The sequence below is a fragment of the Budorcas taxicolor genome, chromosome 7 (genome assembly GCF_023091745.1).
Source record: "Budorcas taxicolor isolate Tak-1 chromosome 7, Takin1.1, whole genome shotgun sequence".
Classification (NCBI taxonomy): domain Eukaryota; kingdom Metazoa; phylum Chordata; class Mammalia; order Artiodactyla; family Bovidae; genus Budorcas; species Budorcas taxicolor.
In genome coordinates, this window is record NC_068916.1 from 26,022,302 (window position 1) to 26,280,086 (window position 257,785).

The 257,785-nt window shown below is 39.4% G+C and overlaps 1 protein-coding gene across 1 annotated transcript; it reads right to left on the reverse strand.

Annotated features, from left to right (window-relative positions):
* Positions 1 to 21,724: 21,724 nt before the first annotated feature.
* Positions 21,725 to 225,554, reverse strand: CCDC192 (coiled-coil domain containing 192). Its single transcript, XM_052644325.1, has 6 exons — positions 225,444 to 225,554; positions 198,903 to 199,010; positions 168,951 to 169,082; positions 167,997 to 168,053; positions 82,114 to 82,246; positions 21,725 to 22,011 (listed from the first exon to the last, which is right to left on the reverse strand). Exons 1-6 carry the CDS (start codon positions 225,552 to 225,554, stop codon positions 21,725 to 21,727), a joined length of 828 nt encoding a protein of 275 aa, XP_052500285.1.
* Positions 225,555 to 257,785: the final 32,231 nt, after the last annotated feature.

Genomic DNA, 257,785 nt, shown 5'->3' on the forward strand with positions numbered 1-257,785 from the left:
TGGAATAATGCTAAGTCACTTCAGTCGTGTCCAACTCTGTGCGACCCCGTAGACAGCAGCCCACCAGGCTCCTCCGTCCCTGGGATTCTCCAGGCAAGAACACTGGAGTGGACTGCCATTTCCTTCTCCAATGCATGAAAGTGAAAAGTGAAAGTGAAGTCGCTCAGTCGTGTCCGACTCCTAGCGACCCCATGGACTGCAGCCTACCAGGCTCCTCCATCCATGGGATTTTCCAGGCAAGAGTACTGGAGTGGGGTGCCATTGCCTTCTCAGCCATAAAAAGGAATGCATTTGAGTCAGTTCTGATGAGGTGGATGAACCTAGAACCTATTATACAGAGTAAAGTGAGTCAGAAAGAGAAAGATAAATACCATATTCTAAAGCACATATACAGAATCTAGAAGAATGGTACTGAAGAATTTATTTTCAGGGCAGCAGTGGAGACACAGACATAGAGAACAGACGTATGGCCATGGGGAGAGGGGAGGAGAGGGGGAGATGTATGGAAAGAGTAAGATGGAAACTTACACTACCATATGGAAAATAGATAGCCTACATGAATGTGCTGTATGGCTCAGGAAACTCAAACAAGGGCTCTGTATCAACCTAGAGAAGTGAGATGGGGAAGGAGATGGGAGGGAGTTTCAAAAGGGAGGGGATATATGTATATGGCTGATTCATATTGAGGTTTGACAGAAAATAAAATTCTGTTAAGCCTAAGCAATTATCCTTAAATAAAGAAAATGAAGAAAAAGATGGGAATTAATTTTAAATAAGTCATGAAGCCAGTTCAGATCAAAAGGTGTGGGGCCAGAAGATCCCATTGCAAGGGACATGGATATAGAAAGGAGAATAATTGACCTAATTTTTGCCAGCAGTCTAACACATCTGTTTGTAAATATGCCTCAGTGGCTGTGGGTGGTAGCTGCTATGGGCTGTCCTTTCTGGAGAACTGCCCTCAGCTGAAGGAGGCTGCCTGGTCCTGTAGATTATGCTCCATCTTTTGTGTGTGTCTTGGGGGTGGGGAGGAGAGCAGCCCACAGCAAATTACTGATGCACATGGAAATACGAAAGACCAGCCTCCTGGCCTAAGTGGGTGACAACTCTGTGCTTGGTTTTAAGTTCCAGAGCCTCCCTGTAGCTTGATGCAAGACTGGACTTCATCTGAGACCACATCCTTGCTTAGCTTATCATCCTCTTCTCTCTTAACTTTCCTCACCCCTTTTACAGGTTTTTCCTGAAGAGTACTTCCTCAGTGATTCACAGGCATCCAGTTCCCTTCCTCAGACCCTTTGTCCAGGGATCCCTACCATGATGGATGTTTATGATGACAAAATATTAACAGACAGCAGACACTTGTCCTTAGTATTGACATATTTATAAATGTTGCTGCATATTTTTAGCTTGGTTGCAGTCTGAGATTTCAAATGCTATTTTATACTTTCATAAAAATAACAAGAGCTTGTGTTTACTGAGTGCATACCACGGGCTAAGCTCTGTGCTCAGTAACTTAGGTGCTTATATGATCTCATCTAATCTTCATTATAACCATTTAAAATAGTACTTGTTATCAGTTTTTATACTTTTAGTGTTTTCTAACAATTTCATATTTGGGATTTTGTTCTATTCTTTACTCAAGCATAAATTTAGCTTTTGACACGAGGTATGAGGAAATGCCTGATGAGTGGCACAGACTAGGCAACTTGACCTTCCTGTAACCAGGAAAATCAGGCCTGTCTGGGTTCATCATTGAACATTGTTGATAGGAAAACTTAATGGACATGTGAACATTCCTGTTCAAAGATGAAACCTTTTCAGTGCAGCCAGGAGGTCACTGTGAATTTTAGTGTTGGATGTTGAAAAGTGTTTTGTTAAATAATACATCTGGGGGTCCAGACATGTCTGTCTTGGTTATTAAAAAGTTCTACCAGATTTTCATTTAGTAGCATTAATTCATTCATGCAACATTTATAAAGTTTTCATCACCCCATGGTAGGTACCTCTCCTTTCTTTCCTTCTTTCTCTCTCCACATACATATATAGTAAGTATTGTTGATGTCATAGGAAGATGAAAAATGAGTCAGTAGCAACTGTTCAAGTCAGTGAATCTCTAATTTCAGCAGCTGCAGCAGGAAATAGGAAATCTTATAAGGGAGGGTCAAGGAACAGGCATCAATTCTTTGTTGGTTGCGTGGCAATGCTTTGTCTTTTTCAGTTCTGAGGGAAATGGCCTCTGAGTCCAAGGGAAACTCCAGAAAGGAAGACCAGATAAGACTGTTTAGCATGGTGCTAAACCAGAATCCAAGACTTAGAGAGGTAAAGGGAACAATCCCCAAGGTTACATGGCTAGGATATGGTGCAGTCCTGACTCGAACGTAGGTGCCATGCTGTCCGCTGAACTAGCAGGAAACAGATGAAAGGGCAATGTGGTGATGTGCAGGGCTTGCTTCCCGGAGAGGAGCTCAGGCCGGATGGAGTTCTACAGCCAAAGCTAGGGAAACTCCAACTGGTCACATTACATGAAACTGTCATAATTCTGCACACTTGAGCTCAACCCCTGGAAGTCTTATTTTTAGAGGCTTTAGCTGGATTATAAAATTGAATATATTTAGTGGCTCAGATTCTCCAGGCCAGAATACTGGAGTGGGTAGCCTTTTCTTCTCCAGGGGATCTTCCCAACCCAGAGATTGAACCCAGGTCTCCTGCATTGCAGGCAGATTCTTTACCAGCTGAGCCAGGGATGGGAATACCAGACCACCTGACCTGCCTCCTGAGAAACCTGTATGCAGGTCAAGAAGCAACAGCTAGAACTGGACATGGAACAACAGACTGGTTCCAAATTGGGAAAGGAGAACATCAAGGCTGTATATTGTCCCCTTGCTTATTTAACTTATATGCAGAGTACATCATGAGAAATGCTGGGCTGGATGAAGCACAAGCTGGAATCAGGATTGCCGGGAGAAATATCAATAACCTCAGATACACAGATTACACCACCCTTATGGCAGAAAGCAAAGAACTAAAGAGCCTCTTGACGAACATGAAAGAGGAGAGTGAAAAAGCTGGCTTAAAACACATTCAAAAAACTAAGATCATGGCATCCAGTCCAATCACTTCATGGCAAATAGGTGGGGAAATAATGGAAACAGTGTGAGACTATTTATGGGGGCTCCATCAGTTCAGTTCAGTCGCTCAGTTGTGTCCGACTCTTGGCCTCCCTGTCCATCACCATCTCCTGGAGTTCACTCAGACTCATGTCCATCGAGTCCGTGATGCCATCCAGCCATCCCATCCTCGGTCGTCCCCTTCTCCTACTGTCCCCAATCCCTCCCAGCATCAGAGTCTTTTCCAATGAGTCAACTCTTCGCATGAGGTGGCCAAAGTACTGGAGTTTCAGCATAACTGCAAATGGTGAGTGCAGCCATGAAATTAAAAGACGCTTGCTTCTTGGAAGAAAAGCTATGACCAACCTAGACAGCATATTTGTTCAACAGCAAAGACATTACCTTGCTTACAAAAGTCTATCTAGTCAAAGTTATAGTTTTTCCAGTAGTCATGTATGGATGTGTGAGTTAGACTATAAAGAAAGCTGAGCGCTGAAGAATTGATGCTTTTGAACTGTGCTGTTTGGAGAAGACTCTTGAGAACCCCTTGGACTGCAAGGTGATCCAACCAGTCCATCCTAAAGGAAATCAGTCCTGAGTATTCATTGGAAGGACTGATGTTGAAGCTGAAACTCCCATACTTTGGCCACCTGAAGCGAAGAACTGACTCCTTAGAAAAGACCCTGAGGCTAGGAAAGATTGAAGGAGGGAGTAGAAAGGGACAACAGAGGATGAGATGGTTGGATGACGTCACTGACTCGATGGGCATGAGTTTGGGCAAACTCTTGGAGTTAGTGATGGACAGGGAAGCCTGGAGTGCTGCAGTCCATGGTGTCGCAGAGAGTCGGACACAACTGAACAACTGAACTGAGTGGCTCAGAAGTATAACAGACATTTGGAGAAACAGGGAACTTAAGCGAAAGCAACAGAGTAATGAATGTGTTTTTGAGTTCAGCCAATTTGAAACCTCAGCTAAAACGGACAAGGAACTGCCAAGAGGCTTAATGTTGAGAGCTTTTGTAAAGAAAATTTCTCTGGAAAGTGAGTAATTAAGACATAATTCTTTCCCTGAAAGAAAGGGAGCCCATTTTACCAGGAGATCTGGTTCCTTATTGTGTAAGAGGTTGAAATTTGCAAGTGGGCACTGTATGAATTCTGCTGCCCAGAGGGGACAGTCACTGGCATCAAGCCCACAGTGACCCATGTGCTGGCACAGCCCATCGGAAGGATCCACGGGAATGATTCAAGTTCCTAAAGACAATTTGCTTCTTGCTCAGTTGGTAAAGAATCCCCCTTCAATGCAGGAGACCCTGGTTTGATTCCTGAGTCAAGAAGATCCACTGGAGAAGGGATAGGCTGCCCACTCCAGCATTCTTGGGCTTCCCTTGTGGCTCAGCTGGCAAAGAATCCACCTGCAATGTGGGAGACCTGGGTTCAATCCCTGGGTTGGGAAGATCCCCTGGAGAAGGGAAAGGCTACCCATTCCAGTATTCTGGCCTGGAGAATTCCATGGACTATATAGTCCATGGGGTCACAGAGTTGGACATGATTAAGTGACTTTCACTTCAAGAGAAATGCAATCCTTCAGAGCCCAAGGAATGCCCAGCCTTGTCTCAATTTTTAGTGGATTTTTATGTGTGTCTGTCTTGAAGACAAAGCCAACAACTGATTTTCACATCAGCCCAAGGTGATCTTCCCTACTCTAAGCAAGTAGCCGGGGAACGCAGGTCACTTCTATCACGGAACAGGCAGGAGGTACATTATAGAGGAAAGGCGTGAGAGCAGAAGGCAAAACGGTTGGATGAGGACATAAAAGCAGTAGGGGCCTAATGAGCAATCCTTGGCAGGGGGCCCAGAGCATCTTCAGGACAGGGACAGAGCCCAGGAGGAGCCCTTCCTGCTTTAGGTTAAAAAAAATAGACCCAACTCTCCTCTAAGAGGTGGTCTATTCATTCTGTGCAGTGTTAGGTCATTCCTTTGAAAATTTTAGGTAGTAATAAAAACAGTCATTTTCTTAACACCACCACTTGAATCACCTTCTGCATCCCTGGATCATATTAATTTTCATCTTGTGTGTGGGCAGTCTCCCAGAAAGTTTCAATCTTGGTGAAAGCTTAAACAGCCCACGGCCTTTCGAAAATTTCTCTGATGTACCCCATTTACTTCTATTCTCTCAGCCCATACTTATCTCCAATGGAAAATAAAAGGTAATTGGGCTTCCTTGGTGGCTCAGCAGTAAAGAATCTGCCTGCCAAAGCAGGAGATGTGGGTTTGATCCTTGGGTCTGGAAGATTCTTTGGAGGAGGAAATGGCAACCTACTCCAGTATTCTTGCCTGGGAAATCTCATGGACAGAGGAGCCGAGCAGGCTACAGTCCATGGGGTCGCATAAGAGTCAGACATGACTTAACGACTCAACAACAACAAAGGATAATTACCATATAGGCCAGGAAACAGTATTTTTCTTAATAACCATAATTAGTCTGGAATTAGCAAAACCTTTCTCACATAGAATCCAAAAGTAAACTTCATGTTTTTCTTGCCCTTGTAGAACTTAGCATTTTCCTTGCAGCAACCCACTCCAGTACTCTTGCCTGGAAAATCCCATGGACGGAGGAGCCTGGTAGGCTGCAGTCCATGGGGTCGCACAGAGTCAGACACGACTGAGTGACTTCACTTTCACTTTTCACTTTCATGCATTGGAGAAGGAAATGGCAACCCACTCCAGTGTTCTTGCCTGGAGAATCCCAGGGATGGCGGAGCCTGGTGGGCTGCCATCTATGGGGTTGCACAGAGTCGGACACGACTGAAGCGACTTAGCAGCAGCAGCAGTAGCAGCAGCAATGATACTGTGCAAGTTTCCAAAGCTCTCCACACTATCAGTCCAACTGGCTTTCCCTGAGGAAGCTGATAAATTTGGCCTTCTCTTTTCAATCTGCTGGCCCAGGAAACCTTGGACTTGGGAAGGTTTGCCCAAGGTGTCCAGGTTTGTTACTATGCACCATTTTTCTGTGTAAAATTTTCCAGATGGTTATACAACCTGTAATAAGACCACGGTCCTTTGAACCCTGAGCAGGTGTATGATTTTACAGCTCAATATTTTAAGATAGAATTTGTTTTAATCTTCTAGTTAAGCCTCTTTGTAGAAACAGAGCTGCCAAGAGAACAAATGCAATTCACTTGCAGTTGTTTGTCTAGTTAACAGTAAGTACGCAAATCAGTTTCCTGTTCACACAAAAGATTCTCTTGTGTTTGAAATCTTTGACCAAGGGGACATTGGCTTGGATGTTTATAAGGAATTCACAAGGTTAATTATCTATAGTGCTCTGTGCACCAGGATGTGAAGTGACTTAACAAGCAGCCGCTAAGTATCAAACGAGTATACTGCCAGCACTGAGTTTTTGAAAAGGATCTTTGTGTGTGCAACAAGAAGACCTCACAGGGGTCTGTGTGGAATCAGGGCTTCAGTGAAGTGAGCGTTATCAGGAAGTAGGTGGACAGCACAGAGGAAAGGAGAAAGGAAGCTTTCCTGTCAAGATAAAATTAAGACAAGGGTTTGCAAATGGTCCATTTCCCTCAGGTTTTGTGTTCAAGGTTTTCCTGTGCTTTTTTCTTTTTTTTCCCTTCCTCTGCCATGTATGTCTTCCTTTTTCTTTAATATGAAAACATTCACTTTAAGAAGTATTTCCAAAGAGCCTCTTGAGTCTTAAGGTCCATGGCAGGTTTGTGTTATCTTTGGAAACAAATTGTCTGCCGTGTTCATGGTGGAAGCCCATCAGTCAAGGCCCGGCATGCTGGGAGCAGGTGGTGCCTTGGGAGCGTGGCTGATGCACCCTTCATACAATGCAGAGATTCCTTACCGTGGATGTAACCCCTCACCCCAGTGTGTTCATTGATGTGTTTGTCCTTTTTTGCCAGGCTGTTTAAAATCTCTCCTCTTTACTTGATTGCACAAAGATATTTCCCAACAGCCCAAATAAGTTAGTCATAAGTTGTACATTGTTTAAGCACAAGGGAAAGGGAAGATGTTATGAAACCTGAATGACAAAGGTGGCATATTCTCGGTTCTAGTTTCAAAACTGTTGGTTTAAATGAAAGATGGAGAAATTCACAGGCGTCCTTGTAGAACCAGTTTCTCTAGTGGTGAAGGCTGAGAGAACATGGCTATGAGGAAACCCCTTGTTAAATGTGCAGTTTGGAAGATAGAAACCTATGACCAGAATTTGGACTAGGGGTCAGTAATTCTCAGGGAAGTGACCCCTCCTTCCCATGCCATTCTGTTGTGACAGATGGCAGATGTGATAGATGAAAGCGGGTGGCACAATGTATCTAGGCAGGAGGGGCAGAGACATCTCAGTTTTGTGTGCGTCTGAAGTTGTGAGCAAAGGCATTCAGAAGTCCACCAAGAGCAGATCACTGATGTAAGCTGAGGGGAGCCTCTAGGCTCTGTTGGTCCTGTGGCAGGAATGAGAGGTTCCATCATGACCAAGGGACTGAGGCCACGTGTTAGCAGATGGACACCAGGATGCTATGTGGAAGCCAGGTCAAGGTGTGCCGCTCCTCCACACACCATGAGAATAAGATAGAATGAGTCATGCCTGGAGCAGGAAGGTAGCATGGGCCTGACTCATGAACAGACACCTGCTGCCCGCTGCTGCAGGGGAGCCATCTGCTTGCCTGCATCTCGTCTCAGAACTTGTTAGCATCAACCCTAGGATAAGGGTAAAGAAGAAACAATCCTGAACAGCCGAGTTCTTTCCCTATTAAATTTTTTATTTAAGATAATTATGGATTCACATGCTGCTGTAAGAAATAACAAAGATCTTATGTATCCTTTACCCAGTCTCCCAAGTGGCAACACCTTGCAAAATGGCCATATAATATCATGGCCAGGATATTGACATGGATTCAGTCAAGTCACAGAACATTTCCATCACCACAAAGATCTTCAACGGCGTCCTATTATAACCACATGCACTTTCTTCCTTGACCCTTAACATCTGGCGACCACTAATCTGTTCTCTCTTTCTCTAATTTTGCTTTTCTGAGAGAGTATTTCTCCTTTATCTTTAAAGAATTATGTCACTGATGCAAAATTCTAGGTTGATGGCTTTTTTCTTTCAACACTTAAAATATTTAAATTTGTACTTGCATATCTTCTGACAAGAAGCCCAATATATTCTTATCCTTGTTCCTACATAGGTAAGGTGTTTTTTCCCCCATCTGGTTTCATTAAAGATTTTCTCTGCATCTGATTTTTTGAAATTTGGATATGCACATGCATAAATGTGTATATGTTTTGCATTTAACCTGGTTCGCATATTCTGAGCTTCATGGATCTGGTGATTTGGTGTCTATCATTAATTTTGAAAGTTCTGTCGTTATTACTACAAATATTTTCAAGTTGTTTAGCTATTCTAGTTCCATTACCTTTACATATAAGTTTTAGAATAATCTTTTCTATATAGATAAAAAGTATTGCTGATGTTTGATAGGAATTATGTTAAACCTTTATATTATTTTGGGGAAAGTTGGTGTTTTAGTATCTTGAGTCTTCCAATATGTAAATATAATATGCTTCTCCATTTATCTTCTTTGATTTCTTTTATTAGCATTTTATAGTTTTTAGTATAAAAGCCCTATACATGTTTTGCTAGATGTACACTGGAAGAATTTTTTAGAATGAAAGGATTGTAAATGGTATTGCATTTTTTTATTACAATGTTTTAATTACATGTTCATTGCCACTACATAGAAATACAATAAATTTTGTATTTTTATCTTATATCCTGAGATCTTGTTGAACTTACTTATTATTCCTGTAAGTTTTTTCTTGATGCTTGGGATTTTCTACACATCTGTAACTTGGGACAGTTTTATTTCTTCCTTTCCAGTCTGTATGACTTTTATTTCCTTTCTGTGCTTTGTTGCACTGACTTAACTTCCAGCACTGTGTGGAGTAAGGCTGGTAAGATTAGGCATCCTCATTTTGTTCCCAGTCTTAGAGGGATGATACTCAGTCCTTTATCATTAAGTGTAATGTTACCTGTAAGTTTTCTGTAGACGTTCCTCATCAAGACAGGTCTTTATGAGAGAGTAAGTTGAGCATGTTTTCTTCTATCACTATTTCTCTGAGAGTTTAAAATTATGAAAGGGTTTTGAATTTTGTCAAATGCTTTTTCTGCATCCATTGATGTGTTATGTTTCTTCTTTAGCTAGTTAATATGGTAGATTCCATTGATTTAGTTTTGAACTAGTCTTGCATCTCTGGAAGAAACCTCTCTAATCCATGATGTATAATTATTTCTCATTTTTGGTGAATGTTGTATTGCTCAAGTCTTGTTAAAATATTTTGAGTTTATATTTATGAGGGATATTAGGCTTAGTTTTCTTTTTCTGGTTTTGACATCAGGGTAATACTAACTTTATAAAGTGAGTTGGAAAGTATTCTTTCTTTGTGATAATCGTTTTTATGTGTCAACTTGGCTAGGCTGTGGTACCCAGATAATTGGTTAAACATTATTCTAGATATTTCTGTGAAAGTATTTTTTGAAATGAGAGTAACATTTATATAAGCAGAGTTGGTAAAGCAGATTACCTTCTATATTGTGGGTGAGTCCCATCTAAGCAGTTGAGGACCTTAATAGAAAAATGTTGACTTCCCTTGGGAAATTTATCAACATACTGCCTTGGAACTTAAACTATAACATTGATTCTTTCCTGGAGCTTTTGGGCTTGCCAGTCCTGATACTCACAAGAACCAATTCCTTAAAATAAATCTCTATCTTGCATGCCCTTGCTCTCTCTGTCTCCATGAATGCGTGCACGTGCACGTGTGCACACACACACACACACACACACATATCTATCTATTATGCTATCTATAAACACACACCCCTTACTGGTTCTGTTTCTCCAGAGAACCCTGTCTGATACACTTGTTTCTAAATTCTGGAAGAGATTACATAAAACTGGTGTTGATACTTATTTTAAATATTTAGAATTCACTGGTGAAATCACTGGGTCTGGAGATTTTTTTGTTTTAAAATTATTAATTCAAGTTCCTCAACATTTGTAGCATTATTCAAATAATTTCACATAGACTGAGTTGTAGTGGTTTGAAAGTTTTTAAGGAATTGGTTCATTTCTTGTACGTTGTCAGATTTTGGCGTGCAGATTCTCTTATTTTCCTTTGATGTCCACGTGGAAAGCAACTGTTTTGTTCCTGATATAGTGTGTCTCCTTTCTTTTATCTTTGTCACACTTGTAGAAATTGTCAATTATGTCAATATGTTAAAAAACCAAGTCTTTGTTTTTACTGATTCTTTTCCTACATTTTCTTTTTTTCAATTTCATCTATTTCTGCTGTTTATTAATTTATTCCTTCTGCTTGCTTTGGGTTTATTTGGCTCATTTTTTTCCTAGGTTCTTCATAAGAAGTTTAATTTTTGGTTTTTGACTTCTCTTCTTTTTAAATATTCATTTTTGATGTTATAAATTTCTGCCTCATTACTACTTTAGCAATGTCCCACAAATTTTGATATGTTTATTTTCATTTTCATTTAATTCAATGTATTTTAAAATTTATCTTGGGACTTCTTTATCTCATGGATTATTTAGAAGTTTATTGTCCAAGTTGGAGATTTTTCTATTATCATTTCATTATTGATTTCTAGCTTTATTTCTTAGTGGCCAGGGAACACTCTGTTTGATTTAAGTTCTTTTAAATTTGAGCAGATGTGTTTTATGGCCTAGGATATGGTCTATCTTGCTACTGTTTATTCTTGTTGAGTGGAAAGTTCTGATTGTTGATTAGATGCTGTTGGTTAATGATGTTGTTTAGTTCTTCCACACAATTGCTGATTTTCTTTCTAGTTGTTTTATCAACTGTGGAGAGAAGGGTTTTGAAATCTTCAACTACAGTTGTGAATTTGTCTATTTCCCTTTCAATTCTGTCACATTTTGTTTCAGATATTTTGCAGCTTTGTTGCATATTCCAATATATATGGTGTTACTATATCTTGTTGGTGAACTGACTCTTTTATCACAATATAATGTATCCCTTCAACTCTGATAAATTTCTTGGCTCTGAAGTCTACTTTATCTGATGTTAATACAGCCACTGCTTCTTTCCTCAGTCAGGTGTTTGCATAAAATATCTTTTTACATTTTAAGTTTTCAACCTGCCCATATTATATTTCAAATAGTTTTCTCAGAGGCAGCATATAGTTGGGTCATGTTCTAAATCCACTCTGATTCCTTGTGTTTTAGTTAGATTATTCATATTTATATGGAACGCTTACTATGTTAGGGTTTAATACTTCTATTTTGTTTTTAAATTTTCTGTTTGTTTACTTATTTCTTTATTTTCTTTTTCCTGCTTTCCTTTGGATTATTTTTAAAAAATCCAGTTTGATTTGTCTGTCTGTCTTTGTATGGCTTTTTTTTTTTTTTTAACAGATTATTCTCAATATTATATACATATTACTTATTAAAGTCTCTTGTTGGAGATGGGAAAGTATTGCATACTTTTCAAATGCATTTGAAATAAAAGTTCTCTGAATCACATGTGGATGCTCTCAAGGAGAAAGGTATGTCAGTGTCATTTCATTATCCAACTGACTGAAATTCTGTAAAATTCTTTAAAAATGTAACAGAATGAAGAATCTCATAAAGTGCTCTCGAACTGGGAGAAAAATTAAGATGCTTATTTTATAAAGCTGCCATACTACTCACTTCCTTCCAACACTACTTAGATCATTAGGAAAAATGAGGAATAATCTATGAGCATATATATATATATATATATATATTTCAGTTCAGTCACTCAGTCGTGTCTGACTCTTTGCAACCCCATGAATTGCAGCACACCAGGTCTCCCTGTCCATCACCAACTCCCGGAGTTCACTCAAACTCATGTCCAGCAAGTCAGCGATGCCATCCAGCCATCTCATCCTCTGTCGTCCCCTTCTCCTCCTGCCCTCAATCCCTCCCAGCATCAGAGTCTTTTCCAATGAGTCAACTCTTCGCATGAGGTAGCCAAAGTACTGGAGCTTCAGCTTTAGCATCATTCCTTCCAAAGAACACCCAGGACTGATCTCCTTTAGAATGGACTGGTTGGATCTCCTTGCAGTCCAAGGGACTCTCAAGAGTCTTCTCCAACACCACAGTTCAAAAACATCGATTCTTCGGCGCTCAGCTTTCTTCACAGTCCAACTCTCACATCCATACATGACCACTGGAAAAACCATAGCCTTGACTAGATGGAAATTTGTTGGCAAAGTAATGTCTCTGCTTTCGAATATGCTATCTAGGTTGGTCATAACTTTCCTTCTAAGGAGCAAGTGTCTTTTAATTCCATGGCTGCAGTCACCATCTGCAGTGATTTTGGAGCCCCCAAAAATAAAGTCTGACACTGTTTCCACTGTTTCCCCATTTATTTCCCATGAAGGGATGGGACCAGATGCCATGATCTTTGTTTTCTGAATGTTGAGCTTTAAGCCAACTTTTTCACTCTCCTCTTTCACTTTCATCAAGAGGCTCTTTAGTTCTTCTTCACTTTCTGCCATAAGGGTGGTGTCATCTGCATATCTGAGGTTATTGATATTTCTCCCGGCAATCTTGATTCCAGCTTGTGCTTCTTCCAGCCCAGTGTTTCCCATGATGTACTTACTCTGCATATAAGTTAAATAAGCTGGGTGACAATATACAGCCTTGACATACTCCTTTTCCTATTTGTGATTTACCAAGTTATCTCACTTAAGGGCAGATTCTAATCAACTTCATTTTGGGGAAAATTTCACAAACTCATTTTAAACAAACCTCACTGTCACTAATGCTGACTGACAATACACAAAACATTTAACTCTCTCTTTTCCCTAATCTAGGAAAATGATGAGAAGTTCAGATGAGAAGTTCCTTGTTTTAGTATTTAACTGTTATAGTTAATTGTACCTACCCAAGACATCTGAAACAACCATAATTTAATAAAAATATAAGATAGCAACTATAGCAGTACCAAAAATAAATGATAAATTCTTTCTTTATTTTCCACTTAGTAATTTTTAGCATTTTTCATTTTCTCTAAGGATTTATTCCTTCTAGAGAGAGTTCATTAAATCAATAGAACATTTATGTGTTGATAATTTAGAACTCTTAGGGATTCACCATAGTTTTCTGGGGGAAGGATATCACAGATATTCTGACTCATTCAGGGTTAACCCTAGTATTAAGAGAGCAGATTTTCTTGGGATTCATCACCCAGGAGAGATTTTCCATGTCTTTGATTCATATTGTAAGTATTTATGTTCTCATTTTAATTGCTGAAGAAAAGAAATTTCAATACAGACAGTGACTCTCTTTAAATATAATTCTGTTTTCTCAGTATGCATTCAGTTCTTCAGTTCTTACTGAAAAAATAGCAGAAGGGAATATATTTCCTCAGATTATACTTTTCAATTTCAGCATTTAAGTAGGTCTTAGGAATTCCTCAGTATGGTCTGAGGGCTTGAAAAAACTCTCACCATTACAGATAACCTTTCCACAGCTTGAATTCCTAATTCAGAAACAGTTTCATGTTTTGGGAGTTAAATATTCTATTTCAAAATTGTGGAGTAAACACCAAGATGTAAAAACATTTTTCTGCAGTATCTCAATTCGTTAAAGTCTGTAGCAAGATGCAATTTTAAGAACAACATTTTGGAATGGGTCCAAATTTCTATGACAAAATAGTAGGAGTGAGTAACTCCCAGAGGATATTTAGATTACTTTAAATTCCTGGCATCTTAAGTGGAGCCACAACCTTTCTCCATCCCTAGATCTTCCTCCAGTCTGCAGCAGACTGTACATGAACTGGCTCTCTGAAAGTCGTCCACCGCTACAAAGTAGCATTCATCTACTCAAGAAAATCCACGAAGGGTTAAAAAAAAAAATCCCTCTAACCAATTTCAAATTTATTTATTTCATTTATACATTTGGGCCCAATCTAGACATCTGATATGATTGATAGAGCATAAAATAAGTGCAAACGCATAGTAAGTGCTCAGTAAATATTTGTTGAGTGAACAAAGGAGCATATATCTGGCTATTAACCTATTTAAAAAATGGTAACTTGACCAAAAATGGCATTGTGGTGAGATTTCTCCTCTGATTTATAGTGTCGCTGCCCTGTGTAGTCCTTGGAATGGTAGAGGGTGCTATGGCAGAGAAAGATACTTTGATTTTGTGCAAAAAATTCCATATAAGTTATCAGCAGCTGGATTGGTAGAGTTATGATTTTCATTCATCTTTGGAGAAGCCTTCCCTTATTTTAGAAGAATCACAAAAATGGTCAATTAATTACAAGAATGTGAAGCAAATGCCTACTTCTTGATAATGAAGTTACCATATATATGAATGTAGAAGCACAGGTTGGTACTTGGCCTTCTGTACAGAAGTATATATATCGAGACCATTTTCTCCTAAGTATAGATATCTATAGGACTCTTGGAATGCCACAAAGGGTGTTATTTAAGCTTATATATTCCCGGTTTTAGGGATATGTAGTTGCAGTCCATGAAGTGAGACCACACCCTGTGGGTGGGGTAGAATTTTCTTCAGAAGAAGAATATTGTCATCATTAATCATCCTGGGGTTCAAAATGAACAGCTTTGGATGAGGGAAGGTTAAGGTCTGCTCCTTTCTCTGGGGGAAGAAAATGGGATGTTTATAGTGAAACGCCAAGGGTATTGTGTCTGCCACATGGAAGTCTACCGAGAACAAACAAGAACTTGTGATCTTAAGTTTAGCCTTATATGCGATTTTTTGCAGTGTATCTTGATTATTCCCAAGCATTTAATGAAGTTTTGTTAAATACCACTGTGTGCTTTGGCTATGCTTCAGGAGATTAAGGGAGATGCTTCTGACTGTGACTGAGCCCATCGGGGTGTCAGAGCGGAGGTGTGCGTGGCGGGGACAGGTAGGCAGTCGCAGTGTGGCTGGATGTGACAGCCCCTCTCTCAAGCTGCAGTAGTTCAAGGTGAGAGCCACAGATCCACATGTGGAGTCACCAGCGAGGGGGGGTTTTCATAAGTTTCCTGGAGAGCAGAACTCAGTGGAAGGTCGGCCCCAGCAAGATGTTCTGGGTGGAGGGGTGGAGTCTTTGTCATTTTCATTTTTAATGGATGTAACAGTTCAGCTCCAGTGAATCTCAGGCTATAAATGCAAGTCTGCACACATTTCTTTCTTTATTTTCTATAAATTCTCTGAATATTGACTCTGAACCCCTATCCCACCAAGGAGGCAGGAAGCTTGGCCCCAGTCCTTCTGAGTCTTACCTTAGCCTGACTTCAGGCCAGGATTCTTGGTCCGGAGACACCTTTCTGTCATTTGATGATGCCGAGACCCTGTCTTCGCAGTCAGCTTGGTCCCCTCAAGTCTGCAGCTTGTTCACACTGAAGACATACATGTATGTGAAACTCTTGGCAGGGCCTGAAGTCCTGGTCCTCAGAATCTAACCCACCCTGTGGTCCCTGTGGCCGATCCTGTCCACCACATCTCTGGAGAAGGGAACAGGCACAGGTTCCTGCTGCTGATTGGATACACATGCCTCAGGGGAGGAGGGAATCCCTCCCTGCCTCCTCGCCTTCCCCTCAAAGGCATCTTCTCAAACCTTCTTTCTGCAAAGGACTTCAGCTTTGGAAATGAGAAAGCCTAGAAAGAAAGTTTCTCATGGTCTGCTTCTCTGCTCTCACATAGAACTACTGGTTCTAGACAAAGGAGCACACAGCAAGCTATATTTTTAATGTGGGGAAAGAATGAAATAAATACAGGGAGCAAAATGCATTAATACACTGAAAAATCATTCTGTTAGAGGATAATAAAAGGCATGTGCATTTATTTTTTAGCCATAGCCTGTTGAGATGGGGGGACCCCCTGAGTAACACAGTTTCCTTAGGATGCTGAGTTGTGAACAAATCTGTGTAAAAATGTCTGTACTCTGATCACTAGGAGAAGTCGAATTGGGAGTAAGAACATCACAGTCAAGCCTAATTCTAAAACTTACTAGTTGTATGACTTCAAGCAATTCATTTGATGTGCTCTAAACAAGGAGTCAGCAAATTTTTTTTCTGTGAAGGCCCAGATCCTTAGACTTGTTCACTGTTGGTCTCTGTCACAGCTACTCAACTCTACCACCATAGGCAAGAAACCAGCCCAGGGACACCTTTATGGCTAAGCATGGATGTGTTCCAATAAAATTTACCTTATAGACAGTGAAAATTGAATTTCAAATAATTTTTGTGTTATGAATATGATTTTTTTTGTTCAACCATTTAAAAATGTAAAAATTTTTTTGTTCAATCATCCTAAGTTCACCAGTCATGCAAAAATAGGTAGCCAGTAGGATTTGGCTTGGTAGCCTTAGTTTGCTGACCCCTGTTCTGAATTGAATCTAGCTCTAATATTTACAGCTTAGTTTTCCAGTCTGTAAATGCTAAATATAGATGTCCCTTAATTGTTCATTTTTGCTTCTCTGTGTGAAACTGAGAACTGATGCCACTGGTTGCAAAGGAGAGTTTGTAAATGAAATAAGTAGAACATCTGTAGATGGGCTTTCTCCCTTTAGAAAATACCAGTTCTGGTAGTGATCATTTACCTACTTACCTGAGATTTGTTGTGTGGGTCAAATGACTTTATTCTATCAGAATTTCATTCTGCACAGCACATACATACAAAAAAGAAAAATTCAGAAACTGTTCTGAGCTGATGAGGAAGCTGCAGTGAACTCCTGGTTACTTTCTTTGGGTCTTTTTTTGTGCTGTCTCTGTCCTGCATGTGGAAATATGCATTACCTCTGAATGTAAAATGAAAGTTAAATACAAATCTATCTGAAAATGTTTTAACTAACTGAAGGTAAGATGTAATATACTCATTTTGTTTAAAAATATCTCATTTTGAGTATATATTAGACTATAAATCAAAAACCCAAACATTGAAATTTATGGTGACAATATACAAAATTGGACCTGGTGTACACATTGTATTGCAGGCAGGGATTCCAGACCATTTATTCACAGGGCAGTTGAGATCAGTGTCTTAAGCAGCCTGCTTTAATACAGAAGGAAATAGTGGGGCCCAGGGCAAACGGTACAGTGCATCTTCACTCTTCTTAAAAGTATTTACTTTAAAACAAAACACACTGGGGAAACAAAAGCTAAAACAGAGTTCTGACCAAACCAATAAATTGATCAGTTGAATCTGGACAGTTTTCTGACTCCTCTTATGGAATAAGTTGGAGAAAGAAGGTGCCTGTGGAAAACTGTTTTTCCTATGAATGGAAATGAGGGCTGACCTGAGAAAGAGGTGGAGACAATGAATATCTTTGTTACATAACTGCATAGAGGTGCTGAGTGTTGTGAAAGTTGTACTGGCCTGGAGGCCTGGTTCTGGCATTTCCTACTTATAAACTTGGGATTAATTACTTAACTAAAACCTACCTCATGAAAATAATCTATTTGAAAATGTTTGACTAATCATAAATTAATATGTAAATATTAGTTATGCTCCTATATATGTAACTGTTGGCTAGTAAATGCGGGTCCCTAGCAAGATAATATGGCATCTACTCTAGCTATTTATTGTTTCTTTCACCATCACCATACCAACTTCATTCCAATAGGAGCTGGGCAATAAGGCACATCTTTTTATTACAGGGCCAAGGATTATATTATCAGCTTTTCTCTTTTCACTAGAACTCACTGTTTGAACCCCATATGACAAAGAGCTGGTGGAAGTCTAGCTCCTTCTCTCTCATTCAGCTGTCATCCTTTGCCTGTGATTATATCATTCTTTGAAAAGGTGACATCAGACAATAAACTCTTATTTAAGCTTATTTGTGGTTTTTAAGAAAATCAATTAAAGGATTATTAGACAATACATTCTGTGATATATTTTCCATCCAAAAACAAGGGATTGGGTATTACTGGATTTGAGCACTGAGGGTTGTTCTTTGTTAAATAAAGAGCAAATTTAAACATTTGGGATGGAAATGGTTAGACATGAATTAAATGTCATCTTGCCACAGGTTCATGTTATTGGGAATGTACTGAGTATCTAACTTAGATGCTTAATTTCTCTGGGAACTTGGAAATTAAAGCTGTTTTTAGTTTTGTTTTACTGTAAAAGTCCTAATTTCATTAGGTATGGGAAATCTCACGGCCGACCATATCTTTTGCCATGAACTTTGTCCCAGTGTACTAGTACTTTTATTTTAAAAAGATTATTTCCTACTTGAACTTGACTTTGCTCTGTGAGTGAGAACATTTTCTTGTGTATGGGAAATCCTAACAAGATTTTGTTGTAGTGGCAGGGGAGAAATTATAGTAATCATTTATTCGTTACAATTTACTTTTTCTTTTTTTGTCTAGTTTTCAAACTATGAGAGTCAAACTTTTGAATCTCAAGCATTTTAGTTTCCAAGTCCTTTAAATATGTTTGTTTTCTTATGTCTGTTGGAAATAGTTTTGTCTCTGCAGTCCCTATACTTGATAATTGCCAGATAAATATTATTTTGACTTAGCCCTGCAACATTCATCAGCACTTCTCTACTTATTAAAGCAAAAATTCTTTACTTGAGAGTGATGTAGAAGGAAATGATAGGGTTTGGGGGTAAGCAGAGAGCATAAGAGATAACTGACACTTGACTGAATTCATTCTTTCCCAGAAATGTTTTTGTCAAAAATACTATAGTGTCTTTGCTTTTTCATGAACTTCATTAAATCCTAGGGCATCTCCTTCACATTTCTGGGTTGGTTTCTCTGATAACTTGCTTTCCTGTTAGTCTTTAATAAGTCTGTTACTATGATTTCATCTTGCCATGCACATAATAATGAAATTAAATTGTTAAAAAAAATAGAGCATTTGTTTAAGTTGATGAGTCATACCACATGTTCAATTTAACTTCCTCTCTGAGTATAGTTAATGACTGGTGAAAAAGTAGAATTAAAACTCCACCTATATTTCTACAAATGTTTTTAGACTGTTAAAGAATGGCTATACTTACTTGTTAATTAGTTTACTTTTTAAGATTTCCACTTAGTTTGAACCAGATACCCGAATGGTTTCCTAAATTTTCTTTAAGAACAAGGTCATGAGCATACTAACTGCCTTGTGATATTTACACCAGATATTTTAAAAGTCAGTAGACTATTTCAACAATCCAACTGGCTTCTAAGAAAATGAGACTTTGGCTTACAGGGTGCACTATAATCTGATTTTTGGTTTGTCTGAACTAGCTATTTGGCACAACCTGAAGTTTACGACCCAATTATCTGGAGGAATGGCAGAAAATGGAAATGAACTTTGAGGAGTATACAATGGCATAAATGTTCAGTAGGGATTGTGAAATTTTGTACTTATAAGTGTCTCAGAGGCCAGAGACCAGTAACACCTCTTCTCATCTTACCCCCTCCTCATAAAACTTGGATATTTAAAGAATTCTTATTACCAAGGTGTCGTTAACAAAGATTAGTCTCTTTACCTTTGTACCAAATCTCTTCTCCACTTCTGATTTGGGGATAACCTAGACCCGAGTCAAGATCAGTTTCTTGTAAAGACGGGTTTGCAGGGTAATAAGACTCTTGATGATTTCTTCGTCAGTGACTGGTCCCTTAGATATGTAGAGGTGACAGACTCCATTAATTACTAACAGCAGCTCCAGCTGTGCCTGTTACTCTGTCTCCCCTGTCAGGCTGCTTTCATGCTGAGGGCCAGCCATGACATCAATGAGGGGACATTGATCTAGAAGCGAACACGCTCCTTTTTGGGATGTGATAGTTCTTCTTTTTTTTCCCCCCTCTCTGTATTTGTCATGTTAGCCTCAGGATCCCATGAGATTAAGACAATCTAGTATAATAAAGAAATGGAGACTTGGTTATCAAAATAACACATCAAAGTTGCAGAGACGATAGTTTCTCTTGGAGACAGTCCACTCAACGAATTGAAACATTTAAAGATTTCTCACAGTAATACACAGGAAAGACATGGCAATGTTCAGTCTGACTATGGTGTCAGACGCAACTGGCAGAACCTCAGGACTGGACCAGGGAGCCCTCTTTGGTACTGGAGAAGCAGAAAAGACAGTGGGGATCAAAAAGTTTGAAGAAGTAAGAAGGAGGTACCAGAGAGAAGTGATTTCTGAAATGAGGGACTTAAGTAAACTTCATGGAAAAGCTTCTCTCGGAGCTGTGGGAAAGTGCTTTTCGAGTCACCCTCTGGGATAGTTGTGTATTTATAATCGTGAAATTTTAAGTTGGTTTCATTTCTGATAATGGGCTACTACTGTGTGTACTGCTGACATTTCAGCTGAAAATCTGAGGTTATAAAACAAATATGGGAAGATTCTTGCTATATATGATCATAGAACCCACTGGCAGAACCAGTGGTTTTATTTTGTAGTGAACCTCTAGAGTCAACGTTGCAGTTATTATGAGTCCAAAACCCAATACTTCCTTTAAAAAGTCAGGTTTTTAAAAGTTTAAAGACTTTAAGTTTAAACAAAGTTTAAAACTTTAAGGAGACTCTTAACTGTGTGAACTCCTGAATGATTTGTAAAGTTGTGATTTTCATGTTTGCTACAATATTGCTAGTATCTAATTATTGTACCTGAAGAGTTTTGATGAATATTTGTTGAATTGATTGAGTTAAATTGAGAAGTAGCAACAGTCAGACTCATGGAAGAGCTATAGCTGTGTGCCTGAGTCATGCTGTACCAAAAGAATAAGAATTAAGCACCAAGGTCTTAAAGTTAGTACGCAGCTGCTCTCTTTGGATGGGAAATGGTTCATCTGAAGGGAATGTGTGGAAGAGGAATGTATATGACATCTTCTATTCCATTAATTACAGGGTAGCTTTCATTTGCTTATACTCTACTTTAATTATTTTTATGCTGTCCACAGCTCATTGATATTTTGCTTTGGTCTTAGTGTTGCTTGTAAGGGAAAAGCGAGTGTAACCCATTTTCCCAGGGAGATGTTGTCCCAGGACACTTTTCCCAAAGGACTGCAGCTCTGATTCATCCATTCTTTTGATTGCTTTGGTTTTACTTCATTTCTACCCTTGCTAAATGCTAATGAAATACATGCGATAGAGAAATGTATTCTAGAGGTTACAAAAGGACAGAAGTCATGGCTGTTTACTCTGCTGACAATGATTATGCTTTCAGTACCCCAGCATTCCCTAGCTTGAAACTCGCCCTCCACGATAGCTTTCTGTTCACAGTTGAGCTGCATACCAGAATGGGATTTGTCCCACCCCTCCCTTGCAGTGTGACAAACCTCTGGTAAGAGGATGATGCTAAGTTCTTTGACCATCTGTCTAGTTTTGTGCTTTTCCCTCTTCCTCTGATATCAGGAATGTCTAAAAACGTAGTATTCTACAGCTGTGTGGATTATATGACAAATGTCTCAAGGGTTCAGTGTTTGCATCTGAAGACCTCCCTTTGTTTTCTTTCCTTCCAATATGAACCTTATAGGATAGTCAGACCCATGAACTTGAGTTTGAGTTTACCAATGAGGAGATTGCTTGGGCTCTGGTCTTTACCTTGATGACACTTAATAAACTTTTATTGTTTTTTAATGGGTATCTTTACAAATCCTCATCATAGACCACAGGAGAGGCATTATTATTAGAGAAAATTGGGGTTTCTTGTAAACATTCTGGAGAGTCCTTGACCTCTGGGAAACAATGGGCCTCCCGCTCAGCTTCCAGCTGCTGAATCTTCCTTTCCTTTTCCTCTAAAACTTCTTCCAGCTGAGTGATCTTCTCATTCTGAAGGGAAACCTGAGTCGACAACTCCATAATCAGGCTGATTTTTCGGTTACCTTCTTCCACAGGTGGGAGACCGCCACAGGACTCTTCCAGTGAGCTGTCTTCTAAGGCAAACAAGAAAAGGAAAACCTGAGCAGTTTTAATTAGATTTCCCAGAACGCAAAGAGAGGGAAGATGAAAAAGCTTCATTTCTCATGTTCTTAAAGGAGAACACAGATGTTGCATCATCTGGTCAGATATACTGAGAAAGGAATCTGAATCGAGTGTGGGGAAAGACTCTCGGTGCTCGTGAAAAAAATCTTAGAAGCCTCTGGAGAGGGAGGAGAATCAGGTTTTGCCAACTCTTTTTTTATACGCATTTAACTTTCAATTAACCATGGGAATGAGCTGTCCTTAAAAACGCAATAAACAGCAGTAGCCTTTTCCTTAAGAATTTTTCACAATCTGGTAGAAATATACTTCAATGTAAATTATAATTTGACTGAGAAAAAAGTTGCCATTGCCCCTTTTGGGGAAAATAATAATGAAAAAATACAAGTTCCTTAACCCAACTTCAGAGTTGGCAAGGGTTTAATCTGAGGAGATCAGGGAAACTCTATAGTGTGGTATACAGATCAATTTCTTTAGGTCTGAAGACTTTTCAGTATGTCTTAATAAAATCATGTACCTCCTGAATGTAAAAGTTGTCTTTAATTTCTATCATCTAACCCCGTCGATAAGGATAAAGGCCTGACTAAGGAAGGAGAGAGAGAGATTCCAACAAAGAGATAAAATATTAGTGGCTGGCAGCAGGAAATCCTTGAAAGTAAATATCATGAGGCCATCAGAAGTTTTAGCTATTAAAAGGAAATCTCATCCCACTAGATTTTAGCAGTATTCTCCCCCACTCCACCCGCTCTTATCCAGAAATTTCTACCATTAAAATAACCTCTAAGTTGTCTAAAAGGCAGACTTCAGCTATAAGAAGCAAGGCATGTCAAGGGCTTGGGTGTCTTTGTTGGATTAATTGAACCAATAGCATATGAATGAACCCAGCACATGGTGTTGACGGTTAATTGCTATAATTGAAGGTCCAGACATTACTCAAACCCCAGTGAAAACACACCGCACAGCTGCACCTGAAAGAAACAGAAGGTGAAGTACAGGATACAAAAGCCTGCTACTATTGTGTCCCTACACACCTTCTAAAATGGGGCAGCTTTATCGCGATAGTCCATGCAGGCAGGGAACCATCCATCTCTCAGCAAACGAAACTGATTTGCAGTCGTCATTTTCTCAAGATCATAGAGTGAAAGCTTTGAACACCACTTTGCACAGAGGACATGATGCTCTGGCTTTACAAAAGTTAGAGATCAGGCTGTTCTCCCCTCACAGAGATTATTACCAGCACTGTACTATGCTTCAAGAATCCACGGAAAAATTTGTTTACTGTACACTTGAAATTCTAACAGTAATGTTTAAGGAGATGGTAGTTTGAGCACCTTTCTTAAAAAGCAATGAAAAAAGTCCATCTCAAAGGAGCATTTAATGCGTTCCCTCTTCAATAGGTCCGGAGACGGCAATGGCACCCCACTCTAGTACTCTTGCCTGGAAAATCCCATGGACAGAGGAGCCTGGTAGGCTGCTGTCCATAGGGTCGCGAAGAGTCGGGCACGACTGAGCGACTTCACTTTCACTTTTCACTTTTATGCATTGGAGAAGGAAATGGCAACCCACTCCAGTGGTCTTGCCTGGAGAATCCCAGGGATGGGGGAGCCTGATGGGCTGCCATCTATGGGGTCGCACAGAGTCAGACACAACTGAAGTGACTTAGCAGCAGCTTCAATAAGTCTGTGCTTTGAGGCCCAGAAGAGGGTGATCATGGAGTGGGGATGGGGAGGGGGCTTTCTCATTTGCTGACTTGCCAGGCCTCACCTTTTCTCTCACTGCAGCTGTGCTACCCCAATACAGTAGCCTCTTGCCCCATGTTGTTATTAGGCAACTGGATGTGGCTGGTGTGAATGGAGACATTCTGCTGCTGCTGCTAAATCACTTCAGTCGTGTCTGACTCTCTGCATCCCCATAGACGGCAGCCCACCAGGCTCCCCCGTCCCTGGGATTCTCCAGGCAAGAACACTGGAGTGGGTTGCCATTTTCTCCTCCAATGCCTGAAAGTGAAAAGTGAAGTCGTTCAGTCGTGTCCGACTCTTAGTGACCCCATGGACTGCAGCCCGCAAGGCTCCTCCGTCCGTGGGATTTTCCAGGCAAGAGTACTGGAGTGGGGTGCCATTGCCTTCTCTAGGAGACATGCTATGGGTATAAAATACATACTTGATTTGGAAGATAGTTTGAAAAGAATGTAAAATGTCTCATTTAAATTTTAAAAACAGTATTAAAATGACTTTGTGTTTGTTTCACTAAAATGTATTTTTAAAATCAATTTTACTCCTTTGTTTTTACTTTTTAAAAATGTGGCTACTAGAGAATTGGAAGTATCATATCAGCTTGCATTTGTGACTCTCATTATATTTCTCCTGTATAGCGCTGAACTGGAGTTTGCTTTTGGCTGAGTGCTCTTTGAAACGCATGTGGTTGTATTTCCTACAGTCGGCTCTAGTTAATATGTACAATTGCTAATTTTAGGAGGGAGTCTTGCTGGTCTTCAACCATTAGCACATGAATTATTTTTCTGTTACTCCAGAAGGTGAAAGTGTTAGTTGCTCAGTTGTGTCCGACTCTTTGTGACTCCATGAGCCTGCCAAGCTCCTCTGTCCATGGAATTCTCCAGGCAAGAACACTGGAGTAGGTAGCCATTGTCTTCTCTGGGGAATCTTCTGATCCAGAGATTGAACCTGGGTCTTCTGCACTGCAGGCAGATTCTTTACTGTCTGAGCCACCAGGGCCAGGGAAGCCACTCCAGAAGATGGAGGCATGGAAATCTTGGCTTGGGAGAATGGGTTCTTAGGGACTGAAATGAGTTTCAACAGGAAATGAAAGAATAGATGGGAAGTGGCAGCAAGAAGCTGTGGGAAGGTGTGACGGAAGGAATGGCAGGCAAGATGGAGAGGGCTGGGCATCATGAGGCTCAGGGACGGTGAGGAGGCATCAGAAGCATCTCTCCTTGTCCGTGCCTGTCATCTTCTTTCTCTTTGACCTCTCCTTCAGTCTATTCCAAGATTTTCCTCTCTTTTCAGGAGAAGTTATTTTCTACCAATTGCACAATAAAGAAAGGAGTTTAGTGCCATTCCCAAAGGCAGACTAGTCAAAACTATTTCTTTTAATGTTTTTGTAACATATTGCAATATAGGTAGGACACTTTGTTCACTGAATTCTAATCAGAAAGGGGCAAAAATGCAGCAGTGTGGCCTCTTATAGGCTATCAGTTACTTGGTCATTTCCTCGCTCTCTGCCCTCCTGGTAGAGTGTAGTAGATGAGAAGATAGACAAAGAGAAAAAGAGCCAGGGTGTCTCGGTAGCTCAGGCTGCTGCAGCACAATACCACAGGCTGCAAGTCTTAAGGAAGATTTGTTAAATGAATTTCGTCACAGATCTGGAGTTTAGAAGTCCAGGATTAGGGTGCCAGTGAGATTAGGTTCTGTTGAGGGCACTCTGCCTGCTTTGTGGACAGCTGCTTTCTTGCTGAGTCTGCACATGGTAGAGAAGGAGATCACAAGCTCTCTGATATTTCTTCTTACAAGGGAACTAACGTCATTCCGAGGGTCCTGCCCTCATGACCTTGTCTATTAATGATTACCTCCCAAAGGCACCGTCTCTAAATACGATTACATTGGGGATTATGGCTTCTGCATATGGGTTTGGCGGGGGACACAGTTCCATCCGTAACACAGGGAGAAGACGGTTGGAAAAGGAGCAGAGAAGGAACATGAAGCTGAAAAACAAGGAGAGATGGCAGGAGGCCTGTGATTCCTACTGTAATGTTTCCATGTATTAAATGAGAATGCTGATAGGGAGACAAAGAAGAGATTTCTCATGCAAGTATATTTTTACTATTAAATGACTTCTTTACACATATAACAAAAATATTTTTGTTCCGTTTCTAAACACACGATGAGTAACAAAAGTGCTTTAAACTTTTCAGCAAAGTGAGGAACTCCAGGACTCACATCCTATTTGTATTGGAAATAGCCCAAGGCCACCCAGTGAATTTTTCAGACTCGACCACTTCCCTGGTGGCTCAGATGGGAAGGAGTCTGCCTGCAATGCAGCAGGCCCAGGTTGAACCCCTGAGTCAGGAAGATCCCCTACAGAAGGAAACGGCAACCCACTCCAGTATTGTTGCCTGGGAGATCCCATGGACAGAGGAGCCTGGTGAGCTACCAGTCCATGGAGTCGAAAAGAGATGGACACAACTGAGCGACTTTCACTTCTGTTCACCTCACCCCAGGGAGTTTTTCAGACTCTACCACTAGTCTTCCCATGATCTGGTCTACACTGCTCTTCTACACTCTAGGCTCCCTCATCTGTAATAGGAAGAGGTGTGTGTCCCTATAAAGTCTTAACAACTCAACCTGCCCCCAAATCTCAAACACCTGTGGCCTTCTGTGGCCTTTGCTTCAAGCTCAGGCAGTCTTGCCAAGGCCATGGCTGCCTGAGGCATGGGGGATTCTGTTTACTGACTAGATAATCTCAGTTTAACCTCATAACCAGAGGTAAGGCAGATTCTTTTCTGTGTCAGAGGGAGTAAACCTGATTAGCATCTGTCAAGATATGATGTCATCACAGTTGCTACTATTGTAGAGGTTTTTACAAGCATACATCATTTTTCAGGATTTACCACATTTCTGCCTTAAAAAGGTGGGAAGGAGAAGTGAGGCTGTGGGTCTAGGATCACGGCAAAGAGGAGGGAGGCGAAAGGGTGGTAAAAATTGTGCAGATTTAGAGGGCAGACAACAGGAGCCTCCTGCTTCCAGCTGGGCCAGGCTGTGTTCAAGTTTCTAAGTCACCTTTGAAAGACAAAATACTTTTGGCCATTTCCAGCTCCCCGTTCTTTTCAAAATTCATTTGTTTATTTACTTCTGGCTCTGCTGGGTCTTCACTGCTGCACAGCTTCGCTCTCGTTGCGGTGTAGGGGCTGCTCGCTAGCTACTCTCGTATTGGCCTCCCTTCTGGAGCACAGGCTCTAGGGCGTGTGGGCTCAGCAGTTGCGGCTCTGGGGCTCTAGAGACCAGTCTCACTCATTGCAGTGCAGCGGTTTAGTTGCTCCGTGGCCTGCGGGATCTTCCCCAATCAGGCGTGGAACCTGCGTCTCCTGCATTGGCAGGCAGATTCTTTACCAGTGAGCCACCAGCCAGCTTCCCATTCTCAATACCCTCGAAAACTTCATGCTCTTAGCAAAGTGTCACATGAGAGTCATGTCAAAAATGACAAAATAGACAACAGAGGTAATTGTAGTTTGAGTAGCTCAGAGACTTGACAGTTGGAATGTACATTTTGGGGGTGCCCAGACCTCACCTGTACAGGAATTATTTCTGCAGCATCCCTAAATGATGATTTTCTGAGTAAACTGCATACGTTGGTATCCCTCTTTCTGGGTCAGCTGCCAATTGTAATGAACCAATGAAATTTTCATTTTGACATGAGTGCAGCTGCCTGTTGTTCTAGAACTGTCTGTCAGGTAGAAGGCTGGAGGAGAGCAGTGTACAATTTATAACTAATCAGAGGAAAGAAATGTGTGAAGGGTGGCCAGTGAATGGCTAGAAAGACATTTTTAAAAACCTTATAAACTTTTTTTTCTCAAAAGGAGTGTTTGCATTTTGATCCCTTTACTGATGTCATCACTCAAATGTGTTCATTGAACAGAGAAATGCTGAGAACCACTGATTGAGCATCTGAGTCTAATACCTCTAGCAATGGGGAAACACCCTGTTTCTAGTAATGGGAAAGTGCCCTGTTCCCCATTAGGGGAAGGTCTTAAGTTAGGTCTTAAGCATCTTTCATGGCCCTCTTGTTTATTCATTCAGAAATTGGTTCAACAACTGGGACCCTGCACATAGAGAATAAATCAGGTTTATTCATAGTTCTACAGTTGGGTAGGAGAGGCAACACTGAGTTAGGACATATAAGACTTAGCTTAAACAAGCACCTCCGCTGGGTACTCATCCATGGACATTTATTTTCTCTTTGACTTTCAAGCTGATGACCGAGGCTGCCAAGTATTTTCTCAATTAGAAAGACTCCCACCAGTGAGGTGATTACATACCTCACTCTCTCAGAGCCACCCAGGATTACTGTTTGGCCTAAAAGACTATGTCAGCTTCCTCCTCTGTACAAATGCCTGTCAGTCTGACTCACCTTCATGCTGGTCTTGAAAGCTGTATATATTTCCCAGTAACCACAAGGGAGTCCAGTTTCATATGTTGCCATAGTTAAGCTTGAAATTTGGCACATCCTTGTAAATATATCCCTTTTGCTACTTGGATAAGATCCAAAATGACAACAAAAACCTTCCTAATTTTCTATTCTTTCTCTATATTTTTACAATGAATGTTTGAGGATGATAGTTCTTGGCAATGAAATGATTCAGTTGTATTTTGCTTTCTTGTAACACAAATGTTTTACCTCTTGAAAATCAGGTTTATCTTACTTCCTGCAGACTCATGTATCCTCCTGCCCCAATGTTTTTATTTGTGCACAGAATACATTTGAAGTTGGTATTTGTCAATTTGGAAAAACAACAACAACAACAACAACCAAGCAGCATCATAAGAACAGATTTTAGCTGGCAAATAGTATTGGCCCGCTAAAATATGTAAAATATAGTCTGTTATTTGCTAGGAGATTTTGATATGTATCATAAAACTCCCCATATCATAATGATAACCTGTCCTATAAAAAGATTGTGTGTTTCAGAGGAAAAATTTGAGGTGCGATTGTAGACAAGCAAATATGCATTTTCACCCAGCAACATCCCAACAGTTCCATACCTAAGAGCTGAAAAATGTTTTAATAAGTGCTTTGGAAGGACAATATATTTAGCTGAAACCTTGATGGAAAGGCTGCAGCTCTGATGACATAGAGAAGTGCTTCAGAAAGCCTATAGAACATTCGTTGAAAAGGAAAACACTCAGGAAAAGCAAGGAGTGCTAGAGACTCTATAGGAGGCAAGTTCACTGGGCCTCAGGCAGATGTTGTGCTTGTGCCAGTCCCAGAGCCAGCGTGCAGGCTCTGGTGGATGTGGATGCTCTGAGGACTTGTTTAGTGTTTGGGTACCAGGTAGGATGAGAAGCACCAGCATCGCTCCTGTGTTGGTATGATGTTCTCACTGTGAGTCACGGGAGCCAAGCAGGCTGAGGGAACTGCAGATTCCCCGCCTCCGGCCTGTGTATACTCCACAGCATAAATGCACTGTGATATGCCCATGCTTAGCCTTTATGGAAATGCTAAATGCACAGCACATGTAGTTGACGTATTGCTATAACTTCGTATCTGGCCACACTACTTCTGCTACTGTCCTTTCAAGCTGGTTTCAATTCTGCCCAGAGAGGTGACATTAAAACATAGGTTGGGTCTTGACACTCTCTTGTCCAAAACCCTTCAGTAATTTTTTAAATTTCATGTAGACTAAAAACCCAGGTGCTTACACTGACCTTTGATTTGCTCCCCCTGTGTGTTACTGACACACTTGCTATTCCCTCTTTCCTCATTCACCCTGCTAAATTCCTACCAACCTCTTCGCCACCCCCACCAGACCCAGTGTTTTCCCACCGCAGGGCCTCTGCATTCTCTTTCCTCTGCCTGATAATTATAACTCTGATTTGTGCATGGCTAGTTGCCTTACTTCCTTCAGGTCTTTTCCTGTCCAAGGTCACATTCGCGCAATGAAGCCTTCCTTGGCCATCCTGCCTGAAATTTCAACGCAACCCCCATTGCTGAACACACCAAATCCCTGTTCCTTACTTTGGTGTTCCTAACTTGCTACATCTGACTACTTTATATTTTATTCTGTCACTAGTCTCTCTCCTCCACTAGAATAAAAGCTCTAAGAGGGCAGAATAGTTTCACTACCATATCTTTGGTTCCTAAAACAGTCTTGACATGTAGTAGGTACTCATTGTTAAGTGAATAAGTGAATGAAAGTTAAGTGCGTAAATGATACAAAACTGCCATGGTCATGACTAGGCAAGAGGTTTCAATTGGTATATCATTAAGCTGATCCCCAAGTTTTTACATATTTTTTTTCAAACAAAGCTTTTCTCTACTGCATTTTAAACAGATAATAAACTGTTGTGATTGTACAACATTGCACTTAACATCTCTGCATTTTTTTTAAAAATAGAAAAGTGGGGAAGTTAGACTGTTTCCAGATTCATTGACTTAGATTCTCGAAGCTGTGAAAATGGTTTGCCAAGTTGGCACCTGACAAACCATACCAATATGGAGAATCTAGGTCCTCACTGCTGACATTCTGCTCAAGTGAATCGAGGAGGACATCTGGGAATTTATTTTTCTGTGAAGTTTTTGGGGGTGATTCTGATGATCAGCCAGGCATTTGCACTTGAATTTCTGCTGACCTGCAGTAAACATGGTGATCCAAGTTTTTGGCAAAACCCTAAGGGGCATGTCAGAAATGCTCTAGGCAAGCCTCTTCTCAACAAGGCTGCAGAGCACACAGCTGGAGGAGGGATGAGGTCTGTTACAGTCTGGGCACACTATAGTGCCGTGTACCATCTGCACATGCCAGTAGGGCAGAGGTTTTACTTGGGTGAGTGGAGGACAGCATGTGTTAACGTACCCCGTCACTCCTTTTCAGGGCAAAGTTCCTTCCCACACACTTCAGGTGCTTTGACAAAGCACTTTTTGTGCCTCCCCGTGGTTACCCAGAAGGGCTCTGCCTGTAAATGTGACCAGCAGCCCGAATTCATCCATGGTCCTTACAGCCTTGCTTCTGCTCTGTCTTAAATCTCCTCTTGCCGGTTCTAACATGGCTAAGTTATCTCCAGAATACCAGAGAAAATGCTGGGTGTTTGGGAGTTTGTTTTTGCTTCTATTTCCCAGGGGCAAGGATGAATCCATTTCCTCACAGGCTGACCTGGGGAGGAGTCTCTCTCTTCCTTCCCATGAGGACTGAGTGGGAGAGGAAATGAGCCAGAGGAAGGGAAGGGAGAGATCACGCCTTGGGGTGGAAGCTTGGTCACTCCCCAGCTTCCATAGGAATTTAACAGCCATCATGGCCAGATAGGGGACAAGGGAATCCCCTCTGCAGATCTGAATCCAGGGTTTTCTTCTTGGAGCTTGCTGGAGTCAGGTGATAGGTCCAAGAAGACTGATAAGAACATTGTCAGAGAAAGACATGTGACAGTAGCTTGGGAGGAGGGCTGTCTGTATGGGAAAGCAAGTGAAGATGTCTCGAAGATGGTGCCACAAAAATGCACATAGCTGGGACACGGTGGAGGGGGGAAACTCGGTGGGCAGACTATAGTGTTGTGTGCCATCTCCTACCCACACCAGTAGGGCAGAGGTTTTACTTGGGTGAGAGGAGGACAGCATATGTTAATTTACCCTGTCACTCCTTTTCAGGGCAAGGTTCCTTCCCACCCATTTAAGGGTCTCAGATTACAGCAGATTATTCTGCAGAGAGGTGCTTTGACAAGGGACCGGAGCACTGTCTGTGTAACTGCACCTGAGTTGTGCCAAGAGGAAATCAATTTAAGCAGAAGAAAGGTTTTGGGGAACCTCTCTTACCTCTTCCTATAAGCAGACTGGAAGTCCCCTCCCATAGATCTGGCTCCTTGGAAGAGAATAATGGTTGAATGCAATGACTGACAGCCTGGCCAGAGGCTGAAAGATAGAAATGGACCCTGGTGGAAGAACAGAAAATTCTAGGGAGAGGGAGAGCCAGGAGATCGGGAGAAAGAAAGAACAAGAAACAACAGATGAAGGATAGTTTCTACGCTTATCTGAAGTGGAATCTGTATGGATGCAAAGTCACTCAGAGGAATAAAGAAAGTGAAAGTCGCTCAGTCATGTCTGACTCTTTGCGACCCCATGGACTATACGGAGGAATACAAGTAAAGAAGATATTCCATCATTTGGAACATGTCTTGCACTAGGGTGACCAGCAGTGAGAATTTCTACTTCTCTTCCTGGGTAACTCAGAGGTTACCTGAGCCAAAGTTTTTATGAAATGAGGAGTACCAATTAACTTTGTGTTAATTTTCAAAAGATAATACAGTTTCTAGTGTTGGATGGTATTGAGAAATAGAATGACACTCCAGTAATAATAGTATTGCAGGATTATTTTTCGATCATGAGAAGGAGCTCTGGAGAAAGATGGGATAAAGGAGTCGTCATCTTTGTTGACCACAACTTTGTTTAAATTTTGTAGGGGAATGGGATTTGTGGAGAGGGGGTAGAAATCATTTTAGTTTTGCTGGCTTGACACTGTCTTTAAATGTCTGTGATAACAGGACCCTTGGGTCCCATCATTTTCCAATGCAAAATTTTGACTGACTTGAGCATCTGTTTCACAACACACAGCCGCCTTTGTTCCCTCTCACCTGGCCCCTCGTTTTCTTCCTTTTGACTGATTAGCCCTGGGATGACTGTGATAACACCCCTGAATTTTCCCGGCCCCCTAGATTACAGTGCTAGATCTGACTCAGTGCTTCTTGGCTGGAGTTAAAGAATCCATGCATAGATGTCAGAAATTGCAAGAAAAAAAATATATACTATAGTGACCAAGACTCTCTTCTTGACCAAATTTTAGTCAGACTTCTCTGATTCATGTTCTTGACTAGCCTGATCCTGGATGCTTGTCCTCAAGAGGCTGGATGCAACAAGAATCCTGCTAAGTTACTTTAGCAAGAATCTCCCATCCTTGGTATCTGATCAGTCTCAATTTCTGATCAAATATCCTCCTCCTCCACCCCAGGGGGATATCTGGTGAGTAATGAGGAAAAATCTATCCATGATAGGGGCCCAGAAGCTGCTTAGCCAGTCAACTTGAGGGAAACTCGGGGTTTCCCAAGGGATAGAGGTCTGGATTCCAGACTCTCCAGCATCCTATGGAATCTTATTCCATTGTTGGTGCCTCCTCCTTGTAAATGTTAACCTTTTGACTGGCTCCAAGCAAGCAGCATTTAAATATACTCAGTTGCTATTAACTTGAAAAGGAAATAAAATCTCTTCACTTATCTGAAGCCTCTTCAGTGTTGTGCGTCCACTGTATGACCCTTCACAGGTGTGTCTCTCTGAAGGCCTGTCTCTACTCTCTTCCCTTTCCACACACCTTCCTCCTGTTAACCCATTGCATTCTAACTTTTTGCATTTAGTGACAGTCCTCAACTTGGCTTCGCCGAGGTTACTAATGTCACCGGATTCAGTGCACATGATTCAGTGTTTATCTTGAATGACCTCTGAACGTTTGCCACTGTTGACAGCCCCTCTTCAAACCCCCTTCACTTCTATAACATGATGCTCTGTTTCCTTCCAAACTTTCTGAATAGTCCTTTAGTCTCACTCTACGGGCTCCTCCTCAGCACAGTTATTGCAGGGAGATCTTTACATTCCTGGCCTTAAACTTTCTTCCGTCTGTAGATGATTTCATTTACTCCTTGTGGGCGTGACTGTAAACTATTTGTGGGAATGATGCCCAAATTTGCAACATCAGGTCAAACCTGAGCTCTCGCACCTAGACTCCTCCCTTGAGACATCTCATAAACATCTCAGGTCAAATATATCCCAACTTGAACTCACCAACATCCAAAATTGATTTCCTTCTGGTATTTTCTAGCCGAGTAAAATGGCATCATCATGCATCTGCCTGCTAAAGTCAGAAATCTGAGAGTTACCTTAATTTCTCCTTGACTCCCATGCTCTTCCTCCACCTTGTCACAAAGTCCTGTTGATTCGAACCTCCAAATGATGCTTAATTGTCTAGTTGTCTCCATGAGGTCAGGCAACACACTCCTGCAATGTCCTTCACCTCCATGGCCTTACTATTCTTCATCAAAAATTATTTTTAAAATCTCTGTGGGATACTATTTTATTGGGGACTTTTCCAAGCTGTACAACTTGTTCCTCAGTTTTAGTCCTTTATGGCCAAAGGGCCTAAGAAGCTGGTGGGGACCGCTTATCAGATGATACAAATGGGCTTTATAGTGGCACATCTGAGCTGGAATCTATGGGATTCAATTACGACCAAGTGAAGAGTATATTTTTGGAAAGGAAACCTGAAAGTGGTTTGAGTGCATGAGAAGCAATAGCAGAGTTGAAATGGATAAGAAAATGTCAAAGGAGGGAGGCCCTGGTACGGTTTGGAGGAATAGCTCACAGAAACAAATACTGCTTATTAGTCTTACCTCCTATACAGGTAATCATATCTGCCTTTACTTTCATAAACTCTTTCTTTCACTTTTATTTTATGCAACTGGTGTTAGTTTAAATTTCACAGTAGTAAGACAATTGTGAGTTGTTAACAGTTAACATTAACTGACTCGGGTGGATGGGGACCAGGGGTGTCTCTGCTGAACTGAATTGGCAGCATAAAAATGCCCCGTTCCTGAGGACAGCCCAGGGAGCATGATTCTTTCAATTCCTTCTCCCAGTGGAATGTCACTGCAATTTTATCAGCTTGGTTTTATTTTATTTTTTAAATTTCAAGATGTAATTTCATCTTGAAATTACCAAAGATAATTCAACAGTGATGGAGAAATTCCCCAAGAGGGATCTCAAACAAACTATTCTTTATTTAAGAAATCTTCTGATATTTGATGCAAATTCATAGATGTTTTCCCATTAGTTACCTATGCTATCATGTAAGTTATATGCCTTGGAAACATTATCAAAGCTAATGGTAAACGAGTTATTTTCAGGTTGGGCTTAAACCCAAGGCACTTCAGAGAAACACAAAAAATTTTCTAAGAGACTAGTGAAACACTTAGCAAAATGCTTCCATTCTGATCCTGGAAAGTTTTGTATATATTTTGGATATATTGTGCATAAATTTGGAAAAAAAAGAATATTTATAACTTTTAGAGATGTCAAAGAACTTCCATAATTATGATTCACTTTTTTTTTTTTTCCATAACCCCCTCCTCCATACTTGGAAAAGGAAGGAAAGAGGGGAGTGAAAAAGGAAGTGGGGAATAAATGAACATTTACGGAGCTCTACTTTATGTCATTTTACTAAAGCATTTGTTTAGCAATCACAACAGAGCAGAGGAAATGTTTATGTTTAGTTTCTATAATTATGACTGATGCCACTAGAGGCCTTATATGTGTGTTAGTCACTCAGTCATGTTCAACCCTTTGTGGCTGTAGCCCGCCAGGCTTCTCTGTCTATGAAATTCTCCAAGCAAGAATACTGGAGTGGGTTTCCATTTCCTACTCCTCCCAGGGGATCTTCCAGACCCAGAGATTGAACCTTGGTCTACTGTGTTGTGGGCAGATGCTTTACCATCTGAGCCACTGGAGAAACCCTAGAATCCTTATACAGGACCAGAAATATGTGGGCCACTTTCCAGCTTCATCACCCCTCCCCACCTCTGCTGTCAGACATTAGTGTAAGCCCACACAAGCCTTGTCCCTTTAGCACACCCTCCTTATCTGGGATCGCAGCATCTCTGTGGGGGCATTTTCTGAGTACTTCTCAATTGCTTATGTGATATTTCTGGCTTTACAAGAATAAAACAACAAGCCAGGTGTCTCTTTTTTTTGTTTTCATCTGTTCTTAATTTCTGATCTGAAAAATGTTAAGATGGTAGGAATCCTAGGAACTGGCAATAGGATTGCCGTTAAGACTTACAGGCATTTGTCCTGGCAACCTTCCAAGATGACCCTCCCAGCGTCTCTGGGTTCTAACCACCTGGATAAACAAAAACTTAGTGATACGTTAGTGTTCAGCAGGCCAAATTCTCATTTTGTCTCTGGTTTGAGATATAGAAATGATCTAATTTATATTATGTATGAACCAATCACTTCAAGTCTTTAAACTACTTTAAGTTGAACCTTCAAATGAGAAAGTATGCCTAAAATTGTAAAATATCCATTTTTTAAAGAGTCAGGTTGGATTTAATCAATCATGTATAGTGATTTTTACTTGAGATTAGCCTCAAAGAATCAATATTGTCTGTGAATATATCAGCCAGAGTGATTTCAGCTCCAAATAACAGACCTGTGACTCTCAGCAACTTAAACAATGGGGAGTTTAAATCTGGGGAATTCCAAGGTTAGCTCATTCTGTGGCTCAAGGAAGCCAGGTCTGCTTCTCCTGAATTCTCTGATTTCTCCCTATATGAAAGGTGGTTGTTCCTTACAGGGCATTGTCTAAAAGTTGGAAGACAAAGAAAGTCTTATCTTTTTAAGCATTAGGAAATCTCTCATGATGCGCATAACAGATCTGATCATATCACATTCCTAAAGCAGTCCTTGACAAGGATATAGAATCCCCATGACTGGTTAAGTCTAATAAACACTGAAATTCTAGGATGGATGGGGAAGACCCTTGAAACACATTATCTGCCTAAACTTCTAATAAATTGGGAATCTGTTAAAGAAAAATAGTGACTTTTGTGTAGGTGACCAATAATGTCTGCCATAGTGAATAAAACTCACAGAAATGCCAATAGTAGTATGACATTCAGTACTGCTTTTGTGGCAAAAACACCCTGAAAGCCCAATTCTAACTGGCTTAAGTGAATAAAAAGAATATATTGAGATAGGACCGGTTTCAGGCAACATTTGAACCGTCCCCAAAATGCAACTGGAGGCACTTTGGCCTCTCTGCCCTTTCTTTATGTCAGTTTCTTCCCAAGCCTGGTAGCCAGGTGATTAATAGTGTCTTCCAGGGATAGCCCTCATTCTTTCCATCTAATGGCAAAGAGAGTGTCCACCTATAATAACACAGAAAAATAGGAAGCTTTTCTTTCCCATAAGCCTCAGCACATATCCCTCAGTGGCTCATATTAGATTGCAAGCTCATCTCTGAACCAGTGGATGGGCTATTCAACTGATGTTTAAGCTTCTAACATTGTAATGCATTTAAAAGCAACACAATTATGACAGTGATTTTCTGACAGAAGAGAAAGGAAGTTAGGCAGACAAGCAAATGAACGAATGAATAATGAGGAAATAAAGACCTTTCCCAGTTATTATGAGTTTCATATTGCAGTTATTTCCCTAGTAAGAGTGTCAATGGATTAAATAATTACTGTCTGGAAGACAGCTTAGTGAAAAGTATTGGTTGCTCAGTTGTGTCCATTTCTTTGCAACCCCATGGACTATAGCCCAGCAGGCTCCTCTGTCCATGGAATTCTCCAGGCAAGAATACTGGAGTGGGTAGCTCTTTCCTTCTCCAGGGGCTCTTCCTACTCAGGGATCAAATCCAAGTCTCCTGCATTGCAGGCAGATTCTTTGCCATATGAACCGCAGCTTAAGATAAAGCAAACCATAAAAATAAAACTTATAGGAAACAACTAGTAATATCCACACCAGTGTTAAAATTTTAGCAGAATAAGAAAGTGGTTGTTTTGGATGCAGTGTATTGGTTTTGAAAAATATAAAGAAGTTATTCACAGTAACTTTTTGTTATTAGGGAAATTAAATATTTTTTGGCTAAAGAACTCAGGCAGAATTAGTTTAGGTTCAAATTTGGCTTTGATATTTGTTTATCATTTGAACAGACTTTAAAATCTAAGTAAGAAGAAATATTTTTAGTGGTATGTACTTTTAAATACATAGTGATTTTTAATGTTAGGAATGTCAACATTTCTAAAATGTCTACTATTAACATATACATCATGAGGTAAAAAGCATATTTGTACATTCTAAAATATACTCTTGGATACATTAATAATGAGTAAGAGCCAACAAGTAAGTTACATGATTCAGTATAGAAAAAGAGGGCAGCTACCAAAAGATGCAAAGAGAGGGGGAAGGGTTTCAGGGCCTACACTACATGGGAGGCCACTGAAGTAATTTCCTAAAATCTTGAACAAATCAGCATCTCTGTTTTTCAGCCTCTTCATTTATAAGACAAAAATGTCAATGTATATAATCAATGAAAAATTGTCCTGACTTTAGAACTCTATGTTAGGGACTTTGGAATTCTGGGCATATATTCTAAACTATTTTGGGACTTAATGTGTTGTTAGTTTACAAGCCAGCATTTAAGCTTCTTCTTGTTGTTCAGTCATTAAGTCGTGTCTGACTGTTTGAAATCCCAGGCACTGCAACACGCCAGGCTTCCCTGTCCTTCACCCTCTCCCAGAGCGTGCTCAAACTCATGACCATTTAGTCAGTGATGCCATCCAACCATCTTGTCCTTTGTTATCCCTTTCTCCTCCTGCCTTTACTCTTTCCCAGCATCAAGGTCTTTTCCAATGAGTTGGCTCTTCACATCAGGTGACCAAAGTATTGGAGCTTCAGCTTCAGTCCTTCCAATGAATATTCAGGGTTAATTTTCTCTAGGATGGACTGGTTGATCTCCTTGCTGCCCAAGGGACTCTCAAGAGTCTCCTCCAGCACCACAATTTGAAAACACCAATTCTTTGGTGCTCAGCCTTTGTGGTCCAACTCTCACATACAAGATTCTTATACCTGGTATAACAGCCCATTCTGCTGTATGTCTCAGTAGTATGTGTTATAGTAAGTGCCAAATCTTGTATCAAACTGGAGGCAGTTAGTATCTCCTCAATTAATTAATATCCCCCCAAACTACTTGTCAATCACTTGTTAATAGAAAAACAGCCAAAAGATGAGCAGAAATAGCATGGTTAACACATCTTTAGCTTTTTCAAGCTTCCTAGAATTTATTAATTCTGTTGATGATAAACCAGAAAATTACATACTTTTATATGGATATGAGTCTCCCATATGGAGAAAGTAAGAAAAGCGGGAGTTTCAATTTTAAAAATTGAAAAATAAATTCTTAAAATTGATGCTGTGTTAATGGCTGGTTTAATACATGCTTGTAAAGCCAATAGGACAACTTAAATCCTTGAATTATCATCTCTCAGCAGGGGTGATATAGGAGTGCCAGTGTGTATCTCTGCATGTGTATGCATATATCTTTGTGGTCCAAGAATGTCCAGAGAAGGAGTAGATAATGTGACATAGGAAAAAAATAGGGTAAATGACTGCTTTTCAGTGGGGAGTCCTTCGTCTGGACTTACCTGCCTTGAAAGCTGCATTCTGTCAAAATAGCCCACCCAACCCCTGCAGAACAGAATTGATAGAAGTGCAGAGGAACAAAGAGGAGGGAGGAGAGGGAGACTTTGCATGGCAGTGTAGCAGAGGGCAAAGCTATAAGAATGAGCAGTTACTGGGCAATTTTGCAGAGGATGATTTGGAATAATGGAACTCTCTAAAGAGCCAGAACTGTTGTATACAATTGCAAAGTAGAATCTGTTGTCAACCTCAATGAAAATACTTTTTGCTTTGAGAGAGAACTTTGAACGACTGCTGTTAGAGAAGAGAATTCTCTGTGTGAGTGTAGAAGCCCTGAAAAAAGGGAGTGATTCTAGTGTTTAAGTCTGAAAGTAGGACTGTGAAAGCAGAATGGCAATGGGGCAAAATATGCACAGGATGAGGGAGGCGTTTTTTCATCCACAAATTCCTTAATGAATAGGATAGGAAGTTAAAATGAGAAACTGCAGTCTGCTCAAGGTAAATGTAGAGAACTGCAGATAGTATGGATTATAAGATGGTTTCTGGCATTCCCAATCCTTTCATCTTGACAAAGTTCTGAGTCAAAGAGCTCTTCAGATACTGTCAGAGAGGCCTGGGAATCAGGTGGAAGCACCTGCCTGTAGCAATCCAGTGTTTGGAGTGGTGAAACTGGTTAGGCAACATCATTTCCCAAGGGCTGCTGGTGAGCCTGATGCTATCAGGATGTGTCACACATTCCATGTATTTACACTGTAAATATACATGCATATCAGCATGGCCAGGAATCAGAGGAACCCAGCTAAAATAATACATTTGGCCAAATGCAAAGTGGTTAAGCTCCCATCCATTTCCTACCAGGATATAAAAACCAATCAACATAAAATTTTGATCTCAAATTCTAATAATTCAACATCAACAAAGAGAAAAATGCAAATAAATGGAATAATACAAATTAGTATTTGACTGGGACTCACTTGTTTTAGGAGATTTTGGAGATTTGAACTCATTTATTTATCTAGCAAAGTAGCTATTATACAGAAACCTGTAAGTGCGGCCTTGTGGATAAAACAGTGGCCAGAGGTCAGTCTCCTCTCTCAAGGAAAAATGTAAATGCTTAATTCTTTTTTATTATTTACACTAAACTTGTTTGTGTCAATAATTGTTAATTGGCTCAGTTTCAAGATAAAGAATTACAAATGCCAGAATGTAAAAGACATTTCATGATGAAGGCAAGCATCTTGAGAAATATTATAGTACATTTAAATAAAAAATACACCCCTTTGTTTCCTATTGGTAAGAGGAATATGAATATGACATATAAGAACTGTCTTTGTGTAGAACAAAATTGAAGTATAAACATTGAAAGAAGGGAGTGTTCTGTGTTAAGATTAGGGTCCCTCTGATCAATTGCTCCGTGTGCTCTGCAGGGCAAAACTTTTCGTCATCTGTGACTAGGTCTATCAATATATCAACATAGTATCTCATCAAATTATAAGAGGCTTACACGACTTAATTCATGCTAAAGTCTTATAATAATGCCTGGCACATAATAACTGTGCAAGAAATGTTAACTATATCATTACTATCTCCCTACTGTTTTTAAGCATATTCCTCAAATCAACGTTCACTGTCTTCCTGTAAATCACTTGATGTTTCTGTTTAGCAGAAGGGTCAAGTAGAAGTTTTCATTTGTATAGTTTCATAATCCTATAGCTCTATTTCCAAAATCCTAAAGTCTCTGGAAAATGAAAGTTTTCATAGTTTATCTGGTGGCAAAATCTGATCTGACTTGATCTGAATTCATATGGCAGCAAAATCTGATCTGAACTGATAGGAAGCTATTTTTAGTATTTATACATCCCATTCAATGTAAATAATATTTTTGAGTATAGATTATTATCCCAACCCTGTTTGAATTATCTTTCAAATTTGACAAATTCTCCTTTCTGAAATATATTTGGCCCTAAAATTTTACATAAATTATAAAGCTGGGCTTCCTTGGTGGCTCAGATGGTATAGAATCTGCCTGTAATGCAGGAGACTAGGGTTCGCTCCCTAAGTTGGGAAGATTCCCTGGAGGAGAGCATGACAACTCACTCCACTATTCTTGCCTGGAGAATCCCCGTGGACAGAGGCTACTGTCCATGGGGTCACAAAGAGTCAGACACGACTGAGCAGGTAAGCACAACACTAGTCAAGAGAGAGAGTGTAGAGGAAATTTCTCTCTCTGGCAAGATTTATTAAGTGAGATGTGAGTTTCTCCAACTATAAACATCCTGAACCAATCAGAGCTCCAGATCCGAAACATGTGAAACTCGTTTCCTCCCTGACATTCATTATCACCAGATCAATCTTCCCTGTTACTCATTATATCTGCTACAATTTCCAAGAAGCGGTTATTTTGGTTTGGAAACATTTATCAAGATATTATAATTCTACCCCCTCCTCCAATTATTTTAAACTCTTATCCCTGTATCCACATTCATACAAACATACCATCAAATAGAGGTCAAAATAAACTCAGATTTTTGCCTGTGTCCCCTCAACCGATTCTTAATGGCTTTTCCATTTTCTTCCACCTGGGGTAAGTCAAGCAATCAGGAATGATGTCTTACCAAGCCTCTAAACTTCATTTTTCCCTCCAGAACATGTGCTATTATGGTGAACCATGTAAGTCTCCTATAATTCTGTCAAGTCTTTAGGCAATTCGTCTGGTTTTGTCTCAGGAAGTTGGCAGTAGATCTCAATCTAAAAGGCCTACTATCCTTGTTAACAGTTCCTAAGATCTACAGAGTTGTCAAGGAGAAAATTCTTCTAAGAGCCCTTCCTCTGTTTCTCCAGGGAGTCTAAAGTCATGTGCTTTAAAATTCTCCAAAAAAGGCTTAATCTCCGCATCAGATTTAACCACAGTAACCACAGCTGGGTTTAAAGAAATCTGCTGTCACTCACATCACTAACAGAAAGCAGCAGTCTAGGTAGAAGTGAGCCAGAAAATCTCTTTTCCAGTGCCCTTCCGAAGTTTTCTTTCCCTTTTGTGGTCAAAGAGGCCTCAAGATGTAGAACTACTTAAGTCACTAAGGAGGCCAACAGTAAAGGGGTAAATGCAGGTTTATAAGAGATATTGATCCAAACAAGTGGAGCATTCCTGCCCCAGTGAGGTAAAGAGCCACTTTTGAAGGAAATACGGTAAAGCGGCATCTGCATTTGAATTCTCTCTGGGCTATTTACTCACTGTGTGTCCTATTTTAGCTTCTTTGGGCTTCATTTTCGTGATCAGTACCATCAGCATCATTACATCTGCTTTTGCAGAATTACCCCAGGTCTTGGAAGAAAATGTACTAAACTGGGATTCAATTTATACCCGTTTTGATGCTAAAAACACTGATCTTATCCTTGCATCATGTGGCCTCTAGAAAGTTCATGAACAAAACACAACACCCCATCTGCTGCTAAACAACCACGGCGAGCTGTTATTATCGCATGAGAGAACATTTGGGCTGTTTAACTTGTGAGGATGGAACTTGGTATTGATCAGGGCTACAAAGCAGAGCATGGCTGCAGTGTTAAAGTTAAAACACTATCTTGGCCTAAGTAACAGAGTGTCAGGAAGGGCAACCTGGAGCTGGCTGGGGTTCTTCTATGGCTGGAGGTAGATCTGATTACGTGGAACCATGTAGCAAACCTTAAGAAGTCCCACGAAAGCATCTGGAGCTCACTGACAGCTGAAGACAAGAGAAGAAACCTTTAAGATAAGAGACTGACTGCCCACAAGCCTTTCAAGCAGGCTTTCATGACCTAAGAGCTAGTTATCTCCAGCGACGTATATAAAAGAAGAAGCCCTCGGCTTCCTGAGATGCTTATGGTTCAAAATCTTGTTGGTATCACCTTTAAACCACACTTAGAAGAGAAAAGGAAACAACAAGGTCCTACTGTATACCTCAGGGAAATATATTAAATGTCCTATAATAAATCATAATGGAAAGAATTTTAAGAAGAATGTATACATATGTATAGCTGAATCACTTTGCTGTATAGCAGAAATTAACATTGTAAATCAACTGTACTTCAATAAAAAGAAAAAGTAAAATACCACTTATTTTTTCCCCTAAACCCAGGAGCTTATCTGCTGCACTGGAGATGACAGGAAAACAGCTTTATAAACCATTGTTATATGCTGGTAAGGAGGATGTGCGATTTACACTTCAAAAGGAGGCTCCTGGAAGAACAGCTCCAAGACTGTCTCAGGTCAGTGACACTTCCTGCTGGATGCTGTTTCCTCACAAAAACATTTTTGTTGAGAGGTTGAGGTGGGGGGTAACTAAGTGGGTATAGGTCTTAAAATAAATAGCTGTGCTGTACTTAGTCCCTCAGTTGTGTCCGCTCTTTGCAACCCCATGGACTGTAGCTTGGCCAGGCTTCTCTGTCCACGGGCATTCTCCAGGCAAGAATACTGGAGTGGGTTGCCATGCCTTCCTCCAGGGGATCTTCCCAACCCAAGGATGGAACCCAGGTCTCTTGCATTGCAGGTGGATTCTTTACCCTCTGAGTCACCAGGGAAGTCCCCAAAAAGGGCTTAAAATAAGGCAAAAATAGGTAACTGGTATTAATTTCCTGTCTTTCTCAATTTTACTGTATGTGATCATCCCCTCTGTGGATCTAGAAGAAAAAAAGTCTCTCTCTATCTCTGTTAAGAAACACATATAAATTATGGAGCACATCAATTTACAGCGCTGAAAGGAAGCCATTATGTTCTGCTTTAGTTCCCCTTGGTCAGTTTATAGAAGATGGCATAGGTTTAGGGTCCATCTGGGTTATAAACAAGTGATACCAGGTCCAGAATTGTGAGCACTTCCCAAATTTATACAGTAGCAAGGGTTTCAACGGCCACCAGCACAGGTCGGTTACTGTCCGTGTCTTTGATCCCTCCTCTGGCATGTGAACTCCCTGGGGACTGAGACAGAGCTTGCACTGTGACATGGCCTGCAGCAGTGCCCTGCAAACGTTGGCACTCCTAGCAGTGTCGTATGACTCAGGGTATGCCTTGTGAAATTGAAGAACGTGGTCTCTGCTCCTCAGTCTGGTGACAGAACTGACTCTGAAGGGAAATTGTCGGGAGCTATTCTGTGTTCTTATTGGATGATGTGCCATATACAGCTTGAAAGTCACATTTTACATAAAAATAAATATTTCAGTTGACTAACATAAGTCATTGATGGCAAGTTTGTTTCTGTCTAATAAAATTATACAACGCATGAAGCTACAGGAAGCTCACATTCCGCCTATCTTCATTTTCCAGCTAAATTAAGCTCCAGGAAAGGAAATAGGCTTCTCTCTCACAGCCAGCCACTTTTAAACAATCTCAAAGGTCTATTCCCTATGGGTTAAACTTTGGCAGAACACTGCTATTAGCCTGTGTATGGGGTCATGTGAAATACTGTGATCAGACAGTCCGTGGTCCCCTGTTTACTACTAGATACCCCCTTTCTTGTATGTCCTGCCTGGGAAAAGAACTCCCCATGGGTAATGCAACAGGAAAACAATGGGAATGGTTGAAAGTGTTGTGCTACGTACAACTATTGAAACTGTATAGTTATTCGGTTCCAAACAATTACTAGTTCAACCCTGGGAGTTTACTATTGTCTGGATTTCCCAATCACACACCCAATCATTCAGAAACGCAGCTGGAAGTTTCCTTTTCTATTGCCTCATTCTACATCAATCGCTCTCTAATAAAGATGGATATATTAACCAAGAGATCTGAGAAAGACAGAGCATTGGTTCCATTCAAACATGAATGTTTTGTTATTATTTAGGAAGCCTGTACAAAGTGGTGCCCCCCGTTCTTGCCTACTGAGCCTCTGCATTTTCTGTTAGTGAGCACGCCAAAGGCTTTGAGGGAGTGGGTATGCAGTAATCCAGTTTGAAGGCAGATAAAGGATTGCATCATACATCACGTGGAAAGCCCTAAAGGCATATATCATTTTGCAGATGTACAAACATGGCAGGGAGGATCTCTCCAGCCCCTAACCTCAGGCAGAAGATGCAGATCCGAGATGACTTTGAAGCTTTGGAGACTTAGGAAGATCAACTTTTCCTTGTAACACATTCTGGTTATTTTCATCTTATGGGCACTCCCTCTGACTTGTAAATTTGACATATGTCTCTTTCACATAGGCTCTTGACTTGGCAGACACAGGGGAAATGAGGAAACTGTGCCAAATTAAAATGAACACATTTTGAAAACACTGAAATTTTGATAATGGTAGTGATGCTTTTTTGTAGGAGAGGCAAAAAAAAAAAAGTTGAATTGAGATTCTGATCTTCTCTAAGAAGTGAACAAGTATATATTAACTATTCTATCAGGCTCTGAAATTTTCTTTTTCTCTATCTTGACCAGAAAACTTCTTAAAAAGCCATTTACCAATTAGTTCAGTAAATTTCAGTACGTTGTTGTCTTAGCATTTTGCCACGAAAACAAAAAGCTTTTCTTTATTAAAAAGAGACCAGATGTCAGAAAATACAACTGTCGCTTCTAGTTCTTTCCTTAACTAACCAGTGACAATAGGCAAATTGTTTAACTTTATAGCTTTTATAGCTGTTGAAATTGGGACCATTATACACTAAGGGCACAAAGACTGCAAATTAGGTCGCAAATTTAAAGTTACAAAGGTTAAAAATAGAAAAAAAAAATTGTTTCCTAAATGCAAACCACTTCAAAAAAAAAAAATGCTTATCTCAATTAGTGTGGCATACCTCAAAATTTAATTGATTTCTTCTTTCTACTGGTTTCTTATTTTCCTTTGTCGCACGGGGAAAAGGTGAACTTGAACTTGCTCTCTCAAGGTGACTATGTCCTTGCAGTTTAAGAGAGTTTCTTTCTATCCTAACAGGATTTCAGTTACTCAGCTCTGGGGTCTTTTCACCCACTTTCTCGTATAATTTTCCATGGTTGTCTTTAAGAAGTTCAATCACTATACTACCGGGGATTGACAAAAAGATGCCTCACACTTGTGTAGTCCTGCTGTGGTTTGCCCATGTTTTTGCTGATGGGCGTCTGTTGAACTATGTCTGGTTTCACCTGCTTTTTAGATGTTGCTTTGTAACTGGACACTGGAGGCCCTAGTCTCTGGCAGAGCCCATCTTCTCTAGATCTTAATGCCTTCTCCTTATACCAACCCTAGACCTCTTCTGGTCTCAGCTCTTTTGCACCTCACCCCTTACCCCAGGTCAGGACACAGAGTAACTTGTGGGTTTCCTTGATGGCATGTATGAGTGATGCCTGGCAAGTGCTCTAACTTCTGGCCAGTAAGGATGGGCTCTCTCAAAGGGCAGCCTCCTCTGGCTCTTGCTTCTCTCTATATAACAGGCTCTAGGTTCATCCACCTCACTATAACTGACTCAAATCCATTCCTTTTTGTGGCTGAATAATATTGCCTTATATATATGTAGCACATCTTTATGTCTATTCATCTCTCAATGGACATCTAGGTTGCTTCCATGTGCTGGCTATTGTAAATAGTGCTGGCAGGTGGATTCTTAACCACTAGACCATCAGGGAAGTCTCAAGCTTGAGTTTTAGATTCACATTGTAGGTGGAATGATCATAAATTTCCATTTTTGTAGATCAAACTGGTTAAATATTAGGAATTTCATGTGATTCAGTACACAAAAATATGATTTTGAAAGTCTGACAAAATTCTCCTCTCTTATGAAAGCCTGATTTTCAAAACTACTATCTCCCTGTGAAACTTAAAGATCTCAGTACACTTAAACTGTTGTTCTCTGTACTGTACACTTGCTACTTTGCCCTGTCCTGAGGAGTAACCCTCCGTCTCAGGGTTTACTCTTAATGGCAAAAAGGAAGTCAAGGGAGAAACAAAAATAAAGGTAAATTACTGAGACTAGAATTTATATCAGAGGGTGTTTCAAAACATTATTTTTCTGCTACTACAAAAATTGAGATCAGGACCTGATGTTATAGTTCTAAGTTCACCTTAAGAAAGGGATATAAGCGCATTGATGTGCCACATTGTATCAGAAAGAAATGATGTTAAAATTGATTTCTGAGCTAATTTAGTTGAAGTTTTTTTGGGAAAGTGAAAGATGAGACTAGAATGACTGGCACTATAGTTTTGAGAATAATGTTCCTTTATACTTCTGTAAATATTAAGATTTTTAAGACCTTTCATAAAAACTTTATTTCATTTAGTTCTTGGTAAAAAAAAACAAAAACAAAAACACCCTGTAGACCTCTAAGTTTTTAACAGAGAAACTGGTTTGGCCCAAGTTAAAGAGCTGTTAAGTTACATGACCAGGGGAAATGAGTGGGCTTAGACTGTTAGTATGTCTTGAGTATTTCCCTCCTCAAAATAATCATCCATCCTAGGAAAGAGCCATAACAGCCACGTGTCTGAGAGCTGAATGAGCTGTGAGATGTGTACAGTCAATGTGTATATAAGTTGAGGTATTCAATGTGTGACTCTTCTACAGGAGAGCAAAATCATGGCCTATTATCTCTCTCCCATTGGCTAGAGACATAAATTACTTAATTTTTATAATCCTCAGTTTGCTCTTCTATCAAATGAAGGAGAGAAATTGGGTAATCTCTGGCTCTTCTCAAGTTGCTATTATCACCTTGGATGATTAGATGGAAAATATTCTCTTACTCTCTTTAGAACAGATTATGCTTTTGGTTTACTTTTTTTGCATTCCAGTTCTCTTAGGAAAGCTTTACAGGCCGTGAGTTTACTTTTCTTTGTCTCTTGTACCTTTTGATGGCTATAAGAATGCTGTTTTACTAAGGTCATATCTTGGCAAGTGTCTTAAATGTAAAATATTGACAGAAAAAGCAATTTTCATCATATAACTACAAGTTTCCATCATATAAACTTGACATGAAGGCACAATATTTGCATTATCGTTACCAGTTAATGGAAGAAAATAAAAAAATACTATTTCTTAACAAAATATGAAGCATTTTTATTTTCTAAATTAAAGTTCACTATTGTATTATATAAACAGCAGAAATAAAAGGAGTAGTCATTTATGCGGCTTCCCTGGTGGCTCAGATGGTGAAGAATCCACCTGCAATGCAAGAGACCTGGATGCTTTAGGAAAGAACCCATTTCTTTTTTCATTTTGCAGAGGCTGCCCACATTCCTTGGTTCCTGGTGTCCTTCCTCTATCTTCATCTTCAAAGCAGTAACGTTGCATTTCTCTGTCCCTTTCTCATGATTGCATCATCTGACCATAGTCAGACAAGGTTCTCCAGTTTTGGGGTCTGTTTTTCTTTTAAATGTATTTGACTATGCCAGGTCTTAGTCACGGCATGTGAGATCTTTGTTGCGGCATATGGGGTCTAGTTCCCTGACCAGGGATGGAATCTGGGCCCTCTGAATTGGAAGGACCATTGGACTACCAGGAAAAGTCCCAAGCTTTTCCACTGTTAAGGACTCCTGTGATCATGTTAGGTCAACCTGGATAATCCAAGATACTCTCCCCATTTCAGGGGTCTTAACATTAGATGCTGGAGTGGGTTGCCATTTCCTTCTCCAGGGGTTCTTAACATTTCAGGGTTCTCGGTTCAGTCCTTGGGTTGGGAAGATCTGCTGGAAGAGGTCATGGCAACCCACTCCAGTATTCTTGCCTGGAGAATTCCATGGACAGAGGAGCTTGGCAGGCTACAGGCCATGGGGTCACAAAGAGTTGGACACAACTGAGCGACTAAGCACAGCACAGTCGTTTATATAATATTCAACCTTTCCTCAGGTGCTATATACAATTGCCTATCTCTCAATTGTATGTACAGGGAAATTGAGACATACAAGATATAATTTAATAGGTTAATAAGAGAGAGTTAGTACTTTCTATGTTAAACTTGATAGATTGGATTCTTGCCTCTTGTGTTGTTCAATCTCATCCAACTCTTTGCGACCTCATGGGCCGTAGTCCGCTAGGCTTCTCTGTCCATGGGATTTTCCAGGTATAATACTGGAGTGGGTGGCCATTTCCTGCTCCAGGGATCTTCCCAACCCAGGGATCAAACTCACATCTCCTACACTGGCAGGTCGATTCTTTGCCACTGAGCCAGCTGGTACACCCTCTTTGCTTCTTGGGATTGCCTTATTCTAAGCAGGTGTACTTGGCAGGATAGACTTGGTTGGGCTATAGGAATGAACCTGGAAACTTCAGTAGTTTAAAACATAAACATTTATTTTTCACTCACACAAAATCTGTTGCAAGTCCAGTGGTTCTGCAGGGAGCTCCTCCCCAGCAGAGTCTCAGGGATCCAGGATATTTGCATCTTGTGGCATCACCATCTCAACATGAGCCTTCCAGTTTCCACAGGCACAAGAGTTGAGGGGAAGGCGTGCAGGGACATCTTGTGATATCGCCCTGGGATTTTACATATGCTACTTAAGCTAATAATCCATTGACTAGAGAAAATTATGTTGATCTTCTCTAATTGCACACAGGCTAGGATGATGGGTGGCACGTCTGTGTTCAGTGAGCATTAAGTGTCGCTGCCAAAATGAGGTTCTTGTCTGAGGTGTTCCAAGTGGTCTGAACTGATCATGACTTGAAAATTGGGTCCTAGGATGTGAGAAAATGCCAAAACAGCTGCTGCCGTAGTTTTCTATTGCTTGCTCTAATGAATTGCCACAGCAGCAACTTAAAGGACATGCATTTAGTCTGACAGTTCTGTAGTCAAAAGTCCAACACAGGTCTCCCTGGGCTAAAGGCAAGGTGATAGCGGGTCTGCATTCCTTCCAGATGCTTTAGGAAAGAACCGTTTCTTGCCTTTTCCATTTTGCAGAGGCTGCCCACATTCCTTGGCTCCTGGTGTCCTTCCTCTATCTTCATCTTCAAAGTAGTAACGTTGCATTTCTCTGTCCCCTTCTCATGGTTGCATCATCTTCAGACAAGGTTCTCCAGTTTGGGGGTCTGTTTTTCTTTTAAATGTATTTGACTATGCCAGGTCTTAGTCACGGCATGTGAGATCTTTGTTGTGGCATGTGGGGTCTAGTTCCCTGACCAGGGATGGAACCTGGGCCCTCTGAATTGGAAGGACCGTTGGACTACTAGGAAAAGTCCCAATCTTTTCCACTGTTAAGGACTCCTGTGATCATGTTAGGTCAACCTGGGTAATCCAAGATACTCTCCCCATTTCAGGGTTCTTAACATTAGATGCATCTGCGCAGTCTCTTTTTCTATGTAAGATAATATTCACAGGTTCTAGGGTTTAGGATGAGAACTTATAGTGGGGTTACTATTCTACCTATCATAGCCACTTTTTATCATGATGAAATTCACTCATTTACATTTAATATTAATGACTAACTGCCTTCTTAGAATAAAACAGGTTTCTTTTTTGTTGGTGGTGTTTTTATTTTTTGCTCCTTTTCTTGCAAGGATTTTGCTACTATTTTTCAATTGAAATATAATAGACATACAATATTATGTTAATTTCAGATGTACTACATAGTGATTTGACACTTGCATGCATTATGAAATGATCTCCATGATAAGTCTAGTAACCATCTGTCCCCATACAAAGTTATTACAATATTATTGACCATATCCCTATACTGTATGTTACACCCCTTTGCAAAACAGTTTTCAATAGAAGTTTCTATGTTTTTGGATTTTAGTTCTCTTAACAGCTATTGGTTTATAATTTAGTCACATAAGACCAAACTTGAGACCAAGTTTTTAGCATTTTTTTCTTTGGCCACACAGTGTAGCATGTAGAATCTTAGTTCCATGACCAGCGATCAAACCCATGCCCCTTGCCTTGAGAGTGTGGAGTCTTAACTGCTGGATTACCAAAGAAGTTCCTTAAAATATATAGAGAGTTTTCAGCATTTTTATTTGTAGTGGACAGCTATTTTTGTCTGTTTCTACCATGTAGTCCTATTCTTAGTAATATCATCCCAATTATCTTTGGGAAATCTCCCATTTTTGCTCTCAGGCTATATGACTTGGGTGGAGCTGACCCTACTCAAGGCTCCACTGGTGCCCACATGAATCAAGCATTTCCATCCACAACTTGACATCACTCAATCACAAGGATTCATTCACAAAATTCCAAGAGAGTAAACTGCAGAACTTTCTCTAAGAGTCCTTGTCCCACTGGGTTGCTTACAGTGTAAGTTTGGAACCGCTGGTGTCCATCTTAATCTAGCAAGGGAAAGAACATGCCTGAGCATGAACCCAAGGGTTAGAAGACAAGAGACAGAGAATCCTGGTTCCCATCGACATTATCCAAGAATCTATAACTAGTCATACCTCAGATGTTTATTACAAAAGTCTATACGTTCCCTTTTTTGTCTAAGCAAGTATAATTTGTGCTCTTGACATTTGCTACCACAGAAGTCTTAACCGAAGAGGCCATAGACTTAAATACAGGTAATAAACCCACCTGCTTTAGAACAACTTCAGGTGAGGAAGAATTCTGACACACACTCTCACATTACATCACTGAAGCACTATGGTACTTCACCGGCTTGGCCTGCCCAGAATAACTGGTGTCATCATTTATAAAAATACGACTGCTGATGGCCTAGTAGATTATTCCCTCTGTGATGTCACATAAACCCAGAGAATTGTCTATAGCTATGGCAGGTAGCAATCCTTGCAAAGTGTTGAATGCTCAGCTGAAGACCAGTCCAGCAATGCAGACGTCACTTGACTTTTCTCTGCCAAGTATGATATATGTTTCATGAATACATATGGATAGGAGGTATGTGAAAACTGGGGGTGATGAGCTAATAAGGAATGTTTGTGAAAGTAAATTGCAGAGTATTTAATAAACGGCTTGAATGAAGACAGGAAGTTTTTTAACAACCTTGTTGTGAATGTCAGGACCCAGATCCAAGAATGGAAAAAACTATTTTATAGCTTCCTGCTGTTAGGTTGTTTCTAGGTTATTTGTTTATTATTGTTAAAGATTTATATTCCTCAATAATTATTCTCTCTCTCTCTTTTTTTTTTTGGTAGTGGTGCACCACTGGGAAAATGGTTCATATATATACAATTTATTCATCATTTTGGATCCCCATACTAATGAAATTGGAAAAAATCTTATTAAAATAGCAGGACACAAAAATAAAGTAATTGTATCATAAAATATGTATGTGTATAAATTCATTTATGTAGAAAGAGAAATAATATGAAAAAATATTATGTTGAGGCAATAAGATTACGGCTAATTTTTATCTTGCTTAAAATTTTGGTTAATATTATTAATAAAAGGTTAGGTACTATGTTTTTGGTAGGGATAATAGTCAGTTTATATGTAAGAATGTTTGTTAAACTATTCTCTGACTATGTGGCATATGGAGCAGTTTTTTGTGGGTCATCAACTTAAAGTAGACTATTGTTAATTTTCAAGCAAATACTGCCTTACTCCTGTGACATTTTCACCCCTGACTTCTGTTTCCCAAGGGTCAGAATTAACAGTCTTGGGGAACTGTCCTAGTTTTGGCTCTTAAATTCCCCCATGACTCATCAGCAGCTATAGAAGAGGTGACATAAAGATATTTTGTATTGATGCCTTGTTCAGCCACCAAACAAGGACCAGGCTCTGGGAATCAGTTCTTGGACCGCTCAGTGACAGTGCTTTGGTGTGCTTAGAAGGGCCATACGCTTTCCCCAAGTTCCGAGAGACTGAAAGCAGCCATCTGCCCTATTAGAGCTGCTAAGTTTCTAACTTGAATTTTTTTCTGAACGGAAGTAGACGAAGCAGAAGAGATTTCCAGAAACGTTTCTTAGCAAGTCTGACTTTTCAGAGGCAGCTGCTCCTCCCTCATCACAAAACCCAGAAGGCTTTCAACCAGAGGTTAAAACATAAATTCCTACATGGGCCATTCAGGTAAACATGAGTGAGTGAAGGGGGTTAGTGAGGATTGTCGTGAACTCTGGCACTCACAGCCCATGGATAGGAAGCAGCCACACAGCTGTAACCATTTCTCACTGTGCATGAAAGGAGCCCTGTGCACAAGGAAGCCAAAAATCTGAAAACTGCTTGGAAGCTTGTGAAACCTGTGAACTCTGGGACCACCCTAGATGCTCCACTTCATCTGATTGGGGGGTAGGCTCAGTATTCTGAATTTGTGTCTCTCATCCAAAGTAATTTTGATATAGAAGATCCCAGCATCATTCTTTGAAAAACGCTCTTAAAAGACAGTGAGTGAATGACTGAACAGAAAATGGCAGCTAGTGAAAGGGATCAGAAAATGTCACCCCAAAATATACTGCTTTGGCCTATTGACTATTCTGAGCTGAAGGGAACCGAGAAATGGCAGATGTTGGAAGGGCTCTCTACCCTTCCCCTTTCTGTCTAAAAGCAAAGCATACATTTCCTATGAGAGAGGTGTCCTCCCCACACCGTTCTTATCACTGGAGACAGGGAGTTGATGCTGAGATAAATCTGTGCCAACAGATTTTACCAGGTGACCCTTATCTTCCATTAATTTCACCCATATATTTACCTTCCCACAACTTGTCACCTCCAAAAAACTCAACTCCTTTGTTCAAATGGTATATAAACTCTCAGGCCTAGCCAGTTCTTTGAGGTTTTTGCTTCTTTCCTATGTTGTTCAGTCGCTCAGTCGTGTCCAACTCTTTGCAACCCCATGGACTGCAGCGCACCAGGCTTCTTTCTCCTTCACCATCTCCCGGAACTTGTTGAAATTCATGTCCACCGAGTTGGTGATGCCATCCAGCCATCTCATCCTTTGTCGTCTCTTTCTCCTCCTGCCTTCAGTCTTTCCCAGGATCAGGGTCTTTTCTAATGAGTTGGCTGTTCGGATCAGGTAGCCAAAGTATTGGAGCTTCAGCATCAGTCCTTCCTATGAATATTTAGGGTTGATCTCCTTTAGGATTGACTGATTTGATCTTCTTGCAGTCCAAGGGACTCTAAAAAGTCTTCTCCAACACTACAGTTCAAAAGCATCAGTTCTTTGGCACTCAGCCTTCTTTATGATACAACTCTCACATCCATACATGACTGCTGGAAAAATCATAGCTTTAACTAAACGGACTTTTGTCAGCAAATAACGTCTCTACTTTTTAGTACACTGTCTAGGTTTGTCATAGCTTTTCTTCCAAGGCACTCAGCCTTCTTTATGATACAACTCTCACATCCATACACGACTGCTGGAAAAATCATAGCTTTAACTAAACGGACTTTTGTCAGCAAATAATGTCTCTACTTTTTAGTACACTGTCTAGGTTTGTCATAGCTTTTCTTCCAAGGAACAAATGTCTTTTAATCTCATGGCTGCAGTCACCATCTGCAGTGATTTTGGAGACCATGAAAATAAAATCTGTCACTATTTCCATTGTTTCCCCTCTATTTGCCATGAAGTGATGGGACCAGATGCCATGATCTTAGTTTTGTGAATGTTGAGTTTTAATCTAGCTTTTCCACTCTCCCCTTTCACCTTCATCAAGAGGCTCTCTAGCTCCTCTTCAGTCTCTGCCACAAGGGTGGTGTCATCTGCGTATCTGAGGTTATTGATATTCTTCTGGCAATCTGTGGATTCCAGCTTGTGCTTCACCCAGTCTGGCATTTTGCATTATGTACTCTTCATAGAAGTTAATTAAGCAGGGTGACCATATACAGCCTTGACATACTCCTTTCCTAATTTGGAACCAGTCCATTGTTCCATGTCTGGTTCTGATTGTTGCTTCTTGACCTGCAGACAGGTTTCACAGGAGACAGGTAAGGTGGTCCCATCTCTTTAAAAATTTTCCACAGTTTGTTGTGACCCACACAGTCAAAGGCTTTAGCATAGTTAATGAAGCAGAAGTAGATGTTTTTCTGGAATGCTCTTGCTTTTTCTATAATCCAGCAGACATTGGAAATTTGATCTCTGGTTCCTCTGCCTTTTCTAAATCCATCTTGAACATCTAGGAATTCTCTGTTTATGTACTGTTGAAGCCTAGCTTAGAGAATTCTGAGTATTACTTTGCTAGCATGTGAAATGAGTGTAATTGTGTGGTAGTTTGAACATTCTTTGGCATTGCCCTTCTTTGGGACTGAAATGAAATCTTTCCTATAAAGCTCCTTAATTTGTATTTTGTTGATTTAATTTGCAGACTCCATTAACTAAACATAAGAGCATAGAGCAAAGCTTTTCTTCCCCTACACTAGTCCTCACCTAGTTGAGGAGTAGATTATCTGCCGGTTCCCTCGCTCCCTCGCCTAAACCATGTAAGACTATTATCTGTTTGTGCTGTAGCACTGGGCCTCAAACACCCCTGGTCAAGGTGCATGAGGAGAGAGGTAAGAGAAAACTAAGGGTTTCTGGACTAAGTTTAGGGATGTGCCTAGTTAGTATTGCTTGAGACATTGGCCTTACTGCAAGAACGTGCTCCAATGACCTTTATAAAAAGCATACCTTGAAGGAATTTCACCGATTTTATCTTGCTCACCCTGATACTCTCATTGGTACCTTGTTTCACTTGCCATTTTTTCATGTTAAGAAAACAGAGTCACTCATTTCTCCTTTGACTCTCTGCTGTTGACCAACTGGTCCTGAAGGTGAACTCATTAGTTGGTTTGACAAAGCTTACAAATAAGACAATCAGGAAATTGTAAAAAAAATAAACATAATCAAGGGCCCTCATGGGAAGGAAGCACACAATCTGGGCTAGGGTAGATCAGTAAGGGACTAAGTTAAAATAGGACTGGGATGTTGCAATAGCTACAGGGTGGTGGGGGATGGGATGAACCAACAGCAATGCATGGAATGGGGACAGATAAAGGTAGCAAAGCCCTGACTGATGCGGAGCACTGAGGAAGATTCTCAGAGAGCATGCTCTTCTCCTGAGTTTTCTCTGAAGCTGGCACAAAAACAACCTTCTTCTGTCAGTCTGTCAAATATTTTTGTTTTAGTTTTGCTTGTGTTTACTTTTTGTATCTAAACTAAATGACTCTTCAGTTTTCTTTATTAATTTTCAGGCTTTTTATATTCACTTTTCTAATCAGTCAAATTCATAGGGAATATAGTTTAAAAGATTCCCATTACCTCATATATATATATGTATACATGCTGCTGCTAAGTCACTTCAGTCGTGTCCAACTCTTTGTGACCCCATAGATGGCAGCCCACCAGGCTCCCCCGTCCCTGGGATTCTCCAGGCAAGAACACTGGAGTGGGTTGCCATTTCCTTCTCCAGTGCATGAAAGTGAAACTGAAGTCGCTCAGTCATGTCCGACTCTTCGCGACCCCATGGACCGCAGCCTACCAGGCTCCTCCGTCCATGGGATTTTCCAGGCAAGAGTACTGGAGTAGGGTGCCATTGCCTTCTCCATATATATATATACACATAATTTAAAAAAATCTTTTAATTTTGTGTTCAGTTCAGTCGCTCAGTCGTGTCCGACTCTTTGCGACCCCATGAATCACAGCACGCCAGGCCTCCCTGTCCATCACCAGCTCCCGGAGTTCACGCAGACTCACGTCCATCAAGTCCGTGATGCCATCCAGCCATCTCATCCTCTGTCGTCCCCTTCTCCTCCTGCCCCCAATCCCTCCCAGCATCAGAGTCTTTTCCAATGAGTCAACTCTTCACATGAGGTGGCCAAAGTACTGGAGTTTCAGCTTTAGCATCATTCCTTCCAAAGAAATCCCAGGGCTGATCTCCTTCAGAATGGACTGGTTGGATCTCCTTGCAGTCCGAGGGACTCTCAAGAGTCTTCTCCAACACCACAGTTCAAAAGCATCAATTCTTCGGTGCTCAGCTTTCTTCACAGTCCAATTCTCACATCCATACATGACTACTGGAAAAACCATAGCCTTGACTAGATTGGGTATAGCCAATTAACAATGTGTGATAATCTCAGGTGGATGGTGAAGGGACTCAGCCATATACATATGCGTGTCCACTCTCCCCCAAAACTCCCCTCCATCCAGGCTGCCACATAACATTGAGCAGAGTTCTATGTGCTATACAGTAGGTCCTTGTTTGTTATCCATTTTAAATATATGGGCTTTTAATATTTTAGATATAGCAGTGTGTGCTATATTTAAAATAGCACACTCATTTCTCCTTTGACTCTCTGTTGATGACCTTCCCCCCTGACAACCGTAAGTTCATTCTTTAAGTCTGTGAGTCTGCTTCTGTTTTGTAAATAAGTTCATTTGTCTAATTTCTTTTTAGATTTCACATGTAAGAGGATGTTACAGAATGGTTTTGGTTCTCTTTTCAGCTTACTTCACTCAGCATGACAATCTCTAGGTTCTTCCATGGTGCTGCAAATGGCCTTGTTTCATTTTTTTAATGGCCCTGTAATATTCCACTGTATATATGTACCACATCTTCTTTATCCATTCCTCTGTCAATGGACATTGAGGTCACTTCCATATCTTGGCTGTTGTAAACAGTGCTTCAGTGAACATTGGGGTGAACATATCCTTTCTGACCATGTTTTTCTCTGGGTATATGCCCGGGGGACCTCACACACATATTTTTATCATCAGCAAAAACTCTTGCTAATCATTAGTACAAATACAAATGAGAGACAGTCGTGGGAATAACCACCGAAGCATTCCTTCTCTGACCTAGATTTATCCAAAATAACCACATATCACTGATGATTATTCATGCCATCATGATTTTTGTAATAGAATAAACATAATTCCACTGTGCTTGTGCATCTGAGTTTAGGGTGTCGCCTTTCTAAAAGGAACAGACACCTTCAAGAGAAAGAAGGAAAGGAATGCTGATGATGCAGGAGCTTTCAGATGCTTTTTTCAACAAAATCCTACAACACTATTCCAGTGTTAGACCAATGAAGAAACCAAGGCACAGCCAAATACTAGGATTAGCAGAGCTGGGAGTCGGATGCCAGTTTTTCCGTTTCTCTCCACTCTCTGCTCTTTCTCCTGAGAACTGGATCTTCAAGGCAGATGTTAAAATGTCTCTGACAAATAATGGATACACCAACATGTTACACTAAACATCTGTGGATGCAGGTGCTGTTTGGAACTGCTGGGGAGTTTTCACTGGGGATCAGAAGCCATTACTTAAGTGTCCGTGGAAAGATGACCTTGAGGATAACCACCAAGGAGACCTACCCACACAGTTCAGAGCTCATGCCCCTTTTATGCCTGGTCTCATTCTATGGGACATCCACACAACTAGGGAGTTTCAGTAAACATTCAAGGATAAACATGCAGACTGTCTTGAGAATTTTCTGTATTTTTTAAAACACTATGAATAGGAAGTCTGGTCCTGCAAGGTCAAGATCAGGCCTGAGTCTTTAACCTGAGCCCAACCCCCCTCCCAAGCTCACAAGTGAGAGGCGAGCAGCTACTTGCTGGGTGGGTTTGAAAGGATAGTACTTTAAGGCTCCATTTTTCTATTGACCCTTTTTCTCATTCTTTGTGTGTGCATCTGTGTGTTGTGTGATCACCTTTTACAGTTATGGCTGCCAGCTGAGAGGCTGTATTTATATTCTTTAAGATTAAGAACAGGCCCTTGTCTATTTGACATTGCAGCTTGCTGACTAAGCCAGCACTGTTGTCACCCCAGAAACTCTCTCTGAAAGGTTCCTCTCCTGTGAACATCGTGTTTCCTGAAGGGGCCTGGTCAGCAGCCTCCGAGCAGGGTCTGTTTTGCTGCTTCTGAAGACACCTTAAACCTTCCACCAGTCTCCTTGCACCTTCCTCTCCTCAGGCAAATGTCTCTTTGAAAGGTTGCTTTGCGGTCCTCTATTCATCTGTGTGGCTTCCCAGGTGGTGCTAGAGGTAAAGAACCCTCCTGCCAATGCAGGAGATGCAAGAGACAAGGGTTCAGTCCCTAGGTGGGGAAGATCCCCTGGAGGAGGGCATGGCAACCCACACCAGTATTCTTGCCTAGAGAATCCCATGGACAGAGGAGCCTGGTGGGCTATAGAGTCCACAGGGTTGCACAGAGTTGGACACAACTGAAACGACTTAGCACGCATGCAAGCATTCACCTGTGTATGAAACATTTCTTTTGTTTCATTGGGAAGAAGAAGTCTCTCTATGCCCTGCAAATACACAAGAGACAAAAACATAATTCCTAACTTTTACTCTGGAGTTTGAAACCACCAGCATTCTATTACTCTTGGAAGCAAATTTCAAAACATGTCTATGACTCATTTCTCATTCACAAACTTTGTATTTTCTTCCTAAAAAGCTTGTTGACTCTGAGGAGCTTACTCCCTGAATTTTATCACTGCCCTGGAATCCAGAAGGCACCGCAGATAAAGCCAAACTGAGGCAGGGACTCGCTGCTCACAGTGCAGATTTGCCCTCGTTATGTATGATCCACATGGCCTAGAGTCACAGCAGGGATTAGAAAACCATAATTCTGTCCTATGTACTGAAGGGCTACAGAGGACACTGGCTGCATTTCAGTCAGGGTGGCTTCCATCTTCCTACTTGCCCTCCCTGACCTTGTCCGCAGGATGGAGGGTTCTGCACAGAGCTGGGAATGGGTCCTGAACAAGGCCAGTACTTCCACAGCCTGGGCGTTTCATAACTCAAACAGTCTCGCTTGCTCGTCTGTGTTCAAGCCCATTTCCTCTCTCTCTGCCATATTGCCCCTTGTTCCTCCACCTCCCTCATTCCTGCAAAGCAGGCTACTTACTGCTGCCTAAAGTAGGGCATGATTTCAGAGTTTTCTGCCCCTCCAATTACTGCATGTATAAGCAAACTATTATAAAGGGAACTCTGAATCAAGTAACTAACTCATCTCTTCCCTATTAACTGATATTTGGACCATGTTAGAAACTCTTGCAGGCCATTAAAACATTCTCTAACATATTTTAAAGCTATCCAATTCCTAAATTCCAGTGTTAATGACGAAGTTGACATTAACTCTTGTAAGCCATTACTGTTATATTGTTATACTACCCTGAACGTTAAGATCCTCACAGGAGGGTCTTTTTAAAAAGTTTTATTTTATTGGAGTATAGTTGACTTACAATGTTGTGTTCATTTCAGGTGTACAGCAAAGTGATTCATATATATATATATATATATATTCTCGTATATATTTTCATAGTTCAGTTCAGTCGCTCAGTCGTGTCTGACTCTTTGCGACCCCATGAATTGCAGCATGCCAGGCCTCCCTGTCCATCACCAATTCCCGAAGTTCACTCAGATTCACGTCCATTGAGTCAGTGATGCCATCCAGCCATCTCATCCTCTGTTGTCCCCTTCTCCTGCCCCCAATCCCTCCCAGCATCAAAGTCTTTTCCAATGAGTCAACTCTTCACATGAGGTGGCCAAAGTACTGGAGTTTCAGCTTTAGCATCATTCCTTCCAAAGAAATCCCAGGGCTGATCTCCTTCAGAATGGACTGGTTGGATCTCCTTGCAGTCCAAGGGACTCTCAAGTGCCTTCTCCAACACCACAGTTCAAAAGCATCAATTCTTCAGCACTCAGCCTTCTTCACAGTCCAACTCTCACATCCATACATGACTACTGGAAAAACCATAGCCTTGACTAGACGGACCTTAGTCGGCAAAGTGATGTCTCTGCTTTTGAATATGCTATCTAGGTTGGTCATAACTTTTCTTCCAAGGAGTAAGCGTCTTCTAATTTCATGGCTGCAGTCACCATCTGCAGTGATTTTGGAGCCCCCAAAAATAAAGTCTGACACTGTTTCCCCATCTATTTCCCATGAAGTGGTGGGACCAGATGCCATGATCTTCGTTTCCTGAATGTTGAGCTTTAAGCCAACTTTTTCACTTTCCTTTTTCACTTTCATCAAGAGGCTCTTTAATTCTTCTTCACTTTGTGCCATAAGGGTGGTATCATCTGCATATCTGAGGTTTTTTATATTTCTCCCAGCAATCTTGATTCCAGCCTGTGCTTCCTTCAGCCCAGCATTTGTGTATGTTAATCCCAAGCTTCTGCCTTAGCCCTCTCTGCTTTGTTTCCCCTTTGGTAATGATAAGTTTGTTTTTAAAGTCTTCGAGAGTCTGTTTTTATTATGTGAATAGGAAGGTCTTAATTACTAGATAGACTCAAATCAATTAATTCCTTCTGAAGCCCAGTAACTTGTGTTCTACTGTAAAAAAGAATACTTTTGAAATAAAATACATTAAATATTTTTACATCCTCAAATGGTTTTTTAAAAAGTACTGTCATAAAGTAGGACACCCATTCTAATGTAAAAGTTTGAAAGATAATAAAGGAATGAGAAAATTTTCCAAAGGCTAATCCCAGGAAAAAAACTGAACAAAGAAAACACTGCATATGCCCTTTTTCTAAAACTGTATTATTCCATGTATATAGGAGTTTAGTTTCCACGCGTGTGTGCTAAGTCACTTCAGTTGTAACTCTTTGTAACCCTACGGATTATACTCTGCCAGGCTCCTCTGTCCGTGGGATTCTCCAGGCAAGAATACTGGAGTGGGTTGCCATGCCCTCTTCCAGGGGATCTTCCCAACCCAGGGATTGAACCCTTGTCTCTTGTGTCTCCTGCATTGGCAAGAGAGTTCTTTACCACAGTGCCACCTGGGAAGGTTAACAGAGAATATTAAAAATCCCCCAAGGTCTTATCTCTTCTCACAAGAGTGGCCTGATGAGATGTACCTGCTTTTATATCAAGAATTGCTCTATTGTAAGTCCTCATCACCTGAGAGCCTTAACACATTCAGAACTATCCTACTGGGAATTCAGCTCAGTGCTTTGATGAAGTCTTTCTTTACTGTCTTTAATGTGGTGTTACTTCTGTAGAGTTTCCATATAGATTAATTGTGAACAGACGTCATAGTCGTTTTTGGCGATCTCTTCCCTCGAAGAAACTAATTTTTTTTGAACTGAATGTAGAATTTTTCTCTTTAAAATTTCTTTCAAATTGATAAATGGATTCTGATATCATACAGCACATGAGTTCCAGTTCCATTAAGTGGAAACAAATAATGGTCACATGTAATGGAACTACTGTGAAACAGTGTTTATCTTGTTCGATTATATTAAACATCTGCCTAAAATGTATAGAAGGTAAAGTATAAAACCTTGAAAGAACACAGGTTTTAGGGGAAAAAAAAAAAAGAAGTTGACTTAAAGTTTGAAAGTAAAGTTATTAAATCTTCTGCTAGACTTGGTTCAAAAAGGAAAAAAAAATTCAAGTTGAATTGAATCTTTTTATTTTTTCCAATTCAAAGAAACCATTCTTTGGAAAGAAGAGCAGTACAGTGGGTAGCAGATATTATATATTAGTAACCTAGTCACCGTGTTGAAAACATTCAGATTGAGCAGTTGCGTTTAGGTAATTACATTTAGAGCCCCTGTACTGCCATCAGTCATGATGTCGTCTTCAGATTTGTTTGTCTGATGGTCTTGATTTGTTTTTCATCTCCCATAAATCACAAAGCAGAGAACACAGAGAAAGAGATAGGAATCAGCGACCACAGGAAACTTCTGGTTTCTGATGGAAGGGGAACAGAATACCATGATTAAGGTCTAAAACTTAAGGGAAGAAGTGAAAGTCTGAGGAGTCACTGTAGGAAGTCACCTGTGCTATCATAAAAAGATGTAAATTTCTGCATCTCAGGACAGACATACTAAATCAGAATGTCTTTTTAAAAAGGATCTAGGAATTTAAATTCCACTAATTCTCCAGGTAATTTTTTGTATGCTAATATTTGAAATCCAAATGAAGCCAGTTTAGAGATTCTTGTTCAAAAACACATACAACACCTGAATGATTAGGCCTTATTCGAAGAATATGCTTGTAACTTAAGGTCAAGCTAAGTAGCAACTGATAATCAGTAATATTTTGTCTGAGTTGGCACTGCTTTTTACCTAAGTATTTCATTTCTCATGAATCTTGCTAAATATTATGTTTTTGTGTTTATTCATCTTTTAGGAAGTACTTAACTAATACTCATTAAAGACTTTCTCAAATGGAGAGGCATAGTTGACTAGAACATCTGGGTTCTGAAGCTAGCTTCAGTATTTTGACTGCTCTGGGCTTTGGTTTTTCTCTTCTGTCAAATATCAGTTTAGACTAAATTAGGAGCTGTGAAGCTAAGGACAGTGGGTGCAACTGGCCTGGCTAATGCTTGAGGAGTGACAGGAGGTGTGGCTACTGAAAAGGGGCTGGCACTCTGCAGCTCTAACCACAGGCTGCCAAGAAAGAATTCAAACTCAGCATTGCCTGCGTGTCCAGCTTTTCGAGAGATGTTGGAAATCCTGCTTGTAAGATGAAATCTGATTGTCAAATGGTTGCTACTAATGTAACATATCTAACATAGCACAGGCCAATACTTCAAGAACAATGCAAACACTTTGGTTGGCTAGATTTAACCTGTAGGCTAATTCATGCCCTTGTTAAGATCCTTTCTAGTTCCCAAATCCTGTATATCTTCTGTTTCACAGCTTTTCATATTGCCAAATCTAGGCACCTGGAGATAACCTAAGTAGTAACTAAGAGAAGCTAGTTGCAGTGTGTTTATTTATAGACTAAATTCTGCTTCAGTGTAGGACATTTATATTAGTTTCAAAGGGATGATGCTCACAAGTTATTTAGCAAAGCAGATGCCTGATTGTAGAAACTTAAATTGTCCATCCTCATTTAACATGTCATGGCTAACGACTATGTCTATGTAATTGAGTTAAGATTAGATAGGACTAAAGAGGGTGAGCAATCAGATTGCCTGTAGTTTTCAAGTCTATCATGTAAGTGGTAGGGCCTATGTTTCTATGTCATGTACATATACAGTGAAGATAGCTACTTAGGATAAATAAACATTTCTGCTATCTCTTTTACAAATCAAAGTCTTCAGGAATTTCTATTTACCTCTCTGTATAATTCATTCAGCCTTTGAAGATTTGGGTTTTTTATCTTAAATGTTAGGTAAGTCTAATGCATTTTGTTGAATTTAAAAAACTAGACCATTAAATAAAAACTACAATGAGGTACCACCTCATACCAGTCAAAATGGCCATCATCAAAAAGTCTACAAATAACAAACGCTGGAGGTGGTGCAGAAGAAAGGAAATCCTGTTACGCTGTTGGTGAGAATGTAAATTGGTACAACCACTAAGGAGAATAGTATGGAGTTTCCTTAAAAAACTAAAAACAGAACTGCTGTTTGATCCATCAATCCCACTCCTGGGCACATATCCAGAGAAAACCATAATTCAAAAATATACATGCATCCCAATGTTTATTATAGCACTGTTTGCAATAACCTAGACATGGAAGCCACCTATATGTCCATCAACAGATGAATGGATAAAGAAGACATGGTAAATCATATATATACACAATGGTACATATATGCTTAGCCATAAAAAGAATGAAATAATGTCATTTGCAGCAACATGGACAGATGTAGACATTATCATACTAACTGAAGTAAGTCAGGCAAATATCATATGATATCACTTATATGTGGAAACTGAAAAAGTAATATTAATAAACTTACAAAACAGAAACAGAGTCACAGACATAGAAAACAAACACAGTTATCAAAGAGGAAGGGAGGGATAAATTAGGAGTATGGGATTAACAGACATATACCACTATCATATAAAATAGATAAACAGCAAGGATTTATTGTATAGCACAGGAAACTATATTCAATATCTTGTGATAATCTATAAGGGAAAGGAATATGAAGCTGGACATCTGACACTAACACAACATTGTAAATCAGTGATAGTGAAATTTTAAAAAGTCTATTGTATAATTTCCAAAACCTATTTTAGCATACATATCTACAATATTGACATCCCATTCCCACACATATATTAAGTATAAAGTTCAGAAAAATTCCTTCAGTTGTATTTAGTGGTGCTTTCCCAAAGTTATTAAATTTTTACCCCTTGTGTTGAACTATCCTTTTGCTATACTGAAGTCCTAGAAAATTTTAGAAGTTCCATTTGGCATTGTACTTAATACTAACTGACTCATTTGATATTTCCAGATTATTAAAGGTCTGAATACTTATAGAAGGGTTACCACCCTCTCTGCTCATTCACTCATTTTCTTTTTTTGAGAACTTTACTGACTAGGGGAAACTTTCAAGGTACATTGAAGACATACTTGGGTTGAGATGGGCATCCTTGTTCTGCCATGAACCCTAGGATTTGGGTAATAAGACCTGGCATTTGTTGATTCTCTCTGTGCCAGATGCTTTTTGAACATTAATCATAACCTTACAACCATCCTGCTTTATAGCTATTCCTGTATTACAAGTCAGGAGATTGAAGCTCAGAGATAGTAAGGACTTGTCTGAGTGATCAAACTGGGATCTGAACCTAATTCTGTATGGCTCCGATGTTCATATCCTGTGCATTACTTCCTGGTGCCTCCCAGTATTGCAGAGTGGAGAGAGGGTTTCCTGGGCCCCAGGTTTCTCATCTGTAAAATACAGGAGTTGAACAATGTAATTACTGAGGTCTGTTTCACTTTTAACATCCTATGCTGATATTTCAGGGCTTTCTGTTACAGAGAGTATGACTCATTCTTAGGCGAAACCCCCTTTGGATGTTTTCAGATACCTCAGATCCTGGCTGAGATTTTCAAACAGGATGTTGACAGATATACTTAATATTAATCTTGTCTCCTGTGGTATTTGGATTCCTGCCAATTCTTTGTCACTCAAAACAATGGAGAGCATTATTTTCTCTGTTCTTCTGTTTTTGCATAAGCCTGCTCTATACTGTTTCTCTTCCTAGTCCTGAGCCATGGTTTTATATTTAACCAGACCTTTGACTTAAAAAAAAAAAACCAACAAACTTTATTTGCTCATTTGTACAACTATAATACAGATTTCCAAGCCTTTTTTAAAATCCACAATAATCTAGGTTTTCTTTAAAACATCATGTGAAACAATGGCACATATTTCTAAAACTGGGCAAAAGTGATAAGGTGATGTCAGAGGATCACATTGCTAGTTGCCAAGTGAACTAGCAGAGTTAGGGGAGATAAAATTTAAATTCTCTCCGTATTACCTATGAACCTGAAATAGATATACACACTTGCAAGTAACAATACTTCTGATTTTATAGGGATACTTTTCGAGCTCACATAGATTAAAGTATTTGGAATTCTAAGCTGCATATCAACTAGTGTCTGCATCTTAGATACTAAGACAATTTGTATAAAAGCTAGAAATGTATAGATAGAACTGTCCTTGCTTCTTCTCCCCTGGGATTAATCTATCTAATGATTAGGCTTACATAGTAACAAAACAGAACAATGACAACAAAAAATAGCTCCTTGATTATCTCAGGACTGTCTAGCTTTTCTTTTGAGATAGTAAGGTTCTAAGATTTATTCTGTAACTTAGAGGCTTTCTCTATTTTCTCTGAAAATGTAATGACATCAGATAATCGTACAACTTAATTTTGAAAAAAAGAACTTAAAAATCTTCAAATCATAATTATTGTAACCAACATTCTTTATGGTTTGTTTCAGCCTTAGTAATTTACACAACATCCTTTATTCTCATTCCTGATGATGATGGTCTGTTGAAAACCAACATTTGTTGAGTTTTCTTTATGCATGACAACAGCACTAGATATTGTGGGAAGACACAAACATGCTAAAGCTGTAATATATGCTCTCAAAGAGCTTATGGTATGGTAGGGAAGGAATGAAGCAAAATTGTTAGACAAGCTGAAAGATGATAAATACCATTAAAAGAGCATAAATAAGTGCTTAAGGGGAATCTGAAGAGCTGGGCCTTTCACCTTGGATTTGAAGATCAGGAAACATTTTGAAAGGGACATCAGGAATTAGGGGAGGGTGTTCCAGGGAAAAGAAACAAAACCAAGATCTTCATGACTTTTGTCATTTGGTCCATTCTTTTTAAATTTACTTCTGCATTCACCCCCTCTCATGCATAACTCTCGCCATGGTTAACTCACATTTATCATTTAAGACTGATGGGGCCTCATCCGTCATGATTCCTCCTTTACCCAGTAGGTTAAGGATTCTAATTCAGTTTGATTGAGATAGAGTCCTCTCAAGTCCTTCTCAAGTCTTCCTCATTTTATTAAATTAATCTCCTGCCACTTATTTTCACAAGTTAGAATCCTAGGACTCATCTATGTTACCTTCATCTCCTTCCTTTACCCCCAAATCCAGTTTGTCTCCATGTCTAATTCTACTTCCAAAATAATGGTTAAATCTATTTTAGAATCAGAAAAGATATATGAATATACATATGACATCATAGTAACAAATCTAATATCCCTGAAGTGGAGTAAGTAAATGAAGAGGAAAGTGGTAGGGGGTGAGTGTGTAAAGATACACAGGGATCAAAAGATCAAAAGTAACATTTCAATAGTCCAGGTGAGAGGAGTTGGTAGTGTGGACCACGAAAATAGAGCTCACAATGGAATACTGTTCAACTATAAAAAGGAATGGAATTTTAATGTGTGTTGCGACATGTGTGGAGCTTAAAAAATTATATGTCATGAAATAAGCCAGAAACAAGGATAAAACTTATAAGAAGGACCTATAATGGACAGATTCACAAAAACAGAAAGTAGTATATAGATTACCAGGGCCTGAAAGAAAAGGGGAGTTATTATTTAATGGGAACAAAAGTTTTGTTGAAGATGGTGAAAAAGTTTTAGATGTCTATAGTGCTGATAGTTACACAACATTGTAAATGTGTTAAATGCTACTGAACTGTATGCCTACAAATGGTTAGCATGATAAATAGCCCATTATGTGTATTATACTACAACAATTTTAATTTTTTTTCAGCCACCCTGTAATGTGCAGGATCTTAGTTCCCCAACCAGGGATCGAATCCCTGTCCCCTGCACTGGGGGTGCAGAGTCTTAACCACTGGACTACCAAGGAAGTCCCTACAAGAGCTATTGTAAATTAAATCCATTTTCTCCAGTTCTGTTTTCATGGGCCACACTACCGATTCTTCCCACCTGGACTATTGAAATATTACTTTTCATCTAGTCCCTCTGTGTCCTTACACACTCACCCCCTGCCACTTTCCTCTTCATTTACTTACTTCAAGGATATTAGACTTGTTACACTTATGAACATACATCAAACTGTTTCCCTAAAACATCCCTATACATGCTATTTTTTTTTGAATGTGCTCATCCTCTTCTTTTCTATATGCTTGACTGCTACTCCTAGTTCACATTTCAGCTGAAATATCATCTCCTTCTTAGAAGGATTTTGCTGATCTACCTCATCAGAATTTTCTCTACTCCAAAATTTATTTTATGTCGTACAATTCCATTTAAATTCTTCGCTGCACTTATTCTAATTTGTAACTTTTTATTTATTTTGCTTGAGTAACAGGGAAGATGGTGGTGCACTGCCTAAGATGGGAGAATATAGGGCAAGGCCATGTTTGCAGCAAGGTTAGGTTGAAAGAGAAAATACAAAATTAACCTGCAAACAAATGAATCTGGAGTTAAAGGGAGAGACCTGGAGATGCACATTTAGAAATTACTATACTATAGGTGATATTTAAGGCCATGAGAGTAAATGACATAATCTAGGGGAAAACTAAAGATTCATAGGAAGAAGGGCCTCTGGAGCAGGTTTAGAAGGCCTTCAAAGGTTCCATAGAGTAGAATTCAACAAATTAGAGAAGTAACCAATACGGAAGAAGATAAACCAGGACTCTGTGATTTGACATAAGCCAAGAGTGGGAGGGAGGTGAGGAAGTGAAGATACTGTGGTTGTTTACTTTGGAATAAGAGTGGGAAAATGGCACCAAGTGATGAGGAATCAAAGGAAGCAGAGATGTGAGATGCCAACATGTTCCTAAGCAGATAGGAATGAGCTGGTAAAGAGGAGTGTATGATGCAAGTGTGAGATAAGGTAAATAAGTGATGTACCTAGAAAGGTGAGACCCACGGGGTCTGGAGCACTAGGAGGAGGATAGCATCCTGAATGAGAGGAGCGACACTTTCTCCACTGCTGACAGAAGGCAACCAGAAGAACACGGTGACAATATGAAGCCAGAATTTAGATTTGGTTGGTAGTGGAAAGGTGAGCATCGCCATTTGATGACCTGTGTATACTTAGGGAGGTACAGGTGAGGTCATCAGCTGGCTGTAGTGTGGAGGAGGGAAGAAAGTCTGAGAAGAGGCAGGAAGGGACGGAGCACTTGTCTTGGAGAGGGAGAAAGCTACCTACTGAGCAAAGATCATAGCTGTTCTGCTGGGAAAAGTTAAATGCTCATCTGAGGTCTGTAATCATACAAAGTGAAACCACAATGAGGCGAGCTTTGTTATTTTGTCAGCAGATGTGAAGAACCGAGATAGAGAACTTCTACCAGATATTTTGTCAGGTGCTGAAGAGAGCGAAGATGAATAGATAAACAGAGGTTTAAGAAATAAATCTAGGAAGATATCCTGAGGCCAGTTCATGGAGGACTGAATGTTGGGTTAAGAAATATGACCTTTATTTTACAGACAATGAGAAGCCATTGAACTATTTCTCACTATGAAAGTGACATTACCTAAATTATACTCCTGTATAACTAACCTTCCTTTAATGTAAAGCACTGAGATGGTTAACAACAGCAACAAAAAACAACCCAAAATGACCACTTGTGAAGGATCAGGATTAGATAATCAAGATCTAAATGGAAGTAAGCAACAGTTGACTTGAACCAGACCACTGAAGGTTAAATTCTTAAGAGATCTTGGTGTCTTTGGGAACCAAACCAACTGGATGGGAATATCAGGATACAGGGGAGGGAATCCTACAAGCTGAACTGGGATGAGGCAGGCTATTACATAAAGTACTTGGCAACAGCTGTACATCAAGGGACATATTGATCAAGCACAGAATGAGTGAGAACCCAAGAGTCACCTTGCATACTGGAACCAAATAAATAATCATAAAGTTTTTGGTCATTGATAGGGCCAGAGGAGGTTAGGAAGTGTTCACGAAGTAGTATGCATGATGGGCGGTGTGAGAGTACCTCAAGGCATAGACAGGCCAACACAAGGATGCTGGGTGGTAGCCTAAAGTGCTAAGTAGGACCAGGAGGCCACCCAGTTTATAGCATAGATCAGAAAGGACTTTGGAACTAATGTTGAGTTCAGTTTTATAGGATGTGCCATTTTAATGATAATGTTTGAATATGAACCCTGAGTGCTAGATTTTATGCCATCTAAATATATGTGTTTACCGTCAGTGTGTGTTGAAAAGGTGAAAAGTCATAAAATAACATAGTTGGAGATAAATCAATATCAGCTTGTTAAAATATGGTATAGAGGAATCAGAATATTTTTAAAAACAATTCTTTTTATTAAAAAATATTCTTTTATTTATGGCACGTGGGATCTTAGTTCCATAAACATGGATTGAATCCATGCTCCCTGCAGTGGAAGTGTGGAGTCTGAACCACTGGATCACCAGGGAAGTCACCTGGTAATACTTGAAATCAGTCTTAGGATGTGATAATCTCCTCCTACCAGGGAGCCGGGAGCTGTGCTAGTGGTCCTACAGATATTACTGGCAATCTGAAAGTACAATCTGTTTCCTGGTAAATCTGCCACTCGGGTTGGTTTTAAATTTTTAATTTTACAAGCAAACTTTTTCCAGTGCCTAGCAGTTCATAACCATATTAAGCAACAGAGCACTAGGAATTCCATTAAGTTTTATTCAGTGTCCATCCATCCAACAGTTTATGGCCATCAAGTATCAGACACTGTGTAGGCTGTAGATACAAAGAAAAAACAAAATGCATTTCTGTTTCTCTTCAGGGAGCCCCTGGGTCTATTTGTAAAGAAAGATAAAGAGAAATTTATATAATAGATGTTATGATATGGTCTGCACAGAGTTTATGGGTGCATAATTCATGGAAAGGCTAGTGAGTAGGTAGGGAGATGGTAGTGGTGACGGAAGTGGTCCCAAAAGACTTTCTGAAGAAGGATCAAAAGACAAGAAGGGGACACTTTAGGGGAAATTTCTAGTAGTTGCACATGGCTATAACATTTCAGTTAGGTTTGGACCTCATTTGTTGCGTGCAGACTATTTTTCTTAATTTGAAATTCAATCAGTGTTTTGTTTTTACTCTTGCTTGATGTTCATAAGCAATGTGTTTAATATAATGGACGTATGTAAATAAATTCAGAAATAATACATAAGATTTCACTAAAATAGAAATATATGTGTGAAATCAGTCATTTAAAAAGGACAAGAATATTAATTTATGGCCTTAAATTAAGCAAGAAGAACATTGATGTAAGTGATGCAATAAAAGACTAGTGAGTCTTTCATTTTCCTTTGGGAGTGTTTTTAAAGCAGGACCAAAGACTTTTTACATAATGTTAATCAGAATGATCATATGCTGATGATGAAGGAAAAAAGCAAACTTCAAGCAGTTTCCATTTCCTTAGAAATACCTTAGAAAGTTCCCTAAGAATTTATTCTGAAGTGAATTTTTAGCTTCTTGATGCTGCTTTATTGACAAAGAAATTAAGGTACTTAATTTTGTTTGCCAATATTCCCATATATACATTTTTGTTTAGAACCCACAGTATCTGCTAAATAAATTACTTCCCTTTGGCTTTAGATCAGAAGCAACCTCAAAAGGACAGCTTTTCTCAAGTTCAATTACTGACTCTTGGGACTTACCCGGAAAAGTTATGGTTGTAAAAAAGAAAAGATTAGCCACTTGCATCTGAGAATGTTTATAGCATTCAGATGGATTATGCCAATATTTTCTCTTCTGATGATACAACTTTTAAAGATAAGCACTGATTCTTACTTTCAGAGTAGTCAGCTCTATATTTCCCTCATGGTCTCCCAACATTTCTCTTGGATTTGTGGTATTAATTATATTCCACTAACCTTCATTTCTAGGATTCCAAGACTCTTATCTGCTAAGATCCACAAATAACATTAGGTAAATATGCCATTTTCACTATCTCATGCAATCCTATTTAAACTATAGATATTCTGAAAATACATTTAGGATTCTGGAGTATGGTCCTGGTTTCAAACATTTTGGGATATGAATGTAAATTTTTATTTTAATAAATGTTTTGATTTTTAGTTCTGATAATACAATCGCTATAAATATAAGACATTAAAACTTTGAAATGAGAAGCATTCTGCTTTTAAAACTCCAGGTAATATTTTAAAAAGGTTATATATGAATTAATTAGCATTATGTCTAACTACAAATAAAAATGAATAGTGTCTGGTTGTGGCATACATTACAAAAAGTAAAAGCATATTGAAATTAACTATCTTTGTCAGAAATTTAGTTAGCTACGTAGCGTAAGATGAGAGGCCTTATCACTCATCTTGGGTTAGAAAAACCTACTCACCCTAAAGAGCTATCAAAAGTGTTACTCTGGCTTGAAAGGGACTATGTTAAACAGCTGAAGTCGGAATCCTGTCATAGACAGTTCAGTGTGATAAAAATGTTGCTATCCAATAACCTAATAAATATTAAAAATAAATAAGATCGTGGCATCTGGCTCCATCACTTCCTGGCAAGTAGAGGGGGGAAAAGAGGAAGCAATGACAGATTTCCTCTTCTTGGGCTCTGAAATCACTGCAGATGGTGACTGCAGCCATGAAATCAGAAGACGACTGCTTCTTGGCAGGGAAGCTATGACACACCTAGACAATGTGTTGAAAAGCAGAGACATCTCTCTGCCGACAAAGGTCCATATAGTCAAGGCTATGGTCTTCCCAGTGGTCACATACTATGGTGAGAGCTGGACCATAAAGAAGGCAGAGTGAAAAAGAACTGATGCCTTCAAACTGTGTTCTGGAGAAGATTCCTGAAAAGTCCCTTGGATTGGAAGGAGATCAAACCAGTCAATCTTAAGGGAAATCAACCCTGAAGACTGATGCTGAAGCTGACTCTAGTATTTTGGTCATCTGATGTGAATAGCCAAGTCATTGGAAAAGTCACTGATGCTGGGAAAGATTGAGGGCAGAAGGAAAAGAGGGCATCAGAGGCTGAGATGGCTGGATAGCCTCACTGATGCAATGGATATGAACTTTGGCAAACTTTGGGAGATGGTAAGGGACGGGAAGGCCTGGACGCTGCAGTCCAAGGGGTCTCAAAGAGTTGGACATGACTGGGTGACTGATCAACAACCTTATAAATTTAGGATCTTTTACGATTTAAGATCATACTAGGCTTCTATACACTAAAATAAATTTTATCCTATTGACCCAAGTCTTGTAATGCTTGTTCTGCCTTTGAGGACTCCTAAGAATTCTTGTTTTCATCCATGCATGAAACATACATGTATCTCTCCACCATCTCTCCTGTGTCCTTCTTTTTCCTTGACCTCAGAGATTCACCTCAGAGTTATAATTGATCACTACCCGAAGATACAAATTCTGTTTGTGGCTGAGAGCATTTCTCTTTTCTGTTTGACAAATTATATTCAGAATTCCCTGAAACAGGAAGAGGGCTCCTCTTTTATTCACTAGAAATTGCTCAGAGAAAAAAGGGACCTTGTATAATGTTGAGGCTGTCATCTTTGTGGGGCAGATGTTCTAACGGTGTGTCCAGGTTGAAATGACAGCTTGTCACGGCAGGACTTCAGGTCTTACTGGGAAATCACAGTGACATTCTCTGATCATTTCTGGGATTAAGGAAAGCATCTGCAGAAGAGCAGTGAGGTTTCCAGATCGTGTAGGCACTGATTAGTATGCCAGCATGATGAACACTCTTCTCCTGGATCCAATCCATATTAAACAAATCAGGAATAATGTTGTTCCTTTTTCTTTACCTCTTTGTTTTCTCTTAGTTCTGTGTTCTTTGTCCAGTATCGAATTGCGGCTTAATTTGATTGGAAAAAATTAAAGGTGTAATAGGGTAATAATCTGTACCAAGGCAATATATCTTTAAAAACAAATATTCTTCCAGAATACTACATTGCATGTAGGTATCTAATGTATGCATACGAGCATGAACCTAACACAGTCCCACTGACCAGAAAGAAATCCCATGTCTTCAAACAGAAGTTTCCCACCTGTCTGGTATAGTCTGGTCCTATGCATCCTTTCTAAATTTGATTTGATGAGGTCAAGCTCCCCTACACCCCTCATTCCTCCAAATTTAAACATGTGACTGATGTAGCCGGCCTAAAACTTCACCCTCCTATCAGGAAACATTGAGTCATTAAATCAAATAGCATTGTGGTTTCTGGGGAATACAGGAGAGAACATTTTTCACTTTTTCTACTTTGGCACCAAGAATTTTTTGTAACAGGAACAGCTGCACCAGTATCTATAGCTGACTGACAATCGTTTGCAACCTCAGGCTCTCCAATTCATCTTGTGTTGACAAATCTCCATCTGCTTTGTTTGACAAAGGAGTGCTCAAAATTTCTCTGTACATTTCTCATTTCTTGGAAGGACGTATCTTCCTTCTCCGCTCTGGTCTGGGTTTTCTTTCTTTCTTTTTTTTTAACCAGTATTTCCAAAACAGCACATTCTCTTCTGGTGATCATAACAGTTTCCAAGGTTAACTAGGAAACCTTTGAAATTGATCAAGCTCTAATTCCCATGTGCCTTGTCTGACATTTAGCTGGTGCTTGCCCTTTCATCCAAACTCTCTGGATACAGGAGCCAGGAGACTTAAAATAATAATAATAATAAAGCTATTCCTAAGGGATGGACAGAAGGAAGGGAGCACCATTTCCTGATAATAGTATAATTCCAAAATTAGTCTCAGAAACAAAGGAGGGAGGGGGCCTTGACATCATTGAATTCCCACAGCTGGTATAGCTAGCAAATACTGGCTGTCACCCAAAAATTTCAGAATGGATCTTCTTACCCTTTGTTAATTATAAAATAAATAGATTTCCAGACTTTCTGTAAGGAAGGGCTTAAATATGCAGTTTGAAGATGATAGGGAGAGAAAGAAGAGAAATTTTGTACTTTCCTCACAAGATAAAACTGATCTTCAGTTCACGGCTATCTTCGCCAAGTTTATGAACTTTACCTAAAATAGATTAAAGGGGACAGTGAGAGGTTTGTTGTTTTGTTTTGGTCTTCTGTCCAGAAACTTTTTGCATCTTGTCTCTGGTAATATCCTCTAGCCCTTGACCTTCGGCACATGACCCAGCTGTGGCCTCTGATAAAATCCTGTTGTCTTAGGCACAACAGGTGATGCATGGATAAGACTGTGGGACAGTTATAGTCAATCACATGTCTTCCTTGAGATCTCTGGATCGAATCTGTGAGAAATAAGCTGTATTCCCTTTGTCATCGGTTAGTTGCTCAGTCGTGTTCGACTCTGCAACCCCATGGACTGTCGCCCACCAGGCTCCTCTGTCCTTGGGGCTTCCCAGGCAAGATTACTGGAGTGGGTTGCCATTCCCTCCTCCAGGGGATCTTCCTGACCCAGGGGTTGAACTCAGGTCTCCTGTGTTGGCAGGCGAGTTCTTTACCACTGAGTGAGGAAGACCTCTGTTGCCTTTAGTTTGGTACAAATTAAGGTACTTTGGTTGCAAGTATTATAAGCCTAAGCAGACTGCTGTAAGCAAAAGAGAAGCTTATAGGAAGGATATGAGAACGCTCTCAAATATTGAAGGAATGCTTAACAACCCAACCTTGTGAAGTTTGTCAGATATCAGAAGTTCAGAGACAATTTCTTCAGGGGGCAGGGCCAGACCTACAGGATGAATTAGCTCTAGTTTTTTTCTGCCCTTCTTCATTCAACTCAGGTCAAGATTCACGTTCCTGAAAAAAAAGCGACTGTGATCGGCTCAGTTTGTCACAGGCCTTTTCCTGGGTCAAGTAGGAAAGGGACAGTGTGACTGACAGTCCCAACAGACCAGAGAACAGGAGAGGCACAGTTCCCCAAAGGAAAACCATGCTTCTGTTACTAAAAGAAAGGGATGTTGTTCCGAGCAGGCAGAAACTGATATTCACTAAAGATTGACAAGTCAAGGCAGCCAGAGGATATTTCCTGATCCGTGCCTGCAAGAGGTCAGATGGGGTCAAAGAAGAGTCCAAAAACTGTGCTCAGCCTCACTGCCAGCCTTAGCAGCTCATAAATTTCTTTTGTGCTTAAACTAGTTGCGTTTTGGTTTCTGTCACTTGCAACCAGCAAAGTCCTGAGTGACGCCTAGTATTCACAAATGAGTTATTTTTAGTCCTACGGGTCTCTACACTGTCCTTTTGAAAATTAGAACCACTCCAGATTTGTACATAAGGAATAAGAAGGATTTTTAGGGATCTTTGTGCAATAAGATCTCTAAGTTTTCAGGGACTCCTAGGAAGTTGTTTATCCTTGAGGGAACTTCTGAAATCAATGAGAAGGCATTGGCTTTGGGGTTCTATTCCAGGAAGTGGCTCCATTTCAGGAAGAACTCAGTGGACAAAGGAAGAGGCAACCTGAGAGGTAATCTCTACATGAGACAAGGGATTGTAAAGATAAATATAAGCTATTTCCATGAGGTAAATACAAAAAAGCCTGAGGAACTTGTTACACTTAGAAAACACACCTTGAAGTTATTATTCCTATTCTCTCATGGTCCCCACTGTTAATTTTTGGTGGTTATTGTTCTAGATGTAAAATACCCCACCATGGAATAGCTTCTTTAGGGATTCAGTAGGAGTGCTTAAAAGAAAGTTTCTTTCTGCAAATGTAGGGATAATTATGTGGGTGGGGAAATCTCCACCTTTTGTTTCCCTGAGTTCTTATCCCTTTCCAGCAAGGCAGTAACACCCTTGGCAACAGTAGGGAAGTGCAGGCTGCCTCTTTGTGTTTGACCAAATATCAAACCAAGCTTCATGCAGTCTGATGCCATGGGTGGTGAGCAGAGCTTATAACAAAGTCCCAATGGTTCAAACTGTGAGAGCCCAGAGTCCTCCTTGTTACCATTTTAAGAAAGTCTAGGTAGACTGGTAATTAAAAATCTGTGTTCAGTGGTGAAAGAAGTGTGTGCAGAACTGTTGGTCAAGTAATTGATTCCTAGTCTGAGGAACACTAGCCTTTCAGAGAGCTGAGAGACAGTAGAAGAGGAGAAGGATGGCATTGTTTAAAAAACTAGACACAAATGGACAGCTATTCAAGACTAGTCTTCCTCCAATAAACAGTAACATGACTGGCTCTCTAAAAGCTTGGAATTCTACCAAGGCAAGATTTTATTTAGGCCCAAAGCATTCTCATTAAAACATACTTACACTTGACAGGGTGTTACATCCTTGCAAGGATGGTTTTAATCACTGTGTTTTCCTAACTGAGATAAAAGTCTCATAACATGAAGTTCACCATGCTAAACATTTTCAAGTGTACCATTCGGTGGTCCTCCTATACTGACAGTGTTGTACAAGCGTTGTCACTACCTTATTCCAGAACATTTTTATCACCCTCAAATCCCATTTTTCTTAACATCTAGTTGCAATAGGAGTTTTTGTCCCAAGAAGGTTTGGAAAAGGAGTAATAAAAAGGAGAGGGGGTTTGGGTTGTGTCCCTGGGGATGGACATCGTGATAAAAGATACTCTTTAGAATGCTGGTTAGAGTTGGCTCTGGGGTTTTGTCAAAGAGATGTATCTCCTGGCTTTCATGATGGTATAGGACAGCAAGTCCTATGCTTAAAATTGATGAGATGGTGTTTAAAAGTAATTTTATGTCACTGAAAAGTCAATCCTGGGACTAGCCTCCCTCAAAACTGTCTGGCTCTGTTCAGACCCTGAGTCCTCGATAAGCTTGCCCTGGGATGTACCTGTACTACCTGGGAGTGTCATTGTCTTCTTGTTTGACTTGTTCTTTTTTCATTAATTAATTTTCATTGCAGTATAGTTGTCTTACAATGTTGTGTTGGTTTCTACAGAACAGCAAAGTGAATCAGCTATACATATACATGTACCCCCTCTCTTTTTGCCTTTATTTCCCATTAGGACACCACAGAGCACTGAGTAGAGTTCCCTGAGCTATACAGCAGGTTCTCAGTTTTATACATAGTTTTATACATAGTGTATATATGTCAATCCAAATATCCCCTTTCATCCTACCACCCTCACACTTCCCGCTTGGTGTCCATACATTCGTTCTCCACGTCTGTGTCTCTATTTCTGTTTTGCAAATAAGAGCATTAGATTCCACATATATGCATTAATATGTGATGTTTGGTTTGGGGGAGTGTCTTCTTAGTGAGAGTAAAACCAAGAAATGATTTAACGTTGACACGGCTTTCAGTGGGACATTGGGAACTGGCCTGTAGGATAGAGACATACATTGTTTGATATACCAGCTGTGCATATTAAGAGAAAAGAGTTAAAAGGGAAAAAAAATCCAGAGGAGTGCATTCCCTTTAGTGTGCTAGCTTGAAATCTACAAACCAGGTCCTGAATGTTCTGGTCAAGGATTCAAGCTTTCATCGTAGCAGGTGACTTGATGCTGATGTGCCAGGACTCAACTCACTCAGGTCCTTTACAAAGTAATTTTCTGCTCCAAAACCAAAGGAAGCAGATTGTTTTGAAATCTAGCCTTAGATTCCTGCATACTAATGTTTACCAAAAGATGAACTCAAGCTTTGAATGGGTACAATAGGCATTTCACTGAATTCTGTGAGTAAATTAAACTGTAAGCACTTCAGGTGCCAGCTGTGGGAAAGAGGCAAGGAATCAGCCCTGGACTGTGATTATTTGTACAAAGTGAAAATCAACAAACAACACTCGGACTGTAAGTAAGTTTCCTGCTGTGCCAGTTTTATAATAAAGGTGTTTTTCTCTTCAGTTGAAGTTTCCATTGACTTAAATAATTTATTTCCTTGGAGGTTATTTAAGTATGAAACCAGTGAAATCATTTTTATGTGTTTACATGTTTAAAAAAAAAAGCTTGGTAGCTCACTGCTCCATCAATTTGAACATGCTTAAAAGTATCCTTAGTATTCTACGGTGTTCCTCTGATCAGCAGAGTTGAATGGCAACCTTTTATATAGTCTTACTTAGAAAATGAACCAAACTGAAAAATTGTGCACATTTGCATAGAAAGAGATTCTAATTTATTTGAATCCATCTCATTAATCTGCTCATTATAACTGTAGGCACTGGCTTGTAACTAGAGAAGAGAAGTAGCTTTGTGTTAATCCAGATAACATGCAATTTAGTCAGCCCTTTTCCCCTCTTGCAATTTCACTTGTTACCATAAAACTGAACTTCAGAGTTGGCAACTACGATGTCACATGATGAAGGCTGCAAGGAGTCTCCTTTCCCAAAGTGGTTCACTCTATTACGGAGACTGAAGTTTTACCATTGGACATTAATTTCTTGAATCATGAAGGTCTTTTGTTCATCAAGAAAAATCCACTTAAAAAGTGCAAATACTCGTGGATGGGTGGTTTTTTTAAGCATATTATGATATTTTAGCTTGATCACTAGCTGAGAGTAGGTTGGACATGTTTCTTTCCTGCAGCAGGCTACCCCTTCCTGTAAGACAGTGACCCAGTGTCTTCTCCCAGTCCAGCCTTGTACTTCTGGGATCCACCAGTCACAACATCCTCCTATCCCACCCTTAGTTCCTTCTGCCCCTTCATCCAATGGTTGGTGCATAACCAAGCTTGTCCAACCATACTTCCCCACCTCCAGCTACAAAGATAGACTCATGGGCTTGAATAAGCACCCAAGCCAAGCCAAGACTAAGTACCTTCTCATACTTTTCCTAACTAAAGCTGGTGGGAAAACACTTTTTTTTTTTCTTCTTCTCTGGAGAAGAAATAAGTAGGGCAACCCTTGGTTGCTTGTGGCTATGTTTTCAGTGTCTCCTGACATCCCTCTTGAGGAAATGAAAGTCTCACTGCAGAGAGAAGCAGAGAGACACACAGAGTTCCCTGATGGGATTTGAGTCCCTGACTCTATGAGACTCTAAGGCTGAGCATGCCCTTTCTTAGTTTGTTTGTGTTTGTGCCAATAAATCACCCTTTCTTATAATCACCCAATCATAAGCTATTATGATTGAGGGTATCTGTCATTTGCAAACAGAGGTCTGAAAACCAAAAGCAAACATTTTATTAAAGGACACAAGATTAAGCAGGGAAGGAGTTGTGTTCTGGTTAAGGAATGTGTGTGGGAGGTGGGTCAACCTTAATTGTTTGTGGTTAAATGGGAGCCATTGTGTGTTAAAGTTACCTACATCTTTTCAGACTTTACTTTCAAATCAATTGAGAGGTAGGGCATGGTGACCAAAGTCTCTGAGAATAAGAGCTCATGTTACTCTGGGGACACAAGAGCCTTAATAATAATTTCCTGGGCTGTTGAACACAGGGTTAGGCTGTTTGGAACCCATAGGAGAGTAAAACTGTGCAAATATACGGTTTAAGAGCTTCAGGCTATATGTCTATCTACTGACCCAGTTTCTCCAACAAATAAGAAAAGCAATACATAGTTTCTATAGGGAGTCAGGGCTTTCATCCATAATTAACCTTGGAATACTTGACTTTATTTAAATTTATATCTGTTCATAATACTTCAGGTTTTTTTGTTCTTTTTTCCTGCACAGGTAATTTTTCCCTGCTTTAGACAGAAATACAGAGACAAAAGTGGACAAAGAAGCAAAGGTGGAATTTAATGTTTTCTAACATACCCCACAATTGTTTTAGTCCTGGTAACCCAGTAGTATCCTAATTTTGACCTATTAAAACATCAAAGGGACAAAATCATCCTTAGATAGCAAAGGACATTATTTTTGTCAAAATGAGAGTAACAAGAATCAGATAGCTTGCAATAAAATACTTTTTCCCCTAGATTCAAAGTACAGTTGAGAAATTGAGAACTTTTCTCAGATGAGCAGGAAAATTTTCTCCAGCATCCTGTGCAATCATTGTCAGCTTCCTATCATGCAACTGATTTGAAATCTGGCTATGATGCCTTAGAATAAAGACTTTTAAATGGATAATATTCTTTAATGGATTTTACTCATTTAGATTTCATGGTGGTAAAAGCAAATTAAGCTATATTGTTCTGTGGAAAGAGAAAACCATGTGTTTCAAGGTGATGGTGTCACATGCCATTTCCATCTAGAGAAAGTGCTATTCAAAACTGAAAATTAAAGCCAAACTCATATTAAATGCTTTCCCATATTGTCAGGATGCTGGGAGTGTCTCACTTTCTACAGCCACCACATCATCTACTTCCTCCTCCTCCTCTATTTCCACGTTCCTCCTCTTTTTCCATAATTATTTATGAGTAATAGAGGAAGTGAGAGTAAGAACAATTGCATGTTCCTGGCTTTGCAAGAGTGCCGCACATCAAAGGAAGACATTCGTCCCAGGGAACCATAGTTTTGCAGGAGATCCACCAGGCAGAGTGAGATCTGCTCTTGCTGCAGAGAAATTGCCTCACTGCACCAAAGCTGTATAAGCACCCTGGGGTGACTGCCCAGGCGTGGCCACACATGTCTAGCCTGGGGCCAGGTAGCTTGCGCTTATTCTTGTAGAATCCGTAAATGTACTAATACCTGCTTCAGAGGTTATTCTGAGAATTAAATACACGTGAAATGCTTAACAAAATGCCTGGTGTGTTGTATCAAATGTTAATTTATATTATTGCTGATGATGACAATTTGAGGGTCCCTGCCCACCCCCCCAAGTGTGTTTATCATCTCTGGGAGAAGACTTGTTAAAACATCCATACCAGAGTGGCTATTAACTTTTTCGGAACCACCCAGATTTCACCCTCAGCCCGTCTTCCCTGCTTATTTCTGGCTGGTTAGCCTGTTGTTAAAAGAGATTTCTTTTCCTTCCCATGCCCGTCTTGGTCTATCAGCCTGTCTACACTTTCAGACAAGCCCTTCTCTTTGCCCCACTTCAGAGACCCACCCCTGGGAGCCTTGGGTCTTCCTCCCTGGGCTCTCTATTTTCCCAACTGCCACCCAGCAAGACACTGATCAGATGTTTCACTCTATTCTTCAGCCCCCAGAGACTTTCCTTGAAGGAACTGCTTATTCATTCCCTGCTTTTCTCACGGCGGAAGCACACCCCGCCTGGAGCTCGCAGTTTGTGTATGTCTCTAATCAAGCAGAATGGAGATCAGGCCCGGCCAGCATGCAGCTGGCCCGGTACGCTGCCTGGCACTGTGGCCTTGCTCTCTGCTTTGTTGCCAGTGAAGCTATATGCATCACCCAGGGCCCAGGGCCTGTGTGTAACTGTCACGTGGTAATACTGACCTCTAGGGGCTAGCTTTCCTTCACATAGAGTCTTGATCTTCTCATTGAGTTCCAGGACTGTGATAGCAGCCTCTTGCTTAGTTGTTGCCAAATCAGTTAGTAGCTTTTTCAGTTTCCTTTTGTGCTTTAGTTTCTTGAAAAAAAAAAAAAGAGTTTCCATCACTAGAGACAGATGCATCAAAGGAAGAAAAAGAACTAATGATGTCTGAACAAACGTAGGCTTTAAAGGCCAGCTAAAAGAAAGAGCTCCGTGTTCACCTAGACCAAGTCCTGTTTGAGGTCCATGCTCTCCTGTCAGAGGACTGAAACCACCAACAGTAAAAGTCTGCTCTCTGCATCATAATATCTTTCACCCTACTGAAGGGTTTTTATCTGGATCTGAACCTTGTGTGTTGGCTGCTTATATATAGAGGCAGTTAGAAAAGAACTCTAGCTGGCAGTCTGTATTTTGCCATTGAAGTACCAATACCAAAAGCATCTGATTTTTTTTCTTCCTGGTCTGTAAGTAGCCTCGCAGGAAATAGTCATAGCCTTGTTTCTCTTGTCATTTTCACCTTAGAGTTTGCATCCAAATAAACTCTAAAGCATTTCCATGAAATGTTGATGTTTATAGATATTTATTATGGTATCGATATAGAGAAAGTGGTCAGGGGTAAGAATATTTTTCAAGAAATTGAAATAGCAAGGACAGGAATTCCTTACTATAAAATAATCTGATTTGTGACATTGAAACCTTTGAAGAACTATAACCAAAGGATTCCCGTTGAGACTGTATGACTAGGAAACTCCACTTAGGGTTCTCAAAATGGATTTGTCAAAATTGCATTTCTCTGCAACTACAGAGAATCTGTTGTGAAAAGTGCTGTGTTGGCATTTTTGTGGTGCTGCCTTTCCAGTGAAAAGCTCACCTTGCCAAGTCTTTGTGGGCTGGTAATTAGGAAGCCCAGAAAATAAACGACTAACGCTTCTTATCAGACATTAATCTTGAGATAGTGAGAGGAATGGTTTTTGCTCATCAGGGAAGACAGTGTTCCCGGATCTTTAAAAAGAGTAGACTCAAGCAGCAGGAGATCACTCTTTGTTTTGAGAGTAAAGGCAATAAAATCAGTTTATCAAAGACAGGATTAGATAGTCATAGACCTCAAGATTAGGACTTCCTGAGAGCTTAATGAATGGCATATGAACTGATAAAAGAAAATGCATCATTCAAAGGAGAATGGTGGTCTTGAAACTTCACTGAAGAGTGGACATGGGCAAAGTTCACTCAGCCTGTCCAGGGGAGAGGTGCCCTGAGCCACAGCCATTCTACTAGAGGGTAGTTAGCATTCATGTGCTCATTTCATAATGCACTAATTATGAAGCATCCTTTTGGTGTAGGACACGGTACTGGCCAGCTGTTAAAAAGTGCTGATAAGATCTCTGCTCCATGTCACTAAGACCTTACTGTCTTCCTGTGACTCTGTTCACCCAAACCCTTCATAATTTGCGTGTTATGCAGCTTAGTTCAGGGAGAAATCAAGCTGATGAAGCAATGCAGGTGCCTAAGCATTTGATAGCTGTGTTTTTCACAGTAATTTCAGTTGCTTTGTTACTCTATACCTCCCTCTCTTGTAAGTTGGTTTGCATCAGCTTATTCAGAGAACCTTGTCTCTCCCAAGTCTATGGTGCTCACACCTATGGAGGGACCTTTCCTGATGCTGCTTCAAGACCAGTTCCATGCTCAGATTTTTCACATTTCCTTTTACCATTTAGAACTTTGGGGGATGGCAAGTGGGAGGAAGTGTGTAGAAAGGAAGTTTTCTTTTCTGTAAGAAAAGAAAGTGGAAAGAATGAGGGAAAGAATGGTAAGAGGAATTCAGAAAAGAGTGCTAATGAAAAGTAGCAAAAAAGAACTGAATAATATACATGCTCAAGTGTCAGGAATTCAGTGTACTGATGAACACTGTTTACACTTAAATGGGTAAGAAAGTAAGATGGGTTGATGGATGGATCAAGAAACTGATAATAAGTGATAAATAGAAGACAAAGTGTCAATTGTAGTGTCTAGCTATGAAGAATATGGGTGTTTACTATAAAATTACATCAACTGTTCTGTATGCTTGGAATTTTACATAATAAAACTTGGGGAGGAGAAATAACTAAGGATTCAGTTTCCTTACATTGTCCCTCACTTAATTGTTAATAGATGGCATTCAAATCCTGAAATTATGCCACAACTATTCATAGGCAGGTAAGTATCCTTCCAGAACCTTTTCTCAAAGTGGGCATTGACACTAAATAAACAAAGCAAAAATAAATGCAAGTTAGTGAGAACTGATGGCTGATCACTAGGAGCTGGTATGGTGTCACCAAGAAAAAGCCTTGGCAAGCTACATTTCCACTCTGACGAGATGGCTTGATGGAGAGCATGCAGGAACTCAGTGAAAAGTGACTTCTCAAAATCACTTAAAATTTTCAGTTTTGCAGTTAGAAAGACAACTCTTTAAAAACAATTCATTTCCAGACCACCTTTTTGTCATTCTCTTATGATAATTATATATTTTCTGTCTCTTATTATTGTTATAATGTCTGTATATTTTCCTTATGATCTGAGAAAGAAACTGAGGATATTTCCTTTGGAGAAGACCGTATATCAGGGGATTATGATGGTTGACTTCAGTTATCTAAGGGGCTATTCAAGATGAGAGGAAGTTGAGTCAAACACTATTGTTCCAGAGACAGTGTGCAGAACAACGGATAGAAAACACGAGCAGGCAGATTTTGGCACCGTATGAGAAAGCACCCTCCGACAGTTAGAGCTTATATCCATAGCAAGATAGGATGTGTTCTAGCAAAGGCCTCCTGCTCTGGGCACGATCAAGCAGAATCAGGATGAACATCTTCAGGCAGGCCCATAGTAACCTCTGGGGCCTGGGTCAAGAGGTAATTGGAGGTCTGACTCAGCCCCAGCTCCATCCACCCCTAGCTGCCACCAGTCCTCCTAGGGCACAGCACTTGCATGAATGGACACCTCGGCCTTTGTAAGTCTCTAAGGTGAATATAGCTGTCAGGGACACTTTAGAGAGAATTCTGGTATTTGTGAGATGTTGGTTAAGAAGGCTAAGAAGGCTGGTGGGTCCCCCAGAACTCAAGAATCATGTGACTCAAAACATGTAACATTACTATTTAGCTGAACAAGAAAGGCAAGAGGGAATTTCAATTAAAAGTTGAATAAAGGACAGGATTGGTTGCTTAAGATTTCTACTGGAACCTTTTGGTTATTCAGATAAATTTTTAAATGGTTTAGGGTTGTTGTCTTTTTTTCTTTTATCCAGACAGAACTACTGTATGCTATTAATTCATAGCTTCAACTAAGCCCTTTGGGCATTTCTGAAAATTCAGTTTGCCCACATGTTTTTTATTAGTCATAGACATCAAATGATTTCAGTAACAATAATATTTTCCTTTGCTTTTTTGGCATTCTCTAGCCAGGCAACCCGAGTGTTGTACTTGAATCTACTGCACTCTGTTATGGTCTCCCTAGTAACTAGGTGCTCCCCTCAGTGATTACTGAAAGGATAGGAAGGCTTTATAGCTTAGAGGTAAATTCCTATTACCTTGCTCTTTTCCTACTTCTCCTACAGGGTGGACAGAGGGAGGAAATCATGTATTTGTGCAGTGTTTTGAAAAGGAAATATTTATCCATATCACATTGCTGAATAGCTTACATTATACCAAGTCAATGGGATTTAGGAATAATCAGGGAACTATTTATAGAAGAGTTACAACACAGAGTTGCCAGCATGGTTTAAAATTTCTTAGTCTTTCCACACACTTCAAATCATGGCCTCGAATTCTAAAGCTGGACCTTGTCAATTCTTGGCCATGAGAAATTAGGCCAGACATGACATCGCCAGACCTTAGATGCCATTTCACAGAGTTGGTGGGGATTAAATGACATAACACATAGATGACAGTACCCAATGCTATGCTTGTAATGAAGTGGAATGTCTGTCTGGTTTTTGTCATTATTCCTTGAAACATACCAAGGATAGTCTAAACTGGCCACTAAAACGCTAAGGATCTTCTCTAAAGAAGATCCTTCTCTGTCACACTTTACAAAAACTGTACTTCAGTGAAAGCAAGACTTGTGTCTTTTCTTTCTTCTCTTCCTTTTTCTCCCTCTAATTTAAGTTTTCTGCATGATTGCATTGATCTCTTTCTCACCTGTATGGGTAGACAAAACTTAATGCCCTGAAACAGACATGCAGATAGCTTTGATCCAATCTCCTGCCAGAGCTGGCCTGATGCCTAGGCATAGTAGGTGGCTGCCTTCCTGGAACGAGATGAGGGTACTCTGAAGCCTGACCTCTTGCTTCCCATGGAATCTCTGTCTTGGGCCTGCCAGAGCATAGCTTCTTCCCACTTTGAAATCTACCCCAACCAACCCACCTTCATTCACTTAGAGAGCAGATGTAACAGATGGGTTTTATCTTCAGGTGGCCACTGATAAGATGCTTGCTACCAAGAACAGATAAGAGAATGATCTGAGAGCAGAAGTATAGATAGGTTTCTCTTTTCATTTCTCTTCTAACAACCCGTCATTAATAATGCAACTATTAAAAGTGATAATAGCATGTGGCTATAACTCAGTTTAAAAATCATTTTCACATGTCTTGTTTTGTATTTATACTTCCTCAGGTGAGTATTTTAAAAGTTCAGGAGTGATAAATATGTGCCATGTATGTTTCTTCCTACTCTATGGCAAGCCTTTGACTTGGGGATTCTTTCACACTGGCTTGCGTATATGGCTTCGTAATCCTTAACCTGCACTTCCAACAGCACTGCTCATTGATGAAACCTAATTGTCAGCTGTATTAGTGTCTCTGCTTTGTAGGTGAGAAAGTTGAGGTCCCAGAGAGCTTGAGTAGAGCTAATCATGCCCTCTTAGTAAGGAAGTAGCTAAATTGACTAGAACCAAGGTCTTTTGATTCCAGAGGCTGATTTTCCTTTTCAATGCTAATATGAAGCTTCACTAATCAAGAGCACGATTGATTTGTTAGGTTTGTAAAGGTGACCTTAGACAGTCACAGTGAACAGAAGAAGAAAGGCGGTATAACAGACTTGGTGATGAAAGAGTAGCACTGAAGGCTGATGGCAAGGCCTTTATGGCATGGGTTGCCATGGTGTCTTTTGAGAACCTTGTGAAATAAAGGAAAGATTTGATGAACCCTACTAAGGACTGTCTGTGCCAGATGTTGTTCTTAGCCCTCCTAGTGATTCTCATCAGTGTATCCTAAATTGACCCTGAAGATTGTGAACATTATGTTCTGTTGATTTATCTGAAGTGACAAAGAGTGAATCAGATGAATCTTTCTTACAAAATACTTTTAATGAAAGATAAATCACAACTGCAGAATGTAATTTAGTCTCATTTCATTTGCAGGGGAACTAGCTTATGCACAAACCCTTAGGCCTCATTACAAACTTGATCAAGACCCAGGCCCCATGTGACCACCTTTATAAAAAGTCAAGAGAGTCAGACTTCAGAAATCATAGCTGATACTTTTCAGTTCTTTGTAGTGTCTCTCCTTTCTAAGTAGCTTATTTTATGTTATAACATGCTTAGGAATACATTTTAATTTTGTTTCCCATACCCAGAGGGTTTGGAATTTCTAATAAAAAGAAAACAAAACCCCAGTAATTAGACAAAAATCTTGACTCACTACTGGGGAAGAGTTTACCTACAGTTTTAGCCAAGTCTCATCATTTCTTTTCCTCTAAAAAATTATTAGAGACAAAGATGGAATTTGCCAGTAGATGTCCTAGTTTCCAGAAATGCTGGAATAAGTGTTTATGTAAGAGAAGGTAAACATAAATACCAAATACAGAAAAACTTTATCTTGGCATAAATTCCAATGATAAGGTAGAAATTTTTAACAATAAAATTATCCAAATGTTGGAATTTGTTTCCCTAAAAGATAGTAAGCTATCCTTCATGGGGTTTGAGGGTCATTGTCGAGAATGTGCCAGAGAAAAGCTAACAGTTATGATCACCTATAATATGACACCATGATCAAGTGGGATTTATTCCAGAGATGCAAGAGTGGTTCCAAATTTGCAAGTCAATCAATGTAATACACCACATTAACAAAAGGAAGGATAAAAATCACAAGATCATCTCAATAGACACAGAAAAAGTATTTGGCAAAACAATGGCACCCCACTCCAGTACTCTTGCCTGGAAAATCCCATGGATGGAGGAGCCTGGAAGGCTGCAGTCCATGAGAACGCAAAGAGTCAGACACGACTGAGCGACTTCACTTTCACTTTTCACTTTCATGCACTGGAGAAGGAAACGGCAACCCACTCCAGTATTCTTGCCTGGAGAATCCCAGGGACGGGGGAGCCTGGTGGGCTGCTGTCTATGGGGTTGCACAGAGTCGGACACAACTGAAGCGACTTAGCAGCAGCAACATTCATTCATGATAAAAGCTTTCATCCAAGTGGATACAGGTGAAACATATCTCAAAATAGTAAAGGCCATTTATGACAAACTCACAGATGACATCATACTCAACGGTGAAAAGCTGAAAGCTTTTCCTCTAAAATCAGGAACAAGACAAGGATGCCCATTCTAACCATTTAGAATTTCTTAAAGCGAGAAGTGTCTAAGTTCTGATCTTGAAGATTTGAGCCATTGGCTCACCCTCAGTACAGTTAAGGAAATCAGGTAGAATCACTGAAACTTAGATGACACAGATTTGAGTGCAATAGTTGAAAACAAATGACCCACTTCTAGCATTTTAGAATTACATAAGTAGAAGCAGAGTAAAAGGACATAATTTGCCCAAAGTCACAGCTAATAAAATAGAAAAAATCAAGACTCCAGGCCAGGTTTTCACACTTTCCATCTCACTGTTTTTTCCTACTCTATCATGTTTTTTTTTTTTTTTTTTTTTTTGGCTGTAAGAGCTGAAGGGCCAGGGAATGGGTGTATGATTGGAACCTGGAACAATAACCAAGATCCCCAAGTCCTCAGGTCCCATTGTCAAAAATAGCAGTCATCATATAGGTAAACTTCCCTTAAAAGCCTCTTTATACAGAAACACAAAGTACTGGAATCATGCCATTTTACATGATATATGAGGGTCATTGTAGATGATATGAGAGTTACATTTGATAGGAAGAATTTTTAGGCACTCGAGATCCTGCTAACTTCAAAGAAAGAAGCTAGACTAATCAACTTGTTCTCATATAGCATCAGGCTATGTGTACTCAAACAAATCCATTTCTGAGATTAACGCGTACTGCTTGTACATTCTTTCTTTATGTGAGTCTAACCCTGGCTTGACATTCTTACCCAGTAAACATTAATCAGGCTGATAACTGAGATTTTTGAGGAAGAACCTACGGTGCAATAAATAAGTTTTCATTAGCTGAGCACAGCACAGAACAAAATTGAGTGTTCAGTAGATATCATGAAAAGAAAAAGTAGCCAGTGCTTGCTCAAGACAAATCTACTTTTGGGGCTTACCATCCCAAATCACACCCTGAGAACAGAGGGAAAAGCGTGTCGTCACACCTAACAGAGCCTGCTAGGAAGCTGTTTTTCAGTCCAACCCTCTCTGGAGACAGAGAAAGCCCAAGAGGCCAAAGCTGTATATGAAGCAATTTCAGCTTGTCAGCCCCACCTCTACAAGTGTTGGTAACATTGGCAAAGAGGCATAATGGAAGAGCACAGAAGCCAGAGGACAGAAAATACAGGTGGTGAAAAAATTCCTATAACTGCTTTATGACAGTGCTGCTAATCTCCTCCAACATGCTTATAAAAATAATGAACAGCTTTTCCTCTGCAGTGACTTTGTAACTGGGCAGATACTTGTTTTGTTTTCTTGTGCTCAGCACTCCTTTTGAATTGACTAAGGCTGCCTTCTGGGAAAAAATTGGTAGCTATTGGCCATCTGTGACTTATCTTGAATCATAATGCAAAGGCCTGTGTTTATGGACTAGAAAATTAAGTTCCTGAAGCACCAAATTGCTTATATCATCTTGAAGGGTTTTTCTGTGTGGTAAAGAACCTAATTAAGTTAACCTTCCCAAGAAACATCTGTTTCTTTCAGAAACCCCACTCTTCTCTAAGAGCAGTGAAATTACAGGGAATATAGGCTCCGTGAGGATAACTTAACACATCATGAGGAAATCTAAGTAGAGAAGATGAAATTATCATCAGAGGAGAAATGGTCCTCATATAACATGAAATAACTTTGTACAATGTTTAAGAGAAATTAGAGAACACGCCACAGTAGGCAGTTCTTTGTGATGTGTATTTTCTCCCCATGAAATACAGTGTTTTAAAAAACTGTTGCTTTCTTAATGCAAAATTGCAACAGCTTTACGGCAGAAATTTAAGGTGAAGTGGATTTGACCTCATATAAAAATGTATTAATATTTATAATGTTAAAAGTAAGTGTATGGGTGAATGTTTGTAAATTGCCTAGTGGCATTGTATTGACAGTGCTATGATTATTTTAGGATCTTCATTCTTTATAAGTAGAACCTCTGAGATGGTGATCCTTGTCAATGAATTATCAAGCAAAGGGCTTTACAGTGATATCTATTGGTTGCATATTCTATGGGTGCAATTAAATAAGCAATTCGTCTAGTCTTTAATTTTTAAATTACTTTAATCTGGTATATGTCTGGAAACAAAAATAATTTCATAAACAGTAAGAATCTGAAGTCAAATTTCTCCCAAAGAAAATCTAAAATTTCCAGTGAGGCTTATCGCAAGCCACGTTTGACAGTTAATTTGACTATGGGCATGTAAATGCATATGGGGAAATCACCGGGAATTAAGGCATCAGTCGAGCTGGACTCCTAGCACAAGGTGTGGTTTGTCTTTTTAACTCTGTCACTTGAAATGGAAGAGTCTCTTGAATGTTAAATTGGTCAGACAACACAAATTCAAGTGGAGAGAATAAAGTAATGAAGCAGTAGTTAGGACGTAACAACAGAATCGGTGATCGTCGTTCACATTTGCTGAGACCTAAAAGGTCTAAAACCTAAGGCAGTGTCTGATAGTTCAGTAAATGCTCCCTGAGCATTCTCTTCTCTTGATTTTCCTCTTCTCAGTTCCTTCTTAGCTATCCACGACAAGAAAGAGGAAGTCACATGTCAGACAGACTCAAAGAGGATACCAGGAGCCACTAAAATTGTGTCCTAGCCTTCAGTTAGAAAAGTCGAGTTCCTCACGAGGCTATAGGTATGTGCAGTTGATGTACATATTCAGTTGCTCCGTCGTGTCTGACTCTTTGTGACCCTTTGGACTGTAGCCCGCCAGGCTCCTCTGTCTGTGGGTCTTCCCAGGCAAGCATACTGAAGTGGGTTGCCATTTCCTTCTCCAAAAGATCTTCTTGACTCAGGGATTGAACCCACGTCTCCTGTGTCTCCTGCATTGCAGGCAGATTCTTTACCTACTGAGCCGTGAGGAAGAGCAATAATATGGTAAAGACTGGTTTGGAGACCATTTGAGGAGTTGGATATTTTGAGCCAGCTTAATATAGCAATGTTGGGATAAGATTTTTTTTTTTTTTTTTTGCCACACTGTGTGGCATGTGGAATCTTAGTTACCTGACTAGGGATTGAACCTGTGTCCCCCACATTGGAAGTATGGAGTCTTATCCACTGGACCACCAGGGAAGTCCCTAAACAGTTGATAGTCAAATAAATTTCAACCATACTATCTTGATAACTGTAGATATAACCCAATGATCAAAACTGAAGTGATTTAGAGTTCATTTGTCCAAGAGATGCAATGCAAGGTCACTTTGAGGGTATCTTTGTGAAGACATCTTATAGTCCCCTCCTCAATTCTGTTCATATTCTTGATATCTTGTGAATGTGTACTGATGATGCACGTGTGATAGGTGACCTTTCATCTAGTATTGGTGACATTGTAGTCTGTGTATTTGATGATAAGAAAACCCATGCTTCCAATACTGCAATAGAAGTTTTCTTTGCTTTCTTTAGCTAAAACTTTTCAATCTGAGATCATCAGCTTAGTTTCTCCCTTAGGATTTTTGTGCAGTTTCTGTTCTTGACCACCAGGGCACCCTATCTCATAAACCTTTAAAGAGGACCCCCAAGAAATAGCAGTGGTTTGCCACACTAGAAAACTTCCATACTAAAAGGTGTCAGTCTTGCTCTGTGAAGGTGACTCAAAATTTGGAAAAACATTAGGCAATATTTGTAACCTAAATTTAGTTTCACTCCTTATATTCTAGCTGTAATTTTAGTTTAACTTTTTTGGTCTTGTCCTCTATTATTTAGACAAGCTATCTCGTTCATGACATGAAACCACATGTCACAGATGGTGAGATAGGCTATTTGATTCATGTAGAGTTACTTTCAATAGTCCTTAAAACAAAAGTTTAATTTCAAAATTTGATGTATATGAATCGACTTTTATGCATGCAACATGATGTTGCAAAGGCATAACCCACTGAAAGAGGCATTGTGAATAATTATGCAAAGACTCAAGGCGGGGGTTCAGGGGGAAGGTGTGGCGGTGATGGGAACTTTTGCTATGTAGATATTTGCAAGTTTCAGACTGCATACTGTAACAAGTTTAGACAAATGTCTCTGCTATAAGACAAGTCATCAGGTACGGACTGTTCCTTGGTTTTGTTGGACTCAAGACTTTGTCTCTCTCATTTCACTCTCTAGCAAGGTACTTTCTCTAATTCCATTAAGAAAGCTAGCTGTGAAAAGATTTCATATGAATCTAAACTTCCAAGCAGGAGTCTTTAATTAGTCTTGGAGTCCTGTCTGGTAGACCTCTAAGCCTCTAAGGGTCTCAACACACCCTTGTCTGTGAGATAGGTAAGGATAATGAATAGGGAGGGGAATGGGTGAACTGGGCTTAAAGCTACTTGCCTCATCTTTTTGTAGAAATATGTGGTGTCTTACTTTCCAGAGTCTGAGATTGATTGTAAGATTTAGGAATAATCAGATGAGATGTTCATCAGCAACAGGTTAAGATTTCTCAAGTTAGACAAATGGTGAGTTGTCTATTCTGGTCCTGACCCAGAAAAACCCACAGGAGCCATATTAGACTTGAACTTCTGGGTCATCCTTAGTAATAATGGGGACAACATTGGCTTCATGGAAGATCACCGGATCTGGAAATGTCATGGCCCCAGAAATGCACGCTTGGGACACCCTGGACTGAATCTGATCCCCCGCCCCCAGCTCCCAGTTAAGAATGAATACCAGTCAAGGTTTTGTGAAGCTGAAGTTCAGGAGATATGCAACAAGTAAATACTTCTTGACAATCTAAAAGAATGAATAAGGCCTTCCCTGGTGGTCCAGTGGTTAGCACTTGGTGCTTTCAAGGCTAAGGATCAGGGTTCAATCCCTGGTCTGGGAACTAAGATCCCACAAGCTGAGTGGTGTGGCCTAAACAGAAAAAGAATGAGTAGATTGAATAATATGCTCTAATTTTGCTCAAATATCATGTGTAGAAGTGAAAACTGACATCTGTTTTCTCCAATTTCAACTCTATATGCCTTTTCTAAACTAACAGTATCAATTATTGAGTCACAGATGCACCTGGCTTTTCAGCTGAAGGTATTTTTTTCCTTTTAATTGTGGAAAACACACGTGGCATAAAATTTATTATAACTATTCTAGATGTGCAGCTCAGTAGTGCTAAATATATGTATATTGCTGTGCAACCAATCTCCAGAACCTTTTTATTTAGCAAAACTGAGACTCTTACAACCATTTTCCCCTCCTTTCTGTTCCTATGAATTTGACTACTCTCATACCTCATATAAGTGGAATTATACAATATTTGTCTTTTTCTTACTGACTTATTTCACTTAGCATACGTCCTCACGGTTCATCCATGTTGTAGCATGTGTCAGAATTCCCATCCTCTTAAAGACTGAATAATACTCCCTAGTACATCTGTATTCAATTTTGTCCATTCATCCACTGAAAAACACGTGTTGCTGGCATCTCTTGACTCTTATGTGGAAGACATTTCTTGAAATAGCAATCGTAGTAGTACAGTAATTACACTACTTGTCTTTCCTAGATAAGCTGAAACTTTTAATTATAAATTGCATTTTCATTTATCAAAAATGTTTACTGTTTGTCAACCAAGAACATTGGTCCCAAAGTAACAATTCATTTACAAGCTATCTCATATATTCTTTTTTAAAAATTTTATTTTAATTGGAGGCTAATTACTTCATAATGTTGTATATATCCTTAAATGGTAAGACAATTTGTCTTTGGTTAGACAATTTCTATCACAGAAGTCTAAATTAGGCGTTTCTTTTAGGTCAGACATAGGGCGTTCATCCTTTTTTTTATACAAAGGAAAGATCGCTAGTACTGCCAGTATGACATAAAACTGTTAGAAAATGCAAAACCCCACTGACAAAGAGGCCTGGGATCACCAAGCAGATATAACTCAAGAATGCAGTAACCTAAGAAACAGGTACATTTTGATAGTAATTGTTAGAAAAGAAGTTCAGAGGAACAGATGCTTATCAGACAAGCTAATTTAGTGATGAGCCTCTGTTTCATCTGCCCTTTTGAAAAGGGGTTGTTAGGGCTTCTCCTTCTGCTCTATAGGTTGACATCTACATATCATATCTAGCTGAGGCACTTTCAAAAAAGTACATCAGCTCAAACCTCTCTCCACTTCCACTCAATCAGAATGGGAGAGAGTGTGGGTGTGAGGTTGGTAATCTGGTTTTTAAGCTTTCTGGTTGCTTCTGATGGTAACATCTTTAAGATGGTTTTGGATTGACCAAAGGAGAATCTAAGACAGGAGCCAGATGCTGGCCACAAAGACAGTATGAGTGTCCTGTGGACATTTTTGTGCTCATATTCCTGAGGCCAGGCAATAATGTGAGTTGGGGAATTGGGACAGCCCCAACTACTGTAAGCTGAAGATGGGAAGGTTTCCATGGGGTTCAGTCCACATAACATCTGCTATTTTTTTTTCAGTTGACTAGTTTCAGCTGTAGAAAGAAAGGGACTAGTCCCAACCAATTGGAACAAAGGAGTGTCTGGTTTTGGAAATCATACTACCCTATGGCACTTCACTTAGGGAATTTATGAAGTGCATTGGCTTCCTTTCTTGGGGTAAATGTGAAGAGACAGGAAAGTACCAAAGACGCCAAGCCATTCAGCGCTCCAGCACTCCCTCCTGCCAGACTTGGAAAAAAACGCCCCAGTTCTTCAGGTTTCTGAGCTCCCTTGAAACTCTTCACAAGTTATAAAAGCTAAGGAAAATTCCTGTACCTGCTTTCACACTCATTGCATTGTTCAAAGTTATTTCATCAACTTTCATAAGCTTCAAAGAAATCTTACAGGAAAATTCTAAGTTCTGTTCCTAAGTCTGTTAACAACACACTAATCTGAGCCGAGTGCCTTGATACTCATACTCTAATGACAAACGGAATTTTAAAAATCACCTCAGGGTTTACATGTGGATGAATTAACTCATCCTGATTAAGTGCTTTGAGCCTCAAATGTTCGCGGTGAGGTGGGGAACAGATGCTATGAAAAGGACACTTTATGAAAATCTCCTTTTTTCAGTTTAAAAGTCATAATTCATTTTTCTTTTTTAAAAAGTCACTCAAGATTTTTTTTTTAAAGGAAACCGTGCTTCTTAAATCCCTTGATAATCCCAGTGTGCACTTAACACACACACACACACACACACACACACACACACACACATACACACACACACACGCGCACGCACACGGCAGAAAAAAAAAGAAACATCATTTTTGTGGCACAAAATGCATCAAAAGTCTTGCTGGCTAGCCTAATTTTTGTGCATTAAGGGGGGTGATACCATATGTGACCTCAAAGTAATTCAGTGAATTCCAGTATATGAAAAGGAGGAAACTTAAACCATCTAAAAGAGGCTTAATGTGCGGTGTAGTTAACAGTCTTTCATCCTTTGTATTGCTTCTGTTTATGTTTTTCTGTCTGAAACTGGAGTCACACTGTGCATAATTTTAAGGAGAGGAAAAAAGATAACTAGTTGCTTCTCTATTCTTTTCTCAATCTCTTTATTTTCCAATGTGATTGTAATTACTATCTTCTGTGATAGAGTAAATAAGGGGAAAAACTGTAAATTAGATAAGAAATTATACAAGAGGTGGCATTTCTATCAACCTGGGAGAGCCAAAGAGCCTATCAACAAGGGTTGAATGTTTCTCCTGGACTAATCCCTATTTTCCAAGTGCATAAGCTACTGGAAAACTTTTTGGTCTAAGAACATATTGAGAACATATTTTTCTGACCAGGTTAAATGTTCCAAAGTAGATAAAAGTTTAAGAAAGAATGAAGCTCATTAGAAAAAGCTGGATTTCTGAGATCATCAATAATAATTTAGTTCAACAAACATTATCTACTAAGTACTAGTCTAAACCAGATGCTATAGGTGCAAAGATGAAACATCATCTCCTCTCTTCAGAAGCTCCTGTCTTATGAGAGAAACATATACAACAAATTTCAATATGTTTGTGACAGAGTATGTATAGGATCCTTTGGGAGCACAGAGGAGGGACCCTTAAGCCTGCCTGGAGGGTCAAAGAAAGTTGCCTAGAAGATATATTGCCTTAACAGAATCTTTAAAACATGAATAGGAATGAGATAAGTTAGGAAGAAAGGGGTACATAGACAAAGTCATTCCATTATTTACAAGACTGAGGTTCATAAACATTGTCTAGGTAGAAATCCTCATGAAGTCAAGCTCAAGATATCAAGTTTAAAGCATGAAAGACAGACTGGATTATGGATAATCTGTTATGTAGTTCTGGGAAATTTTGGTTTTATCTTCCAAAGAATGGAAGAATTTTAGGCTTGGACAAATGCAAGCTATAGATCACCCTCATGGCCTGAGGTGAGTAGAATTTTAAGGGAGAATGTGTAGATACAGGGATTTCAGTAGGAAAGCATTTCAGCGGCCCAAATGAACTAAGGAGTAATAGGAAGACAAAAATATTTAGGAAGCAATACTTCAAGTGATTGGTTTTGTGTTTGTGGGGTGGTTTAGGGTGGGGGCATTGGTAGAAATGGAAGTATCAAATTCCATAATGCAGTGACTCAGATGTGATGTCTGATTCTCAAACTTTAGTGTTGGTAAGAATTGCCTACTGAGCTTGTTAAAATAGCAATCCAGACTGGATCAAGATGACAGATTGAATTGGGGACACGTTCTTGCCACTCAAGTCATAGGGTAACACAGAAAAATACATTACAAATATAAAAACATATATAGAAAGTTCCAAATCAGAAAAGTGAAATATCTGGGTCTGAAAAATGCAATGGGAAGTCAAAGCAACTAATCTTGAACAGGAGTGGAGATGAAACAGACATATACTTTAGGGGTGGGAGTTGTCACTGTCAGTTAGAAATAGTCAAACCTTGTAACTCTTATGCACAATAAGGAGCTGGAATGGGGCTCTTCTTCCCTTAAGCTAGAAGGGGCTTTTCAGTTGGGAAAAAATGGCTAAAGCTACATACCTACCAGCTCAGGGATAATGCAAAAATGTAGGAAATGGGTGGCAAAGAGATAGTCTGGAGAAATATGAGCCTCAAATCCAGCATCCATGTAGGCTGTATGATTGTGATTCACACTTATCTTCTCAAACAGAAGCTGTTAGCCAAAAATATTTTGTAAATGGTTCAGAAATAATGAGTTCCAAGAGGCAAACTTGAAACTGAGTGTTTGCAGCTCCCATGGAAGTCATTCCCACTGAAGCTGGGATGCTCACAGGTGAAATCACAAAGCACAAAAGTTGACTTACTGCAATGAGAGAGAGGACATCAGTGTACACAACAAATAGAAGAACTCATACCCAGGAATTTTTGATAATAGAGGAATCAAACAGGGAGGCCTGGCGTGCTGCAATCCGTGGAGTCGCAAAGAGTCGGACATGACTGAGCGACTGAACTGACTGAATGTTCAAAAATAAGTTTGAAAATCTTATGACAAGAATAAGCCCTTATAGAGAAAAAGAAAAAAGTATACCAGAGAACCAAGCAAATGTTTGAAAATAAAAACTATGATCATTGAAAAATGTGTAGGTTATAACTATGGAACAGAAAAGAGATTTAGTACATTGATAGACAGTCGTGGGATTCTTGAAAACTTACAGAAATGAAGGGATGGGAAATATAGAAGAAAGCTTAAGAAGCATAGTGATTTGTGCCTTGTGATTTTGATCTATGAGCTTATCTTCAATGAGAGTAGCTTCCACAAGAGCTCCAGACACTCGTTTCCAAGTTTGCCTCTTCTGGAACCCCTTGTCTCTCATCATTTCTTCTCGAATGTAAGTCTAACATGTTCTCCAGAAAGAAAGAAGAGAGAATGAAGGAGAAGCAGTACCTGAGGTAAAAATGGTGGAAAAATTTCCAGAAATTAAGATGCAAGTTTTTAGACTTAATTACTTTGAGTTCTGGTATGAAAAGTTTAAAATGGGCATCTTGGGTCCTATTCCTAGAGATTCTAATTCACCAAATGCTTATTGTTGATACTATAAATATTTACAACCTTCAGAATCTCCTGACAAACCTAGAACCTGTTCCTGGGACGCAAAGTTCTCTGGCCTCCTGATTGGTGAGATGTAGCAATAGCTACACAGCATGTAGGCTCAGGGCAAACCATTTTATATAACCGGGAGCCATGTGATCATATTGAAATGTTGACAGGAAGGATTTAGTGAGAGGGCAAGTTTAAATACACAAGGAAAGTGAGTAGTTGAGATTCTGAGATGCTGAGAGAGAATTGGATCCAAAACCAGATGAGTGTCTAACCCAGGAGTAGGTACACCTATATGTGTGGTGGTAGGAAGGTGAGGAGTCTGATAACCTTTCTAGAATAATTTTTAACTCTAAAAGATGGGAAATACAAGAATCAAAGCACTCCCGAGTGCTAATCCCTATGTATAGGTCTTATTTGCAAACTGCTAAGACCAATTTAAATACAAAAAGAGTTTACTGCCAAGAAACTTGGAGAATTAAATTGGGAAACAGACTGGACACAAGGGAGACTTTGCAGCAGCCAGAACCGCAACCAAATACTTGACAGAAGTAGTTCAGAGCCGTGGGCAGCCCTTCACTGTGGCACTGAATGATGGATGCTCCACACAGCTTCTGCTCCTCTGCCTATGCTGCTTTGGAAATCAGAATTTGCTCCTGCCTCTAGGAACCATCCCTGATCTTCTCTGTGCATCTCCAGCTCCCAGTTGACAGTGCAGAGAATGCATCTGGTTGGTCAGATTCCTGCACTCCGGCTGTATGTGAGCCTGGAAAGTCATCTGGCCTGCTTGGCCCAATGGCTCTGCTTTTCTTTTCTTTCATTTCTGTTTTTTTTTAAAAAAAATTTTACTTATTCATTCATTCACTTGGCTATGTCGGGTCTTAGTTGCCACCCTGGGGATCTTCACTGGGTCAAGCGGAGTCATTCATTGCTGTGAACAGGCTCCAGAGCGTATGGGCTGTTAGTTGCAATGCATTGGCTTAGTTGCTCCATGGCAACTGGGATCTTAATTCCCTGACAGGAGTCAACCCTGCATTGTAAGGCAGATTCTTAATCATTGCACCACCAGGGAAGTCCCCTGCTTTTCCTGAAGACCTTCCTACATAATGGAGAATTCCCTCAGCTTCAGTAAAGGCATTGGAGCTCTGGGCAGCTCAAACATGCCCACCGAGATTGCTGTTGCACCCCAAGGAGCACCTTTGTGGGAATTAGTAAAAGGCGCCCCACGGAGATAGTGGCATCTTTACATTAGCCATGAGAGTATTCTTTTGAGATAATTTTTAAAGTATCCTTTCCTGAGTCGAGGTGCTCAGCTAGGTGAGCAGGATGTATCTGGACACTAGTCCACACTTCCCCTCGGCTGGAAGTCCTTGTTCACAGAATAACCTGCCCAACTACACAAAATGTTCCTGATGGCTCTACACCTGCTGGAGATAAGGGGATTAAATGCGATCATGAAACTACATCACAGAAGAGGCAGACTTGGGCAGTAATATTGATACTACACTGTATAATCCAAAGGCTTTTATTTTACAACCAGCCTTAAAGCCATAAACTCGCTTCACAGTCAGTTGGCAAATGTTATCAGAAAAGGTGGGTAAAAATCCCTTTTTTTCTCTCCAGTTGTTGCTGTTTTCTGAGTAAGTGCAGATGTCTGGCCAACTGTAAAAAGTTCAGGTGATCTTATTTTGACTCAAGATTTGAAGGGTCTTATTTGGGTTTTTGGAATCCTGTCTTGAGATATTCTTCACAAGAAAATTTTCTTAGCTGAGAAAATCCTTAGCTGTCAGCCTTGATTCAGGGTAGGGAATAGGACTGACTTTAGGAAAATGAATTACTGAGGAGATGAAGATACGTTTCCTCTCCCTCCACCTTGTCTCTCTTCCACCTCTCCTGGGTCTTGTGTATCTCTAACCCAAGTCATAAATTAATCATTTAGTGATTTGATTTTTACAAGCTGAAGAAACTTAAGGCCAAGAGGATGAATCTTTAATGATGGAAATTAGGTACTGCTCAGCAGAAGAGAAAGGTTCTCTCAGGGCTAGTGAAATCACAACTTCCCAGGAAAACCAGTTCTTTCTGTATTGTCGTATCCCTGAGGCTGACTGTCTTTCATAAAGTCTCCAGAACAGAGGTGAGCCGGGGCTGTGACTGCCTAGGTCAGAGTGGGCCCCTAGTAATAAGCCAAATGCAGTCAGCGTCCAGCCCCTGTGGTTGGACTGTGGGCTGTGGCCAGGTCGGGAGTGACATGAAGGTGAAATAGTAGGTAGAAATTCTGGTTCAAATGCTAGGCGCAATAAGGCAATCTGTACTTACTACTTCCAAATAAATTCAAGGTAAGGGATAAATAAGTATTTTCAATGTGTACATAGAAGCTCTTATCTCAGAGTAGGCTGTGAGTTGCTCTACTGTGCGTTCCAGCTTCCATGTGAAATTTATGTAACTAAAGTTTTCCTCGTTTCCACAATGGACACTGCCTTTCTTCCCAAAATAACTGTCTCTGAAGTCATGCTGAGAGTTGACTCTTCTTTGGTGTTTTCTCCATGGGAGGCACTATTCTAAGCACTTTACACATACTAACTTCTGAGAATCTTGGAAGAATTCTACATGGTAGGGACTCTTATTAACGTCCTTATTTTCCAGTTGAGGAAGCAAAAGATTGGCCAAGGCGAATGACAGAGTTTAGGGAAGAGGACATACCTGCTAAGTGATAGAGATAGATTTTGAATCCCAGAGGCTGGCTCCAGGTTTGGGCTCTTAGTGTCTATGCCACCATGGCTCCAGAAAGGAAAGTGACCCAGACCATCCAGAGAAAAAGGATGAAGGCCAGAGAGGCAGGGTCAGATATGAACAGTCAAAGGAGGAGTTGAATGTAGGTTGAGACAGGAAAAATACGGATATGGAAACAGACTCAGAAAACCAGGGAATTCAGATTTCACTCCCAAGTTGGACAAAGGCTGAACTCCTCTGTATTCCATCTATTATGAAGTTCTTTCATGACCCTAGGAAAAAAGAACTGAGAGTATATGACTATGTTGAGGGTTTACTGCAGACCAATTCAAGGAGGATGCAGGAATGCTTGCTAGACTGTAACCATGAGAAAGAGCCAATGCCTTGCTTAGGAGCAAGAAAACAGCTGTCACTCTACAGGTTTTTTTTTTAAATTAATTAATAATTTTAGTTTACAATATTGTATTGGTTTTGCCATACATTGACATGAATCTGCCACGGGTGTACACGTGTTCCCCATCCTTTACCCCCCTCCCTCCTCCCTCCCCATACCATCCCTCTGGGTCATCCCAGTGCACCATCCACAAGCATCCTGTATCCTGCATCAAACCTGGACTGGTGATTCGTTTCATATATGATATTATAAATGTTTCAATGCCATTCTCCCAAATCATCCCACCCTCTCCCTCTCCCACAGAGTCCCAAAGACTGTTCTATACATCTGTGTCTCTTTTGCTGTCTCTCATACAGGGTTATCGTTGCCTTCTTTCTAAATTCCATATATATGCGTTAGTATACTATATTGGTGTTTTTCTTCCTGGCTTACTTCACTCTGTATGAAAGGCTCCAGTTTCATCCACCGCATTAGAACTGATTCAAATGTATTCTTTTTAATGGCTGAGTAATATTCCATTGTGTATATGTACCACAGCTTTCTTATCCATTCATCTGCTGATGGACATCTAGGTTGCTTCCATGTCCTGGCTATTATAAACAGTGCTGCGATGAACATTGGGGTACACGTGTCTCTTTCGATTCTGGTTTCCTCAGTGTGTATGCCCAGCAGTGGGATTGCTGGGTCATAAGGCAGTTCTATTTCCAGTTTTTAAGGAATCTCCACACTGTTCTCCATAGTGGCTGCACTAGTTTGCTTTCCCACTAACAGTGTGAGAGGGTTCCCTTTTCTCCACACCCTCTCCAGCATTTATTGCTTGTAGACTTTTGGATAGCAGCCATTCTAACTGGCGTGAAATGATACCTCATTGTGGTTTTGATGTGCATTTCTCTAGTAATGAGTGATGTTGAGCATCTTTTCATGTGTTTGTTAGCCATCTGTATGTCTTCTTTGGAAAAATGTCTGCTCAGTTCTTTGGCCTACTTTTTGATTGGGTCTTTTATTTTTCTGGAATTGAGCTGCAGGAGTTGCTTGTATATTTTTGAGATTAATTCTTTGTCAGTTGCTTCATTTGCTATTATTTTCTCCCATTCAGAAGGCTGTCTTTTCACCTTGCTTATAGTTTCCTTTGTTGTGCATAAGCTTTTAATTTTAATTAGGTCCCATTTGTTTATTTTTGCTTTTATTTCCAATATTCACTCAACAGTTTGACCATCCAATATATGGAAAAGGAAAATCAATTTAAAATGAAAAAGAATAAATTTGTTGGTTTAATGTGATTATTAAAAACCAATTACAGGTGTATGTTGTCCTCTTCAAGTTAAAAATAAAACACAACTCAAAAGGCCAGATCTCCCTCACTCACTTCTTATTCAGTTCAGTTTGTCCCTCAGTCGTGCCTGCCTCTTTGCGACCCCATGAATCGCAGCATACCAGGCCTCCTTGTCCATCACCAACTCCCAGAGTCTACTCAAACTCAAGTCCATAGAGTCAGTGATGCCATCCAGCCATCTCATCCCCTGTCATCCCCTTCTCCTCCTGTCCCCAATCCCTCCCAATATCAGGGTCTTTTCCAATGAGTCAACTCTTTGCATGAGGTGGCCAAAGTATTGGAGTTTCAGCTTCAACATCAGTCCTTCCGGTGAACACCCAGGACTGATCTCCTTTAGAATGGACTGATTGGATCTCCTTGCAGTCCAAGAGACTCTACTTCCTATGATTTGATCCTCCTGTGATGTTAGAGATGTAAAACTCAGGTCTTAATTAGCCTCAGTAGTGGCTCCAGAATTTCTAGATAAGAGGCTTTGGGGCAAGTAAGCCAGCTGGCAGGGTGGGGCCAGGGCACTGGTTTAGACCTGTGTTTGCATGGAAAGCACACTGTGTTAAGTTAGCTCATATTTTCATCTGGGTGGCTTGGCGGGGTGAGGGAACTTTGCTCTCCAAGCTTCTCTTTGCTGCTGTCACTGATAAGCGGACTGCAGAAGAAATGTTTCTAGCCTCCCATCCACTTTCTTCAAATCTTCTCTAGTAAGTTCAGAACATACGTATAAACGCATGTTGCCCGAAGACAAATACTGTTTCACATTTCCTGACCAGCCTTTCCAAATCCTCTGGCTGTAGACAGCTTGTTCACTTGAACCCTTAATAAGGTTTTTTTTTTTTCTTTCATTTTTTCCAGAAACACAAAACACATTGTCCAGAAGAAACACATTCATGGCACAAAACCAAAATGAACAAGGTTTATGTATTTAAGTATATATCCATTCCTATTAGGATCCTACTCCTGTTTGAATTTCTAATGGGAAAATGAAAATGGGGACAGTTGAAGAGTTAGAAACAGAGAGACCCACAAAGGAAACAGTCTTGTCAATGCCAACTGGCACCTGTCTTTACAAATGTGGAAGAGCCCCTGTTTGAGTTCCCTGAGTCATACAGCAAATTCCCATTAGCTATCTATTTGACACATGATAGTGTATATGTTTCCCAGTTACTCTCTCCATTTGTCCCCCCTTCTCCTTCCTCCCACACCCCGTGTCCATAAATCTCTCTATGTGTACATCTTCATTGCTGCCCTGCAGACAGATTCATCAGTACCATCTTTCACATATGTGCGTTACTATTCGATATTTGTTTTTCTCTTTCTGACTTATTCATTCTACATAATAGGTTGCAAGTTCATTCACCTCATTAGAACTGACTCACATGCATTCCTTTTTATGGCTGAGTAATATTCCATTGTACATATGTAGTACAGCTTCTTTATCCGTTCACCTGTTGATGGACATCGAGGTTGCTTCTATGTCCTAGCTACTGTAAATAATGCTGCAGTGAACATTAGGATACATGCATTGTTTTCGATTTTGGTTTCCTCAGGGTATATGCCTAGTAGTGGAATTGCTGGGTCATATGATACCTTTATTCCTAGTTTTTAAAGGAATCTCCATACAATCTTCCATAGTGGGGCTATCAATTTATATTCTCACCAACAGTGCAAGAGGGTTCCTTTTCTCCACACCCTCTCCAGCATGTATTGTTTGTAGATTTTTTGATGATGGCCATTCTGACCAGTGTAAGGTGATATCTCATTGTAGTTTTGATTTGCATTTCTCTAATAATGAGCGATGTTGAAAGATGTTATCACAAAAGGTGTACCAACTCACAGTCTCAGAAGGTATTTGAGTGCTTATCGCCCAGCCTTTTAAAATCAAGCTTTTATATTTTGCCAACCAGAAAGGTACATAAAAATCTCATAGTTATATAGACTTGTTTTAATCTAATTACAAGGGTACATAAAAATCTCAGTTTTTTAGATTTACTTTAATTACAAGGGAAGTAAAGATTTTATTTTTTATATTTTATGTCTATTATTTATTAAAATGGTGTATAAAAATCTCATAGTTATTTAGACTTACTTTAATTACAAGGGAAGTAAAATATTTTATTTTTTTTATATTTTATGTCTATTATTATATAATGTTTAAATATTAATTTAATTTTGCTACTGCTGCTACTGCTAAGTCGCTTCAGTCGTGTCCGACTCTGTGCGACCCCATAGATGGCAGCCCACCAGGCTCCCTGTTCCTGAGATTCTCCAGGCAAGAACACTAGTTTCTATGAAACTCATATCATTAATGTTGTTCTGTATCTTCTTAAGATTGTATCTTTTTAAGATTGGAGGGTTTTTTTGAGAAATACTATTAGCAAAGATGTTGCTTAGTCACCATTTTAATTTCAAGTGAAGAAACTCATTGGAAGATGTGTTAATAATAGAAGAAAATGAGAAGGATAATTATGGTTTTATGAGATGGGCTAGGAAGCAAGAGTTTCTAAGCAGAAGCATGAGAAAAAGCATAAAATTAAAAGTATGGGTTGGAGAGTTGAACCTAAATTTTAGTCCAGGAAGAGTCAGGAGGGTCTACTCTACCTGGATTTAAAAGAGGAAAGTTAGAGTAGCCCATAAGCTCTGTGGTAGGAGAATTTTGGGACATCTATATGAGGAAAGACTGGTTTAAAAAAAAAAAAGTATTGGACCCATCCTGAGTGGCAAATGTGCAAAGTGGAAAGAGACAGAACCCCAAGCCTAGCAAGGGATAAGATTGTGAAACTCTTAAAGGCCATGCAAAGGAAATTTATTCAGAAGAAAATAGTGGGTCATATTTTTGGGCAGTGGATGGACATTTAGAAATAACACTGGACCGCTGGGAGGGAAATTTGGGTCAGGGAACCTAAATAGAGAACCAACACAATAACTTAGTTGAGAAATGAGAAGACGTGCACAGTGCAAGACTGCAGGAATGATGAGAGGGGAAAGCACTGCTCAAATTTTTCCAAGAGAAAAGTGACAGGATATGGGCGCCAACTCGTCTTAGAAATGGAGATGAGGGAGGAATCATAGCTGATTCCCTGGTTTTTCACTCTGTTGTCTAGGTAGATGGAAACATCTTTAACTGAAGCAGGCAATCCAAAGGAAGACCCCATTCTTTTGTGGAGATGGGAGCATGTGGGGTGAGAATGGGCACAAAATGAATCCAATTTTGACTTAAAGGTGTTGTAAAGAGGTCAAGGGGAAGAGTCAGCCCCATTTAATGTATTCAATTTTTTCAACAAATATTATTGAATACCTACTCATCCAGGTACTGTTCTGGTTGTGGGGATACCATTGTAAGAAAGACAAAATTCTGATTCTTACAGAGGTTATATTCTAGGGAAAGTAGCTAGAACACTAATGTCAGAACAAATTTATGATGCATAAGAATTAAATTTTATTCCTTGGGTACACTGAGTTATATGAAAGCCTTTTGTAAAGTTAATATGCATAACACATATATGTTCCCATTGACTCAGCATAATTTTGGTCTATTAAAATATAAAGATTTATAGTTTTATTTTCTCTTATTACATACTGTTGTGTCTGTTTATCCATTTGAAGCCAAGGTTTTGCCCCACAATCAAATCCTCATTTATTACAAAGTTCATATGGGTAACTAGGAAATACATTGCGACGATTTGTTTGTTGACATCTTCTTCAGAAAAATCAGTGTTAAGCATAGCCTCCCTGAGCCAGTTTCCTTGCTTGTTAACTGTGCGAGGTTGTGTGAATGATGCCAGCTCCATGAGGCCAGTCAGTTCTGTCCACTGTGACTGTTTGGTCCTGTCGCTTCACCTGTCTTCTCAGTATCCCACACAGTGTTCCTTCATCACCCTTGCCACCTTCTGCACCAGGCTTCCCTTGGTCCTTGTCCCTCTGGACCCAACAATGATGGGACTGAATTCTGTGCGAGAAAATTCTCACAATTGTGCTTTTCATGGCAATGTATTGTCTTGTATCGAGGTCTAAACTGAGTTTTCGAAGGGCCTAGCAATTCTTCTGCGCTTCTTTTGCCGTTTCCTCTCCTTCCTGACAGTGGCCTGTCAGTCCCAAATAACAGAACTCACTCAGGTACACAGCTGAGACCAGAGCTCCTCAGACTCCAAGCCTAAAGGGCACAGAGTCACTAGCTTTGGCCTCTGCCCTGCTCTCCATCCCTTGCTGTCACAATGGAAGAAGTGCCCTCCTTCTGCACACGGCTCGCCCCTCCCTTTTGTCCTTCTATGATCTGGGTTTTGTTTTCGCCTACCTTGCCAGGGACTTTTCCCTGCTGATCATATCATCGGATCTTCCGCATCTTCATACACCTTCATGCTCATTCTTAACAGCTACAGATGTGCATAAGCCTTTCTTATAAACAAATTGACAAAGAAACTACCTTATTCATCCCCCATCCCCCTCCAGCTATCACCCTCAACTTACATCACAATCAGATCTTTTTTTTTTTGAGTATAGTTGATACGCAATGTTGTGCCAGTTCCAGGTGTACAGCAAAATGACTTAGAGATAGATTGATAGATTCTTTTTCAGCTTCTGTCCATTATAGATTGTTATAAGATGATACAGTTCCCTAGTCTATACATTATATGATAGGTCTCTATTGTCCATCCATTTGACATTAGTAGAGTGTATCTGTCAGTTCCGAACTCCCAATCTATCCTTCCCTCTCCCCTCCCCAGGCAACCACAAATCTGCTCTCCAAGTCTGTGAATCTCTCTCTGTTTTGTAAATAAGTTCTTTTAATCATATTTTTTAGATTCCACATATAAGTGATATCATGTGATATTTGTCTTTCTCTGTTTATTTCACTTAGTATGATAATCTCTAGGTTCATCCATGTTGCTGCAAATGGCATGATTTCATTCTTTTTTACATCTGTGTAATATTCCATTGTATGTATGTATGTGTGTGTATATATATACCCCACATCTTCTTTATCCGTTCATCTCTCAGTGAGTGTTTAGGTTGCTTCCATGTCTTGGCTATTGTAAATAGTGCTGCTGTGAACACAGGGATGCATGCATCTTTTTGGATTAGAGTTTTCATCTTTTCTGGGTATATGCACAGGAGTGAGATCACTGGATCATGTGATAGCTCCATTTTTAGTTTTTTAAATAACCTCCAGACTGTTGTCTGCCATGGCTGCACCAGCTGACATTCCTACTAACAGTATGGAAGGGCTTCCTTTTCTCTATACCTTCTGTAGTAATTACTTATAGACTTTTTAATGATGGCCATTCTGACCTGTGTGTGGTGATATACTTCACTGTAGTTTTGGTTTGCATTTCGCTAATAATTACCAATGATAAGCATCTTTTCATGTGCCTGTTGGCCATCTGTATGTCTTCTTTGGAGAAATGTCTATTACAGGACTGATGCTAAAGCTGAAACTCCAAAACTTTGGCCACCTGATACGAAGAACTGACTCATTTGAAAAGACCCTGATGCTGGGAAAGATTAAGGCAGGAAGAGAAGGAGATGACAGAGAATGAGATGGCTGGGTGGCATCACTGACTCAATGGACATGAGTTTGAGTAAACTCCGGGAGTTAGCGATGGACAGGGAAGCCTTGCGTGGTGCAGTCCATGGGGTCACAAAGAGTCGGACATGACTGAGCAATTGAACTGAACTGCTTATTTTTTTGATTGTGCTGTTTTTGGAATATTGAGATGCATGGGCTGTTTGTATCACAACCAGACTTCTTGAAGGGGTTGCCCACTATCACTGTTCTCCAGTGTCATCTCCCACTCACTCCTCAGCTCTCTCCAGAATGACTCTAGTCGGTATGTCTGATCCAAAGGTGTTTAGTAAATAAAAATACATTAGACTGATGGACGGAATGAAATTAAATATCCCAGGGCACACTCAGATTGGTAAGAATGTACATTAAGAAGGTTTTCAATGTGAAGTATATAAAACATCAAGCTTTGGGGGGAATGATTTACATTGGGTAAGTCATTCTGAACACTTGATATTCTTTTGATCTAAAGCATTTCTTCTCTCAGAACTGATCATTTCAGTGAAGTCAAGAGGAAAAAAGGAAATGCCATTCTTTGATAGACCAAGTTCTGACTGAAAAAATGACTCTTCCACAGACCCAATATTTTAAAGTTAATTTGGAGATGGAGTTGGACTGTGGTTGAATGAAACTGCTCTATCTTCGAGCTATCACCTCCTGAGACGCCCCTGTCTGTCATTGATGTGCCCGCAGGGTACTCTTATTTGGAGCCTACAGTATTTTCCTCTAACAGAAGAAGGCTGAAACATGCAGGGAAATAGGAAGAGTTGGCTGGTCATGTACACAATGACTTAGCTCTGCTTATTGGAGCCAGATCCTGAATGCAGTCTTTCTCACTGAATGCCTGTGAACACCATGCATCATTGAAGAATAGCACACTGGATACACCAACATATCCTACACGCGTCACATAATTTCTTTGGATGATAGCCGCTCTTTCTTCAAATGAAAACCCCATCTTCCCTGCTTCGCTTGGACTGTGGCATTCCCTGGTTTTGGTACAACTGTGGCTGTTTCAAGTCAGTCCAGCTCCCTCCTATTATCTTGGGGTTATTTATCTTTCACATATGATCCTTCTTAAGAGCAGAGAAAAGCAATGGCATCTGGCTGTCTTCAAAGAACCACAGAGAAAGGGTGGCACCCTTTGGTTTAAAAATAATAAACAAGTAACAAAAGCCAATGCCCTGTGGACTGGTGGCACGCGGCCCTCTGTGGCTGCAAACGTTGCTTCCCCCTGTCTTCCCAGGGCTACTGGATATTTTAGGGGCACCTGTTGATGGTATCAGCTGCCAGAGCATTGCTGGCACCAAAGGGTATGAAACAACAAAGGAGCAAACCCAGGGCACTGTTGGCCCAGCAGCCCGGCAGGCTGCCATCGTGAAGGCGTGGCAAGCAGGTACGCCATCCACATCCTACTGCGTCCCCAAAACATCACACTTGTCTGCCACGCGTCCTTCCCTCTCCAGCCTTTGTCTCCGCAAGAATGAAATCCAGTCCAGTCGCACCCTGGGTGTGAAAGATCAACTAACCACTTGGAGCGACCTAGAGAAGGACAGACACCCTCGCAAGGGAGGGTGAGCATTCCAAAAAACAAAAAAAACAAAAAAACCCTGCTTAAATTAAAACAAACCCTTAACTAGATGGGACTAAGGCTCCATTATTTCCAAGGCACAGGTTATTTGCTTTTGATATTTTCTTCTGTTGTCTGTCAAATCCACTCCTATTAACACCTGTCTTATCATCACAATATCTTCCAATTAAGTTGTCTCTAATCCTACTACTCCATTAAAAAGTTTAATTGACTTTGAAAATGAGACTTTGAGGAGCGGAGGAATGAAATGATTATATAAGAGCTTCAGGTATAAAATTTCACTATTAGAAATGTAATATCGTGGCTGGCTCCTGGATCTGTGAAAGTACATTTTCAGTTATTGATGACCACCAGAGTTCTCTGAGGCCACAGGTTACCAAAGAACAGGGCAGAGAATAGAAATGTGGGCAGAAAGGCAAACAAATATGAACTGGGGCTCTTGAAGAGACTGTATTTTTTATTTCACATTCTTTAAAAAATGGAGGTAAGTACAACGCAATATTGTGCGCTTAGTCGCTCAGTTGTGTCCAACTCTTTGCAACCCCATGGACTGCAGCACGCCAGGCTCCTCTGTCCCTGGGATTTTTCAGGCAAGAATACTGAAGTGGGTTGCCGTTTCCTTCTCCAGGGGATCTTCCCAACCCAGGGATCAAACCCAGGTCTCTTTACCATCTGAGCCACCAGAGAACCACAACACAAAAGTAAATATCTTAAAAATAGCCAGTCCTTACAATGTCTTATAACCCTAAAATGCATACTTTTCTAATATGCTAAAGATTAAGGAGATTAAAACACTCATGTTAGAATATGATTACACATTTGTACACACTATTTTTTCCCTTCTTATATCACATAACATGTTACTAAAGGGGGCATCTTGGGAAAAAGGAGGAAAGAAAGAAATGGTTCACATAAAAGACTTGGGTGGGATCTGATAATATAGTTCCTGCAGTTGGCTAGGCCATAGCAATGTACAGATCCTGGACTAGGTCAACGGATGGTTGTTTTTTGTTGTTCAGTTGCTAAGCCGTGAGTAACACGTGAGTCATGTCCCACCCTTTTCCCACCCTTTACAACCCCGTGGACTTCAGTCACCAGCCTTCCCTGTCCTTCACTGTCTCCCCCAGTTTGCTCAGACTCAAGTCCTTTGAGTCAGTGATGCCATCCAACCATCTCATTCAAGAGATAGTACTCAGATAATTACTGTGTAAATCGTAATAAATGAACAGTGGTTTACAATCACTGGGGAAAATAAATATAAGTCACCAAAAGATGAAAGAAACTTTCTTGGCAGATCCATCATCCACAAAATTAAAATGATGAGGCAGAAAGCACACACTGTCACAGATGCCATAAAACTCAGATTCCTCGTTTGGGGAGTACGTGCAGGAACAGCTGCTCCTCACAGGCCCAGTGTAGCAGGTGCTATATATGAAAGCCAGTGTTCCTGTTTTTATTTTTTGTGACTCTTTGCTCATTCAGAGAACAAGCGGACTGGCCAAGTTGCAGCAAAGAGCTCACAGCTCCAAGTTTTAAGCTTCCAGGGTATTCACTGAGATGATCCACAGGGTTGAAATGTGTTGCCTGTTCTTAGGCCAGTTAGCTTGCAATTGTGTACCATTCACTACATTTTAAAATTAGAACTCATTGACAATATTTAAAAATGGGAATGTATCACAGAAAAGTGTAGATGCACAGTATCTTTTGAAAACAAGACTGGCTATATCATTTGGGGAGTCTAATACAAAAGGAAAATGCAGCCACCCTTGTTCAAAAACGATTACGGATTTTATGACAGTGACAACGGAGCCTGAGAGCAAGTGTGGGCCCGTCTAAGCACAGACCTGATGTGCCTCCACACCCAACCTGCCCAAGAAGGTAGTAACCCATGAAAATCCAGAGGCACCGACCCCCCAGGCCTGTGTTCCTCAGATAGCAATCGGGGCAGCCAAATGCCGGCTACCCCTCTAAAATGGAGCCTGCCAGCTCAGTCATCACAGCCTCCTTTGTTTCCTTTAGCTCCTACAATGAAGTCAAGCATCAGTCAATATTCATCACTGCTCTTGCTCAGTTGGTGTTTTTTCTTTCACCTTGACTTCACTGAACCATATATACCACTTGATTGGTAAAGTAGAAGTTTGTGCCCTCTGGTCCAAAGGATATAACTGCCCATAGAAAGACATGCTTACTGTTCCCCTCTGGGGACACTGACCCACTGCAAGGCTCTTCTTAATGCTCATTGAAAGCAGAAGTCACCCACACACAGGTTGGACAACCTTTTTTGTTCTAAGACAATACAGATAAAGAAGTAGCTTGGCATGACCTCGAGCTGTCTCGCCTCTTCCAGAAGGATTACAAGGGCCAGAGCAAGACAGGAAGATGAAAGAAGCCCCTTCCACTCTACAAGTCAAGAACTCTTTAATTTTTTGAAAACCAAAAATATTTTGTTCTAAAAGCTAAAACAAATAATGACAACCACAGATGCTACTTTAAAAAACTCACTCTTTTAAAATTAATGCCTATGCATAGTGTTAGCTATCAGTCACTCTGTTTGACCCCACCTGATGTACTTTGATGAATCTTTCTTCCGAAAAGAATAAATCATGCTCTTTGGAGGATGAATCTAACAGGCTTTGCTCTTCCTGAATGATATTGTATTCCATAAGGATGTGCTTTGTTCTCTTGAGTTTCAGAATTTTAAGCTTGACGTTTATGACAGACTCTACAACAGCACTGTTCTGTACTCTGAAACTGATTTGCCTGCTGAGACTGCAGAAAATCTAAAGGAAAATCTGTCAACAGTTCCTTTTCCCTTTGCTTGACCTCCATGCATTTCTGGGCACCATAGAGTATTTCATTTTTCAGGACCATTTCCAAGCCAAGTCTGTTTCTACTCAAGATTTGTTCTACACTAAACCTGAAGAGGCTCATTGGTCAGGGTCTGGTTGACTCGTTCCACTGGATTTCCCCACTTGGTCTACATTCTTTACCTCATTCCCGAGCCATAGCCTTTACCAGTACTTTCGCATTCATCTAACTTAAGCAGCCATGTAGTAAATATTTGGTGAGTACTCTATACACAAATAAATAAAAACATAATAGATTTATTCTTTAAGTGACCAATATGATAAAATATGTTGCTTTTTAATGCTTTTCATAACTCTCTTTTATTATTGTTGCTCTTGAGCAAAGATAAATATGCATGCTTTATGTTCAGTCACAATAGGTCTTTCATAAAAAGCACTTGAAGAAAAACATTAATTTCCTCCAGCCTTGTTGCAGTTCAGGAAATGTGAAATAATTTAATGATACTTTGTATTAGCATGCCCACCTTTTGCATTTATCTTTATTCAGTTCTACTATAATTTATATACACTGTTATAGGCATGCACATTGCAAATACCGCTGCATGTGTGTCTTTATTTCGTTCACTTGTTTGAAAAGTCTTTAAAAGAGACTGCAAATGTGGCTTTTCCTTGTGACTCCATCTCCACTGTTGTGTCTGACTTTGTGCGACCCCATAGACGGCAGCCCACGCGAGGCTCCCCCATCCCTGGGATTCTCTAGGCAAGAACACTGGAGTAACTCTAGGGTTCTTTGTGCCCTGTGGTTACTCAGTAGACATTAGAGATAAATGAGATCGTTTGATGACTGTAATACTGAAGCCACTCAACCTCAAACTTCCTCTTCCTCTCTTTCTCTCCTCAGCCCTCAACATTTAACTTCTTACTCAGTTACTTGAGGATTTCACATTTTACGACGCTATGTAATATTGATTTCGAAAACAATGGCTCTATTTTCTTTTTTATTGATTTATTTACTTGCTGAAGTATAGTTGATTTAAAATATTGTGTTAGTTTCTGGTATATAGCATAGTGATTGAATTTTTTTTTCGTCAGATTCTGCTCCGTTATAGGTTATTACAAGATAATGGGTATAGTTCCCTGTGCTATGCAGTATATATCCTTGTTGCTTAGCTATTGTATATATATAGCAGTTGTTAATCCCAAACCCCTAGTTTGTCCCTCCCCTTCTTCCATCTTACCTTTGGTAAATATAAGCTTGTTTTCTATATCTATAGGTCTGTTTCACATATACATTTATTTGTATTTTTTTTTAGATTCCTTATGTTATATAGTATTTGTCTTTGTCTGACTTATTACACTAAACATAATATTCTCTAGGTTTATCTACATTGCAAATGGCAATATTTCATTCTTTTTTATGGCTGAGTAATATTCCATTGTGTGTGTGTGTGTGTGTGTGTGTGTGTGTCTCTCACATTTCCTTAATTCAATTGTTCATTGATAGAAATAGAACTTCTATGAAGATTGGAGTGCATATATTTTTCCAAATTAGTGTTTTCATTTTTTCTGGATTTTCTTCCCTAGAAGTGAAATTGCTGGATCATATGGTCTTAAGTTAACAGATCAATTTTTTTAGGAAACTCCATACTGTTTCCCATAGTGGCTGTAGCAATTAACATCCTACCAGCAGCGTATGAAGGTTCCATTTGTCTATATTTTCACAAATGTTTGCTTTTTGTAGGCTCTTTCTACCCAAGGCTCTCATACTTCGTTGAGAAACAACAGGATGGCCTCAGGTCTCCATGACTAGAGTCACTCTTCCCCACCTTCACTCTTGTTCTAAATGTCCATTGACATACCCTCCTCAGGCCTCTCAGACTGAAATCTCCACCTTCACCCTCAGGGTTTGTCTTAGCCATCTCAAGTGACTCTGCCATAATGGCTTACATTTGTTAAGCTTTTATTAAGGGTTATGGACTTTTCCAAGAACTTGACATAGACTATTTTCTTCAGTCTTTACAAAAGCTAATGAAGGTAGGTACAATTATTACCATAATTCATCAATTCTCTGACTTGTTTGTTTCACTTTCTGAAATAGAATGTGTTTTAAAATCAAGTATTGGCAGCACTTGAAGAATCTTATTGGCACACAAAATGAGGGTGAGGTGAGGTGAAGTCGCTCAGTCGTGTCCGACTCTTTGCGACCCCGTGGACTGTAACCTACTAGGCTTCTCCGTCCATGGGATTCTCCAGGCAAAAATACTGGAGTGGATTGCCATTTCCTTCTCCAGGGGATCTTCCCGACCCAGGGATCGAACCCGGGTCTCCCACATTGGAGGCAGACGCTTTAACCTCTGAGCCACCAGGGAAGCCCCCACAAAATGAAGATGTATATATTTTACAATCTGTGGAATCTTAGATTTGAAGAAACATAGTATCCGCATCCAACTACATGAAAACACAAGCTTAGAGAAGTTAATTTAAGACCGTGAATCCATGCAGTGTTATTCCAAAGCCCAATCTTTTAACTACTACACTGCGGCTCAGGGCAGTGATCCTTGATATTTTCTTTTCTTCGTCATTTCCTTTTAATAGTCAGATTTAAATGTATATTTTTTTTAAAAACCGATGGTTATTTTCATTTTGTGATTTAAAAGTGAACACATATTCATCGTAAAACTTTAAAGAGCATAAAATTTAAGGACAAAATAGACATCGCCATGAATATTAAAAGATAGTCATATTGCCAACATGTTGGTATATTTCTTCCTGGTTTTTGGCACCTTATGCACATTCACATATTGATCCTTAATCAACCTGGAGGTTAGTGGTGCTGACCTTCTGTGCAGTCAAAAATCTGCATATGATTTATAGTTGGTCCTCAGTATCCCCAGTTCCTTTGTATCTCTGGTTCTTCATCAGGGTTCAACCAATCACTACTATTACTATTGTACTAATTATTGAGAAATACCTGTGTAGAAGTAGCCCAACACAGTTCAGACCCATGCTGTTCAAGGATCAACTACATATGTGTAGCACTGGTCACATACCATTGATGTAGTTTTGCATCCCTCTGTTTTAGCACTATGCATTGAGCATCTCCCCATGGTACATCCCCATGGTACACCCATTCATGCTAAGTTGCATCCAGCTCTTCGTGATCCTATGGACTGTAGCCTGCCAGGTTCCTCTGTACGTGGGGTTCTCTAGGCAAGAATACTGGAATGGGTTGCCATGCCCTCCTCCAGGGGATCTTTCCAAACCAGGGATCAAACCCGAGTGTCTCCTGCATTAGTAGATGGGTTCTTAACCACTAGCACCACCTGGGAAGCCCCCTTCCCCATGGTTTTATATGTTTTATAAGCACAAGACTTTCAACAGTCATCTAACTTTTGTTGTAGTGTTGAACTATAATTGAACACTTGTATTTTTGCCAAGTTTGACTCAGACCGTAAAGAATCTGCCTGCAATGCAGGAGACCTAGGATCAATTCCTGGGTCAGAAAGGTTCCCTGGAGAAGGGAATGGCTACCCACTCCAGTATTCTTGCCTGGAGAATTCCATAGACAGAGGAGCCTGATGGGCTACAGTCCATGGGGTGACAAAGAATCAGACATGACTGAACAACTAACACTTTAAGTACATGTGATGGGCAACCTTATTACTATCTAAAAATTCCAAAATCTGTTTATACTTCTTTTTGAGTTATAATGGTTTCCTTAGCTTATCAATAGAGTTAAAAACATATGTGCCTCCTACACAGAAGAAGAGCTGTGAGCATGAAGTAGCTGAAAAATCCAGAGCTCAAATGGGAGACATTTCCCTAAAAAGAACACCAGTGACTTCCTCTGGAGCTACTTGGCATATTCAGCCTCTCTGGGAGAGGATTTTATCCTTGCTAAAAAAGCCCCAGGGGGCTTCCCTGGAGGCTTAGCAGTAAAGAATCTGCCTGCAATTCAGGAGCCTCAGGACACATGGGTTTGATCCCTGGGTCGGGAAGATCCCTTGGAGGAGAGGGCAAGGCAACGCACTCCAGTATTCTTGCCTGGAAAATCCCATGGACAGAGGAGCCTGGCAAGCTATAGTCCATAGGATTGCAAAGAGTCAGACGTGACTGAACCAACTTAGCAGCAGCAGTAGAAAAGGCCCAGAGGGTCAGTGTTTGAAGTTGAGTTACATAGCAATAGGATATTTGTGCTATACAGATTCTCGTCACATCATTGAGGTGGAGGCTACAACATGAACATTGCTTTCACAGTGTTGGATGGTAGGGTTTGGGGCACAAAGAAACAGTGTTTATGGAAATTGGAAACTAAGAAATCTAGTCTTAACACTTTTAGGGCTCCTTTTCTTAGTCTCATTTTCTTTTTACCTCTTCTCACTACTGACAAGAGAAAGGGAAAATCAGCAAGTAATCAATACAGCGGAGTTTAGTCTTTAGAGAAGGTCACAGGGAACCATAGAAAGGAAGTTTTAAGAGAGCCCTTGGGAAGACTTCAGATTTCTGACAGCTCATCCACTAATCCCCAGAAGGCAACTTTGTACGTATTCCCAGTTTCAAAAAAGAACTGCTGTCAACTGGATTTTATTTCCTGGATATGTTTATGTTTACTATTGTGATTAGAATGTTTCTTGAAAATTAATGTCTTTTGATGACTGAGGGATATTTTCTCAGTATCCTCAAAGTCTTCAGTAACATCTTTTGATTTTCAATTAAACAATCTAGAACCCTTTAAGTAATCATTTCAATGGCTTAGCAGGTAAAGAATCTGCCTGCAATTCTGGAGACAATAGGAGATGCAGGTTTGATCCCAGGGTTGGGATGATCCCCTGGAGAAGGAAATGGCAACCCATTCCAGGATTCTTGCCTGAAAAATTCCATGGACAGAGGAGCCTGGTGGGCTACAGTCCACTGGGTCACAAAGAGTTGGACACAACTGAGGGACCAAGCACACAGAACTCTCTAATCATAATTTTTTCTAAGTGAAAGTAAAGCACCCTACTGTCTGGCTGTTCTGTGCTCGTCAGTACCTGCTACCTGTCAACTATGTGTGTGACAATCTGTAAGGTGTTCTAGGGACAACCAAGTGCAAACACTGCTTTCTCTGTGCTATCAACTGAGGAAAAGTGTGACAGTCTATTAGGTGTCAGGGAGATGAAACAGAAGAGTGAAAGCTGGGGTGACTCAAGTAGATAACATATGTGTATAACGCTTTTCTAGAGTTCAATTTCAGAAATTCATTATGAATTCTGGTCTAATTCTTATATTCAGTATTAAATAATGAGTATTTGTTTTGATAGTAATGGGTGCCATTTTTCAGGGTGACTCTTAAAACAGAGCTAAAGCATAATCCCTGTGCACAGAGCATTTGCCTTCAAATAAGGGAGAAAAATATTTCTCTAGAATCCCCATAACCTGGGGCATTAACTGAGGAGGGTCATAAGAAGATCCAGCATTCAAAGGAAAGGCAAGTTGTTTGGTGAACAGCTTTCAACTGGGGACTTGACTAAAGTTGATTAGGAATTTAGCCATAGAAATTGGGCAAAAGGAATTTTATGAGAAGAGGCTTCAAAGGGAAACTATTAGAGTGAATTTGGGAAACGTTGTGGATTCTAGGTTGACAGCTGAAAAATGTGAGCTACTTCTTGGTATATGAGATTAATTTTCTCATCATTTTTCAGTTTAAGTAATTATGCTACCTAGTTGAGAATCCCTCTGAATTTCTTATTAAATGAGATGGGATGTATGTGTACCCAGTAGACATGTATGTGTGCTGGGTACACATACATCCCAGGGCATGGCAATCCACTCCAGTATTCTTGCCTGGAGAATCCCATGGACAGAGGAGCCTGGCATTGTACAGTCCATGACTTCACAAAGAGTCAGACATGACTAAAGTGACTTACCCCACAAGCATGGATGTATGTGTATCCAGTACATACCATAGAACAAATAGAAAGAACTAAGCTTGTCTTTAAAATCATACCTCTTAGCTTAATTTAAAGACATGACCATTATTTTTAATCTTTCCTCTCAGGTTGCATGTACTTTCTGAGACAGTTGGCAGAATTTGGCTGACAAGAAAGCAAATTTTTTGGAACTATGTAGTTTTTAATTTTTATACCAATTTTCCAATAATTTAAACTCTGTTTTTCTCTGTTTTGTGAAAGGAAAATATACATTGGCCCTTGTAGGCTCCTGGAGCACTGAACAACACATTAACCCTCATTTTGTTATTGTGCAATCACATTTTCTTCACTCATTAGATGATAATATTTTTATTGGTCCAAGACACTCACAGCTGTATTACCTTCACTGCAGGCTTAAGCAATTAGTAGGCAGCCCTGAGGGACAGGATTGCTTGACTCTACCCAGGAGAGCTAGCTGTTTGAACAAAACAGTTGCTCCCTTTAAAAAAATTCTCCTCGTGATGATTTTAGATTGCTTTTCAATTTGAAATATTTGCCTGAAAAGATGCTATGATTACATGTTACAATATAAAACAAATTCACACGATTTATAAAGTTCATTTAAGCACTATAGTAAAACCATATTAACATTTCACTTTTTGTTCTTGTGATTTTCCTTCTCTTCACTTGATCTCAAATTACTTCTTTTGGATGGATAGTAAAATATGTGCAAGTTTTTTGGTGTGTGATCAAAGAGAAAGTTTCAAGGTCTCTGTCTTGGTTGGAAATATGAAGAAAGTTCCCGAGAGACAAAGAACTCAATATAATTGTTTTTATACAGCTTATTCGAACACTACTATGCCCAGCTAAAGTAATACTATCTTGCTTAGCTAGAATATTTGCTTTTTTATTACAAAGGTTTATTCTAGGAACACAAACAATAGGTTATCTACAAAAAGAATACTAGTTTCAAGCACTGGAAGTCTCTGAAGGTTCATAGAGAGTTTTGTTTTGGTAAGGAAAAATATATTTAAAATATTCTTCTTAATCATTTGAGCAATACAAAGTAATTCCTATAGATTAATAAGTAAGGAATAGTAAAACGTATAAGCAGAATACAGAGAAGATAATACTCCTGCTTTCTTTATGATGTAGTATAAACAGAGACTGGAAGAAATAAATTAAAATTCAAATCATTATATATTTATTGAGCACTGAATGTGCCCGAATTGGAAACTAGAATAGTGAACTAGAAGCTTAAATAATTTTGAAAGTGATGCTCACTTAAAATAATTTTAACAGAATACAATTTTAATATTATAATTCAGATAATGAAACTGCTAGAATAGAGATATAAATTGTGTGCTTTCAGAGAATTAATTAACTGATTATCTGCTGTCAACCCATCATTGAATGTGAACAAGGCAAGACTGTGAAATGAAAGAAAAGGACAGGCCACCTGAATGTTAACACTTGGATTTTACTCCAAGAGTATTTTCTGCGTAAGAACTATATAGGGGACAACCAAAAAATAAGATTTGCTCTTAAAAAGAGGGCCAAGCCTTTCTAATGTGGCCATAATTTAAAAATTCCCTCAATTTCTATCAGCTTGCAGAATTACCCCTTTCTTTGGCTAAGGTGAGAATAATTACTTAAAAAGATTGGCTATTTTGACTACCATTTCAACTATCAGGAGGTTCAAGCCCCACGAGAGTCGACAGTAGCTTGGGGCTTGAACAGAACCTGCTGGCACAATTAAGATGCTACATGTGTGCGCCAAGATAACTTGGTTCAGAGGCAGTATAAATTACTATCCTGTTGAATTAGTAATCCAAATTCAAATTACTAAGAAATTTGAAATCTAGTTTGCTCCAACCCCCAATTCTGTTTCCCAAATTTCTTTTCTCCCTACAAGCAACTGCTATTTTGAATTTTTGAGTGATTCTCTCAGGTTAAAATTTGTTTATTAGTCTATTTTGTTCTGTAGATTCTTTTACATGTATTTTTACTATATGTTTTTATGCCTTCATTGTTTCATACATATTTTTAAAATTTTACATTAATGCTGTCATACCATCTATAGTAGCATTTTGTTGTTTAGTCACTAAGTGATGTCTGACTCTTTGCAACCCCATGAACTGCAGTACACCAGGCTTCTCTGTCCTTCACTATCTCCCAGTATGCTCAAACTCATGTCCATTGATTCAGTGATGCCATCCAACCACCTCATCCTCTGATTCCCCCTTCTTCTCCTGCCCTCAATCTTTTCCAGCATCAGGGTCTTTTCCAATGAATCAGTTCTTTGCATTAGGTGGTCAAAGTGTTGGAGCTTCAGCTTCAGCCTCAGTCCTTCCAATGAATATTCAGAGTGGATTTTCTTTAGGCTTGGCTGGCTTGGATCTCCTTGCTGTCCAAAGTACTCTCAAGAGTCTTCTCCAGTACCATGATTCAAAAGCATCAATTCTTTGGGGCTCAGTCTTCTTTAGGGTCCAATTTTCACATGCATACACGAATACTGGAAAAACTATAGCTTTGACTGTATGGACCTTTGTTAGCAAAATGACATCTCTGCTTTTTATATGCTGTCTAGGTTTGTTATGGCTTTCCTTCCATAGAAATATATTTATATAATAGCATATAGATAATATATATAATAGCATAGAGATAATATATACGATAGCATATCTATGTCTATATCTGTAATAGTCTTCAGTGATTATCCTGGTACAGTAGTTTCCTCAGGGAAAATACTGAAACATGGATTATAGGGATATAGGACAGTGCATTTTCAGCTGTATTAGGTGTTTCCTGATGGCTCTAGAGTTAATATGCTAATAAACAACTCATGCCAGCATTTTGTAAGACCTTCCATTTCTCATATAGTCTCCAATATTTGATGCTTCTTTGATTTTTTCCAATCAAATAACATTATATCCTTGTATTAATTTCTATTTTTCTGATTAGTAGTAAGATTAAAGATATTTTCATATATTTATTGGACATTTGTTTCACTTGTGAGTTCTACATTTTCATGCTTTTATTTTTCATATCTTGCTGATTTTGTCTTTTTGTTTTAAAAAACGATATATAAAAGTTCATATTTTTCCATTTATTTCACTACTATTTATTTGAATTTAATCTTTGATTCTTTATTTAGCATTTTAAAGTTAGCAGTTAAATTTGTTTTCAACTTTTGAGGAATAAATACAGTTAAGGTTATGATTTTCCTTCTGAGTATCACTTTAATTTGTATTAAATTATATTAAGTTGTATTAAAATTATAGTTTTGTCCAGATAGATGTCCAGGAGTGGGATTTCTAGATCATATGTTAATTCTACTTTTAGCTTTCTGAGGATCTACCATGCTGTTTTTCCTTTTATAAAAAAATACATAAATGTAAGACCAGAAACTATAAAACTCCTAGAGGAGAACATAGGCAAAACACTCTCAGACATAAATCACAGCAGGATCCTCTATGATCCACCTCCCAGAATTCTGGAAATAAAAGCAAAAATAAACAAATGGGATCTAATTAAAATTAAAAGCTTCTGCACAACAAAGGAAACTATAAGCAAGGTGAAAAGACAGCCTTCTGAATGGGAGAAAATAATAGCAAATGAAGCAACTGACAAACAACTAATCTCAAAAATATACAAGCAACTTATGCAGCTCAATTCCAGAAAAATAAACGACCCAATCAAAAAATGGGCCAAAGAACTAAATAGACATTTCTCCAAAGAAGACATACGGATGGCTAACAAACACATGAAAAGATGCTCAACATCACTCATTATCAGAGAAATGCAAATCAAAACCACAATGAGGTACCACTTCACACCAGTCAGAATGGCTGCGATCCAAAAATCTGCAAGCAATAAATGCTGGAGAGGGTGTGGAGAAAAGGGAACCCTCCTACACTGTTGGTGGGAATGCAAACTAGTACAGCCACTATGGAGAACAGTGTGGAGATTCCTTAAAAAATTGCAAATAGAACTCCCTTATGACCCAGCAATCCCACTGCTGGGCATACACACCGAGAAAACCAGAATTGAAAGAGACACATGTACCCCAATGTTCATTGCAGCACTGTTTATAATAGCCAGGACATGGAAACAACCTAGATGTCCATCAGCAGATGAATGGATAAGAAAGCTGTGGTACATATACACAATGGAGTATTACTCAGCCGTTAAAAAGAATTCATTTGAATCAGTTCTGATGAGATGGATGAAACTGGAGCCGATTATACAGAGTGAAGTAAGCCAGAAAGAAAAACACCAATACAGTATACTAACACATATATATGGAATTTAGAAAGATGGCAATGACGACCCTGTATGCAAGACAGGAAAAAAGACGCAGCTGTCTATAACGGACTTTTGGACTCGGAGGGAGAGGGAGAGGGTGGGATGATATGGGAGAATGGCATTCTATCATGTATACTATCATGTAAGAATTGAATTGCTAGTCTATGTCTGACGCAGGATGCAGCATGCTTGGGGCTGGTGCATGGGGATGACCCACAGAGATGTTATGGGGAGGGAGGTGGGAGGGGGGTTCATGTTTGGGAACACATGTAAGAATTAAAGATTTTAAAATTAAAAAAATAAAAAACTTTATACAAAAAACAAAAAAAAAGGAGTATGATGAAAGCTGGAAGGGATAGATAAATTATAACTGACAAAATGTTGATAAAGCTTTGTAACTCATGGGGGTCTATTGCATAGTTTTCTATTTATATGGCTGGTGTCTTACAGAAAAGCAAACTCAGAGAGTATCTTCTCTATAGGTAAAAATTGCTCTCATTTTTTCAATGCTTTCTCATCTCCATCCACTCTCATTTTTTATGATGTTTTATTTTAAAGATTCATATTGTACCTCTGGAATTATTAAAATGCTTTTAACTATGTTAAAAAAAAATACATAAAACAACATTTGTTAGTTGTAGGCTTTTTAATGATGTCCATTCTGACTGCTGTGAGGTGGTACCGACTTGCATTTCTTTAATAATTGCTGATAGCATCTTTTCATGTGCCTACTGGCCTTCTGAATTTCTTCTGGAGAAATGTCTATTTAGGTTTTCTGTCCATTTTTCGATTGGGTGTTTGTTTTTTTGTTGTTGAGTAGTATAGCTGTTTGTATATTTTGAAAATTAAGCCCTTGTCAGTCACATTGCTTGCAAATATTTTTTCCCATTTTGTAGCTCATCTTCTCATTTTGTTTATGGCTTCTTTGCTGTGCGAAAGCTTATAAGTTTTATTAGGTACTGTTTGTTTATTTTTGTTTTTGTTTCTATTGCCTTGGGAGAATGACCCAAGAAAACATTGATACGATTGATGTCAGAGAATGTTTTGACTATATCTCTTCTAGGAGTTTTATACTGTCATGTCTTATGTTTGTCTTTAAGCCATTTTGAGTTTGTGTTTGTGTACAGTGAGAGGGGCTGTTCTAAGTTCATTGATTTACATGTGACTGTCCAACTTTCTCCACACCGTTTGGTGAAGAGACTTTTTCCGATTATTGCCTCCTTTGTTGAAGACGGAACATTAAAAAAAAAATTTAACTCAGATCTCCCTCCAGGGTCTACAGCCTGTCATGTTCAGGATGTATAAAATGATAATTGCATCTAAGTTTACTCCATCATCAGTATTTTTATTTTGACAAGCATCAACCCTAAAAAAAAGTTGAAAGATGAGTACAATAAGCACCATATACCCTTCATTTAGATTCAGAAATTGTTATCTTTTTGCTACTTTTGCTTTATCTCTCTCTTAACTATGTTGCTAATATGGCATAGAACTCCTACATACAGGCCTCTTTTATTGTGCTTTGCTTTATTGCACATCACAGATGTGCATATTTTTAGATTAATTTTTATGGGGGTATAGTTGATATGGGGGTATAGTTTATTTATAAACTGAGATTTTGACAATCTTGTGTCAAGCAAACCTATCAGTGCCATTTTTCCAACAGCATTTACTTATTTCACCTCTCTGCGTCACATGTTGGTAATTCTCACACTATTTCAAACTCTTTTATTACTATATTTGTTATAGTGACCTGCGATCAGTGATCTTGATGTTATTCTTGTCATTGTTTTGAGATGCCACTAACTGTGCCCGTATACCCATATAAGACAGTAAACTTGGTATATGTTATATGTGTTCTGAATGCCCCTCTGACTGGCCATTTCCCATCTCTCTCACTCTTCTTGGGCCTCCCTATTCTATGAGACACAACAATATTGAAATCAGGCCAACGAATAACTCTACAATCTCCTCTAAGTGGAAGGCCTTCAAGTGAAAGGAAGAGTCACATTATCTCTCATTTTAAATCAGAAGCTGTCAGTGATTTAGTGAGGAAACCACATGGAAAACTGAGATGGACAAAAAGGTAGGCCTCTTGTGCCAAACTCTTAGCCAAGTTGTGAATGCAAAGGAAACATTCTTGAAGGAAATTAAAAGTACTACTCCAGTGAACACACTAATGATAAGAAAATGAAACAGCCTTATTACGGATCGTAGTGAAAGTTTTAGTGATCCTCATAGGAAAACAAACCAGCCATAATATTCCTTTAAGTTAAAGCCTAGCCAGAGCAAGATCCTAACTCTCTTCAATTTTATAAAGGCTCAGAGAGGTGAGGAAGATGCAGAAGAAAACTCTGAGGCTAGTAGAGGCTGGTTCATGAGATTTAAGGAAAAGGAAAGAAGTTGTCTCCATAACATCAAAGTGCACGATGAAGCAGCAAGTGCTGATGTTGAAGCTGCAGCAAGTTATCCAGAAGATCTAGCTAAGTTAATGAATGAAGGTGGCTACATTACACAGCTTATTTTGGGGGTAAACAAAACAGCTTTCTGTTGGAAGATGTCATCTAGGACTTTCAGAGCTAGAGAGGAAAAGTCACTGCCTGGCTTCAAAGGACAGGCTGATACTCATATTAAAGGCTAATGCAGATGGCAACTTGAAATTGAAGGCAGTGCTCATTTACCATTCTGAAAATCCTAGGGTCCTTAAGAATTATGCTAACTCTATCCTACTGTACTTTAGAAATGAAACAACAAAGCCTGATGACTAAACATCTATTTACATCATTGTTTACTGAATATTTTGAGCCTACTGTTGGGACCTACTGCTCAAAAAAAAAAAAAAAAAAAAGATTCCTTTCAAAATATTACTACTCCTTGACCATTTACCTGGTCATCTAAGAGCTCTGATGGAGATAAACATGAATTTCAGGTTGTTTTCAAGCCTATAAACACAATATACATTCTGTAGTCCATGGATCAAGGGGTCATTTTGACTTTCAAGTCTTATTATTTAAGAAATTTCATAAATTTATACATGCCATATATATAGTGATTCCTCGTATGAATCCAGACAAAGTCAATTGAAAACCTTCCAGAAAGGATTTACCATTCTAGATGTCACTAAGAACATTTAGATAAGCAGATGATACCACTCTAATGGCAGAAAGTGAAGAGGAACTAAATAGCCTCTTGATGAGGGTAAGAGAGGAGAGTGAAAAAGCTTCCTTAAAACTCAGCATTCAGAAAAATAAAATTGTGGCATTTGGTCCCATCACTTCATGGCAAATAGATGAGGAAAAAGTGGAAACAGTGACATTTGGGGGGGGGGGCTCCAAAATCACTGTGGATGGTGATTGCAGCCATGAAATTAAAAGATGCATGCTCCTTAGAAGGAAAGATATGACAAACCTAGACAGCATATTAAAAATCAGAGATATCACCTTGCTGACAAAGGTCCATATAGTCAAAGCTATGGTTTTTCCAGTAGTCATGTACAGATAAGAGAGTTGGACCATGAAGAAGGCTCAGCGCCAAAGAAATGATGCTTTTGAACTGTGGTGTTGGAGAAGACTCTTGAGAGTCCCTTGGACTGCAAGGAGATCAAACTAGTCAAGCCCAAAAGAAGTCAACCCTGAATATTCATTGGAATGACTGAGGTTGAAGCTGAAGCTCCAATACTTTGATCACCTGAGGCAAAGAGCCAACTAAACGGAAAAGATGCTGATGCTGGAAAAGATTGAGGGCAGGAGGAAAAGAGGGCAACAGAGGATGACGTGGTTGGATAGCATCACTGACTCAATGGACACGAGTTTGAGCGCACTGGTAGAGAGAAAAGTACAGGGAAGCCTGGTACGCTGCAGTCCATGGGATTGTAAGGAGCTGGACATAGCCTAGTAACTGAACAACAACAAAAAGAACATTCATGATTCATGGAAAGAGGTCCAAATATCAACATTAGCAGGAATTTGGAAGAAGTTAATTCCAACCCTCATCAATGACTTTGAGGGGTTTAAGACTTCAGGGGAGGAAGTAACTGCAAGTGTAGTGAAAATAGCAAGAGAGCTCGAAGTGGAGCCTGAATATGTGACTGAATTGCTGCAATCTCATGATAAACTTGTAACAGATGAAGAGTGGCTTCTTACGGATGAGCAAAGAAACCGGTATCTTGAGATGGAATCTACTGCTGGTGGAGATACTGTGAATGTTGTTGTTGAAATGACAACAAAGGATTTAGAAATATTGCCTGAACTTAGTTGATAAAGCAGCAGCATGGTTTGAGAAGGCTGATTCCAATTTTGAGAAAAGGTCTACAGTGGGTAAAATGCTATCAAACAGCATTGGATACTATGGAGAACTTGTTTGTAAAAGGAAGAGCCAATTGATGTGGCAAGCTTCATTGTTGTCTTATTTTAAGAATTTGCCACATTCACCCCATCCTTCAATAATGACCACTCTGATCAAGCAGCAGCCATCAAAATGGAGGCAAGAACCTCTACCAGTAAAAAAGACTGACTTGCTCATTACGCTCAGATGATGGTTAGTATTTTTTTAGCAATAAAGTATTTTTTAAATTAAGGTGTGTACATTGTTTTTTAATAAACTACAGTATATAACTTTTGTCTGCACCAAGAAATCAAAAAAAGGATTATATGCCCACTGCCTTTTGTTATCATGTTTCTTTACTTTAGTCTGGATAAGTCACTGCCTTTTATTTTCTTTCATAATCGTGTTTTTGAAGAGTTCAGCAGAAGTTGTCTTGTAAAATGTCTGACAGCCTGGATTCATTCAACAATTTTTTTTTTTCACATAACTAGGTTAAACCTTTTAGACCAGAAGACTATATAGATTGTTTTATACCTCTTATCAGAAGGCATATAGTAACATGTTGTCCTGTTAATGCCCTAATAATGCTAGGCTGGATCACTTGACCAGGGTGGTGTTTTCCAGATAGCACCACTGTAAATCTCATTTTCCCCCATTCCTAATTAATAAATAATCTGTAGGGCACCTGTCCTTTAGCTTAGTTTTGTTTTTTTTTTCCCCTGGTTTTTGCAGCATAGTATGTGCAGAAAAGCATACATATATCATTAGTGTGTTGCTCAGTGAAGTTTCGCAAACTGGATACATCCATGTAAATAATCAGCCTCTAGCTTGAGATATTTAATATCATCAGCACTCTAGAAACTCACCTTGTACCTTCTTTCTGGCTATGTCTGACACCATAAATTGATTCTTATTTTATACTGTAACTAAACCTAATTGCACAGGATGTACCTTTTCATGACTTGCTTATTTCACTCAAGATTATGTTTGTGAGGCTCATGCGTATCATTGTGTGGTGGCTTAATTTTGCTCATTATTCTTGCTGTTAATATTTTGTTGTATGAATATATAAATGACTTTATCCATTCTCTTATGGATTTGGGGTTTGTTTACATTGGAGATATTATAAATAGAGATTGTGTGAACACTTTAGTATATTTCTTCTGGTTAAATTTTCGTTTATGTTGGAAATGTTCCAACAGAATAGAATAGCTAGGTGGCAAATATGCCCAAGTTAAGTTTTCAGACTTATTGTGTTAACTTCCCTGCCCACACAAGTGGTTAAGCGTTCTAGTTGCTGCTCACCCTTGTCAATACCTAATATCATTAATTGCTTCCATTTTAGGCATCCTGGGGAGGCTATAGTGGAATCTTACCTCACTTTTAAAGCTCTCTAAATGAATCTATTTAAAAACATTTCAAAATAGTCAACACTAAATCATATTTGCTGAAATCTGTTACTTATTTTTTTGCTTGCCACTTATTTTTGCATCCAGCTACTATGCTATATTGGTTCAATTTCCTGCTTGATGACGAATACTAGAAATTCTTTCCATGAGAAGATGGTATAATCTTTCTGGCTCCATTTATCTAATTATTTTACTCTGCTTTGATCTGAGTGACAGTTTAGCCGTGTATGGAATTTGGGGATGAATATTACTGTCTCAGCCCTAGGAAGATTCTTTCCCGTTGTCTCTTGCCAATACTCACTGTTGATGAGAAGTCTGCTATCAGTTTGCTTCTTTACAGGCATACATCTTTTCTCTCTGGTGGATTTCTAAGATTTTCTCTTTTTTTGGCATTGATTGTCATAAGGTCACATTATTACTTTTAAAAAAAAATTTTTATTTTTTAATTGAAGGATAATTGCTTTACAGAATTTTGTTGTTACATTATTACTGTCTGACATTTTACTACAATGTACCTATACGTGAATTTACTTACATTTTTTCTACTGGGAACTTGATGAAATTTTTCTTATCTTTCTATGTTTCTTATATGCAAGAATATTCACATTCATTATTTGAATATTTCTTCTCTATTCTCTTGTTGGTATTCTGAGATCTTCTCATTCTTTTTTTCCATATGTCTTAAATTCTCTTTGATATTTTTTATTTATCCCTCTGTGCTGGATTCTGTGTGATCCAAGAGAATCTTGTCTCTTCCAATTCACTTATTCTCTCTGTTAGTCTAATGTTAAATTTGTTCTTTTAAGCTTTTAAAAATTTTAATTACTATATATTTTCTTTCTAGAATTTCTCTTAGGTAATTTTTCAGATCTTATTCTTTTTCATACCACTTTGCCTTTGTTTTATGTTTTCCTTCCTTTCCTTTTTGAACATTGTAAATAATTTGAAGTCCTTTTAAGATTACTTCATTATCTCCATTGCCAGTATGCTATGCAAATCCTCCATTTGCTTGCCAACTCACTCTTATGGTGGTTACTTTATTCAGCGTAGTCACCACGTTATAATCTCTTTCTTGCAGTTTATCTCTGTGGTAGTACCATTTGCACTAGTCTTTGATGGATTTTTAATGTTAATTTCCCAGCTTGGGGATATAGGGCTTTGTGTATCACACATAGTCAAACCTCTATCCATGAACAGAGCAAGCTTAGGTTTTCAATTTCTGTGGCTGATTATATTTCAACATACAATGGTAGATAGAAACTTCCTCCTAGTTATTCCAGAAATTTCTTGTTTCCATTTCATTTGTGAAACAGACTTTCCTGCCCCTAGCTTCACACATGAAGGTTCAGTTCTAGCTCTTTGCTCCCAGAGTCCTATGGTCTAGTTTATCTTCTGCAAGTAATTCAAGTCCTCAGCCATGTATTGATAACTTGTTCCTAATTTCTATTGAGCTTATTGGGATCAACTTCAGCTCAGCACTTTCACTTTGAGTTATACTGCACACCTGACATCTGAAAATTTCCTCTTTTTTTTTTTTCTTCAGTTCCAGTTTGGACTATATATTCAAGGTTTTTTAAAATGGGATGGGGGGATTGTTGTAACCCAACATTTCAACATCTTCACAGCAGCTTGGGAGATTTCCTGCATCTGATATGTCTTCTTTAAAGGTGCAGAGTCCTGAGTCATTGTCATTTGTTTCCACTTCCAGTTAGCTTCTTTACCCAAAAGTCTGCTAAGGGAGTTAATTCTAAGGTGGAATAAGTTTCTTCTTATTTGCTAATGCCCATTTTTACTACTTCAATCTTTTTTTTTTAATGAAGACAAATCTTCAAAAAAAAAAGCAAACTTGAAGTTTGACAGTGTCACTGTCTGAGAAAGAATATCAAGGATATAGTTTCTACCACTATGTCATAATATTTGAAATTCTACCATTAGGAATTACTTTTATATAGTTACTGTTTTATTTCTAAGACTCCTAAAAATCAGTATGTTACATTCAGTGATTAAGACCTCAAGAAATCACTTCCTTTTTGGCATTATCTGATTTCCTAATAACAACTATCTGAAAAAAACCCATGCATACAATATGAGTGTTGATTTTGATGGTAGTTAAGTTATGTGAGAAAACTCAGACCCTATAAAAATATGTCACAGGCAATGTTTGCTAATTCTATAATTGGAGTTGTATTAATATATGTATACATAGGCATATATGTGTGAATACATACACATACAATATTCTAAAGCATGATTCATTTTTATAATTACAGATTTGATTTTAAATTCATTTCTTTTTTTTTTTTACTACAGTTAGTGCTAAATGCTTATGAATGTTAAAAAATACAGTATTAATTTTTGACAGCATAAATACAAAAACTTTGAGATAGAAGAAATAATTGAGGTTTTAGGGGGAAAACATTTATTTTGCCATTAGGATTTATTTTCCAAACTGTCAAATTAGATTTAGAAAACCTCTAGCCCTTTTACAAAAAAGAAAAAAAAAAGCACGCATGTCAGCTTGCACAAATTTAGACGTGGCAACCCTCAGAATTAATTGTAAACAACTCAGCAGCCCTGGAGGTTTTGCCTCTGAGCCAGGCTTGCTAGGTGAGTTTACTGAACACAGTGGATTAACAGATACTCAATTATGATTTCTGTGGGTTGCCAAACTACATTCTTAAACTATCATTTAGCATTCTATATTTAGATAACTTAAAATTTTTACTTTTCCATAAAGAATACTTTTTTTTAAGTTCATTTGTGGATTATAAAGTCATAGGAGTAGGAGGAAACAGTGTCCGTTTCCTTTGCCTCCCAAACCCTCTGACCCTATGAATTTGAGCATTGATATGGGCTGAACTGTCTCTCCCCTGCAGTTCATACGTGCATGTCTTAACCCTCAGTATGTAACCTTCTATATTTGGAGATAAGGTCTTTAAAGAGGTAATGAAGGTAAAATGAGATTTTTGGTGTGGCCACTAACTGTCTGACTGATGTCCTTAGAACAACATGTGCTCATAAAAAAGAAGAGCCACAAAGACAGCAAGAAGGTAGCTGTCTTAGAGCCAGGAAGATCTCAAGAGAAAGCAGCCCTGCCAACACCTTGATTTTGGACTTTTAGCCTCCAGTAGTATGAGAAAATACATTTCTGTTATCTAAGCCACCCAGTCCGAAGTATTTTGTTATGGCAACCTTAGCAAACTAATACCAGAGTAATAATTCCTTTTCTCAGTCTCCATAGCTTAATTACTGTGAATTAATTAAGTACTGGAAATCTCTGCCAGAGTTCAGTGTCATTCCTAGTCTTTGAGGCCTGGGAAGGACAAGAATGTATCCATTGACAAAAAATTAACAAGACAAAACACACCCACACACTAGAGGAAACCTTTGTTTTCTAGAGGCTGAAAAGGCAACTGAATATCTCTTAGATGTGAGCATTTTGCTATTTGTATTTCTTTGCTATATAGATTATAAAAAAAAATCTGAGAGATAAATTTGGAATGAATAAAAGGTAGGTAAGAAATAGGAGTACATCATGAGAAACGCTGGACTGGAAGAAACACAAGCTGGAATCAAGATTGCCGGGAGAAATATCAATAACCTCAGATATGCAAATGACACCACCCTTATGGCAGAAAGTGAAGAGGAACTAAAAAGCCTCTTCATGAAAGTGAAAGAGCAGAGCGAAAAAGTTGGCTTAAAGCTCAACATTCAGAAAACGAAGATCATGGCATCCGGTCCCATCACTTCATGGCAAATAGATGGGGAAACAGTGGAAACAGTGTCAGACTTTATTTTTGGGGGCTCCAAAATCACTGCAGATGGTGACTGTAGCCATGAAATTAAAAGACGCTTACTCTGAAAAGTTATGACCAACCTAGATAGCATATTCAAAGGCAGAGACATTACTTTGCCGACTAAGGTCCATCTAGTCAAGGCTACGGTTTTTCCAGTGATCATGTATGGATGTGAGAGTTGGACTGTGAAGAAGGCTGAGCACCGAAGAATTGATGCTTTTGAACTGTGGTGTTGGAGAAGACTCTTGAGAGTCCCTTGGACTGCAAGGAGATCCAACCAGTCCATTCTGAAGGAGATCAGCCCTGGGATTTCTTTGTTTTGTTTTGTTTTGTTTTTAATTTTTTTATTATTTTTTATTTATTTATTTATTTTTTAATTTTAAAATCTTTAATTCTTACATGTGTTCCCAAACATGAACCCCCCTCCTACCTCCCTCCCCATAACATCTCTGTGGGTCAGGAAGGAATGATACTAAAGCTGAAACTCCAGTACTTTGGCCACCTCATGCGAAGAGTTGACTCATTGGAAAAGACTTTGATGCTGGGAGGGATTGGGGGCAGGAGGAGAAGGGAACAACCGAGGATGAGATGGGTGGATGGCATCACCGACTCGATGGACGTGAGTCTGAGTGAACTCCAGGAGTTGGTGATGGACAGGGAGGCCTGGCATGCTGCAGTTCACGGCGTCGCAAAGAGTCGGACACGACTGAGGGACTGAACTGAACTGAAGAAATAGGAATTTCCGTTTTTTTTTTGTTCCACTTCAGGTTTTTTTTCCAGGGAAATGGATAATCTGTTGCAAAAATGTACACTTTTTTCTCTTCCTGCCTGGTAAAACCACCAGTATGTTTTCTCACTTGTCAGAGATCCTTGTCTATGTCTATTTTGCTATCAGTATACAGTTGCGGGGGTTACAGCTGGGGAAACCATACTGCAACTATATTCAAGAGTATTTAATGTGTCTATAGAAATCAGTGGAGCCTGGCAGGCCCCAGTCCATGGGGTCACAAAGACTCAGACACGACTTAGCAACTGAACAATGACAACAGCAACAACAACATAGAAATCAACAAAGATACAAAGCCCTGATTCTGGAAATTATTTATCTGAGAAGTAAAATAACCTTAAAAAAAAAAAAAAACCTAAAAATAAAAACCCAGTAAAACATTGTATTTCTTCATTAATCTATTTTTTATTGCAGATATTTTAAGAAATTGGACAATTTTTACTTTGATAATTTTAAAAATACATTTCATGGTGTTCACTATTCTTCACCTAACTCCTCCTCCAGCAATTTCTTTTGTTCCTTCCTATCTCTTCTTTTTGGTTTCCAGCAATGATGTTAAAAATAAACAAACGCTTTAGAAATTGTAGTGCTGTCACACATATTTGAAGGACAACAGTGGCAGGTAGTTTGTGTTTTCTTCTTTGCAGACTCCAGAAAATGTTTATGAAGTTAGCTACCATAAAGCAATTCTGGGAAAAAAAAAAAAAAAAAAACGCACAGGAGAATCTAAATTTCCCATTTTGTTCGCTTGATTTGCACTTGAGACTTTTCCAACCCACCCTTCTCTCACTTTGGACTTCAGATCTGCAGTTTCGACCTACTTCTAACCAAGTGTACTTATCATGCCCCATAGGCAAATCAAAGGCAGGTCTGCAGTTTCGACCTACTTCTAACCAAGTGTACTTATCATGCCCCATAGGCAAATCAAAGGCAGTGTGTTCAAAATGAAATTGATTCTCTTTCCCCGACCTGTTCTTCAATAGCTTCCTCCCTCTGGGAATGTCACTCACCTCCCACTCCATCCTCAAGCTTTTGCATCTGTGGGGTTCTCTCCATTTCGTCTGCGTGTCACCAGTTCTCACAGTCGACCTTCTTTTTTCCTTCCCTGTTGTCTCCATCCACAGAAAGCCATCACCTCTGACCCAGGTTCCTGCAGTACGTATCCTGGGTCTGTCCTCTCCAGTTCATTTTCTACATTGCCCTCAGTTTGACATTGCTACAATACCAACCTGATTATATCTACAACCATTCAGTGGCTACCATCTGCTCTTAGCCATGCTTACCTCGTTAGGCTTATTTCTGGACATCTTTCTATTCCAAAATATGCCTATGCTCATTTTTGAAGAAATGAACATCATTTCCCTTTGCTTGATAGGCTCGCCCACCTGTACTCTTATGCGTATTTGGGGTCTCAATTTATATGTCATTTCTTCTAAGAAAACCCCTCACCTTCTCCCAGCCTCAGTTAAGGACTCTTGTCAGGTGTTGTCACGAAGAGGTGTATTTACCCCTGCCTTTGCACTCTTCATACTGCTTTGCAAATGCCTTTTAACTTGATTCAGTTGTCCACCAGTCTGAGAGTGCCGGAGGACAGACGCAATCTTTATGCTGTTCACTCTGCTGTGAATGCAGAGCCTGGCGCATAACTGATGATGAATAGGTATTTATTAGATGCACAGATAAGACGTAATCAGAAAACAAAATTCACACTATTTCTGATGGACCCCTTGTTTTGTCTTTTCGTTTGTTAGACGTGTAACAGATGACTCAAATGTGCTTGAAAAATTCAGAGGTTACCTTATGCGAAGTGAAAGTGCTAATCACTCAGTTCTGTCCAACGGTTTGTGACCCCACGGACTGGGGCCTGCCAAGCTCTTCTGTCCAAAGAATTCTCCAGGCAAGAATACTGGAGTGGATTGCCATTCCCTTTTTCAGGGGATCTTCTCAGCCTAGGGATTGAACCCTGGTCTCCCACATTGCAGGCAGATTCTTTATCCTCTGAGCCACCAGGGAAGCAAAGGAACACTTATCGTATTACCTTATGAGGATTAAGGTATTCCCATAAGGTGTCTTACTCCTTATTATTCCTTCTTCCTCATACAAGTCTCAAGGACAGTGTGATGACAGGGAAGAAAGTTAAATGATTCTGATTCCAAACGGATCACAACATTGCCTCTTTTATCCATTCCTGTTACTTAATAATAGAACAGATAAGTAAGCACCATGACGCACTGCTCTTCTCAACTGTAATGTATTCTTCCCAATGGTTTCTAATTATTCAAGAGAAGTCTAGCTTTTTCCCCCAGAGTACATGCATCAAAAGTGAAGAATAAATTTCTTTAAAACACTGGATAAAGATTTTTAAAATAATGAATCAGACCTGCAAATTGTTAGCAAATAATGGGAAATCCTTCAGCTTGGTCGAAGATTTTATACAGGGAGAATCCAGGTATATGTATGCCTCTTGTTTTTCTTTTCCAGGAACTATTAGGACTACTCCAAAGGAGTGGGAAGTTACTATCTGGCAGATTAGATCAAGTTGGAGGAAAGAGTTCCTTTATTGTTTTGACATTTATATGTTGGTCCAGTATTTCAATAAAGCCCTTGTACATTGCACAGCTGTGTCCGGTGCAGGAGAGGCTTGCCAGTGTTAATGACAGCAGCACAGAGAGTCCTTCTGCTGACCATGCCTAATACTTTTATACTGATTAAATATTTAAGAACCAAAAGGTTCCGTATTTAAAGACAATAAACCATGCCAATGTAAATCAAAGTTTTAAACTGTCAGACAGCTCTAAGACTTCAGGCTAATCATTCACCATGAGAATGATAAAAATTTTCTGAACTGAAACTGAGTTTTTCTATGCTGCCATCAAGCATATCTAAAGTGGGGGAGATTTCAGGGCAACATTCTTCTTCTTTTAGGACTTACTCCCAAAGGACACAGTGAATGTTATATCTCACCCCACCCTCCCAAAAGAGTAGGTGTTAGAGGAAAGTGCTCAAAACTGCCTTTGAAGTTTACTACCAAGATTCAGAGTCTTGACAGGCCAAATGGGTATTTGGTGCTTGCGGAAAAACCTGTACTCCTTTTACTCTTCCTAGAAGGAATGAAGACACAATTCAAGTGTTCTAGAAAGGGCTCTGCATTCTGGGAATTTTCATGGCTTAATTTGTAAAGCCTGCCCAGTCCTTCTCATATGTTGCTTCTTCCACTGCCAACGCCTTGGAACACAGGCCTTGGAGAGCCAATCGTAGTGGCGTAATTCATCCACTTCACTGATGTGCTATTCAGCATTTCTGTTTTCTCTTGATCTATCATATTTTAAAAATAAGTGTAAATGTTTTAACAGTTGACTTCAAATTATCTGTAGAAAGGTATACTGGTAAAAAAAAACATGATTCTTTTTAAAAAATTATTAAAATTATCAGCACAATGTCATCAGGACACTTGGAGGTAGAAAAACCTGAGAGGTGGTCTTTATTCTTGTTTTCTAGTAAAACATACTTAGTTCTAAGTGCATTACAAAATTTATTTCAAGATCATGATGGGTCAAAACTCAGCAAGGAGAAGAATGACTAGGTTTAAACCACAGAAGAATCAGAGACAGTTGTCTTTTAAAGACACAAAGGCCAGATTTTCTTGAAGCCAAATTTTGGCTAAAGTCTTAAAGCACTCTTGAAAGATAAACAGACGGTCTATTTTATCTGTGGTTCAGAAACACACACATTGGACATGGGACAGCCAGAGGAGATAAGAATTTGTCACTTGTTTAGTTTCATCTATGCTAAAACTGTTTCTTTGGCGAATCAGCTGTGTCCCCAGTAAAAAATAAAAGGCTCATGTTTATACCGTTCTGATTTTAGTACATTTCAGAGTATGTTGTGATTTAAAGCACTGGTTCTTACATTTTTTTAAAAATCATAAACCATTTCAGTGAAGGGGGATGGAGAAAGCCAAAATCTCTAGCCCATCTACTCATTTATTTCTCCTTTTCAATTAAAAAGAACTCAGTGATAACAAAGAAGGAAAAAAGAAACAATTTGTAGTCTGAGCTTATACACATGTGCTCTAAACAGTGCCCTCTAAACCAAAAAATAATACATGTATTTTTATCACACTTATCTTGATAGTGTGTTATAACTCACTTAGTCTGCACAAATTCAATTAGCACACCTACCAACAGGGTGCATGTAATTAGCCATTTCATGGAGGTGGATTGAGATGGTGACATGTGGGTCATATATATTTTCTCTAGCATTAGTGACTTGGGTGATTCCTATTTAAACTTCAATATGTGCATATTCTAATAAGTAGTTCTTTGAAAGATATAGGTAATAATGCAAATATTCACTAACAATAACCAAGTAAACTTTAACCAAAGGATCCTCAGGAACCAGAAAATCCTCAATAAATTAAATTGAAAAGTATGAAGATAAACCGACATTAATTTGTAATTGCAAAGCAAAGATAAGTCGCCAGGTTGATGAAGCCCTGAGAGTACAGCGCACTGGTTGTTGACATGCGTTCCACTAGCTCTCCAGCACTGCAGACTTTGTCACAGACTGACTGCTTATAAAATACCTTCTTCCTGAAATTCTGACATGTGCCGAGTTTAGTTCATGAACCTCAAATATCGGTCATACGTACTAACTTATCTTCTATTTAACTATTAGAAAAATCTTTAGTTTTTCATAAAAGTGAAAGTGTGTGTGGAATTGTATATCTTTGGCAATAAATAGAAGAAAGGACTTGTATTTTTGGATTGGTTGAAGGCCTTCAGGAGGCCTTCAAAAGAACCAGGGACTGTGGGCTATTCCTTTGGAAACCTAGGTATAACAAACCTAGAAGAGCTGTGGCCTTCTGAGCTGTAACTTGAAAGGCGGGTGAACTGCTGAGAGCCAGAAACATGCCTGATGGGGTATAGCTGGCCATCCTTCAAGGACCGGGATGCTGCTGAGACATTTCAGCTGCTTATGGGCTTTGAACCAGATGGCCTCCAAGGGTCCTGCTGACATTGGGAGTCACTATTTATGGCAGATGAGATGACCACATGTTTCTGCTCAGAGCTTTATTTGCTATGCCGTTTATTTCACAGACAGTACTCTTCATGTTCTGGAGAGATACCACACATAAGACCTGCTGGCTTCTGGGCTATGTCTCAGGACTGTTCCTCTGATGCTATTGTGGATAACTTGTTTTTAAACTCATGGTAAATTGGGAATGAATCTTAACAGATAAAACAGAAGCAGTACTATTAGCAATCCCTTTCTAAGTGACCATGCATTCTTAGTCCTTCGCATGGCTCTTCAGGCAAACACTTAATGAATCTTTAGTTTTATAAGAGTATTAAAATTTGGTCAAAGAGCAGGACCGTTCTACTGTGGTATTCCTGTCTGGATATCCAGATTCTCTTAAAAGCCAGCTCATGGACTTGAAAACTACCCAGTTTGTCCTCTCCCATTTAAAGCCTTTTAATGAAAACTTGCATTGTTTGTCTTGAAACAAATATGTTTGAGTTCAATGATTTGGCACCAAAGCAGCCTTGTTTATTTTAACTTAGGTGGTGAAAAAATAGCTACTTTGTAAGAAGCTGAGTGACTTTCTGAACGTTCTCTTTTCCAGGAGGGGGTGGCCCTGACTGGAGGACAACATCTCCCGTGGGGCAGGAGGAGAGAAGGTGGGTGAGTTACGCGGTGACCCTGCTTTCTGTAGAGCGCTCAGAGCTCCCGTCTCCATGAATCACAATTGATTTTTTACCACAGACAGATTTCATCTTGATCGATCTTAGACAATATTGAAATTAATGCTCTCTAAAATCTGGGCAACTGTATCTTTGTCCTTGCATCTGTGAAATTCCATGAGAAAAGTGTTCAGAAAGAACTTTATTCAGTGAAAGATGTGGAGAGTTTTGGAAATGCTCAAACAAAACCTGTTGAATTTCTATGAACCCCCAGTGAGGAAAACATTAAGAACAGGGGTTTCGAAAGAAAAATTTTCCACATTATTTCACAGGTCCTCCTTCCTTTCTGAAAGTTGCTTGTTTGCTTTCATAAATAATACTTTCTCCAGCTGGCACACTTAAACAGGATCCATTGAAATAAATTTCATGGGACATTGAGCAATTCCAGTCCTTTTCTCAATCAAAACTAAAGGTTATATTATTTGTTCTGTCCTTCCCTTTTGAGTGGCTAGGAAAGAAGTTGTTGATATTATTGTTAATGTTTCAAAGAAACCTACAGCAGCAAAGTTTTTTTCTTAAGTGAAGCACAGCTTTCCCCCTTGGTCATGTCCCTGAAGATAGGCTCTTTAAGGTGTTACAGTTTCTCAAAGAGCAAGAGGTGGTAATGGACATCTCAATTCTTCCATTGGCTTGCTCTCATTCCTCTCCTGAATATGTTCATGGTTAGGAATGTTGCTGTTGGCTGGAAGTGCATGCTGATGTGACCATCTCGTTGGTCTGGTGTGCCAGGTGGCATGAGGACTGAGCATTTTGGAAATGCCCATGATTTCCATCAGCATAGAAAAAATTGACTAGTTGGCGATTAGAGCAGATCAATAATGATTCTTTTGTGTGGGCAAAGATGGAACAGAAAGCCTTTCACCAGTTTTAATAAAAACTCTGAAACATGATTGTAAAGGAGCATTGGGGAAAATCCTATGACCTCTTTTGAACATATAAGAAGGACTCTAAGGGTGACCGTAGAGGTCAGAGGCAAATAGCACTTTGGGGATGGCTCTTGCCAAAGAGAGCATTGTGTTCTCACTGGCTGCTTTAGAAGTAAGGCAGAGACCTCAACAAGGCTTGAGAATAGAGTTTATTGGCCAACATGCGGAAAAGCTTTCCCAGTGTAGCTTTGTGGCCTTTAACCCATGTGATGGAGGGAGGGCGGTTCACTAGCAAAATAATCTTCAGGGTGGGGAACTGAACTGGGAAAATAAGTAGAGAGAGGAGCGGAACATATGTAACATTTAGTAGTAATTAGTAGTTTGTCGCTCAGTCATGTCCGACTCTTTGCAAGCCCATGGACTGTAGCCTACCAGGATCCTCCCTCCATGGGATTCTCCAGGCAAGAGTACTGGAGTGGGTTGCCATTTCCTTCTAATGTGAATTCTAACAAGGAGGCATATGGAAGCTTCTGGACTCTTCCAAGGGCATATGGGTCAAACTTGCGCTCAGTGATAAAAAGCGAGGGCGTCTTTCTGACAGAGGTAGACCTGGCAGATGGTAGGGGAAAGAGGTGTGGTTGCAAACAGCCCCAGGCTTTGTCAATATCAACTGTACCTGCAGATGTGAAAAGGCGAACTTTCCTCATACAAAGTGTGGGAGAAACACCTGTGTGGTGGGATTACCATCTGCACCAGCGCTGTGGTAACAATTCAGAGCACAAGTACAAAAACCACCAAATGCCCTCATAGGCACCGTTAGGGGAGGGGCAGTTTTGCTTGGAATTTTGCAGAGCCGATAGGCTAGATATTTCTCTGGGTTTGGGCACTTTGTGAAGAGCATTGACTGATACTGGTTCCTTTTCTCCCTGGACATCTTGCCTTGAGGCCTGGCACCAAGGATGGCATCTAGGCCACAACACAGACATAGTCTAACCCTGAAGCCAGGTGTCACTCACTGTGCCTCAAGGCCCTGGGCACTTGGTATAGTGTCTAACCCTGTAGCAGCCCCTTGTGCTTGAGGGCCATCTTGCTGCTTCAGAGCTCTTCATCTGCAGAAATCTGTGCTCTGAAACCAGGTATGTGGGCTTTGCTTTTCCCAGAGCTCTGGTGGAATGTCCTTCCCCAGACATTGCCAGAGGTCATTCCCTCACTCCCTCTCATTTCTGCTTTGATATCTTCTTACAGTGAGAACTTTCCCTATCACTCTGTATAAAATAACCCCCTCTCCTAGGATCCACCCGATCCCCTTACTCCCCTTTTGTCATAAACCATTTTGCACCATATGACATTTTAAACATTTACTAGTGTGGTTTTTTTTGCCTTTATCACTCCACTACAATATTAGTTCCATGAAGGGATTTAGTCTGTTTTGTTGACTGCTATTTCTTACCATAAGCATCCTTTTGAATACTTGGGAAATAAATGAGTGAGGTCTTAAGCAGAACTTTTAACTCTTGATTTCTCTCAGTTTCCTCAGACTCATAGGCAGTTTGGGCATCAAGGGAATGACAGATGGGAAAAGCTGTTTTTTTTCCTTTGCAGGTGATGTAACCTGAATGAGGCCAGGGTATAAAAGTTAAACAGTGTACCCAAGGAACAAAGTGAAAGCCTTTTCACTCTGAGAAGGAAATAAGCTGTTTGCAGTGTTTCTTAATTAGGTGATATTTGGTGATAAGTGAGGGGTCCTACCATGCTTTCAATATTGTCCTTGGAGTGGCACTGGCAATTTTCTTATCCTTAGGGGAAAAGCATCAGGACAAGTGATTCAAATGTGGTTTAGAAAATGCCAGAGTCCAGTAGGGATGGACTTGTCTCTAGATTTCAATTTATTTAAGTCTTCCCTTAACCATCCCCTTGATTTACATTTTTGAAACCAAGCTAGCCAGTAGAGCTTGGGAAATATGTATAGTTGTTTCAAAATTAAGTTTTATAGTATGATTCCTAACTGACTGAATTTTGTGCTAGCCCACCTGCTCCGTGGTTTCTGGGCACCATCTTGCATGTGAAACCTCTTATGGCAGTTATCCTCATGCTGCCATGGAGGAAATAGCCATTAGGAAAGCTTCTTTAAACACCGGAGGGCTTAAGGACTATGTAAGAGGTACCTAATCTTTCTAGTTCCCTTCTTGTCTATCACTCTGAATTCCAGATGCCAGGTACAGTAGGTTCTGAAGTAGGCTTTATGACTTCCTACAGGATGCATGGATAAAATTTTAGCTCCAACATTGGTAAAATGGAACTAAACCCATAAAGTCCGTGAAAACCTGGTTGCCCAATCCCACACTAAATATCCTTATGGAGTTTAGAAGAGGTGCATGGAAACCTTAGAAAGATGAGTTCCCTAACCTCCTATAGAACTGGATCAAGAAAAGGGGCTAAGAAGATTTTTGGATTTCTTAAGAGGCTGGTCCTTAGAGGAGTGTCTCTACTAGCCTCAGGTTGCCCTACAGAAGTTCCAGCACCGTCTACTGTTAGCACCGTGGCCGTGTCAGTGGCAATCTGGAGCCAGCTCATACGGGCTTGAGAGAGCAAGTTGTTAAATTTCAGCATAAAAGGGCCAAGGTGGGTGGGAATATTTACTTAAAACACTGTAATAGGCAAACACTATAAATTGGGGTTCTCCCCCTCTCCCAAGAGCTGGTAGGTAAACATTCACCAGTACACCACTAGCCTTTAGTCATCACTTAATGTTACTGTGAGCACTTGGCCTGCTTGGACTTTGTGTGTGTATAGACATATGTAATGTGCGTGTATTATGGGGATGAGAGGATAAAAGGATGTTTGAAAAAATGTCAGCCATATGGTGACCAGAGGGCCTGAGAAGTATAATATGAAAGCTAGTGATAAAAATAAATAAATAAATAATAAAAAATTAAGAAATTAAAAAAAATAAAGCTAATGAGACATTTTAATGTTAAATATATTTAGATTAAAATATTTCTTGTTGAAAAATTCACTAGTTTAAGAGTGTATCATTAAAAATATATATAAAGATGCCTATGATTTATTGATAAGGGGAGAAAGGTGTACATATAATTGGAAAATGATACATATTAAAATCATATTTTTGTAAAAACAAACAAAATCATCCCAACTCTAAACAGTGTATATGTGTACATGTGTTTTTCTATGTTACAGTCTATAGCAATTAAGTGCTATTGACATCAGTAGTGAAAAGGTAGGAAAAAAAAGAAGGAAATTTTAAAATTCATATTCTTTTGTATTATTGACCTTTGGCCAAGTATTTGTTGTGGAGTTATAGAGCAAGGACCAAGCAGAATAACTTTGAAAGAATGGCTTATTTAAAAATGTAACATGAATGAAATGTCATAAATGTACATGAAAATTTTTGAGGTAAATAATCTTCATTCAGTTCCACACACATCATTTACAGCATTAGATACTCAAAATAGGAAAAAATTAAAATACTACAAATCAGTTAGTGTATGATTGTATATGAAATGTTGAGGTTAAATGAAAGATACTACAGAGGGTGTGTATATGCTTGTGTGTGCTTTAAAATACTTTGTGAAAACAAAAAAGGATAAAGCCATCCCAAAAATGGAGAGCAAGACTGTTTGGACAAATACAGACACTGTGCAGACAATGGACTATTCATTTGTGCCGAGGAAGTGGAGCCTAAGCGTCTTTCCACCTGTTCCAAGTAAGGCACAATGACTCTAACCTCGAACCAGTTCTCGAATCTCCCTATAAATCTCCCAAGGAGAAAGTAAACTTCTTTGTGAGAAGATCTCAGAAGCTACGCTGCAGTGTACACAACTTGGCAGTAGAGATATGTAAAAAGAAAAACCATCAGAAGGCCTGGCCCCTGTGCTCACATGCACTGGGGTATTAAACCTTTGCTGAGATGGAAGCTCTTTTCAGATCTTTATAGACGTGATCATTCAGACTCAATAGACGATAACATATACTATCATATCACTGACTCCACCACATCAGATAAAGACCATCACCCTACAGCCTCAAATATTCCTCTGGAAATAACACACAGATTGTTTACCAGAGAGCCACCTGTATTTGTCTGGTAATCAGACTTTAAAGATAATAAGAGCACAGGGCTAGGAGCCCAAAGCAGGGTCTGTTGACATAAGTAGGTGGTAACTATCCAACGCCCAGAGTTCTATTAGGGATAAGAGAGAAATAGGCACCTCTTGCTCCATAAGAAAATTCCTTTTTAGTTTGTTTCCTAGCAGTTGTCTAGTGTGTGTCCTCCCTGATGTTCAGTGACTACTTAATTGAGGGATGACAGAAGATCTTTATCTGGGACATGGGCTTTAACACTCCGGGGAAAAATCACTCTGCAGTTGATGTGAGTAAACATGTATAAACCTTTACAAAACTAACAACTCAAGGATCCACTTGAGTAGCTAATAACTGTGCCAGAAAAGCCCAGCACAGCTGAATTCTCCTGTGAGTCCCTGATGCAGGGTACGAGGAAACTGCTGCCTTTCCTCAAATGCAAGAAAGGAAGGTGCCATGGTGTTGTTGTTCACGGGGAATATAATTGGAAGAACTGTGAATTCTATGAGTACTTCTGCAGTGTTATCATTTAGGAGTTATACATGTAACATATGCTCAGGTATAAAGTTTCTCGAAGTGTGGGTCATAGGCCAGCTGCCTCCAAATTAAAAATATATTTCAAGACTCCATTCCATACCTACATTTATATTATCTGGCAAAAAATTGAGAAATATCCTTGCATCTTTCCTCTCTTCATTGAAATTAATACTATATTAACCCTTTTGAAATGTTCAATTAGTGATTTTTAGTATATTCACAAAACTGTACAACTCTCATCGCTATCTAATTACAGACAATGTTCACCAACACAAAAAGAAGCCTCTTCGCATCAGTACCCATTCTCCATCCACCACCTACCACTCTCTCAGGCCAATAGCGACCACTAATCTACTTTCTTGGCCTCCAAAATCACTGCAGATGGTGATTGCAGCCATGAAACTAAAAGACGCTTGCTCCTTGGAAGAAATGCTATGACTAACCTAAACAGCATATTAAAAAATAGAGACATTACTTTGCCAACAAAGGTCCATCTAGTCGAAGCTATGGTTTTTCCAGTAGTCATGTATGGATGTGAGAGTTGGACTATAAAGAAAACTGAGCACTGAAGAATTGATGTTTTTGAACTGTAGTGTTGGAGAAGACTTTTGAGAGTCCCTGGGACTGCAAGGAGATCCAACCAGTAAATCCTAAAGGAAATCAGTACTGAATGTTCATTGGAAGGACTGGTGCTGAAGCTCCAATACTTTGGCCGCCTGATGTGAAGAACTGACTCATTGGAAAAGACCCTGATGCTGGGCAAGACTGAAGGCAGGAGGAGAAGGGGATGACAGAGGATGAGATGGTTGGATGGCATCACCAACTCGATGGACATGAGTTTGAGCAAGCTCTGGGAGTTGGTGATGGACAGGGAGGCCTGGCGTGCTGCAGTCCATGTGGTCACAAAGCCAGACACGACTGAGGGACTGAACTGAATCTACTTTCTGTCTCGGATTTTGCCTACTCTGAACATTTTATATCAGTGGAATCACACAATATGTGATCATTCATAAATAAAAAGATAACTACTAAATTAGTATAAATAACTAGCAATATCCGGGAGATGGCGAGGACCGGGAAGCCTGGAGTACTGCAGTCCCTGGGTCACAAAGAGTCTGACATGACTGAACAACAACAATATCACATTATTGCCTTCATTTGACACATCAAACCCAGATATAGTAAAGAACAAAATGTAAAGAAACAAATAGCTAGGAGGAAGTCAATCATTATGAACTCTAGTACTCTCCTAGGCTACAGTTAAATTTGCCTTGATTTATTTTTGTCTGAAAACCAGGAGGTTACCTGATAAGGCTCGCCACAGATTCTGAGTTTGATGGCTGTGCTGGAAATATGCCATTCTTTTTGCCTTCCAAGCATTTTGAGCACTTTTCCTAAACTTGGAGATTTCCCCACCTACAAGTCATTAGTTTCTCAAGGCAGGCACCTAAAATTCACTTCTACCTCCCTTGCATCCTCAAGTGCTTGCTTGAGCCCTGCTCTCCACCAGTCAAAATCATCTATGCCAGAATTCAGATCAAAACATGTTTGGAGTGCACTCCACTCAGAGCAGAAACACCTTGCACACAGGCAGATGTTCCAGAGGAATCTTCAGGACTAGAATCAGAGGTACTAGTTGGAGCAAATAGTGGTGGCAGGCAGATGGTTCTTCTGGGACAGTTCTGAGTAATTTGAGCATCATTCACAGCTTAAGTTTCCAAGTGTGGCCCTCTGACCCTCCTAGAGAGTTTGGAAGTCGCTCATGCATCTTCATTTAATTCCTGTTCTGCTTAAATTTGTTGGGATGTATTTCTGTTAAACAAGAATACAATTGCTAACACAGGACTCTACCTTAGAGGCCCCACTAATGCTGAACTGTCAGTAGAAGCTTGCCCCAAATTCACTTGTGAGCTTTAGAGGCCTGGCAAATCTCATTTTCAGAACAGCCCTCCTTTTTAGGTTCAACTGGGCAAATCCTTTCTACCACTCAGAGTGTAAGAAGTTTCACTGATACAATATGAACCCTTTGTGATATCTGACACTACTATGTTGATTTCTAAGGTACTCTCTGTAGAACACTACCTTGGAATCATTATCTCTTTCCAAGTCCATCAGTCTAATGGTTTAGGTGGTCTTATTAATCAACCTCCCTGCCCTACTACTTTCTTTGACACATATTAATGTACAACAACAGCTTTAAAGTTCAATGTCTAATAGCTTTATCTAATCATCAAGGATGAATGGAAAGTTTTAAGGAAAAATATGAATTTGTGATTTTTGAACTTTGTATGTACATGGTGTATACTTAATGTCTAATCAATAACATAGTCAACCATTGCTTTCAACAAATTCCTTCTTATACTTTTTGATATAAAGAGACTCCTTAGATGCTAGTGGGCCATCTGAGAGACCTATGAGAGGATGGTTTCTGTGATGTTGAAGATAAATTCTAGGCAATAAGCTGTGAATATTCTTAAATGTATCATTTATGTTAAATCTGATTCTTTCCCTAACACCCTTCATCCTCAATAGGTTACTGCACATAATGAAGAGACCGAGTTTTGAGTTTCTTAAATCACTCTGAAATGAAATCTAGAAGCAGTGCTTCAGTTGACGTTTTGACGTTTTATCTACTCTATGTTTGGTTTTCTCTAGCATGTGGGCATCCACAGAAAATGTCACAAATATCAGTTGGTACTTTCTAAAATATATTGAAGTTGATGTCTACAATAGCTCCCAAGGCACACAGTGTATGCATACACCGTATAGGCCTATGAATATATCTGTGAACCTATAATTTCAGATTGAGAAACACCAGCCTGGAGTCTTACTACTGTGCATTTTTCAGGCAACACATAGTCATTACAAAATGAGGGACCTTGCTCACATAAAGTTTGTCCACAAGGGCTCTATAGAATTGTATTTTAGGATAGAAAATTTTCCCAGAACATATGATCTTGAAAATAAAAACAAAAACCCATCCATGAAAACTAATCACAGAGTATACTAAGAAAATGAATTTGGTATATTTAAAGAAGATTATTGAATACAATCATTTATTCTCAACAATGTTTAAGACAATGCAGATATACAAGACCTGAATGGGGGAGCAGTGAGAGCCTCGAGGCATATAATTTCATTGGTGTGAATTCCCAGAGGAATCACACTTGAAACTGACCAGCAAAAGATCCATTTGCTAGGAAATCATCTTGAAATTTAAATTCATATCCTGAGATCGATGGCTGAAAGGCAAAGTAAACACCCCAGGCAACACACTTTGGAGAAGTCATGGAACTATCCTTAACTGAGTCTTTCTCTGACTAAACTTGAACTATTCCAATATACTAAAAATTTGCACATTTATGAGCATTTAACATGCTCGTGGTTAGGCTGAATTCCACCTCAATCCTAGGTTTCTATCCAGTGTAACTTTCCATTACAGCAATGACTAGCTAAACATTGCAGCCTTTTAAGGGTTACTGTGATATAGCTCCTTAATTACTTTTGCTCCCTCATGAGCTCTGTCTCTGGGGATGGGTATGTTTCAGGAGTGGAAGAGTGTTCAGGGGGAAACATTCCCATGAGCTCAAGCTGGACATAACTTGTTTTTAAGGCTTACTTTAAATATCTGGCAGTATACTCATTAGCAATTCCATAAAGCAGCATAATGCCTCTTATTCTCATTTCCGCCTAGTCCCCTCTTCTGAACTTGCAGTCTGACTGTTTGCATTGTTTTTGTGCCCACCCCCCGCCTGGTGCACCAGGCATTCTCCCCTCCTCCAGCAGCAGCCTCTCTGTTTGATCACCAGGATTCCTCCTCCTGCGCCTCCTCTTGACACTTCCTCCTAGCTAGTTCTTCCATGAAGACAGACAATAACAATTCACAATCAAATCTCCCCGCACCCAATAAGCCTGGAGGATGAGAGCCTGGCTTGTTAGGATCAGCACAAATAGTTGAAGAATGAACAATTAATAAGGATGTCTTTTGGTTTTGTATTCCTTAGCCTCTTCCTGGAATCTTGTGAATGATTTCTATCCTTTCTGTGAGAAGCTCAAGTTCTTAGTCCCGGCCACACAATATTGCCATACATTTTTAATGAAATAAGTTTAAAAGGTGTGGAGTTATTATTTTAGGCTTTCTTCATTTTTAAGGTGACTCATATCTAAAGCATCTGTCGACTCTCTGACTGGTTACCCTCCTTTGAGAAATCACACCCGTCTAAACAAGTCTGTTTAAACCATTTACGTTGTATGGTTGCTGATTATTATTGTAGGTTCTGAGGCTATGACAGTGCCTTTTCATTTATTAAGGCTCAAGAGAACTCTCCCAACCCTTCTGTCTCCCTAGAGTCTTCCAGTAAAGTTTATGTCAGTTCTCAATAAATAGGACTTACGAGGAAGAGATTGGGTAAAAAAATAAGATGATTTATGTTTGAAACACTACAAATGATAAATATGTGCACTTAAGCAGTTACTGAAATTAACATTTAAAATTAGAAACAACTTCCCTTTTCCATTTTGCAGAAGAGGAGATTGACATCTTCAATGATTTGTAGGAAAAGATATGAAAATATATTTGCTTAAAAAGTAAATTCTTGACCATTCTGAAGTTCCCTGGTGGATTCAATTGAGGGCCATCTGTGGGGTCGCACAGAGTCAGACATGACTGAAGCGACTTAGCAGCAGCAGCATCTATTCTAGAGGGATTCCTGATGGTGTTTGGGAATGCAGAGGCTGAAGCAGGAGGCCAGAAGAACAAAATAGGGACTTGGAAAGGTGTATGCAGCTGACCCTGCAGTGGCTCCCTAACCACAGGCACACTGATGTTTCCAGAAATGTGCATCCAAAAAAGAATTTCAGAGCAACTTTGGCTAAGTCAGCTGCATTTCATTTAGCACTACGCAGGGGGAATATGCGTCATCAGACCTCCCAGTTGGGATGTTTGTTTAAAGGGTCAAGCAAGAATCAGAATCAGGTAGGATAACTTTCTCCAAGGGGGTCAAGGAGATAAAGGTTAGGAAGGCTAACTTTGAGGGACAGGAATGTGGTCAGAACTGCCTCTTAGCATCAAAGGTGATCTTTTCCAGTTACAGAACTCCTAGTTTTCCATTTCCCACGGCATTGACAGCTGCCTAATGCAATCACGTATTCTTACTCAGGTGACTCGGAGCAAAAATACCCATGTTATTCCTCTGTGTCTCCTTTGACAGATGTAGACAGTGTTCTTCATGCTCTCCTCGTGTACAAAAAGAATAAGTACTTATAACAATAAGCACTTTTTTAGGTTCAACAGGGACATATATTTATTGTGAAGCCAGGGAGTAATTAAGAGTCAAACTCAATAAAAGGCAGTCTAATACTGAAAACTAGATGCTTTCACACTGTTAGAAAAATGTCCAAGCATTTATTACAAATGATGATCAAGATAAGGTAGCAACAGTGAAATTAATGTCAAGATTAATGAGGGTTGGCTTTGTCCCAAGCACTGTCTTCTTTACCTGTGTCATCCCTACTGGTCCTCACAATAGCCCTACTGAGGTAGGTTCTAGGATTATCCTATTTCACAGATAACCATGATGCAGAATTCTCAGAGCATTCTCTTACCAAGGATGCTATTAAAGTTAGCAGTGAACAAAGTTGTAGGGATGTCTGCTGGGTTTGTTGTTGTTGTTTTGTTCTATTAGATAGCTAGCACTTAGATAAATGTACTGTGTGCATGTACTGATCTAAGAACTTGGTAAGTGTTAACTCATTTAATCCTCATGACACCCATGTGAGCTAGATACACATTATCATCATTTTGAAGTTGTAGAACTTGAGCCTCAGAAAATCAGTCTGCTCAAGGTCACCCAGCTCATGAGCCAGGAGAGCAGGCCTCTCACCCCACTGTCTGTCTAGAATGTTCGGAGGGAAAAATGTCATATACAAGCAATTGATGTTCAAGCATTTCTTAAACATTTAGTCAACTTGCCCAGTTTGCTGGGGCAGGGGTGGATGTGTGGGTGTGCAGGTATTGTGAAGAAGAGATTGAGGCAGGGCGAGAGGTCTTTTCCCCCATCTCTTTTCTTCTTCTCAGACCTTGACAATGACTCTTATACCGTATGATCGCTGGTGTGAGAGCTCACATTTCCTCTTATGAATGTTACTGCCTACTAAACTGGTAGTGATGATAGACTGATCATTGGGGATTAGAAGCTATCTAACATATGACTGGTCAAAATCAATTTCAATGCTAATTCAGCTAAAGTTAACAGCTTAGGTTTTATTTTACTTAATAATTTTAGCACTTCACATTTAACAACAAAATAAACTTCAAAATATATCCTATTTTTCCTCAACTATCAAAGCACACATTTCTACCTAACTTGTTAGATAGTCCCTTAAATTTCAAACAAATCCAAACTGAAAATTTCACCATCATGGAAGGGCAGTTGCCTCTACTTCAGCACTGACACCACCCACGTGCGGTGTCATGCAAGGAGAGGAAATTAACATTTGCTGATGGAGTGTTGAGCATCTGGAAAGCCTGTCTGTGGTTGACAGTCCTGGCCTCACTAACATAAGAACCTAAAAATAAGTAGTGGGGTGGCGCATGCATTGTCTTGGGAAGGAAAAGAATGTAAACAAACTCAAGGGGAGGAAGCTGGCTCATTCAAAATAAAGAGGATGGGGTACTGGGGGTTCTTCAGATGGCAGGGACCATACTCCATTTCTACCCAAGTTCTTTGGTTAGTAAGACATAGGAATCTATGTTAAAAGAGGCTAAATTCTGATTGCTTTATATAGACCAGAAGCTCCCACAAATCTTATGGTAAGGCTTAGCACTGAATGAAAAGGGCCACTGGTCCTTGAAGGGCCAATAGTCATAGGTGTGGAGGAGAGGGAACAGCAGTCACACTTAACTAGAAAATTGTGCCCCCCAATCTTGGGATGGTAAAACCCCTGAGGGTCCTATGCAGACTCTGAGCAAGAAAGACCAGTCTTCCTGCTGAATGCCTGAGACCAAGTTTCCTGCTAACAATGACAAAAGGAGGCCTTGGCAGATATATATATATATATATATATATATATATATATATATATATACACACAATTTTTTTTTTTTTAATTTTAAGCAATTTGATCTTTTTTTTGTCCATTGAATGTCATGGAACTAGATGTGGAGGGATAATTATGTTCTCTTTCATACCTTTTGATTTTCTGGAATTTATTGCATAAATTTTAATCTCAAGTTTTACTTGGTTTAATAATAATCACCATCATGATATTTTTATAAACCAATTTCTAATGTCACTGACTCTAGGATCGTGTTCTGGATACCTATAGATATAAGATGAGATGAATGATTTAAAGTACTAGTGCAGCAGAATCTAATATCCCTTCATCAAAATCCACTCTTCCCTCTTCTTGCATGCACAGTTAAACTACCTTTCCCAGAATTCCTTGCAGTTAGTGTGGCCTCATGACTCAGTTCTAGGCAACAGAATACAAGTACAGGTTAGGTTCTCCACTTCCAGATATGGCCTGTTATAAACTTTCCAAGCAAACACATCAACAATTTCTTCTCTGTCAATGGAAATAGAGAGGATCCCAAAGTAACTGGAAATCTACATGTCAAAGACGACAGAGGTGCCTTCAGTCTTGAATGACACTGAGTTACGATGAGTGATCATGGAAAATAGATGGGGAAACAGTGAAAACAGTGTCAGAGTTTATTTTTTGGGGCTCCAAAATCACTGCAGATGGTGACTGCAGCCATGAAATTAAAAGATGCTTACTCCTTGGAAGAAAAGTTATGACCAACCTAGATAGCATATTCAAAAGCAGAGATATTACTTTGCCAACAAAGGTCCGTCTAGTCAAGGCTATGGTTTTTCCAGTAGTCATGTATGGATGTGAGAATTGGACTGTGAGGAAAGCTGAGTGCCGAAGAATTGATGCTTTTGAACTGTGGTGTTGGAGAAGACTCTTGAGAGTCCCTTGGACTGCAAGGAGATCCAACCAGTCCATTCTAAAGGAGATCAGCCCCAGGTGTTCTTTGGAGGGAGTGATGCTAAAGCTGAAACTCCAGTACTTTGGCCACCTCATGCAAAGAGTTGACTCATTGGAAAAGACTCCGCTGCTGGGAGGGATTGGGGGCAGGAGGAAAAGGGGATGACAGAGGATGGCATCACCGACTCAGTGGACATGAATTTGAGTGAACTCCGGGAGTTGTGATGGACAGGGAGGCCTGGCATGCTGCAATTCATGGGCTTGCATAGAGTTGGACATGAGTGAGTGACTCAACTAAGCTGAACTGATGATGAATGAACAGAACCTGCCCACCAACAAGAACTTTCAAAATAGACTATCACTAGAATGAGCAGGGAGTAGACTTCTGTTGTGTTAAGTCACCAAAATTCTGGGGTCTCTTTTACAATATTAGTTGTATCCTAAGTAATAAAATCAAAGTAACTGAAACAGCAACCAAAAAACAAGCTAACGCCCCTCATGTGTAATCACACAGTCATGTCCTCTGTAATAAACACTTCAAAAATTATAGGATAGAAGTAATTAAATAGCTGTCTAAATTTAAAATTCACTATCAAGTTCTTATTTAGGATGCCTATAAATGTGCTTTGTTTGCCATACAGAGCATTAAAGTTTATTTGAAATAATTGCCTAAATTTATGAAAAAATTTTCACTAAAAATTTGGATTTTCATCTTCTGAAAAATTGGATAATTTGTCCAACTTGGGCTTTATTCTCACTTTTATGTAAGTAATGCACTTTCCAGATTCATATGACTTGTCCTGGCCATCTTCCCTCTCTTGCATTACTTACTTGGCCTTTGAATGCAGTTGAATTTGCTTTTTGTGTTATTATAAATAGCTGGGGATTAAACAAATATGCAATCCAACCAGCTATAGTTAAAATGAGTAAAGATTAACTATTTGCATGTTATGCCCTTGGCTTCTTTTAATGGAAATTATAGAAACAGTCATATAAAATCTATTACTGTACTTGCTGATCTGATATTTTTGATGGGTTTTTCCCTTTCACTATATCTCTCCATATCCCCTATATGAAATCCAACAAAAACTCATTTCAGAATTAACTCATTAGAAAATAAGTAATAACCTCTCCTCCTCCTAATATGATAAGAACTATTTGATTATTTTCTGTGTTTTGCCTTTGGCCATTCAGAAGACCAAAGCTATATATCTGTTTCAACTACACTGTAAGGAAATTCATGACTTAAACATGAATACTCTATTTTTCCTTCTTTTATTGCTATTTTATTTCAATATATATTTTCTCAATTATGGTTATTTACATGCTTTTAAAAATTCAACTATTTCATCCTTGCATTTTTATAGGCCATCTCAAATTCTTTGTGAAATTAGAGTATAAATAAATAAGTATGGTTAAATTAAACATTATAGTTAATGTTTAATAGCAGTATAAATTATTTCAAGAGAAGAGATAAAGTCGAATATTCATAAAATGCAAGGCTATATTCATTTAAGATATAAATTTTTATTTGATTATTGTTTTTCCCTTTTGAAAATAGGATAAAGTTATAAAGAATATCTTGGTATTTCTAGATGATTTGCTGTAAACTAGAGGGACATGATTTGTTGTTGTTTCATTTTTAAAAATTAACATTAAAAAGCAGCCATCATCTACAGACAGATATTTCTCTCATTTACTTGTCTAATCACTCCACGAGGCATCTGTTGAACAGCTATTTGTGTCAAGAACTATGTGTGAATAAAGTTAAGCTCTAGAACTTGAGAACTCAGCGAATGGAGTAGAATAAAGGTTAAAAGAGATATCCGTAGAATGTAGACTAGAGGGAAGGTGAGTTTCTGTCTGAGGAGTCAGGAGAGGTTCTCACCCGGGGACATGTGTAAACCTTGTTGAAAGACCAGTAGAGGTTAAAGTAGGGGCAAGGGCCTAAGTTGTGAAGAGATGGAGGCCTGAACCTGTAGATAAACTCAGTGAATTCCAAACCCTCAAATCAGCACTGTCTTTGAGTGTCAACTGGCAGGAGGGGATGGAGGAATAGGTCAGGAGATGAAGTTGGCAAAGGGAAAATTGTAGGGACCTGGCTGAGGTCCTTACTTGCCTTGATAGCTATTTACTCTGTTGTAGTCAATGAGCAGCCTGTGAGAGTTGTAAGTAAAACTCATGTAACAGATTCTGTAGTCCATGCAACCAGTTCTGAAAAAACTGCCCAGGATGCTTTTATGGAATCAATCTTATTAATTCTCTTAAGGCTTCTTTTTAAAACTTTTATTGGAGTATAGTTGATTTACAATATTGTGTTAATTTCTGCTGTACAGCAACATGAATCAGTTATATGTATACACATAACCACTTTTTTTTAAGATTCTTTTCCCATATTGGTTATTACAGTGTAGGGATAGTAGAGTTCCCTGTGCTGTGTACCATAGGTTCTTATTAGTAGACAACTAATAAATAGATAATTTATATATACAGTAGTGTGTATATGTCATTCTCAGTTTCCCGATTTAACCCTCCCTGCTTTCCCCCTTGGTAACCAAGAGTTTGTTTTCTACATCTGTGACTATATTTGTTTTGTAAATAAGTTCATTTATACTGTATTTTTTTCAGATTCTACATATAAGCTATATCATGTGATATTTGTCTGTCTCAGTGACTTCACTCTAGCTCCATCCTTTTTGTTGCAAATGGCATTATTTTGTTCTTTTATGGCTGAGTAATATTCTATTGTATATATGTACCACATCTTCTTTTTTTATTCTTTCACATTTTAGAAAGTTTATCTTTGTGCGTGTGTTGGTTTCTGCCAAACTTCAACGTGAATCAACCATAGGTATACATATGTCCCCTCTCTCTTGAACCTCCCTCCCTCTTCCCTCCCCATCCTACCCCTCTAGGTTGTTACAGAGCCTTGGTTTGAGCAAAAGCGCAAACTTCATACAGCGAATTCCCATTGGCTATCTATTTTACATATGGAACATAAGCTTCCATGTTACTCTTTCCACACATCCCATCCTCTCCTTCCCTCTACTCACATGTCCATAAGTCTGTTCTCTATGTCTGTATTTCCATTGCTGCCCTGCAAATAATTTCATCAGTACCATCTTTCTAGATTCCATATATATGCATTAATATGTATTTGTTTTTTCCTTTCTGACATACTTCACTCTGTATAATAGGCTCTAGGTTCATCCACCTCGTTAGGAATGATTCAAATGTGTTCCTTTTAATGGCTGAGAAATATTCCATTGTATATATGTACCATGTCTTCTTTATCCATTCTGCCCATTTGATGGGCATTTAGGTTACTTCTATGTCGCGGGTGTTGTAAATAGTGCTTCAGTGAACATTGAGATTGCATGTTGAGATTTATGCCCAGGAATGGGATTGCTGGTTCATATGGTGTTCTATATTAACTTTTTTAAGGAACCTCCCTACTGTTTTCCAGAGTGGCTGCACCAGTCTACTTTCTTACCAACAGTGTAGGAGGGTCCCCTTTTCTCCACGTCCTCTTCAGCATCCATTGTTTGTTGATCTTTTTATGATGACCATTCTGACCAGTGTGAGGTGATAAGTCATTGTGGTTTTGATTTGCATTTCCCTCATAGTTAGTGATGTTGAGCATCTTTTCATGTGCTTTTTGGCCATTTGTATGTCTTCTATGGAGATATGTCATGTCTATTTAGATCTTCTGCCCACTTTTGGATTTGATTTTGTTTTTTTGTTTTTTGGATGTAGAATTGCACGAGCTGTTTGTAGATTTTGGAGAACAATCTCTTGTCAGTCACTTTCTTTGCAAATATTTTCTCCTCTTCCATGGGTTGTCTTTTGGTTTGTTTATGGTTTTCTTTGCTGTGCAAAAGCTTTTAAGTTTAACTAGGTCCCATTTGTTTGTTTTTGTTTCTGTTTTCATTCCTATAAGAAGTGGATTGATAAGAGATATTTCTGTGATTTATGTCAGAGAGTATTCTGCCTACATTTTCCTCTAAGCATTTTATAGCATTCAGCCTTACATTTAAGACTTTAATTCATATTGAGTTTATTTTTGTGAACAGTGTTGGAAAATGCTCTAATTTCATTTATTTACATGTAGCTGTCCAGTTTTCCTAGCACCACTTACTGAAGAGACTGTCTTTTCTCCACTGTATATTCTTGCCTCCTTTGTCATATATCAGTTGACCATAGGTCAGTTCAGTTCAGTCACTCAGTCGTGTCCGACTCTTTGTGACCCCATGAACTGCAGTACGCCAAACCTCCTTGTCCATCACCAACTCCCAGAGTACACCCAAACTCACGTCCATTGTGACTACCCAACCAGTGATGCCATCCAGCCATCTCATCCTCTGTCATCCCCTTCTCCTCCTGCCCTCAATCTTTCCCAGCATCAGGGTCTTTTAAAATGGGTCGTCTCTGCATCAGGTGGCCAAAGTATTGGAGTTTCAGCTTCAACATCAGTCCTTCCAATGAACACCCAGGACCATAGGTGCATGGGTTTATCTCTGGACTTTATGTCCTGTTACACTGATCTGTACTTGTTAGTGTGCCAGTACCAAACTGTTTTGACTACTGTAGCTTTGTAGGATAGCTAGAAGCCTGATTCCTCTAGCTGCATTTTTAATACTGCTTTGGCTATTTGGGGGCTTTTGTGTTTCCATACAAATTGTGACATTGTTAGTTCTAATTCTATGAAAAATGCCATTGGTAATTTGATAGGCATTGCATTCCACCTATAAATTGCTTTGGGTAGTATAGTAATTTTGACAATATTGATTCTTCCAGTCTATGGTATATCTCTATATTGGTTCCATAGTCAGTGGAACCAATTCTGGGAAAACTGCACACAGCACTTTTATAGAATCAGTTTTATTATTAATACTTGTCTGATGATTTGTTTTTTAATTTGATATTGATGCATTTCAGAAAGAATTTAGGGTGGGTTGAAAAGGTAAATAAATTGAACTAGAAGTCACTAAAATAAGAACTTCAAAGATACATTAAGAAGGAGTTAAGGGTAGGGAAGCAGGTGTGAAGGTAGGTTCACACAGCTCATGCCCTGACATCCTACATTATCACTTTCTAGAGCCAAGGTATAGAGGACTTGGCTCCAGCCTTTCTGATAGTCAGAATAACTATTAATAGAAGCACAGAATCCATGGAGTAAAAGCAAGTCCAATGCTCAGTGGAAGTACCAATATTCCTGATACAGAAGTTACAGAAAGACATATTCTCTAGTAAAATAATAAATGTCTTTAACAATAATCTGACAGTGAATATACTGAAAAACTCCATAGGGCAATTTTTTTTTAAATAAAATCTTCCCAAACTAAGTCATTAGCATCATGCCATACTACCTTCCTCTCATTCAATAAAAGCAGTTCTAGGACAACTTGATGCAGTCTAAAGTGTGACTTTTTGCTAATCTCACTTAATTCAGGAAGGATTTTAGGGTATCTATCTGAAAGGGAAAAGTGGACCTTATTTCAGGCACTCTTCTGTGATATGCTTCCTTTCATCCCAGCTTTTTAAAGCTAAATATTGAGCTCAAATATCACTCTTGGAGTGCAGTTAAGCACAGAACTCTCTGGTAGAAATGGTCAGCTGGGTTGGGGCTAGAACTAACATCTGGTTTTAGAAATTGTGGAGCCTGAAATAACTCTTTTAAATTAAAAGGCTGCTCACCTTCCTTCACTCAGTCACTCGCTGATTAACTGATTCATTCATTCTTTTTTTTAACAAATATTTATTGAGAACCTACTTCTGGGCAGACACCATGAATCAGAAACTTACAGTCTATCAGAGATAAAGACAGACACACAATTAAATCAAAAGGAGACAGTTCTACAAAAGGCTTCAGAAGACATTCTCCAAGGGGAGAAATAAGCTAAGGAAGTACTAAAGAATGCAGGATTCTCCTCAGAAATTAATTTTGAGTCTTTGATTAATCAGCTTCCTAGCACTCTCTATAAACAAACTGGCAGCTAAAATGAAGTACTTCATTCCAGCAGATTATTTGTGACAACCCCATAAAACTGTGGAACTGTTACTGAAACAGTCCATTTTGGAATAACTGTTAATAACTTTTTTGAACCTTGGTAGGTGTCAGGCACACTGCCAACTACTCCACAGGCATTACCTCACTTGGCCAGTTTATGTATCTTCCATGGTACCCTATGAGGCTAAAGAATGCTATTAGCTTCTTTACCCAAATGGGAAGAGAAGAACTTTAGTAACCCTTGTCAGTCATGCAGCTGGGGTAGCAGGGCTAAGTCACTAACCCAGCAACTAGCTCTCCATTACTTCTCTTATAAAGGCAGGAATTAGGTTTTCCCAGGCAAGAATATTGGAGTGGGTTGCCATTTCCTTCCCCGGGGAGCTTCCAGCCCAGTGATTGAACCTGGGTCTCCTGCACTGTGGGGAGACTCTATACCTAGTGAGCCACTAGGGAAGCCCCAATACCAGGGCCAGCGGCCTTTACAAAACCGTTGATTCATATCTATAGCTTATCTCTCTATTCTTCATAATGGAAAGGTATGACTCTCACTCATCTTAAAGTGATTTCAATTATTAAGGGAACAAATAAAACATGATTTCTAGTAGCTGCTGATAATAACAGTATAGAGTGAGTTCTGTGTGAGCATTAATGGCTGGTAGTTTATACAGATTAATGCAGCTCAGGAGCAAAGAGGAAAGTGCTGGGAACAATCTTGTGTTGTCCCCACCTGATTTTTTGACAAACAATTAGAGAGTATAGCAAAAATCTATGAATAGATTGAAATGCTTGGGCCTCTAAACTCTGTATATTCTTTTGAGAGGATGTTGGTATAAGTCCAAGCTTATCAAGTAAATGAAATATATGTTTGAAGAAATGCATAGTCAGCTAATAGGTATTCACAGAATAAGTGGATTCGATTATATGTCTAAGTAGGTGGCTAACAAAGATCAGACACATGCCATGATTCTAAAGTCGCTGGATGGCAAGGATTATCCTTGGGGGCTTGTTCCTGTTGAACTTATGGAGAGTGAGCAGACAGGCTCCATATCCAGTTAGAGGAGGGGAGATGAGCCTCCTGGCTATCAGCCAGAATCCAGGCTTGGTTGTTCTGAGTGACCAAACTCAGGCCTCAGGTTCCTGCATTCTCAATCTGCCTTCACTAGTAGAGGATCCTACAGCTGATATTAGTGGCTCTCACAGCAACATATTGTGCCTTAGTTTTCTGAGGCCAAAAAAAAAAAAAGAGAGAGAGAGAGAGAAAGAGAGAAAGAGAAAAAGAGGGAAAATGGTAATTTTAATTAAATAAGGTCCTGGTAGCACTCCAAAGTTTTATACTGAATATTGCTTCATCCATGTGCTATTAGTTATTTAACCACTTCTTGCTGGGCAGGAGCCATGTAATGGCTCATAATTCAGAGGGTACTGCCTTCAGAAATTATGAGCAACATGCTGATGTGAAGTGAGAGCTCAGACTCTCTCCCTCCAAGCTCCCTGAGAGGTTTGGCAGCAACACTCACCAATGGGATTGGAAAGCCTCTGTCATCCTTCAGCGACTTGTCACCTCTCCAGTGCAAGCACGTAGGAGATGCACCATGGGATAACCACATAAAGGGTTAAGATGAAGGTTCAAAATAGTATTAAGCCCAGATAACCTAACTACGAAGGTAGGATGTAGAGAGGGTTAACTATAACCAACTAGTGCAATAAAAATATTTCTGAGATTTATCCCACATGCGGCCATTTAGTACCAATGGGTTCTGTTCATAAACAATCACTGAGGAATTTTCCATTTGGATTAACGTCTGGCTCAAAAGGAAAGACCCACAGGGGAGGAATTTCCCCATTCCTCATTGGCCCCAGGTAGGACTCTATCAGATCCCGTTAACAAAGTCTCCCAGGCTGATTCACTCTGACATGAGGTCTGTAGAGGATATTAAAGTTAAAAGATCTAAAAATTAATTTACTGATACAACCAGCATGTGTGTTGGCATATATATTTAGCAAAAAGTTTCAAATGAAAGTGAAATCATGCTTATGAAATAGGGGCCCTGGAGTCCGAATATCTACACTCAGGTCTTTGCTTTGTTCCATGTAAGCTGTTTTCTGTGAGCAGGCTTCTTTGATTCACTTCCCTCATCTGATAAAGGTGGAGTACTCCCTGCCTCACAGGACTGTTGTGAAAAACAGATGACATAATCTGGATGGGAGCATTTAGAAAAGTGTAGGTTGCTGTATGACTCTAAGCTATTAATTACTGTCACATTATCCTAAAATTAGTCATGACAAGCTGCAGGAACAAGGTAATACTTCTAGAGTACATAGAAGTGTGAGCTTTAGAGGGCAAGGAGTGGGAAGACCATTCTCCTTTGGTTTGTCAGTTGGACAAACGTGTCCCACGGGCCATGGTCCCGGCTTGCTGTACTAAGAGTGAGGCCTGGAGATGCTTTCCTGAGGCAGGAGTTATGAGGGTAAGCGAGATGCTGGTCAGGGACAATGGTACTGGGGAGAGCGGAGAGTCTAGGCTGAAAGAGATGGGGATTGTGCTGGACGGTGCAGTGCGTCTCAGACACGAGCCATCATGAGACTCACTGGAGGACTTGGAAAGCGTACTGCTGGATCCCGCTCCCAGAGCTTCTGATTCAGAAGGTGTGCGATGAGACCTCAAGACTTGCATTTCAAGCCCCAGGTGACTCTCATGCTTCTGGTCCCAGGGCCACACTTTTGAGAACAATCTGGATGGTATAAGACTTACCGCATCTCAGCTGTAAATAAACAATCAAATCTGATTCTGATGGGTATACAGAAAAAGGGAATTTTCTTCAAGCTAGTTAGGGTTATTTGGTGGTTCCTAAAATGGACAGGAGTCAGATTCAGAAACGGACAGGAGGTAGAGCAGCTCAAGCTCCGGTGCCGTGATGCCTGGGTGTCACTGGTAGGGTATATCAGTTCCATGTGTTTTCCCTCTCTTGCTTCCCCTGGGTTAATATTCGGAGTCCAGTTGGGCACATGCCCATTCCCAGCTAGCAGCTGACAGGGTACTTTGAGTTATATGCCTTCCAAGACTGCACATTGAGAGAGACATATTTGGGAAGGATATCGAGGTACTGCCAAGGAGGGAGTGTTAATGAATGCTTAGGCAGCCAAAACACGGCAACAACAAAAGTTGCCCATGTTCTCTATCATAGCAGGAAAAGCCTGATCAGTAGAGGGCCTGGAATTCTAGGGGACGGGAGTCTGCACTGGATCTAAATTGGTGGCTCTTGCGGATCCTTACTTTAGAAAGTAAAATGGGAACTGATAGCTTCTTTAGAGAAGGAAAGGAGGCAATTGAACCAATTCTTTGGGAAAATTCTGTCACGGTACTCATGGTGGTCCTTCCGTGCCCCCTGCTCCTGACTCTGAGTATCAGGACTGTTGCTTCCAGGTCTTTAGAAGCTTTGGAAAGGTCAGGAGCTTCTGATTTCAAAGTCACACGTATCTAAACTACAGCTTGAAGCACCCTGTATGATTTACTGGAAGGGTTTCTTCTTCTGGATATTTGTGACTGTTTATTATGAATTATTTCAAGCATATAAGACGAATAAAGAACAGCGTTACACTCAAGCATCTATCATCCAGTTGCTTAGACTTCTCTTTTGGAATAATTCTATGGAATATTATAGACCTTTGGGCTCTGGTCAATCTTGGTGGTAGCTCGACCAAGAGGTGAACTAGCCATTGGGATGGAGGTGAGGGGTGAGGGGAGGCAAACCTCTGGACTACTGCAGATAATCACATTGTCGATGGCAGAGTGAATGAACAAGGATGAGTAATTATATTTCCCAAATACTACAAGTAGGCAAGCAATGAACTCAACAATTTGGAAGGCATTCATTTTAAAAGGTTTTTTTTTCCCTCCTCCTTTAAGACTCTTAGTCCTGATTTAAATTGCCCTAATATGGGCAATAATAGTTAAGTTATTATAAGCACTCAGTTGAAATATTTGTTTAATCCCATATAGGTCTCTTAAGTAGATAAACTCATGCAGACTGGAGTAATGAAAATGCCCAGGGCAAGTTAGTCCTGTGGGTGGCTGAAGTGGGTGTCCACGTGTGTGCTGAGAGGGGCAGTTCTTGGCAATCTTTTAAAAGTGTAAGCTGTGACAAGACTTCCTAAAGTTCATGGGATGAGATTTTAATCTCCAAAATATTAGCAGTGACAGTTTTACTCTGAAATGCTGAGGCTTGTACCTTTTTCACATTTCATAGCTATCAATTTAATTATATAATAATATAATTTGACTATTGGTTTCTAGGAGTGTGAATCCTGAGTAAAAAGAAACTAAGACCTTGGATTGTTAATTTTCATGTTAAGACTATAGTGTCCTTCAGCTGCTCTTCTTACTTCTTCTGAAATTGAGGTTTCTTACAACTTTTTCTTTCTCAGCTATTTTTTCCTTTTATTTTCACTCTAAGGAATCATTACCTTTTTGTCCCTTCCATGTTATACCTTGAAAGTATCAATTTCAGATTAAAGTAATGCCTTATGTAACTGGCATTTCTAAGGAATAACATTTCATAAAATAACTTTCCCAGAGATTTAAAGTAGGCTATTATAAATTCCAAAATAACCTTATATTAAATTTATCCATTTTAGCAATTCATTTCAATGAAATATGTACAAAGCATTGAACCAGACACTGTGAGAGGCATAAAGAAAAACAAACTTGCTCTCTATCCTTGAAGTGCTCACAGTCTTGGGGAAGAGCTGGGCCATCAAATAATTCTGTTGTGGGTGATAAAGGACAGAAGATAGGTGCAGAGGAGGGCTGTGAAAGTACCAAGGAAGGAGAGATCACTTCCAGTTTGATGGTCAGACAAAACTGTCTGGAAGGAACCATCTTGATAAAGCATGGGGAAAATCTGGTAAACACAACGATGGGGACATATTCCAGTTGCAAATGAGCAAAGGTCCCAGGGCAGGAATTCATGGCCATACTCAGGGATCACAGATGTGTGATGGAGAGGAGACAGGAGAAGGGATTGGCCCCTCATTTTCAGTGTGATAAAAGCCATAGTCAGGAGGTTGGACTTTATTCTGGGAAAATGGGCAACTGTGATAGCTCTCGGCATTGGAACAGGGGAAATGACATGATCAGGGTAAAATTCAGTTAAGCAACATATATTGAGTGGTTTGCAGTGAGCCCACACATTCTTGGTGCTGCGCTCAATGTTCTTCATGTCCAGTGGTAGACAGAGGTGTAAACAGAGAGCATCAGTAAAATGTGAGCAGAAAGTAACAAAACTATAGAGCAACTGTGAAAGTGAAAGTCACTCAGTCGTCTTTGACTCTTTGCGACCTCTTGGACTATAGTCCATGAAATTCTCCAACCCAGAATACTGGAGTGGGTAGCCTTTCCCTTCTCCAGGGGACCTTCCCAACCCAGGGATTGAACCCAGGTCTCCCACTTTGTGGGTGGATTCTTTACCAGCTGAGCCACAGGGTAAGTCCAAGAATACTGGAGTGGGTAGCCTATCCCTTCTCCAGCGGATCTTCCTAACCCAGGAATTGAACCATTGTCTCCTGCATTGCAGGTGGATTCTTTACCAACTGAGCTATGAGGGAAGCCATAGAGCAACTATACCCCAATAAAAATAAATAGATAAAATGCAGTGTTTCAAGCTAAAATAGATGAAGTACAGGAGGTTAGGGAGCCCAGAGAAGGTACTCTGGGGGCTAAGGGAAAGGTTAGTCCTTGATACAAGTCTTACAGACAGAGTAACATTTATTTGGAAAAAGGAGGAGAGAGAAGGACAGCCTGGACCGCGAGAGCGCAGAGAGCAAAGTCCCAGGGCACCGACAGACTCTGGCTGTGTAGAGAAAGATGACAGCTCTATTTTACTAGCCTACTGGACTGAGGCAGAGAAAGGGGTGAGTGAGAACAGGGAAATGAAGGCCAGAGATGGGACAGTCCTGTGGAAAACTTTCCAGAGTGGCAGGGAAGCCGGGAGAGCCTGGCGGTGGTCACATCCTGCAGCAGGGTTACACTGGGGAGGCACAGCCAGACAGCAATTCTAGACTCTACACGTGACTCTCACATACTGTAGGTGGTGTAAGTCCAAACTGCTTGAAAAACTCACTAATACTCTCAGTTGCTTCCTAACCTTGAATGTTCCAGCACTCCCAGGAGCCTTCTGATGTCCTGTCTCCTCACCGCATCCTCAGGTCTCCACTCCCACACCTTGGTCCATTCATCCCCCTTCTCTTCTCTGATCCCCTAGGACATTTCATTCTCCCATGAGTGTTAACCTCCAGCTCTGTTTGGTTTTCTGCCCCCACAGCAAATCTTACACACAGTTTGTAATCCTTTCTCTCTTCTGCAAACAGGGTTGATGGTGTGAGAGCCAGTGGGCTACATTGTGATTGGGTGAGGCGGTAGGCAGGGCTAGTGGGGGCTCTGAACTTGAATATGTTGATAATTTGGGGCTAGTAGCAATAACTGAGAACTATGATGGTCAAAAAGAGCTAGGGATTGGCAGGACAGTGGAATCAAAGACATGGAAGTGAGATAATTTGTAAAAGTATACTCAGAGGCAACAATTAGCAAAATATGAGATACAAGCAGAAACAGGTGGGATTTTAATACTGTTTTAAGTTTGGATCTACTATGTAATAACATTGTGATATTATTCACCATGCCTGGGGAACACAAACGAACACACCGAAGAGATAAGAATAAAAAATAATCAATTTGACTTCATATGTGCTGAACCTAGGATATCCACGGGATATTCAGGTCATATTTAGCAAACCTAGAGTTTTAATTCAATGCAGTATGCCAGCAGGATCCAAGGTAGTATGCTTAAAATGTCATTCAAGGACAAACACCACTGGGAAATTACATACTTTGGCCCTTTTTTGGAGATTGATTATACACTGATAAATCCTGCAGTAAATGAACATATTTAATTTAACTTTATTTCCAATGCCCTGCTCATATTTTTTTTTCAGAATACCTATTAACATAATTTAAATTTTTTTTCCCCAGGAACAGTGTTTTAAGAAATGCTCATTACAGCACTGAGGAGCTGTGATCAGATTATTAAGATAGAACTTGGTAGAGGAGGAGGCTATGCTTACTTGTATGGAAGGAAGAGTTGAAGAGTTATGAACTGATTAATCACTCAGAGTAGACAGAGGAAAGAGACTAGAGATAGAAGCTTTATCAACATGTTTGACACTTCCAGTGGTGTGTGGGAAATACAATTTAGAGAGGCAGCATGTTGAGAGAGCAAAAGCATGGATTTCACAATCAACATGTGTGGGACAAATGATCTAATTTCTAAGGCTCAGTTTTCATATCTGAAAAATAATGCTCACCTTTTTGAGTTGTATTGAGAAGTAAAATGGGTAATACATAAAGCACCTATCACCTAGGAAACACATAGTCCACTTCAGTAAACATTATTATTAATATTATTTTCATTTAAATATTCTTGATGAGTAAGCAAAACTTCAATGATTAATCTGCTATGTTATGAGCTGAACATTGCCAATTACACAGGAGAAATCTCGTTGGTTGGTATCAATACCCTAACACAAGCGAGCACTCCCAGTTCCGACACACCTGGGGCAGGAACAGCATGGAACAGGAATCGACTGCAGAAGCCAAACAGTGGAAGAAGACGCTGCAGGAATTTCCCGAAGGCTCCCATGACCATGATTTTTCATCAGTTTTTCATGAAGAGATGCTGGAAGCTAATAATTGAACCTTAGCAAATCTCTCTCCTTAAACCATTCTGAGCTACAGACTCCCTGGGTGAAGGGCTGTAGGGATCCAGCTGGCATGAGGTGACATCCTCTGACATTAGTCCTTACCCAGTACCCTGAAAGGCAGGCCAGGGGAGGGGCATCGGGGAGAGAACGCTCGGCTACGAGAGAGGTTTCTCTCTGAGTCGGTCACAGTGTCAGCAGTGCAGGCCTGAGTCACGTTCAGTCTCGGTCAGTTGAGCACACAAGGCCGGAAAAGAATCTAGATTTAGTCTAAATCTCTGCTAACTGCCACTGCAGATTAGCTTCTGTCTACCCCAGGACAAAAAATGGGGCAACTATTGTGGTTTTTATCCAGATCAGATCACTGCAAACCTCAAAGGGCTGGTGACCAGAGTATATTCTTCTGCGGTCTTTTCTCTAGGACTTCTGGGCTGCAGCCTCTCAGATTGGGCTGAGTTTGTTGTTGTTCAGACTGGCCATGGAAAGTGACTGGCCACTCTTGTTAATCAATAAGTCATTCCCTAGCACACGGGATGTGGTTGGAGGAGATAACTGAGAGGAGGCGAGTGACTCTTTGAGGAAACACTCCCGGGATTCTCAGATCCTTGAGAAGAGGCAGTGGCAGGACCACAGCCACTGGTCTATGCACATGGATCCACAAGGCTGTTGTGGCAGGAGACGCTCATTAAGCTGTTCTCTAAGTGAAGATAGGGAAAGTATAAATGAAATTTCCCCTGGAACTTCAGAGGGTCTCTCTTTCTCTCTCTCAGGGAAGACTTGTAGCAGAAAATGGGCAGTTCATTATCTGATTTGTTCATATGGTCATTAGCCTAAAAACCAGAAGACTGGGGCAAAATAAATACATATAAAATAATGCTGCTCAAAATATGGTCTAAAGATGGGCAGCAGCAGCATCTGAATCCAGCATTCCCTAGAAGCACATATTCTCAGGTCCTATCCTAGGCGTACAGAAAACTGTTCCGAGAAGTTTTCCAGATACTTTTCCATATACAAAAGTTTAAGAAGAACTGTCCTAGGCCTATAGGAGAGGTGTCTAAAGTTTCCACTTCTGTTCACTCACAACTAGCCCAGCTTGCTTGTTTTTCTACCCTTAGTTTCCAGTTCTCTTATCCTGATCATATCTGATTAGGTCATCTGGTTATATATAAGAACTCAGTCTTGCAATTTTTATCATTAGTGTAAATCAGAATTCTATTTATGGAAAACAACTCTATAGAGGCAGTAAAAATGCTGGTTCTTAGCCCTATGATTGGTTTGCAGTGGAGAGACTATAGTTGCAACATTTGAAACGTTTCTGTTCATTCGCAGAATAACAATGATATAAAATAAAGGGTGAAAAAAGGCAGAAGACACTTACATGGGCTGCAAGTTGCTCCTGGGAAGCTTTTACTTCAGCTTGTAATTTCTCAATGCACTGAAAAGGGGTAGAGTTTAGAAACAAAGTGTGTAACTCTTCCTTTTACATATTCAAAGTGTTCCAGATGTAAATATGTACTGGTCCTCATATTTTACAAATGGCAGCATTATCTCAGCTAGATGTTTTGAATATCATCATTAAATAGATCATCGCTCCCATCTCTCTCTTCCACTCCATGGAAGAACCCATTAACAAAGTATATCAATATAGTAAAAACTAGGTCATGATTGGGAAAAATAATGTTTGCTTGATGTACTGCAGATAAAGTTAACCTATCTTATATTACATCATGTATACATACATGTGAGACCAAATGAATTGGTATCTGCCTTTGGAATATATGGACATGTTTTAATGTGAAGATATATATACCTATATATAGATACAGATTATCTGTCTATCCATCCCTCTATCACAAAAGCAGATACAAAACAACATGGGTTGAACAAGAGATAATTTTACATAATGACACATATATAAACGTCCTGAGATTCAGAGATTGGTGACTTCTCATAAAGTAATTTATTAAAAGTCTATGAAAAATGTTTTGATCAACTTCTTTCACTACCCAGAAAGAAGCTATTGCTTGATTAAGTTCAATTGAAAACTAAGAAATATTTGTATAGTCAATATCACTTATAAAATAAATAGAATATTCCCTTAATATGATTCAAAAGAATACATATCAAACTTAAAAATATCACCAAGAAAGTTTGTTTTTTATGTGAATATTCTATCAGAAAATACAGTTACATTGAGCAAATACAAAAACTGTGATTCACCATCTTGAACTTAAATATGAACTTCCAGCCCAGCCAGAAATAACTACAGGATTTTCAGCTCATATGTTTAGGTAGCTTTTAAAATAAAGATTATTCTTCTTCTATGACATACCTGGTCTTTGGCAAGAACCATTTTTTTGTATGGTTCTCCACTGTCTTCCCTATAGTCCAGAGCTTCTAGCTTTTTCTCCAGCCAGGAAACTTGTTCAAGCAGCTTTGATTTTGTTCCTTCCGAGACTGCAAGCTGAAGAAATGTGCTTGTAAGGGCATGGAAGTACAATGACTTTTTTAAAGCTTCTTTTATTAAAGTCCAATTTACAAATGAATTGCCTTCCATCAATATCTCTTAAATATGAAAATGGCTTTTGAAACATTCTCATAGATGACAAATGATTAGTAAAGAGAGATAAGGAAATAATTTTTATTTTATTTATTTTTAATAATAACGATCTTTCTGGGCAAGAGATGAGACCACATAGTTACAGCAGGCAGAGATATGTCTAGTACAACAGTCTCAACACTCATCTTTATTATGTTTCAACATTGTATTTTATTTGTACAGCTGAATCTGAAATCTGCATTGTGGTTTAGATAGGGTTCTTGAAACTTAACTCTTTGGAGGCTACGGGCTCAGTCACTCAGTCATGTCCGATCCTTTGTGACCCCATGGACTGTAGCCTTCCCACCAGGCTCCTCTGTCCATGGGATTTTCCAGGTAAGAACACTGAAGTGGTTTCCATTTCCTACTGCAGGGGATCTTCCTGATCCAGGGATAGAACCCACATCTCCTGCATTGGCAGGTGGACTCTTTACCTCTGCGCCTGGGAAACCCCCAAAATACTAGCTAGTCATGCACGCATGCTCACTCACTCAGTCATGTCCGACCCTTTGTGACCCCACGGGAGGCCACAGCTCTCTAGAAAGGGGAGGAATTCTGACTCCCTCCCTTGAATTTTTAGTGCAGCTGTAAAGAATCTGCCTGCAGTGCAGGAGCAGTAGGAGATGCAGGTTCGATACCTGGGTTGGGAACGTCTCCTGGAGGAGGGCCTGGCAACCCTCAGCAGTATTCTTGCCTGGAGAATCCCATGGACAGAGGAGCCTGGTAAGCTATAGTCCATGGGATCGCAAACAGTCGGACGCAACTGAAGCGACTTAGCAGCAGCAGCAGGACAGAAGGAGCTGAAGGGAAATGCAGGAATTTCTAGTTAAAATCAGATGATCAAGGGCTTTGGTTATTGTCATTTAGTCACTAAATCCTGTCCCAGGCTTTGTGACCCTATGGACTGTAGCCCACCAGGCTTCCTTATCGATAGGATTTCCCAGGCAAGAATCCTGGAGTGGGTTGCATTTCCTTCTCCAGGAGAGGTCTGTGCTAACCATAACCATAAAATGTCTCAAGATGAGTGTTTTCCTGTTTGTAGACTTCCCCTGAGGAGAGTGGTACTTGGATAATCCCTAGTCCCTTAGCCTTCTTAGAGAGTCCCTTGAGATTTTTCTTTCTAGCTCAGCAACATTTCTGAAAGAGTCCCTGGAAAGGGACATACAACCTTGTATTCATTCCAGATCTCAAGCTCCGAGGCTTGGCTTATCTCTAAGTATCTTTTTCATATTATTCCAAGAATTATTGCAAAGCATACCATCGCATCTTGAAAAGGGCAACAAATATTTAGAGACATTTACCAAATCGAGAGGCATTGAGAGGTTAGTCTGCCATGGAAATAAGTTGGGTACATCACGTATGCTGGTATCCATCCATCTATCCATGCACACATCCATGCACTCAACAAGTATTTGTCTAGTTGGCTCTCTATGCAGCCATTGTGTTGTATGCAGGGAATGATGAAAGCACAACAGGAGCATCAGAAAGTGAAAGCGAAAGTCACTCAGTCGTGTCCAACTCTTTGCGACCCCATGGAATTCTCCGGGCCAGAATAATGGAATGGGAAGCCTTTCCCTTCTCCAGGGGATCTTCCCAACCTGGGGATTGATTCCAGGTCTCCCACATTGCAGGAGGACTTTTTAGCAGCTGAGCCACAGGGTAGCCCAAGAATACTGGAGTGGGTAGTCTTTCCCTTCTCCAGGGGATCTTCCCAACCCAGGGATTGAACCCAGGTCTCCCGCCTGGCAGGCAGATTCTTGACCAGCTGAGTCACAAGGGAAGCCCACAAGGGAGGGTCAGAGGGAGCACATGCGCCATGAACTGTTGTCTTTGCCTTTCAGCTCTCAGTGGCCTGGGAGGCCTGAGGAGCTCTGCATGAATACTAATACATCTAACTCTTGGGGTGCATGATGGTTTGGAAATGTAATCTGATTTCTCCAAGCACCCTTCCATTTCATCATAGTAGAGTGTAATGGCTGAAGACACAGACTCTGAGACTTTGGGTAAAAGTCTCAGTTTGCTACTTGCTATCTTTGTGATGTGGACAAATTGCTCAGACTCTCTGGTCTTGACTTTCCCACCTGTAAATAGGAATGAGGATAAAAAGAATGGTACTTATCTTATGCATTTGTTTTGAGGTTTGTACATGAGTCTACACAAGAGAAACACTTAGAACAATGCCTGGAATACATCAAACACTCAGTAGTTCCTATTATTATTTCATCTACATCCTCTCAACTGCAGTAAGCATTCACATAGGTTTTATCCAAATATTCATTATTTATCAAATTATAAAATAAAGTGTCTGAAGATGTCACAGCCTCTACAAGCTGGTTACCCTAAACTCAATTTATATTTGGTTTGCTCTCTTCCTGTAACCACTCTAGTCTTCAGGGAAAAGTCCTATCTAAGTCTGATATATTTTTTTAGTCTCAAATATATTCTTTCTCAGTCTGTCCCATTTTGTTCCCATATCCTGAATGATTGATCCAGTCACCATTTGGTTATCTTTCTTTTAAATCTATCTCCTATTGTTTTCAGGCCTTTATCCATTTACTCAACAGATATTCATGTATTCACTCATTGCTAAAGAAATATGTTGGATCTTTATTATATGTAAGCTTTGGAGGTAAAAAATAAAGGTGATATTGTTTGTATTTTCACAATTTACTCAGAAAAGCAGATGATTTAAAAACTATTCCATAATGTGAAAGTGTATAGATGAATAATAATATTAGTACCACTTAATGCTCACCGGGTACTTAGTACATATCAGATATTCTGAGAACATTTTGTTTTCATATTTATTTCAGTTTAGCTTCATATTCATTTCACAGATAAGGAAATTCAGTAAGGTTGCATAACTTGTCTAAGGACATAGATAGTAAATATTGGAACCCAAGTTTTCAGTAGTGGGCATTAGGTGTGACTCCCAAAGTCCAAGTCTGACCCCAGAAATGGGGCCCTGATAATCATGACAATCCCATTCTCTTTCCTTCCATCCATTTTCCTCCCATTGGTTTAGGAATAAAGGCCTCAACCAATCAGATCCTGGATCTTCTCTGGCAATAATTAATGTGTAGGAAATATGACCTAGTTTGCACCACCCACGCTGGCCAGGAGGAACTCTGATGATTTGGAGAAGCACTTTCTCTTATCCACAGACAAGAATGCTACCATAGCCATCCTACAAACATCCAGGAAACCCGTTCTATGACAAAGCCACTCTCTGGCTGGAAGTATGGACAATAGAACAAACCTGGGTCTTGTTGACACTACTGAAATGTTTTTTCCAACTAATTTTGAAGCATCTCCTACCTTGGGACTTACCTTTAGTGAGTTTATAAGTTTCCTTATTGATTAGACATTGAGTTTTCTCTTATTTGCTGCCATAAGCATTCTGCTGATAAATTGTCTGATTCCAAAATTGCATAATCATGACCATAAGTGAGTAAGATCTATGGAAAAATAGCGACTAATATTTGTTTGGTAGCTACAGCTTACCACACATTTTATTTTGTTGTTGTTGTGACTCTTTTAAAGATTGGAAGTTAGGTGCTTTTAGGGGCTTTCCCAGAGCTAATAAGGACAGGTTAGATTGGGATCTACATTGGTCTGTTTCCCACTTTGGGTTCTATAGTATATCCAAAGCCTAACTCTGACACTGCCTACAAAGATGAGATCTATGATTTCCCCTGATCATGTGGCTTTCGGCACTTTTTCTCTGTGTGTTCACTTATTTACCTGAAGAAAATTTATTTTCCTTTTTTCTAAGACTTGAAAAAAGTCTGTCCTGCCATCTCAGTCCCTTTTTATATACACACCAACCCCATCTCTTTGCTCTCCTCTTATAATAAATTTCTGTCTGAATATCCCTTTGGCTCAAATATATTTAGCTCAGATTCAGCTTATCTCTAAGAAATCTTGACATGGAATCACAATATCTGTATTTTAGGCCTGACTCCACAACCCTCTGATGTTATGACCTATGAACCCATAATAAAATTTTACTATGTTGCTTTGCTATGTTTTTACAGGGTAGTTCTCCAATCATGTGTATTCTAACTAAGTTGTAAATTTCCCAGAAGGTTGGATAGGGAGAGTTCTGTCAAAACTTATAACAAAATTCAGTCAGATTGGCCAGAAATAATATTTGCTAAAAACATTTCATTTATTCACTTTTTAAATGATATTTTCATTGTCATATGTTTCAAAATCTCACAAAAGCAGGATAAAGGGATCTTATTATCTCTGCCTCCTGTGGATACATTGAAGCAAGAACTAATGTTGGATTGCATTATATAATGATGAACCTGTTTATTAGCATAAGACTACTGATATTGCCCCAGCCCTTTTGAAAATGACCTATCAGATAAGACTGATAATCCAAAAGGAAAGAACAGAAAAAATGAAAGAAAATAAAATGAAATAACATAATTATATATCTAAGTATTTTTAAAGTACTGAATAAAAGAATATGCTCTATTGCTGAGTTGCAAGATAATAGCTACCATTTTGAATTCACTCCATTGTTTTGATTGGAGTTTTAGAACTTTTCAAAATTTAATTTTCAATTCAGGAAGCTCTTAGGAATGCTGCTTAAATTCAAATTCAAATTATAGGATAGAAAACAAGGTATCAAAGAAAGTAAGAGGAAACCTAAGTTAGTAGCGGCAAGATATTCCAGTTGAATTTAAAAGCTCTAGGGGCCTTGGGCACCACTTCCTTTTTATTGCTTTTTTTTGTTTGTTTTTCATAGGAACTGATTAGTTTTATAGTTACTCGTTTGAAAGAGAATAAAGATAAAAGCTCAGTCCAACTTAGTATCAGATATCTGCTTATAAGAGAGAGTAGAAATGCATTATTCTTTAAGTAATCAGTTTCTATATTTCCTAACCAGCTATCTGTGCTGGAACATATGGTTCACATGATGTTGGGAGGCTAATATTCTCCCTTTGATTTTTGAAGAGTCGGCCCCTTCCCCTCTGCCTGATTCTAACAAATTTAGGGGGAGGAGATGATTTTAAAAGCATGAACAACATTTGTCGTAAGAATTACGTAAAACAAAGGAACAACTTTCATATTATACATTTGAGGCTATATAAATCCACTAAAATATTCAACTTTAATATATACCTCGGTATTCAATAGTAGGTCATCATAAATGTAATGCAATATCATTAAAAGTCAAAGGAAGATAAACTGTATTCATTGCACAGCTTGTTGATGCAGTCAAGAAAGTATATTGATACATTTCATATTAATATTCAAGATGAAAGTAAGAAAAATGACTTGCACTTCAAAATGATGGCAGATTAAGAAGCTCTAGGAATTGGTTCTCCCACTTAAATAATTTTTGAGCTGGCAAGAACTGTCAGAACTAACCATTTATTACCTCTGGATTCTAGTGGAATGCTTTCAGTATCCAGGAAAGTGCATGATGAGCAAAGATGCTGGCATTCAAGGAAATCTCTGTAAGGTCATTGGCTAACTACAGAGGCAATGGAATAGGAGACTTTAGTAACCACACAAGACAAAAATTATGGTCTTTGCAAAATTAGTTTGGAAAAGTAACCAAACATACAAACTGTAGAGGAGGGAAGAATTGTATATGGTCTTGGGGAGTTAGAAAGAATCTGATTTCCAGAGTTACTGTATTATAATATTCAAAATGTCTGGTTCTCAACAAACAAGTACAAAGATCACAAAGCAAAGTATGACTCATTTATTGGAAAATTAATTGATAAAAACTATCCATGAAGAAGTGTAGGCATTGAACTTTTGGGCTTAATTAATGAATACTTTAAAATATCCTCAAAGAGCTGAAAGAAACCACGGACAAAGAAGTAAAGGAAATAAGAATGATACATATACAGATAGAAAATATATGAATGGATAAAAATTATAAAAAGAAACTAAGTAGAAATTCTGAAGTTAGGAAACAAAATAGTTGAAAAAATTACTGAAATGGTTCAGTAGCAGATATAAGCTAGAAGATGATAGAATCAAGAAAACTTGAAGACAGGACAACTGAAATTACCTGATGTAAGGAGCAGGAAGAAAAAGGTATACAGAGAAGTGATCAGAGCCTAAGAGATTTATGGACACTATGGAAAAAGCTACCAAGTATACAGACATATACATTATAGGAGCAAATAACTAAAGATGATGCAGAAAAGGAAAAGGGAATTAAAATGGTACACAAAAATCAAGCACACAAGAAAGCAGCATGGAGGAAGTGAGTAACAAATAGATGTAAAATACAGAGAAAACAAATAGCAAAATGGCAGAATTATGTCCTTTATTATCAGTAGTATTTTAAAAGTAACTGGATTAGACCCAGCAAATAAAAGACAGTGACTAGAAACATGAATTAAGAAATGTGATCCAAGTATACACCACTTATAATAGAGTAACTTATACCTCTAAGAAACAAATAGTGAAAGGAAAAAAAGATATTCCATGTGCATAGTAGCCAAAAGAGAGCTGGCATGGCTATACTAATATCAGAGAACATCAAATAGACGCCAAGTCAAATTTTTACAGAATACAGGGATATAATATATTGATAAAAGGGTTAGTTTATCAAAATTATACATCAAACTACAGACCCTCCCCCATATATGAAACCATTAACAGAATTTAAGGGAGAAATAAATAGTAATAAATAGTTATAGAGTAGAAACTTCAATATCCTACTTTTAATAATGGATAGAAAATGTACGCAAAAGATCAAGGGCAAATAGAATTCATCAACACTACGGACGAGGTGGATCTAACAGATATGTTCAGGATAATCCATCCAACAATAGAATACACAGTCTTCTCAAGTGCGCCCAGGGCACATTCTCCAGGATAGACCATGTATGTTAGGCCACAAAATAATTCTACATAAGTTTAAAAGGACTGAAATTATGCAAAGTACCTTCTCCAATCACAATGGAATAAATCTAGAAATTAAAGACAAAAGGAAAACTGAGAAATTTGAAAATAAATGGAAATAGCACATTCTTACAGAATCAATGGGTCAAAGCAAAAAAATCACAAGGGAAATTAAGTATCTGGAGATAAAAAGAAAAACAGAACAACATACTGAGACAGAGGATGTGGTGAAGACAGGGCCAGAGGGAAACCTATAGATGGAACATGTGCATTCAAAGAGGAGAACTACGTCAAATCAGCAACCTCACTTCATACCTTGAAGTTAGAACTTGAAGAAAAAGAGAACACTAAACCCAGAGTCAATAGGAGGAAATAATAAATACTAAGTCAGAGATAAAACAGAATACAAAAGCATCAATGAAACCAAAAAGTTGGTTCTTGGAAGTGATCAACAAAGTTGACAAGTCTTTAATTATATTAACAAAAAAGAAAAAAAGAAAAAAATAACTAAAAGTAAGGAAAACTAGGTAAATTACTACCAGCCTTAAAGAAATTTGAAAGATTATGAGTGAATACTATGAATAATTGGATGCAAACCAACTATATTATCTAGATGAAATGAACAAATTCCTAGGAAGACATAAATTGCCAAAACTGATTCAAGAAAATTTGAAAATCTCAATAGACCTGTAGCAAGTAAAGAGATTGAGTCTTTAATCAACATCTTTCAACCAAGTCCAAGATCAGATGGCTTCACTGTGGATTCATTGAACATTTTAAGGACAGTAAACACTAATTTCACACAAACTCATTTAAAAAACAGAAAAGGAGACTACTTCCTAATACATTACCCTAATATCAAAGTCACACAAAGATACTGCTAAAAAAAGTATAAACCCACATTACCTAAGCAAAGAGATGTAAAACTCCTCAGCAAAATAATAGCAAACTGGATCCAAAAGGATATTCATTACGAAGAGTATGCATCAAGAATAAGTGGAATTTATCACAGGGATGCTAGGGCAGACCAACATTAAAAACCCCACAATTACTACAACATAACACATCAATAGAATAAAGGAAAAATACAATATGTTCATCTCAATAGATGCAGAAAATTATTTGACAGAATTCATGATATGATAGAAGCACTCAGCAAACTAGGAATAGAAGAAAGCCTTCTCAATGTGATAAAGAGTGTTTATGAAAAAACCCACAACTAACATCATATTCAGTGTTGAAAAATGGAAAGCTTTCCCCTTAAGATCAAGAAAAGATAAGAATGCCTGCTTTCTCCACTGCTTATTCAACTTTGTATTGAGAGCTCTACTCAGATCAAATAAGCCAGAAAAAGAAAAAAAACAAATCTAAACTGTAAATTAGAAATAAAACTATTTCCATATGAAGATGACATGATTCTATATATAGAAAATTTCAAACAATCCCCAAGAAAAACTACTCAATTCAGTTCAGTTCAGTTCAGTCCAGTCGCTCAGTTGTGTCCGACTCTTTGTGACCCCATGAATCGCAGCACGCCAGGCCTCCCTGTCCATCGCCGACTCCCGGAGTTCACTCAGACTCACGTCCATCGAGTCGGTGATGCCATCCAGCCATCTCATCCTCGGTCGTCCCCTTTTCCTCCTGCCCCTATCCTTCCCAACATCAGAGTCTTTTCCAACGAGGCAACTCTTCGCATGAGGTGGACAAAGTACTGGAGTTTCAGCTTTAGCATCATTCCCTCCAAAGAAATCCCAGGGCTGATCTCCTTCAGAATGGACTGGTTGGATCTCCTTGCAGTCCAAGGGACTCTCAAGAGTCTTCTCCAACACCACAGTTCAAACGCATCAATTCTTCGGCCTTCAGCCTTCTTCACAGTCCAACTCTCACATCCATACATGACCACAGGAAAAACCATAGCCTTGACTAGACGGACCTTAGTCGGCAAAGTAATGCCTCTGCTTTTGCATATACTATCTAGGTTGGTCATAACTTTTCTTCCAAAAAGCTAATAATGAATCTAGTAGAGTTTCAGGGTATAAGATAAACACATAAAAATTAATTTGGGTTGTTATACACCTATGTTTTTAAATGTAGACTAATTATTATTCAGGTGTAGTGAGGTTAACAGATCTGGAGTTGATCATCATTGGAAAGATAGTTTGTTACAGTCCCCAAGAGGAGGGGCATGACACACCATGAGGAGGGTAACAATATGGAGGGGACATATATGAACTAAAGGGTCAGTCAGGAGTAGAGGAAGCAAGGGGAGAATGTGGGCAGGAACATTTATTGCAGCTTCCATGGGAAGGAACACGTGAGTAAAGATAATCAGGGTTAGGATTAGCTAGTCTGGATAATTTCAGTGGGCTCCGGAACATCGAGATGGTCCCTACTTGTATGGTACCTGTACCTGGGGTGGTTAGAGCAGAGGAACAGTGGCCCTGTGTTTTGATTGGTCAGTTGTACATGAAAGGCACATTTACAGAGAAGTCCTTCACCATTTCTAGGAATTGATTGGCAAGCATTGTGAGGGTGGGGGCAGTCCCTCCAGGGTCAGCAAGGCCCTGGATATCAAATCATCTGAATTTTTTTTAAAGGCATTATTAATACAACCAGCAATGAGCAATCCAAAACAGAAATACAACAGTTCCATTCACAGTGGTATCCAGAAGAATAAGCTACCAAGAAATAAACTTTTTATTGAGGAGGTGAAAGAGTGATACACTGAAAATTACACAACATTGCTGCAAGACATTAAAGAAAACCTAAATGAAAATATCTTATGTTTGCATGTTGCAAAATCTAATATTGTTAAGATGATAAAACTCCCCAAAACTAACTACAGATTCAATGCAATCACTACTAAAACTTATTAGCTTTCTTTGCAAAAATGGAAAAGCCAGTTCTCAAATTCATATGTAATCTCAAGGACCCAGAATAGCCAAAACAATCAATCAATAATAAAAAACAAATTGGAGGACTCACACTTCCCAATTTCAGAATGTACTACAAAGCTATAGTAATTAAAAGCAGTGTCAATGTTGGTATAAAGATACGTAAATAGAACAATGGAATAGAACTGACAATTCAGAAATAAACCCAAACATCTACAGCCAGTCAGTTTTCAACAGGAGTGCAAAGACCATATCATAGGTAAAGAAGAGTTTCTTCACAAATGGTGCTGGGACAACTGTATAGACACATGCAAAAAAGATGAAACTCCACCCCTTCCTCACTCCATAAACAAAAGTTGACTAAACATGGATCTAAATAGAAGAGGAAAACTATAAAACTTAAGAAGAAATCAGGAGAAAATCTTCAAGATCTTGGATTTGAAAATGGATTATTTGATACTGAAAGCAGGAGCAACAAAATACAAAATAGTTAAATTGGACTTCATCAGAATTAAACATTTTTGTGCAGGAAAGAACATTATCAAGAAAGTGAAAAAATAACCTAAAGCATGAGAAAAAAAATTTACAAATCATATGTCTGATTCAGATTTAGTATGAAGAATGTACAATATAAAGAACTCTTACAACCCAACAAAAAAAAAAAAAAACAAATGACCCAATTAAAAATGGGCAAAGGACTTCAATAGACATTTCTCCAAAGATGACACACAAATGGCCAATAGACACAAGAAAAGATGTTTAAAAGTATACCTAGTACCATGTATACAGGAAAATCATAGCATCTCTCCAAGGAACTGTAGCAGAGTGCATCTGCTCTAGCCCATCCACAAGGACAACAGTGTCCAGTTGGTCTGAGGACACTACAAAGGTCAGCAAATCACCAAAGTAGTCCAGGGGTTCAGGAAAAAAAAAAGTAGGTTCTACATTGATCAGATGCAGTGTGAGAAGGCAAATGACACTACTGTTTATGGGTATTCACCAGAGCAAGGTAGTTTCCAACAGAGTTAAACCAAAGACCAAGAAAAAAATTCTTGTACACAAAGCCATATCTGAATTAGTTCAAAAAGAGAAAAAAATAACTATAAGGAGTAACTTATTGTGAAAATGAAAAAATGAAACAACCTGTTGTGAAACCATGGTTTAACTGAAGATGTTTAGCTTAGTGTGTATTTCTTTGCAGTTTTACAAGATGTCTCTAATATTTCATTTCCTTCCCATTTTGTTATTGATATGTAGCACTATAAATCTGCTTTTGCAGTTGTGATTAATGATTGTGTGAATAAAATAGGGCACTTCCTAATTTAAAAAAACGCAACATAATCAATCATTAATTAAGGAAATGCAGATAAAAACCACAATGAGATTTCACTTCACAGCCACTATTATGGCTATTTTTTTAAAAAAAATTTATATTGGAGTATTTGATCAACAATGTTGTGTTAGTTTCAGGTGTACAGCAAAGTGATTAAGTTATACATATACATGTATCGATTCTTTTCCAAGTGCTTTTCCCATTTAGGTTATTATAGGATATTGGGCAGAGTTCTCTGTATGGAAGGTCCTTGTTGCTTATCTGTTTCAAATATAGCATGCATATAGGTCTGTGATTTAAAAAATAGAAAGTACTGGTAAAGATGTAGAGAAATAAGAATCCTTGTATGATGGTGTAGATGTTGTGGGAAACAGTTTTGTGATTCAACAAAGAGTTAAAAATAGAATTACTATTATATGGATTGTATGGTCCAACAATTTCACTCCTAGGGTATGTATGTACCAAAGAGAAATGAAAGCATATATCCACACAGAAACTTGTATATAGATGTTCATAGCAGCATTATTTTTAATAGCTGAAAGGTATTGTGACCCCATGGACTGTAGCCCACCAGGCTCCTCCATCCATGGGATTTTCTAGGCAGGAATACTGGAGTAGGTTGCCATTTCCTTCTCCAAGCTAAAAGGTAGAAACCAAATATCTGTTAACAAATGAATAAACAAATTGTGTTGTGTACATACAATGAAAAATATTATTCAATCATAAAAAGGAATGCATTATTGATACTTGCTACAACTTGAATGAATGTTGAAAAGATTTTGCTAACAGGAGGAAACCAGACACAAAAGATCACATGTTGTATGATTCCTTTTGTCAGAAATACCCAGGATAGATAAACCCATAGAGACAGAAGATTAGTGGTTGGTTGTCAGGGGATGATGGGTAGAAGGGATTATGGGGAATCATTACTTACTGGGTAGGAAGTAATTCTTCTTCTGGGATGGAGAAAAATGTTGAAACTCAAGACAGGTTGTGATTATACAACATTGTGAACACACTAAATGCTGCTGTATCCATTTAAAAATGGTTAATTGTATTTATGTGAATTTCACCTCCTTTAAAAGAAAATGACTTTCTAGTTAGCTCTCAATGGTTAAGAAAATTGTCATCATTATTTCCATTTCACTGAATGTTATTAGGAAAAAAAAAACCAACAAAATTGGATTGGTTTAATTTTAGATGAATGAGCTCAAAGTTCACATAGGTACTCAATACTCCTCTGACATCAAAATACTATATTTTCCTATTGGGAAATATGCATTCTTCCTCTCTGAGAAAACTATTTATTATTCTCCGCTCTTTCCTCAAATATCATTTCATTCTTTCTTATCAAAATTCCACCTTTATCCCAAATGATCACCTCATCAATAATGCACTGAAAAAAATAGAGGCTGCCAGATGGCTATTCCCTCACTTTCTCATCAGCCAATATATAAACCTTCCTGCAGCAGACTCTACTAATCTCTTTCCCAATGACCGTTTCCCCATTTATCCCTTTCTACCAGACACCCAATTTGGATCAGCCAGCAGCCATGTGTTTAGGGAAGCTTGGTCTTGTCCATTTCCAGCAAATGAATCACTGTTGCTCAGCCAGCCCGGTTGGGCTCCATTCCCAGGTATAAAAGATTATTTTAGGCATAAGCCTGCAATCCAGTAGAGGCCCCTGGAGCCTTGAGGAAAAGGCTCTTTACCAGATTTTTTTTAAAAGATATACAGGAGGAAGAACATCTCTTTTTTTGCAGGATGTTCTGACTGCACATAATGCTTGGAATTGTTGCAGTTACTGTGTAAGACAGTCAACACTGAGGATGGGAGAGCAAAGGATGGGTAACACCTGTGTTTTTGTTGACATTCTTGAGCTGTTGAATTAGCAAATGCTGGAACTGCTCCGTCTCTGGACTTACTCTTATGTGTGATGATAGCCGGCCTTAACATATTACTTTAATTGGGTTTCTGTTGAAGGAAAAAGCACCCTTACTTAACAAATGGAGAAGCTTTCTTCTATCAAAGGCCAGCCTTTTCACTCGGCTTTGAATCTCATCTTCCCTAATCTGTCAAAAGCCTTCGCTCCTGTAATTTCCACAGCCCCCCAGTCCCCTTCCATTTCTGCATTCTCTTTCTCTCTCTTACCCTTTCTGGATGATTCTGCTCAGCATATAAACATGTCATAGTAATTGTGATAAACAAAAGCTGTCTGTTGGACTCTCCCCCACCCCCTCCTCTAATCATCATCCCATTTCTATGCTGCTTTTCCCACTCAAACTTCTTAAAATGATTGTCTGCCCACACCATTGTCACTTTCTTACAGTCATCTCACTCTTTTTTTATTTTCTGAAGGAAAAAAAAAAATTATTGGCTTATATAACTGGGGAATCAGAAGTAGATTTCTGTTTCACTCACAATTAGATTCCACAGACCCCAAAGAAATCATAGTATTCTCCTTTTACCTCCGCATCTTGATACTGTTCTATGTGTTGGCTTCATGATTTCCAGTGCAGACAAGCCTTCTTCACACACTGGGGAAGATGCTACCTGTCACCTTCCAGGTTCAGGTCCTCAATAGTAAAACAGTGTGTCCTCCAATAACAAGTTCGAAAAGAACTGTATTTGCCCCACCTGTGTTCATAGGACCACTCCTGGGTTGATCTTTATGGTCAGGAAAATGGGATATCATAATTGATTGGACCTAGGTCATGTGCTTCAATCCCATTCCTTCTAGTAAGGAATATTGTGGTTGATGGTCCCAGGATTATTAAAAGATTGGAGCCTGAAGAAACTATTCTCCAGAAAAGGTAAACATAAAACAGAAGCCAATTAAAATTCACCCTCCATGTTCAGCACAATTACATCCTCATGGTCATGAGCATGTGCCTCCCCCCAAGTGTTCTGCCTAATACCGTGTGTCTATTCGACATTAATCCAAAATGCAATTTCCCTCTTGAAAGGAGACAACCTACAGTCATGTCAAGCTCCTACATCTGGCTTCACATTTTGTGTATATCTCTCTGAATCAAATCCAGATGAGCCTCATCATGATACAGACATGAGACAATTTTTAATGTACCCTCCCTAATAAAATACAGGGAAAACGGGATAATCACAGTACTATTCTCCTTTAAAGGAGGGGGAAAGGGAAACAATTTACAGTTGTCATAGGCCATTGCAAGCATCACATTCTCTCAGTCAGCAATAATAAGGCCTATCCTGGTGATGCACGGAGTGGAGTGGAGGTTTCTGGTCTGTTTGACTCTGTTTCTAATCTCTGGGAGCCTTCTTTGTCCTTTTCTTCCATGGTCACCATCAAGAAAAAGGCTAGAAGGCATGCCTTTGGTAGGGGGTGTACTATGTTTTAGTTTTGGGTGTATCACTAACTCCTCCACTTGTCAAGACCGTTTCAGTTACATTACAGAAAACTAATGCAAATTGGTTTCCATTAAAAAAGATAATTAATTGGTTCATTTAACTGAAAAGTAGAGGCACCCTTAAATTCTGAGTCTTAAATTAGATTCTCAGAATTCCTTCCTCCCTCCCTCTCTCTCCTAACCTCTCTCCCTTTTATGCTACAAGGAAAAAATTCCCCGTGGCTGTGAAGAGGGCTACCCTGGATTATTTCCCTCTCCTAATCTCTGTTCTTCGCCTCTGCCCCTTGCCCCCACTACTCTACTAAAACTGATTGTGCCTAGGTTGCCTATGAGTCTCCTTTTTCCAAATGCAATGGACACATTTTGGGGCCATCTTTTTCAATTTCCCAGTAAATTATTACACATTTGAGGATGCCATGCCTCATGAAACACTCTTCTTACTGCTTCCAGAATACGAGTCTCTGGATTTCTTCCTGATTCTTAGTTCCCTTGGCTAGATTTGCATCTTCTTCCACTCCTCTAAATATCAAAATCTGACAGTCCTAGCAGATCTCATTAGGTGCCATGGTTGAAACACTAGGCATACACCTGTTTATGCCTCCCAATTTCTCTGCATATACCACTTAGCTTACATATCCAACAACCTACTTAATATTGTCACTTGAATACTCACTAGGCAACCAACAATTAATGCCTTCATCAAAAAAGAATGAAATAATGCCATTTTCAGCAACATGGATGCATCTAGAGATTATTATACTAAGTCAGAAAGACAGATACCATGTAACATCACTTATATGTGAAATCTAAACTATGACAGAAGTTCACTTATCTACAAGACAGAAACAGACTCACAGACATAGAGACAGACCTGTGGCTGCCAAAGGGGAGAAGGGGTGAGGGAGGGATGGATTGGGAGTTTGGGGTTAGCGGATGCAAAGTATTATATATAGAATGGACAAACAATAAGGTCCTTCTGTATTGCATAGGGGACTATGTTCAATATCCTGGAATACTATAATGGAAAGGAATATGGAAAGAATATATATATATATATCTGAATCATATTGTATAGCAGAAATTAACACAACATTGTAAATCAACTATACTTCAATAAAATAAATTTTAAGAAAGGATGAATATATTCAAAATTAACTCCTCATATTCTATAGCTTCCCAGGACTTCCCTCTTCTTAATAAATGGAACCAGTCACCCATATGTTTAAGCCACAAGTACATTTAAAACTCTTTCTTTCACCATCTACCCAATCCTTCATAGAGGACAATTATTAAAACCACCTCATAGTAATGTGAATTGTTCTGTTTATCTCCTCTTGTTGATTCTGTTAGATCATCGTCTCCACAATCCACACCCACATACACAGCAATTAATATTGTAGAAGAGGTCTCCAGTGTCACTCAAAAACCACTCAAAAACAAATTGAGTCTTGGCAACCCTTGCAGAACTCACGCTACAGAGAGGAGTGACTATTTGAAAACACAGGCTTCCCTTGTGCTAAAAGTTTTGCAAGCTGAGCTGGACTAGTACTACAAGCTACTAAATTCCTTGGCAATAAATAACTGAGGCAAGCACTGTAAAAATTACCTATCCTACCTGTGGAATGGGCAAGACCCCCTGTGTCTGAAGATACTTTCGGGTCACAGAACTTGTTTGGTCTCTTTTCAGTTTTACAGCTAAAAACAAACAACAAATTCTTCATCCTACCCCCATCTTAGACAAAACAGACTTTTACATTTATTAACATTTCTGCTTTTAACAAGTTATTTCTAGCCATTCCTAGGTTTATGTACATCTTAAAATAGACTTCCCAAGTCTATAATTTAGAAGCATGGTTACCCCCTGTTTTAGTTTGCTGGGGCTGCTGTTAGAGAACCACAGACTGAGTGGCTTAAATATACATTCATTATCTCACTGCCTTGGAGGCCAAAAGTTCAAAACCAAGGGTCAGCAGGGTTAGTTCTCTCTAGGGGCTCTGATAAGGCATCTCCTCTGTGACTCTCTTCTGGCTCCTGGCAGTCTGTGGTGTTCCTTGCCTTCTGGAAGCATGACTTTGGTGTCTACAGCTTCGTCTTTGCATGACTTCTCCCTGGATGTTTGTGTCCAAATTTCCACTTTTATAAGGATGCAGCCTTATTGGATTAGGAGCCTATCCTACTCCAACATGTCCTCATTTTAACTAACTACATCTGCAAAAACCATATTGCCAAATAAATTTGTGTTCTAAGGTACTAGGAGTTAGACCTTCAACATTTGAAATTGGAAGGCACCAGATTTAACTGTAATACCACCAAGTTGGGGTAGGGCAAAGCAGGGAACTCTGAGGAGTGAAGAAACATTTATTTAAACTCTGAATGAAAATACAAATATTCACCAAAAAGTCAATTGATAGTTAAAATATAAAGTTAGGGATCCAGGCAGAGATTCCTAAGATCCATTTAATCTCCAAATATGTCCTCTGGGTCATATGAGTATATAACTTTTCAATGTCTATGAGTTTATTTCTGTTTTTTAAATAAGTTTATTTGCATCATTTTTTAAAAATATTCTAAGTATAAGTGATATCACATGATATTGTTTTCTCTGCCCAACTTATTTAACTTAGCAGGACAATCTCTAGGTCCATTCATGTTGCTGCAGACGGCATTATTTCATTCTGCTCTATGGCTGAGTAATGTTCCTGTGCATGTGTGTGTATGTGTGTTTATCACATCTTCTTTATCCATTCATCTGTCAGTGGGCATTTAGGTTGCTTCCATGTATTGGCTATTGGAACTATTGCTGCTATGAACATGGGAGTGCATGTACATTTTCAAACTAAAGTTTTTGTTTTTCCCAAATACGTGCCCAGGAATAAGATTATTGGACCATATGGCAACTTTGTTTTTAGTTTTTTAAGGAACCTTCATTCTGTTCTCCATAGTGGTTGTACCAATTTGCCTTCCCACCAACAGTTTGAGAGCGTTCTCTTTTCTCTACATCCTCTCCTCGCCAGCATTTATTATTTGCAGACTTTTTGATAATGCCCATTCTGATTGGTGTGATACCTCATTGTATTTTTGACATGTATTTCTCTAATCATTAACACTGTTGACCGTCTTTTCATGTACCTGTTGCCTAGCTGTATATCTTCCTTGGAGAAATGTTTTCTTAGGTCTTTCATTCATTTTTTTTTAATTGGATTATTTGTTTTTTTGATGTTGAGCTCTGTGACCTTTTGTATATTTTGGAAATTAATCTCGTCTTACATTTGGATCTTTAATCTATTTTTCATTTAATTTTGTATATGGTATTAGAGAATGCTTTAATTTTAATCTTTTACGTGTAGCTGTCCAGTTTTCCCAGCACCACTACTGGAAGAGACTATCTTTTTCCATTGCATATTCTTGCTTCCTTTGTTATAGATTATTTGACCATAAGTGCACGGGTTTATTTCTAAGCTTTCTATCCTGTTCCACTGATCTATATGTCTGTTTTTGTGTTTTGATTACTGTAGCTTTTAAGTATAGTCTGAAGTGAGGGAAGCATGAATCCTATAGCTCCGTTTTTCTTTCTTAAGATTGTTTTGCCTATTGGGGACCTTTTGTGTTTCCATACAAATTAGAATTTGTTTCTAGTTCTGTGATAAATGCCACGGGTAATTTGATGGGGAGCGCATTGAATCAGTCTCGTCAAGGCTATGGTTCTTCCAGAAATGTGTGGATGTGAGAGGTGGACTATAAAGAAAGCTGAGCACCAAAGAATTGATGCTTTTGAACTGTGGTGTTGGAGAAGACTTTTGAGAGTCCCTTGGACTACAAGGAGATCCAGTCTATCCTAAAGGAAATCAGTCCTGAATTTTCATTGGAAGGCCTGATGTTGAAGCTGAAACTCTGATACTTTGGCCACCTGATGCAAAGAACTGACTCAATTGAAAAGACCCCAATGCTGGGAAAGATTGAAGGTGGGAGGAGAAGGGGATGACAGAGGATGAGATGGTTGTATGGCATCACCGACTCAACGGACATGAGTTTGAGTAAACTCCAGGAGTTGATGGTGGACAGGGAGGCCTGGCATGCTGCAGTCCATGGGGTCTCAGAGTCAGACACGACTGGGTGACTGACCTGACTGAACACTGAATCTGTAGATTATCTTTGATAGTATCATTTTAATAATATTGACTCTTCTAATCCAATATGTTAAATCTTTCCATCTGTTTTTTTTTTTTTCCTCAATCAGTGTCATAGTTTTCAGAGTAGAGGTCTATTGCCTCCTTAGGGTTTTGTTTTGTTTTGTTTTTTGATGCAATGGTTGGGATCAGTCTTGAATACTACTTTTCCATTTAATTAATCACCAAACCATCTCAATATTTCTCGTCTATCTCTTCTCTTCACTACTAATAGGTACTTATCATCTCTTAAGTGGATTTTTGCAAGAGCCTATACACTGATATGGAGAAGGCAATGGCACCCCACTCCAGTACTCTTGCCTGGAAAATCCCATGGACGGAGGAGCCTGGTGGGCTGCAGTCTGTGGGGTCGCAAAGTCGGACACGACTGAACGACTTCACTTTCACTTTTCACTTTCATGCATTGGAGAAGGAAATGGCAACCTGCTCCAGTGTTCTTGCCTGGAGAATCCCAGGGACGGGGGAGCCTGGTGGGCTGACGTCTATGGGGTCGCACAGAGCCGGACACAACTGAAACGACTTAGCAGCAGCAGCAGCAGCAGCATACACTGAAATATCTGACTCTGGTCTTCTAATAAATCTGTTCTTCTCAGTAGACTCTGAGTTTTCTCTCTGAGGGCAAATCTGAATACTCTTCAAACCCTTTAATGTCTCCTTTTTGCCTATAGGTCAACTCTGAATGTTCTGATGGAAAGAGCATGAGCTTTGACATCAGAGAGACAAATGGATAGATTCTAACTTGATTTGAGACCTTAGGGAAGTCACTGTCTGTACTTCTATTTCATGTGGTGTGGTGGAAGATACAGACAAATAGTTACAACTGACAGAGGTGGGCGTGGTAAAATGGGAGGATTATGAGAGCACCTAGTAAGGACATCTAACTCAAACTTGAAAGAGGAAGAAAAATATTTTGGAGTAAGTGACCATCTATTTGAAGACCCAAAAGGAGAAATTTATTGAATTTTGTTGGATAACAGAAAAGGGAATGAAAGGATGCAATGGGAACAGAGCAGAGCAATTCTCTGCAGAAGCAGAAGGAAAGGGATGAATTAATTAATACTTGACTGTAAGGAACAAGGGGCTTCCCAGGGGACGCTAGTTCAATCTCTAGGTTGGGAAAATCCCCCGAAGTAGGAAATGGTTACCCACTCCAGTATTGGTGCCTGGAGAATCCCATAGATAGAGGAGCCGGTGAACTACAGTTCATGGGGTCACAAAGGAGGAAAACACAGATGTGCACAAGGAACAAAGCCTTTTTTTTTTTTTAATAGATGAGACAGGTAATAGAGAATATACTACTTTCGTAAGTAATAGTAATATACTGGGAGTGGTGTAACATAAAACTGAAGAAACAAACGGGATTAGACCACAGATGATTGTAAAATTTGTTAAGAAGTATATGTTTGATCCTGAGAGTAAATTGGGGCTAATTTAGGATCTAAGTAAGGAAACATATGAGGTCTGGGTTGCAGAATCTTCCCTCTGGCCGTAGTGTTGAGCCATCAATACGCACCACAATGAAAGTAAAGTAGGGAGAAGTTTCTGGAGTTGGTGGCTTGGACAAGGGCAGTGGTGATAGAGATGGAGAAAAGAAGATGAACCGAAGAACTCTTTGAGAGGCATCATTCTTAGTACTTAGCATTTGGATGTGTGGGGTGAGGAGAGGAGAGAATCAAAGCAGCACAGATTTTGGATATAGCCACAAGAGAACTGTTGGCAGCTATCCTTGGTTTAGGGGATGTGAGAGCAGGAACAGATTTGGGACAGGAAGCTAACAGACAGGCAGAGCTTGAGTTGCCTCTTACAGCTTTGGTGGACCTATCAGTAGGCAGTTAGAAGTTCAGACATCGGATCAGGAGGAAGACTTGGTTCTTTTTGATAGGTTGCGTGCTCTGAAGGCAAGTCATCAAGGGAGAATGTCTAGAAAAAGCATACAAGTAGACTGCAATCCCACAAAAGGCTTCTCATCGTTTGCAAAATGGGAATACACATTTCCAGGGCCAGTGGGAGAAATACAGGAGGCTAACATATATAGGGGAGAAGGCAATGGCAACCCACTCCAGTACTCTTGCCTGGAAAATCCCGTGGATGGGAGAGCCTGGTAGGCTGCAGTCCATGGGGTCGCACAGAGTCGGACACAACTGAAGCAATTTAGCAGCAGCAGCAACATATATAGGAGTACCTTGCAGAGTGCTTAGCTCACAGTTAAGAGTTCAACAAATATTTTATTGAATGAGTAAATGAATAATTAAGCAAAATTATACACCTAATTTACTAATTTCCTTGTAGAGATTAACAAAGTGAAAGTTAGCTTGCCATCACTGAGAGTCTTAAGAAGAAAATGAAGGTTATGTCCATGCAAAAAAGACACCTGCACTTATCAGCAGAGCCAAGACTTATAAGGGAGAGAGGATTTTGTTTTTTCGTTTAGACAAGAAAGTCACATTTATTAGTACTTGATCAGCTATTTAAAACTGACCTCAGTTTGATCTTGACATTTACAAGCAAAAGGAAGTCTTTAGTTATGTAATAGGCCAGAAATCCATGCGTCCCTCCTATAACAATGACAACAGAAGCCCATTTGTCATTATGCCTGATTCTACTCAAAACAACACATCTCTTCACCAGCTTGTAGTCTTTTCTTATATTCTCTGAGGTTCCCAGTCAATGTGCAACAATTCAGTAAGGAGGTTAAAATTAATGACTGCTTAGGTACAAGGGTGTGTGTGTGTGTCTATGTGTCTGTTAAGGGGGAAATCTTCTGTAATAAAATAAACTAGAACCAAATTGTCATTATGCTTGATTCTACTCAAAACAACACATCTCTTCACCAGCTTGTAGTCTTTTCTTACTTTCTCTGAGGTTCCCAGTCAATGCGCAACAATTCAGTAAGGGGGTTAAAATTAATGATTGCTTAGATACAAGGGGGTGTGTGTGTGTATGTGTCTGTTAAGGGGGAAATCTTCTGTAAAAATAAACTAGAACCAAATTGTTTAACAAAATTCTCAATTACTAGGTTTCATGGTGATTAGGAAAGACTTTCCAAGTTAAACAAGCTGTTTGTGATTTTGTGGCATTAAAGTAGACTTCCAAACAGACTGGAAAACAAAAACTCATTCACAAAAACTCATGATTTCGGCTTGGCATATCAAGCATAATTTCTGAGCATTTGCAGAAATGAATACTCCTACCAAGGGCACATTACTTATTTCAAATAAACTTGACATCAAGGGATCCACTGTTGCATTTAAACAATGAAAAAAGAATCAGAACATTTTTGAGACAATCTCAGTATGCATCAAATCACTTTTAGCTAGTCATACGCATAATTGGCATCTAAAAATTTGCTGGAGATCTATGTTCTTTCTATTGCTAAATGTAAAGTAAACAGATTGAATACTAAGAAGCAAACAATGGAGTTTACTTTACAGCCTGAGATACACAGTGATGAATAAATTTTAGTTATTAGAGTCTTTGTCTTTCTATTGGTTTGCTTACTTTGCTCAGTGTTAAAGGTAAAAAGATCAGTTAGATGTCTCACTCAATCCCCAGAAACCAGTGCATAAGTCAGAGGGGTTTACGATAGTCCTTACACTAAAAGAGAGTATTGGTAAAGGACCGAGAAGACTGAATCTAACTCCAGCTCAAAAATTTACCTGGGATTTACAACCAGAAGTACCTGCTGCAAGTCACACTGTTACAGAGCGTTTGAATTGAATTGAGAGTCCACAGAGTCCTGCATTTATGAATGGTTGATTTTTGACAAGGCTGTCAAGACCATTCAGTGGGGAAACATTGTCTCTTCAACAAATGGGGAAACCAGATCTTCACATGCAAAAGAACATTGAAGTTATCAGGACAAAGCAACAGAATTGTCAAGGGGTTGGATAAGCAAAGGACATATTTGGCAGCCTAATATCCATTCTCCCCTTCTTAGTAAAACTGTCTTCATACTCTTGGGGTGACAATGTACCCACCTAAAAACCCATATTTCCTAGCCCCCATGGTAATAACTGTGGTCAAGCATAAGTAAGAAGTCATTAGGGAAGTATTAGAGAAAAGCTCTTCAAAGAGGCTGCTCAGTTGTCCATCTCTGGTTTGCACTTGGTCTTTCCATCTTCACGCTGCTGGACTCTATGAATGTCTGCAGGTGCCTCTTGGACCCTGAGGATGGAAGCCATGTTTGAATGCATGGAAACCAAGCTCAGGCCTCTGAGGGCTGCGGAGCTACTGAGCCTGTTCTGGGCTGCGTGTGTCCAGACTTACTCTGTTACTTGTTTTGGCCACTCTTATTTGGGTTGTTTGTTTCATCCATCCCAGACTAATCTTAACTGATTCATTTAATTACTGTGCAGCTGGGGGACACAGAACAGGAGTGACAGCTTCCCTTCAGCCTTTGGCTTGGGTTTAGGGCTGAAGCTTCAGTGTAGAGTGGGAACTTGTTAGAAATGCACATTCTTGACCCCCATACCCTGGGGGTGGGACCCCACAATCTAACAAGCTTTCTAGGTTCTAGTTTGGGAACCAAGGTGAGTTCTTTCTGTCCAGTGCTGCTTGAGTAAGAAACTTCTTTACATGGCTTTGATCTATGATCACACATTCTTAAGAACAGTCTTTGGGTTTTAAAAATATTCATGTTCTAATATCAGCCTCACTGCTTATTAACTGCACAGTGCTGAGAAAAATCACATGCTTTTGAGTCTCAATTTTCTTCACAGGGATTATAATAGTGCCCCTCCTAAGGTTCTTCTGTGGGGCAGATGAAATGTCTATCAGTCTAAGCACAGTACTTGAAACGCTATAGGTGCTTAGTAAATGTTAGTTCTTCCACTCTCTGCCTACCATTGGTAATACTCTGCAGAGGTCTGGGACCAGGCCTGCACCCCTGTAGGATAAGAACCAGACACCACCCCCCAACTGTACCCTCTTTCAAGCGTTGCCTCCACTGTTGCTTCTGATGTTCTTTAAGATCGAGGATAACCTCAGGCAGGGAGATCCCAGGTGAAAAAAGTGAAGAAACTGCCTTTGAACATAACATGATTGACCAAGTTCAGTAAAGAGTGAGAACATAGCAAGTTGCTATTATTAATTTTATTTTGAGCTTTCATAATTTCCCTCTCATCGGATAAGGGAAAAATTAACTGGCATGTTAGCTATTACTAAGTACGAAAAAGGATCCCATATGCTTTATTGCAAAAGTTGAGAAATGAAACTACCATATTCTTCTCCTTTGAAATTTCTCTGCATTTTGAGTATTATCAATAAATCTCTCTTTATGAAAACAAGATCATTAAGGGCCCCTTCCTGTGTCTTGTGTATATCCTTTTCCTACCTGGAAAAAACAATAGGAAAAAAGGTCCATTCTCCATCAAGCCTCCCACCTCCAAGCTCTTGCTTCAAAGCATGACATTTCTTTCCCAATTTTTTTTTTTATGCCACACACCACATGTAACTAATATTTTGCTAAGTATGGTATCCAAAAGATGCCTACAGCTAATTCTGACTACATAATTATTACTGGATTCACCTCCTTGGTAAGAAAATGATCACAAATTTTCTCCACTCCTGAGTTTTCTGTCCGTGAAACCCCAGAAAGTCCAGGTACCAGCACTGTCCATTCAGCTCCCCATCTGGGCAAAACCATATATTAATAGAAGAAAATCATAAATCATATAGAGAATGGACAGAATGAAGCAGAAGGAAAGAAGGTTAAAGTAATAAAGAAGTCCCTTTACCAAACGAGGAGCTGAGGAAGAGGGGAAAAGAAAGTGAGGCAGTGAAAAAGCCAATAGGACAAAGGAGCTGGGGTGGGGATGGAGTCTTTCCTGGTTGAAAGACTCTGATATTCTTAAGCAACCAATGTGTTGTGATTTGTGTATCTTTCAAACATTTTGAGAGACACCAGTAAAAAAGCAAACTTACACACACACACACGTTAGCCCATGACCCATGACTCAGAGGTTCACACTCTTCTGTTATAACCACTATGAGGAGCAGAGATAATTCACACTTACTGAGAACCTACTCAAAGCTCACAACAGCCCTATGAAACCAGTGTGCTTACCCTCTTCTATAGAAGATAGCTTTGACTCAGAGAGACTAAGTGAACTGCCCAAGGTTATAAAGCTAGCAAGTAGTGGAGCAGAAGCAAACCCCGAACTCTCCTGGGTCTGCTGCTGGGAGCCGGGAACCAGAGACTGATGATGAATGAAGACGCAGGACCAGCGCTGTCTCCAGAGGAAGCAGCTCAGGAGCTGGCCGGCGGCATCCCTCTGTGCTCTGGGATCTCTGGATCTGCGCTCCATTGTGAAACTGTGGCTTTTCCTGACAATTTCTTAGCATAGAAGCTGTGGGCTTTCTTTCCTCCTGTGTGGTTGTAAATTGCAGCCCATGAGCCCTTTCCTTTGTCCCTCCTCCCATGTGCATTGCTGATAGAAACCAGCACACAGGCAAAACCTGCTCTTTTATGAGTTTCCCCTGAAAACTTTATACTCTTCTTTTCTCCTCCTTAACTCCTTTCCTTCATTCCCATTCCTCCTTCTAGTCTTTTATCTACTACCTAATTTCCAGAACTTTCCTCTCACTGATCATAACCTACAGGAAATTTAAGTGTTTTCTTTAGCAAAATTTAGTAATGTTTTGAATTACTTACCATTATTACCCAGGACAAGAGATGGAATCTTATGTCCCTTTCTACCTCTGGCCTGCTGACTTGCTGCAAACTTATTTCTGAGAGCTGTGAACAGCCCAGATTAAAAGTCTAATTGTAAATTATCCTGATCTCATATTTCTTTTGACACTAGTGACATGACTACAGAGAAATAAAGGATAATTGTTAGCTAAAGGAAACCAACAAAGAAGTCTGTTTACTGTGTGACCTCACAGGAGAAGTGCCACAAACTCCTTTCTTCCTTACTATTTCTAAGTTTCTCCTTTTGCATAGTGAACCAGCAGAGGTCTTACCAGAAGAGACCCTAGGAAGGTTAAGTTTAAGTAACCTGAGACCCAGGACCTACAAGTGCTTAGTGTAGATGAATTTCGAGGCATCTGTCTGGGTTGGTTCTTTGTGCATCACTAAGAGCATTAAACTATAATAACATCAACATTTACCCTTTTCTCAGAGGCAGGACCCAGTGGTTGACAGTTCACTCCTTAGTTTCAGCACAAATTTTTGTCCTCAACATTTCCTTTCCTCTCCCCACTTGTTTCTAGCCCATCAGGCCAGCCCGTCTGGCCAGTGTCCAACCACAGGGCTGACAAAATGATCTGGATTACCAATGAAAGCTAGCTAGCATTCCCACCTTCCTTGTGACAAATCCTAAATTCAGTTCAGTTCAGTAGCTCAGTCTTGTTCAACTCTTTGCGACCCCATGAATCACAGCACGCCAGGCCTCCCTGTCCATCACCAACTCCCGGAGTTCATTCAAACTCATGTCCATTGAGTCGGTGATGCCATCCAGCCATCTCATCCTCTGTCGTCCCCTTCTCCTCCTACCCCTAATCCCTCCCAGCATCAGAGTCTTTTCCAATGAGTCAACTCTTCGCATGAGGTGGCCAAAGTACTGGAGTTTCAGCTTCAGCATCATTCCTTCCAAAGAAATCCCAGGGCTGATCTCCTTCAGAATGGACTGGTTGGATCTCCTTGCAGTCCAAGGGACTCTCAAGAGTCTTCTCCAACACCACAGTTCAAAAGCATCAGTTCTTCAGCACTCAGCTTTCTTCACAGTCCAACTTTCACATCCATACATGACCATTGGAAAAACCATAGCCTTGACTAGATGGACCTTTGTTGGCAAAGTAATGTCTGCTTTTGAATATGCTCTCTAGGTTGGTCATAACTTTCCTTCCAAGGAGTAAGTGTCTTTTAATTTCATGGCTGCAGTCACCATCTGCAATGATTTTGGAGCCCCCCAAAAATAGTCTGACACTGTTTCCACTGTTTCCCCATCTATTTGCCATGAAGTGATGGGACCAGATGCCATGATCTTCATTTTCTGAATGTTGAGCTTGAAGCCAACTTTTTCACTCTCCTCTTTCACTTTCATCAAGAGGCTTTTTAGTTCCTCTTCACTTTCTGCCATAAGGGTGGTGTCATCTGCATATCTGAGGTTATTGATATTTCTCCTGGCAATCTTGATTCCAGCTTGTGTTTCTTCCAGTCCAGCGTTTCTCATGATGTAGTCTGCATAGAAGTTAAATAAGCAGGGTGACAATATACAGCCTTGACACATTCCTTTTCCTATTTGGAACCAGTCTGTTGTCCCATATCCTAAATTAATGGTATTTAAAAGAAAACTTAACATGTATACATGCAAACAGGAAAAATATATTACACACACACACACACACACACACACACACACACACACACACACGCTGTCTGGACCACTAAAGACAGTTTCTCTTTTTACAACCACAAAGTGGCCTAGCCTGGTAAGGAAGACAGTGGCACCCAGTGGACAAACGTTTGATTGTTTGAGACAGGTGTCCCATTCAGAAATCTCCTCCTCTCTCAACTGTAAGGTGCCCTTACCTTTCCCTGTCCTTCTGTCATCCCATTTTTAAAACATCTACTGAATTTAAAAATAGGGGGGAAGCAACTGTTGTTACAGTTTTAACTCATCAAGAATAAGAGTAAACTGAAACACTGAAGAAAGCAAAACTTTCAGGAGTATATCCTCTGAGACTAGTGTCTGCACTTGATTAACCTGTTTCAACAGTAACAGTGGAGACAGCCAAATCTAATAAAATACTCAACTTAATTAAAAATGTAATATTAAAAATGCCTGTAATGGGCTTTTTTTCACATGTAATGTTCTCCTGTGCCTCACACCATTGCCAACTTCCAATTAAATTCCCTTGGTTGTATACAAATTTGGCAACTCCAGGGGCAATACTTCAGGAAAATAACACATACAGATCCTGCATATTAATGCTGTTTTGCAGTCTATGTGGGAGCCAGACAAACACCTATTTTCACTCTCCAGCCCTTACTGTGATTCTTTTGGTTGTGAGCTACTTGGGTAGAAAAGCTTTGCATATCTTTCTTTCCCCAAACAGCTAACTGGTATCTTACTCATGGTAGTTACAAAGAAATGGTGAAATCCAGTTTTCATTTTATACAACTAATCTGCTAAACACTGAACGGAAATATCTGAGTGTTATATGTTACATAAAGGGATCATCTAGTTAAGAATCTTAAATATTAAGGACTAGTTGTATTGGATAAAGATATTTTATAAAGAACAAAAGGGATGAGGATTTTCATGGGTGAGTTGAATTGTACTGATTTAAATTATTGAAAGCATTAAAAGACATTCAATTACAAAGTAAAAATACATCTTCTCAGTGAAACCTAATACCAGCAAGGGTGCCCTCAGTTCGCCATTACCAGTTTCTTCCAGGTTTGCATGCTCTGAAATCCTTGGTTTTTATGCTGTGGAATCGTACCTCATGTTTAGCACCATAAAAAAATCTTTGTAATTCAGATTTTGCCACAGTTTGAAGCTTGCTTTTTACGGTTTAGTAGCTAAGTTGTGTCCGACTCTTTTGACCCCATGGACTGTAGCCCGCCAGGCTCCTCTGTCCAAGAGATTCTCCAGGCAAGAATACTGAAGTGGGTTGCTGTTTCATTCTCCATTGATTTTTATAGGTGGTTTAAAAAAGAAGACCTGTTGGCAAGCCAGGTTAAGGCATGTGAGTGAGATGGAATCTCCCCAGTTGGACTGGGCCTAGGGATACCACTGTTTCATTAATTGATGGATGGCTCCTGTGACCCGTTGCATATATCACATTTAGGCAGCCAGCAGTAAACACATTCCAAAGTAAGAGAGTACATTTTGGGTATGTAGAAAGAAACGGAGGCTATTTATGCACGTACCCCTACATTACCTATGTTCCCTGGTAGCTCGGAAGGTAAAGAATCTGTCTGCAATGCAGCAGACCCAGGTTCGACCCCTGGGGGAAGGTCCCCTGCAGAAGAGAATGACTACACACTCCAGTATTCTTGCCTGGAAAATCCTGTGGACAGAGAAGCCTGACAGGCTGCAGTTCATGGGGTCGCAAAAGAGTTGGACATGACTTAGCCACTAGCATGCCACTTCACTTTCTACATTACATGTTAATTGTATTTAGCACATTTCTCCCCTAGTCTCTGCAAAAATTCTTGTAAAATTCTATTGTGCTCAACGTTTGCTGTATAGACCCTTGTTATTAAAAACTCAAAATTGTTTTTTTATTTTTACTTTATTTTTTTTTTGAAAGTTTCTAAAAATTTACTAGCAAAATGGCTCAATCCATGATAAATCAATGTAACATTTCAAGGTCTCTGTCCTTTTTATTCTACTGACTGCCACCAACAATGAGCACCAGAGCCCTGTAGGAGGACCCAGACTCTTGGCCAAGTGCCCTCTCCCCAGGGGAAGGGCTACAGTAACAGTAGGATTTGTGCCATATACACTATACTGTTTGCAAAGCGTAACGGTGTCAGGAAATGGTCTGAGCTTTACTGATAGTCACGCTCAGTGTCTCTGAAAAAGACCTGGTGTGTGTTCTGATGACCTACCTGACTGCCCAAATGAAGCTATGCTTCACCCGTTATCTGTTTTGCCTCTGTGAGTTTCAAAACCCAAGAGGGATGCCAATATTTGAAAACCTCTCTTTCTTCACATAATTGGAAAAAGTTGCTCCTGTGGGTTTCCTATAGGTTTTATCTGTTTATAATACAAATATGTTTCACTTATTTCAGAAGTCTGCTTGCTTAAAGATGGCTTCCCTAGCTCATGGGCTGTGGTGAATGAAAACAAAATATAAAAATGTAAGAGAAGTTTTAAAGGCTCAAAAGGTCCATACAGATTGAAGTGATTATTGTAATAACTGAACTGAATGAAATGCTGTGTGTATGTGTGTGTATCAGTAGGTACAGAGATTGAAACACATATTTAGACTTTCCTCGCTCTATTGCACACTGAGAAACATATATTTCCAGTCCCAGTGACAAGTATTACCTGTTCAGATAAGACTTTAGCCTTTTCTTCTGCTTCCTTCAGGCAAATCTCCAAGGTCTCAAGTCGTGCCAAAGTAAACACCATCTGTTCGGTTTCCAGGGACTCTTTCTTTAAAACAATAACCAAGTATTACTTTTTGACATGGGTAGTTTCCTGCATGCATCTCAAACAACTCTGTGGACTAAGGACAGGCTTAATAAACTCACATATATCATCTCCTTTTCTTCTTCAACATAGCAATAAAATAGTGAAATGTTACAAAGACAATAGTTTTATATAACAGTTTAGAGTCTAAAGGCAGAGTTAAAAAGTGCATGTTAATGAACAATGAACAACTTTACAAAGGTAGAATAAAATATCCATGTTGAAATTTGGTTAATGTGCAACTTTTATTTCTGACATAAATATTTTTCAAGAGGTTAGAGCCAAATTTCACATTCCCAGTAAGAGATGTCACCTAGTATGCCTACATTTTTTTTTAAAACATTCAACTATCTTAGTCATTTCAACTCAGGGAAACTTTTGTTTCCTTTGATTGTCACCTTCTTATCCCAAGTTCCATTAAAGCAAAGATACCACATAGTTTAGAATCAGATTATACATCCCCAGAACATTGCTAATATGACTCAAATCACCAGATGTGTAGACTTTGCCTTTCAAAATTGTTCTGAAGTTGCTGTTTTTCATGTACAAGCAAAGAGTATGCAAAATTGGTATGGAATTATCACTTACTAGCACTTTCACTTTTCACTTTCACACATGAGAAGGAAATGGCAACCCACTCCAGTGTTCTTGCCTGGAGAATCCCAGGGACGGCTGAGCCTGATGGGCTGCCGTCTATAGGATCGCACAGAGTGGGACACGACTGAAGCGACTTAGCAACAGCAGCAGCAGCACTACTAAGGCTAGGGCACTTCCTGACTACTCTTTGGCCATTGAGACAATTAATTAATAAATACATAGCAATGCGGAAATGTCAAAGGAAAACCCCATTGGTGTTAGGATTCTGATGTTCCTATATCCTTGGGTATGTCCTGTTTTCTTGTGAATATTCAGGCTGCTGCAGCTGCTTCCAATTAACTCCAGAGGAAGGAAAGAATTGTGTTCCTACATTTAAAAAAAAAAAACAACTGCTGCTTTATTTTCCCTTTGGTCTAGGAGCCCACCAATTTTACACGTATGTGCATTTCCTGACGATACAATAGAGCCATCTGGTGGTAAATGGAACCAGCCATAAAAATAAGGCATTCATTCAGTTTCTATAATTGTTCATACCATTCTCCGAACCTTAAAGCCTTGCCATGGACCTCTGATAAAACTGAACCTACATGGGATGAGGGGCAAAAAAATGTTCTGTCTCCAAAAGAGCATGGCTCCTAAGTCACACAAGACTGTATACTTTTCCCCCAGGTCAGCCTTTGGTGGGTGAACATTTTGGGTGAGAACAGTGATATTCTAATAGATGAACAGTGATATTATCCATTCAGGGATGAACCAATAACTTTCAGTCTCCCATACATGATTCTAATAATTTCAAGAGTCAGTCTAAAACATCTCATGTTAAACATGAGCTGCAAAACAAAATTGTTGTGTATTTATATTTTTAGGTAGGTTATCTAGCAAAATATTTTATGCCTAAAGGGGAAATTGTTGAGAGTCCAGACTATTAAAATAACAACAACAACAACAACAACTAAGGGTCCCTGATCTAGGTCACTATTCCTAAGGAGAATCTTCTTGTCTAGTATTTCATCTCAAGAGGAAGTTTTAAAAATCCTTGTGAGTAAACCCAGCAAGATCATCTAATCTAGTTTTCTAGGTCTTTTTCTCTAAACATCCCTAATTTTCCCTGCCAGAAAGGACAACCATTTCCAGTAAAACAAAAGAATTACAAGTCAAAGCCAAATGAAACAGGCTTAACTGGGGACTGAAATTAAGTATTATAGGGCTTTTTGTACAGGTAGATTTAAGAGAGCATCGTATGTCATAGAACAGGGAGCGTCCTCAGCAGTTGTGAGGAGTGCAAAGCGTGTCTGTCTTCTGTACCTTTATCCCAGTCGCCACTCCCCATTCCCTGACTTGCCTTCCTGCCCCCTCTCCTTTAAGGGAAAGAGCCATGAATGTGTCTACTTCGGAGTAAAAATGTCTTACACAAAGTCAAGCACTTTTTAATAGGAAACAACCTCCATTAACCAAACAAAAGACTACGGATTAAATCAAGAATAATCTCAGAAATAGGGCTTTCCAGGTGGCTCAGTGGTAAAGAATCCACCTGCCAAAGCAGGAGACATGGGTGTGATCCCTGGGTCAGGAAGATCCCATGGAAGAGGACATGGCAACCCACTCCAATATTCTTGCCTGGAGAATCCCATGGACAGAGGAGCCTGGCAGGCTATAGTCCATGAAATAGCAAAGAGTCAGACAGGACTGAGCATGCACACAGGGAATCTCAGAAATAAGTAAAGACCTGGGGTTGGAAGTTTTGGAGGTTGGTGTCTATTTTCAGGGAGTGTACACAGGTGTAGTTGGTCATTGTCCCTATTTTGCAGGGTGCAATGATATAAAAGCAGAAAGGTGGGATTTACATCACTAAATTTATTCTCCTCAGGTACATGTGGACACACTGTATATAAAGCAATTTATGTTTCTTATGAACACAAAACAGTCTTGGTGATTAATATGATTTCCTCATCAAATACTTTAATCAAAAGTAAAAATGTATGATATATATAGGTGATTGGGGATTGAGTCTATGTCTGTAGATTTTCAAATGGTAAACTCCAGCACTTCAATGGGTTTCTACTCTTTGTCCTAAAAATTTCTACCTAAATATCTATCAGTAATATAAGTGCATATACCTAAAATAATCAGGATAGTCAAAATAAAAGAATATTCAGTTTAGTTCAGTCGCTCAGTCATGTCTGACTCTTTGCGACCCCATGAATTGCAGCACGCCAGGCCTCCCTGTCTATCACCAACTCCCGGAGTTCGCTCAGACTCACGTCCATCAAATCCGTGATGCCATCCAGCCATCTCATCCTCTGTCGTCCCCTTCTCCTCCTGCCCCCAATCCCCCCCAGCATCAGAGTCTTTTCCAATGAGTAAACTCTTCACATGAGGTGGCCAAAGTACTGGAGTTTCAGCTTCAGCATCATTCTCTCCAAAGAAATCCCAGGGCTGATCTCCTTCAGAATGGACTGGTTGGATCTCCTTGCAGTCCAAGGGACTCTCAAGAGTCTTCTCCAACATCACAGTTCAAAAACATCAATTCTTCGGTGCTCAGCCTTCCTCACAGTCCAACTCTCACATCCATACATGACCACTGGAAAAACCATAGCCTTGACTAGACGGACCTTTGTTGGTAAAATAATGTCTCTGCTTTTGAATATGCTATCTAGGTTGGTCATAACTTTCCTTCCAAGGAGTAAGTGTCTTTTAATTTCATGGCTGCAGTCACCATCTGCAGTGATTTTGGAGCCCAAATATTACAGAATACTAAAAATTCCGTGAGCTTTTGGTTATAGTCGAGACACTTGATTATTACGCTCTTGTGTTAAAGTGGACAGTATACTGGATGATGAACCTTCTGCAACACTGTGAGAGTAGATTTCCTTTTTAGCTACAAATGTTCCTCACTTAAGAATTTGGAGGAAAATCTATTCTTTGTTCTAATTTAATTTTTCTTGATTTTTCTAACCCAACTCAGTACCTTTTCATTGTTCCCTTCCCTATTTCTGAGTCATTATGTTTCTGCCTTACAATGATCTTGCTCTTCCTCAGCCATACAGACCCCTTTCACCCTTCAGCACTGGTTCAAGATCTCTGATTCTCTGAAATCTTTCACCTGCCTCTGAATCCACGCGCAGCACTTAGAAAGACACCCACCTGCAGCAGCCAGATAGCACTGCCCTGAGCATTTACTAGGAGCTCAATGAAGAGTTGTTGATTGACTGAAGGCTCAGCAGTCAGAGGTGACCGCACCAGATGGAGCAGTCCTTCATGCTGAGAGGCTGTAACAGTGACTCCTTTGAGCAATACTTTCCAAGTATCCAGCTTAGAGCACTGACTAGGATGAGAGCCCCAGATCAAGTCTGCATGCCAAGGTCAGGGCCAGACGGCACAGCAGAGGGTGAGGCAGTGGGTGTGGGTTGGGTGATGATGGCAGGGTCGATGTGAGGATTAAATGACATAAATCAGGTAACTGCTTGGACGGATGAAGTACTCAATTAATATTCTTAGCACTGATTGTATTCTCCTAATTCCTCTAGAGAGAATCATTTGATGTTAAAAACTTTCTAACTAATTTTTAAACCCTAGTAAAAGAAAGTTCCCATTAAGACACTTCTGTAACAGCAAATGATTAAACCATAGCAGTGGGAAATTCAGTCAAGTATGCAATTAGAACAAAGTTAATATATTAAATATGTGGGTGCATTTCTTTAAAATCAAGGTTGCTAAATAAAGATGCGGTTATGGGTTTCTGCCTTTACAGAAGAGCATTTTGCAGTGAGTCAGTTTAAGACAATTAAATGTTTCTAGCAGTCTGGAGCAACTAACGTCCAGGGCTCCAGCAGCAGCCCCTGCCTAGTGGTCAGTAACTTCCTGCCAGATAAAACATGCTTTCAACACATTCTGCAACAGTCAAGCTTCCTGCTTGATGTCTTGTGTATTTATTACTGTGGCCCTATTCCTCTTTCCCCCAGCTTGACAAGCAACAAGCTCCCTAAACTGCCTTACCCTTCTAGGACCTGCTTATATTTCTCACGTATATTAAAGTCTTCCCTCAGGCCCCCAACTCAGCCCTTTACCTCCAGGCAGATTTTTTCCACTCCTCCCTCAATCTCTAGTCATCAGAATTCATTTTACAGTGGAAAGCTGGTCCCTCTCATGCCTTTCTGTGCTTAGCTTTTGCAATAGCTTCTTAGGCTAAATTGCCAGTTTCTATTTAGGCCACCATTTAACAATTCAGTTTTCCTGATTCCAACTAGAAAGTGAAAACAGTATTTCTCTGTGGTTGAGGTTGTGTCATTTATCACTGAACAAAATATTTGTATTTGAAACATGAACCAACTACATCTATTGTCCAAGCCTGGTGGAAAGAGTTTCTAGGAAGTGCTCATCTCTGTGACCTAAGAGGAGATGGTCAAGGGAGGATGACGGATGAGCAGTGACTAAGGGGAACTCTGCCTGGAATCTGGAAGGTCACACTGGAGTTGTAGACCTAACCTGATTCACTGTGTGACCCAGGCTATATGACTCTGGGGCTTCACTTCTGTAGTTGCTAAGTCATGTCCAACTTTTTGCGATGTCGTGGACTGTAGACCACCAGGTTCCTCTGTCCATGGGATTCTCCAGGCAAGAATACTGGAGTAGGTTGCCATTTCCTTCTCCAGGGCATCTTCCTGACTCAGGGTCTCCACCAGAGAAGCCCATTCTTGAGGCTTTAGTTTTTTCATCTTTAAGTGCATTGGTCGGGTTTCAGAAGGAAACATAGTTAAAGAGATCGAGGGCAGTTTGATGAAAGGAATGGTGAGAGTACAGGTAAGGGTGTCAACCAAGGATGGAAAGACAGCCCCTCCACCCACCGCCCGCCCACCCTTACCCAGATGCGAAGAGACTCTTTGTCTTACCTTGACCTGAAGAATAGGGGAAGAGGTATTGTAGGAATGTTGTCACAGGATCTAGAAAGAGAGCTTGCAGGGAGGGCCATCCTATACACTGAGGTCTTGGGCAGAGAAATACAGCTGCTGCCAACCTGTGTCCAGGCAGTGGTGGTGGGTGGACCAGTGGAATAAATAGCCTGACCCTCCTCTCCTCTCACCTGCCGTACTTCTGTCTAGATGTTCCTTGAGCTGAACCCAATGAGAAAGCAGAGGGCAAGAAAACCTCAACAGCAAGTCCAGAGAGACCAACTCCCTGGAAAGAGCAAGTGGGGGAAGGGTGGAGAGTGGATATGGAGCGAGCAACAAAGAACTTTCAGGCCGAAAGGGTCTAATTCTGTTAGCGGTTCCCCAATGCCAGCCCATACATCAGTGTTGATTTGTGACAACATTTTTACCAGTCAGCAAGAAAAGGATGAAAGCAAACTTTTGAAAAGGACATTGTGAATTTTTCATGAAGCCAGGTTTATTCTATTTAGAGGACTGTCCTTTATTCTGAGATTATGATCATTCATATATGTTTGTGTTAAGAAGACGTATCTTTAACAAATGGCAGTGATAGTACATGGGAATTACTGTGTTTTACTGGTTTGTTTTTTTTTTTCTTGAAAAAAATAACTGAAAAATTGGCAGTCCTACAAGAACTAACCAATTATTTTTTGATGGAAATTCTTACTGCGGGGGTTTATAAAATCTAAAAGCATAGAGACCTTCTATCTAAGTGACCTCTGATAAATTATACATTGAATGTTTTGTCAGGTGGCTATTCCAGAACTATGTTCCCTGAATTTCCCTGGACTAAGTCCAAGATGGACTTGAATTCAATATCAAGTCACTTTAGCACAGTTCCAAGATACCGTTACTCTGGACAAGGCCCCACACTTGTAAAGGTCGACCTTTTACAAGATCGACCTTTACAACCTGTGAAAGGTCAACTCCTTTTCCATTTCCATAGCATCACCGATAGAGCAGAAGGAAAAGGTATTTGAAAGGAATCGTTGATTCAGGTTTTAATTTGTAAAAAGATTGTTGGCACGAAAGTTAAAGAGAAATGGCTGTATAACATATGATAGCTTCATAAATATAACTTTAAATAATGGCTTACCTAAAACTCTTAATAGGCCAGCTAATTTTAGTTCAACTGAAAGTGATTCAATTCATTTAAGTTCAAAAAATATTTACTGAGGGCTCACCATTTGCCAGGTACTGTGCTAAGCAATGGGGAAATAGGTTGTAACCAGACATTCAGGATTAACACCCTCACCAGATACTCAGTTTAGAATTTCTCTCCAATACAAAAGTCCTGGATTTAGTTTTATGTGAAAATGCATGTCAAAATTTTGGTTAATTGAACATTTTTATGCTCGCTCACAATATATTACTCTGTGCTTTGGGGCCTGTTCTTTTCTCCTTGATGAGGATTCTAGTAGATGTTAGAAGGAGGTAACAGAAGTTCTAACCTATTTTCAAATACCCGAGGTCTATCTCAGGCAATACTGCTTGATAAGTTCTCACAGACTGTGAACGGGTAGTATTAGAGGACCAAAGGGACCTAGTCAATAGTCTGTATCTTTCGTCATTTAAATTAAAGTTAGCAGTAAAACAGGTTCTGGGTTACAGGAGACCTGAATTTGGGTTCATGTTATACTACAGAATGTGTTCTGTGACTTTAAACAGCCCTCTGGCATTTTGATTTTCATGCGTGGATTTCTTAAAACTTTGGGTATCACAGACCTCTTTGACTAACAAATGATACCTATCAGTTTCCTTACCAGAAAAAAAAAAAAAAAGCCTTTGTACATGCTTGCACACACACACACACACACACACACACACACACACACACACACACGATAAGCACACAATTTCGCATTTACTTTCAAGTTGCTTAAATGTTTTTCTCAATGCTACTTGTGTAACCCAAATTATAAATTCTTCATTTAGAGGAAATAGTGTATTCCAGCACCTCTACTTTATATTCTAAAATAAAATACCAAATGTTAATGAACGAGGGTACGAATATGTTATTGTCGCCTCTATGGTAACTCATGCAGATGAACAAGCGAATAATCTGCTGTTCCTAGAGACATGCCCCAGACTCAAAAAAATTGGGATGGCTCTTCTCTTTGGACAGTAGAGCAAGTAAAATACACTCCCAGGGAAGCCTGGTTCTTGTAACTGAGCCACACTAGTATACCTGTCATGCTGACTGTGAAGTAAAGATTTTAATAATGAGAATATATTTCTTTCATAATAGAAAAAGAGAAAGGATGTAGCAAGGTGATTTGCTGTTAAACGTGATTTTTTTTTTTCTGTATAAATCATGATTATGTCTTGGACTCAAGTTCATTATAAACAACCAAATAAATATTTTATCAGCAAGGAAGAGGTGATAAGAGAGGTTGGGTAGGCAGCTAATAGGGTCTGCCACAAACAGCAAACATAACTGATAAACTTTTTCAGTTTTTTTGCCATTGATGTGAATTTCTTTGTTCTGGGAATAAGTAAGTTTTCATAGAGCTTTCATGTGATTCATCTTATATTTATAATGGCTTTTCTTTCCAGTTCTTTTACTGTCAGAGGGAAAAAGCATTTTTTCAACATCAGAGATGAAACCAGCTGTTAAGCATTAATAATGAGTTCATGTCTTCAGACGAGATAGTATCTTTGAAACCCTAGGGCTAAAGTCAACAGCTTTGTGTACATTGTCTTATTTTGTCTTTTTTGCACGAGCAAGGTGGGCCAGTGCACATTGTACCTTCTGCTTGCCAAACATCTGCTGATTGATCTTCCCCAATAAATCAATTTAGACTGGGTTTGTTCTGAAATCACTGGGAGCAGGGAGAGTAATTCTGAATTAGTGTAAGAATTTGCTGAAAGAAAAACAAGGAGCACTGGGTATTTTCTGTGAATCTTGGTTAATAATCAAGGTATATAGGAAATATCTTGAGAACTGTAACTTTGATTATTCTTCATTCATTAGCACTTGCTAATGAGAATGAATGTATTTCTGATGTTTGTAGGTATTAAAACATTATGTATTGTGTAGTTTTATGAACAATTTGTCTTGAGTTTTATCCATGCCATAAGCATCTACCAAAACATTCAGTTCAGTTCAGTCACTCAATCGTGTCCGACTCTTTGTGACCCCATGAATCGCAGCACGCCAGGCCTCCCTGTCCATCACCAACTCCCAGAGTTCACTCAGACTCACGTCCATCGAATCCATAATGCCATCCAGCCATCTCATCCTCTGTCGTCCCCTTCTCCTCCTGCCCCCAATCCCTCCCAGCATCAGACTCTTTTCCAATGATTCAACGCTTTGCATGAGGTGGCCAAAGTACTGGAGTTTCAGCTTCAGCATCATTCCTTCCAAAGAAATCCCAGGGTTGATCTCCTTCAGAATGGACTTGTTGGATCTGCTTGCAGTCCAAGGGACTCTCAAGAGTCTTCTCCAACACCACAGTTCAAAAGCATCAATTCTTCGGCTCTCAGCCTTCTTCACAGTCCAACTCTCACATCATGTCCAGTTCTAGCTGTTGCTTACTGACCTGCATACAGATTTCTCAAGAGGAAGGTTAGCTGATCCGGTATTCCAATCTCTTTCAGAATTTTCCACAGTTTATTGTGATCCACACAGTCAGAGGCTTTGGCATAGTCAATAAAGCAGAAATAATGTTTTTCTGGAACTCTCTTGCTTTTTCGATGATCCAGCGATGTTGGCAATTTGATCTCTGGTTCCTCTGCCTTTTCTAAAACCAGCTTGAACATCAGGGAGTTCATGGTTCACATATTGCTGAAGCCTGGCTTGGAGAATTTTGAGCATTACTTTACTAGCATGTGAGATGAGTGCAATTGTGTGGTAGTTTGAGCATTCTTTGGCATTGCCTTTCTTTGGGATTGGAATGAAAACTGACCTTTTCCAGTCCTGTGGCCACTGTTGAGTTTTCCAAATTTGCTGGCATATTGAGTGCAGCACTTTCACAGCATCATCTTTCAGGATTTGAAACAGCTCAACTGGAATTCTACCAAAACATTAGTAGAATGTTTTCAGAGACTTTAAAACATAATTTCCCCCTCTGTCTATGGATACCCTGACCCATTTTTCAAATTGCTTCAATGTTTATAACATTTGCTGATATCTTTTTTTACTAATTAATTTTTACTAGAGTATAGTTTTGGAGAAGGCAATGGCACCCCACTCCAGTACTCTTTCCTGGAAAAACCCATGGACGGAAGAGCCTGGTAGGCTGCAGTCCATGGAGCTGCAAAGAGTCAGACACAACTGAGCGACTTCTTTCACTTTTCACTTTCCTGCACTGGAGAAGGAAATGGCAACCCACTCTAGTGTTCTTGCCTAGAGAATCCCAGGGATGGCGGAGCCTGGTGGGCTGCCATCTCTGGGGTCACACAAGGTCAGAAACAACTGAAGCGACTTAGCAGCAACAGCAGAGTATAGTTTATTCACAATACTGTGTAAGTTTTGGGTGTACAGTAAAATGAATCAGTTTTACATACATCCACTCTTTTTTAAGTTCTTTTCCCATATAGGTCACTACAGAGTATTGAGAAGAGTTCCCTGTGCTATACAGTAGATCATTATTAGTTGTCTATTTTGTATATAGTAGTGTATATACATCAGCACCAGTCTCCCAGTTCATCCCACCCCTAACTTCCCTTCTTGGTAACCATAAATTTGTTTCAGTCTATCATGTTGCTGCAAATGGGTATTTTTTTTCTTTTTTATGGCTGAGGAGTATTCCATTGTATATATGTAGCACGTCTTCTCTACCCATTCTTCTGCTGATGAACTTGAAGGTTGCTTGAAGGTTGCAATGAACATCGGGGTGTATGTTATCTTTTCTAACTATGGTTTCTCTGGATATATGCCCAGGAGTGGGATGGCTGGATCATATGGTAGCTCTTCTGTTAGTTTTTTTAAGGAGCCTCCACATTGTTCTCTGTAGTGGCTGTACCTATTTACATTCCCACCAAGGAGATTTCCCTTTTCTCCACACTATATCCAGCATTCGTAACTTGTGTTTTTGATAATGGCCATTCTGACTGGTGTGAGGTGATACCTCATTATAGTTTTGATCTGCATTTCTTTAGTAATTAGTGATGCTGAACATCTTTTCATGTGCTTTTTGGCTACCTGTATGTCTTCTTCGGAGACATGTCTATTTAGATCGTCTGCCCATTTTTTTGATTGAATTGTTTGTTTCTTTGATATTAAGCTGCATAAGCTGTTTGTAAATTTTAGAGATTAATCCCTTATTGATTGCTTCATTTATAAATATTTTCTCCCATTCTGTGGGCTGTGTTTTCATTTTGTTTGTGTTTTCCTTTGCTGTGAAAAAGTTTTTAAGTTTGATTAGGTTCCAAAAAAATGATTTTAATTTTTTTAAAAAATAAAGGAGAGGATGAAATGAGGAATTGCTATTTAATAGGTAGGTATAGAGTTTTGGATTTGCAAAATTAAAAGTTCTGCGTATCATTTGCACAAAAACATGAACATGCCTTACACTACTTAACTGTAAATTAATAATGCTTAAAATGATCAATTCTATGTTATATATATTTATCACAGATAAAATTTTAAATAACATAAATGTATAGAGCAGTTAAGTTATGGCATGAAGGAATTAGTATTAATTGTGATTAATATTGTTGTGACAAAGAACTGCAAAAAAGATTGCACATAATAAAAACTGTGAAATTTAAGAAAAGGAAAAAGCATAGCAAAATACTCTTGTGAAGGAAAAGATTTGATTCCTTTAGTTTAAAACATTTACCGAATATTATTTGTCTTAAATTTTGATTTAGTGGGACATTTAATAATGCAAATACTTCCCTTGTTTGTAAGGATAATGCTTTGCACAACTTAGTTTTTAGTGACAGGATTATTTATTTTCTCAGACATCATTTCCAACTGGATTTTGAATATTTAGGTATGTTGGCCAACAATGTTTTCATCCTCCCAGTGTATCCCAGTGTTTCAGTAAATGTAAATGCCTGTAAGAAGGATTTTCAGCTCAGCTTATGTGGAAGGTGATAGAATTTTATTGCCCAAATTGAAGTTTTTCAAATTTAGTTTTGTGAATAAATTTTTTCTATTCTGTATATAGTCAACCGCAAATGATTTATGATTGACATTGTTCAAAGTGAAGGTAATCTTTTGTCTACCAGTGAATTTTAGACTCCAAATAAGTAAACTTTTAGAAAAAAATTTTTAAGTTAACTTTCAGTGATTAAAAACTTGAAAACTCTAATGATGCTGTTTCCAAAACCTAGCAAAGAAATCCTTAGTTGAACTTGATGTTCCATGAGAAACCTTTTCCATGATCAGGCTCCCCCTCCTTCAACCCAGCCTGGCATTTGCTCAGACTCCCCTCTTCACCAAGATCTGAAGGAGAAATGTGTTATGCATCCTTTTGGATCAGATAAAAGTGTAGCCACAATTTCCATAGTACATTCCATTGTGATAAGGAAAGCAGAGGACAGATGAGAGAGCTCTCTTTTGCTGTAAATTTCCACTTCTTTTAAGGTCTCCCAGTCAAAATATTACTAAGAGGCATGGCCAGATATCAGAGAAGATGGCAGAGCTTGCTCGGTGGGACTCAGTTGCTTGTGAAATGATGAGATCATTACATCTAATTCACCTTGCACTCTGCAGTGGCCATTTGTCATGCCATGTCTTTCTCTGGAGTATTTCCCACGTCATGAACCCCATCTCCCCAAAGAATGAGCCAGGAGCTCCCTCTCCAGCCTCCTTTGCCCCTCCATGCCCCATTGTAGGCATGTGACTTAGGCTCCCCAAATCTGACACAGCAGCTTGAGGATTCAGCATAAATGAGAGTGATGTGAAAGGTACCAAACAGAATGGAATCTGGCTGGGTGAGCAGGGTCGTTCTGTTTTTGGAGGCTGCGGTGACAGGAGACTTAGGAGCAACATCTCAGGGAATTCCCTAGCAGTCCAGTGGTTAAGAACTTCACTTTCCAATTCAGGAAGTGCAGATTTGATTCCAGGTAGGGGAGCTAACATCCCACATGCCTCGCAGCCAAAAAGCCAAAACAAAACAGAAACAATATTGTAACAAATTCAGTAAAGATATTTAAAAATGGTGCACATCAAAAAAAACCTTAAAAAAAAAAAAAAAAGAAGTAACATCTTAGAGGAAGTAGGAGGGGCTGTGGGGCCTTTGCCCAGTGGCAGCAGTAATAGGTTCTCTACCAGAATCTGACAGGGAAGTTCGGTGCAGTCTCCAAGACCGATTCTGACTCTTCTCAGTTCAGTTCAGTTCAGTCGCTCAGTCGTGTCCGACTCTTTGCGACCCCATGAATCGCAGCACGCCAGGCCTCCCTGTCCATCACCAACTCTCGTAGTTCACTCAGACTCACATCCATCGAGTCAATGATGCCATCCAGCCATCTCATCCTCTGTCGTCCTCTTCTCCTCCTGCCCCCAATCCGTCCCAGCATCAGAGTCTTTTCCAATGAATCAACTCTTTGCATGAGGTGGCCAAAGTACTGGAGTTTCAGCTTTAGCATCATTCCTTCCAAAGAAATCCCAGGGCTGAGCTCCTTCAAAATGGACTGGTTGGATCTCCACTCTCCTAGGCATCCTCTGAAATCCATTTTCTCCTGAATACTAACTGGAATGGGTTCTGTTGGTTTCAAGTGTGAATCTAACTGATTACTTGTTTGTTTGACTTTAAGTAAGTAATTTAATTATTCTGAGCCTCCACTTCCTCCTCTGTAAAAAATGGAGGAAATGCTAACTCACTGAGGGCTGCCATGGTGATTAAATGTGGTCATGTGGAAAAATGCTTAGCATAATGCTTGACCCATAGAGGGAAGTTGCTTTGTTTTATTATTATTTTTTTAATCATCTTTTTAAGCTCTAGATTTTATGTTTCTGTGGTATAGCTCCTGGGAACTTACAACTAAGGAAAGAGCCTGAGCTCTTGACCATAAGGATCAGAAACTCTTAGTATTAGTGGTGGCATTGGCATCATGTAGTTGCCTCTTCCCTGCTGGCTCAGTCAGTAAAAAATCTACCTACAACACAGGAGACTGCCTGCAATGCAGGAGACCTGGCTGTGGGTTGCCATTTCCATTTTATTTCAACCCACTTCAAGCCATTCCATTGCCGTTTTCTTCTCCAGGGATCTTCCGACCCAGAGATTGAAACTTCATCTCCCACATCTTCTGCACTGTAGGCAGATTCTTTACCCCTAAGCCCCTGGGGAAGCCCTAGAGAAGATATCGTATTACAGTTTATTTACCTTTTTATTTAAAAACTTTAATGTGGCTACTAGAAAATTTTAAATTAGATATTTGACTTTTAAATTATATATTTCTGTAAGACAATGCAGCTCTAAGTGGTGGAATCAATCATGTAAGTGAAACAGACTAAACATCTTTAGATCATGATTTCCGAGAGACGTAGGTGAACGTCCTCGGTCATGAATCAGTAAATGAAACACACACCTCTAAAGACAAAAAAGGAGATTCTCATACAGGACAGGCTATATCACACAGAATTTTGTGACAGAACTTGGACTTCCCTACTTTGTTAAGGAAATGTGTGACAGTATTCTGCTGTATTTTATAACAGTGATGTGTCAAAAGTTTTACTTGGTAATAGGTAGATTTGCTGTGTTTAAATTCTGATTAAAATTTCTAATGAGATTCATTTTTTTCAACCTATGCCTTTATTCTTCTGTCAATGATTTGAAAATAACTTAAAAAATGAAAAAAAATTTAGATGAGTTTATATAATCCAAATGGTCAGTAATGATGATTATTTTCCTAGTATACTGAGGGTTAAGAACTTGAGTAATTTGAAAGTTACCTTATGGGTACTAGACTGCTTGTTTTTGCCACAAAGCAGTTCTGAAATGGGACCATTCAGATCTCAGCATTACATGTTAAGCAGTCACAAAGAAAGTTATTATGGGAGACTTTTTATAGATTTTCAGAACATAATTGTCAGAAAAGAATGTAAGAACACATTTGAAGGCAAAAGGCCAAATGCAGCTTCACTCAGAATTAGAAAAATTAATAAGATTCAGAATATAGTTACCACCACGGACATAGATGTTTCTATTTTAAGAAAGATTCCAAGTAGAAATAGCCCCTAGGGAAAGCAGACTGTTCTAGAATTTATAGCATTTTCCTTAGGCATTTGAGGCAGGCAAAACAGGACTTACTTTTTTCCAAAGAATGTTTCTGAACTCCATCTAATTTTAAAATATCTTACAGTTTAATTTTCCTTTGCATTAAATATATGATTCAAGAACATTTTCTTCCCTAACTGAAAAATGTGACCAGCTATTCAATAACAAACACATGAGAATCATTCATGTATTGACTAACTGCCGTTGATAGGTAAGGTCCAGAGCTAAAGCCTAGAGATAAAGCCAAATTCATCAAATTTTCTACCCTCCAGGAGCTCATAATGTGAAAAAAGTTGAGAAAGGGAGGACAGATACTCAGATAAGTGGACTCCAATATTACAGAGATGAGAAAGGAGATAGGAAAAAGACAGGTATTGAGTGACATCACTGGGCCATGAATTTTCAATATACTATGTCCCCCAAATTGAGATAATATAAAAGATATAAAAATGAAAATGAAAATCATCCAGAATTTTACCACCCAGAAGTTGCCACATTTTATTATGAACTGAAGGTGTGTGTTCCAGGCTCCCTCAAATTCATATGTTGAAGCTGGAACACACAATGTAAGAGTATTAGGACATGGGGCCTCTGGGAGGTCATTAGATTTCAATGAAGTCATCAGAGTGGTGTCCTTATGATGTGATTAGTGCCCTTGTAAGATGAAATCAGAGAACTCCATCTTTCTGTTATCTTCTCTCCCTTCCTTCCCCTTTTCACCCATGTGAGGATATAGCAACAAGGCAACTATTTGCAAGCTAGTACCCAACCAAGTTTTGAATATGCTATCTAGGTTGGTCATAACTTCTCTTCCAAGGAGTAAGTGTCTTTTAATTTCATGGCTGCAATCACCATCTACAGTGATTTTGGAGCCCCCCAAAATAAAGTCTGACACTATTTCCACTGTTTCTCCATCTATTTCCCATGGAGTGATGGGACCAGATGCCATGATCTTAGTTTTCTGAATGTTGAGCTTTAAGCCAACTTTTTTGCTCTCCTCTTTCACTTTCATCATGAGGCTTTTTAGTTCCTTTTCACTTTCTGCCATAAGGGTGGTGTCATCTGCATACCTGAGGTTATTGATATTTCTCCCGGCCATCTTGATTCCAGCTTGTGCTTCTTCCAGTCCAGCATTTCTCATGATGTAGTCTGCATAGAAGTTAAATAAGCAGGGTGACAATATACAGCCTTGACGTACTCCTTTTCCTATTTGGAACCAGTCTGTTGTTCCATGTTCAGTTCTAACTGTTGCTTCCTGACCTGCATACAGATTTCTCAAGAGGCAGGTCAGGTGGTCTGGTATTCCCATCTCTTTCAGAATTTTCCACAGTTTATTGTGATCCACACAGTCAGAGGCTTTGGCATAGTCAATGAAGCAGAAATAATGTTTTTCTGGAACTCTCTTGCTTTTTCCATAATCCAGCGGATGTTGGCAATTTGATCTCTGGTTCCTCTGCCTTTTCTAAAACCAGCTTGAACATCAGGGAGTTCACAGTTCATGTATTGCTGAAGCCTGGCTTGGAGAATTTTGAGCATTACTTTACTAGCATGTGAGATGAGTGCACTTGTGCAGTAGTTTGAGCACTCTTTGGCATCGCCTTTCTTTGGGATTGGAATGAAAAGTCACCTTTTCCAGTCCTGTGGCCACTGCTGAGTTTTCCAAATTTGCTGGCATATTGAGTGCAGCACTTTCACAGCATCATCTTTCAGGATTTGAAATAGCTCAACTGGAATTCCATCACCTCCACTAGCTTTGTTCGTAGTGATGCTTTCTAAGGCCCACTTGACTTCACATTCCAGGATGTCTGGCTCTAGATGAGTGATCACACCATCGTGATTATCTGGGTCATGAAGACCTCTTTTGTACAGTTCTTCCATGTATTCTTGCCACCTCTTCTTTATATCTTCTGCTTCTGTTATGTCCAGACCATTTCTGTCCTTTATCGAGCCCATCTTTGCATGAAATGTTCCCTTGGTAGCTCTCATTTTCTTGAAGACATCTCTAGTCTTTCCCATTCTGTTGTTTTCCTCTATTTCTTTGCATTGATCGCTGAAGAAGGCCTGAACTGAACCCAACCATGCTAGTACCTTCATCCCTGACTTTCCAGCCTCTAGGATTGTGAGAAATCAGTGTCTGTGTTTGAAGCCACCCAGGCTGTGGTATTTTGTTCTGGCAGCCTGAGCAGACTTAGACACCGCTGCTACTGCTGCTGCTGCTAAGTCGCTTCAGTCGTGTCTGACTCTGTGCGACCCCATAGACAGCAGCCCACCAGGCTCCCCCATCCCTGGGATTCTCCAGGCAAGAACACTGGCGTGGATTGCCATTTCCTTCTCCAATGCATGAAAGTGAAAGTGAAGTCGCTCAGTCGTGTCGGACTGTTAGCGACCCTATGGACTGCAGCCCACCAGGCTCCTCCGTCCATGGGATTCTCCAGGCAAGAGTGCTGGAGTGGGCTGCCACTGCCTTCTCCTGACACCGTATTTGGTGTATACTCTTCTAGGCTTGTGTGTGTGTGTACTTGAAGACGAATAACATATAAAACATTCATACTATACATGGTTATACGTGGTTAAATTCCTATCATTTTAAGTTAATAGAATTTCATAGGTATCTATATTTGAATAATAATGTCATTTCCCTCAAATTTTAACTTTAAAAGCTATCGTAACTTTGAACATTCACAATAAATTTTACTATGTGCACAGGCAGTTTTCCCCACTATTCGTCAAACCTGTAATAAGCATATATGTGTATCTTTGTGACCTTGTTTTTCTAATAGTATAAAGAGAAAAAGTGGTTACTGGATTTTAAAGATTATATACTTGACACATATTTCAGATTACATCCTCCAATTTCATCCTCCCACCTGCGACATGAGAATCAGCCTTTTCTTACACCCTTGACAATATGATATTTTCAATACTTTCTATGTCTGTCAAACTTACAGGTAAACATGATATCTAAAGATGTTTTTATTTCTTTGTCTCCATTTGGATATCTTATTGGGTATTTGTATGTCTTCTTTATAAATTAGAAATTTTGTCCTTTGTCCATTTTCAATTTAAGGGCTAATCTTTTCCTCATTGATTTATATGAGACCTTAATATATGAAGGATATTATATTGTAATAGATGCTGCAAATATGTACTAATACTTATTTTGAATATTTATAAATACTTCTTATGTGGGTTAGAATAGTGGTACACTTTCTTATGAGATATAGAATTTCTGGAGACTCAACTATCTTTTCATCTTTGTGCATTAATGCATAACTTTGAGAGGAGAGTGAAGTTTTTGCAGAAGCAAAATCTAATCAAAACTTGGAGAAACATTCCATTTCTCTGAACCTCATTAAGTACAGATAATACATCACTTTGATTCAAATTATTAGACATATTTTGAAATAACTGATTCACTCTGATACCTTACCTAAATTAAACAGCTCAGCTATTGACATGATGACCTGGAGCTATTATTCCCAGCAGCAAATTTCAGTTTACAAAACCATCAAAACAAATTAAGCTGATGTTATCCAACTTTCCTGATGAGACTGAGGGCAGCCAGAGGCCAGACTTTATCCCTGAGAGCCTGCATCCTTGTGCTTCTCATCCCCAGGTCACCCCACTCCCTGCCAACTTCTCTCCAAGCATCCAAAGTCAGCCTCCCAAAGGGAGACTGATTCCTAGATTGAATAACTGACTTGAACCCTTCAGGGGATAGTCTCTCTCAAGGAAATCTAGAAATTTGGGGAAGTATTTTTCTTCAGATGACAGCAGTTGAAGTGTGCTCTCATAGTCAGACTGATTGATTCCATGGTCCCCAGAGCACATTTTCCCCTTGCCCTGTCTTCCTCTGATCTGAACACTCAGCTTTCAGAAAATGAGCAAATTATACATGAAACTTGGGCTTTCTAGGTGGCACAGTGGTAAAGAATCTGCCTGCAGGAAACACAAGAGACATGGGTTCTATCCCTGGGTGAGGAAGATCCTCTAGAGGAAGAAATTGCAACCCACTCCAGTATTCTTGCCTGGAAAATTCCATTGACTGAGGAGCCTGGGGGGCTACAGTCCATGGGATCACAAAGAGTCAAACACGATTGAGGACACATACGTGAAACTTGAGTTTATCCAGAGTATTTATTCAGAGTAACCCTTAAATTCAACTAATATATTTAACCTTTATATACTCATATATATATATATTTAACTTCTGTCCCCTTTCTACATTTCAAAACTTCCTGTTGTGTGTATACACATACTTCTTAACATTTCCACTCTCACAGAAAAAAAAAAAAAAAAGTCAGCACAAATTACCATGTTTTCTCCCAAAATAATGCCTGTTGTTTGGAACTTTTTGCCATTTGAAGAAGCCAAATAGAGAAAAAAATGTCATGGGCATCTGATGAAACAAATTTGCAGACACTCAAATACTTCAGTTTACAGAGGTCCTTTGCGCCACTGATGCTTCTTGGGGACATTGTGGAAACCAGTCTATCTGTAAACAATCTGTTTCAGTGCCACGTGTTTGGTAAATTTCTTTGCCTGTTGACATTTTTTAAAAGGAACACATTTGCATGCAAAAACAGGACCTTTTGTTTCTTATACATTTACTCTGTTAGAAAAATTAAAAACAAAACAGGTCGCCTTGCCTAACTGCTTATGGAAGAGCGTTTTGTAAAGGACACTTCCTAGTTCTTTGGCCAATCTTATTTTAAACTACTCTTTTTTAACTCTCTCTATTAACTCTTCAGATGGAGAGAACTTATTATTAAAATGAAAAGTTCAGGAGGTAATGTTTTATTTTTATCTAACGATAGCATTTCCTTTCTTAGGTTTAATTATTTTCTTATTTATGTCTAGCTTTATATTGCTGTGATTTGTTTGTGTGTTTTGGGCTGCCTCAGTTCTTAGTTATGGCACACGGGCTCTTCTGTTTGGTGCATGGGCTTCTCTAGGCATAAGGGTTCAGTAGTTTGGCTCCTGGGCTTAGTTGCCCCTCAGAATGTGAGACCTTAGTTCCCCTACCTGGAACTGAACTCGTGTCTCTTGCATTGGAAGGTGGATTCTTAACCACTGGATCACCAGGGAAGTCCCCAGTATTGCTCTAATTTTTGTCCACCAAAATATTTCTGAAAATTCTTCTAGCACATGACATGATTTCACTTGCCCAGTCCTTGGAGTTGTTTCTGGCCATGTAACTTCTCTGGCTAATGAAGTAGGAGGAGACATGGTGTGTCTGCACTTCGGGCTGAGCACTCGCTGCACAGTCTCCTCCCAACGCCGCCCGCCTGGATCGCAGGAGGGCGCTCCCAGGCAAGGCTCCCATCCAGAGGCCCCTCAGTAACAACGATCAACAGTGTCCCTCTGCCTCCCAGTGTGGACAGCTATTGTGAAGAAGAATCATTCAGATAAATATAATATGAAGATAAGCCATTAGCCAATTGCAGCTAATATCCTTCCAAAACTTTAATGAAGTTTTGATATTTCTTGATAGTAGTCAAAGGAAAAAGAAAACTATTTCTCACCAATGATGCCATCGCTACCACCTCTCTATGTACTGTTCGACCTGAACACTCTGTTGAAGTTGTTACCTGTAGAATTTAGGTTATTAAACTAGCTGAACTTTGAGATGATTATATAGGGACAACAGTGGGATAGGAGCAGGAAAGCCTGACCTGGATCAGTGCCTCATTTCTTGCAAGATATCGATATAAAAGTGAGGCATGAGAGGTTGAACAGTATGTAGAAACTCAGACTAACACCTCATGTTCCAGCAACTGGGGAGCTAACATTACCCAATCAGATATAGTAATGTTGGTAATATTGGATACTATCTAGATAAACTGGCAGATGTCCCTAGAAATAAAGTTTTGATTTCTATAATCTTCATTATGGAGGAAAAAAGCCAATTGTTAGTTTGAAACCATGGAAATTGCCATGCTTTTAAAAGCTTATTTACTTTTGGCTGTGGTTGGGTCTTTGTTGCTGTCTTTGTTGTGGTAGTGGGGGGCTACCCTCTAGCTGCAGTGCACAGGCTTCTCGTTGCAGTGGCTTCTCTCGTGGAGTACAGACTCTAGCCCACTCTGTGGGCTCATTAGCTGTGGCTCCTGGGCTCTAGAGCACGGGCTCAGTAGTTGTGGCACACCAGCTTTAGTTGCTCCGAGGCATGTGAGATCTTCCCTGATTAGGGATCAAACCCATGTGTCCTGTATTGACAGGTGGATCCATTTACCACTAAGCCACCAGAGAAGCTCTACCATGCTTTATTAAATGAAATGTTTTACTTCCTTAAAGTTTGCAGATTTTCATTAAATCTCTCATGTCGAGAAAGATTTGTCTGAAGGACTATGAAAGTTAGAGAGTTTCTATTCATATGTTTTGTCTTGCCCCCAGTTACAGCACAAGAGATGCTTTGCATTTCTTGTGAATTTCCATTCACAAAACCTCATTCATTCAGTTAGACTTATTCTGGTTGTGTTATTCTATGGGGTTAGAGTTCCAGGGTTACAGACTCTCAGAGATTTGGCTACAGAGGGCTTATTGGAGATGGCTCTTATAAGCAACACTTACAACAGAAGAAAAGAAGCAGAAATGCAACAGTGGTCTGAGCTGATTCCATTAGCGAGTTGGCCCAGCCCTTCAGGATTGCCCTCAAAAAAGGGACCAGGTCTTGCAGCCCTGCATCAACCAGTCACTGGACGCAGGTTGACCCACGAATGGGGATGACTTTGGAGCAATGGAGTGCCTTCATCCAAGTAAAATTCCTGGTGATAGACTCAGCTGCTGGTCATCTCAGGCAAAATTAACTCAAAGTAAATTACAGATCCAAATGTGAAACCTAAAACTATAAACCTTCTGGTAGAAAAAAGAAAATATTTGTGACCTTGGGCAAAGATTTCTTAAATCAGATAACAAAAGCATGATCCATGACAGTACAAATTGATAGATTAGACTTCATCAAAATTAATAACTTCTGCTCTTCTAAGGACATTGCTAAGGGAATGAGAAGACTAACCATAGACTGAAGAAAATACCTGCAAAACACACATCAGAAAAATTACATGAATCTAGACTCCCAGGAACGGGGGAGCCTGGTGGGCTGCCATCTATAGGGTTGCACAGAGTCGGACACGACTGAAGCGACTTAGCAGCAGCAGCAGCAGCAGAATGTATAAAGAACTTTCAAAACCCAATGATAAGAAACAAACAACACAACTTAAAAATTTGTATTGGACAAAACATTTCAATAGTTATGTCACCAAATGAGATAGAAGGATGGCAAATAGATGAAAAGGTGCTCAAACACCATTAGTTATTAAGGAAATGAACATTAAAACCACAATGAGATACCACCTCACCTGTTGGAATGGTTAAACTTAATAACCTTACCAGAATCAGAGAGAATATGAATAAACTAAAACTTTCACACACTGCTAGTGGGAATGTTAAATGATACTACAAATTTGAAAAATAGTTTGAGAGTTGTTAAGGAAGTTAAAAATACAGCTTACCATGTGATTCAACCATTTCACTCTTAGGGATTTACCCAAGAAGAAAGAAAGCATATGTCCATACAAAGATTTGTACATGAACATTCATAGCAGCTTTATTTGTAAAAAGTCAAAAGCTGGAAATAATCTAAATGCCAGTCAGTGGGTGAAGGCATGAGCAAACTGGTGCATTCAGTGCAGTGGAATACTATTTAGCAATAAAAATTAATTATTAATGCACACTAAAAGGTGGATGAAGTTCAAGACAATTTTGCTGAGTGAAAGAAGTCAGTAAAAAGTTGCATATTGTATGACTTTATTTATATAAAGCTCAAGGAAATGCAAAACAATACATAAGGACATGAAACGCGCTTTCTTGGAAATAAGGTGGGAAGGAATGAGTAAGAGGGATTACAAAGAAGCATGAGAAAGTTCTGGGAGTGATGGAAAGATCGTCATCTTGACTGTGATGGTGGTTTCACGTGTGTATACATATGGTAAAACTCATCAACTTGTACACATTATATTTGTCAAGTTTGCTTAAGGAAAAAAGAAAAAGGAAGAAAGAAGAAAGGAAAAAATAAAAGGAAAAGAAAGGAAACAAAATCTAAGACAGTTCTGAGATATCATTTCTTACATATTGGAGTGGTAAAATAACCTATTTCTTATAACACCACAAATCTTTATATTTAAATATACATAGAAATGCAATTCTATATTGATCTCATTTCAAGATAAGTAAGAATGTCTCCTTTAAATCATTTGAAATGTTCATTTAAAATACAAGCAATATTTAACAACTGTAATTCATTAGTGATTTGAAAGTTTGCTTAAGAATCTTTTGAAAGCAATTTCAGAATGCTAAAATTTAGATATATCAGAAATGTGACCAAATATATGCTTCCTGCAAAAATAATGCTATGTTATACCTAATACTAGGAGAATAGAAGTTATACAATTTGACACAATTTAAGGCATTCTTGTCTTTCCCGGTTTGTCAAATGTAGTATTTTGAAAGCTAATTTATGCTTGTTTCATAAAGTTGACTTCCTATATGGTGTGCTATGAACTTGACCTTATGAATTAAAAAATTTTTAAGTGGTTTAATATTTTTGGCTCTTAATAATTCTTTAATGAAGTCATCACTGAATTACAATTTGAACCCTAAATGGCTTATGAGGTTTTATAATAAGCCTAGTTTTGTAAAATGAGTGAAATAGTTCATACATATTCTAGCATTAATGAATTCATAGCCACACTCTCATTTTTGGATGTACCACTCTCTATAACCAAAGGTCACGTGATGTTTTTACATTGTTCGTTTCTATGTATCACAGTTTTCAGAAATAGTTCACGGGGAGAAACCCTGAGTCAGGTATCTGGTTCAGGTCACGCCTCCTTGCAGTAGAACTTTTATTTCCTAAACAATTTCAAATGAGATGATTTATAAGCACTAGCTGTTCTTTGTCAGAGGATGTTAAAATGGAGCAAAGGCAACAATTCCAAATAACATTCTAATATGGTCCAGATAAGCAGGGGTAACCTGGCACCTGAAAAGTGGATTTACGTAAATTCTCACTGGATTATACCATAATGTTCTTGCTCTGCAGTTAACATATGACTCATCAATCACTCAACAGCTGGACTCTCCCTCAATCTCCTTGACTCTACATTTCTTAATTTCTAAGGGGATAATAACAATATTCATGGAAGAGGAGGAGAAGAAAAGTACGATAGTGATGATTCTAAAAAAACCACCCCCACCTGCTGCTGTAACAATTCAGAGAGACAGCCATCTGCCAGTCTCCTAGTGCTTTGCCTGGAACTCAGTCCAGTCGTTCTGTTTCACATGGTGTTGAGTGAATGCCGTTTGGTATCACAAACTTTCTTTCAGGGACACAGAGATGCATGGGTCTTCCCAGGTGGTGCTAGTGGTAAAGAAACCGCAGGAAACATAGGAGACAAGGGTTTGATCCCTAGGTTGGGAAGATCCCCTGAAGGAGGGCATGGCAGCCCACTCCAGGATTCTTGCCTGGAGAATCCTCAGACAGAGGAGCCTGGTGGGCTACGATCCATAGGGTTGCATAGAGTCGGGTACAACTGAAGCCACTTAGTTGCAGAGATGAATAAACACTCTAAGAATGCACAGTTTTCCAGGAAAGTCAAGATGTTAAAGTACTGTTCAGAGGCCAGGTGCCGCAAAGGTAGCGTGTGTTTCATCCTGCTTTGGTGCTTAAGATACCTTTACAGAATTAAAGACATGTTTATCCTTCATCCATGTGTTCTCTACCACAGCTAACCACAACTATTCAAAAGAGGCATCTGAGATCCACCTACAGTTTGGTTCCTTGTGGTACAGAGCAGAATCTGGTCTGCTAAATAATCATCCTTTGAGTTCCAAGATTTGAAGGGGGCTGTGCATTGAGGAGGCAGCATCAATCGTGACCATCCAGTGGCCTTCAAGTCTCTAATCCTAACCTCTACCTCAAGCTAAATGTATTCTTTTAGGAATGTAAAAATTCAGTAACTAAAGCAGAAGCAGATACTTCAAGCCCCCAGGGCTCTCAACTATGTGAAATGTAAATTAAAAGAAGATAGATTCTGAAGTCCGGGAAGCTAATTGGGAGCCCTAGGCAGAAATCCTAAATGTAGTAATTGGCACCTTGTCCTTTTCAGCGTCTTAGGCAGCCAGTGAGAGGGTTACCTCTAGGGTGTTAACTGATTAGCATTGTTAGAGAAAAGGCAGTCAACAGAGATTGGTAGGCTGAAGTCTCCCATTTCCAAAACTCCAATTAAACTACTAGCTCAAGGGTTACAACTAACCAGAGAAAAAATGTTTTCATATAGCGCCAGTGAGGGACACTCTTCCTTTGGATAACAAAACCGTAAATAGCTCTACTACATAAGTTAAAAACTCACTGAAAAGTCGTAATAGAATATTCAATGATAACTAGAGGTAGAAAAATTCTTCATTAAAATCGTATTCTACTAATCTAAGTTAGTTTCCCTTTGACTTTTAGTTCTTCAACAAAAACCCACCTCCTGAAAATTTCTGTGGGTTTGAGACGTATGTCCAGTCTGTCTGGGTCCAGAATCAATGAATTCTTAGATGTTAACACTGAACAAAAATAATTCTGTGGAAGTAAGGTTCTGAATATGTACCTCACTAGATCAAATGTTCTTAGCTGATGAGGCCGGGGTGGGTCATGAGTAGAAAAGAAGAATGCTGAATCCAGAAAGAAATAGAGAAACCAAAGGGCAAGGTCCCACGGTACGCAGAGTAGTCTGTTTGACATGAATCTATTCCCAACAGCTATACCACTGTACACTTGCAGATAGTTTCCCAACCATTGTCATAGCCCAACCATCTTATATCAAATAGACTATAAAGTCTCATCATCCTCATTTGACAGATGAAAAACAAGGCTTGGAGAGTTTAAGTGACTTGGGGCATCATTACAGCCTAATTCCCAGTCCTGCAATCTTTCTTCTCTACCACACTGCCTTTTTACATTAGAGCTGGAAAGGTTGTTCCAGAAATGTCTGTGGGTAGAGTCTAGGGGATCCTTACTAAAATTGAGTCAAAGGTGTACAGATAGCTCATTCTTTTTCTTTTTTAAGGGAAATCCTCAAACTTACATAAAAATAGAAAGCTAGTATAATGAGGCTCCGTGAACTCATCACAGCTATAACACCGACCTACCCAACTGTCACCTGAGGCCTCTAGGGGGACTAGGTAGAAAGGACCCAGCTGCCCCAGAATGACTTGAAAGGGAATGAACTGAGAATATCGGGAAGAGACTGTGATTTAAACCCAAACCCAAACAAACCAAGTAAGATGAGTTACCCAATCTGTTTCATGTCTAAATTCCAGAGTTTCCTCATATACAAGCAAATACTTTGAAGTAACCCAGGATGTCTATGCTTGTGCAGGACCCCAGAGAGCAGTGTGAGATCACAAGGAAAAGTGTGATTACAGCCACTGCATACCATCTTCCCTCCTGCCCAGCAGCATCCTTTCATTGGTACCCTGCCCACTTTAACACATTCTACTTGAAAAAGTACATGTTTTATTTTTTTTTAAGTGTTTACTAGTAAAATATCAAAGAGAAACTATGTTAGAAAAATCTCTACATTAATTAAAGAAGTTACAGTTTCATGAACTGTAATGCTTTAAAAAGAGAAACTCATGAAAACCTCTTTTCTTACCGGTTTTGTGTTTCTTTGTTGTGTATTTGATGCTGAATTTCCAGACGTGGTGCTGAAATAAAGTAAGAGTTCAGAATTGCAAAATTTTCTCTCAGACATGCACACACTCATACACACACATACACACCCCACATCTAATAGATCTTTATGCTGTAACATTGAAGATGTATCTTTTAAAATATTTCCTCCCAATGTCATTTTCTGAACATTTTTAAAGGAAGTCAAAACTAGGGAATGTAAACTTTACTTGAAGAAGATAAAATAGCCTTTAAAGGTCCTCTTGAGAATAAGCAGTCTGAACAGTACAATCTGTTCTGAAAACCTGCAAAATATCTTATTTCAACTAAAAAAAAAAGAGAGGAAAAACATATCCTATGAAACAGCAGACTTTGAGAATTCTTTGTCTCCTACACTGCTTCTCAATCAATTTCTCTTTGTCCGCTGGATTATTTCCAATAGTTTACAAACATGCTGTTATTTGTTGCATCTTGAGCCCTCTTAACCCTTTAGTTTCTGCTTGATTACTCTGATCCCCATTAGAGCAAAACCATATTGTCACTGTCTCTAATTCCTTTCTTCCTATTTTTTGTTAAAGCCACTCCATTCAGACTCTCGGAACTATCATTCCACAGAAACTGCTCTTACTGAATTCACTAATGAGTCCACATTACTGTAACCAGTGGTCATGTGTCACAGTTCATCTTAACAACTTTGGACATGATTCAAGACTCCCTCCTTGAAATGCATTCTTCACTTGGCTCCCAGGACATTCTAAGGTCCCAGACTTTCTTCCCATTCCATCCACTGCTCCTTTTCAGGCTCCTTTGATGGTTGTTTCTTCTTTCTCTCAACTCTCAACATTGGCCTGTTCTCTTCTCTGCTCACATTCACTCCCTTGGTGAGCTGCTCCAGCTTCTGGGATTTAAATATTATTAATATGCTGGGGCTTCCCTGGTGGCTCAGACAGTAAAAGAATCTGCTTGCAGTGAAGGAGACCTGGATTCAACCCCTGGGTCAGGAAGATCCCCTGGAGAAGGGAATGGCAACCCTCTCCAGTATTCTTGCCTGGAGAATTCCATGGACAGAGGAGCCTAGCAGACTACAGCCCATGGGCTCGCAAAAGGTTGGACATGACTGAGCAACTAACACAATATGCTGACCACTCCCCAGTACATATTTCCAGTGCAGACTTCTCCCTTGAAATCCAGGTTCATTCATTCAGTTGCCTTCTTGACATCTCCACCAGGATGTCTAACAGACATCTCACTTTCAACATTTCTAAAACCTAACTCCTAATTCCTACTCCCAAATCTGCTCTACTTGCAGGCTTCTCCATCTCAGTTGCTGATGACATTATCTTTCCAGTTGCTCAGGCCAAAACTTTAACTTTTCTTTTTGTCATGGAAACCAGTCCAACCCAACAGGGAATTTTGGCATCTACCATCATACTATATCCGGTACCTGGCCAGTTTTCACCATCTGAATTGCTAACAGCCTGGTTTAAACCTCAAGCTACATTAGATCTTACCTGGACTGTTGCATTAACCTCCTAAACGGCTCTCTCTGGTTTCCACCTTTGCCCCCTACCTTCAGTTTTCAATACACATCAACTATAAAAATATTATTTCACTCCTCTGATAAAAACAAACAAAAATCTCCAATAAATGATTCTGTTTCACTTAGAATAAAAGCCAAAGGCCATGTAATGACCTACAAGCTCCTAAAAATGTCTTTGCCATTCAACCTTTCCACCTACTGTAGGATTCCATTCCATTCCTTTCTTCTCCTCCCAAACACACCCCCCCTTTACCTGTCTGAATTCATCACATATTCCTCTTCTCAACTCCTCCCTTTTGAGTCACACTGGCTTATTTTTCGTCCATCACTTATGCCAGGAAGTTTTCATCTATACTTGTCCACCGGGCTTTTTACTAATTCCTTCTTTCCTTTGCTCAGATATCCTTTCTCAGGCAAGCCTACCACATGTACTTCATTTAGAATTAAGCTCCTCACTCCTCTGTCCATCCAAATTACTGTGATTGATTTTTCTCTGCAGTGTTTACCACCTTCTAACACTTTATGTACTTGCGTGTTTATTATATCCATTGTGTTTCCTCTCAGCTGAACATATAAATTCCTTAAAGATAGGGAATTTTTTGTGCTGTTATTTTGTTACTCTATTCCTAACATCTTCAAGATGGCTAGGATGGTCAGTAAATTCTTGTTGAACCAATAAATGAATGAATGGTTGAGTTAAGAAACCTCCAATCTTAATAAGTCATTCTGTTGTTACCAGCCAGCAAGCCTTATTTTACAATACTGGGGCACTTTTATTATTTTCTATCCTACTATCTCCCTAATGAGTGTGTTATTTTGTTCCCATATTTCTGTGCATATCTCTTACTTTAAAAAGTCAAACCCTTTAAAATGTTCACAGAGTAATCAGTGACTATTGAACAAAATTAATTAAATTCCCACTTAGTGAAGGACACACCGGGGTTCTGAGAGATATAATTGTTTTTCTTGCATCATACCTAAATCAGCTTTCTACTTGACAGTACCTCTTTATCATGAAATGGAAAACACACTTTTGATCATCACAGTTGCTGGGCAAAACAGCAAACCATTTGAAGGACCTTAATAAGCTGGCCCCTCTTGCCTTTTAACTAATTTTACTTTCTATCAATCTAGCTCACAAAAACTGGTGTTTTTGCCAAACTTGATTTTTACTACCCTGTAGGTCCAGGGCACGTGTTTGTCTTTTTTCTAGATTGTTTCCTCATGCTCTCATCTCTGTTTGTTAAAATCGTACCTATTCTTCATGACAATGAAAAGTAAAAGTGCTAGTTGCTCAGTCGTGTCTGACTCTTTGCGACCCGAGAGATGGTAGGCCGCCAGGCTCCTCTGTCCAAGGGATTCACTAGGCAAGAATATTGGAGTAGGTTGCATTCTCATTCCTTATACAACTCGAATGCTGCTCCCTGCCCTCCCCCACCGCCCCCCCCAAGCCTCTTCAGTTCTGCTGGTCAGAACCATTTCTTGCCTCTGTGTCCACAAGGAGATTTTGGATGTGTGTCTTTTATAATTTTTATTTCATTTCATGATGTTGTACAGCTATTTGTCTACCTGTATTTTTGCATTTCTCAATGACACTTCCCAGAAGACAAGGACTGTGCTTAATCAAGAAATTAATATGTGGTCACTGAATGAAGCCAACTCCCCCCCCTCCAAAAAAAATTGAGTCCAATACATGTGCATATTCAGATGTGACACAGATATACAAGAAAAAGCACTGTTTGAAGATAATTTCTTTTAGTAATGCCTGAAACAAAACTACTGGTTTAAAAGGCAACTCTGGCTGCCTGACAATAATATTTAAAGGTCATGAGTCATGGCCTCAGGGTAACCATAGTAACTCGGCATACACAGGACACGTCATATTGTACCATAATTAAGGGAACAAAAGCTTTAGAAAGCCTATTAGCCTGGAGAGAAAACAAATTAGAATTAACAAATATATTTATGAAGCTTGTTTTTGTTGCAGTGATTTCTTACTTCAGGGTTCATAGAAGAGCTGAAAAAATATCTTCAAGTTTCTTTTGGCAGGAAGTGATAATATGACATATAGGCCTTACAGTTGCTTTTTCCAGTACTTAATAAGGACATAAATATTTCATTCCTTTGAGTGAAAAAAATCTTTATATCTGTTCTCCCAACTTTTTACCTCCTTTTGTTCACCAATTGGTCCAAGTGGATAAATATTTTAATAAAATTCATTCGGGAATACACCTATTCAGCACCTCATCTCTTCTAGGAGAGGATAAAGAGCTTTGTTTCATTCCCGAGGTTAATTGCATCCAGCGCCTAACCATCCCTGGCTTAGACAACATAGGTGCAAGTTCCCATTTGGTTTAAACTATATACACTGTGGAGTAGGTCTGTCTCAAGGGCGTGGGAAGAGGAGGGGAGAGAAATTAAGGCAAGCAGATATATGGGGCCAGTTTGTTCCTGCTTAGAAGTGAAAGAGCTGAATTGCACTGTTCTAAAGGTGAAGAAATATCAGCAACCTCAGATATACAGATGACACCACCCTTATGGCAGAAAGTGAAGAGGAACCAAAAAGCCTCTTGATGAAAGTGAAAGAGGAGAGTCAAAAAGTTGGCTTAAAGCTCAACATTCAGAAAACTAAGATCATGGCATCTGGTCCCATCACTTCATGGCAAATAGATGGGGTAACAGTGGAAACAGTGTCAGACTTTATTTTGGGGGGCTCCAAAATCACTGTAGATGGTGATTGCAGCCATGAAATTAAAAGACAGTTACTCCTTGGAAGGAAAGTTATGACCAACCTAGATAGCATATTCAAAAGCAGAGACATTACTTTGCCAACCAAGTTCCGTCTAGTCAAGGCTATGGATTTTCCAGTGGTCATGTATGGATGTGAGAGTTGGACTGTGAAGAAAGCTGAGCACCGAAGAATTGATGCTTTTGAAGTGTGGTGTTGGAGAAGACTCTTGAGAGTCCCTTGGACTGCAAGGAGATCCAACCAGTCCATTCTAAAGGAGATCAGTCCTGGGTGTTCATTGGAAGGACTGATGCTAAAGCTGAAATTCCAATACTTTGGCCACCTCATGCGAAGAGTTGACTCATTGGGAAAGACTCTGATGCTAGGAGGGATTGAGGGCAGGAGGAGAAGGGGACGACAGAGGATGAGATGGCTGGATGGCATCACCAAGTTAATGGACATGAATTTGAGTGAACTCCGGGAGTTGGTGATCGACAGGGAGGCCTGGCGTGCTGCGATTCATGGGGTCGCAAAGAGTCGGACATGACTGAGCGACTGAACTGAACTGAAAGGTGAAGTGGAGTTTCACGGTCGTCCACTGTCTCCTTCATCAGAGCCCTGCTCCATGCTTGCACAGAAGACTCTGTTCCGTATATCAAGAGAACAGACATACCACTCATGATTTACAGTGAGAGCAAAGCCCTGCTTTCCACTTGACTTCCCTGCTTATGGTACCCTGGGCTGTTCCTTTCAAAGTTGTTGTTTTTATCACAGGCCACTTTTCCCTCCATTTGGTAACATTGCATTCACCTCTCCAATTGTCCGCACATTGACATGTCATCTCGAAATTGCCGTGTTCAGAGAAATGAAAACAAGTGTTTGCTAGATTTTTATATTCTTTAACAGAAACTACCTTCAAAAAACTTCCTTCCCCCAAAAGATTGTTAATCTTTTGAGAGTCACAGACTCCTCTGCACATAGAAATGTTTCTCACAAACAGGAGAATTTGTGAATTTCTCATTTCATTTATGGACCATAAACATAGGTTAAAAGGAAATAAAAGCAAGGCTCACACATTTCATGTTGAAGAAGGAAATGGCAACCCACTCCAGTATTCTTGCCTGAAAATTTCCACAGGAGGGCTGTAGTCCAAGGGATTGCAAAGACTCGGATACAACTGAGCAAGTAAGCACACATTTCATGTAATGAAAATACATTTTAAATCTTAATAAATCAGGACTAGAGTTACATGTGTGCATATCACAAGGACATCATTTTCTAGGATATAGCTCTGTCTACAGAAAAGTTCTGGTCATCTCTCATAAAAGGTTTAAGAGAAAATTCTAAGTGGAAGCTATATCTACATTTTAAGGGAAAGGAGCATTGTATCAACACGCAGATTTCCTAATGATTAACTATAGATTGATTGTAGCAGGGAACCATACTTCCATATTTATAGCCAGAGTTGGTTTGGATTTCTGTTTGAGTATGGTTGGAATGACCTAACTTCTTTTGTGTACATCTCTTGGGAGCGGAGCAGCAAAGATGACATTTCATTCCAGCGATTCTAAAAAGGGCTACCTCAACTTCCCCTTTCACACCAGTGTAACGTCTGGAGTGAGTATGTGATTTTGAGAAGAATGAGTGAGGAACATTTTCTTCATTCAACAAATATTTACCAAACACCTTCTGCATATCAGACCCTGCCCTGTGATCTGAGAAGCCATCCGTGTTCAAAGAAAGGGATCATTCTCCAGGAAAGGAGAAAAAGTCTTTCTGATGTTTTTCCCCAGACCATGAAGGAAAGGTTTTCTTTGAAACGCCAAGTGAAGGCTCCTTTATCTATAAATTCCCATGAATTCTTTTGGAATGGGAGTAGTTAGGAACTCACCTGCTTCTCCCTGGGGTTTCACACCCTGAGGCCACAGATGCCCTGCTGTAACATTCTCCCATCTCAAATCGGGCTCCCTGAGGTACCCTGTCGGTGAGTCAGACGTCGACTATCCCCATTCCTTAGACATTTAGAATCCCTGTTACTAATCTGCTGTCCCTGTTACTAGGCAACCACAATGGCTGAGGAAAGGACTGTTAGCTTCCCAGAGAAAAAGTTTCAATTACAAAGCCACAGTAACCTCTAAATACATCTCACAAATCAGATCCAGGCAGGAGGGTAGATGAAAATCACTATGTATTCATCATTTCTGGAAAATGCACTCAAAGTGGGCCACAAGCAATGGTTTTTGTGCTCAAACCATGACATGTTTACATTTAGAGCCAATGCTAAGGAAACAGTCCCACTGTTTGTCTGAGTGTGTGTAGTCACAGAAATGGATTGGTTCACGGGCTGCCAATAGTTTTCATCACAGACCACCTCCCCCTGTGATAATATTCCTTTCCTGGGACCCATAGGCCCCAGGCAGAAAACCGCACCTGGCCACATCCTAATTAAGGCTTCTATCCTGATTTAGGATTGCAGAAGTGATAAATTATGCTGATTAGCTGGTGATCTGCTCACTGTCACAAAGCATCTGTAGCGACTGCTCCTTCTTCCTTGTTGTTTGTCCAAAAAAACACGGCCACTTTCTCCAGCCAGTTGCTACATCTCTCCCTGGATGCATTTGTGGACCCAGAACAACTTGTATTCACTCCACTTCCTGCTCTGGCAGGAAGTACATATAGGACCTTTTCAGTCGAGAGACAGAATCACTCCTGGGCTTTGAACTCTCATGTTCTGGGCTCACACAAACCTAATCACACAGTACATCCAAAATAAATTGAATTGGCAGGAGAGAAATTGTTCTAATCACAGAGTTTATTTCTAGGGATGGAGCATACACTACAAGAGTACTGAAATCAGTTCAGTTCAGTTGAGTCACTCAGTCATGTCTGACTCTTTGTGACCCCATGGACTGCAGCATACCAGGCATCCCTGTCTTTCACCAACTCCCAGAGCTGGCTCAAATTCATGTCCATCAGGTCGCAGATGCCATCCAACCATCTCATCCTCTGTCATCCCCTTCTCCTCCTGCCTTCAATCTTTCCCAGCATCAGGGTCTTCTCAAATGAGTCAATTCTTCGCATCAGGTGGCCAAAGTACTGGAGCTTCAGCTTCAGCATCAGTCCTTCCAATGAATATTCAGGACTGATTTCCTTTAGGATGGACTGTTTGGATCTCCTTGCTCTCCAAGGAACTCTCTAGAGTCTTCTCCAACACCACAGTTCAAAAACATCAATTCTTTGGTGCTCATCTTTCTTTATAGTCCAACTCTCACATCCATACATGACTACTGGAAAAACCATAGCTTTGAGATGGAACTTTGTTGGCAAAGTAACGTGAAATCAGTGGTAGCTTATCAGCTAAAGAGTATGATAAGCATTTACTTCTCCAACAGAACTTTGTCACCCAGATTCCTGGTAAAAACAAACGCTACAACTAAAGTTATGAACCAATGGGCAGTTGGTGTTCTAGGAGGAAAAATCAACACTAATTAGGTAGATCTGGAAAGATAAAAACTGGGGTATCAGCCTTGCCTCTAGTTAGCAGTCTGCGTGAAATTCAGAAAATCACCTTACCTGTTTATGACTTTTTTTATATGAAAGATTCAACTTGAGTTGTTTCTGTCACCCTTCCAGCTTTAACATTCTGTTCTGTTTCCCTAGCCCATCTTATTAAAAAACCCACAGAGTGGATTACACTTTACTGCCTTTTAGAGGAATGTGCAGATATTCACTGCGTGGTTGGTTCATACCAGTTTTTGAAAGGAAGGTCATCTCAGTAATGGCTGGTGAAAGGCAGTGTAAGCACTAATTATTTATAATGCTTATTAATCTTATCTTACATCTCATGATCAAAAAGTAGTGAGGAGATATGGCTGGTACAAAAACAGACTTTCAAAAAGTCCTTGAAAAACAAAGTGACCTTTCCACTATTACTTCCCCTTAAATGAATGCTACAGGGAAGGATTTCAGAAGGAAGTGGTGAAGAAACTAGCAGGTTTATTGAAGACATATTAGTCTACAGAATTTTTGACTGAACAGGCAAAATAATGAAATAAATGATTGTATCCTTTTGTGGTTAAGTTGAAGGAAAAAACTTATTAATGAAAGTCATTGAAATGGGCTAATTTTTTAAAGATGGACTAAATCTTGAGGATAAATTACAAAATTTCCCTCTAGACTAAAGGAAAAGGGGGGTTTTTTAAATTTTCTAGAAATAAATATACATCATCGGCACTTTCTCCATTAACAGCATTAAAAAAAAAATCATAAGCCCATCAGGGCTCTTAAAGACCACTCTGCATAATCTGAAAACTTACTTGTCTGTCAGGAGTACCTCTTATTTTAGAATCAGAAATCACATATGTATATATAACAAAAAGAATCCTAAGGAGTATACATAATTTATGTGCTCTCATGCTAATACTTATCAAGATTTCTTGTTAAACTTAGGTCAGAGAAGAAATGAGATAAAAAATAAGACCAGAAAAGAAGGTAGAGGAAGAAACATACAGTGAGCAGAGAACGAGACAGAACAGACAGCAGATCACAACGAATTGGAATGGCTGAGGAGAGAAGACGAAGCTGCAGTGGAGGTTTTGAGAGTTTCTGCTAGGGAACAAGCCCTTTGGCTTGTATCTGTCCACTCACTTTCAATTCGCTAGCTCACGAAACGTTGAAGACCCATTGCGCACTAAGCATGGTGTGAGGCATAAATAAAATCAACACTGGTCCCCATCCCCTCGGAACTGATCATTTTATCAGGCAGTCATTCTAATGGCCATGAATGTTCTATTAGAAAAAGAGGAAATGAAGAAAGTGTTGGATGTTCCAAAGGGTGTCTGGCTTAACAGATCCCAAGCACCAAAAGAAATAATAAATGAATAAAAACAAGCAGAAGTACCTCATAGATATTCCCCCTGGGGAGGCACAGTTCTGTGGAGACTGATGACCACTTTTCACAGAGTTGACCTAGGGAGGTTAACTATGTCTTCATTGTAATAGACATAAGGTAACTGCCCATGGCTGGGAGTCAGGGTGTGTCTGACCTGGGGGAGGACAAGAAGAGGGGGTAAAGGGGACAGAAACCACAATAACGTTTCACAAACAAGTACATGGACTGTTCAGTCCATGAGCTGCTAACAACCCAAACACCTCTCAGTTGATTGCAACAGCTTTCCTTGTGTTTCTCTCAAGAATTAGCCAGCTCTCTTGTCATTGTTTTTTGTGACCTCTTCCCTGTGTTGCTGATTGCTTGACACAGTGGGTCTAATTATCTCCAGGCTTCCAGCATGCTTTAATGAAGAGGGTTGTTTATCTGGGTGAGCAGAGAGGCTTGCCTACCCCTTGGACCTAAAGTCTTTCCTCAGAAAACAGGAATAAAATTAAAAGCTGTTAGCTGATGAGCAGGAATGTCAACTTTTCTTCTCTGGCTTTTTTTAATGGAAGAAAGTCAATATTCTTTTTCCTTCCCCACAATTCTATATTACACGAACATTTGTCATACTAGGAATCCCAAATAGTCTCTTAATGCCCCTATAAGAATTGTCTCTGTCCTTTGGGTTCAGTTTTAGAGAGGCAATAAATTCATGTACTCGGCACTCACTGTAGAACCCAAGGAGGGACAAATACTATACAGACAAAGGACTGCATAGCCTCTGAACTTGGCTGTTCAGCAACTGGATCCTGGGACTTAGAATCTCAAACAAGTGATATAAGAATCAAATAAGCAGTTGAAGTTCTAATTATCCATATGCTCATTTATTTTTTCCCACAAACACTTACTGAGGCTCTGCTGCATGACAGGGATTTTTCTAGATGCTGGTGATACAGTGATAAAAAGCAAGACAAAGTTGCTACCCTCATAAATTTCATACTTTAGTTGGTGGAATCAATAAAAAAAAATACAGAAGATAATTTCAGATAGAAACAAGTGCTATAGAAAGAATAAAACAAGAATGTACAACTAGGAACAGGAGACAGCATAGAACTGAAACACAAAGGATGGGAAAGAAGCAGCCTAAGGACCTTCGCAAGGAAGAGTGTTCCGGCAGTCGTTCAGTCCTATCCCATTGTCAGAGAAACACGCTAAGTAGCGCTTTAAAACCTGTCTGGCCTCGTGTCTTGCTGTGCTCCCCTTCACAGAAAAATTCATCCAAAAAGTTGCTTATTTTTCCATCTCTCTTCAGTCTTCTCCAACTATTCATAGTATCCACTGGAATGGCTTTCATTCAGGCCACAAACAACCTTCACTTTGTCATCTCCCTTACATAGCTGCATCCTGACCTAAAGTTTCCCTATTATGAGCCCCGCTTCTTAGTCTCTGGAATGGCCTTGGTTGCTGTCCATTCCTAAAGCAACTCTAACTGCAAACTCTGCTGATTTCATGAGCCCTGATAGACTGCCAGGTAGTTCCATTTTTCTTTTCTTAGCCCAGATTGGTTTCTGTTGCTTCGAACCCAAGTCTAATTCATGCACTTCAATTTTTCATATTCCTATTGATTTTTATTCAGGAAACCCAGTTGTTCAACCTACAGCCCAGTCCTCATTCATGATTTTGCTTACATTCATTGCTTTCTTTTAACTGTTACACTGTCTTGTTGAGGACATATTTGTGCTCCTTCTATGACTGACAAACTGTTCTTTTATAGTTATTTATTTCTTGAGAGTAAATCACTCATTCATTTAAAAACGTTTGTTATCATGTATGTTCCTATCACTGTGTAAGATATTGGAGTTAGACATAGGAGAAAACAGTAATGGTTCCAAGAAATTTCTCTGTTGGGTTAATATATTTTAAAATATTTTTCCTGTTTTTCCAAATACTTTGCTACACTAGGTTCTATTGAATCTATTTAGAGTCTCTAATTGTATCTCTATTAAAATTTCTTGTAGATTAGCTGTAAAATTAAATATAATTTATTTAAATATTATATTTTCATCTCTAATTATTTTTTTTACTTCTAATAAAGAATCTAGATTCAAATAAGTAAAACCAAACTAAGTGACAGTAGAGAATCTTAAGAAGTTATTTCTCAGGAAAATCATCTCTCCTAGAATTTTTTCATGGCTCACGGCCAAATAAATGAACATGTTTTGATGGACATTGTATTGTGAAGAATACTTTCAGTTACAATTTACAGGAAAGGCAACTCATAGCAGTTAACTCATAAGGGAGTTTGCTAGCTCATGCAAGTAGAAGGTTAAGAGATTAAAAGTACCTCAAGGTCAGCCAGAGATGGTATCAGAACACAGTATCTTTCCATCTTGCCATTCTTCTATTACCAGCATTGGCTTCTTCTGATGACTTACTTTCCTCATGGGCATAGAATGGCTGCCAGTGGTAAATGTGATTCCAGGTGACTTTGTTCACGGCTAGAGATAGAGAAAGAGGGTTGCTTTCCCTAATATTAGACAAAAGTCATATGTTTTGTTCTAACTGAATGGTCCTAAGTAGCTGAGTTCCATTGACTTGGAAAATGTGATTAGCTTAAAGCTGAAATATATGTCCACCATAAAACCAACTATTGTGGCAACAGGAAAGGACCTGGGAGAACCCACCCTTTAGGACTAAGCGTGGGGTATCAATGCCATTCCAATCCCATGGCTACTACATAGTGAGGGAGGATGAAATACATTCGGGAAGCTTTAACCATCCAATGCCGGAGAAGGCAATGGCACCCTACTCCAGTACTCTTGCCTGGAAAATCCCATGGACGGAGGAGCCTGGTGGGCTGCAGTCCATGGGGTCGCGAAGAGTCAGACATGACAGTGACTTCACTATCACTTCTCACTTTCATGCATTGGAGAAGGAACTGGCAATCCACTCCAGTGTTCTTGCCTGGAGAATCCCAAGGATGGGGGACCCTGGTGGGCTGCCATCCATGGGGTCGCACAGAGTCGGACACGACTGAAACAACTTAGCAGCAGCAGAATACTCTCCCTGAAGTGCCTAGAACACTGAAGGAGAGATCAGAAGATTCAGAGTTGGGATAAAAGACAGGAGAGAATAGCAATATGAGAGAAGTGCACACATTTCCCTTATAAAAAGACAAACATCAGGCCACTGAGTAGCAGGAAAGAGGTCTCAGCTCCAACTATGAGAATCTGAATATGACTGACAAGTCACCTCTTTAATCTGGAAGTCACATCTTCATCATTATCCTTCACCAAGAAGACAACACTTTGGAACTTGATGTGAATGTGAGTTGAAAGTAAATGACAAATAGGAAAGACAATTGGCACCATCTGTACTCATTCAAAGCAGGGGATGTTTTGCCATTCTAGAAGCATTCATCATCATAAGCTATCAGTGTGGTAGAGAAACAATTCCTCTTAGAATCTGCCCTTTTCAGCACAGGACAGTATTTGTGTTTCATGGAAAACATACAGAAATTATTCAAAAATCAGTTACTCTGAACAACTAAAAAGCATTGAGAATGTTTTAGTTATTGTTTTAATTTTAGGAAAGAAATTAATTATTAACTGCAATCTGAGGAAAAGAAAAGAAATTTGATCTTGGAGTGGTTTATGTGTGGCAGGTCAAAAATAAGGGAAAAAGTTTAAATAGAGTAACTTAAAAAGGCAAGCAATTTTATCAGAGTTCTAAATTTTAAGAACACTCAACCTATACCACACAGGGAGAAAAAATGCTCACAATCTACCAGATGCTCCTCAGCCAGTGAATTATTATTTGTCCCGATAAGCCTTTATTATTATTTTATGAAAATGTTTGTGAGATGCTTACTGAATCTGAAATACATTAAACAAGAGTGTGAAGTCCTAGAAACTGGTAAAATGGAGCCACCTTCCCACTTTCAGGGTATTGCATTTATTATTCACCATTCAAAGGATTATTTTGGCCATTTGGAGTTGCATTAGTAAAAGAAGTTACGTGAACTGTAAATCCCAAGGTTGGGTAGAAACTATAGTTAATTTATTATATTACAGGTAGAGAATATAGATTAAGAAAATAATTCAAGAGAATAAAAAGCACAATTAAGTGCCTTAACAAATGTCACTCTTAATTTTTGCTACAATTAGTAAATAATTATTTGCTTTCACCTAAAGACTCTAGTAAAAACATAGTAACTTCTAAAATGGTTTCTAAATTTTAATTACTAAATGAATTTTGGTGAACTATACCACAAGTCTGAAACTTAAAAATGAAAAGAGTAGAGAACTAGCAGTGCCATTCCCATGTCCGCTTTTTCAGAAGTATATTGTTTTATACATTTTATAAGATTAAAATGTCATATGCACTATTATAAGAATTTTCTGTTTGTAATTAATGAGATGACTGTGCTCAGCCTTCCAGGAGCCATCTTTCAATCTGTGCTGCTGGAAACAGGCAATAAACAAATATTTACAATAAAATGTGTGTTGATGATAAGGCACCGTTGTCAAGAGAACACCATTCTCTAGGTAGTAGACGTCAGCTGTTCCTTTAATCAAGACACGGTTTAATAAAAGGCAGGCTTTCTGAGGCTGCGACAAGAACAAATGTATCCTCACGATAGAATGGTTCCCAAAATAAGCTGTCATGTTTGGCGCTTTCTGTGGGTAGATTGAATTTCATGAATGACCCTCCTGTCATTTCACACATGGCAGATTCAGCAGAGCAACAGCCAAGCAAAACTCCTGCCAGTGGAGGTGGTTGCTCAGTTACAACTACGGGAACTGCTTTCCTTTGGCTCTTGATTTACCTAATGGCAATTTTTTTAAAAAAGCAAACAAATCTCACATTGAGGTTTCATGAATTTTGCTTACGAAATAAAAATATACAATCAGACTCCCTTCGTTGAAGTTGGAGATGCAAAGGAGATCAAAAGCACAAATGAGATGATATTACAGGTTATCTTAGGCTAACAATCTCTCCTTAAACTAACGTTTCTCCATTTAATTGACAACTTCAGAAATGACATTTTAAAGGCTAACTAGTAGTTACAGTGTATGTCCTCAAGACTTTTTATATATTTTAAAACTTATCTTTAAACATATATCCTATTTATATGATTCATTTTAACACTGTGGTGGTTGGTGATCATTGTTATTGCTGTTTCCCATATAAAGAAAGTAAGACTTGGAAAAGTTAAATAATTTACCCAAGATCTCATGGCTATGAATTAGAGAGCCTGAAATTCATACACATGTCTTTTTGTTACTAAGATCCATACCTTCCATCACTGTGCTATATATATTTTCTGCAGCCCACCACCACTCAAAATGTTCATTTCAGTTCAGTTCAGTTGCTCAGTCATGTCTGACTCTTTGCAACCCCATGGACTGCAGCAAGCCAGGTCTCCCTGTCCGTTACCAACTCCTGGAGCTTGTTCAAACTCATGTCCATCGAGTAGGAGATGTCATCCAACCATCTCATCCTTTGTCATCCCTTTCTACTCCTGCCTTCAATCTTTCCCAGCATCAGGGTCTTTTCAAATGACTCAGTTCTTCGTATCAGGTGGCCAAAGTATTGGAGTTTCAGTTTCAGCATCAGTCCTTCCAATGAACATTTAGGACTGGTTTCCTTTAGGATGGACTGTTTGGATTTCCTTGCAGTCCAAGGGACTCTCAAGAGCCTTCTCCAACACCACGGTTCAAAAGCATCAATTCTTTGGCACTCAGCTTTCTTTATAGTCCAACTCTCACATCCATACATGACTAGTGGAAAAACCATAGCTTTGACTTGACAGACCTTTGTTGGCAAAGTAACATCTCTGCTTCTTAATATGCTGTCTAGGTAGGTCAAAAATGTTACCATGGATATTTATAAGTCATGAAGTAGAGTACTCAAAGTCATCCACTGAATATTTAATCAAAGGCCTAGCAACTACAGGTACTTCTGGAAACTGAAAAAGTTTTCCCTCCCTGCCATCTCAGTGCCTCACATCTTTTCAAGAACAAAAATTAGTTAGCATAATCTCCAACTTCACTTTTTTTGCATCTACTTTCTATTGAATGCAAAAAGGCATGGCAACTTAATTTAAGGATTGGCTTCTTTTAAAACTCTTGTCAGAAAGGGTTCTTATTTATATAAATGGCTGACTAGACTTACTTTGTGTGTGTGTGGTAGAATTTAAAATATATATACTTTTAGAAGAAATTATTTTAGTTGAATTATTTTCATTTTAAAAATATACATAATGAACCTCAAAGATATCTTTTTATGTCTACTAAGAGAACTTCCCAGGGATCCTTTGTTCCAGGCATATCATTGGATGGATCCTAACAGAACAGAATGAAGACTTGAATCTTTCATGCTGCTTATGAGTGGCAATTAGGTTACTGTCATAACATCTGTGTTTAAATAAGTCATGCTGCTTCTCTTGGAATGTTCTGGAATTTATACACACCTATAGCAATAAAAATCATGAGTGTAATGTGTAGAACAACATAGCCCACACTTTTTATTTCAATGAACTTCTGAACAACTTGATGAGATTGTTGCTGATGAGGAAACTGAGGTTTAAAGAATGTGATGACTTGCTCACATAGCTGGAAGTACTGAGTGGACTCCAGATGTTCTGATTCCAAATCCTGTCCTGTCTCTCTGTCACACTGTATGGCTTATCTGGTCATTCTGAAAGTCACCAAATGCAGAAGGTAGAGGTGGAACCCTGAGGAAGTGTCACCCGGAGATACTAATCACCCCTTAGACAAAATAATGTAAGGTGTTTCTCTTAGGTTGAATTTCATTTTAGTTGCTAAGTTGTGTCTGACTCTTTTGCAACCCCATGGACTATAGCATGCCAGGCTCCTCTGTCCATGAGATTTCCCAGGCAAGGATACTGGAGTGGGTTGCCATTTCCTTCTCCAGGGGATCTTCCCAACCCAGGGATTGAACCTGCCTCTCCTGCTTGGGAGGCAGATTCTTTACCACTGAGCCACCTGGGAAGTCCTATGTTGAATTACTGCCATATTGTTTAAGTGCTCTGTGAATAGTACTAGAGCTGTTCCTAGTGGATCAGTTCTCATCTTCCTACTAAGATGTGTATGAACTTTCCATTGACAACAGTCTTTCTGTTTGTACTTGTAAACTGAAGTCTGGAAGTAAAACAGCCTCTCAACTCTTTTATAGGAGGCATCATGAATTTTATTTCTTGTGAATTGCCAAGGTTGGGAACTCTCTGAACTTTTAACATAGATTTCTTGACTTCTCTTAACTGATCAAATTCAGACAGTAAAAGCTGATAATAAGAAAACAAACTCTGACTTTGGGCAGAAGGGGAAGCAACTACTCAGTTTTGTTTAAAACAGAATGTGTAGTGGTCACTCAAAGATAACTCGACCAGGGTAGAATTACAAGTGAGGTGGTAGGCTTCCCTTCTCCTTCACTCCTCTATTCTGGCCTTTCTCTCCAGCCTATTTAGTCTGCATCTAACTCTGACGTCGTCACCTTCCTTTGTATGAGAAAGAAAGACTTGATAGATAAGAACATAGACATATTTTGTGCACTGCTGAATTACTCATTCTGTGAAAATCTCTCCTTAGTGAATGTGTAAATAGAATCTCTATAAGGAATTATTAAATTTTTCCTCTAATTATCATAATAATAAACATTTAAATGAGTAGAAGTAAGTTATGTTACCCTCATCTCTATCAGAGGACTCTCCTGAGGTGGGATTTAAAGTGATAAAGGCAAAGTCAAGGAGACAGAGGCAAGGTAGAAAGGGAAGAGAGGCCTTCCTTATTCCCCTAAATGACAATTTGTGGCTCTCTGGCCATGCCTCGTAAGCAGGGAGCCAAATGAGACATTCTTAGACAAATGACTTACATTAGCAAAATGCTCTTAAGTTTTTGAACACTTTGACCCACATTAACACAGAAATGCTAAGTAGCAAACATTATTCTAGAAGAGGCAACAGAGGTGTCCTCTGATCTCCATAAGCAGAATGAATGTGCCTTTGTACAATACCGAGCTCTCCACACTAAACATTTTCTAAGGAAAAATGCATCCCAGTGTCAGCAGGAAGATATTTATTTTATTTATCTTTCACAGAATCTAGACAAGCCTGGACATACATAAGCAGGTGCTCAAATCTATATAAGTACAAGTACATGTAAGTAAATTGGCATAGAATTTCCAGTCTTTACTGGGAAGTCAAAGCAGAGGAGTATCCTTAAGAATGCCACTACTAATTGAAGGGTAAAATGTTGAGTAAGTAGCCAATAAGATCTTGAACAAGGATAACAAGCACAAATACTAGAGCTGTTGTCAACTTTGTGTGTCAACAGTGAATAAATCCTGAGGTCAAATTTCCTTTCGGCTGTTCTAAAATCTACTTACTGCCATATAGTATATGATAACCCATTTATCCTGGAATCTCAAAATAAACATTGGATCTCTGTACTATAAAATATAGTACGTTAAAGACACAGTTCTGTATATTCGAAAGGCTCTGTTGTAAACTTTGGGGATAGAATATGCCACAGAGGGCATTTCATCGCAAGACAGTATAGTGCAATAAAATGGCTACAAGCAAGGCTGTGATCAGCATGTCAGGCAGGCCTAGGGTCTCATCTGAAGATGCAGCTGGGGAAAGATGCACTCAAGCCTGCATGGCTGTTGGTAGTATCCACCTCCTCATGGGCTTATGGACTGAGGATCAGTTCCTTGCTGGATCTTGGCCAGAGCCTTGTCAAGGTTCCTTGTCAGGTGGGCTCTCCAGCATGGCAGCTTATTTTATTTCTTCAAAGTATGCAGTTGAGACAGCAATAGGAGAATCTGCTCACAAGTAGAAGTCACAGAGTTTTATAACCTGATCTTGGAAATGACATCCCATCTCCTTCACTATATTCTCTTGGAAATACAAGAAGGGGATGCACAAGGACAGTGCACACTCAGTGGGGGAGGGGATTTCTGGGCGTTATGAATACCAGGTGGCTGGGACCATTGGGGGCCATCCTAGCCTAGAGGCTGCCTGTCATACTAACACAGCCTTCTAGAAACTATTTAAATAAGGATTTCAATATTTATAAGGGGTAAGAAATACACTTTTGGACAAAAAGTAAGTGGAAATAACACCTAAGAGTCATTCAAACAACCTCATCTTAAAATACTTTTTTAAAACTCAGAAGAAAAAATAAAATGTAAAACAGCTATACAAAAAAAGCAAATTAAAACAATATATTGCTTTTCATGTGCCAACTTTGAAAATATTAAATATTTAATAATACCCATTTTGGGTAAGGATAAGCAGGTACTTTACAATCTGTTTACGGGGTTAAACATTTCTGGTGGCAGTCTGGTAATATCAAGATTTGCATATCAAATTATCAATAGTATTTCTAGGTATTTACTATACAGAAATAATTAAGCCAAAGTATAAGGATTTATACACCAGGATATTTATTTTGGTGGTATGTACACTTCTAGAAAAATTACAGATGGTTTAAATAGCCATCAAAAAGGATTGGATAAATAAAATATGTTACTGGGACCACATGATAAAACATATTGCAGCTATTAAAAATCACTCCATATAGAATTATCTATATAGAACTGTGTGTGTGTGTGTGTGTGCATATATATATATATAATATATGCTGGTATGTTTTACCTATAGTTGCAGAGGAAAAAAATCTGAAAAGATACCATCAAAATATTAGTGGTGGTTATCTTTGAATTGTGGGATTACAGGTAATCTTTATTTTATTTTTCATACTCTTCTGTATTTTTCTTTTTTTTTGCTTTGAGTATATTTACACTGTATAATGACAAAAAGTAGTAAAATTGTTTCCAAAATATTCTTGAATATAATTTCCTCTATATCCCTATAGAATAATGTTTTAAACTTTCATCATAATACATGTTAACTGTAACAACATAGCATCCTAAGATTCTTTCAGTCTGAATATATTAGCTACTTCTATTGCTAAATGAATATGTTCTAAGTCTTCTTGCAAATTGTATTTTTGAAAGAAAAACACCTCTGGAATTCTATATACACACAAATATCATCAGTCAAAAGGGAACCGGAAATTAACTCTCAGATTTCTCCTTCACCTGATTACTCTGGAAGAATAGCCCACTGAGAGACTGGCACTGACTGGCACTGAAGATTTTGATTACTCAGATAAGGAAATAAATCTTTGGTTGCCATAGCTGATCCTTCACTCAGCATTTATTCTTCATATCCAACATTTACTGAGCATCTACTATATGCCAGACCTTAAGCTAAGTAAATCAGAAACATCCTGTGGCTGCTCTTATTGCCTAATAAAGACAAATCAAAGAATTTCACTACTGATGTCTCAAAGATCATAATCCAGAATTTCCCAACCCCCAATTCATGAATCTGAGAAGCAGATTTTCACCTCCTTCAGTTCTTTGCATATATTGTTTGGCAGAAGACTCAATTATTGTACGTTTCTCTCTTCCATCTTGGGACAGGCAGAACTCTAAAATGACCCTCACAATGTTTGGCTCCTGGTGTTACGCCCCATGATTGTGTTAGGCATTTTGAAGATACAGTTAAGGTTACTAATCGGTTGATCTTAAGACAGAGGTTATCTGGGTGATCTAACCTAATCACATGAACTCTTTCAAAGCAGAGCATTCACCTACATACTTAACAATACAACCATCAAAATCTTCACATGAAATTCATCTCTCAAATCCTATTTAATTTTTATGAAGTATCCAAATAATACCCTTCAGGGTCAAATATCCAATTTAGAGTTACATACTGTGTTTAGCTGCCACTTCTCTTTAGCCTCCTTAAACCTGGAACATTTTTTCATCCTTTCTTTGCCTTTATATTCTTGAAAGTTGAAGATAACAGGCCAATTATTTTGGAAAATATCATTGAATTTGGATTGGTCTGGTTTTTCTTCATGATGGTTGTGCATATCAGAGAAATGATATTTTTTCCCTTCTCATTGATTACTATGAAATAACATATAATTTCTATTTTTATGGCCTTCCCTTGTGGCTCAGCTGGTAAAGAATCTGCCCACAATGCGGGAGACCTGGGTTCAATCCCTGGTTGGGAAGATCCCCTGGAGAAGGGAAAGGCTGCCCAATCCAGTATTGTGGCCTAGAGAATTCCATGGACTGTATAGTCCATGGGATCACGAAGAGTTGGACACAACTGAGTGACTTTCACTTTCACTTTTCTATTTCTATGATTACTGTTGTTGTTCAGTCGCTCAGGCATGTCTGACTCTTTGTGACCCCATGGACTGCAGCACGTTAGGCTTCCCTGTCCTTTACCATGTCCTGGAGTTTGCTCACATTCATGTCTATTGGGTCAGTGATGCCTTCCAACCATCCTGTCCTCTGTCGTCCCCTTCTCCTACCTTCAGTTAATTTTGATCATGGTGTCTGCCAAGATCCTCTATTGTGAAGTATTCTTTTTCCCTTTGAAATTAACAAATATTTTGTAGGAAGGTAATTTGAGACTATGTAAATATCTCATTTCTTACCAAACTTTAAATTTATTTCTGTATAGTACATATATCAATATGGGTTCATAATTTTCTATTTTAATTCACTGTTTTATAATATACGACTAGCATTATTTATTTCAATACTTAAGCTTCTTAAAGCTGGCTTTGCTTTAGTGTTATTTTGACAAGTCCTCTCTATTCTTTGAGCACTTTGTTACTTTCTGACAGCAAAGTATTTGAGGCTCATCTTGTTCTTTCCCTCTCCAGTCCTGGAATTGGCCATTTTTCCAGGGAGTTCTGGTTTCGGTTACTGAAACAGAGTCTTTAGAAACCAAGAATCAAACCCTTAGTGTTGCTGCTGCTTCCAATCACATTAGGCTTCTTTAACTTTTCCAGAGCATCATGTTCTTTCCTGCCCAAGGCTTTTGTATGTTAGCCCCTCTACCTGGAATGCTCTTGCCTCTTCTTTACATAGTGAAATCTTCTTACTCATCCTTCAGGTCTCAGCTTAAACCTTGCTTCCTCAAGGAGGCCTTTCATTGGTGCCCAGATTAGGTGAGGTCTCCCATCATAATAGCAAGTTCCTTTAAAGAAGTTTATAGTATAGTCATCATTTGGTAACATGTCTTCTTCTTGCTTTGAAGGACAAAGGCTGAGTTTGATTGAGAGTATCACCAGTCCCTAGCATAGTGCCTAGTACATAGTAATTTCTAACATGTATTTGCGGAAAGAATGAGTGATGGAATTGAGTAAATGAATCAACAAATTAATGAAAAAAACTGGAACCAGAGATCGCAGTACTTTCCCAGTTAGTCCACTATGTCTGATATTTAGTTACTAAGTCGTATCTGACTCCTTTGCAACCCTGGGGACTGTAGCCCGTCAGGCTACTCTGTCCATGGGGTTTCCCGAGCAAGAATACTGGAGTGGGTTGCCATTTCCTACTCCAGGGGATCTTCCCAAACCAGGGATTGAACCCATGTCTCCTGCTTGGCAGGCAGATTCCCTATCACTGAGCCACCTGGGAAGCTAGTCCACAGTGGACACTTAAAACTTTTAAAAGTAAAGAACTCACTGAAATAGTGCTCTCTAAATCCTCAGACGTAAAGGCACAATTTTAACCTTTCTAACCAAATCCTGAATTTTTGACACTGGATCAAATGATTTTCCACGTTATTTCTGAAGTTAGTTCTTCTTGGAATGGATTCAAGCAAAAATGGAAGACCAAGTACCCTCTGGAAAGGTCATAGAATTTGCCACTATTGATTAATCACTTGGTTTTATTCTCCATTGGATTTATTATATCCTGAGTAACTCTAAGTTGTTGAGAAAACAGAAAGCTTCAGAAGAATATTTAATTTGATTGCATAATGCTAAATCTTAGCCACCTCCTGGGTCCCTAATTAAATCTTTTTACATAGCACCTTGTCCTTGAATGTGGGTTTCTCTAGGAGTCTCAGGAAGGGAATTTATGGTAGATAAAATCCAGAAACTTGATTTGAGACCTTGTGGAAGCCTAATAGAACTACCATTGTCATTATAGGAAAAATGGTTGTCTGAGGAGGCCTTACAAATAGCTGAGAAAAGAAGAGAAACTAAAGGCAAAGGAGAAAAGGAGAGATATACCCATTTGGATGCAGAGTTCCAAAGAATAGCAAGGAGAGATAAGAAAGTCTTCCTCAGTGATCAGTGCAAAGAAATAGAGGAAAATAACAAAATGGAAAAGACTAGCGATCTCTTCAAGAAAATTAGAGATACCAACATTTCATGCAAAGATGGGCACAAAAAAGGACAGAAATGGTATGGACCTAACAGAAGCAGAAGAAATTAAGAAGATGTGGCACAGAAGAATTATTCAAAAAAGACCTTCATGACCCGTAAGACCACAGTGGTGTGATCACTCACCTTGAACCAGACATCCTGGAATGTGAAGTCAAGCGGGCATTAGGAAACACCACTGTGGACAAAGCTAGTGGAGGTGATGGGATTCCAGTTGAGCTGTTTCAAATCCTGAAAGATGATGCTGTGAAAGTGCTGCACTCAATACGCCAGCAAATTTGGAAAACTGAGCATTGGCCACAGGACTGAAAAAGGTCAGTTTTCATTCCAATCACAAAGGCAATGCCAAAGAATGTTCAAACTACCACACAATTACACTCATCTCACACACTAGCAAAGTAATGCTCAAAATTCTCTAAGCCAGGCTTCAATAGTACATGAACTCTGAACTTCCAGATGTTCAAGCTGGATTAAGAAAAGGCAGAGGAAGCAGAGATCACACTGCCAACATCCACTGGATCATGGAAAAAGCAAGAATGTTCTAGAAAAGCATCTATTTCTGCTTTATTGACTATGCCAAAGCCTTTGACTGTGTGGATCACAACAAACTGTGGAAAATTCTTAAAGAGATGGAAATACCAGGCCACCTTTCCTGCCTCCTGAGAAATCTGTATGCAGGTCAGGAAGCAATAGTTAGAACTGGACATGGAACAATAGACTGGTTCCAAATCAGGAAAGGAATACGTCAAGGCTGTATACTGTCACCCTGCTTGTTTAACTTATATGTAGAGTGCATCATACAAAATGCTGGGCTGGATAAAACATGAGCTGAAATCAAGATTGCCAGGAGAAATATCAATAACCTCAGATACACAGATGATACCACCCTTATGGCAGAAAGTGAAGAACTAAAGAGCCTCTTAATGACAGTGAAAGAGGAGAGGGAAAAAGTTAGCTTAAAACTCAACATTCAGAAAACTAAGATCATGGCATCTGGTCCCATCACTTCATGGCAAATACATGGGGAAACAGTGGCAAACTTTATTTTTTTGGTCTCCAAAATCACTGTAGATGGTGATTGCAGCCATGAAATTAAAAGACACTTGCTCCTTGGAAGAAAAGTTATGACAAACCTATACAGTATATTAAGAAGCAGAGACATTACTCTGCCAACAAAGGTCTGTCTAGTCAAGGCTGTGGTTTTTCCAGTAGTCATGTATGGATGTGAGAACTGGACTATAAAGAAAGCTGAGCGCCAAAGAATTGATGCTTTTGAATTGTGGTGTTGGAGAAGACTCTTGAGAGTTCCTTGGACTGCAAGGAGATCCAACCAGTCCATCCCAAAGGAAATCAGCCCTGAATATTCATTGGAAGGAGTGATGCTGAAGCTGAAACTCCAATACTTTGGCCACCTGATGTGAAGAACTGCTTATCTGAGAAGATCCTGATGCTGGGAAAGATTGAAGGCGGGAGGAGAAGGGGACGACAGAGGATGAGATAACATCACCGACTCAATGGACATGAGATTGAGCAAGTTTTTGGAGTTGGTGATGGACAGGGAAGCCTGGTGGACTGCAGTCCATGGGGTCACAGAGAGTCGGACTCAACTGAGTAACTGAACTGAACTGTCTCTATAGGAAGGACAAACATTCAATTGTCTTTTTTGCTTGATGCTTTAATGACTTTCCTCTGGTTTTGAATCAAATCTAGACTCAACAAAGATGCACCTAAAGTTTCTGCCTTCCCTTAGCAGTAATTCCAACCATTTCCTTGTGAATTATGTCAGACCTTTTGCCATCTTTCGAAGCATTTGATTATTGAATTCTGTTGACTCACTAGAAGGAAAGTGGGATCAGAAGGGCAGACCTAAAATAGCTATAGTTCTTCCAGTCCTGAGAGATACATTAGGCAAGTTTTCAAGTGGCTTTTTAAAAATTTTACATTTTCTGAGATCCTTGGCAATTTGTCTTCCATTCATTTTATGTTATGTGGTGTCTATTATAAAAACAGAGAATCTCAGAACAACTTACACAATGGAAAATGATTATTCAGCTACTTTTTTCTCTTTTCTGACTTACATTGTGGTTTTCTCCCATGTGAAAAAGTGGTTTTTCTTTCACTTTTGGCAAAAGTGAAGACCTGGGTGATAAAAATTACCTGTGTTTCCATTCAGATCAGATGAGAAATTCAGAACACCCCCACCCCATGTGAATTAGGCTTCTGTAACTTGATATTTTAATACTCCCTACCAGAGAACATAACCGGTATTTATGAAGAAAAATCCCTCTATCCTTTAGACCCCTTCCAGCGGTAAATTTTCCTTACTTGGTCATGTTTCAAGTGGTTTAGCCTTCACTCATGGCCCATTTAATGTAGTTTTTAAAAGGAACAGTTATTAGTATATCACATCTCAAAGAGTAATTGAGATGGATGCAATTGATTGATGTGATTTAATTAACTAGAACTTTTTACCTACACTGAAAAAATCCTAATGTGGGCTTTACTAAACAAACTAAAGTAACCCTACCAGGAACCAACTGAGCATTCAAAGAATCAAAGGCAAAGAATCAAATCAAGCTTACAAAAATCTCCTCTAAAGAGAACGCTGTTTCAAAATACATTGTTCAGCTTTGAAGTAAAAAAGGCTGAGCAACTAGGCTCTAATATTTTCTAAACAGAGATACATTTTAATTGTTAGATTACTTTTGAATTTTAGAAGGGAGATTGGCAATTTATGTGCCATTTCTAGCAAAGGAAAAAGAAATGTAATTGGGATTCTGTGCACCATGCTTTCAATGCTGGCCCCGAAGATGGAACAGAAAATGGTCCGTTCTTCCCTCCAGGACTGTATTTCATTTGTCAAAATGAATATGGAGCATTGAGTCATTCCTAATATTCAGCACACTCTCCTGGGCCAGCAAAGCACCACAGACATTAGCAGAACACAGCATAGTGACAAGAACAGAGATGCTGATATTGTAGTTTTGTCAAGCGACAGCCTCTGGCCATGAAGAATGTTGGGTAGGGCTATATTAAATTATCCAGAGTTATTAGATACCTGGTATGTTTGTCTGTACCCTCTTTCACATCCTACTGAAAGCTATCTAAAGGAAAATAATATCCTACAAATGTCATATTCCTGGGAAGAATAAATAGAATGGCTATTTATCTACCAAAGCAGATAAGTGGGGGTGATGTTATGATGGTACACGTGTTTATTTCTGGCACAAATGTTTACTTGGCTCTGCTTCTCAGCAGTTTTGTTTCTTTCTGTCCACCCACAAAGAGTCAGATAATATCCAGTGAACACCACCATCTTTGGTCACTGCTAGTGTTTATCTTCTAAGTGCTAATATAAAACAAACCTCTTGATTCAGACAATAGTGAGCCTGACTTTCTGAGCATCTTTTCTTCTGTTGAAGGAAGTGTTAGTTGCTTAGTCGTGTCCGACCCTTTGCAACCCTATGGATTGTAGCCCGTCAGGTTCCTCTATCCATGGAATTCTCCAGGCAAGAATACTGGAGTGGGTTACCATTCCCTTCTCCAGGGGATCTTCCTGGCCCAGAGATCGAACCTGGGTCTCCTGTATTGTGGGCAGACTCTTTACCATCTGAGCCACAAAGAAAGCTCTTCTCTCATAAAGTCTCCCATAAAGGCAGTTACCTTTGAAAAGTATAGGTCATTGTGCTGGCTCTTTCAATACAAATCACAAGCATTTTCTTGACCAGAAGTTAAAAAGCAAATACATATTTTAAATCAAAATTTAGAATAGTCGTATATTTAGAAAATTTTATTGCTCTTTTAACTTTTAAACGTATTCATGAATTATTTTAAAAATTTCTAAAACTGTTTACAAAAATACTGCTGGTTAGGGAGTTTATAAGATGCTACCAGTCCATTCTGAAGGAGATCAGCCCTGGGATTTCTTTGGAGGGAATGAGGCTAAAGTTGAAGCTCCAGTACTTTGGCCACCTCATGCGAAGAGTTGACTCATTGGAAAAGACTCTGATGCTGGGAGGGATTGGGGGCAGGAGGAGAAGGGGACGACCAAGGATGAGATGGCTGGATGGCATCACCGACTCGATGGACGTGAGTCTGAGTGAACTCCGGGAGTTGGTGATGGACAGGGAGGCCTGGCGTGCTGCGATTCATGGGATCGCAAAGAGTCGGACACGACTGAGCGACTGAACGGAACTGAAGATGCCTGAGAAGAGTTCTTTCTATTTGCTTGCTCTCTGTCTTCGGCTGTGCTGGGTCTTTGTTGCTGTGCGGGCTTTTCTCTAGCTGCAGCGAGCTGGGGCTGTTCTACTCGTGGTACACAGGCTTCCCGTTGCAGTTCCCTTGTTGCAAGTCACAGGCTCCAGAGCATTCGGGCTCAGTAGCTGCAGCTCTGGGCTCTAGCGCGCAGGCTCAGTAGTTGTGGCACATGGGCTTAATTGCTTTACTGCATGTAAGATCTTCCTAGACGAGGGATTGCACATGCGTCTCCTGCACTGGTAGGCAGAGCCTTTACCACTGAGGCACCAGGGAAACCCTCTTTTTTTAAAAAAATTATTATTTATATATTTGGCTGTGCAAAGGACCTGTAGTTGAGGGATGCAAACTCTTTGTTGGTGGCATGTGGGATCTAGATCGCTGACCAGGAATCGAACTGGGCCCCCAGCACTGGGAACATAGTGTTTTAGCCACTAGACCACCAGATAAATCCCCTTGAAAAAAATCTAATTTCAACTATAGTTCTTTCTAACATAGAAAATTAAACTGGTAAATAGAATTAGGAACTACAGTTTTAAGTTATTTGACAGTAAAGACTATTGTAACCTCAATACCTAGCAAGTAGTGCTTAATAATCATTTGTTGAATGAATGAATAGATGAATGGAATACTGACAAAATCAAATCTTATTAGTAAGACAAAAATAATAATAATAGAATAATATACAATTATTTAGTTAACTTTATAAATGAACCTAGTTCTGATCTATTCATTGGAATTTTTAGTTAATTTGTTTTTATCTACAAGACATTCTGAGAAATTATTATTGTAGTTGATAGTAATAATATATCTAATCATTCCTCTAATATTTATATTCATGGTGTACTGGTCTTTCTTTGCTTTATTAACATATTTTTCTATCCATGCCTTGTAAAGAGACCTTTAAAATGGCAAGGACAGCTGCCTCAGAAAACAGCATAACATGATGAAAAAAAGTAATCACAAATACACAGAAGCAAACCAGACTGTTTCCTCAGAAAATTTAAAAACCTTTCATATCTATGATCAATATTTAATTATAAATCATTTGGTAAAAATTTAGGAACTTAGGTTTATTCAGTTTTGCTTTTTCAGAAACCTTTTGTGTGTCCAGGAAACACAAACCAAACTGTTGCTGAAACTTAGAAAACAATTTATAACATTGCTTAAACTTTCATGTTTCTTTTTAAACCAGTGTAGAACAATGAATCAGTATTTAGCACTACCATGTACTAATAACATGATAAACAATTCATAGCATGTAAATAGAGTATGTGGCATGATCATTACATTCAAGTGACATATTCTTGTAGAAGGAGAAAATGTAACAATCATGAAACAAATCCTAAACAAATGAAAACAGAAGGAATTAAGTTTTAGCTCATCAAAGAAGATCTATGCTTGGGAAAGATGTCTTAAGAGAGTTGAAATTGACCTTATGTCTGAGGGAGAAGAACCAGGAAAGTGAAGGGAAGGTTGGATTAGCCTGTGAGACCACAGGGAGCCTGATAACAGAGAGGGGAATGCATGAAGAATGAATGAGATCAGAATACCCCTCCAAGGAGAATTGGTGGTGCTCTATCAGGAGAGTGTATGAGATGCTAGAATGCTTTTTTAGGGTGCTCTACAAGCTACTATTAGCAGAGGTGTGAGAAGAAGGAATTCTATGAGAAGCCACATTAGACCTGAACAATATTTATTTGTCAGGATAATCATTTGATACCAATTCATCTTTTCCTCCTGTGCTCATTCCATGATAGGTCTTGAGATATGGGGCTCCCATTCACCTAGAATCTCTTCTCTGATAGGGCTGGGGAGCGAAAACTCTAGATTCTTGGCTCCTGGTTTTGAAAGCATTAATGTGGGTGGAGAAAAGGCAGAGGAACCAGAGATCAAAGTGCCAACATCCGCTGCATCATCGAAAAAGCAAGAGAAAAACATCTATTTCTGCTTTATTGACTATGCCAAAGCCTTTGACTGTGTGGATCACAATAAACTGTGGAAAATTCTGAGAGAGATGGGAATACCAGACCACCTGACCTGCCTCTTGAGAAACCTGTATGCAGGTCAGGAAGCAACAGTTAGAACTGGACATAGAACAACAGCCTGGTTCCAAATAGGAAAAGGAGTCCGTCAAGGCTGTATATTGTCACCCTGCTTATTTAACTTCTCTGCAGAGTACATCATGAGAAATGCTGGGCTGGAAGAAGTACAAGCTGGAATCAAGAATGCTGGGAGAAACATCAATCACCTCAGATATGCAGATGACACCACCCTTATGGCAGAAAGTGAAGAGGAACGAAAAAGCCTCTTGATGAAAGTGAAAGCTGCTGCTCCTAAGTCGCTTCAGTCGTGTCCGACTCTGTGCGACCCCATAGACGGCAGCCCACCAGGCTCCCCCGTCCCTGGGATTCTCCAGGCAAGAACACTGGAGTGGGTTGCCATTTCCTTCTCCAGTGCATGAAAGTGAAAAGTGAAAGTGAAGTCGCTCAGTCGTGTCCGACTCTTAGCGACCCCATGGACTGCAGCCTACCAGGCTCCTCTGTCCACGGGATTTTCCAGGCAAGAGTACTGGATTGAGCTATGCTAGAAAAAAGAAGATTTGGAAGAGAAGCAAGAACCAACCAACCAAAGAAACAAACAAAAAAAGCAAGACTAAAGAATTTTGTCCATTTCTGTGTCCTGCTCCCGCCCCTCCCCATCTCTCACCTGACACCTCAAGATGGAGGAAAAAAACAACGGAATTGTCCCTTATATTTTGTTTTCTGATAACAAAAAGGACATATCTCTTGCATTCTGAGTGAGTCTCACTGCCTGGTGGAGTTCCTGGTACCATTACAATAGAAAAGAATACTTCAGCAGTGCAGTCTGAACTTCAGGAAGAGACACCAAGCCAGTGCCCTTAATGAGAACAGAGCGCGCAGATAACAGAGCAGAGATGAGTCAGAAACGGCGTTAGGGGTGGAGTCAGAGCCTCTGAGCATCCCTGAACCCTGAACCTCAAGATGGGGAGAATAATCTGCACATGGAAACGGAAACCAAGAGAATACTGGAAGTTGGGCCAGGGAAAACGCAGTGTCATAACCAGAGACCGTGACAGCATCACAAATTTTAAATAGATAAACCCTGGGTAGAGTCTAACAATCGAACATTGACTAGAAATCATGCATTTTGGCAGGCGGTAAGCCATGAGATGTGCCTGAAAATTAAAGCAGGCAAGTTATAGCTCAAAGGACATCTGCGTAGGGTCAGAACACAACAGGACTAAGAAGCAAATGGCTTCCTTCCCAACAATATTGCATGGATTTGGAGCAAAATTTCTTTATCAACCCACTCATTCTTAGATTCAAATCCAGGGATAAAAGCCAAAAAGGAAGCTCTATCCAGAATGTTTCTGCATTATCGACTAAGATTGCCTGAGAAACTACCATATTTTCATTGAGTTTACCTAAAATAAATTATGTTTGTATGCATGAACCCAAATGAAGGCTCAACGTCAGAAGATATATTTTAATTGTAGAAAATAGCATTATATTTTTGAACTTCAGTTCATGCGTATGAAATGCAAGCCTGATAAATTCATTTTCAGGATCCCTTAATTTCCAGTTACTGAATTCTCCCCACCTACCCACTCTTCAGGGGACCGGGTTCAGAATTATCTTGTCCAGGATATTATTAGTGCTTCTTTAAGACATGCTGCTATAGCTGAATTATCTTCATTTCCTGAGCAATAAAATGAACATATTAGTTCCACTTCCACCTATGGGCAGAGAGGCCAGAAATAGTCTTTCTGGATTAAGTCACAGATCTGTAGTATCTAAGTGGAACCCTGAAACTTCCAAGGCTTATTTAGGTATCACTTTTGCCTTAACTCATGGAATATGAGCAAATGGTCATGAAAGTTCTTTCTGTTTTTCCCTTTGTATCTGGTTTGTTATCCAGTGTCTTTGTGGGACACTTCTCCCCAAAATATTAGTCTGCTTAGATGTGGCTTAACATCATCAGGACATAAATGAAGGCTGCCATTGATCAATGCTTGCTGTGCCATGTTCTTGATCTATGCATTTCTTTAATTAGTGTGCACAGTAACACCTGTGAGGTAGGGTGTGCTATGCTGAAACCAACGATCAGAACTGATTATCATTCCAAACCTCATGTCACCGGGAAAGGGCAGCAACAGAAACTATGATGATAAAAAACTGTGCTAATGACTACTCTATACTCCACTATCCATGTCTACCCTTTTTCGTTGACTATTATTCTCTTGGAATTATCTTAATCATATAGCATTTCTTTCCTGCTTGGCTAAGCTGGATACAAGTCTATATTGCTCTAACCCATATGATATGGCTTCAGTTTTGAATCAGGACTGTCTAGTGAGGCCTTTGGTTTTGCAAACTTGCCAGTTTGGAGATGAATATATCCCTGAATGTCAGCACAAACTGAAACTATGCCTCAGTGTCATTCTTGAGGCAAACTTAAACTATGCCTCGGTGTCTCCACCCACATGGTACACAAGTTTTCATTTCCAGTGGCCCTGGAATAACCAGTCCTAAGCTTAGATTTGTGGCCCTGACTCCAGATATCGAACATTCTTTGTTTTACTTTGTCTTATTTCTTGTAAGACTGTGATACTAACATTCCACTAACGTAACAGCATTCCAGCATGCAAACCTATAGGGATAAGACTTTCTGCTATACTATCACTGCTTATTTGAGTATGTACTATTATATACTTATTGGTTTGTTATTTAATAGCTATGAAGATAAATGATTCACAAATGTGTAATTTATTGAATTGACATTAAATGACGGAATGGAAAAGATTTCTATTTTGTATCTTTACATTGCTATCTATAAAACATAAATAAAAGGAGCAAAATCAACATAGATGTTCCATGTTCAACACAGATCAAATTTTCCTGACCATAATCAGTTTAATATGGAGGCCTCAAACTTGAAATAGTTGGAAATGCCGAAGTAATGTGTTTTGCCTGTTGGCTCATTTTTCTGACAATTCCTCTGCAACTACTTCCTAGTGTATGCTCTTAAAATTCACATCTTTTCTGTATAACTGCTCCTTGGTAAATTATTTAAAGCTTTAACAAAGCTTATTATTTTGAATATCACAGTTACAAAAAAAAGTTTCTAAAATAATATTGTACTATGGCTGTACACTTTCATCTAGCTTCCTTAAATTACTATTGAGCAATCTACATATTTTGTTCAGATTTTGCCAAGTTTCCCCTAATGTCCACTTTCTGTACTGGAATCCAATCGAGGACCCCATGCTGTATTTAGCTGTCACACCCTTTCATCTCTTTTAATCACATACCTTTTGTCTCCTTTAATCTGAGATGGTCCCTTAGGCTTTCTGCATCTTTCATGACGTTGACTCTTTTGAAGAATACCAGTTAGTTATTTTGAAGAATGCCTCTCAATTTGGGTTTGTCTGATGTTCCCTCATGATTAAATTCAGTTGTGCATTTTTGGCAAAAATACCAGGGACATAATATTATGCTGTTGGTCTAGAGAAAAAGCTGAGGGTATGACAGCAAAATCTTTTGTTAAGACCTCAGCAAGATGAAAGGTAGGGCCTCAGAGAATTATTCAGTCATAAGAAAAGGCTCTTTGAGAT

Excerpts from the sequence above, each read along its gene's own strand:
- CCDC192 (XM_052644325.1), bottom strand. The coding sequence starts at position 225,554 with ATGAGTGTGTGCATGTCTGAGAGAAAATTTTGCAATTCTGAACTCTTA. Across the intron at positions 169,083-198,902 it reads CTAAAGTCTTATCTGAACAG|CTTGCAGTCTCGGAAGGAAC; the intron begins GTAATACTTGTC and ends ACATTTCTTCAG. Across the intron at positions 82,247-167,996 it reads AGGAGCAACTTGCAGCCCAT|AAACTAAAGCACAAAAGGAA; the intron begins GTAAGTGTCTTC and ends TTTTTTTTCAAG.